A 233122-nucleotide genomic window follows, 5' to 3' on the forward strand; every position below is an offset into this window, starting at 1 on the left:
CATTCTGAAGTCTAAGCATCAATATTTTAAAAGACCTGTCCTTTGCTTCAGACCATGGAGGCATATTGTGCATGGGTGTCTCAGCACACAGGCAGGCTCACAAGTAGGCAGACCCACAGATTTGATCTCATGCTAACAAAATGAATTTCAATAGGGACAAATGTCAGGTTCTACACTTAGGCAGGAAGAACCAGCTGCACAAATTTAAGATGGGGTCACCTAGCTTGCCAGTAGTACATGTGAAAAGAATCTAGGGGTCTTAGTAGACCACAAGCTTAACATGAGTCAACAGTGTGATGCAGCAGTAAAAAAAGAAAAAAAGAAAAAGACCAATGCTATTCTAGGCTGCATCAACACAAGTATGGTGTCCTGAACAAGGGAAGTAATAGTACTGCTCTTTTCTGCCTTGATCAGACCACACCTGGAGTCCTGTGTCCAGTTCTGGGCATCACAATTTAAGAAGGATATTGGCAAGCTGAAATCTATGCAGAAGAGGGCAACCAAGATTAGCAAGGGCCTGGAAACCAAGCCTGATGAGGAATGGTTGAGGGAATTGGGTATGTTTAGCTTGGGGATGAGCAGACTAAGAGGAAGGATGATAGCCTTCTTCAAGTATCTAAAGGGCTGTCACATGGAAGATGGATCAAGCTTGTTTTCTCCTGCTCTGTAAAGTAGGACCTGAACCAACGGCTTCAAGTTACAAGAAAGGAGATTCTGGCTAAACATCAGTAAGAACTTTCTGATGGTAAGAGCTGTTCAACAGAGGAACAGACTCCCTCATAAAGTTGTGGATTTTCCTTCATTGGAGGTTTTTAAGCAGAGGTTGGATGGCCATCTGGCAGGGATGATTTAGTTGAGATTTCTGCATTGCAAGGGGTTGGACTAGATGACCCTCAGGGTCCCTTCCAAGTCTACAAGTCTATGATTCTATGATTATCTGTGGCTTTCCCATTTGTAAAGCATCAGATGCTTTGAGTTGTTAGGGAGTTCACTCCACTGGACAAAGCATGTGTTTTACCACTGAGCTCTGACCCTTCCCAGTAGAAGCAGAGTATCAAGGCAGCAGACCTTTCCCACTCTCTCCCTCATTCCACACAACTGATACTCTATTCAGATTTGTACTGCATGAACATGGAGGTTCCACTTAATTATTATGGATAGCAACCTGCCCTCCCTGACTGGTTTTCTGCTCCTCTTTTAAAGTCACCTAAGAGATGCCTTCATCTTGCAGCATCAAATTCCATAAATGTGTGTAAAGTGATGAAGGACTTTCTCTTATCTATCCTGAATCAAGTGCTAATCAGTTTCGTTGGGTAACTCCCTGTTCTGGCATGAGAGAGGGAGAAAATAGCTCTCTGTGTCCACTTTCTCAACACAGTTTATGCTTTTGTCAACCTCTAGAACTCACCCTTTAGTTACCTTTCTTTTCTGAAGAAAAAAGCCCCCTTCTATTCTGAGCTCACGTTTCCTGAGTGGGAAACTGCTCCAACCCATTAATCCCTTGAACTGACCTTGCCCAGTTATTGAGATAAGGTGGCCAGAACTGTGCAGAATTCACATTCACCCACACTTCCCCTTGTCCCATGCCTAGAAAGCATGAGTCTTGGGAGTTTTCCATTTCCCAGACTGCTTTCCCTAGGAAAACTTGCTCTTTCCCACTGAAACAGAGCAATCATCAATTCATGGAAAATCCAGTTGACGTTTGCTGTGATTCAGTTGTAAGGAGTGAGTTTCCCAGGAGGAAAGTGGTGGGACAAGGTAAGTGTGGATAGGTCCTTCCAAATGCAAGTACACCGCAGACTTATATTACAACACTGATGTGGATCAAGAGACTTAGTGGAGCAGACCCACTGAATGGGGCTTAAATTGGTCCAGAGGAACTTTACCCCATTGATTTGAAAGATAATAAAGCATGATTAACTTAGTCTGGATCTAACCTATTATGACACATTGCCTATTTTATTTCCAATCCCTTTTATAACAAACCCTAAAGTGGATTTTGCCCTTCAACTGCTGCAGCATCCTGAGTTGACATTTTAACTGAGCTTTGCATCCATCGCCACCCTAAGCCAGGTGATGACTTTGATGGGAGTTGGATTGGCCATTAGACCTTTGAAAATCCTGTGTGGAAACTGACAATTGACTGAATACCAAAACCTATTTGCACAATTTTTTTGCCACGATGTAGCTTCTTGTTGTTGGTATGCAAAATCATACCAAAACATGAACCAGTTGAATCAGCCTTGGGCAGCTTCCTCTTCTGGAACCACCCACCTTTAAAAAACAAGCAAACCCCCAAACAAACTTCCCCTTACTTGCATACATGTCATGTGCAATTCTCCCTGAAACAGCTGTCCTGAATTCTATGCTATTTTTCCAGTATAAATCGGTAGGAGATGGTATCTTAAATAAGGCAGATTTGTAATGATAGTGATGTAGTTCCTTCCATGTAGCCTACACCAGCTGTACTGTGGTGAAGTATTCACTGTATTTACTGATGCCCATATAGAAGATTGTAGCTGTAAGTGGAAACCATCCTGTTTCAATACACATTTGCAATTGAAGGGGAAGAGAGAGAAGTCATTAACTCAAGAACACTCTCTGTAGATGCACTGCTGAGGAAATAACTGGCTCTGGGCTTGGCTGGTTTAGTTTTCAAATAGCTATGTATTGTGCTATTTTCAGAACCTAGAGTTTGCAGCCATTTTTGCTCTAGTCTCAGAAAGAAAATGTGAATGGAACTGGTTTTCGAAAGACTCTTGAAATGGTTCTCTATCAAAGATGCTGATAGAAGGAAAGAAGTTTTCAGACCGTGTTTCCCTTAAAAGTATTGTCTCATTTTCGCAGAGCTTTTTAGTTCCATGGATCACAATAGTAGGCCCCTTATTTCAGAATACTTTGATTCCATGGAAGGCCACAGAAAAATGCTCCACTGGAATAAAGTCCTATTCAGGTACCCCTTTCTGTACGGCTGATCTCAAACATAACTGAATTTAAACTGGAACTCAGTTCATCGAAGTCAGCAAGAATTTTGCCACTGACTTCAAAAGGCTTAATGATGCAGTCATATGGTGTTACAAAGAATATATACAATTCTCTCTTTGCCCTATTAACCTGCCAGGTTTGCTCCTTTCAGCAATCACATTTTACAAACCTCATTCATACTAGCAAAAATCAATCAATCAGTGTCTGAGCATAAAAGATGAAACCAATTTTTAATGGCTTTTATGTTGAGGCTGATCTACTTACTGATCATGGCCTATTGATCTACCAAACGACTGCCTCGGGGCACTGGGGCAGTGAATTTTATTACCCTGAAACCTAAGCATATTGTCATTAGAATGGTGATAGGAAAATACAGGGCAAATATGTTTAAAGTCCTGATTAGATTTAATGAGGCAAGGAAAACAAAATCACTGTAAAGTCCTTCGGACCTTGGAGAAAGCAGGCACTAGCTGTTGCCCAGGGAATGAAGTTCCATTAAAATTTCCTACCTTTTTGGCATGTTAAGGCGATCACTAGCATTGGTATCCATAGTGGTATCCTTGCCCCCCTGCCTGTCCCCATCTTGGCTGGGATTCGGCAACAGGTACCGAACGACAGGCTTCTGAGGAGGCACCTGTCTTTTGATGACTCTTATATAGCAGGAGTGTGGACTTTGGCTCAGTTCCCAGATTGTTTCACAAGTTTCCTAAGAGGTGGGGCTTCAGAGATTTTTAGCAGGTGCATAGGTAAATAGATGCTTTTTTTTTTTTTTTTTACTCTGTCAGGGGCTGGCCAAGTGTATTTGCATCTGGGAAGGAGTATTAATTTTAAGGGACTTTTTTTCCTGTGAAGGAACTCATGAGGAACAAGCAATGGAGAACATCCTTCCACCGAGGCTAATTTTGGTTAAAACATTTTTGGAAGACCTGTAAAGCAAATGTAATTTAGGAATCCTTAAAATTGTTCTAGGACATATCTCATGATTTCAGCTTGTATAATTTCAGAAGAGGTTTTGCGTTGATTGCTGTGTTTGCTGGGAATGGCATGATAACTCAAAATTACATGAAGATTAGCAGCCCGAAACCTATTTATATATTTGCACAATTTTTGGACTACCCTTTCCATCTAGTCAGGAGTGAGTGCTGAAACTAACATTCGCTGAAATAAGGTAATATAAAATATAAAAAAACAGAATAAAATCTAAGCCAGGGCTGGCCCAGGACATTTTGCCACTCCAGACCAAACTGAAAATGCTGAATCCACCTCTTACTCCACAGCCACTGTTGTCTGGAAGCGGCCTAGGCAATAAAAGGAGCCAGAGAGAAGTGGGTGGTGGGTGGTAGGGCAGTGGGTGAGTGGTAGTGGGTGCACGGTGGCAGCACCCATCCCAGCTGTCTGGAACCTGCCTCCCTGAGGTGATGGCCTCAATACACCTCATAGCCACGCTGCCCTGATCAAACTGCTTCATAGCAATAGCCAGACAACATAGGCCATACTGAAAACCTGTAGAGATTAATGAATGGCATTGGGTGTTTTTTTAAAAAAAGTATTGAGTTTATGGTAAAACATTATTTGGGGAATGCCCATTTCAAGCTCCACAAGTTGAAGGGTAACTGTCTGGAGTGGGGAGCCCCCTGCACTCATGGGTTTAGATTTAGAACCCTCATTATATTCACCTCAATTGCGTATCGCAAGTATATGGGTGGGTACACATTTAGGAAGGCCTTTGCAAACGGAAGACATGACAACTCCTCAATCTTTCATGTCTAAACATTCACATTTCCTCAGTTTGTGTGTTATTCTGCCCAGTAACCCCTGGCAGATCAGATCTTTGCTATTGCCAAACAGGTAGTATAACTTCCCATAAATATTTAGATATACTGTATATCTATCCATATGGTATACCGGTACATAGAAATGAAAAGGGTCTCATCTCACCATTTTTTCCACAAAAATATTTATGAGCCTGTTTCCCACGTTGCACAGCAGAAATATTTTACCAGCTCTGTAACTTTACAGGAATTTATTTTAAGAAGGTACCATTGTATTCAGAACAATGTAAATGCTAGACAGTAAGCATTTTTGTAAGCAGGCCAGTGGTTTTATTTAAAGAACTATTACCTCTACCTGCTAGGCTCTTCAATACATGGCATCCCTTGTTGCACAAAAATGAGCACTTAATTCAACAGATCTAGCCCTGTAAGTCATGTTCTTGCTGAAGGGGATTTGTTTAGACTTGGTAAATTTGTTCGAGCTGGGAGAGGGTGGTGAGACCTTTACAAGGTGACAGAGAAGGTAATGTTTCCCTTGTACACCAATCGGCAGTATAATAAATTTGCACTGTACATAAGAATAGCTCAGCAAAGACCATCAATCACCTTTTGCTTCATGAATCACAACTCTGGGAAAAACCTATTGGCTGGATTAGGGTTACAAGAGATATTAGACAAAAAGAATGAAGCCCAAACAAATGTGGACCATGTCGCAAATTACTCAATAAATTCGATTGTCAACAAGGCTCCAAATTACTGGAAGGAGGTGAATTATAATGGCAGAACTTTATGATGATCTTTATAATAGTCTGAAACAAACAACCCAACCGAATATTTACATATGAACAGTGCTACTCATTTCTAAGCTGTCTTTCATTTTAACTTAAGCATTTGTGTCTGTCAGCTAGAGACATTCCAGCCAGACAGGCTGATATGCATTCTATACTCTTAGTTACAGAATTTACGGATGCGAGCTCATTTACCTCAGAATCCAGTGGTCAAGCTTTTCTTGGATTGAACCACTTCAGGCTGTCCAGGCAGGAATAACAGATTAGCACATAACAACTGACAACTCTCTGATAGTCAAAATGAAAATTGGGCAGAATCCTTTACATGCTAGCCATTCTGCTAATATATACTGGCCGTCTATGAGCAGAGATGTGTGCAAAAACCAACCATCTTAGAATAAATAACACTAATTAAATACATTTGCATTTTTAGTTGCATAATTTAATTTGCTGTGAAGGCAAATTATGTCATCAGTAGATTTATTAAATAATTGTACTGATTTCAGTCAAGGTTGAGTATCATCCTTTAGGCACAGTACACCCATGTAAAAGGTAACATTAAAAAGACCTGTTTCCATGGGCAGTCTGATTGTGGGATTTGGTTCATATGGCAGCGTTGGAAGCAGAAACATGAACCAAGGGCAACTAAAGTGTGGCTTTGTTCCTGGTAAATGCCTGCCCCTCCACAGCCATTATGTTATAGAATCTGCTTCTATGGTTTCAGTGGCCCATAACAACCCAAAGAATGCCACACATAGGGATGGGATCGGGCATTCCCTGCACAGTGGCACAAGAACCATTGAGCATGAAGAGTCAGGTTCTGCTGGCAGCATTCCATAATCTTTGGTGGATTCAGCCCCCAGCCCATGGAGGAAACTTGCGTTGACAAGTCAATTTGTAATTAAATCAAATCAACGGCAACTTTAGACTGGCTAAATCTAAGCCATTCTTAAAACAGATGCACAAAAATAACTCAGGTGGAAGATGTTTCCATAGTGCTTGCAAATGATTCAGATAATGACTTCACTCACTTCCTGCTTCCCCATACTTTTTACTTCAACTCAACACATCTCTGACCTCAGTTGCTGAAATGCATTCAGGAAACCAGTTGATTGAAGGCTTTAAAATATAACAGGCTCCTCAAGGCATCTCCCATTAATGTTTGTGAGGGAGGAATAAATGTCAAGGCTGGTGATGGAGAGGATGCTACAAGAAACAAAGCACTGAATAGTGCTGAGCATTTTGGTCAGCGGCAAGCACTGTGGCTCTGAGCAAGACAAACCAAGCAGCCATTGTTGTTTTTGTTGCCATTGTTGTTGTTTGCTAAAAAGAAATAATATGAATAAACCAAGCACAACATGAACAAGAATCCAAAAACGACAAGAAAGTATAATTCACATATACGCTGTCTATTGAAGTTAGACAGGTTCCAACATTATACACATTTCATCAGATGCTAAAAACTTCTGTTTCTGTTCCCTAGAAGAATGGGTTGACTCACAGATTTCTTTGTGGGAACTGTATTTAATCTGCATTATTTATTCTGTTTGTATTGTTTTATACTGATACCATATTTGCTCAAGTTTAGTGGTCTATAAATTTTCCACATAAATAAATACCAAAAGCAAAATTGGAGTGTTGTCATCAATGGAATTAACAATACAAAAAACATACAGAAATTGAGTACTTCCAATCATAAGAACGACAAGTAACAATTGACTAAGTACTCCTTAAGGTACTTCAGCTGCAAGTGCCTGTTCAAAGGGCCATGAGATATATTGGATCAACCTCTCCAATATATATAATGTCAGCATAGCTGTCAACCCTCCCTGCTGTTTCCCACTGCTATATACATAGCTGTCAACCCTCCCTGCTGTTTCCCAATGCTATAATAAGGGAATTTCCCGCAAAAAGGGAAAGGTTGACAGCTATGAACAGAGATCTGGTGATGGACAGAGGCAGCCATGGAAACCTCCAATACCCTGGTCCAACCAACATCAAAAGTGGAAGATGTCAGGGATGGACGAGGGTTGTGCTGAGGAGAATTAGGAAAAGAATCAGGCAAGCCCACACTCCCCAGGAAGGTGAACTTGGTGCCATCACCATTGGTTTTTGACTAATATTTCTATTTCTATTACCCACCCAACCATGTAACACACACACACACACACACACACACACACACACACTGTGTGCACATTCCTTTATGGTCTAGGAACAGTGTGCATAAAAGGGCATTGTGGCAACAGTTCCCAATAGCTGGTTTCTTCATCCATTTCTTGGAATGGCACATATAATGATTTGGTGCTGTCAGAGCTGATTGTGCCAATGATTTATACTGAGCAGCATATCACTGCCGTGTACAGATACAATTGCACAATATCTCAAGGCTAGTCCTTAGGAGTCTGCATAGACCTGAGGACAATAGATACAAGCCAGTGGTTTCACATAGTGAACGTAAATATTAGCAGAGTATCAGCTAATATAATTTATAATTTCTACATGAGTGCCCCAGCAGCTCAGTAGTTCAGTGGTAGAGCATCTGCTGTGCATGCAGAAGGTCCCTCTTAGGTTCAGTCCCCAACATCTCCAATTAGGACTGGGAGAGACCCCCATCTGACACCCTGAGTTGCCGGTCAGTATTGGTAACACCGAGCTAGACAGAATATGGTCTGACTTGGTATAAGGCAGCTTCTTGTGTCCCTGCATGCAACCATTCTGGATTGTAATCATTATGTACATCCTCTTGGAACAACAGTAAAGTTTAGAAATACTAACTGATATGTCATTATATCTCCTCCAATTCTTCATGACTTGGATCTTATACAAACTGAAATTCAACCTTAAGATCTTACTTCTTGCTTTTGCAATGCAAGATGCACCTGGGATTATATATATATATATATATATATATATATATATATATATATATATATATATATATGAATTATATTGTTTGAAAAAAATAATTAAGGAGAAGCTGTAATTAATATAGCCTTTATTACTTTCAAAGCAACTCACGAATCCAGCAACCAACTCATTTGACTGAGAACCAAACAGCATCTACAAAGTAAAACGCAAAGTAGGGTGAGATTGAAATCAATGGGGCTTACCCCCATATAAGTGGGATTAGGACTGCATCCTTACTCAGTGCTAAGCCAACACTGCATTAGCATAGGAAACTGCCTTAAAATGCGTCCAACAAGTGCAAAGACAATGATCTGCCCATCTCGCTCTTGTCTGAATCAGCCCATCTAGCTGGGTTGTTTACATTGACTGGCAATGGCTTTCCCAGGTTTCAGGCAGGGGCCTCTCTCAGCCCGAGTTTTGATCATATGGTTTTGCTGCTGGGATTCAATGTAACATCGTCAACCTATGACTTTCTTTAATATTTCACATGTGTCTATATCACAGGAAATCTGATTATCAGAAATCTGCAGAATGAGTGACTGTTTATATGTGTAGATTGTCATTGTCATGGGAGAGGGATTCTGAGGAATGAAAGAAAGAGGAAGAAAAGTGATTGTTCAACCACTTTGCAATGTCTTAATTATGCAATGAAAGCATATAGTTATTAGTACCTAAATAAACTGGCAGAGAAATAATATTTTAATAGACAGTAAAAATACTGAAATAACTGACCATGCTTTGCATTAGATAATTATTTCATACTCTGCAATCACTATTGTGCACATAACATCAACAATGTAGTAGAGACCACAGAGTGACATGCTCCCTTCCTAGAGACCTTTCCCAGGGTTGGTCTCTATTTGCCATAGGATGCGCATCTTTTCTTTCTAACTTTTATACCCCTTTCCTAGCCATATTGCTTAACATAATCCACTGCGTGATTCACCACAATTGTGCCATAAGCTTCTCCTACAAAGGCAAATGCTACTGACATGTTTCGTGGCCTCCTGGGTAAGGATCCACTTGGTTGAATCCTAAAATCCATTAGGAATGCACCACTCATTGAATGCTCCTCCATCAATTCCTGTTCTTCACTCCCAACAATCTCTTGAGTCCCCCTCCAAAAATCTGTTCCAGAAGGTGTGGGAGACTTTTTTTGAACATCATGGCAGATGATGCAAGAAGAATTGGCAACAACAACAACAAAATCTATCCAATTTCCTTAGTGGTAGGCTCTGATGGATTGCAGTCACCTCCATGAACAGAAGGACTCCTTCAATTTGTGGGGAAACTGTGGTGGATCTAAGCCACTATATCAGTGATAAGGAACTTACAGCCCTCCAGTTGCTGCTGGACTGCAACTCCCATCATGTCTGACCCTTGCCCAGGCTGACTGGCTGATGTTGATAGGAGTTGGAGTCCTACAAGATGTGGAAAGGCACCACTTCCTCTCCTCTCCTCTCCCCCCTCCCTTGCACTAAATGGTGCTCCTGGGTTATCTGTCAAAGCTTAACTATATAATTCAGGCTCTTTCCAGGTGCTAATTGTTTTAATTAACTGGGGGTTACAGAGCTTAATTGGTTTCATCAACAAAGTTCTTAGAGCTTAATTGGTTTCATTAACAAGATCTTATAGAGTTCTGTGACAGGGCTCCTACACAGTTTTGCTGCAAGATTTCTTCCAGACCAAAAGAAGAGTTGAAGGAAGGTGTCTAGAGGTGAGGTTGTCATTAAGGCAACAGTGCATAGTTACCGCCTGAGGTTTCTGACCTAAGTTCCCCAGTTCCTTCCCTTCTCGGACTTATCCCTATCCTTTAACTTTGTCTGTGGTTCATCCCCTCAGATCCTATTGCAGATTGTTCCCTCATGGTTTACATTTTCTTTCCAGTAGATAAAGCCTTCTCCTTTGACTCTTGGTAAATCTTTTTCTGAAGTGGAGGGGTAGAGAAGGTTCAAGTTTTTTTAAAAAGCAGAGCTGAAGTATTCAAGAAAAGAGAGCTTGAAAGGAGGGGGGGACATATTTGCAATGCTTTTCAAGATTTACTCTTTATAAAGCGATGTAGATTTTACAGTAATGGTGTTCAGAGAACTGCCACTTCTGTGCTTCTGAAGGGAAAGCAATGAGACTGGATCGGACTCAAGGACTGAAGTAGACTGCTCTTAGGTTTAGTTAATTCCTCTCATTATCTTGAGAAGCAAAGAAAGGACAAGTTCTGGACAATCACATCCACCCTCCCCCCGAAAAAATCTTCTCTGGGATATGGATTGTATAATTTTTTTCTACTTTTCCAGAGATGCTCAATGCATTGGGTTCTATGCAAAATTCATGAATAGAAATGGTTTAAGAGTTGCAAGTCTGAGACTTTGGTCTGGATTGGGAAGTGTAAGATTTCCCTAAAGCTAAAAGTAGGCATTGCACTTTTTCAAAAGATTTAAAATAGAATATTCTGATTTTCTTTCTCTCTCTTTCTCTCCATTGCTAATGAGTGAGGGTGACATCACAATGTATGGTGTATGCACCTAGGTTTTACAAAAGGCAAGAGACCTGTTATATAATTCACCCCAAAACAAACCAGTCTGAATTCCCATTGATTTCAGGGAATTAAACATGTTCAGCTCTCAAAGAGTACTCGACTCTGGATGGATGATGCCCAGTATTTGTAAAGGGAGTATGTTTGTTTCCATTCCCACAGTACTTTTAGAGGTATGCCCCCACTTGCTTAAAGCTATTTCCTATCTTTTACACCCAAAGAGCTCCCACTACTCTATAAAGCCAATAAGAAATGTAAACTTAATCAGAAAACTGCAGATAAAGTGCTGAAAAGTGTTATGGGACAAAAGCAGTATTGTAATTGAAACTTGTGTTTGACATGTATTTACAATGTAGGTGTGTCTGTAAATGTTAACAGAGACCCCCTTGGAACTCTTATCCCCTTATCAATTTCCTTCAATAGCATTTATTGTAATAATTAAGGCACTGGACTGCTCAGCTCTCCTCTGGCATGTTTTCTGAATGGGAGAAAATACTTGAGATATATGCAATACACCATTCAAATGCTTATGCTGACTATAAGAGAGATGGGTTTCAGCTTCTATTTACTAATTGTAAGTTCAGCCAGCTTTTCAGCTAAAGACTGACTCCCAGGTGACAAACACAACAATTAAAATACAATACAAAAAAGACCACTTCAGATGCGTCCAGGCATAATGGAAGGGTGCTTAAATACTGCTGTCCTGCCTCTGATGGCCTCACTGATGGCAGCTGGTAACTGAAGCAGGAGGACTGCTGCTGCTGCCCAGCAAGGGCCATCCTGCTGAGAGCCTGAAAGCCCTGCTCCTGCCTCTGCCTCTCTCTATCTGGGCCAGCAAGGACTCTTTGAGTGTGTGTTCCTGGAGTTGGGCAATCGGGACAGACTAGGGAGTCTGCTGGTTTACCGCCCGCCCACCCAGCAGTCTCCCTGCTGGTTCTGGGAGACTTCAACATCCATGCTGAGGCAGCTGGCTCTGGGGTGGCTTAGGACTTCATGGCCACCATGACAACCATGGGGCTGTCCCAACATGTCACCAGCCCAACGCACATGGCATGCCACACGCTGGATCTTGTCTTCTTGACTGGGCAGGAAGAGGGTGATTTGAAGGTGGGGGACATTGACATCAGTCCCTTGTCATGGTCAGATCATTTCCTGTTGAGATTTAGGCTGTCCGCAGAGGTAGGGAGCCTATTAGGTAGGTCCACCCACGGAGGCTGATGGATCCAGTGGGATTCCAAATGGCTCTGGGAGGGTTTCTGGCTGAAATTACTGGTGTCCCTGTCGAAGCCCTGGCTGACCTCTGGAATCCCCGGATGGCTCAGGCTATTGACACAATCACCCCTGAGTGCCCTCTCTCACTTTGTGGTGTCCGTTTGGCCCCCTGGTATACTCCAGAGCTTAGGGCGAGGAAATAAGCTGGGAGATGGCTTGAACACAAGTGGAGCAAAGATCATAATGAATTAAACCGAACACTGGTAAGAGCTCAATTATCGAGTCTACCTAGCAGCAGTGAAGGCAGCAAAGAAGACATATGTCGTCTGGCAGAGCTTTTCTGGGTTGTATGGGGCCTTTTACAGGCTGCTCCAAAGGAGGTAGTAGAACCAAAGGTAGCTCACTGTGACTTGTTTGCAAAACATTTTGAGGATAAAATTGCTTGCATCCACTAAGATCTTGACTCTGCTGTTATAGCAGATGAATCTCATGGGGTGTCCAGAGCACAGTCTAGTCCTGTTGTCTTGGATGAATTTCAGTTGGTAAGGCTCGAGGATGTGGACAAGGTGCTCAGATTGGTCAAGGAGACCACTTGCACTCTAGACCCTTGCCCATTTTGGATAATAAAAACCAGCAGGGAGGGAACAGCTGGCTGGGCCAGGGAAGTGATCAATGCCTCTTTAAGAGATGGGGTGGTCCCTGCCTATTTGAAGGAGGCAGTGGTAAAACCAATCCTTAAGAAACCTTCCCAATTTGGAAAACCTAACTAACTACTGGTCAGTTGCCAATATCCCTTCCCTAAGCAAAGTTCTGGAGTGAGTGGTTGCAGACCAGATCCAGGTGCTTTTGGTAGAAACTGATTTTCTGGATCCATTTCAATTGCGGTTTAGGCCCAGTTTTGACACAGAAACTGCTTTGTTTGCCCTGTATCAACCTCTGTTGAGAGACAGACAGGGGAAACATGTCCCTGTTAATTCTCTTCAACTTCTCAAAGGCTTTCAATACCATCCACCATGGTATCCTTCTGGACCGACTGTTCAAACTAGGGGTGGATGGCACTGCTTTGCAGTGGTTCCGGTCCTACTTGGATTATCGTTCCCAGAGGGTGTTGCTTGGGGAATGCTTTTCAGCCCCATGGAACCTTCAATGTGGGGTTCCATAGGGCTCAATCCTATCATCTATGTTGTTTGGAGTACATTGCCAGCAGTATGCTGATGACACTCAGCTGTTTACATCTGCAGGTGAGGCAGTGGAAGTGCTGGACCAGTGTCTTGCCTCAGTAATGGACTGGATGAGAACCAGCAAACAGATACTCAATCCAGATAAGACTGAGGCACTGTTGGTGGGTGGTTCCCTAGACCAGATAGGTGGGAGATCACCTGCTCTTGATGGGGTTATACTTCCTCTGAAGGAGGAGGTTTATAGCTTGGGGGTACTCCTGGATCCTTTGCTGTCACTCGAGGCTCAGGTGACCTCAGTGGCCTGGAGTGCCTTCCATCAGCCTCGGCTGGTGGCACAGCAATCTGGACAGGGATTGCCTAATTATTGCTGTCTATGCTTTGGTAACCTCAAGGTTTGTTGTTGTTTAGTCATTTAGTCGTGTCTGACTCTTCGTGACCCCATGGACCAGAGCACACCAGGCACTCCTGTCTTCCACTGCCTCCCGCAGTTTGGTCAAACTCATGTTGGTAGCTTCGAGAACACTGTCCAACTGTCTCATCCTCTGTCGTCCCCTTCTCCTAGTGCCCTCAATCTTTCCCAGCATCAAGGTCTTTTCCAGGGAGTCCAGCACAATAATTCAAAAGCATCAATGCTTCGGCGATTAGCCTTCTTTATGGTCCAGCTCTCACTTCCATACATCACTACTGGGAAAACATAGCTTTAACTATACGGACCTTTGTCGACAAGGTGATGTCTCTGCTTTTTAAGATGCTGTCTAGGTTTGTCATCACTTTTCTCCCAAGAAGCAGGCGTCTTTTAATTTCATGACTGCTGTCACCATCTGCAATGATCATGGAACCCAAGAAAGTAAAATCTCTCACTGCCTCCATTTCTTCCTCTTCTATTTGCCAGGAGGTGATGGGACCAGTGGCCATGATCTTAGGTTTTTTATGTTAGATTACTGCAATGTGTTATATGTAGGGCTACCTCTAAAGATGGTTCAGAAACTTTAGCTTGTGTGGAATTCAGTGGTCAGATTGCTCACTGAAGCAAGACGGTTTGAGTATATTACACCAATCCTGGTCAGACTGCACTGGCTACTGTTCTAAGAATATTAAGGTTTTGTATATATATAATTGTTCATTAGTGTACCAAGTAAACATGTGCATGAATAGGCCATGTCTGAAGCAGCACAGGAAGACAGGCTTGACACCATTTTGACTCTCCAAACTGACCAAATGTTTACCAAATGGGTCTCTGCAAGGAAGGAGGGGGTGAGGGAGCTTTTCCATTGTCCCAGGAATTAAAAGTGATTACCATCTCAACTGGAGTTGAGGCTCCAGTACTTTGGCCACCTCATGAGAAGACAAGACTCCCTGGAAAAGACCCTGATGTTGGGAAAGATGGAGGGCACAAGGAGAAGGGGACGACAGAGGATGAGATAGTTGGACAGTGTTCTCGAAGCGACTAGCATGAGTTTGGCCAAACTGCGGGAGGCAGTGGAGGATAGGGGTGCCTGGCGTGCTCTGGTCCATGGGGTCACGAAGAGTCGGACACGACTGAACGACTGAACAACAACAACCATCTCAAAGGAATGGCCTGGCTACCCAGGAAAGGCAATCAGATAAGACATTATCATATGAAGTGACAGACAGGAGGTAAACAACCCACTCAGATTTCTGTTGTAGACCGCCTTTTGTGTGATGTAGGTGTGATGTATCTGGGAGGGGGTGGGCTTTGGGCTGCACCTCTTCTGTGATGTATGTGTGATGCTTCTAGTGGTGGTCTTGAACTCCAGTGTGAGCAATTTCAAATTTCTATATAAGGTCATGCGGGCCTTTGGTCTGGGTCCCTCCCCCGCTCTCCTGTGTGTGGGGAGGTCAACCCTGCTGCAACAGAACAATGAAGGTCAAGCTTACTAGTTGCTTTGCTTCTAAATATTCTCTGGTTGGCCTCTGTTATTTACTCCTACCGATGGAGAACCTGCAAAGGATTCTACAAGGGCTCTTGTGTACCCCATAAGGGAATAAGGGCAGATTTATGTTTATTACACTACCAATTATTTCCAGGCCCAATTCAAAGTGCAGGTTTTGACCTATAAAGCCTTAAATAGCTCAGGACTGTAATACCTCAAGGACCACCTCTTTCTATATGAACCTACCCAGACTCTGAGATCATCTTCTGAGGCCCTTCTTCATGTGCCTCCTCCTTGAGAGGTCCAGAGGGTGGCAACAGGAGAATGGGCCTTGTTTTCAGTGGCTCCCCATCTGTGGAATGCTCTCCCCAGGGAAGTTCACCTGGCACCTTCATTATACACCTTTTGGCGCAAGGCAAAAACGTTCCTTTTTAACCAGGCCCTTGGTTGATTTGATTGACATCCTATGCCCTTTTAAAATGTAGTGGGGGTTTTGGGGGGGATTATTGGGTTGTTGTATTTATTTTTATTATGTATTTTGTGGTTTTATATTTTGATTTTATTCTGTGAACTGCCCTGAGACCTCCTGGTATTGGGTGGTATATAGAGGAGGAGTAGAAAAAGAAAGAAGAAGAAGAAGAAGAGTCTGCCCACCCCCAATTGAAGAAGAAGAAGAAGAAGAGTCTGCCCACCCCCAATTGAAGAAGAAGAAGAAGAAGAGTCTGCCCACCCCCAATTGAAGAAGAAGAAGAAGAAGAAGAGTCTGCCCACCCCCAATTGAAGAAGAAGAAGAAGAAGAAGAAGAAGAAGAAGAAGAGTCTGCCCACCCCCAATTGAAGAAGAAGAAGAAGAAGAAGAAGAAGAAGAAGAAGAGTCTGCCCACCCCCAATTGAAGAAGAAGAAGAAGAAGAGTCTGCCCACCCCCAATTGAAGAAGAAGAAGAAGAAGAGTCTGCCCACCCCCAATTGAAGAAGAAGAAGAAGAAGAGTCTGCCCACCCCCAATTGAAGAAGAAGAAGAAGAAGAGTCTGCCCACCCCCAATTGAAGAAGAAGAAGAAGAAGAAGAAGAAGAAGAAGAAGAAGAAGAAGAAGAGTCTGCCCACCCCCAATTGAAGAAGAAGAAGAAGAAGAAGAAGAAGAAGAGTCTGCTCACCCCCAATTTGTAACAGTATAAAGAGCACTTTTCTTTGTTGTGGGGTGGAATGTTACGCTTCTATGGTTGATTCTTAGGAAAGTTAGAAACTTTTAGGATAGGTTTGTGTGAAAAGGCACCTTTCCTGGCCACTACCAATGCATTGCAGAATATTGTGTGCCAACAGCCGTTCATGAGAGGTTTATCTCATGTTAATATTGACAGAAAGGGCTGGTTTGAGTTGTTCACCTTATCAACACACCTTTCTTGATAAAGCCCCAATGGTGGCTGTAAGTATCCCATTGTTTCCAACATCTTTGTAGAGATGTGCATAGGCAGAATATTTTTTTGTGCTCCGGAAAGAAATAGAATGTGAAGACTTCATATCAGTATGCCATAGCAGGAGCTTGGATCATGGGAGGTTTTGAAACCACTGTGGCCAGCCTGCTAGAGCCCTCTCTTTCCTTCTCTTCCTCTACACCTGGGAGAGAATGGGAAAAGGTAAATTTGCTTTTATGGTGTGGGTCTAGATGGTATGGAACACCTTTGTATGCTCATTCATTCACTCTGATTCACTAAAGCAAATGGGTGGGAAAGCCTTTCAGTGCTGACAATATTTGGTTTCAATTCAATGCCTCTGAGAAGCTGATTCTCATAGAGTAGTACAAATCTGGAGCTATTTTTCTGATGCTAGCTGTCTTTAAGGGGGTGGAATGTAACATTTGCTGGAAAATACAGTGTTCCTATGTTTAGCGGGGGTGTGTGTAGGGTCCCTAAGTGTGGTTTCTGAGATGTCTTGACATGTGTTTCTGATAAGCTGGTTTGACAAGCTTATAGCAGTGGTGGCCAACCTCCAGTCCATAGGGCATGCGTCCCAATTTGGCCCATGAGGATGTCTGCTCCAAATCACACCCATTTGCCCTACACCTGGTGTCATATGTGTTTGACAGTAGATTGAAAGGCCCTTACCATCCATCAAAGAGGTCCACTCCTGGTTTACGGACACCACTTTGACAGAGTTATTCAGTATAGTTAGTACATGGAATAGAATAACAGAATCACAAACTTCCCATCAGCTTTCTCTTGTGTACAGGTGATTCTCGCATCTGAAGGCCTTGAAGTGCTGGCAGTATGGATTCTGCTTCCCATACTGATTTAAAAAGACTTACAGCACAATTCAACACAGGCTTCCTTAGAAGTGCATTCCATGCGGTAGTGAGAGTGTAAATAGGATTGCAGGCAAGAACCTTGCAAATCTTTAGATAAACTTCTGTCAGTGACCCAAGAGGAAACTGAATCTGAAGTAGTATTTCAAGATCACAAACTTCATTCCATTCCATGCAGACCTCACCGCCCCCAATTCTGCTTTCAAAACTGGCATATAGCATAGCTTCCAGGTTCAGTTAATAACCCAAAGATTTCCTCTTATTTTCAAATACTTCCTTTGTTTGAAAAAACCTGCAAGCTCATGATTCACAAAGCCCCATAAATAGTTTTAGTTCTCTTTGGTTTTGAAACATTGTCTTAGAGACGTGTGCAGGAGGAAGGGACATACAACATAGAAAGCTGCCTTACACAGAATCAGACCATGGTCCCACCTGGCTCAAGACTGTCTACACTAACTGGCAGCAGCTTTCCATCAGGCAGGGAATCTCTTTCAACCAGGGGTGGAGGAAGGGAGTACAGTGGGGGCAGTCCGCTCCGTGTGTCATCACTGAGGGGGGTGACAAAATGCCGAGTGGCACTCAGCGCGCCTGAGCCATATGTCTCTCCTAGGAGTGACGCAGTGGCTTGAGGGCCCGCAGGCTCTGCGCTGCCCCAAATGGTCCACCCGCTGTCTACCCCTCAGCTGTAGGGCAGCTGAGTGAGAGGAGGCAGGCAGACTCCTTGGAGGCCCCACGGAGCATCCTGCCCCAGTTCGCTCTGCCCCGCAGGCTGTTGGCCCCACCCCCACGGGTGGCTGGCCACACCCCTGGGCGCAGGGCACATGTGCCGCCCCAGGCACCTGATCAGCTTACTCCACCGCTGTTTCCAACCTTATCTGGAGATACTAGGAATTGAGCACGAGGCCTTCTACATGTAAAACAGATGCTGTATAAATTTCCTCAGGAATCTGTGTCTATATGCATGTGGAGAAACCTGAGCCTTGCAAGGAAATCCATGTGCTGGGCAGTTTACAGGATTAAAACACAAAAATACACAACATAATAACAAACAAAACAATGCTGCCACCCCTCGCTGGTTTAAAAGGCCATCATTTGTTGAGTTAGCTAAATGCCTGGGAGAAGAGGAATGTTTTCCCTGGCTCCTAGAGATATACAACGAAGGCACAAGGTGGGCCTCCCTGATGGGAAGTGGTCCTAAGATGCCACACTTAGGTAGATGGCTTGTCAGTTAAATGATTCAAGGTGCACTGACCATTGTGCTGTAGAAAATAAACTTGCAAATACTGAAAGATTAAGAGAAGGAATGCAGGGGTATATGGAATGTGGAATGATACTGGACTTTTTGAAAAAAGAAAGAAAGAAAGAAAAGAAAAGAACTTACAAACCAGATTGGTGGGATTCAATACTTATAACAAGTATTAAAGTGTGGCCAATGAGTAATATGTGCACAATCTCTGGTGTTTGGCCAAGACCAAGATGCACTTAGGTGGAAGCTCTTTTCAAATGAACATGACTTCATGTCAAAGACATAAATACATTTAGGAATGAGATGTACAGTAGGGCAGGAATTGACAGGCTGGCCTCTCAATAAGAATATCGGTTACACCTTTTTCATGCTGCCCGCAGCTCCTTTAACTTGAATTAATCTTGGAGGAAGTTATCAATTGCTTCCTTTCCAGCAAAGAAGCTGGTAGACAAATACTCTCACCGGCAGCTTCTGCAGTGTAATGAAAGTGTGGCCAAGACCACTACCCCCCCCCCTCTGTGCTTCAGAATTAGATAACTGTTGCCGGCATCTTTGCTTAGAGCTTCAGAAACACAGTATTTAAAGAAGTTGTGATTTACGCTGGCTCCCACCTAGGCAAACATAGCTAATGAGAACATGGTTCTTGAGAAACCTGGTCAAAGCCCACACTGCAAAGGCATCAATAAATAAACGGAGCTAAGTGCATTCACTGCTCTTGTATAACCAGCAACCACTGATTCACACTGCAAAGTATGAACACAGGAGATTAGGAAGGGCAAACCCTAATAAAATCTTAAATACACAATCTGCTCTTGGCAATATCTGGAACAGTACCCAAGTGATCTGAGCAGTCTATCATGTAATAATAATGGCGTGGGTTGAACTTCAATAGAGGGTGAGAGCCTGAACAGAGACGGCTATTGTCACACAGCCCACTTGAGCTGGGAGGGCAAGTTATTTTCCGTTCTTGTTGTATCTTCAGAACAAGGGCATGAAAGCTGCTAGCTGGGTTTCATGGTGTGAAAGCAGTCCTTAATGAAATATTGGGTATTTGAGACAATGCTTGTGCTAGTTGGCATCAAAGAGTACTTTGTGCCTGTTCAGCATGTGAAAAGAAACTTCTGCTAAGTGTGCTGAAATAGGTCAAGATAAGGATCTCCTTATGCTGTGTCCTGCATTTTCATTCCAAAACAACCATAAAGTATAAAAGCCTACACTTCATGGAAGTGCTATTTGAAAACAAGCCTTGCACAGGAATGTAGAAGAAACTTTCCTCAATGGGAATAAGTTGGGCATGTCAGGAGAGAGTAGTTCATGTTTCACTCAGTCACTTTGAGGGCTTAATTTAATTCACTGGATGCTTTACAGCCAAGGAGTCATGTGCATGCAATGTTTTCATGCATGGGCTGCCAACCTGTGGCTCAGGGGCCACACATAGCATATATAGGCAGGGCTTATGGCAGCAGGAGGAGGCAGACCTGTGCTCCTAGCTATGCGATACAATTGGACTTCTCCCATCTCTGTCTTTTATTGTAGAACGTGAAACCTTGCTTGCATAAGTCACCCACAGGTATTTGCTCTCCAACTGTTCGTGTCTTCTCTGCCCAGTGCATCCACACTCTGTGGCACATTGGTAAACTGGATTTCTATGTGTTGTGGCAGAAGAGGAAGCTAGCTAGATGATCCCATGTTCTGCAACATAGAAACAAAGCTACTGTAATGCAAATTATTTCCATGAGCACAAATTGATGGGAGGCCATCATGTGATACTGGACATGGGATGTGCAATGTCTCACCACTTATTTCTTGTTGGTCGGAGATTTGATGCTTCCACAGTTGTGGTAATCTCTTCTGTACTAAATAGCTGGAACACAAAGCCAACAAAGAGCTCCCAATGAGAAACAACACCCAGGAGAGATTCACATAGGGACACTACTAAGTGGCCATTAAAAAACAACATTTTTAATAATAAAAAACCCTCCTTTAAACTAAAATTCTAATTTCATTCAGGCACCTAAGTTAACAAATGAACATCACGTTTTGCATCCCAAATGTTGGTGAGAACCTTTAAATTTGTTTGCAGGAAAGACTTCTAATCTAAATATCTCCAGATTTTTTGAATATCGAGTTCAATATTTTTACGTCAAAGGAAAAAGGCAAACATTTTATGTTTCCCTTTTCTTCTTCTGACATATAAAATGGAGATCATGTTAGTGTACACTCTGCAAATTGTGTGTGTCAGGGTCTGGTCAGAGGAGGAATGGCGGAGACCACCTCCCCATCCTGACCCTTCCAGGGAGGAGGAAGAGAAAGACAGTATAGATTTACAACTGTGGTTTGCAGGAGATCACAGCTCAGAGGCAGATGAGGGGGAAAGTTGGGAAATCATGGGAGAGGAGGAGAAGGCAGAGCTGGAGCAGCAGCTGGCTGACACGTCACCAGCAGCGGAGCATATGCCCACGTCGCCCAGGGCTGGCACACTCCCGAGGGGGGCGGGGGGTGGAGGGTGCTCTCCCAGGCACTCAGGTGCACAGAGTGGCGCGCGTGCCCTGCAGCCAGAGGCAGAGTGAGCCGCCCACGGTGGTGGAGCATGCCACCAATGTTGGACATTTGGTGTGCCACCCGCCTGTGACTCCCAAACCTCCCCCAGCTATCAAAATGAAGGGGGAAATGCTGCTGGCAAAGCGGCGCAGCTCCCCCTTCCCTTGACGGCTCAGGGTAGGCTTGGGAGTCATGGGCGGGAGGCGCGCCAAATGTCACCCTCCCTCAGCAAAGACACCCGGCGTGGACACCCCCCCCACTGCACCCCCTTCTTCCGCCCCTGGTTGTCACTAGAAATCATTCCAAACCCACCATCTCCCAGAAACCAGTGAACCTTAAAAGTAGGAGAACAAAGAGCTCAAAGACAGAGGGCACTTAGCAGCACCCATAGAGGAGAAGGTGATGATAATGACGAATGAGAAAGTGGGAGTGAAAGATGGTGGAGATTCACTCAGGACACCGCCATTATCCGAGAGGCTGGGTTCTATAGCCTCTCTCTGTAAAGTCTGAAATAAAAAACGGTCTGTAATAAACTTTTCCTTGTCTTTATACTTTCCTGGGCAACCAGCCGGGAGCTGCTGACAGCATCCTGACAGTGTTGTGTGTTTTGGTTGGCATTTAACAGCATTTGGATAATTGTTTTAATTTATTATTACCCGCAGAGAGCTTTTAAGATGGGTGGAGTTGCAAATCTTTTTTTTTTTAAAGTCAAATGTGACCCAACATTATGAAGAAAAGTAGCACAATTAGCGAGGAATTCATCAATTGCACCATTGCAGCAGCAGAGACCTCTCCCGCCCCCGCCCCCCATCAACAAGTTAATCATGAATTGCCCAGAAGTTCAAGCAGGAAGTTCAAGAGAAGACAAGAAAGGCATGCAAATTGTTGGCTTTAATCATTTGCAACACAGACTGGTAATGTAAAGACAAGATTTAGAGGGTAACACAACAATTCAACAACCCAGCACAAGTGCAAAGGCACCACAAGAAGGGTGCTAGCAAACAGTTCAAAGCACCCATGATGCTATTCCAGCAACTAAGAAAAGCCTATATAGTACAATCTCTGTTTTAGAAACTTGATTTTGATTTTACTGTAGTATTGCTGCCATCTTATACTGGTTTTAGGTGTTGTATTTATTGTACAGATGTTTTCATGTTCCACATATGTGTGTGTTTTCCTTTGAAGAGGCACACATTTGTGTGTGTATCTTCAAGAAGGCAGTTTCTGCATGTGCTGTAGAGGGAAATGAGGGGCAGATGGGGCATGTCAACCTGGGAAGGTAGCCCATCAAGGAGAAGGAAAACTGATCCTAAACCTCTGCTGCCTTGTGGCTATACTCATTTGTGAGAAAGGCTTTAGGAGTAAACCCTGAGGAACAATCCATACCCAGTGCCTTGTGGGACATCTTCAGGAGAAGATGCTGTATCTGCAGCAGCACAACTGGACACTTTCATCTGTCCCAGCCACAACAAAACATGTCTCTACAGCCACAGCAGGCTCTGCAACTCTCCAGTGGTCTAACTTCATCTGTAAAGGTGCACTCCTCCACTGTCTACCAAGACAGAGGAATTCCAATCAGATTATCATTGAAAACTCCCAAGTTTTCTTCTATCTCTCATAGCTCATGAAGAGGCTGTTCCACCTGCTCTATATCAACATCCATAGTCATAGAATCATAGAGTTGGAAGAGACCACAAGGGCCATCCAGTCCAACCCCCTGCCAAGCAGGAAACACCATCAAAGCATTCCTGACAGATGGCTGTCAAGCCTCTGCTTAAAGACCTCCAAAGAAGGAGACTCCACCACACTCCTTGGTAGCAAATTCCACTGTTGAACAGCTCTCACTGTCAGGAAGTTCTTCCTAATGTTTAGGTGGAATCTTCTTTCTTGTAGTTTGAATCCATTGCTCCGTGTCCGCTTCTCTGGAGTAGCAGAAAACAACCTTTCGCCCTCCTCTATATGACATCCTTTTATATACAGTGGTGCCCCGCTAGACGAAAATAATTCGTTCTACGAGTATCTTCGTGGAGCAAATTTTTCGTCTAGCGAAGCAGCAATGCAGCGCGGAGGTTTTCGTGCTTAAAAAAAATCGTCTTGCGAGGCAGCCCCATTGACTTTTTCGTCTTGCGGGGCAGCTTCTGCTAGACGAATGCTGTTCGTCTAGTGAGTTTTTCGTCTAGCGAGGCATTCGTCTAGCGGGGCACCACTGTATTTGAACATGGCTATCATATCACCCTTTAACCTTCTCTTCTCCAGGCTAAACATACCCAGCTTCCTAAGCCGTTCCTCATAAGGCATTGTTTCCAGGCCTTTGACCATTTTGGTTGCCCTCTTCTGGACACAGTTGTCCCCTAACCCATCATTTTCCTCTTGATTTTTTGATACTGGTTGGCCCGATTTAATAACTGCGTTTACAACTGCAACCCAGAACATATCAGATCACTGGATCTCCTCTTGACTTATTGTTAAATGAATGACCAATGACGCAGAGAAAAGAATCCCATAAAAACTCCTATGCTTTTCACAATGCTATTCTGAGTTCAGACTTTCCATTTAATTCACCATGACCACCTTTTCCAGGAAATGATGCTGAGAAAGTTTATTTGGCTTTTTAAATTACTGCTAAAACCTAAACCTAAACATTTAAGGCTGCAATCCATCACCGTGGGACTAGTCTCTTAATAACCTGGTTATCTGCCAGTGCATTTGCACCATGCTGATCTTGCCAATACTTATCTCCTTCTCCCAGTATGTCATAGCAATGCTGGTGACAGGAAGTCAGGTAAGTACTACTGCTCCACCCAGCCTCCACTGCATCTGGAGACAGTAGGCTAGCCGGGAGGTTGGGGTTGGACTGGGTCACATGACACATGGAACTCTGTCCTCTAACATCCTGCCAGTGCTACCCATTCTCCAGCATCTGCTTCCTGAGCCAGTCATCTCCCTCAGCCTAGTGTTAAAGCCAGTCCTGCTTTGTGTATGTGCCCCACAAAATATTTACTTACTCTGCTAAATTTGCATTCTGAGGTGCTTATTCAGGAAGGAATTATATGTGATATTTTTATTCAGTCATATGATGGTAACGTCTCCCCATAATTTCCAAGGAAAATACCTCCGTGAACATAGATGTGGACATGATCCAGATCAATGAATCAAGCAAACCTCATAAACAACCTGTCATGAACAACCATTTTTCTTCATGAAAAGTCCAGTCCACGGATATTTCAGTGACTGAGGCCAATATAATAACCCTTTAACTGAGGGAGGAGCAGTAAATTAAATACAGACAGCTTTAGAACTAGGCTGGCATGAGGTAAAAATGCCCAGCCTAAACTGAGATTGATGGACCCAACATGGGATCACTGACTGAAGTGCAATACTGTTGCCCATATTACTTGCTTTTCTATGACCTGAACATGGGACTGCATTTTTAAATTATTATTAGAAAAGGGAGAAATTACAGTGCAAAGATGATAAAAGATAAAACAACATATGATTGTTCAACAAAAATACATAAACTGATACCCGCATGTTCAGAGAAATGTTGTGATTGACATATGTGACTTGCAAGGATTCTAAAGATGACTGGTAGATTTAAACAAAGGAAATGAAGCCAGGCCCTGGAGATCTGTGCTCCTGTTTCATCATTCTGAAATTGGTAGGTTTTGTGGTTTAATTTTATGATTGTAATTGTACATTGCATTTATTTTTCTTATGGTGTTTTGGTATGCCACCCTTGGACCATTTGGTGAAAGGTGGGCTGCAAGTACAAACCCAACCAACCAACAAATGGTGCTGCCTAGGAATGTATACAAACTGTCCTTTTGTTTCAATCATTTTTTCTGGAAATACCACAGTGTGTCTTGGTTAACATTTACAGTCATACCTAGGGTTACGTACACTTCGGGTTACGTACTCCCGTAACCCGAAAGTGTAACCCGCTCTGCGCGTGATCCATGCATGCGCACAAGCATTCTGCGCATTTCGCGCATTCGCAAAACGCGTTGTTTGGGTTATGTACGTTTCGGGTTACATACAGCGACCCGGAACCAATTAAGTACGTAACCCAAGGTATGACTGTATTTTAGGAATTGCAGTAGCAAATCAGATGAACATCGAAATGTGCAATTGAATGCACATAAAAATATGGAAACTCACAATTAAATTCTATTTGATGCACATCTCAGATGCACTTCTTCAGGTGCCATCCTTTTCTTTCAACAGAATGCTCGTTCAGATGCACATCATGCCCATTCACTTGCTGGAGTGTGCAAAAATAAATAAATTGTGCTTATAGAAATCATTTGAAAATAGATTCTCCCATTTTTCTCCAGTAAACTTGCTCCAGTGAACTAGTAGTGGCAATCAGAAATGAATCAGAGACAGACGAGAAATAAAACAAATTGGAAAGATTTATTTAAATCAAAGGCCAGAAATGATGAAAGTATGCAAGCAATGAGTGAAACATGAAAATGGAAAAATGTATGAATGAAATATAAGAGAAATTTATAAATGAACAAATATGAGATTGTTAAATAAAAATAATGAACAGCTAACAACAAAATGGGTTTTTGAGAAGTGTCCACTCCCCTGGAACTCAAAGCTGCTACATTAGCACAAATTCTATACTGCTGCCATTTTTGGAAACACTCCTTCTCATTTGATAGTGGCCATTTAAATGTCATCAAAGTGCCAACTAACAGACACAGAGGAAATTATTTTCTTACAAACCTGAGTAAATAGTACTAGAAGTATCAGTCCTCCTGCAGACCTTGTCCTATCTGGCTGATAACAGAACATCAGAGGCCCAAATGCATTTCAAATGAGCAATTTTTTGTACCATGTTCTTTCTTAGTGGAGTACAAAGAGACTTTTCCCTTGCAACGGAGAGCTGCACCGGGTGGCTTTGTTTTTAAATACATCTAGTTTTTACACCTACTTTCTATTCTAAGAGATCATGTTTCACAATTGCTACTTGTCATGTTTGTAGGTTGTAATTTTATATGTAGTTAGGCAGCACATTATGTACTGAACACTGAAGTTTTAAAAGACTGGGACCTGGCAATGGATTGCAACTCATTGTAAGGAAACTTGGTGATAATGTATTGCTGCGCGCCACCCCAGTCTCTGAGCGGTGCGAGATTCCAGGCGTTCCTGGGTTTGTGTTTCCTTTGGGATGAGGCACAGCAGAGACTGTGGTGTCTTTAGCGATGGCCTATTTACACATATATACAGCCTGAGCCTGTGATGGACAGGTTCACATCCCAAGACGTCTCCCATAGCCACAGCCTTGGATTCCAGCAGAAATCAGGCATGGCTCTCTCTCTCTGACTTTCCAGGCTGCAGCTTTACTTCCACCTTCTAGCTCACATGACTTAACTCTTCACTCTGGCCTTTTATCTAACTAACAGACAGTTGGTTTCCGATCTGAAGTTTTTCTGGTGCTGGGCAGAGACCCAGCTGTTTAAATATTTGCTAATGTGTTTTGCTGTTGTTGTTGTTGTTGTTGTTGTTGTTGTTGTTGTTGTTGTTGTTGTTGTTAATCAGCCCCATGGCTGGAACCTATCCAGGTAATTCTCTCATGCTGAAATTTATCTTTTGATTACCTCAAGGGCCTAGTTCTAGAAATTCCTGTTTTCAGTCTAGGAAATGGTGAGCAAACATTTGATGCAATGATAAAACAGGACCTTCAAGATTCTTAAAAAGTTATCTGAATTCTCTTCACTTTAAATAAGGATCATTGCAGAGCATTTTCTTAACCAAAGGGGTTCCAGTACTGTAGTTTAAGTTCCGGCTGTGAGGCAGGAAGGGGGAACTCATGAACTACTAATAACCCTGTTACCTTCTAAATGCAGATACTTATCCATTTTCACAATCCAACCTTTTGGGGAGTGATATAAAATATATCATGTTCATGGTTATACATAGAAAAGAGAGGTCAACCAGTTTAGTACTACACCTGACTAAAATGTTTACTTTATTTGCTTATTATACACTAGTTGATCATTATAGACTCTCTACAAGGAGTTCTGGTCTACACCAGAGAATTCTAAGGCAGAATCCCAAGAAGGTAACTAAGATCAAATCTGCTTCACTTTAAAGGCAGAGCTACTTTAATGATTGTTAGACCAGGGCTGGGGAACCTTGGGCTTTCCAGATGTTGCTGCACTCCAATTCCCATCATGCCTATTGGCCATGATGGCTGGAGCTGATGGGAACTGTAGTCCCAAAAATATCTGGAGGGCCAAAGGTTCTCCAGCCCAAGTTATCTTTGATCTTTTTTAAAAAGTAGGAACAATCTGCCCTCTTTTTAAAAAGTTCAGAAGTACTTTGATCATAAAAGAGAAGTTTTGTCTGACTTGAAGCTTTCTAGCAATTATCTGTGTCCTTCACTCACTGGCTTGGGGCAGACATTTTTCTGTATGTCCCTCTTGTGTGAAATGGAAAATACCAAATATAGCTATTCAGCAGTGAGATCCTAAACTGAACGAAGAGGACTATGCACCATCTGAAGATGAAACTCTATTCTCAGAGGAAACAGAGGGTGAAATTTAAGATTGAACTGCTGCTAACGGATTTGCAACCTGTCTGAGACTGCTTGGAGGAGGCATTGCATATATGAACCAATGTCTCCATATGAAGAGTGGACACAAAGGTATCGCAAGGATCCTGGCAGCTGCAGAAAGGTTGCTGGGATCACTTGAATTGCAACTGGTGTGCCAGTGGCTTTCCTATGGAGATACTGCAGGAGCATGTGGTTGTGTGGAGCCTGGTGAACATATTAAAGAATATTGTCCAGATCAGAAATGGCAAGTTGACACCCAATGGGCCAGATCCACACCTACCCCCACCAAACAACTGTGTCACACCATGTTTTAATCAATTATAGATTTTTTAAAAAGAAGATTGCTCAGTTTCAGTAGTAAGGAAAATAATTTTGCATCCCAAAATTGGGAGATGCTGCACACTTTAATTTCACTCTTAAAACAGTTAAAAGGACCCCTGACTGTTAGGTCCAGTCGCAAACGACTCTGGGGTTGTGGTGCTCATCTTGCTTTAGTGGCCGAGGGAGCCGGACAGTTTTTCCGGGTCATGTGGCCAGCATGACTAGCCGCTTCTGACACAACGGAACACCGAAGCCAGAGCAGCTCATGGAAACGCTGTTTAGCTTCACACTGGAGTGGTACCTATTTATCTACTTGCACTTTGTCGTACTTTAAACTGCTAGGTTGGCAGGAGCAGGGACCGAGCAATGGGAGCTCACCCCGTTGCAGGGATTCGAACCACCGACCTTCTGACCAGCAAAGCCCAAGAGGCTCAGTGGTTTAGACCACGTCACTCCTAGGGGTGGGTAAAAAAGCTGTGGACAATCGTTTCTGGAAGAAACAATGGGTTATAATTTGCTTTCCATACATGTTGCACATGTTGTACAGAAAGGCAATGGGCCACTGCTAATCTTCCACTAGAGGGCACTCTCTTAGGAAGCACACACATTCATCAGGCTCTATACACATAAATGATGTTGCCTTAATTATGTACTTGTGTCCCACAATTGTGAAACACTTAGTGCTATTGACATTAGGCAGACATCCTCAATATTTTTTTTAAATATTGCTGATTAAAAAAATGAAAATAAAAAATTTCAGCTAGCCTAACCAATCAAATAATGTAGTTACCTACATTAGTGTGTGCTTAGAAATAATTGCAATAATAATTTTATCTGTGTTTTATTGATAATTATTTAATGTATATTTGTTTTTTAATAGTTTTGTGGGTTTGAGCTGTGTTTCATCTACAATTTAATTATGTACACCCTTGTGAGAGGTTTGGGATTGCTTCATCAATCTAAATAAATAAATAAATAAATAAATGTGGCAATGCCTTTATTGTACAACCAGACAACTCTTGAGGCGGTTGGACTGCACAGCAAAGCACACCATCCATTTCCCAGAACACTGGCTAGAAAATGGCATCACCCTGAGAATATAGAAGCTGGCTATCCCCGGTCTACATTGTTGTCCCCCATTGTGTGCAGCAATGAAATTTATTCTCTGCATTGTGTTAGTGGAGTGACTCATTCTTTGACCTTACAGAGAAGCTAAAACCCTGTGATTTCACGGTCTCTAACAATGAGGAAAAGCCCTCCTTTGCTGATAATGTGATTAACAGGTGAGTATTCTGGGTGAGGCTGTGAGCTTCCCACTTTCTAATCACTCCTGGCTTCTCGCAATACTGCTTTGTGCAGTGATCGGGCCTTCAGCAAACGTTTGCTGCAAAAGATTCTTAATGCACTTGAAGATAAATCGCCCTGTATTTGCTCACCTTGCTACTGGGTGAGGCCCCTCTGTTTGTCGGATTCAGTTTTCTAAAGCCTCATATCAGGATATTTTGCTTTTCCATCCGATGCCCTTTATAGAGTTGCTCTATTCTCATGGCCCAACATACTCAGTTACCAAAAAATAGCAATGTGTGTGTTCGTAGTTCATTACACTGATGAGTCACTCGCTTCGTTATACATTAGCAATGTTCACCAGCAGGATATAGTTTAGAAAATTAGAATATCCAAACCCTTGTCTTTGTTGAAACCAGTAGGACCCTATCTATTGTCAGCCAGTTTGCACAGCTAGATGCTTGGGTTCAAAGTGTCTGAGGCAAAGCCTACAGGGTCTTTTCCTTGTCAAATTTCAGCGCTATTACGCCCCACCGACTTCAGTGGGAGAGATTTAAACACAAGCTTAACTCCAGAACTGAGCTGAAATATCGGGCCCCACATTTGCAATGTTCTCCCTCTGCAAAACATGCCTCCTCTTTCAGCAATATTTGGAGGGGATATGTACGAGTCAGAGATGCTCTCCTACTTAGCTGAAGAACAGGATGCCCTTACTTTGATTTGGTTTCATGAGGTTGTCACATGGCCAGATCTATATAGCATGCTGGCTCCATGATTCCATATTGAAATGATTGCATGGGCAGCTATTTGATGTGGACTTGGACCCTAGCAGGTGTGCAAGTGGTGGGGGTGGGGGGGACTTTAACCCTTTACCCCCATGGTGGTCCCAATGCAGATCAACACACCCACTTACACCCCTTACTTTAAAAACCAATTCACACAATTGCTAGTTTGGTGCTCACATTCCAGTATAACATCTCATGTTAATAGATCTTGGGCTTCTTCTATACTTCATGACATATATTTTCTCAGTTTCCTAGGCAGTTACTTCTTATGTTGTTTTCTGATTAATATAGCAAAAGTAGATTCATGAAGTTATACACACACCTTGTGGGTGCTTATGGTTATCAGTGGTTATGTACCAATGAAGTCCAGCATTAAGAATAGGATAGGCAGATGCAGCCAGCGGCTAATAGTTCCTGCTGCCTGCTATGATCCGCACCCCCAGGCTGCACACCCTGTCCCTTGTAAAAGACTATTGCAGCAAAAATTTGCATCCCCTGGGGAAAACCTCCTGCTGTAGAATTATTGTGAGAAGGATGTGACATTCAATTTATTTGCTTATTTATTTTAATAATGTTAAAGACACAGCTCTTCATTACATAACCGGAAGACTATGGACATTCAGTTGCTGTTAAGTGACTCTGAACCCCATTACTCAATGGGAATGTTAAACATGTGTTTCAGTTTCTCTTGTTGAAAGCTATGGAAGTCAATGGTACTTACTTTTGCTTCTATTTCTCAGCTAACAACAGTCTCAAATACTGCTACATATCTTTTATAATACTTTTGATGCGTGAAGTGTATTGTCCCTCACAATAGCCCCACATAGTATGTCACCAAAATTCACGTTGTGAGGGTGGCCATGGAAAATGATCTGCAAAGACAGTTCCAATGTCTCTCTGGAGGACTCTCCTTTCTTCCAACAAGTAAACTGAAACTGAACTGCCAGAAAAGGGGGGGGGTGAGGCTATGTTCCCCTCATGCAGCCTCTGACCTGCTCATTTTACAGAAGTGGAAACCAAGATTGAATGGGTGATTTGGCCAGGGTCACACATTGAGTCAACAGTGGTGGGGCTGAGCTGTGATCTTCCACACCCAAGGACAGCTAACAATCAATGGGACCACATGTACTCCTCTGTCATAATGGGTTACTGACACTACAGTACAATAAAACAATTAAGGACACACAGGTACACTTGATTTTTTTTGGTTTTGATGCAAACTTCCCCATCCATCATCCTTTATATTATAACCTCTAGGTTGGTCTTAGGCAGCTCCCCAGACTTTTTTGAAACCTTTTCCCCATGACGCTCAACTTCTGTCCCTTTTTAATTTGTGTTATGTTATTGTGTTTGATGGGAAATCCTCACTGACTGCCTCTTAATGAATTCAGGGAGGATGTCTCCAGATGGTCAGTATTTCACAGGAGGTATTCTTGCACATACTGGAACTTTCCGTTTGCACAGTTAAACTGCATTAAAGGGTTCTGTTGCCCTCACCTACCACCACAAATCTACTTCCTGAAGTTTGGAAAGTGTCATGGAAATAAACGGGGGGGGGGGATGGGATGCACAAAGAAAGCTAGTAAGGTGCAATTAGTTGTTAGAGTGTTGGACTAGGACCTGGGAGACCAACGTTTGAATTCCTGCTCAGCCAGAAAACTCACTGGGTGACCTTGGGCCAGTCACAGCCTCTCAGCCTAACCTATCTCACAGGAGATGGTGGACTCTCAACCCAAATGAGATTTCCACTATATGGTGGCTTATTTTCAGTTACAAACAACAAAAAATTTTAAAGTAAAGAATGTTCTGAAAATATTGTAAACCAGGCGTAGGCAAACTCAGCCCTCCAGATGTTTTGGGACTACAACTCCCATCATCCCTAGCTAACAGTGGTCAGGGATGATGGGAGTTGTAGCCCCAAAACATCTGGAGGGCCAAGTTTGCCTGTGCCTGTTGTAAACTGTCTAGAAAAAAAACTTTGTTACAGCTGAGAACCAATGATACCTAACATTCACTAACATTAATGTTTTGTGAGATGTTTTTCTTACCTCATTAAGAAACCTGCAAGAAAGCTGTCCTTGGTGGTTTGTGGCAACCTACTGACAGCTAAAAAACTTTCTTGACCATTCCCAGACAATTCGTCAATTTAACAATGATGATGCATTTTACTACCCTTATTTTCTACTATTGACTAGGGTAGTAGACACAATCCAATGGCAAAATTCAATGCATTTCTAGGACATTTAATGCTACAAGTGGTTTTTTTGTTTCCATAAGAAAAATAGCAAGTGGTAACTGATTGAAATTTGGGAGCATTGCGAGGGACAATTTGTGACAACATCCAAGAAGGACTACCCTGTAGGATTAATTATGTGTGAATTTTGCAATGAAAAGTGTGTCAGTGGGAAGCTTTGAACCCTACAAATTTCATGAAGATTATGGGTGATTTTTATTGTGTGCGTGCATTCTTGTGTTTTTAATTTAAGAAATATAAACACAACTATCATCACTGATCAAATGTTTACAATGCCACTTTACTCCTTTGCTCTCACAGCATGCAAGCAGTGCCAATTTTTGAACAAACATTGACAATGAACTGCTTCAATGAAGTTCTCCCTCATTAACTTCACCAAATTTGCCTTCATTGGTCTCAGAGGACAGGATCCAAAGAGGCTCAAGCAAAGAACTTGAGAATTTTGCCAGAATTATGCCAGAATTTTTTTTTACTTCTTCCTGTGCACAGTCAGCTCACATACCACATTGCAAGCTAGTTTTGGGGGAAAACCAGCAACCCTCAGTTTTGAACTTTCACTTTGCCAAAGCACCCCTTGGTTCGCAGCTCTTTGAACCCTGATTTGTATTTCAAAATTTGATTTCTCCTTTTGGTAATATTTCTGAGAGCCCTAGATTATTTTTAAATGACATGCCACAATGAGAAAGATACAAGAAAATTGACTTAATATAATGCACTTCTGATGTGTTCATGCTTTTCTAACTACTTGTCCATTATGACAAAACTTACATTTCTATTCCCCCTGCAGTCCATTACAAACCTGCTCAAAGTATTGTAGATCACTATACGAGACCTATTCAAACAAAATAAATCTACAAGAGAAGAATATTTTTCAAAGTCTAGCTTCATTAGGTAATGGTTCCCCATTCCCACCAGTCATAATTCAAGGTTTGGTTTTGAAAAACAAAAGAAAATCTATAAGACCTTTAATGGCTTGGTCCCTTCATGTTTTGCAAAATACACACACAGTTTCAGGTCCCATAAATTATTTTCCCCTTAGCAGTTTTAAAAAGTGGTCAAGTTTGGAATAAGTTGTAATTCTGGATTAATGAGCTGCAATAATGGATTAATTGGCAATAGATGGTTTCCCTGTGACCAATAATAATAGATCCATTAAAATGTAGGATGGTCAAAATTAATCACTTTTTAAAAGAAATCAATTCTGCATCAAGGAGGCCTAACTATGTCAATGGGAATATGTCAAAGGCTAGAAGCTTCCCTGTAAACTGTCCATCCCATTTTGGATAGGACTTTCTCTACCAATCTCTACTCTGCATTACTTACCAGACAAGCAGGGGCATGTGCTCTTGAGAGGCATTGGAGACTCTTGTGCATGTCTGGCTCATCCAAACATAATGAAAGCTGCAGTGCTCAAAATGCCCAGATGCCCTGGATATGTCAGGCATGCACAAGTGACTTTGGGGATTCTCTGCAACCTGAGCCCATGGCTTCCTGGTTAGGATATTCTCTGCTCCTCTCTATGGTTGGTTTATGTAATGAGAAGTGCAGCCAAGTAGCAGAGAGAAGGTCCTATCCAGGTCAAGAGCCCTAGCATGTTTCAAATGATATCATAACATTCTGTGTTCATATAACTTGTATTCAGCTACCAAGAAAGGTTGGTGGGAGATATAGGAAGTGTGTATTGAACATGCTTTCCATTCCAAACAATAGTTTTGAGTATTGCATAAACCCAGAACGGGGATTTGCGGAACCTAGACTCATGACCATGACTTTTGACTACAAACTTCATATGAATACTCAGCAACACACTTCTAGGCTCTTTCTGTGCATTTCCCCAAATACACAAAGTTCAAAATGAAAGAAGCTCTGGCCTTAAATTGACTCATCTGGGTATTCTTAGCACTTTTGTTTGCAGATCAGATTACAGTATATTTCAAACAGATGTGACATACAGGCATATTTCTCTCTCTTTCTGATCATTTATGACTCATGCAAAATGTGGATTGTTTCCTTGTGTTGTAACATCAGTTAGTTAACAATATCAATTAAGAAAGACCACCTCCTTTCCCTTTTTGCTGAATGTAATAGAAGGAAATTCCCCTTGACGTCAGACGAAACAATAATGGTATTTTTACTAAGTTGTGCCCATGTGAAGCCATGAGTACTAATAACAATATTAAACAAGGATATGATGGGCATGTCCTGGAATTTTGGCACCAATGTTCATTTATCTTCATTCATCTCTAGCTGAGGTGCTCTGTCATACAATTCTTCCCAGGTAAAGTGAGAGTCAGAACTGTGATGAGACTTCCTTCTAGGTGCAGACTAAACAAATGGTGGTGGTGGTAGAAAGAATGTCAGAGATTAAGTACAGACAAGTGAATATATTTGGCAGCTCCCCAAGTGACTGCCCACTGAAGCATTTGAGGCTGCTGGTAGACTCACAGTGGGAATTCTGTGGAAATGCTCATCGTAGGTTTCACCAGAGGAGGGGGCTGGAATGGCCATCACTCATAAGACTCCTTGAAAAATGGCAGTTGTCATTTCACCAATTGCAAGAGGAGCACATGTACAGTTCACACACAGTGCTCCAGTTCATTGGTGCCTCCAATGACACCCCACTTCAATCCACAGTGCCAAATTATCAAAATGGTTCTATAACAGTTCAAACCTTCCAGCAGCATAGTCCCTAGGGAGACCTGGGTTGTTGTTGTTGTTGTTGGGTGCTCTTTTTTTAGGTGAAAGGCTGCAGTTCCTTAAGCATAGTCTCTTAAACATTACCTCCTTGGAGAGAACATTCCACAAGCAGAGAGACATCACAGAAAAGGCCCATTCTTGTGTTGCCACCCTCTGGACCTCTCATGGAGGAGGCACATGAAAAGGGCCTCAGATGATGATTGCAGGATCCGGGTCAGTTCATATGGAGAGAGGAGGTCCTTGAAATATTGTGGTTCTCAGCCATTTAAGGATTTATAGGTCAAACCCAGTGCTTTGAGTCATCTAGGAGAGTACCATTGTGATTTGCCACAACAGCTTGAAAGACTGTTTAAACTTAGAGTGGGGGAGGAAAGGAAATTCCAGCAACAAAAATTGGTGGTGGTGCAGGCACTTTCCCAGCTACTTTGCCCAGGATGCCTCACTCTGAAGAATGTTGGATCAAATCTGTGTGCATATATCTTAATGACAGCATGAATGTACTTCTCTCAGTTTGTTGGCTTAGGGCTTGTGAACCCTTTCATCCTCTGTGTGTTTAATATGGCTTGGAGAACTGTATGTTAGTACCAATATATATTTAGGGTGATCTTTGATAAGTCTCAAAACCAGAAGCCCAGGTGGTTATGCTGTATGTACTGATAAGCCAAATAATCACTGATCCTTACAAAGAAGAGTTGTGCCAAGCCATTAGTAACTTGTGAACACACACGAGATAACTCCAATAGATATTGCTATTTTCCTGATAACCATTTGCCAGGATGCAGCAGAGAACCAATTTGTGTGGGTAGTAGTGGTAGCTACTCCCTTTCACTCTGTAGTGGAGCTTTTGGGGGCGGGGATGAGGTACAAAATTGGCCATTTCTGCCTACGGTAACTGGTTTATAAATCTGGTTTGGCGAGCTAAGCATTTGGCAAATAGTAAGTTAATTTAAATGCTTCCAGATGAATTATCAGAAAACCTATGTATTAAGTGTTTACCCTGCAATCATAGTGTGTTGACTTTTCCCATGTTTCTACAGAGAAAGGAAGTTCTGGATTGATAAGTGCAGAAGGCTGCACTTATCAATCCAGAACTTCCTTTCTCTGTAGAAAGGAATTCAGAACTTCCTTTCTCTGTCTTTGTCTCCAGTGCAGAAAACCCAAAGATGCCAATAGGATGAAATGGTGTTACTGTTTCAAAGGCTTAGTGTTTAATGATTGATGACAAGCAACAGATTTCACTGTCAGTGTATTGTCATCTGAGAGTCAGTGTGGTATAGTTGCTAGAGCAGCTTTCCCCTACCTGGCACCTTCCAGATACTTTGAACTACAGCTCCTATCAGCATGCCCATACTGGCTAGGGGTGATGGGAATTGTAGTCCAAACCATCTGTAGAGCACTAAATTGCCAAAGGTTGCACCAGGGTAGAGAGCGGCTAAAATACAAATCCCAATTCAGTCATGAAGCTCACTGGATGATATAGGATCAACATCTCAGCTTAACCTACGTATTAGAGTTTTTCAGCCTATGCTACATATAAAATGGTTTTTTTGTGAGAGGCAGTAGGCTGTACACCAAGAACCTTCTAACCTCTGGATCCAGCCAGTGTTAAAAAATATAAGATTTTATTATTTTCTATTAAGACAAAGGGAAAACATAACATAAACAACAACATTCACAATATAAGAATACAAAATACAATACATAAACACAGCACAAAAACATAATCAAACAATCACAATAAAAAGGAACATATACAAATAATAATAATATAATAATAATAATTTATTATTTGTACCCCGCCCATCTGGCTGGGTCTCCCCAGCCACTCTGGGCGGCTTCCATCAAACATTAAAATACATTTAAAATATCACAGTTTAAAAACTTCCCTAAACAGGGCTGCCTTTAGGAATTTTCTGAATGTCAGGTAGTTGTTTATTCCCTTGACTTCTGATGGGAGGGCGTTCCACAGGGCGGGCGCCACTACCGAGAAGGCCCTCTGCCTGGTTCCCTGTAGTTTTGCTTCTCGCAGTGAGGGAACCGACAGAAGGCCCTCGGCGCTGGATCTCAGTGTCCGGGCTGAATGATGGGGGTGGAGACGCTCCTTCAGGTATACAGGACCGAGGCCGTTTAGGGCTTTAAAGGTCAGCACCAACACTTTGAATTGTGCTCGGAAACGTACTGGGAGCCAATGTAGATCTCTCAGGACCGGTGTTATGTGGTCCCGGCGGCCCCTCCCAGTCACCAGTCTAGCTGCCGCATTCTGGATTAATTGCAGTTTCCGGGTCACCTTCAAAGGAAGCCCCACATAGAGCGCATTGCAGTAGTCCAAGCGGGAGATAACTAGAGCATGTACCACTCTGGCGAGACAGTCCGCGGGCAGGTAGGGTCTCAGCCTGCGTACCAGATGGAGCTGGTAGACAGCCGCCCTGGACACAGAATGAACCTGTGCCTCCATGGACAGCTGTGAGTCCAAAATGACTCCCAGGCTGCGCACCTGGTCCTTCAGGGGCACAGTTACCCCATTCAGGACCAGGGAGTCCCCCACACCCACTCGCCCCCTATCCCCCAAAAACAGTACTTCTGTCTTGTCAGGATTCAACCTCAATCTGTTAGCCGCCATCCATCCTCCAACCGCCTCCAGGCACTCACACAGGACCTTCACCGCCTTCACTGGTTCTGATTTAAAAGAGAGGTAGAGCTGGGTATCATCCGCATACTGATGAACACCCAGCCCAAACCCCCTGATGATCTCTCCCAGCGGCTTCATATAGATATTAAAAAGCATGGGGGAGAGGACGGAACCCTGAGGCACCCCACAGGTGAGAGCCCAGGGGTCTGAACACTCATCCCCCATCACCACTTTCTGAACACGGCCCAGAAGGAAGGAGCGGAACCACTGTATAACAGTGCCCCCAGCTCCCAACCCCTCTAGCCGGTCCAGAAGGATGTTATGGTCGATGGTGTCAAAGGCCGCTGAGAGATCCAGCAGAACTAGGAAACAGCTCTCACCTTTGTCCCTAGCCCGCCGGAGATCATCGACCAGCGCGACCAAGGCAGTTTCAGTCCCATGATGAGGCCTGAATCCCGATTGGAAGGGATCCAAATGGTCCGCATCCTCCAGGCGTGCCTGGAGTTGTTCCGCAACCACCCGCTCAATCACCTTGCCCAAGAATGGTAAATTTGAGACTGGGCGATAGTTGGCCATATTGGCCGGGTCTAAAGATGTTTTTTTAAGAAGCGGTTTAATGACCGCCTCCTTCAGCGGGTATGGGAAGACTCCCTCACAGAGGGAAGCGTTCACCACCCCGCGGAGCCCATCGCCCAGTCCTTCCCGGCTCGCTTTTATTAGCCAGGATGGGCAAGGATCAAGGACACAGGTGGTTGGTTTCACTCGTCCAAGCAGCCTGTCCACATCCTCGGAGGTAACAGATTGAAATTGATCCCATGAAACATGACTAGACAGAGCTCTAGCACTCTCCCGCCCCAGCCCTGCTCCCACGGTAGAATCTACCTCCTTCCGAATCTGAGCGACTTTATCTGCAAAAAACTTTGCAAAAGCATTGCAGGAGATCTTGGGGTCCCTACCAGGCCCCGATGACGATGGTGGTTCTGCTAAACTGCGAACCACCTGGAAGAGTCTCCTGCTGCTGTTTTCTGCAGATGCAATAGAAACGGTGAAGAAGGCCCTCTTCGCCGTTGCCATTGCCACTTGGTAGGCTCGAAGTTGAGCTCTAGCCAGTGTCCGGTCAGATTCAGAATGAGTTTTCCGCCACCGGCGCTCTAGCCGTCTCAGCGACTGTTTCATCGCCCTCAGCTCCGGGGAAAACCACGGGGCTGTCCGGGCTCCATGCAATCGGAGAGGGCGCTTCGGAGCCAGACAGTCAATAGCCCTGGTTAACTCCACGTTCCAGCGGGTCACCAGGGAATCAACTGAAAGGCCATCAACATGGGATAAAACATCCCCCACCACTCTCTGGAAGCCCATTGGATCCATTAAGTAGTGGGGGCGGACCATCCTAATTGGTCCTACCTCCCGGCAGAGGGGAAAGGTCGCGGAGAAGTCCAGTTGGACCAGGAAGTGATCTGACCATGGCACTTCTTTTGTTTCACTTTTACTTAATGTCAGATCACTAACATCCATAGAGGTGAATACCAGGTCTAAGGCATGTCCGCGGCTATGAGTTGGGCCAAACTTATTCAGGGACAGCCCCATGGAGGCCATGCTTTCCACGAAGTCCCGAGCGGCCCCTTGTAAGGTCGTGTCGGCATGGATATTAAAGTCCCCCAAGACAACCAAGCTAGGTGTCTCCAGGAGCACATCCGCCACGACCTGAAGCAGCTCGGACAGGGAATCCTTGGTGCAGCGGGGAGGTCGGTACACCAAAAGGAATCCTGTACTGCCCCTATTGCCCAACTTCCAGAACATGCACTCAGAAAACTCGGTCTTCCCAATAGGACGCCTGGTGCAAACTAATGACTTCCTAAAAATCACTGCAACCCCCCCTCCCCGCCCAGATGGCCTGGGTTGCTGTGCGTAAGAGAAACCTGGTGGGCAAGCAGCGGCAAGGACAGGCCCATCTGCTTCATCCAACCAAGTCTCTGTTACACATGCCAGGTCAAATCCTCCATCCACAATCAAGTCGTGGATGGCAGTAGTTTTGTTCATCATTGACCTGGCATTACACAGCAACACTTTCAGGTCATGTGGGTATCCCTTGTTGATTCCAGTATCCGTCCGGTCAGGACCAGACCCGGAGGCAGGGATAGTCCTCAAACAACGACTAAGCCTGCCTCCTCGGTAATGACATGGTCTGGTTTTAGCGTGACTCCTCCTCCTGCCCATGATCACTGAGATCGGGTGTACTAGTGCATCCCCCCCTGTGGAACATGCCCCAGCCTTTAAACTAACACTTGTCCTCTTACTTTTCTTGTTACTAACTTCTCTATTTTGAGGGACTTCCCCCATTCCCTCCACTGTCTTCGAAATCATATATATCTTCAAGGTAGCTTTGTATCTTGTTCTATTCACATTAACTCAATTTCTAATACACTTTACTTTGCTTAATCATATCTTAACTTTAACTCCAAATCTTAACACAATTCCTAACAATTAAATTTTTCACACAAAAATATCTTACCAACAATTTTATCTAACATATATCTACTAAAGCCGCTATTCTATTTAATTCTGCTCAGATATTCAATTTTACTGTTTTGACTAAATAATCCTTAAATTTCTTCCAATCCCTTGACACCTTCTCCTCCCTCTGGTCCCGGATTCTGGCGGTCAGCTCTGCGAGTTCCATATATTCCATCATCTTCATCTGCCATTCTTCCACCGTTGGTATCTCTTCTCCTTTCCATGTTCTTGCCAATAATATTCTAGCTGCTGTTGTGGCATACATAAAAAACACTCTATCCTGACTGGGTATCTCTTCATTGGTCATGCTCAGAAGAAATGCCTCTGGTTTCTTACAAAAGGTAACTTTCATTACCTTCTTGAGCTCATTATAAATCTTATCCCAGAAAGCATTTACCGCTGGGCACAGCCACCACATATGATAAAAGGTACCTTTCGCATGTTTACATTTCCAACATACATCTGACATTTTGGTATTCATCTTGGCAATCTTAACTGGTGTCAAATACCATCTGTAAACCATTTTCATTATGTTTTCTCTTAAGCTATGACAAGCAGTAAATTTGATACCTTTCTGCCACAATCTCTCCCAGTCATCCATCATAATATTATGTCCTACATCTTTCGCCCAATCTATCATTGACGATTTAACCAGTTCATCTTTCGTATGCCACTCTAGCAAGAGATTATACATTTTGGAAAGGTTCTTAAAGTTCGATTCTATCAGTTCTGTTTCCAGTTTTGATTTTTCTACTTGAAAACCAACTTTTTTGTCCATTTTGAATGTTTCATATACCTGATGATAATGCAGCCAGTCGGGGACCTGACTTTTCACTTGATCGTAGCTTTTTAGCTTAAAAGAGTCCCCTTCCTGCTGCAATATGTCCATATATCTTAACCAATTTGCAGACATGTTCGGTCTCTTGTAGGCCTTGGCCTCCACTGGAGAGATCCATCTAGGGGTCTTTCTCTCTAACAAGTCTTTATATCTAGACCAAACCTGGTATAAGGATTTTCTAACTATATGAGACTTAAAAGTTCTGTGGATCTTAGCCTTGTCGTACCAAAGGTATGCATGCCAGCCGAACATATTATCATACCCTTCCAAGTCCAATACATCAACATTTTCTAGTTTGAACCAGTCCTTTAACCAGCAAAAGGCCGCTGCTTCAAAGTAAAGTCTTAAGTCCGGCAGGGCAAAGCCTCCTCTCTCTTTAGAGTCTGTTAAAATCTTAAACTTAATTCTTGGCTTTTTGCCCTGCCATATGAACTTTGATAAGTCCTTTTGCCATTTCTTAAAACAGTCCAGTTTGTCCAGAATTGGTATGGCTTGGAATAAAAACAGCATCCTTGGTAGGACATTCATTTTTATCACGGCAATTCTTCCCATTAACGACAATTTCAATCTTGTCCATATTTCCATGTCTTTCTTTATTTCCATCCACAGTTTTTCGTAGTTGTCCTTATACAGGTTCAAATTCTTGGTTGTGAGGTTGATACCTAGATATTTTACTGTTTTAACAAAATTGAGGCCAGTGCCTTCCTGTATTCTTTGAATTTGTTCTGCACTCATATTTTTTCCTAAAACTTTGGTTTTCTGCTTGTTTAACTTGAAACCAGCTACAAGTCCAAATTGTTCGATTATTCCCAAAGCTCTGGGGACACTGCTTTCCGGTTCTTGCAGGGATAACATCAAATCGTCTGCGAAGGCGCGTAGTTTGTATTCCTTCTCTCCCACACGAATTCCTTTTATCTGTTTGTCCTTTCGTATCATATTTAGGAGGACTTCCAGGACCGTAATGAAAAGTAAAGGGGAGATAGGGCACCCTTGTCTTGTTCCCTTTTCAACTTCAAACTCCTCCGATATCACACTGTTTACTATTACTTTAGCTCTTTGCTCTGTATAGATGGCATTGATGCCATTCAAAAATTTTTGACCAACTCCCATCCTTTCCAAATTCTTTTTCATGAATGTCCAAGAGACTTTATCAAATGCTTTCTCTGCATCAACAAACAATAGTGCCGCATCTGTATTTATGTTTCTCTCCAGTTTTTCTAAAATGTCCACAATAATTCTCGTGTTATTACTAATTTGTCTTCCTGGCAAGAAACCTGCTTGGTCTCTATGTATATAATCTTTCAACACTCTTTTCAATCTTGTAGCCAATATATTTGCAAAAATTTTGTAATCCACATTCAAAAGGGATATTGGGCGATAATTTTTCATTTGAGTCTTATCAGTATCTGGTTTTGGAATCAGTGTGATAAAGGCTTCCTTCCACGTCTCTGGTGCCCTATCTCCTTCTAGTATCTTGTTGCATACTTCTCTTAGTGGCTGCGATAGCCAGTCTTTCAATGTCTTATAATATTTTGCTGTTAAACCGTCCGGTCCTGGAGCCTTCCCCAATTGCATGTTATTTATCGCATCTTCAATCTCCTGTGTCGTTATTGGGTGGTTGAGAGTAACTAGTTTTTCCTCTGGGACCTTTTGCAATCCATTCTTTTCCAGAAATCGGTCAATTTCTGCTTCATCTATCTTCTCCTCCTTGTACAGTTGCTTATAAAATCTTTGAAAACACCATCTGATTTCCTCAGGTCTCTCCACGTTTTTTCCGTTTACTACCAAGGTATTGATGACATTTGCCTTTTGTCTTTTCTTCAATTGCCAAGCTAGTAATTTTCCACATTTGTTAGCCGATTCAAATGTTCTTTGCTTCATCATTTTCACTTTCCATTCGATGTCCTGATTCATTATGTTGGCATATTGGGATTGCAAGTATTTAATTTCTTTTTGGATTTTGACACATCTGGGATATCCTCTTAATTCTTTTTCCTTTTCTTTGATTGATTTCAACAGTCTCTCCATCTCTACATTTTGTTGTCTCTTCTTTTTTGCTTTTTCGCTAATGAGAAATCCTCTCATTACAGCTTTACTTGCATCCCAAGCAATTCTTTTCTCCACTTCGGAGCTCCAATTTATCTGAAAATATTCTTTCATCTTTTTCGCCGCTCTTTCCACTAGCTTGGTGTCTCTCATCAAAGCGTCATCCATTCTCCATCTAAAAGAGTCCTTGGAAATCATTTTTAAATTTAACTGTACAGGGTTATGGTCTGAAAGAGTTTTCGGGCCAATTTCTGCCTTTTGTATTTTTGGAGCCAATTCATTCGATATCCAAATATAATCTATCCTCGACCATGACTGCTGAGGTTCGCTGAAATATGTTGCCTCTGTATCTGTGGGATTTTTTAATCTCCAAGAGTCCACCAAATTCAAATTATCCACCATTTCGAAAAAAGTCTTTGGGAGTTTCCCATCATTCGTTAATTTGGTTCTTTGAGATCTATCCATTAGTGTGGAAACTGCACCATTAATGTCTCCAAGGCAAACTAATTTGTAATCCAAATAGTCCAACAGCAGATCATGTATTTTCTTATAAAAAATTGACTTTCCATCATTTGGTGCATAAAGTCCCAGGATCAAGAATTTTTCGCCTTGTATGTTAATTTCAATTGCGATGTATCTCCCTTCTTCATCTTTAAAAAGCTGTCTTGGGCTATATTTCTCCTTTGCGTATATCACTACTCCTCTCTTCTTGGCCTTGTCCGATGATATAAACTCTTGGCCTAATTTTTTATTCTGTAGTAATCTTCTATGACGTCGGGCTATGTGGGTTTCCTGTAAGCATATTATATCCAAATTCTTCTTTTCTATGCTATAAAACACTCTGCGTCTCTTTGGTCTCTGATTCAATCCCCGGACATTCCATGTCATTAACTTGAGCGCCATTTTCCTTTCTCTAGCCTTCTCCTCCAGTTGCTTCTCCTATCTTATCTTCCTCTGGGTCCTTGCCTGGACTGGGTAGGCTTGGTGGTGGTCCCGGCGGTGGAGGAAATACCTCTGGAAACCTGTAGAATTGTGCTGGGTCGAGTGGTGTGCCTTTAAATTGTTCCAGGTGCTTGTCCAAAAACTTCTGCTTCTCCGCCAGGGACCTTATTCTTATCTTTTTTCCTTCAAACGTAAATGCCAGGCCTTCTGGAAATTCCCAACTGAAGGGGATTTTCCTTTTTCTAAGCTCAGTTGCCAAATCGTTGTAAGGAACTCTTTTGTCAAGGAAAAATCTGGGGATGTCCTTATAAAAAATTACTTTATTCTGCTCAACCACCAGGTTGTTTCTATAATGCAAGTCCAGAAAGTAGTCTCTGTCGTGTCGATCGTGTAGCACAATCAAACAGTCACTGACTGTTTTACTGCTTTTCTTTCCTCTGGAGCCTCTTGGACCAAATCTGAAGGCCTTCACTATGCGTGCTGAGACGTTGATTTCTTCTATCTCCCAAAATCCTGAGAATAGCTTCACTATGTAGTCTTTTAGGTCTTCCCCTTCCAGTTCTGGAAGATTTCTTAGGCGGATGTTGCCCTCTCTTTGATGAAGTTGCAGAAACGCGAGGGACTCTTCAACAGACCTCTGTCGTGATCCAATACTCTCTATCTGTTCCAAATCTAAATTATCCAATTTTTCCTCTACCTTTTTTATTTTTTCCTTGACCACTTTAATTTCCTCTGAGTCCTTTTTCAAGGTGGTCACCTCTTGCCCAATCCTATTGATCTCTTCTCTGTTCTTCCTTACGTTCTCCTCAATTTGTCCAATGGATTTTTCTAGGGTCTGCGTAGAATTTTTAATGTCAGCTTTTATATCAGCTTGTAATTTTTCTATTGCTGAATTCACTGCTGTATTTCCTGATGAAACTTGATCTTGTGTTTGCTTCAACCCGTCAGTCACGCTTTTCAGTCCTGCTGCAATTTCTGCAACACTAACAACTAATTTCTCCATTTGTTCCTGTAGAGTTAGGGAAACAGAGCCTTTTCTTTTTTCAGAGCCAGTTCCTTTTGATCTAAGTTCCATTCCTTGTGGGCTCTGTAACTGTAATCTCAAGGTCACTCCAGTTTCTGTAGTAACAATCTCAGACATTCACAGCAGAAGGCCAACAGTCCCAAAAGTAAAGCCAGTGTTAAAAAATAAGCCTGGTTAACTTTCTGATGAGGTGATCACCTAGGTGACAGGCCATTAAATCCAAGGGTGTGGCTATGGGGAGAAACAAGACCATCTTGGGGCGTTGATGCTGTGAACACCTTCATTGTAGGCTGAGGTTATATATGTGTGTAAATAGAGGGACGTGGGTGGTGCTGTGGTCTAAACCACAGAGCCTAGGGCTTACCGATCAGAAGGTTGGCGGTTCGAATCCCTGTGACAGGGTGAGCTCCCATTGCTCGGTCCCAGCTCCTGCCAACCTAGCAGTTCGAAAGCATGAAGTGTAATTAGATAAATAGGTACCGCTCCAGCGCAAAGGTAAACGGCATTTCCGTGCGCTGCTCTGGTTCGCCAGAAGTGGCTTAGTCATGCTGGCCACATGACCCAGAAGCTGTATGCCGGCTCCCTCGGCTAATAAAGTGAGATGAGCGCCACAACCCCAGAGTCGTCCGCGACTGGACCTAATGGTCAGGGGTCCCTTTACTTTTACCTTTAAATACACCTTATATACAACACACCACATTCTCTGCTGTGCCTCATTCCAAAGGAAACGCAAACCCTGGGTAAGCACCCACAATCCCTGCAAGATCACACCACTCAGAGATTAGGTGTGTGTGTGTGTGTGTGTGTGTGTCCAATCTCTCTGCTGGACAAACAGCAGAAGGTAACTATGGCTACCAGGTTTCTGTGTTCCATAACTCCATACCACTATGGGACAATCTTTCTCTTAGTAGGCATGTTTGTGATATTTGTACCCCTTGTATGAAACAAGATCTTCTTAATTATATAGTTGTAGACAAGTGGGTAGAATTTTAGTGTGTGTGTATTCTTTACAGATGATATTTTTTATTGAATCCCTTTTCCTGATATCACATGTCATATTGAAGCTGCGGAGATCTGGGATCAAACTTTTACTGAAAAGGTTGCAACCGCATGGTTTGACTCACAATCTGAGTAATCATTGAACCACTCGCAGGTCTTGTTCAACAATGAACAAACCCAATTAAGTAGTCAACTCATATTGACTTCAAGCAGGAGGAAATGGCCATGGGAATTTACCCCAGGAAGGCTGAAACTTCGTAACCAGAGCAGTTGCAACTTCAAATGCAAGAACTGTTTTGGATTATGGGGGTGATTAAAAAATCAATCCTCCTGTCAGACTGGGAATATCCCCTCACTCACCCAGTTTAGGATATTCCACCATTCTTCAGCAGAATTCCTTTTCTTTCAGCAAAGTAAGCAGCTCACGTATATGTCAAGCAAAACTTTAATAATAAAGAAAATTGTAACCATAGGTGCCAATGATAGGGGGCCCTGGGGGCCCAGCACCCACAATTATTATTTTTTGTGGATGCACAGCACCCACAGCGTGGACTCCAACACAACTTCTGGTTTCTACTAAAAGCTGTGTCGGAGGTCCTGCCAGGCCTCAGAAGTGCTGCTGCGGGATGTTGATGTAACTTGACGTAATGATGTCACAACGTCATGACATCATGTTACGTCGTGGGTGCCATTGGGCACCCATAACCTGGGGCCCAAGTTGGCACCCCTGATTGTAACACAATAACATACTATCTGAGGAAAACGAAAACAACATCATGAGGCAAGAATGTGGCAAGAATGACTGCTGGTCTCTGTAACTGAACTGAACTGAACACCCAAAGGGAGGGGCCAATTCCAGAGCACAACACAAAAGCCCCAACTACCAGATGCCAGAAATTTTACTGATCAAATTAGTGTTTTTCTTACCATTCCCTTCTCACTGTGACTAATTTGAATTACCGGTAACCAAATTTAATTTAGAACGTAACTTCTCAAAAAAATTCTTGTGACAAAGACTTTGTTAAAATATCAGCTGTGGTTTCCATTGTTGGACAATACTGCATTTCAATAAATCCCTTCTGGCTCAAATCTCTTATTGTGTAACATTTTGTCTGCTTGCTTAGTATGTGTATTTATCTTCTCTGATTACACCAATTTCAGACAACTCTGATTGTCTTCCGTAAGCTTAAGGGGTTTAGAATCTGGCATTCCCAGATACTCTCAAATCTAGTTAAGCCATTGTGCTTCTTTCCCTGCTTCTGCAACAGAGACATATTCTACTTCTGTTGGAGAGTTAGCTACTGAATTTTGTTTATGACTAGTCCAACTTACAGCTCCATTCCCATATGAAAACACAAACCCACTGGCAATATCCCCTTTAAGCTTGCCCAACTTTATATCCGCCTCTTCATCCTAGCCCACGGTAATGTCTGGCATTGCAGGCAGCTTTGACAAGTTTTCCATCAAACATGGGGGGAACACATGTAGCAGCTCGATTTGTTTTTGAGCAAGTCAAATGTGAAAGGTGGACACCAACACTTGAAGAAAATAACAAAGAACTAGAAAGAATAGACTGTATTGTAGTTGCCCTATCTTATCCAGCAAAGAAAATTTTGTAAGACATAATCAGCTGGCAAAAATGCAAAGATAAACCAGAAACAGTAGAATAGCTGCCCTATCTTATTCAATGTTGAATATATTGTCAGACATTATCCAGAGTGCCAAAAAAATCCAACGGCAAACCAGAAACAATAGAGTGTATAATAACGGCCCTATCTAATCCACTACAGAATATCTAGCTAAACATAGTCAGGTTGCCAAAATCATCCACCACTAACCAAGCAGGCAGTGCCAACCAATCAATAAAGAACCACCCCTTATTAAAACCCCTTATGGCAATTTCATGGATGGGGCAAATTGGGCAATGACCTGGCGCCCCACATTTTAGAGGGTCGAGTCTTGTACTAAAGTCTGCTTGCTGCTTTTACAGTCAGTCATTCTCAGACTGCCTTATCTTTAACTCAGTAGAATTGCAAGCAAGCAAGCCCTTCCCCACAAAAACAGATAGAAGTCCTTTCCCCACTTAAGACTGGTCCATCCACACCAACTTCCTTGGTCGGGAGCTGTCCTTATGCCTTTTTTCCTGTATATGATAGCAATTTTTCAGGGTTTTGTATTGTTTTGCTATTTCTGTTTACATAAAAGAGGTAATGGCTTGTTTCAGTTTTGTTTATGACTTGCATTCATGTATTTACAGTGTGTTGGCTATTAATACATTAGTCTCCACTCCAGTTGTAATAAAAATTGACCACAAGGAATGTATTATGATACATTTATCTATGCTTTCATTGCAACTTTGGGTATATAACCATTCTGCTGTGGTCTATAGCCAATTACATTAAATGCTGTTCTATTCATGTAAAGAGTTAAGGGAAAATTTATGTCCAAGTTGCTTTCAGACCTTTAAGGGGCCCAGGGGCCCTCAACCCCTAGGGCCAATACTGCACACAGAAATGCTGCTTACCTTCCCTCCAGAGCAGTACCTATTTATCGACTTGCATTTTTTTGGCATGCTTTCAAACTGGTAGGTTGGCAGGAGCTGGGACCAAGCAACGGGAGCTCACCCCATTGTGGGGATTCAAACCGACAACCTTCTGATCGGCAAGCCCAAGAGTGGTTTGGACCAAAGCGCCACCCGTGTCCCTTGTTGCAAACTACTAGGCACATTTACTCAAAAGTTACTCAGAAGTAGAACTCATTAAACTCAATGGGGTGTGTGATCTTGCAAGGGTGCTTGCAGCCACATGGTGGAATCATAGGCATGTTTACATCAACCACTGGGGCTCACTCCCAGGCAAGTCTTTAGACTTTCTTTTTAGATGATGCAATGCACATGTATTTTGTAGATCGTATCATTTTAGAAGTAGCCTTCGTCCCTGTGTTGTATCTCCAGATGGGGCATGGAAAGACTCCTGTCTGAAAGCATGGGGTGTCGCTGCCAGTCAGTGTAGAGTAGACAAAACTGAGTTAGCTGAACTAAAGGCCCAACTCACTCTAAGGCAGCTTCCGGTGCTCCTTATATGTGTGGGCGAAGGCAGAATACTTCTTCTAAGATAGGGTGCCTGCCATCCATCATTTTAAACATTTGTCATTTAAAAAAAAATACTTAAGTAATCAAAAGTGTTTTCTTTTGGTTTGCTGACAAATCAGTTAAAATTACGAATCTACAAATCTCTTTTACTTTCACCCCACAACCAAAAAAGTAAAAGAGCATATAAGTCCAACCCATCAACCAGAAATGTAGTCAAAAAAATAGAATCATCTGAGGAACACAAATAAGTTCTCTAAGAAATAAGATCAGTCAGTAATAGTTGTTCTTCCGGACATCTCTGAAGAAATATTTGAACTGTCATCCTGGATTAAACTGGACAAAACTGCAAAGACAGTCACTGTTCTCGTTGACATAAATCATCATGTACATTCAAGCAGTGCTATATCTTTCAGAAAACCTGCTGAGCTACTTTTAATGCCTCCAGCTATGTCTGGTTGTTATTATATCTTACCTATGATTGACTTCAGAGCCATGACCTAGGTCCATGAATCTTGTTTTCTTGTTTAAAAGCAGTGGGACTCAAGTAGAAATTAACAGTATGTAAACTACAGGGGAAATACTACTTGTGGAAAAATACAGTGCTACATTTCCAAGGCAAAAGAATTAGCAGCAGTTTCTGATATCTGCAACCACAGCCTTACCTTCATGAACAATGTGCTAGCAGGGAGAGTCAGTAGTCCTGCCTCTTGGTAGAGAGGTAGACTGAAAGGCAAGCCTCTCCCAGGCCTTCATTTCTAGGATTCTACCTGACTTATTATTCATGAAGAAGGCAATCCAAATGCAGGGCTGGCCCAAGACATTTTGGTGTCTGAGGAAAACCACAAAATGGTTCCCCACTTTCTGCCAGGGAAGAAGGGGTGAGTGAAGACCTACATCAGGAATATGGGGGAAATAAAGATCTACATTGGGATCTTCTGTCCCTGTGGATCCTGCTACCTGAGGTGGTCACCTCACCTTGCCTCACGGGTGGGCTGGCACCTTAGGGTTGTATCATGACCTCATGGCCTGACTCCCCTTTTTGGGGAGTGAAGCAATAGCACTTGCAATTAATTACCTGAACCTGTGTGTGTGTGTGTGTGTGTGTGTGTGAAGGTGGGGGATAGACAGAAAGTTCTGCCGCTTCACTGATTCCTTCTCTTTTAGGTACTAAGGTAAGGTAAAGGGACCCTGACCATTAGGTCCAGTCGTGTCTGACTCTGGGGTTGCGGCGCACATCTCGCATTACTGGCCAAGGGAGCCGGCGTACAGCTTCCAGGTCATGTGGCCAGCATGACAAAGCCACTTCTGGCGAATCAGAGCAGCACACGGAAACGGTACCTATTTATCTACTTGCACTTTGATGTGCTTTTGAACTGCTAGGTGGGCAGGAGCTGGGACCGAGCAACAGGAGCTCACCCCGTCACGGGGATTCAAACCGCCGAGCTTCTGATCAGCAAGCCCTAGGCTTTGTGGTTTAACCCACAGTGCCACCCGACTACTTGTTGGTAAAGTAATTACGTTCTGTCAGACCTTTGCTTCTGCAGCTACTCAAAGTTTAATTAGCTAAAGCTAGTCAGTATGAGTTAGCATGTGCTAGTGTGAACATCTTGGCCCCATACAGGCCACAGTAAACCCTACACTCAGAATGCCTTTGTTTACTTTGAATAATAAACCTTAACTTTATTTTCACAAACAACAGTATTACCAGTCTTTTTATTTCTGTATTCAATTGCAATATATTTACCACATTTCAGCACCCTTCCTTAGAAATTCTAGCGCAAACCCCTTGAAACTCACATATTGGTCAAACACTTAAGAAAGCAGGTCAGGAGCCAAAGAACAAAGGAGCTTATTTTTCTCTCAATTGCTAACTGGAACTGGAGACTTGCCCTGAGAGATGGCCTGGGAAATCCCCACTGCCTCAGAAGCTCCAGTGTAGGAGAATCTCATCCTGCCAGGACATCTCCAATTTGAGGAAGTAGCATTGCCACACCTGGAACCTCTAGCAGGGGTCAGCAAACTTTTTCAGCAGGGGGCCGGTCCACTGTCCCTCAGACCTTGTGGGGGGGCCGGACTATATTTTGGAAAAAAATAAATAAACGAATTCCTATGTCCCACAAATAAGCCAGAGATGCATTTTAAATAAAAGCACACATTCTACTCATGTAAAAACACCAGGCAGGCCCCACAAATAACCCAGAGATGCATTTTAAATAAAAGGACACATTCTACTCAAGTAAAAACATGCTGATTCCCAGACTGTCTGCAGGCCGAATTTAGAAGGTGATTGGGCCTTAGTTTGCCTACCCATGTGCTAATGGAACCACAGTCTCCTTCTGCCCCCCCCCCCCAACATATACACTTTAAAATAAAATGGTTGAAGATTCAGGACAAACCAAAGGAAGTGGTTATGGATTTTGCTAGCATAAGACATGGTGATGGATGCCAGTTTAGTCAGTGTTAAAATGGAATTAGGCAAATGCACAGAAGAAAAGCTGTCAATGGCTACCTGTCATGATAGCTATGGGCTACCTCCAGATCGGGGGCAGCATGCCTCTTAATTTCAATAGCTGGGGAACTACAATGGGAGAAGGGTAGAGCCTCACATTTTGCTTGTGGATTTCCCAGAGTCATCTGGTTCATCAGTGTGGGAAACAGGATGTTGAACAGTTGATCTGAAACCACAGGGCTCTGATGTTGTTGTTGTTTTTTGATTTGTTGCAAGTCACCTTAAGTGTATGTGTAGGTGGCATAGAGGACTTCCTGTGATGCATACTCTGCATTAGATTCAGGAACAGAAATACAACTGCTTAAACTGAATATAATGGACCTATGGAGAATGAGCTTTTCTCTTGGCTGGCTAGGCAAAAAGCAGTTAAAGCATGGTGAACAGCTATTTGAAACGCAAAGACTTGTGACTGCTGTTGACTCATTCACACATCAAGTGTGCCTTATCTCTTTCACAGTATAACTTTGTTCTGGGTTTGGGACATTCCAAGAAAATGTGGCTGTTTAAGATCTTCTCGATATCTTTTGAAATTATACTGGTACGCAGGAAGCTAGAGCCTCAGTTAGGTGTTGGGGGCTGAAATGTGTGTGGGCTGAAAACAGGGGATGGGACAAGGGCATGCAGTCTCATATTTAGCATAAATTCCTATACAGAAGCCCTAATTAGTTGGGGCGTCTGATTGAAGGGAAGTTTCTAAGCATATTCAGCAGAACATGCTTAGAAACCCTGTGCAGACCTTTCTACTCAACACATGGAGGTCTAAAAATACGTGGAGCTCATAGCCATAAGGTTTTGACATTTTGTTGTAGCCTTAGAGTTGGAGCCTGCCTGGAGCTATGGCAAGACCTGGAGAGAAATAAGAGAGGCAAGTGGCACCAGAATGGAATCAGACAGAGGCAAAGTGGAACGTCAGGAGACAAACAGGTACAGAACACATTGTCAGGGGCTGGTAAGCCAGATACCACTTCAGGCAGATGTGGATCAGAGGCAGACCATGGTGAATGACGGAATAGTAGACAAATGCCAGGGGTACATTCTCTCATGGACATTTCCCCAACACTAGATCAAAGACTAAAAGAAATCTTACAGAGGGTTGGCAGAATCCCTGCTGGCTTCCTAGGTATCGTGATTCCTCTCGGACTGACTAGCTGTGATTTCTCTTCCTACCAATGTCAGGGGGACACTGTGGTGACCAGTCAGTTCCTGCCCCTGTGAGCTGTCCTAGTGGCAGGGGGTTGGGCTGGATGGCCCTTGTGGTCTCTTCCAACTCTATGATTCTATGGTGGCTGTGCTTTGCTCTCTGATTCTTTGACTGGCTCCTTACATTATGTGAAGACCCCACCCAATCAGGCTTCCCTTGTTCACTTAAATAGGGGATAATTGTGTTTATAGAAGGAATACATATATATGCTGAGCTGCACCTTCTTCAAGTGAATGAGAAAACTCGTGCATATGTGAGACAGAGATCTCACATGCACAAGGAAGCCACCCAAACTGAGTAAGAAATAAAAACAGCAATTCTATTTACAATGTGGGAGGATATCCACTTCAATGGCAAAAGTTAGAGCCATTATTGCCAGAGAACATTTGCTCACTTGATTTGTTCCTGTTTCTTCTGTCCGTATGTTTTTTCTATCTGTAGGAGAATTCTATGTTTCTCTGACTTCACTTAATTCCAGTCTGAATGGATCTGTAGACAGTATGATAAAGACATGCACCCATTAAATTTAAAGCTCATAGACATACCAGTTTTGTAACATATTTGTGAGAAACCTATTTGTAGAAGGAAGATAGCCAAGAGGCTGAATAACTGTCCTCATTTGACAATCTGGGATTTATGTACCTAGAAAGCTGTTGGTATGTATTTATGGAAAGGTTATGTAGACTCCAAAGACTATATAAATACTCAGCTGGAGAGAAAATATGTTTTGACACATTCACGTTTTATGTTCATAACCCGAGGCAAGGGTTAGTAGCAAATATCTCACAGGAAGTACAAAGTGCCTTGCCACAGCATGTTGGTTAAAATTCTGTGAAACATAGGTTTTGTTTCATTTCATTTTTATATAAATAAACTGATTAGGAATTGGGCAGCCTTTGCCCTTTCACCAGTATGGTGATGCATACTCTGGTTTCTCTTCAGATCGCATAAATCCTTTGCCTTTTACCAGTATGGTGATGCTGTTGGACCAACCAAATGATAACATCAAGTGATTTGCAGGGCTCACAGCAATGGGGTTTTCACATCTTGATGTAGCTCTAGGGTTGGAGACTGCTTTAAGCCATGGGAAAGGCTAGGGTGGAAGAAGAGAGGCAAACAGCACCAGAGGGGAGGTGGGCAGAGGCAAGCTCGAACATCAGGAGTGGCTATGGAGGCTGCCTAGGAGGATCAATAGAGAGGGCAATCTTCCTGACTCTGCAGTGTTCCTTGGCAGAACAGGGAGCTGGCAGACTCCTCAGCAAAGGCAAGTGTTTTATTGGGGAAGGGCTGTAGCTCAGTGATAGACCACCTGCTTTCCATGCAGAAGGTCCCAGCTTCAATCTGCAGCACCTCCAGGAAGAACTGATATCTTTCTGACAGCTACTCCCAGTCAGTGCAGACACTTCTGGTATAGATGGGCCAATGGTCTGACTTGGTGTAAGGCAGCATCCTACTGTCAGGGACCATGCTGGGGAGAGCTGCACTGAGGAGGAATGGTGGGAGCCACCCCCTCACCCTGCTCCTGCCCCTGCTCCTGAATCTTCCCAGGAGCAGGAGGTCAGTGTAGATTTGGAACAGTGGTTTGCAAAGAGGCATAGTTCAGAAGGCAGAAGCTAGGAAATACTGGATGGGGAAAAGCTAGGAGAAGAAACACTGGAAGAGAGAGGGTTAACAGATTCACAGTCGTTGTACAGCATTCCTCTGATCTCCCCAAAGTCCTAAAGAGCTCAGAAAGTCTCAGAATAGAAAGCACAGAGGTTACAAACTCAGATTACAAGATGTAGGAGTGACGTAGATTAATAGGGATGGAAGGGGGTGTGATCCTTAATTGGGAGCACCACCATTTCTAGGAGGTGTGTTCTTTGTTCTCTCTCTCTGATTATTAAAGTTTCTAACTAGTAAGACGTTCCTTTCTTTGATCTTTATCTACTGCCACGGGGGGGGGGGAGCCTATTCCCCGAAGCCTGACACCTACATTCCTAGTACTGTTTGACATTCCTGGATGAAGGTGTATATTCTCAATTCACAAAGACTCAGCACAAACACCTTTCATTGGGGGCAAAAATACCATGCAGCCAAGAGTGAAGTGATTCCTTCATGCCCAAATATGAAATGGTGATCTAAGTGGTGCTCCAGTGTCTACTCGTGGTTGTGAGTTCTGGGAGACCTGCTCCATGCCTGGGAGAGTGGGGCCCTGACTGACTCCCAGCTACAAAAGCTGAAGCTGTCAAACAGACTCTAGGGCTGGGGTGTTGTTTGGAGGTGGTTGTTGATGGGGGTTGTTGCTGTTATTGATAGTAATTGTATCTTTATTTTAGGTCTTATTGTGATTAATGTGGTAATTGTTCAACTGGTTGTGTACTTTTTGATGTTTTGTTGATTGTTTATGACTACTTTTGTTATGCTTGTTAATTATGTATTTTTTTCATATTGTAAGCAGCCTTGAACATGGTTTTAACTATGGATATAAAATGCTCCACCTGCTTTCAACAGCATCAACGAAGGAGAAAACATTATTCTGCTATTTGTTTGCTGAAGTTATCCTCTGCAAGAAAGCATGGCTGTAATGTGATGGGTTCCAAAAAAGCCTAGGGAGCAGGGACACTCTTTGCCTGGGATTTAATCAATCAATAAAGAAACTAAAACTGTTTGAATAAGCTAATCCACACCATCCTGGCTACTTTGCAAACAAGCTGCGTGGGTTTCCATTTGCAGATGAGCTATTCCTAGGTGTGGGCATTTACTATTTAAAGCATGTGATCTGTGGGAGATTAAATGAAATGTCAAAAGAGGTAAATGGAAAGGAGCTTAGTGGTACATTGAGCACTGCAGGCTCAGTTACCTTCTGTAGAGCTGCCAAAAAAGCTCAAAAACTTTTTGGGGGTTTTCTTTAAAAAACAGTTTTGGTAGTTTCCTAAAAATGGCAACCCTACCCTCATCATCTTTAAAAATACAAAGACAGACTAATGTTTGATCATTGGGTTCTTTGTATTGCTTTTCTAATGAACACTTGATTAGCAACCTTGAGTAGAGATCTCTGTGGATCACTCTTATTGGGTCGTTGGGCATGGCTGGTGAAACGTGTCATGTCTGAGAAAGCAAATGTTCTGTTTGGGCACAAAATAGTGAAGTTGCATCCCCCCCCCCAACTTCAATTCCTACTGATAAATTGTTACTATGAATCCTTCCAGCACTGTACCCAAAACAAGAATGCTAAGTATTGTAAGCTTAAATACAGACAGGCTGTACTATTTAAGACTCACAGTGTTGGTCACAAATCTTTTGTTCCAGTAACTTAACAAAACGTTTTGGAAATTCTTTTAGCGCTGACAGTTAAAACAGTTTCAATGTGTTTGGGCCTATACTTACCATAATACCTGCATGAAAGTAAAAGGTACTTCATGAACAATATTCTTTGACAGCACCAAACACCTAGGGTGCTTTCAGACACGAGGAACATTGCATTAGATTTCCTGGTTCAAATGCTGGCACTTCTTTCCCATTTTCTGATGCTCCTTTCATACTGCAGTATGTGTTGTGTTATGTAATGTATCTGTGACTTTTTGACCAATATACTGACATGTAAATTTCATTCCCACCTGTGAGCATAGCGTAACACAAAAATGAACGTCATTGGACAACATCACTGCTCCCTCACCCTTTCCACACATGTGTGCTTCTCTTCCCTCATGGCTCACCCATGAAAATGTCAGAAAGAACTGTACTCTCCTAAAAAGTGTCACTTTGCTCCTGAGATTTCGGGGGTTGGTGGGGTTGCAAGCAGGTTATTTCTGGAACCAATTGATTTGGAAATGATAACTAAACTTCCACTATATTCTGCTAGATTTCCAGAAGTGGCTTTTATGTCATGTGGAAGCTCACATATGTGAAAACAAACAGTTAGGGAAATGGAATGAATTGCCATATAAATGCATCCCTACTAGGTCAGATAAAAGGTACAAATCCCATCCTCAAAACCTCTTGTCTTCTCCCATCTCATCCATTCTATCAGAAACCTCAAAGTTAAGGTGGAGCTATAAAGGAAAAGAAAATATTCAGCTTCCATGGATGAGAGTGCAGGAGTATTAGGGGATGAGCTCTCTTGATGTGCTAAATATTATTCAGTTTTTTTATTATTAAGTCAAAATAGCAGGTTTGGTGTGATAACAATATTTCTTGAAAAACATTTTGTGCAAATACTAACGATTTCTCCCCCTGTTGTTTGATATGACTGTTCCACCTGGCTGCTATTGCTTCAGCAGCACTTTTAACTCCTGGATCTCAGCTCCTATTTAGAAAACCACACTTATTTTTGCCCTTTCTCACAAGGAAGGAGGAAATCAGACTAAGATCTACTTTAGTTCAGAAACTACAGCAGTAAAACCTCTTCCTGGATTTTTGCACTTTACCATTTGTATATACATAAATGAAACAAGAAATTACGGTAATATGGACGTCAAGGGATGATGAATCTGTTAAGTGTTTGTCATAATACAATTGGGTCATAATACATTTGGGTTCCACTTTACAAGTGACCCAGACCCCATTTTAAGAGTAACCGTTGGCATAAAAATCCTGCTGAAACTGGATGTGTTATATTGCAATTCCAGCGTTTGTTGTCTGCCGCACTCCTTGCAAGCAGTTATGGCGGTGAATTTCAGAAATGGGGAGTGGGGATTATGAAGCAATCATCTGGAGTTTGGAAACCCATGACCCTCAACATGATGTTCCTGTTCCCAGCCCCTCCCTATATTTCGCTCGCAGTCACTTGCCACCAGCACTCACAGCTGCCAGAGTCCCTTCTCTCCACACTGCACACTTTCTCAAAGAAGTTGCAAGGAAAGGAGAGGAGAAAACAGCAGACAAGAGGGCTGGCAGAAGCTGGGGGTTTTCACTGAGCTTGCTGCATTACTATCTGGTTCCATGAGGATGCTCAGAGCAGAGGCGTACTGAGCCGCTTGGCTGCCGGGGGTGGCAAGCCAAGCGGCACCCCCCCCGGGGGGCGGGGCCTCGCTCTGTAGCATATGCGTCATGACGTCATGATGCATGCTCTACGGAGCGCAGCCCGGGGGGACATGCGCAGTCCACTCGGACTCCCAAGCCGCCACCCAGCACCCTTCCGTGCGGTGGCTGCTCGCGCAGAAGGACTGCCAGGCGGTGGCTTGGGAGTCGCACTCGTGGGGGGTGGTGTGTTGCGAGTGTCACCCTCCCCAGGCTGGAACACGGGGCAGGCCACCCCCAACTCCCCGCCCTCTCTACGCCACTGGCTCAGAGCCTGTACTGCTAATGAGAACTGAAGTGTTGTGTGAAGGTTTATTTGAAATTTATTTTGGGTCATTGATCAGGAGATGAAATACAAATGCAAAGTTATACAACGGATCCAAGAATGTTTTCTCCACTGCAGCAAACATCCTGGGAGGTCTGTCATGCAACACTAAACAGTAAAATTACATCTGATTTAAGCTGAGAAATTCCTCACAACATACCCCATGCTTGAAAGTCCCAGCGCATTAAGCCTGGGCCTGAGACATGCTTAAAATCTCAGCTATGTCATGGATTTGTGGGTGCGTAAGTGTTGACCAATATCTACTGGGAAATGAAGGTGCCAACATACATGGAAGGAATCCTGTTAAGTTTCAAGGCAGTGTACATAGCATTTCTCCATGGTTCCTCAGTAGAAATAAACAAAGACCTATCCCTGCAGGCCTACATCTCTCTGTCTGTCTCCATACTGGTGTGAGGATAAATATGGCGGCAGGGGAGGAGGAAGAGGGGGGCGGTGGGAGCGCACCGCCCCTGGCAGCATGATCCCAGTGGGGTTCCATCGCAGCTGCCCCCCTGCCTGCACTGGGTTCCCCGCCCTGAGAATGAGCGCCCCACCCCTGCGGGCAGCGCCCCCCGCCGCAGGACACACACCACGGCCCTTTGGGCGATACGCCCCACCCCCAGGATGCACCCCAGCCCTGCCCCGCCTGCTCTCCGCCCCTAGTGTCGGAGCATGAAGTTCTGCCACTGTATGGCAGTAATTGAGAACCAGTTTTGCATTAAAAAAAAAAGCCCTGAAAATTTATCTATCCTTTTCATTTTTTTAAAAAACAGGGAAGTATATTTATGCTGTACCCTCTTTCTCCCTCTGGTGGTGACAACCAACAGTTTACACCTACTTTTCTCCATTTGCCTTTAGAGTCATTAGCAAAGCAACCTCAGCCAATTGCTGTTATGTGCTTTGAAAGGGATCAGTGTTGTTCTTCCAGTCACTTGGTCTCAGTTAGCCTGATGTATGGATCAAAGGGATGCCAGCTATTAGCAGAAGTTTAAAAGATTAGTGTTTGGATCCCGGGATTTGATATAACCCTGTAACCTCCCAAATGGGCCTCTTCGTCTAATATGAGAAATGAACATGACTTCTCCCTTCTTTCTTTTTAAAAATCAGTTCTTTTTAATTTCCATCCCATGTTTTTAAATAAAAGAAAACCCTAAAAAGAGCAAAACTGTTTAAAGCACAGTAGGCAATCATACATTAAAAAAATACAAACCACATATTCACAGTTATAAATATAACTATGTGAAGCAAAGGAATTTCTCCCTCATCTATAACCCCTATTCCAGATTATTTGTCCATCTGCTTGTATTATTGGTATTATTATCACCATAAGGTCCTAGGTTGGATTATAACAATTCAAAAATTAATCATTAGATATTAATAATGCAATATTGCTGAGCACATACACAGAGGGTGGTGAGAAAAACTGGCCTCTGTTGAGCCTACTGGAATCTTGTATGTGCACATGGTCCTCTTGCTGCAGATGGGCTCTGCCCATTGAAGCTAAGGGATTGGAAATAACGTGTTTTGCCAAGTGGGGATATTCTTTCCTGGTCTGGTGTTATACCTCAGTGGAGTAGGCTACTCATGTATACTGGCACCCACTTAGTCTCATTAATACCAACCCATCACAAGGCAAGAAAACATTAGGGAGTACTGATGCAGGACTAAGAGAGGTCTGTTTGTTCAGTAAAGGGGTGAATTAGTCACCATGTTTGGTGATCAGAAGTAATGGTTAACTTGGACACAAGATATGGGAGATAAACAATTTATTAAAGCAATCTCAGTTGTTGCCCAAATTGTATACAGTACTACCTATATATAAACAACATATGATGCAGTATATGACTACAGAAATTACCCGGTACAATAAAGATACTTCAGGGGAAATTTACAGGAAAAGGGAAGGGGGAAGAAGAGGAAACAGGAATGGTGGGGTGGGATAAAGTGAAGGAAGTTTGCAGCAAAAGTACTATGTAAATTATGCCGACCATGCATATATAATTCAGCTGAGCTCTCCTGCAGTACATGACACACAAAGGCAACTTGCACAAAGGTCTCCCATTGCTTGAAGTCTTCCCCGACTCACAATTGGACGAGCCTAGATTATTTTTTCAAGCTGAGCAGAGGCAAGGGCCCGAGGAATATGGTGGAAAGCAGGCCCAGGACTTCCTGAGCCAGCTTCATGCTAGGGTGAGGTCAGGACCCTGGACAGGAACAAGGGTAAGCAGTTAAGCAACATTTCTGTAATGGAGAGCACAAAGAACAAGTTGCCTCAGCGCTACCTTTATAGCCTGACCCGAAGGATCATGAATGAAATCCTACCTTCTCTGTGCTGCAACATGCCAGTTAAAGGGCAAAAGTCCTTTGGTGCAGCTGTTAGCTCCTAGATTGTGAGACTAGGCTATGAGGACTTGGTTTGTGGATACTCCACAACGCTTTCTTGATCCTCAGAAGCCTCAATAGTTGATTATTCATAAGCAAAGGTGCATCCTTGGGCTTTGAAGGGCCAGGTGCAGAATCTGATGCCAGTGGGATGGTCCTGGATATGAGTCCATTTTCTCCTTGGGGTTATTACTGCTCAAAGCCTCAGTGGCCAGTGGTCATGCCAGACAGAAGAACTGAGGAAATGTCCATCTTCAGCCCTGCAGTGTTTGCTGCCCCTCACTAGCCCAACCCTAGAAATCACATTTCCCCTAATCTTACAGTCAGGATGACAAGGGGACCAGCAGCCATCTTAATGGTTTTTGAAAATAATTACCAACCTTATTCAGATATCTGTGCTTGAATTAGGAAGTAAAGGGGATTAACGTGTCTTGCATTTGGGCAAGTTTTATATATACTTCAGTTATATTTATATTGAGGACTCTGGACCACAAATGTTTGGCCACTGAAGAGGACTTTATGTTGAAACGTCTCGACTGTTCATCTAAGGTGCACATACTTTTGAATGGCATTTGGCCTATAAGCAGAATATAGGAATGCATTATTTATATTTGTCTGTAGCTTGTATTTTATTTTACAGACTATTAAAAGTTTGGGGTGGTTGTAAACTCTACTGTTAAGTGTTTTACCTCTAGTCAGCCTTTCCAAAAGCAACAAGAGACACTCTCTACATTCTTGAAGATGAAATTATTATGATTTGAATTAGCATGGAGAGTGAATTGATCCAGTTCCATGCAACCTTGGAATAAAAAATGAAATTGTTTACTTTTAATAGTCACATTTTAAATTCACAAACCACTACTCATTATATTTGACCCAGATGAGATACACATTTCTTAAGCTTTACTGGTTCTCTTGCCATGGCCATTTTATACCACGTTGACAGCTAGAATCCTCCATGGAGAGCCAGTGTGGTGTAGTGGTTAAGAGCGGTAGACTCGTTATCTGGGGAACCGGGTTCGCGTCTCCACTCCTCCACATGCAGCTGCTGGGTGACCTTGGGCTAGTCACACTTCTTTGAAGTCTCTCAGCCCCACTCACCTCACAGAGTGTTTGTTGTGGGGGAGGAAGGGAAAGGAGAATGTTAGCCGCTTTGAGACTCCTTCGGGTAGTGAAAAGCGGGATATCAAATCCAAACTCTTCTTCTTCTTCTTCTTCTTCTTCTTCTTCTTCTTCTTCTTCTTCTTCTTCTTCTTCTTCTATTATATTTTCAGAGGATTTAAGAAGCATTTCTGGGAAATGGAATGCTTCACACTAGCATGTGGTGCAAGTGAGTGAGTGATTGTGTGTTTTGGTTGGGAAAAATGACTTGCAATGTTGAGACGTGTTCTGCTGTATCAAGATGTTTAGTAACAAACTTTCAGATATGTGTGCTATATACAGGTGGTGGTGGGGAGTGATGCTCATGTTGAACATGGATCATGTTGCTCTTTTTCAGAGTGGGCCAGAGTGGGACTTTCCCTTAGACTTTACAATGATAAAATATTTATAAGCTACAATTGCAGAGCACCTACTAGTGAAATGGGGGGAAAATATATTTCTACTTCCTCTTTGGCATTAAACAAAACATTAAGCTCAACAGGGCTTTGAGAAAAGTGTGTTGCAAATCCGCTCCAAGTATTTGCTCATGCTGACCACACCATGACTCCTAAGCATACACAAAACGCAAGAGAAGATTGGTCAACAAATTGAGTAATCCCATGTAAATATATATGTGTATGTGTGTGTGTAACCCTTCATCCTAATATCTGCAAATATAAACTAAAGAATATTCATTGTTGCTCAAATTACAGTCCTTTGGATAGCATCCAGGATTCTGAGGCACTTCTTGACAGGGTTTAAGAGTGTGAAACCAGTTTAAGAGTACAATTTTTTTAAAAAAGAAATCAGTAGTAGTAGTAGATTTTTACCTAAGTTCACATTCTCTCCCTCCCCACCCTCCTCTCCATATATATTCATTTGTCTGAGCAAGAAAGGATAATGGCTGCAACCCAGCCTGAAGTTAAGGGTGCTGGAAGTGAAAAGCCTTAAGAACGTCAAAAACTCTGTGTAGCTCTATGGCTAATCTCTTTTAAAGCACATTTGAAGCATGTGACTCCCCACAAAGAATCCTGGGACCTATAGTTTTTTGAACGATTTGTTACAGGATTCTTTGGGAGAAGCTGTGTGCTGTAAATGTGTTTTAAATGTATGGTGTGGATGTGACCATTTTAGGTAAGTGTGTCAGGATTTCAACTGATCTCTGTGATGCCAAATTCTGTCCCGACTAGGGATATGTCAACTTCTGTTTCTCTCAGTTGCTCATTTTTCCAATCTTAAATTTAGTTCTTCAAATTTCTGTTCTTGGGGGTGGGGGTTGGGGAATCAGCATTTTAAAGGGCACAGCTCCTTATTTATTTATTTGCAAGCAGTTAGCACTAATAGAATGCATTTTTGTGTTATTTTCACTTTAAAAATACATTTTTTACACACATTTCTCCTAACATGCATGTGCTGAGCACAGAAAGGCATTGCCAAATTGGGCGAAGTGTGGATTTTGAAGGACAACTGTATTTTGGTTTGTGCACTGTTTCAGGAAGTGTGAGGTTCAAATCAAAATGCAAACTGAGCTGAATTTCATTCCCTTTGCTGTGAATCAGAATTTCACAGTTGCAAAGATTAGTGTTCTCCTAGATACTGGTGGGAACAGAAATACTAGTGTCCTTGTTTGCATGTAATGCTAAGCCATACCATAGTGTGAAGAAGCAAATCAAGAGGCGATGTAAAATGTCTACGCTTAATGCAATTTAATAGAACAGGGTATGACGCACAATAGCCAGGTGTGTTGAAAAATATACTGGCAACATTCACAATGGCAAGCCAGATAGTGCTTTGAATGGAGAATAACAAGCAAGCAATAATCCAGAAGTATAATCAATAGCAAGCTCTTTTCTTTCTTCTTTCTTTTTTGCTTTGTTTTGTTTTTACAAAATGGTGTGTGTGTGTGTGTGTGTGTGTGTGTGAAATCTCCATTCTTTCTGCTCACATCCAAACTGGTAACAATGAACAGTTAAGCCATATTCTTGAAGCTTTAAATAGAGCCCTTGCAAAATGAAGTCAGAAGAACTCAATCTCTGCTGTTGCTTTGGGTGAGCTAGAAATCTCAAGCAAAACATACATGAGTGATGCGCTAGATATATGCATTTATCATTACTTTATAATAACCAAAACTAAATGTGGCAAATAATTAAAACTAAACAGAAGATAAGCACTATTTTAGTGTTAGGGTTGCCTCACATTTGCCTACCATGTGGCTGGGATGTAGCAATTTAAGCAAGGTGCTGAGAAGGAAAGGATGAGGAACATGAATCATGACAATTAGCACCCTTGCTGGTCCAGTGGTGTCGCAAATATTCCAGGAAGGCACACATACTGGGCTTTGCCACAGCTTGGCAATACCCAGATAATGATGGGCATGGAATAGAAGGTGTGCCAAAATTATTACTAGGGTATTACAGCTTTGAGCTCCTCTCTGCTTTTAATTCTGGGTTCATTGTTTACAGTAGGGTTTTTTTCTTCCTAAATAAGCAGCCTTCTTTAGAAGAAGAAAAAAAGACTGTACCCACACAATCCTGCTTCTGCCTGATTCAGTGTGTACGTAAGAAAGAGATATGGTGCCCACTTCTGGCTTCTTCCTACTGCAATAAGTTGAGACAGACCCACAGACATAACAATGCACTTTAAAGTTACTGCCCGCCTCATAAAGCTTGTCCATTGTGACCTCATACTGATGCTGCTTGCCTGATGAAGAGAGAAAAAACTGACCAATGTGCTTTTTCTATACCTGCTACTCAAGTGAAGGTGGCAGAGAGACATTGGTCCTCATGCCCACACACTACTGACCACTTTGATTCGAAAGGTGCCCTTTGTACCCTAGACTAGGTGGAAGTTTCTTTCTTCTCTTCCATCTTCTGATGTACCTCTTCTTATGCAGGTAAGAAGGCATAGCCCATCAATGCTTTTAGGACACAGGATGACTTCCAGCAAGAGGGCCCATCTGTGTCATGTCTTCTTCTTCTTTGGTGATCACTCGTAGCTGAGTAAGATTGTCTTCCATAAACACGGTTTTAACAATGAGTCCGTAAGTGACTGTGGAGGCCAATTCTGGATCCACACATCCTTCCACAGTGGGGACATTGGTTTCCGGGCAGGAGTTGATCACAGTGCGGATTTGCCAAGCGTGCCTTCCTCTTAGCATGTCTGTCCCTTGCATCCTGAGTTCAAGTTTCTTCAAAGCCCATGACACCTGGCCCTGGGACCGGATGGACTTACAGCAAAATACTACAAAACTCTGAAGGACTGGATGATTCAACCGATGATGGAAGTATGCAGTGACATTTTAAGGGGAAATAGGGCACCCGGGTCATGGAAAGACGCATATATAACTCTGATACCAAAACCTGGTATCAGAAATAGGGCACCCGAGTCATGGAAAGACGCATATATAATTCTGATACCAAAACCTGATATAGATAGAGCTCAAATGAAAAATTATCGACCAATTTCCTTGATATAATTTGGAAGAAAAGTTAAACTGTAGATTTAGAGTTTGGTTATGTGTTTAGGAATTGTGAGAGAATGAGTTAAGATATTAGATAAGATTAATGATTAGGTATTTTTATAGTAAAATAAGATTTTGCAAGATGTATAGAAATTACTAAAGATGATTGACAAGGAACGCAGGAAGGGGAGATGAGAGGAAGTCAATATAAAATGTAAAGGATAGAAGTTAGTGATAGTAATAAGGTTTTTTGTTTTTATTGTAGGTTTGTTTTTAGTATGGTTGTATTGTTTTGTATGTGTTTGTTTTTGTTGATTGTTGTTTTTATAAAATTTAATAAATATATTTTTTTAAAAAAACAAAGCCCATGACACCTTTGGTAAAGGCTGTTCTCCAATTGGAGCGCTCGCAGGCAAGTGTTTCCCAATTGTTGGTGTTTATACTACATTTTTAAAGATTTGCCTTGAGACAGTCTTTAAATCTCTTTTGTTGACCACCAGCATTACGCTTTCCATTTTTAAGTTCGGAATGGAGTAGTTGCTTTGGAAGACAATCATCAGGCATCTGCACAACATGACCAGACCAACAAAGTTGATGTTGAAGAATCATTGCTTCAACACTGGTGATCTTTGCTTCTTCCAGTACACTGGTATTAGTTTACTTGTCTTCCCAAGTGATGTGTAAAAAATTTTTGAGACACCGTTGATGGAATCTTTCGAGGAGTTGGAGATGGCGTTTATAAGTGGTCCATGTTTCACAAGCATACAGTAAGGTTGGTAGTACAATAGCTTTGAAAACAAACAATTTGGTTTCCCTGCAAATGTCCCAGTCCTCAAACACTCTGCACTTCAATTGGGAGAAAGCTGCACTCGCAGAGCTCAGGCGATGATGGATTTCGGCATCAGTGTTGGCCCTTGTGGAAAGATAACTGCCCAGGTAGGAGAAGTGATCAACATTTTCCAATGTTACACCACTGAGTAGGATTTGTGGTGCTGCAGAGAGGTTATTTTGTACTTGTTGGTGCAGCACTTTGGTTTTTGGGATGTTGAGCGACAGGCCAAGCTTTTCATAAGCTTCTGTGAAGATATTTAGGGTGGTTTGGAGGTCATTCTTTTAAGCGTGCACACACTATGTTGTCATGAGCATACTGAAGCTCTATGACAGAAGTTACGGTAACTACTCTTTTCTTGCAGTCTGCTCAGATTAAAGAGCTTTCCATCTGTTCGATATATGATTTCTTTTTCTTTTTTTTAAAGATATTTTATTATTTTCACATTAAACAACAGAAACACACACAAATACATAATAAAGAAAACATAATAAACACATTAAACAAAAATAACAAAAAATAAAAGAAAAGATTTATAATGAACTCAAGAAGGTAATGAAAATTACTTTTAGTAAGAAACCAGAGGCCTGCCTTTTGAGCATGACCAATCATGAGATACCCAGTCAGGATAGGGTGTTTTTTATGTATGCCACAACAGCTGCTAGAATTTTACTTGCAAGAAACTGGAAAGGCGAAGAGATTCCGACAGTGGAAGAATGGCAGATGAAACTAATGGACTTTATGGAACTCGCTGAACTGACCGCGAGACTCCGAGACCAGAGGGAGGAGAAGGTGCAACAGGATTGGAAGAAATTTAAGGACTATTTAAAAAATCGTGAAAAATTGGATATCTGAGCAGAATTAGCTTGTTGAATTGGCTTTAGCTAGTTGATGTTAGATAAAAATAGTATATAAGAAGTATTGTCATGAACGGTTTAAATGTTTAGGAATGTTTTAGGATATGCAGTTTAAGTAATGAATTATAGTTGATTAATTAATATCTTGAAGACTATTAAGAAGAGTGGTGGATGTTAAAAAATAGATACAAAGTTACTAAAGTATATTGATATTGAACGCAGTTAAGGGAACGGGGGAAGTACCCCCCCCAAAGAAGATAGAAACTAGAATTAAATAATGATAGTTTATTGTTCCTGTGTATGTAGGTATGTATAAGTTTTCTTTTATTTTTTGTTATTTTTGTTTAATCTGTTCGATATATGATTTCTACTCCGGTGGGGAGTTTCCGTTCGACAAAGTGTAGGATCATGGCAATGAAAATAACAGAGTTGGGGCGATAATACAACCCTGTGTAATTTCTCTAATGAATGGGAGCCCGGAATAGCAAGTACCTACTATGTAGGGATGTAGCTGTATCAGAAAAAAACAATTTGAGAAAGGTTATTGACATAGAGAACAATGGAACCAAAAGTAAATGTTTTAAACTAAATTAAATTAAATAAATAAATATCAAAACTGTACTAAAACAGGAGAGGCCATAGGGAGTGGGGTTGGTGCAGCAGACTGGTTTGTCTCATTCAGGGGCAAGCTTTGTGACTCCATTTTGCCTTTTAGAAGTGCAGCTGTGGTTACTGGATGTTTGATAACCACCAGTTATTAATTCCTGGTCTCAGGTGGAAGATTGGGAGGCAGCATAACGTAGTTACATTGAAAATATAAGTAGGGTTCCCACCCCACCCCACCCCCACCCCAGCAGGCTTTTAGACCTTAATTGCTGCCAGGACATCAGCTTGATCCTCTACCTCTCTGCACTAGTCTTGGAATAGTTGCAACATGCAGTGGGGAAGCCAGTTTGGTTGGATTTTTTTGTTTTTTTAAAAAACAGTGTTGGGTTACTAAAAGAGCAGAACATTTTGTTGGCTGAATTCTTGGAAGGGTTGATGGAATCTGTAAACCATGTGAGTCTGCAAAATTGCTCCCTAACACACCTAAAATTCCTAAAGCTGAATCCGTTTGAACTCTTTTTATCCAATATGCCCCCATATTGGATAAAACATGTTGGGTGCTCTGTCTGTGTTCCCACCTCAACGGTAGTTAGCCTTTCAATATAGCATATACATCAGTCCAAAGTGCTTGCTTTTTTAAATATTTTAATTTTTATAATGGTTTTATTAGTTTTCTTACGTTTTACAAATTGTTCCATTTCTTACTAACAAATAACAGACACACACGCAAAATTAAAAAAGGAAAATAAAAAAAACAGTGTTGGGTTACTAAAAGAGCAGAACATTTTGTTGGCTGAATTCTTGGAAGGGTTGATGGAATCTGTAAACCATGTGAGTCTGCAAAATTGCTCCCTAACACACCTAAAATTCCTAAAGCTGAATCCGTTTGAACTCTTTTTATCCAATATGCCCCCATATTGGATAAAACATGTTGGGTGCTCTGTCTGTGTTCCCACCTCAACGGTAGTTATGCTTTCAATATAGCATATACATCAGTCCAAAGTGCTTGCTTTTTTAAATATTTTAATTTTTATAATGGTTTTATTAGTTTTCTTACGTTTTACAAATTGTTCCATTTCTTACTAACAAATAACAGACACACACGCAAAATTAAAAAAGGAAAATAAAAAATAAAAAGGAAGAACATCCATCCATACACCCATAAGTTCTTAAAAGATAATCTATGCCACCATATTCTTAATTTCCAATTACTTAACTTTCCGGATAGACTTCCATCTTCCTCAGTGCGAGTCTGTCTTATCTTTTTGTCAATCTGCTTCTTTGGTCATTTCCCCATTTCCTCTGTTATCTATATGCTATACTTATAATCTGTCTTGTAATTTGCGAAATTAATCAAAGCATGTCCAGGTTTTGACTTGGGGACACTGTTTTTTTAAAAAATATTCTTTATAGGTTTCCTACTCCTTTTTGAACTTTTGGTTTGACTGTCTCCTAATTGTCTCTGTCATTTTTGCTAATTCTAGATATTTAAATAGTTTATTCTGCCATTCCTCCTTTGTTGGTATTGATTCTCCTTTCCATTTTTTTTTTTTTTTGCAATCAGTATTCTTGCTGCTGTTGTAGCATATAGAAATATTCTTTTTTTCCGCTTGGAATATCTGAATCTAAAATGCCCAAGAGGAAGGCTTCTAGATTCTTTGTAAAAGTTTGCTTAAACATTTTTTTCAATTCCTCATGAATAATGTCCCAGAAATTCTTAATATTTTTGCAGCCCCACCACATATGAAACTATGTCCCTTCTGCCTATTTACACCTCCAGCAAGTATTAGATCTCATTTTATACATTTTGGCCAGTTTGCTGGGAGTTAGTGTATAACAGGCCATAAATTTCCATTCTTTATTTCATAATCTTTCCCATGCCAACAATTGGATATTCTTACCAAAATCTTTTGCCCACTTAATCATTACTTCTTTCACCTCTTCATCTTTCGCGTCCCACTCTAAAAGAAGCTTGTACATTTTAGATATTACTTTTCTTATTTTGTATTAATTCTTTATCTAATTTTGATTCTTCTCTTGCAAAACCTTTTTTCCTGTCTGTCTTTAAAACCTCATTTAATTGGTAATATTGTAGTCAGTCCGTTAGGTGATGTCTGATTTCTTCGATTTTTTTCACTTTCAATTGATTATCTTCTTATTCTAATAGTGTTTTGTATGTGGCTCAATTTGTTTTCATCTTTTTTTCTTTTCACTGCAGTGGCCTCCAGAGGGGATAGTCACCAGGGAGTTTTTGGTTCCAATAAATCTTTATACTTCTCCCTTACCTTACATAGTGGCTTCCTTATGATATGATTCAGGAAGCCTCTGTGAATTTTAACTTTTTCATATCCCAGGTAGGCATGCCACCCAAAGCGATTATTGAAACCTTCCAAATCTAGTAAATCTGAGTTCTGCAATGTCATCCATTCTTTTAGCCAACATAAGCAAGCCGATTCATAATAAAGTTTCAGGTCTTTTAAAATATATTTTTCCCTCACCTTATCATGTGTTGTTTGAAGGTGGTTTAAAAAATAAGAATGGAATAACAAAACAATCCAAAGGGTTCAAGGGAGCGAGGGCTCCAAGGTGGAGGAGCCACCAAAAGAAGAGCAGAAAAATGGAAGGGTGGCACTTTGTCTTCTCCCCCTTTTCCATGTCATTAAAAAAAACACCTCCTCCCATTGGAAGGAAATATACCGGTAAGTACACTGGGATTAAAGCCAGCACACTCTCTTACCTATTCTGTATGTGTCAGAGGAACAGGAGAATCTGCTGGACCCAAAACCTCCACCAGTATACCCCCGAAATGTTCTCCCCCCCCTGCGATTGTCGGGACACTAAAGGCAGCAGAGGAGATTCCCATGGTAGTAGCAGCTCGCCAGGTGTGGTGCTGCCATTATGCTAGCTTCCTGGCAGGTGGGTCACTATTGTTTACTGAGAGGTCAAGAGGTGAGCTTATGGGGAGCTCAGTGGGGTGCAAACACAGTGTCAGGAATGCTGTTCTACCTGCCCTGGTCCATTTGCAGCCCACAACCCCAGCAGCAGCAGCATGTCCCCACACCCCACCTCTCCATTAATGGTCATTGTTAGCCATAATTATAAACCTTAACCGAAAGTTTTGGGGCTGCAATTACATCCCCACTTTTCATTACAGTATTTACAAAAAAAATAGAAGTAGTCCTTCAATACAGTCCTTCTAGGACATTGTCACCTACACTATATAAAGCAATTTCACCAAATTTCAGGCAAATTTCACAGTTTTCTTTTTTTCAGAAAGTGTCTGAGGTAAAAAAAAGTCTCAATAAATTTATTGATTTTTGCATTGGAATTGTTGTGGGGGGTTTGTGTGTGTTGTTGTTTCCCCCCCCCCTCTCTCTCTGTGTGTGTGTGTGTGAGAGTGAGAGAGAGAGAGAGAGAGAGAGAGAGAGCAACACAAACACACACACCCCAACACAAAATGATTCACTGATGTACATTCGGGGCTCATAATCAATTTTCAAATTGGAAACGAGAAGGAACATGAGCCAATAACAACAACTAGAAGAAGTAGTTTCTTGATTTTTTTGTCACTTTTTTGACCCAATTTTTAACATATTGGGATGAGTCATGTCCCATGGCATTTTTCAGAGAAAATGTTGATCCTGGAAGGTAGTCTTCTTCTGACAGCATATCCTTGGTTTCTGGGACACTTCATTCCCACAAGATACATTGGAATTTAGCTTACAGCTAGAAAAACATCCCCTCCTCCCATTTATTCCTAGATACATAAAAATATGAGGCCATCACTGCACAGCCTCCAGTGGAGGATTTTCAGTTGCCCCATCCCTATTCTGGATCTGCATTAAGTCAGGCTGGGGGAAGGGAGCACAAGAGGAGTCATGTTGCATAACAGCAGAAGAAAATGAGATGGTTTTGAAAAACAGCAGAAGTTTGTTTGATTAAAGCATGGGATTGAGGTACACAGAGGAAATGGTGGTTTTAAACAGCAAGTTTGAGAAAAGGAGGGACAAGGGGAAACAGAGGGGGAAAGTGATTTAGGTAATGGCAGAAGTTGGAGGGGTAACAATGGGACGGCAGATTAGAACAAGGTTTTTGAGTGCATCATAAAGGTGCAGTGGCATGTATGAATGAGCATGTGTACATAAAGGGGGCTGTGGAATAGGGGAGAGGATAAGGCAGGGAAATGGGTGTGATCTGGGTGGAAGGGAGGGTTGAGAAAAGAAAGGAGGAGGGTGGAGCAAAAGAGAGTGTGAAAGTGAAAAAGCCGTGGATAGTGGGTACAAAAAAATTACAGAGTAGGAGGCGTGGGAATGGTGTGGATGTTGACAAGTGGAGTGGACAGGAACACAGCACCTAGTGTGTTAAATTTGTTACTGGCCTGGGTGAAGTTACAGGGGACCTATTGAAGTTACAGGAGCCAGGAAAGAGAACCGTGTGGGGACTTTACAAGAGCAGGATGATTAAACAGGAAATCCTTGTACACAATAGGATGTGAGAAAGCTAAGAAAATATGCAATATTTCCACCACCCTCTGTCTTCTTTTCTCTTACTGTTGAGCTTGTAGTAATTCCCAGACATTTAAGTTAAATGATGCCAGTTTCCTTGTACTGCTTGGACACAGAATATGGGTCTATGGAGACTGTACAGTTCAGGGATGAGGGATCTGTGGCCCTTGGCAACAACTTGTATCCTCCCTGACCACTGGCCATTGTTGCAAGGGCTGATGGGAGTTGGAGTCCAATGGCAAATGGAAAGACACAGGTTCGCCACCCCTGCTATAAACTACTATGGGTGCTCATGCCTTGGAAGTACCACTTAAAGTTACAAATTCTCTTTTCTTCAATCCAGAAAGGATCACATATACCCTGCTATTAGGAATTTGATTCAGTCATGTTGGCATGAGGCAGTAAACACTTACCTTCAGAATTGCCTTGCCCTGCCCCTGCTCCTCATGTTGAAGAAGTCTTGCTTAATTCTCTGTATACAGGTAGGTAGCTGTGTTGGTCTGCCATAGTAAAAAAATAATAATCCTTCCAGTAGCACCTTAGAGACCAACTAAGTTTGTTCTTGGTATGAGCTTTCGTGTACATGCACACTTCTTCAGATACCTGAATCTGAAGAAGTGTGCATGCACACGAAAGCTCATACCAAGAACAAACTTAGTTGGTCTCTAAGGTGCTACTGGAAGGATTTTTTTATTTTTTTATTTTGTTTTAATTCCCTGTGATTAGTGAAGCAAGAGGTGGCCTGCTGTTTAGGAGGAAGGAAGAAAACAATTACAGGACTTATTTCACTCAATTGAATCTCAGTTTTGAAAAACAACCCTTGTCAAAAACCACAACAGTAAATTAAAATAAAACCCCATCAGTGGCATGAAGTAGCTTGTGGTGCAACATGCTTTTATGTCAGTAACATGCCTTAAAGCATATAGCCGTATAATAGGATCACCACATCCGAGGAGGATGTACAATGCTAAAAAAATAACACTCAGCTTGTGGGGTTTCTTTCTTTTTTGAAGTAGAGATACGAATCAAGTTTACATTGCAAATAAAGTTAAGGGAGAAGCACTGAACACAATGACTGTGCAACGTGCTCTTACCATGCAGTCGGTCAATTGATGAAATCAGACTACTATTGTGTGCTAGACTCAATATTCATTTTTAATTGGTCAGGGTTATGAACCGCGTAGGAAATATTCTGAAGTACGGTTCTGATTAATGGTTTATGGATGGGGGGGGGATTGGATGCTCCATAAAAAGTGCAATTCCAGAGAAAAGGGGACAATAGTAGAAGCACCCCATGTGTAAAGAAAGGGTGTGTGGTTGCTTTACTTATTGCTATGGGTGCTTTCACCTACACCTAGAGAATCAATAGAAGATTGGAAAGACCAACAGAGTTGTTATGCAAAATACTGTGTTTCTAATGTCTGTTCCCTTGGAGACAAATCGGGTCCTCCATTAAAAGAGGGCACGTGTTGTGGTGCGACCAGCAACCTGACCCAGTGTTGTGGGGATAATTGGAAATCATGGCCACACCCCCTAATAGGTCAGTCCCGTTTTGCTGGGGTGAAATCTGACCAATGGGGCGTTGTAAAATACAGCAACGCGGGACCTATTTAAGCCCACGCGAGGCTGCTGAGCTTCCTCTTTGGGGCCTTTCACATCAGAACACCACCCACATCACCCTATATTTAGGGCTTGCGCTTGACCTTGCTATGCCGTCATGTGTCGTCTGTCGTTGTGACAGTGGCACGGCAGGAATTTTCCCCACTTGGTTGATTGGCTGGTGCCATTTGGGTTTCGCCTGCTGCGCAGCAATTAGTCACAACTTGTAAGTTGTGGATAGGCTCTGGTTCAGGTGATAGGTGTGGCACGTGATGTGGCCATGCCTATGCAAATGCAGGATATTCCGGTACAGGAATCCAGGGACTCATTGGTTTTTCAGTCCCCGAAAGGGGTCCGGCCGGTGCCCGAGTCCCGGGGACATCAGGACAGCTGATAGGTATCCCTACCAGCAGCTGTCCCTGGTGTTCATCCTTGTCTGTCCTACGAATGTGGCTCTGGGACAGTTCTGCCTGCAAGGGTGCAGGGAGATAGTCGAACCAGAACCTATGCAACCACTCACTTGGTTGTAATCAATAAAGTTGTGGCCTAAATTCTGCCAAAAACCAAACCAAATATCTGTCTCTTGTGTGAATTTATTTGGGGAGAGTTAAAGGTCTAAACACGCAATTACAATTTGTAGCATTGCACAGCAAACAGTAGCTTTTCAGTTATTGCTGACTGTCAACATATGGCCTTTGCCAGTTTAACTAGGAGGAAACAGTGCAGTTCTCTCTCTCCCTCCCCCCTCTCTCTCTGTGGTTACATGCCACCCCAATCTCTGACCGGTGCAAGATTACAGGGGTACCAGGCACGCTTACCAGGGTCTGTGTTTCATTTTTGACAGTGAGGCACAGCAGAGACTGTGGCGTCTTTATGATATACAGTTTATTTACACATATATACAACCTGAGCCTACTGTGAAATGGATTCAAAGAATTACACTCAATACAAGTTTCATTTCCCTCATGGCTGCAATGTTGGATCCAAAACTGCCAGCCCCCATGCTGCTCTGGCCCCCCTTTCTCATAGCTTGCAAAACACAACTATTTTTCCTCTTCAGCTTGCATCATAGCCCAATTCTGATGGCTTATTTTCCTACCTTCGTCCCCTGCTAATTGGCGTGCCTGTTGTCTTGGTCCATGGAGACAATGTACAAGGCTGTATATTGTTTCCCTGCTTATTTAACTTATATGCAGAATTCATCATGTGAAAGGCTGGACTGGATGAATCCGAAGCTGGAATTAAGATTGCCGGAAGAAATATCAACAACCTCAGATATGCTGATGACACAACCTTGATGGCAGAAAGTGAGGAGGAATTAAAGAACCTTTTAATGAGGGTGAAAGAGGAGAGTGCAAAATATGGTCTGAAGCTCAACATAAAAAAAAGATCATGGCCACTGGTCCCATCACCTCCTGGAGAATAAAAGGGGAAGAAATGGGGGCAGTGAGAGATTTTACTTTCTTGGGCTCCATGCTCACTGCAGATGGTGACAGCAGTCAAGAAATTAAAAGATGCCTGCTTCTTGGGAGAAAAGCAATGACAAACCTAGACAGCATCTTCAAAAGCAGAGACATCACCTTGCCGACAAAGGTCCGTATAGTTAAAGCTATGGTTTTCCCAGTAGTGATGTATGGAAGTGAGAGCTGGACCACAAAGAAGGCTGATCGCTGAAGAATTGATGCTTTTGAATTATGGTGCTGGAGGAGACTCTTGAGAGTCCCATGGACTGCAAGAACATCAAACCTATCCATTCTGAAGGAAATCAGTCCTGAGTGCTCACTGGAAGGACAGATCCTGAAGCTGAGGCTCCAATACTTTGGCCACCTCATGAGAAGAGAAAACTCCCTGGAAAAGACCCTGATGTTGGGAAAGATGGAGGGCACAAGGAGAAGGGGACAACAGAGGACGAGATGGTTGGACAGTGTTCTCGAAGCTACTAACGTGCGGGAGGCAGTGGAAGACAGGAGTGCCTGGTGTGCTCTGGTCTATGGGGTCACAAAGAGTAGGACACGACTAAACAACAACAACAACAACAACAACAACAATGGCCCATCTTAGTGGCCATTATCAAGCTGGCCAGTGTTAGCTTTGACCCTTGCTAGATCCAGAAATTTGGGAGATTATTAAATTCTAGCCCTCCTCCTCTTTCCAGGAATTTAGGGGAGTATTGCACCCCACAAACAGATAACAATAGGCCTATGTCTATAAAGCATGAGCAGGAGATTGACACACTGACAAGTCAATCCTATGCGAGTCCCACTCTGTTCCTTCCTGTAGAATGGGTCCCTTAGATCATGTTACTGCTTTTGCTTCAATTGAATTTAGTATAATGCTGCTGCTTAGTGGCACACACACACACACACACACACACACACACACCACATTCCTGGGAACTTCCATGCACTGACACTGATATTTTTTTGTTTCAGATGAAGATATTTCCCTTTCCCTGGATATTTGTTAATTTTCCTAATGCCATTCTGTTGCTGCCACTGTGTAAAAACTGTTAAAACAATTAAACAAGCAGAAGCAGCACTGCAACTTCTCAGCCTCCTCAAAAGTAATTTTATTTATTTATTTAAATGTATGCATTTCTGTGTGGGTTCTGTAAGCCGGAATTGGGTGGTTTTGGGTGAGTTCATTCTAAATTGAGCTTAGCGAAGTTCACCCATTTCCAGTTCTCAGGCTGGCACTCTGGTTGTTGCAAGATTGTGTTTCTATTTGCAGAAATGGCAGAGCAAAGCTTTGGTGGAATGCCATAAGCAAGTTTGAGAAAACATAAACTCTGTAAGCTATTCACGTCAAAAGACAACAAAACTCACTGAGCCAATTTATTAAACAGACATTGCATGGTTAAATAAATAATAGTTCTGTATTCTCTCCAAAACAAGCTGTGTTGATAAGACAACACCCTTTTGCTACATTCAAGATCCTTCTGAATACACAGATAATTTCACTGGATTCCTTTAAGAGTCCGTAACCATAACCACAAAAACCATTCAGTTTTATTAATCAGCTGAGAAAATGGAGGGTGCTTATTTTGTATCGGTTTTGGAGGATACCCAAAGGGTTGTGTCAACTGTTGACCTGAAGGGGGCTCCAATGTCTTTCACAGAGAGCCTTGTTCTTAGCAAAATGGTGAATCTGTATGTGCACATTAAACACACACACGCGCACACACACACACACCCCACTAGATATCAGATTAGCCAAAAACCATATGCAGCTTTCTTTTTTTCAAGAATCACAGAAAATTGGGGAAATGTAATATGTGTGTGAAATACATGTGAGAGGGATACGCACCTGAAATAGATTACTTTGTTCATTTTAACTTTCAGTGAGACCATTCTTAGGACTGAAATGTTACTTTAGTGCAGGAACCAGAAACGAAACAACTCCTCCTGCTGCGAGAGCAGAGCTGCTGGGAAAGCATCTCAAGATCCATTAATCAAAAATCTCCAGGTCTTTTGCATCCTGTATACCAAAGAGGTGGAGCTATTTGCCAAAAGGATTCAGGTGGGAAACTGACAGATGTACTGCAGACAGGTAAATCAAAGCCGAGCAACAATGTTTTCTCAACGTATGTGCTCGAGGGAGTTCTGGGCTCCAGTGCCAGCCCTTCCTTGGGCTTCATATGAGAACGTGTTCTTTGAACTAACAGGGCTGCTTCTCCCTCCTTGGCCTGCCTTTATCTGTTTTTTATGTAACAGTGGTCATAACACACAAAAGATTATGTTCTGCCCTGGCCAGATTTAGGTTTGATGAGGCCCTAAGCTACTGAAGGTAATGGGCCCTTTATATGTCCAGCTGTCCTTTGTCAATAATAAATTGTCACTGTTTTTCATGTTGAATATATGCTATATGGTAATTTATGGACCTAATAGGTATCTAAAGCCATTTTATTTGTTTTTTTATCTTATATTTTGGAAATGTACATCCAGGTGTTTTTTCCTTTAAATTTTTTTTTGGGGGGGGGGCAAGAGAGTGGGGCCCTAAGCTATAGCTTGTTTAGCTTATACGTAAATCCGGCACTGTCTATATCCCACCATTTAAAACAATTTTCAGAGTAGCTAATTCATGCTGCCCCCATCTTCACTTATGCCTAAGAGTGTGACCCTATATATTGTGTAGTATAAGAATATGTGTGTCTCTGTGTGTCTGTCTGAATGTCTCTGTACATGTCCTGTATTTGTTTTTGTGTTCTCATTGTTGGGTGTGTTGAGGAGCTGACATAAGAAGCTGTCTTCTACTGGATCAGATGACTGGTCCATCTAACTCAGTGTTGCCTACACTGACTAGCAGCAACTCTTCAGAGTTTTAGTCAAGAGTCAGTACCAGCCCTGCCTAGGGGTAAAGGTAAAGGTACCCCTGACTGTTAGGTCCAGTAGCGGACGACTCTGGGGTTGTGGTGCTCATTTCACTCTATAGGCTGAGGGAGCCGGCGTTTGTCTGCAGACAGTTTCCAGGTTACTGAGGCTCAAACCTCCAAAATAAAGCTCTTTGTAGGGAAGGAAGAAGGGATGTGTTTGCAGGCTGCACTTGGGGCTTGTCCAAACTTCTGCCTGTCCTGGGCCCAGAAAGCATGGGTCTGGGAGGTTTTCTGCTTGCCCCATGCTTTCTAGGCACAAGCTCAATATATTTTCCGTTTGCCTCACTACTTTCCCCAGGAAAACTCACTCTTTACCACTGAATCACAGGAAACAGCAGTCTGTGGAAAACGCGGTTGACGTCAGCAGTAGAGAGGGGAAAGCAGTGGGGCAAACAGAAATGTGGACAAGCCCTCAGTCCCCAAGCTTCCCCATCTTGCATAGGACTTCCTCTGCTTGTGTTCGCCTGGATGCAAGCCAAACCCTTCATGGGATCAGGGGCCCTGCTTCATCTATGTCTGACTGTGACCATACGGAGAGTTCTACTTGGAGGAATGTGAGAAGAATCCCTATGCAGAGTTTCTGTGCATAACATGGGGAGGTTGGGGGGGCTGAGCAGATGGCACTGTGTGCGTGATGATGTTGGGATGGGGTCTGTGTGCATGACTCTGCTCCCTGCACAGTTGGGTGCTTGTGAGTTCATGTAAACACCTGGACATGCCTTAAGTGTGTGTGTGTGTGTGTGTGTGTGTGTGTGTATACGTACATGTGGTGAATGTGTGAGTGTGCAGTAAACATTTTGGCCACACTCAATGCTGGCATCAGACAGCTGACCTACCTCAGACAGAAAAGGGTTAGCCACTCCTGATATGCCCACTTACCTGGGAATAAGCCCAAATGGACTCAGTTTCTGGACTTTATCAGCAAGATTATCTTTGCTGTTGCTTGGGTTAATATATGTGATTGTTTAATTTTAAGGTTTTAACTTTAATTTTGCTATCTGATGCGGAACCAAATGGTTCCATATTTCCCGACAGTCGACTCACTTCTGAGCCAGTTTGCAACATTCATTTGACCAAGCCTCTTTTATCTTCAGGATATTTATATGTTCTTGGGGTTTGTTTTTTTAAATTCAAGCTGATAGATATCAATCTGATTTATATCATCATACCACACAGCAGACTCCACAGCTGAACAATCTTCTCAAGGTAGATAGCACACGAAACTGCAGATCCTTTCCCCAAATACAAACTTTATCTCTTCTTTGCATTTACATGTAAATGACACGAAATGCAGAGTGTTGGGTTAATGAAAGATTAGGCTGGAGGCTTAATAGGCAGCAAATAGTGGGTACTTTGCAGCCGAGGTTGCCGTGGGAACCTTAACTTGTGTCCCCGTGCAATATGCGTAAGCATCACGATAACAGCTTCTCAGAATATGATTGCAAATGATCAGGGACATGTGACGTATTATCAAGCAAATATTTGTTCTTCGAACACCAGTAAGGCAAAGGCCGGCACTTCCTCAAGCTCTGCCTTGGGGCAGCCTTGTCACTTGGGGTTGCCTCTGGAAATAACCACAGCTGAAGCTTCCTTTGGCCAGCTCCTGCCGGTTGGCTGGAAGGGGTTTTTCTTGCGTTACTCTGGTGAAAGAAATTGTTTAGGATGTGGGAGCTGAGCGCAAACACTCATCCTCTCACGCTCTCTTCTTGACCTTCGTGTCTACATGAATTCTTTTCCACCAAGAGCGCACCATGAGGCACAAGCGCTGTTGAACAGAGCGAAGCCCAGGACAGTCTGAAGACCTCAGACGGCAACAGGGTCAATGGCCAAAGCAAATATCCCAATGAACAAAGCAGCTGGTTGGCAGCAGTGAATGCTCAAAGCACAAAACTGGCCTTAGGCTAATGTTTTTAACCGCCATGAGGCCATAGAAGCACTAGGCAACTGTCTGAAAAACAAAGAAACTTAGGACCAGTTCTGAAATAGAGGCAGACTTCATCCTGCAATTGGTGGGAGAGGAGAGGCACAAAAAGAAACGAGAAGAACCATCTTCAAAAAGAAACCTTTTTAGAAATGTCTGCCTCTGCCCCTCACCAGCTTTAACCACCAAATACTCAGTGTGGATTGCAAAATGGCTTCCAGCTGTTGTTTACCAGACTGCATCCTACCTGTGAAAAAAAAAAACTTTTAAAAAATGGTTTTGCTTAAAAGTGAAGATGCAAAAGTAAAACCTGTCTGGAGTCCTTAAATAACAATGACAGTTCACTTCAAGTTTGATCCTTCTCTACGTCCCCATTCTTTTTTGACTTTCAGTGGCAGCAGTCAAATCAAATTAGGTATTTACTTTAAAATAAAAAGACTCAGGTTATAAAATCTTTTCCCTCTCCATGAGTCGACAGAGGAACCAACAGGAGCATAGAACTGCCCTTCTAATTTTCCACCCCCAAAATGTTGCTCCACCAATCCTCTTAGTGGTTAAACCAGCTCTGACTGGGCGGGGGGGGGGGGGAGGGAGAATTGAATGGAATGATTGGAAATCTGAACATGAGTCACACTGCAATGTTTTGTTGCAGCCCTCACTTTGTAAAAGGGCCAGCCCTCAACATGGCAATAGTGGCTAGAGGTGAAGGAATGAAACAAAATGTTTAACAGCCTACAGGTGCACTGCCACAATGTTCAAAGGCAATGTGATGTTTGCCTTCTCTGGGCTTAAAATAGTTTTATGCGACTTTAAACCATTCTGCATTCCAACCCTAATGGAGGGAAATGTTTAAACAAATGTCACTCAGTGCTCGTAAACTGGGCATGGGAAGAGGAAAGGAATGCAAAAACCAACTTTTAAAGTATGTTTCAGGAGATCTGTAGGTGATTGAGGCGGCAGTGTGATACAAGAATGATAAGATCCACAAAAATCATTATTGTGTTTTCCTAATGGAAATGATTGATTTATGGCCTTCCTTTGTATGTATCTGCTCTGGCTCCAGCAGTTTGTGCTGTGGATGATAAAGAATAGATTGAAGACAGATTCCTTCTCCTCCGAAAACATGCTGGAGACTGAGAGTAAAGGCTCTACAACATTTTTAAGCTGTTCAACACCAGGCCGGAGGGCATTCCTTCACCACCTGCGATTTGTACAGAGTCTTCAAGTGAGGGTTAGAATGTGCCTCCCAAGTTGGCTGGTGCAGTCAACAATTTTCTGGATTCCTGTGTGCACTTATTGAATAGCCTTCCTACATCATTGCATGTGCTATGTAAAAGTACACCAGTGCATTATTTCTAGCAGTATATTGCTAACCATGCTTGGAGCTGGAGGGTGGGTGAGCTGACAGACCCAATCCAAGGTGTTAGTGCTAGCATATAAAGCCCTAAATGGCTCAGGACACGGATATCTAAGAGAGTTCCTCCCCAGTATCTACCTTCTTGGGCCCTGTGACCAGCATGGGAGGCTTGGCTGGGGCTGGGGCTGGGTACTGCTTGGGTGGTGCTGATCTGATCAGGGGCACTGACTCCTAGGGACTGGACCCCTTTGAGCCCCCCCCCCATATTTTTTAGTAGAGGGCTGAACCACTGCAATGTTTATCTGGGTTTCTTTTTTACAATAATTTTTATTCATTTTATAATGTATAACAAACACACAACAACAACAACAACAACAACAACAACAACAACAACAACATGACATAAACAATTACAACAATAACAGTATGCTATTTTTATCTAATTTTCTTAACATCTTGATGGGACCTCCTCCGATCTTCCCTTCCTGGATTCCATTTTTCTCCTATTTTAAGCAGGATCATCTTCTTATTTAACTTCTTAACTTTTAATATCCATTTATTAAATTATTCATTTTGCAACCCAATTTTCTCCTCTAATGTATACCTGGGTTTCACACGTGATGTCACAATGGTATACATGACACCCAGAAGCAACACTGATGCTGGAGCCAGAAACACTGCAGCTCCTCCCTCCTCCTCCTGCCGACAGTCATGGAGGCCAAGCTGCTGTGTGATGTTTGGATGTCATGTGCACCAGCCTCGTGTCTGACTTCCGGCCGACACGCAGGATGTTGTGACATCACATGATCACCCAGACACAGCGTGCAACAACACAGTACCTAGCATGATATCAGCTCCCCCACCCCACCCCCATTCCTTCCTGAGTCGGCGCACCTGATTCCATGACTTCCTTTGCCCATTTGTAGAATGCCTTCCTGGTGTGGTATGTCTTGTCTTCCTCATTGTTAACATTCAGAAGGAATTTAAAAGCATTCCTGTTCATCCAGGAATTTGATGACTGGAAGATACTGTTCCTGGAAACTTGAAATTATGAGCTGGGAGGGTCTGTGAGTGATTTTTATTTTTATTTTATATTCTTAGATGCTTTAAATATGCCTTTATATTGTTTTTAATGGTATTTTTCTGCTTTGTTGTTCGCCACCCTAGGCCCCTTTGGGAGGAAAGGCAGAACAGAAAACTAAAACTGTTCTTCAGGCCACCGCACATTTTCCTCCTGCTTTTTGTGTAAGATCATGTCATGGGGACACCATGCATCTCTGAATACGTCAATGAATAGGAGGCATAGGAAGCTGACCTTGAAATGAATGTTCTGGCCTCAGTGAATTGTGTAAGAGGAGTGGCAGTGGGGCAGGACTGAAGCAGCATGGTGGACAGGGGAGGACTATAGTGGCTGCCAGTGGAAGAATTCTATACCTCCTATTGATGTATGAGCAGGGCAAGCCCAATACATTTTACTGCCTGAAGTGAATCACAAGATTCACCCCCTACCCATTCCATGTACTGAAGCCAACTACTGTAGTGGAATCTTGAATCAGCACCGATAATGGGTCACCACACTCCACCATGCCTGAGAGCAATAGGCTAGCTTACAGGGTGTAGGCCTTGGCCTGTAACACATTCAGTTCTGCTCTTCAACAGCTCACTGCTGCAGCCTAGCTCCCCTGCCACAGAATCTCTCAGGAGGCTGTGGACTCTCCTTCTTTGGATGTTTTTAAGCAGAGGTTGGATGGCCATCTGTCATGGATGCTTCAGCTGAGATTCCTGCATTGCAGGGTGTTGCACTAGATGACCCTTGGGGTTCCTTCCAACTTCCAGATTCTATGATTCTGCTGCCTGAGGTGGCTATCTCACCCTGCCTAATGGTGACTGGACGCACCTGGACATACTTTGGAGGAAGCATGAATAGAATTGTGTTGCAGGAGTCCAACATTCGCAGGCAGTGCCGGATTTACGTATAAGCTAAACAAGCTATAGCTTAGGGCCCCACTCTCTTGGGGGCCCCAAAAAAAATTAAAGGGGAAAAACTGTATACTTCTTAATTGTATTTCAGTTCAACAATTACTTTGATAAAATCCATGTTTTGCTTTGTGCAAATGGCTTTAGATACCTATTAGGTCCATAAATTACCACATAGCATATATTCAACACAAAAAACAGTGACAATTTGTTGTTGATAAAGGACAGCTGGACATATAAAGGGCCTCATTACCTTTAGTAGCTTAGGGCCTCACCAAACCTAAATCCGGCCCTGTTCGCAGGTCCAGAGTTTGTGGTACAGTTGCCATGTGGAAGCACATCCGCGTAATGGCTCAACCCTGCTATTGCCCAAACTTGCAGCATTAATTAATGATATCAAATAAATTAATTGATATCAAAGCAATTGTTATAGCTCAATACAGTGAGGAAATAGTTTGATATTTATTGTGGTACCCATTGAGACATATGGAGGTGGCTCCAAATAATAAGTTCAGTACGTAGACTGACTTAGCCTTGCCGTTCACTTACGAGGATAGTCAACTAAGTGTAAGGATCCTGATACATGGAAACAGGAAACAGAAAACACATTAAAAAGTTGGATCAACTTTTCTTGAATTGCATAGCTGTTTGTTCAAAGGTGATTTGGAGTTGGGCGACTCCATAGATTTTACAGATTATGTTAAGAGAGAATGGGGCCCATTTCCAGAGAATGAGGAAGTATGCATTCTAAAGATCAAGGATTGCATTCATAAGCTATAATAAATATGGTTAATAAATATGGCTGTGATCTATAGAAATCCCCTCAGTAATGGAAACTGCCAGTCAGTTTCCGGGTCCAATTCAAAGTGCTGGGTTTGAATTATAAATCCCTAAATGACTCAGGACCGCAATACCTCCAGGACTGCCTCTCCTCATGTGAACTGACCAGGATCCTGCTGTCATCATCTGAGGCCCAATTTTTGTGTGCCTCCTCCATGAGAGGTCCTAGGGTGGCAGCAGAAGAATGTGCCCTTTCTGCGGTGGTTCCCTGGTTGTAGCATGCTCTCCTCAGGGACGCTCACTTGATGCCTTCATTACATTGTTTTAGGCACGAGGCAAAAACAGTCTGCTTCTCCTAGGCCTTTGGCTTATTAAACAAATGATGGCCTTTTAAACTTGGGGGGCACTGTTTTGGTTTGTTACAATGTTATTAATATTTGTGCTTTTATATTGTAAACCACCCTGTGATCCTCGGATGAAGAGCGGTATAAAAATTTAATAAATAATTATAATAATTTATCTAGGGAGCAGTTCTTATAGGTCACCCGGTAACTGTGTAGCCCTTCTGCCAGATACTTTCATACAGGCACTTAAAAGGGGATCCTATAAAAATAAAACCCTGATACAAATAAATTTCTTCCCTCCCCTTAACACTGCCTTAAAATCCTCTCTTCTAAATGGCATTTTTTCTGAAGTTATAATTCTAAGGTTCCAGTACTTTGGCCACCTCATGAGAAGACTCCCTAGAAAAGACCCTGATGTTGGGAAAGATGGAGGGCACAAGGAGAAGGGGACGACAGAGGATGAGATGGTCGGACAGTGTTCTCGAAGCTACTAACATGAGTTTGGCCAAACTGTGAGAGGCAGTGAAGGATAGGCGTGCCTGGCGTGCTCTGGTCCATGGGGTCACGAAGAGTCAGACACGACTGAACGACTGAACAACAACAACAACATAATTCTAACTGTAGTTACAGGTAGGTAGTTGTGTTGGTCTGCCATAGTCAAAACAAAATATAAAATCAAAAAATCCTTCCAGTAGCACCTTGGTGCTACTGGAAGGATTTTTTGATTTTATGTTTTAATTCTAACTGTAGTACAAATGAAATAAAAGAATTTCCCTCTTAGCTAGACTCTCAGAAGTAGGGCTAATAACTTCATAAGGAAACCATGTATGACTAACATTTCACCACTAGGAATAAGAGCACTCCTGCCACTCTGATGGAAATCGTCCAGCCTCACAGCTTTCTCTCAAAACATGACCAACATAAAATCTACTATATATTTCGAAAAGTTATTTGTTTCTTTGTCTGTTTTCTATGCATTTTGATACCTGTTAAGATATTGTAACCAAATTTTGCACAGTGGTCCCTGAGATCAAGGAGCAGGTTTTTGTCTGTGTTTGGTTACAAATAGACACCATTTTGAATAAAGATGGTGGACTGAATATTACAAAACTGCACTGATTTCAACCACCAATTTCAAAACTATGCTGTTTTTTATTTTCTTAGAACTCCCTAGCAACACTGGACTGATCTTGCTGATGAAATGTCTATATCCCATTCCACATCCACCCTACAGACCTCCATCTGTGTCTTTGAGGGCATTTTTAGATGACTGTATTGCAGGGGTTTGAACTAGATTACCATTGGGGTCCTTTCCAACTTAATGATTCTATGGTGATCCACCACTGAGGATGCCAGGGAGAAGTCAGAGGGGGCTCTTCTACCTTGAGGAATTGCACAGAAAGAATAACATACTGCTACTGTACTTTTCCTTGTACTGAAGTACTTTAAAAAGAAAAGAAAAAAAGAAGTCTGACTTCTGGACAACTCCTAAAGATATAGGGATACATGAAATTCATTGTCCAGCATGCCAACACTACTCACCTACACACACACACTTTTCTAAAACACTTGCTGGAGTAGCCACATTTCTAACATACTATTAAAATCTATTGCACTACCATCTTTGTGTAGCGTAGTTTGTGTGTCTGGTATGACACCTGCTGGTGAAGGAGTGGCAATAGCATTTAATTGTTTGGATCTCCCTTCAGTTGTGTATTTTTGGGTTGGAAGCAAAGATTCTCTAATACTAATATCCATAATTGTTGTGATACTTATAAATAATTCCAGTGGGGCAGCCGTGTTAATCACTTGTGTTACTTTTGTGTCACATTAAAGTTTGAGAGGGCACCCATCTAGTCCATCTGCTTGGGGCATAATAAAATGTGGTTGTCTTTAATTTGTCACAATATGTTTATTGTTGCTATAGCTTAGAACACAAGCTTGCAATGTCCATAGAACTCTGGCTGGGGGCACTTTGCAAGCTCACAGCCATTGCTATGATTTATGGCACTAGTAATGGCAAGAATTCTAGTAGTGTCATCATGACAGCCTTGTTCTGAGCTTGAGATATGTAGAAGAGGTCAGCTCCACTACGTGACCTGCTTATTTAACATCCAGTCTGGTTTGCTAGCACAAAGCTTACATGGTGGTTAAACGATATGTCAAGTCTTATCATTTGTTTACAGGGCAGTTATGGGACAGTTAGCATTTAGCCTTACCGGGTGATTTACTTACAGATGGCTCCTCACCTTCTTTACTGCTTCTCTCCCACCCACCCCACCCCCACTTCTTCCCATTTCAATGAGATTGAGACTGCTTGCACATGGTTGCTACTGAACCACTTCAGTAGGAGACCAGTTGCACATGCTTCTTCACATGCTCACCTCTATGAGTGCTCACTCCTATTCTCTCTCTCTCTCTCTGTGTGTGTGTGTGTGTGTGTGTGTTTGGGCATACAGCTGCTTCTGCCTGCTTCAATTAGAGAGGCTGACCAATGTACACCTCTGTTGATGTTGTCTGGCTGAGTCAAAGAGACTGGCCACTGTGACGTCATGCTGATGCAGCATGCTGAAGACTAAGCCATTAGAACTTAGGGCTGTGTGCATACTACTACTATTTCCTTTGCACCGAACATGCTCATGCTGTTGGTTTGGGAAGCAGTGTACATGCAATGTTGGCCACAACCCACATCTAACCTGTTGTTGTTTTTATAAAATACTGATGCAGTATTTGAAGATGTAACCAGAGTCTCTGAAATAAACTTTCCTAGGTGCTTTTGGCAGCTTTCTAGCCAAGTTGAAATGCAAAGCAAAACATAAACCACAACACACTGTGAATCTTCAGTGGGCGTTAGCCTAATGCTTGTGGTGTGAGAGATCTTGTGGGAAATCACAATAAGTCAAGACTATTGGAATTCAGGAAAGAAAGTGTTTCCTCAGCAGAAAGAGATGTGTTGGAGTCCAGTATAACCTAGAAGTTTCATGCAGGTGTGGCAACTTTTGAATATTATTGTACCTCAAGTGTTTCCCATAGCTTAGTGCTACCCTAATAACACATGGCTGTATGTTGGGTTTCTATCATATAGACTGGTTAGATCAGCTTACAGGAGGTTGGTGCTCTGCCTTCCTTAATCTGGACCACAGTACACTACACTAAGAGAACATCTACTTGTAGGGCAAATAACTTCACCAATCTAGCCAGACCACACTTTGCAGTGGAAGATCCCCAGTGTGACTGGCCAAGCTGAACTGTAGGAAGATTTCCTCTCAGGCGAATACCAGTTAATAATATAAGGAAAACATCTACTCGGTGATGTGAATGAAATTATGCTAGGAACAGCTATTAAACAACCTGGTTGTAACTGTGTCCCAAATATCTCCCAGAGGAGGTAGTAATGTGGGGAGGGGAAAACATGAAGATTATGTTCAGTGTGGTGGTGACTCAGACAACATCTTATCCAGAAGGAGTTAGCAGAGTTGCGGTTAAACTGGTCATGCAGAGGTTGCAGAGGTCACCACCACCGCTAAATACCTTTGTCCCACCCATCCCCCGGCTCCATATCAGACCTTTGCCCACATTCAGCATCTTAGCAGCTCCAGTACTGAACTTCTACCCACATTCCACATTATGTTGAGGCTTCTCAGTGTATTTACCTGAATGCAGTGAGATGCCCCTATCCATCCTTTGTGCTGGTCAGTAGAGACAGTAGGGACAGAGGCTCTGGAAGTGGTGCATGAGGCCCCTACACCATTTACTTCCAATGATAAAAACATGCGAGTAGGGGCTACCCTCTTTCATAACTGTATCCGACTCTTACTTTGATACAGTAATGTTCTTTGTTTCTACAGCTCCAGAATGCTACACTTTTACAAGTAGAACCCCCCCCCTTCCTGACTTCCACAATGAATTTCCAGCCAAGTCTTTCACCAACCTTCTTGCAAAGATTTTAACAGTGTGTGTACACATTGTGAATGTTTACACTACTAATTCTTATCTGTCAGGTCTTTGAGAGTGAAAGAGATGAGGATATACAGTAGCTGATCTAGGTAAGGTTGTTGCAACAGAAAGCAAGTCAACTTGGAAACATAGTTTATTTGACAAATATCAACATTGTTCTTTGTCATTCAATTTCCAGTAGCAATTGGAATAAGAAACATGATTACAGGGATGAATCATTTTGTAAAAAAATCCTAAACATCTCATATTACAGGAATAAAAATGGTTATGTGAATGCATGCATGCATGCACGCATGCACACAATTGCACACAACTGCTTGAAGCATTTTTTAAAATGAATAATTCAAATAAAGACAAAACATTTCACCAACATTTTTTGGTTCATGTTTCTATGTTGGGCATTTAGTTTCCACGCAGCTACATTCATCTACATAAAGATATTTGTATTTTATATGCCTCCTTTTGCTGCAAACCAGTTCCACTCTCACTTCATGGTATTTTGTGGCATGGCAACATGTGCATCCATGCTTCATTTTGTGAGTGTCAAAGGAATATCTGAGGGAGAAAGCACAAGTGAAACGTTTTGACTGATGTTCCTCTTTACACGAAAAGCAGCCAGTGATGTCAAGTCAAGAAATAGTTTTCTAGCATTTATTAACTAAGTGCACTGGTCCATGTTTTTGGTTGAGCCCGGCCTTCATCAATATGGTGGCCCCCACATGTTTTGGACAACAGTTCCCATCACCCTGATTGTTGGTCATGCTGACTGGTGGGGATTGTAGTCCAAAATATCTGGAGGGTGAAAGTTGGTTAAGGCCATTATGCTCCACTTTCTTCCCTCCCCACCAGTGTTCCATGCTAAAAACATTGAAGGAAAAAGGATGGAGACTGTGTGGTTTTAAATCTTTGGGAAACTCTGCTTCTACTTCCGCTTCTGTTGTCCCCCCGGATCTGTGCACAATGTTAACTTTCTTTGACTGTGGCTTGTAAGCCACTAGGTGGCTTGTAAAACTCATAAATATTGTCACTATCAGCAGAAAAGGCAGCAGCAAGGTTCCCTAGCAGATATATGCTTCCTTTGCTAATAGAGGGGTGCATGCTGCTTCTCCTGCTGTCCAGCTCTACCAAGACAACAGGAACAAAACAGAAAGAGGAATTGCAGAGTCACACTGAGCTCTTGACAGGTTGCAGCCTGATCTATAAGAAGACACTGGGTATATACCGTACATGTGTCTCTCACAAAGGAGACCCATGTAGATCACAACATTCAGTGCTTTTGTACAGTATGACACTTTGAGTCCTGATTATCAAAAGCTTTCGGCTATATTCAACACCTTTCTGCTTCTGAAATCTTAACCTAGGTCTTGCTCAAGCTGCTTAGATACCATCCAAACTTTGGGGGTCCTACCCCTGTGCACTAAATTAACAGGCTGTTAGAAGAACTTGCTAAAGACCTCTCAGTGCCTATTCTTTTGGTGTAATACCCTTGGAAAATAAGGAACATGTTACCACTACTTTTCACTGGGGGGAAATAACACATTCTTGTTTAATTTATTGGAACATCCAGTCAAGTGATTGTGTCATTATACCAAAAACCAGCCTTTGGAGAATGACCGCTCCCCACATCAAATGTGGGGTGACCTTTGTGTGGTCGCACGCAGCTCCCTGAATTCCTGGGTGACATCTGGTAGTTCGGCTGGCTGTGCCCTCCCCCAGAAGGGATACCTGGGGTCTCCGCCTACCTCAGTTAACCATCCAATCCCGCCTGGGGGAGGCGTTGCCAAGGGATTGGCCAGGTAAGGGGAGGGACTACCCAGCCCACACAATAGAGGGTGTAGCTTACCTGGGAAGCAGCAGTCGGCTCCAGAACTTCTCCCACCCTCCACTCCCTCAATTAACGCTTACTTTGCAGGTTAACCTCTTTTCCACAGGCACACAAGCACGCAGGCGCTGCTATGACAAGGCTGCTGTTGAAGGGCCAAAAAGGAATTTCCCTGCATTGGCAGGTTTCGCCTTTCCCATAGCAATTCATCACAACTTTGGCGGTTTCAGGCCTTGGGCGGAATCCTTTAGTCATCTTCCTAAATGGGGGCGTGGGGCGGTGACTCCATGCCCCCAGAGCGGCGGTGATAACAGGGTTCCCTGTTAAAGGGGTATTGGGGGGAGGCATTGGCCATACGCCGAGAGGTTGTCATTGCTCTCCCCCACCAGTAACGGCAAAACAGGGGGCTGGCTCTCTGCTTGAACATATGTTCTCCAGAGCCAGTCCAATCCCCACACATTCTGGATAACCCTGACATTTCCCAGATCCCCAGCTGGGGGCTGGGAAGGATAAACGCCCACTGCCTGAGCCAAGGTCTCCCTACATCTGAATCTTAATAAAGTTGTGGCCAATTTTAATCCCATAGCACGTTGTCTTATGTCATTATTCTGCTCGGGGGTCACCTTGGGTTTGGGGGACTCCGTCTGTCCATGCAATAATTTGACAGCCATTTAATTTGTATCATCCTGGACTCATGGAAACATGCCAGACAGGCTGACCCATAGAGACCTTATGCACATACAAAAGCAGTTGTGCCATTGGCTCACCTTATTTTTTCATAATTCTTGCAGTAAAATGATAAAATGTTGAAGTTTCTGCATGTGTAGTGAAGCAATCATATGGTAACAACATAACTGTGTGTGCAAAGTGGGCAAATATGAAACTCGCCTACTTGTTACAAGTCCAGGGTGACTTAATAGTGTAACTATTATTTGCTATTTTACAGAGGGTGGCAGTGGCAAAAACTGAGGTACATTCGTGCTCCAGGCTCATTTCCAGAAAATGGTGAACAAAGAGGCACAAAGAGTGAATGCTGTGTCTGTGTTGTGCTGTAGAAGTCAATTTGACTGAGACAGGTGGAGCAATCTTTTACTTACACAGAGTAGGTGTTGCAGGATCCTCCACAGGAAGGAACGTTGATAGGCCTGGCTGATTTACAATTCTTATAAACAATGAATTGCCTCTTCAGGTTAATTGTACAATTATGTGACAAGGGGGTACCTGAAAATGAAAGGGAATCAAAAATCTTCAAATAACTTTACCTGATTGGAACTTAAACTGTCAGGAACGAGTAGCTTTGAATTTAAAACTGCTTTTAAGTTGTAGCTGCTCATTCCACACACACACACCCTAATATATGCATTTCTGTAGACATTGGTTGCAGGGCTACATTGTAAAATTCAAATAAGTGTGCATTTCAAAGGATGATTCTGTTTTGGTTCTCATATTGTTATGGAAAGTGCAATTTTGATAGATTCAGCTTTAAACGCAAACTGAATCAAATATTTTCCCCCACCCTAGATTTAACAGGCCCCTTTGAAGAACTTTAGATAGCTCTTCTTTTTGCTCTAATGCTATTGTTATTAATCAGCTGACATCACAGAAAACAGATTAGAGAAATGGATTTTTACTGGCATTCCATTGTGGTTTTGTGGTTTGGTTTTGTGTTATTGTCAAGGGGATGTCAGGAGACTGCAGGTTCTTCCACAAGTCAAGAAAAGGACTTGAGATGTGAAATGCAAATAGCTTTTATTCACAAAAGTAAAAGCACAACCAAGTTCATCTAGGCTACTCTCCCCTAGTTGAAGACATTGCTGGAACTGGCATCTGGGGGCCCCTTCCCTCACTGGACTCCTCTCAAGCAGCCATAGACTGCAGCAAGGGAGAGGGATTCCCCTCTGGGCCTCTCTGGCCCGTTGCTCAGCAATGGGAAGGGCTCTTCATGATCTGGGTGTCAGTGGAGGAGGAGAGCTAGCTGGAACAGGACTGCTAAGGAACAGAGGCAGTATCTGGCTCCTCTCTGTCAGTCTGAGCTCACAGTGCCCAGCCCTGTCCTGGAATGGCCTTCTTCTTCTGACTCTCCATGTTCACTCAAACCTCCTGCTTCTATCACCTCCCAGCTTGCCCCTTCTGCAGACTGGTCCTCCATGTCCCACCACCAATGTCCTGGGCCCAAGTCTCCTTCCTCTGTGTCATCCCTGGGGGGATCTTGGAAGGGCAGCACCCCGCCCCCCCAACTCTTCCTCATCCAGCCAGTTCCTGACAGTTATGTGCAGTGCTCTTTTTTCTTAAAAAATGTTTAGGGGTACTCTCATTTTGACTCAAGAAAATCACATTTTTATAGTTCAAATGGGAAAAATAAATACAGCAAATGGACAAAAGTACAAAGGTTCACAGAATGTTTAGGGGTATGTGTACCCCTGTGTACCCTCAGGGAAACAGCACTGGTTATGTGCAAACTGGGATGTTATAAAAAGCTCTTTCGCTTTCATTCATGAACGGTTGTAAAGAACACACTCACATATCTCACAGCATCCATCAGCAGCAGTTTGAATAGTTGCCTATTTTGAAAAGAAACATGAGAATATGTCACATTATAATATTAGTGCTTCACACCTTAATATTTCTTTTTTTTTGCATGTCACTCTTTTTCCTCCTTTATGTACAGATTATATAACTTTGAATCCATCCATTTTGCGCCTGTTTTGTTCCTTCCTGCTCCTCACAGCTAACTCTGGAGGGCTAACCAGCGATGATGGTTTATTTCACTTGCAACCAATCATAATCTGAAGTCAATATTCAGGAATATGCAGCTGTCCCATACAGGGATTGAACCTGCAGTCTTGGCGTTATGAGCACCATGCTCTAACCGACTGAGCTATTTGAGCTGACTGAGCTATCTGTTAGTGATTTAGTGACATAGATCCCCAAACGCAATTCAGCCAGTTTCCTTCCATCTGGCTCTGGAAGCCAAATGGGTTTTCCACAAGGGGTTAATAGTAGGAAATGTGAGTTGAACTGGTAAAAGCAAGCACTGCTATAATAATACTCACTGGGACACAATTTGATCGATCGAACACTGGGCAGGATATTATTGTGGTACTCAGTATAAATTGATCTGATACCCTGGTGCATAGATACTGAGTACAGTTATCCTGTGGATCCTTGTAGGTCTTCCCAACCTGTAGTAGAAAATAATATCCAGAAATAGGTGCTATTGAGCAAAAGAGCTGATATCCATCTAGATTTTCCTACATTTTATTTTGTAAAAGCCCCTCACACAAGTGTTAGTTACATGAATGGTGAAATGACTACTTTGACTTGATGCTGGTGGACTACAGAATTAGAATAGGAAGTTATGTTTTAACCACGGTATGCACTGGTGGTTTCTCTCCTGGTCTGAAGATCAGGAAGGTCAGTTCCCTCCTTTCCCACAGACCTCCTGGGTGAACTTATGTCAGCTGCAGATCTTTCTTCCTTAGTACCTGTCCTATCTGTATGAAAAGTTGATTTCTTTCATAACTGCATTTTGGAATATATAGAAATATCTCACTATTGCTAAATTCAAATTTCATGAAGGCATTATACTCTATTGTTACAAATGAAGCATTATCAGCTTTCAAAGAGAAGTCTCCTTAAAATGGTGTTGTTGAGCTAACTGAGTAATATGGTCACAGCAAAGCAATTACTCATAAAGGAGGTAAACACATACCTCAATAGCTACTATCCCAGGTGAAAGCTTTGTCACACATGCTGTCTGCACACATTCACCACAGCATTTTCCTTCTTTCTGGATATAGTGGAACCCCTGAGGATGAAAAGATGCTTATGAAAAGGATGGAATGAGCTGTCAATTTCAATTCCCCCAGTTTCTTGTTTTTTCAGTCTTAAATTCAATGGTCCACATTTTGCATTTTAAAGAAGATCTTCATGAAAATTCACCAGCATTTCTCCTTATAAACACATTTTTCTATGCAGTTTTGACTAAAGTTCACATTTTTGCAACCAATTTTTAGATTTTGGGCAACCCCTACTTCAGATTCTGATGGACTTCCCAGTTTGGGGTGGAATCTGGACTTTTGACTGGAAGCCCAGAAACTACTTTAATCCATAGATTTGTCCCTCAGGCTTTCTATTCTATCTAGCTCAAGAAATATCTAGCATTTTCATTAACTAGCTGGTGTTAATGGTAGGCATCACAGCTCTCCCCTAAGTTTCCATTCTGGTGTTATTTTACTTAACCCCCATCTTTTGGAACCACCATGTATTAGTCTGATACATGCAGTGATGGATCATCTTCAAGGTGCTTTGCCCATAATGTACATAAGATCCATCAGATCTTCTGCTTTTCTCTCTATGGAAAAGCAACCTTTTATGGAAGCTTTCTCCCAGTGCTTCTATCTGGAATTGTTGTTGTTGTTGTTGTTGTTGTTGTTGTTGTTAACTACTGTAGTAGGGAAGCCATTTTCCAACCAGCTGCTGTTCACTACATTTGTCTAACCACAACAACAATGGCAAGGTAAACTGAGTCAGCAACAGAGAAGTTAGTCATCAATGTGTCTACCTACCTGTTGACATTCAGTAGAACAATTAATTGGAGTGCACTTAATTTTATTGGTTTGGGTTTTAGGATCCTGTGTTACACTGCAGAAGCATTCATCACAAGAGTCTGAAGGTACCACTGATCCAGGCTTAAATGAGAGATGGTAAAGCAGAAGGGGAAGAATCTGGTAAGTAAATCCAGCATATTAACACAGAAATGCTATTATGCAACATGGGATTAGTGAAAAGGTGTATTTAAGTCATACTCAAACTAGACCCATTGAAATCAATGGACTTTAGTTCTAAATCCAGTGTTTTCAATGGGTTTATTCAGAATAGCTGGATACATCTCAAAGACTAACAGCTAGCATTAAAATAATTATTAGATTTTCAAGGTCAAAGAAGACACTACATTAAATTTCAAATTTCATTTGCATATTTTAAATAGCAGCCATCAAAGTAAATAGCCCATTGAGGGCACTAAAGAGCCCGCCCTTTAGGTTAAAAAGTTCTCCCACCACTGAGCTAAAGGAATGTCGTAGCAGTGAATTAAAGCAAGCAGCAGACCTTACCTGATACTCAATTCCTTTAGACACACAAACATTTTTTGGTTCTGTAAGTAAAAGAAAAATAATGCTCAGAAACGTTGAGATTTTATTGACTTCTCTCCTATGAGTTTCCTGGTTTCTTTTCTCATTTTTCTGCTATATTAGTTGTAGACAGTGGCAGAGCTTCATGCTCTGGCACCGGGAGGCGGAGAGCAGGCTGGGGCAGGGCTGGCGTGCGTCCTGGGGGTGGGGTGCCTAGCGCAGGCGGGGGAGCAGCTGCGATGGCACCCTGCTGGGATCGTGCTGCCGGGGTCGCTGCTCTTCCCCCGCACTCATCTTCCTCCGCCAGTGGTTGTAGAGAAGAATCAATCACAAATTAGTAACAAATCATTTTGAACCAGATAGTGAAAATACACATACTATCCCCTGCTAAATGTGTTTTTAGCATTTTGTGACTAAGGCTGCACACATACACAGACAGCATGTTATTCTAGAATCAATGGAGAGCGAGCACATGTTTTTTCTACATGGTCAACACTCAGTCTAGATCTATTGCATATATTTTGTCCCAGAAGAGTGCTTCTTCGGAAACTAGTTTCATTCCAAAAATAAAAGCTCATTGCAGATTGATTCTGCATTTCCCCATAGGGTGCCCATTTGAAAACAGGTGTAGGTGTAGGTATCTACACCTGCCTAATAATGAGGGGGGTGGGTGTATACCACGATCCCTTTTCATTTACCCAGGGTATGTAGAGGTAGAAAAAGCCACTCAAGGGGAGGGTTTTCAAACACATACTAAGTAACAACACCTACCTCCTTGGATGGCATTGTGTAAAATCAATCTAGATTTAAAGCAGCATGTACAGGATGAGCATGAATGATTCCAGATTGGGGTGTGTGTGAACCTTTATTTTCCTGATACACATAAGTTAGTTTGCATGTTGGTTAACTGTGCTTCCACTCCCAAAATGACATGTATGTGAATTTAGTACTTACTACAGACATGAATGGGACAACAGGCACCATCAGAAGTGGTTGCTACAATTTGGAAGCCTGGATTGCATATCTGTTTGGTCAGAGGACACGACTTTTCATTACATTCTGTGAATGAAGAAACAGAAAGGCGTTCACGTTTTCTTGCATTTCGATAATGTTGTAGGTAGAGAAACCTTCTATTCTTCATGGGCTGGCAACAATCTACTACTGCTTTTTAAAATAGCATTTACCTATAACCTTTATACCCCACCCCTCAAGCTCAAGGTGGCATACATGGTTCTTTCTCTACACAACCCTGTTAGATGGGCAAGGCTGAGAATGACTGATACATGAATTTCATGGCTGAGTGGGGAATTGAACCCAGGTCTCCCAAGTCCTTGTCTAGCACTCTAACCACTGCACCACACTAGCTGGTGTTGATGAATATTTTTTAACAAAATGTTCTGGGTTACTTATGCAGAACTGGTGCAGTGAGGACAGCATGCATTGTCTGTACGTTATTCCAGAAAAACATACAGTCTTTGTTCTGCATTAGTAAATGCATCTCTAAAACTTACTGAGGTAAATAAGAGAACAAGAAGAACATACATTTAAAGAAGATTGGGAAATGTTTATTGTGAATATATGGGGGGGGAGAAATTATGTGCACTTGAAAATGCAGGCAGCATTAAGATAAATTCAACAGTGTAAATTAGTTTTGATGGATGTAATAATGGAATACTGAATGGTTTAGTTTATGTAAAATATGCAGGGATTTATGGTACACAAAATGAACCATGGAAAGAGAAGAAGGGAAGTTATTGATATTGTAAGGATGTTTAAATGATTATTTAAAACTGTAAAACAGAAAATCTAATAAAAATTCTATCTATCTATCTATCTTACTGAAGTACTTGCTTACCACACACTATCTCTGTGCAGCAGGGATCTTCTGGCTGTATCCGCACTATAGGTACAAATCCTTCCCTTGTGCAAGTGATTGGTGGAGATCTTGCACAAATGTGGGGGGAACAAGAAATATCCAGTGTGTCCTTGCTACAGGTACAGACCTGACAATCTTTTTCCCACCGCTCTCCTGGCTGTATAATAAATGTTCAAAAAAAAAGAAAAAATGTTGACCAGAGTAATTAATCATTCTGGGGCTGAGTTTCTGCTAGAGTTTTTGATGGGGAAAGACCACAGCTCAGTGGCAGGGTACATGCTTTGGTAAGACTGGGATGGACTCCTGTCTGAAATCTTGGAGAGCCAATGCCAGCTAGCATTGACAGTTCTGAGCTAGATAGACCTGCGGGAAAGCGTGTCCACTGTAGGGTTGTTTTGAAACTACTCCTAGTGTTTTCGTACACTTTCCTTCCTCAAACAAAGACACAGTGGATTGAATCCAGCACAGTCACTGAATGAGTGGAACAACTTCCACTTGTGCAATGCAACTTCCTCTCCTTCTCCTCCCCTGTACACCTCTGCCTTAATCTGCTCTAAAGGTTTGAGCAGATATGGAGGGAGTGCAGAAGCATACACAGGGGCAGGAGAGAAAAGGGAAGTTCTGTTGCACTTGTGCAGTAACTTCACCCAGTGGTTTCTCAACCCACCGTTACAGAGGAAACTTTTCTCATTCTTCTATGGATAAGTTAAATCCATAGAATAATAATATGAAACCATGACATGTGAGTTAATATGAAACCATGACATGTGAGTTCCCAACCTTCTATAGAATGTGCATGACAAATAAACTCTTGCACTATATTGGCTAACCATAATAAACACAGAATGCTGTGATAGTTTGTCATACAATTGCATTGGTTCTTGCATTGCATTTGCTGTGTGCCAGTGTTCAGCAATTTTAGGCAGTATTAGCTTGTTGGCAGAGTGCAAAATATTATTCTGGCTGTATATCAGCTGTAGAACCCATCATTTGCATTCCTCCTTACCTGTCTCAATAGTCCATCAGTTCCTGTGCAGCCTACAAATTAAGACAGTTGGAATATGAGGCAGACCATTTCAGAAAAGAAGTTAACAACACGGAAGACACATTCATATACAAATCAGGACCCCAAAAGGGTGTATGTCATATGAAAAAGCATGAGAGAGCCATGGCCAAAAGAGCATTGTTCACATTTCTACATTGTGACATTTTCCTACTTGCTCTGTCATCATGCAAGGATTGTTCTAAGGGGGCATTTTATCCAAACTAATATAGCTAACTTCCTTTCCCAGTTTTCCTTTCCATAGTGCTGGCTTCATTGCTTCCTGATCCTTTCCAGGTTCCACTAATCCAGCATGCAACCTACATGCTGCACAGGCAGCTGGTGTGGGTGGGCAGTCTCATATGGGCATCTTGGGCCAACTGTATTCCCAATTTCCCCCAATTTCCTTACCACAGACAGAAACACAGATACTATCATGGTGATTCAATTGGATCATTCCATCCGGACAGAAACACCCTTCAACAAGGATTCCTGGAATGTCACCTTCTGCTGGATTTGCACCAACTGCATTTTTTCTGTAGGATTGTGTTAACAGGATAAAGGAAAGGTCACCGAGCAATCAATTATTCAGTTATTCACACACACACACACACGCACAAACACACACACACACAAACACACACACACCATTTGATAAAGATCTGTTCTCATTTAAGAAATTACTCACCCACTGTTGCAAGTGAGCCTTTCCATTCTTCCACATGGATTATAGATTTGATCCCGAGAGCATCTGAGTTCTGTGAAATGTTGACAAATTTCATTTGTAATGCATCTTCATTCTAAAAAGCTAGAACAAATTCTAGGAAGCAATGCCACTGAAAATATTCATGCAGATTGAGTGGGGTAGTTTCATTCACATATATTTTGATGGATGCAGGGTTGTCCTGCTGCGCTGTGTTTTTTTTTGGGGGGGGGGATTCTTTGTGTACTAGCCATAATCTTGTAAGGATGAGCATATGAACATGGCAGTGGCAAACAACACTTGTCACTACTTGGTAAGGATGAACACATTGATCTGCTTCAGGTCCATGTCGATTGTGCATTTGTTCATTCATAGATCCAATCTGTCCACAATAATCTGCATTATTATTATTATTATTATTATTATTATTATTATTATTATTATTATTAAAAATGCACAAATGTTCTTATTTAAATATGTATTTTATCTCAATGATGCAGTGCACACACACAATTTGAATGGCAATGCCCATCAATTTTGGGGGAGCCTGGCCTCCTCAAATATTTTATTGGGGGGCAAAGACCCCACGCCCCCTAGGAGTTGGCTCCTCTGCCTATGCCTCTGCACAGGGGATGAGGAAAGGGAGCAGAGGATCCACCAATACAACAGTTGATGGTATAGTACTGAGGATCCAATTTTCTCTGTAGAAGTGAGAGAGACTCAATCTTCTAAATCTCACTGCAACTCAAAGAGGGTAGGCTGTTGTGGCTGTTGTTGTGATGCAGAAGTCAAAGGTCATCGCTGGGTTAACTCAAGGCACTGAACCTCAACAGCTGGCTAATAATGTCAATCACTGGTGCTACCCTGCAAAAATTTGTTGTATCCACAAAACTAGTACATTAGGAAGAAGCCTAGCCCAGCCTAGCTTTCTCTATTTGGTTATTTATTTATTTTTTGAGTGTGACCATTCAGTCACGCAGCCTTCTGTCTAAAATGGTATAGCCCTCATTGCAGTCTCTCTCCACTTCAAAAGATAATCTGTTTCATATTCTAATCCTTACAGGTTTTCTGAGTTGGTGGTTTTCTACATCTAATGATTTATATCATGTTCAGTTGGACACAGATTTATAGGGATGAAATGCCCTAAACTAGAAGACTGCTATTTGGACCTTCTTTTCAAACTAACATTATGCTTTGGGAATTCAGATCTCAGTGTTCCTGAGAGGGGCTTATTTTAGGCTCGTAGAGCCAGCAGATAACAGATCAAGAACATGCCAGCTGATAAAAAAGGAATAAACTCAACAACCCTCTCCTGGGATGTCATTCAGCTCACCACACTTCCTGTTGGCTTTCCTTCTCCAGTCTACACAGATCCCATGGTACCCACACAAGGCTGCATAGGCCTGGAGACTTCCACATTCCATGTTCTGCTTTGATGAAGAGCAGCCATCCACAACACAGGCATCATAGTACGGTCGTGGTGGAACAGCATTGTGACATTCTGTAAAGCTCCTTGTTTAATTTTTAAAAATGAAGGTTTTTTTACAGTGTGAAGTAATGTGTTCCAAATAAGAGAGAGAGAAAATAATTAAGGATGGAGATCTATTATTATTCTAAATTTGCTGACTGTAAGACTTACTTAAGAGAACAACTATGGATTGTGCCCAATACTAGACAAACTGGACTCACTGAAACTAGTGGATTTGGTCAACTCAGCTTTGTAAATTTCTGAGTCTACCATGAGTAACACTTACTTGAATACTACCATACCTTATACTAATAATCCAGCATAAAATACATGTCTATTATAATTACAGCAAACCGTGCTTTGCATCATTACAAACACACACTCACTTAGAGCTGGTGGTTAACCTTCCTTAGCTAGTTTTTTATACAGCAATTTAATGGAGTTTACATGGGTATTTATACTTCAAAATTAAACTTGAAAACATGCATACCTTTTTTTTTAATTTTTCAGCAAACTTAAAAGCAACAACCAAATGTAATTGCCTCAACACTTGGGTGTCCATCTTAAGATGGCTACCCTGGGAATAGTAAATGTTGCTGGGCAGGATTTAAGTGATCAAAATAAATCAATCAAGAGGAAGCTCAGTTTATGTAACATTCATTAAATGTAACATTCATTAAAAGTGTGCTTTACCAGATAAGTTTACATAGGGGAGGGACTACACAGGCGGCCATTTTGGATGGTGACATTTGAGTCTGAAAAGGTGTCAAATGTTGCCCTGCATCACAATGTCTAGTGATGAGGTCCATCACTTTCCAGTCCATTGCCATTTCTGTGAAAGAATCTGCAATCTTGCCATTCCTTTTCAATGCATCATCTGTCTTTTTGTTGGTGCATGTACCTGGTCAAGATAAGAAGGTCACTTCAAGCAAAGGCTAGGAAGGTATGAGCATCTGTAAACGGTCTAGTACAAAGGAAAGTAGCAATTGCTTACCCATTGAGTTTGTGGAAATAAACATTGCTTGGCCCCCACCCTCCCAGCCAATGCAAATAGCAATAGGGTGGAAAGGCATGGCAGTGGGTTGGAACAAGTAATGTGAGCCTGATAACCAAGGGACAAGAAGGCGAAAGACACGGAGGGAGTACTAAATTTCACATACTGATTTAAAGTAAACTAGAGGGCCTCTTCTTTTGATGCTCTGGATATTCTCCTCTGCATATATAACCAAGAGGAAAGAAGAAATAAAAAAGCATGGAGAAGTCCAAACATATGGACTTCTACATATAAAAAATTGATGAACCTATACAAAGCTGCCTTATGGACAGAGCATGGGGGGCTGAAGGGACCTCGGCTCCTAAGAGTTGGCTCCTATGTATGGAACTCTGTTTCTTTCTCTCTCCTCTGTCTCTCTCCAGTACCAACAAATATTTAAAATCAAAAGTAATGACTGAAATAAAAGGCTATAAACATAAATCAGGTGGGTTCACTCTTTAGTTGTAGCCAATACTTACCACATAGCCCTTCAGTATTGTTATAAAAAGTGCTGAAAGGCATGTTTACTTGAAAAGCAAGGCGAGTATAGGTGACATAAAGGCCCATTTCAGGTATTTTCACCACAACGTAGTGTCCAGAGTTGGTGATGCCAATGCCATCTTTTGAAAAACTCGATGTGATTTCTTTATTGTTATATAGAACCTTAAGAAGTAATTGATTGGAAGAATCAGAGCAGGTCAAACATAGTATGTGAAATAGCCTTCCTAGGAAGAGCTATATTACCTTTCCAGCTGATGGAAAAGGACACACACATATATGAGATGCTTAGCACTATGTATATCTACAATAGCACTAATCTACCCACAGGATCACTATATCTCAGCTCTGTGTAATAGAAAATAGGTTGCCCTCCCGCCACCGTGTGCAGTTTGCTACTTCTTTGTTTTTTTTTAAGAGAGGTGGTTTTTGTGCTCTAACTCTGGTGAAGGGAACATGGCTTTAAAATGCTACTATGCTACTTCATAAACTGAAGTAGTATTACTGGGGTTGGGACAGGGAATCTTTGTTTGATACGTGGTCATATAATGTTATGTTTACACACAGAGAATCTGATCAATGTTTTACCAGGTTTCTTTCCTCTCCATTTTCAATTCCTCGTGTCAAAATGACTGTAGAGTGGTTGTAAAATATGAAAAGGCTCATAGAGCATAAAGCTCTCTCTGTGGCAGTGCAATAGTGATTGTCCAAGTAGATCCAGAAATTCTGAGAGCCAGGTATGATTGGTTTCATAAGCAGATAGGTGCAATTCCCATGGAAATTGTAATAGGATCCATCGAATGTTACATAGTGTTGATTTCCCCATCCATTGCAAGCACCTAAAAGGAGCAAACACATACAATTAGAATGAGAAGGCCACAGGCTCACAGAGGTAAACCAAACAGCTGTTAAATCCACCTGTCAAACCCTCCATTCTTGTTGGGGACCATCCATTCATTAGCCTACCACACATATATCAACACATAAAATCAGAGTGACAAGAACAAAAGCCTCAAATTCTACTATAACAAGGAGCCTGAAGAGCACAGCTCCAGAAGGATCAAGGAAATGTAGCAGCTGGGCCTACTGTGGACATCATGGATGCAGTAAATGTGGACCCTTGTTCTTCACCCAGCACTTTCTCCCACAGCTGGATGGATGGTGTTCAACAATTGCAGATAAGTTTGTGTCACAATAATGGGATGGGCTGTGGCTCAGTGCATGCAAAAGGTCCCAGGTTCAATCTCTTGACATATGCTAGAGTTGGGGAAAGACTCCATCCGGAAACTTGGAGAGCTGTTGCAGTCAGCACAGACAGTACTGAACTAGATGCTCCAATGATTAGACTTGGCAGAAGGCAGCTTTTGATATCGCTAATGTTTCATTGGGCTTGTTGTGATATTATTTTAGGCTGCATTTTGCTCTTGTGTGAATCTTCCCAGTGCCTACAACTGCATGCACAATGTAACATGGGAGCTCAGCTGGGGCAGCTTCTGTGATCTCCATTCTGGACAGCCAGAAGATCACAGAAGTTAAAGGGGCACTGTGAAGCTTGTGTGCTCTGTATGTATGAGAGAAATGTTAATCTTACACTAATTTATAATTGAATGGAGCACATGACGTCCCAGATTTTTGCTTTTGCTTTGGAACAGTGGAATGTAGCACCTTGTTCTATTATCACTTACATTGACACTCCAGAGCCCAACAACAGCCTGATGCATCATAGTTTTTCACAACTGGCAATCCATTGACACAGATCTTTGACTTTTGAGGTGGGCAGCGCACATCAGATACTTTAATATGTTTTCCACCTAAGCAAGTGGCGATTTGGCAGTTTTCAAATTTCCATAATTCTTGATACTGTTGGTGTATAAAAGAAAGCCACAAAAGGAATCAGTACAATTTGCTCTGTCTTGGTGCTCAGTCAAATTCAACTTAACTCAGTATATTTACAGCACCATAACACAGTACAATCACTGAGTCTTGTCTATTTCTATGTAATACCATGCTTTTCTTGAAGAAATAGATTTTAGATCAGGCAATAGACAGCTGCTTTGTTGTTCACACTATATAAAATATATGTGCTGGTGAGGAAGAGGCATTTGCCTATTGTTTTCATAGACCTGAAGGTAACCTTTGATACTATTGGCAGGGAGAAGCTGTAGGTACTTATTATTATTATTATTATTATTATTATTATTATTATTATTATTATTATTTATATCCAGCCCATCAGGCTGGGTTTCCCCAGCCACTCTGGGCGGCTCCCAACAAAATATTAAAATACAGTAGTCCATCAAACATTAACTAACGGGCTGTCAGCTTTTTCAGCTGGTTAAAACTCTGTTTTTTTTCAAATATGTATTTCCATGACTAGAAAGTACAACAAATTCTATAAGTAGAAATAATAAAATATTACGGCATCAACAACTATACAAGATTATTGTGCCACTTGGCTTTGATATTTCCCTAAATGTTGGCGTGTTTCCCTGTAAGTACTGAACCAGCTTCATCCCGATGTTGAGAAGGTCAGCAGGGGTATATCCTGGCTGCCACTTCAGAAGGGGCTTCGTTGTTGGGGCACAGCTGCAAGGTTATTCCCAGCAACAGTGCCACTGCCACTTTCCAGAAGGGGGAGAGAGGCCAGGAGGCTGGTGCAGTACAGGTGCAGAAGTTCTCACGCCAATACACTAATGCACGCACACTACATTAAATTAATGTAAATAAATGGTAAGGGGGTATTTCATCTCTAATTTTGTCATTCTAAAACTGGATGAATAAGGCTCATTTCTCAATAAATTTGTTTTCATTATTATTATATATTGCATTCCTTTTGTATGTTAATTTTTATCATCAACATGGTCTCCCAAGTTTTCCTCTCTCCGTGTCGGGGAAATCTTATTTATCTACCACTGAGCTATTTAGATTTTTGACATTGCCAGAAGAGTTGTTAGTAGCTGTAAACCAGGCACCCCCAAACTCGGCCTTCCAGATGTTTTGGGACTACAACTACCATCATCCCTAGCTAACAGGACCAGTGGTCAGGGATGATGGGCATTGTAGTCCCAAATCTACAATGATATAGTCTAATTATATTTTGTGAAATATAGTCTAATTATATTTTGTGAAATGCTATGCTGATCTATATATGTACAGCATTTGTAAATTATATTGTCATTTTGTTATGGCCCAGGACTGAAAATAAACTATTATCTATCTATTTATTACATGCTTCTCAAGAACAAATATGTCAGCAACAAACACTTTTCATTCTACGCTTGTAGTATCAGCAGTGCTGCTTGCTCACCTTTCTAGGAGGAATGAGGTCAGTGCAATCACTCCCAGGAGTAAAGGCAGAAGAAGCTTTAACTTCAGAGTAAGGAGGAGGCTCTTTCTCACAGTTCTGATTATTCCCCTTACAAGGTCTACTGGGGATCATGGCAGGCTTGCTTGGGACAGGAGTGGTATAGAATGAGATACATTCTCCATAGTTGAATTCAATCTGGCATGATGTATTACAAAAGGCATAAATACACCAACGTGAAGTGTCCATTGTCACAAACTGGCTACTGCCTAAAAACCCAGAGGAACAGTCAGAACAAACAGCAACATTGTGTGTGTGTGTGTGTGTGTGTGTGTGTGATGAGATACACACATTATAAAGCAGAGAATCATCCACTTAAAAAAACAAAACACCAATCTTCACCCAGTGCCAAGAATAATTATTAATTTATACAGATTTTGGATGAATATATTCAGAAAAAGTAAGGGTGCAGTTCACGCAACAGGAAAAAAATGTAAAAGTCATGAAAAAAATCCAACAAGCAAGTTATTCAAGCTTATGTATTTTCATGGGTAATATTTTTTAACTGCGCATCTGAAAATTTTGAAAACACAACCAGATACTCACTTTCATCAAAGCTGTCAGGCTGCTGATAGTAAATATTAGATCAATGGCTCATCATTGGATAGGATGTTCAGTCCATTTGATGTTCTAAATTGGGGTGGCTTAAGTATTTTGGTCAGAGGGCCACACTGATTCATGGCAAGCCATCTGAATGGCTGCATGTCAAAGGAAGAGCGTTCAAAGTGTAAAAGAGGATGGTGTAAGAACTGTAGTTCTCAAGACTGCCTTCCATAAGGCTTCTCCATCAGTTATTCTATACTGGCTAGGGTAACCCAGTCAGATGGGTGGTATATAAACACCAACAACAAAATTATTATTATTATTATTATTATTATTATTATTATTATTATTATTACTGTTGTTGTTGTTGTTGTTGTTGTTGTTGTTATAAGTAGTAGTAGTAGTACACTGTGTGTGTGTGTGTGTGTTGTCACCTGCTAAATCATAACTGAAGCAGACCCACTGAAATTGGTGGACTTAAAGTAAACAAATGATTACTTATAAATTGTATCCAGTGCCAGTCACATGCAAAGTAGACCTATTAAAAGTAATGGCCATGACTAATTTAAGTCCATTAATTTCTGCATGTCCAAGTATGACTTAATTGATACAACCCAATTTTCACTTTTCAATACAGGTTTTAAAAAAAATGTCGAGGACAAATTTTGGAAGGGATTCTTAAAAAGTGTTTTAGGAGACTGGAATTTGTTCATACGCCACAGTTTAGCCACCCTGAACTAAATAGTGAGAAACTGTGATTGTTCCTTTGTATTTTTTTTTTTTTGGGGGGGGAAACCTAATGATATTGTTGCACACCACCCCAATCACTGAGCGATGCGAGATTCCAGAGGTTCCAGATGCTGACCCAGGGTTTGGTTTCCTTGGAATGAGGTAGGTACAGTGGAGCCTGGGGTGTCTTTATGATATATGGGTGTAACCTGAGCCTAAGATGGATGGGCTCACAGCATTAACATCCCAAGAAGGTCTGACTTCTTCCCTAGGCACAGCCTTGGATTCAAGCAGAAATCAAGCATAACTCTTGTCTTTCAGCTGCCGAGCTTGCAGCTTCTAACTCAAATATGCAACTCAACTCTTTATCTTTCTAACTAAGAGACAGTTGGAGGGAGGAACCCATTTGACCTCTGGCACAGACCATTCCCTTTGTCACCTTAACATCCCATACTTGGGCCATTACCAAGAAACTTGCCTGGCTATTCCAGTGATTTGAATCCCTGCTGGATCCAGGAATTGGAAGGAACTCATACATACAGCCTACCTCCCGCCACGCAAACTCACAACAATATGTAGCTGCAAAGATTGCAATGATCATTTATGAAACAAATAGTACACATATAAAATAAGTCCATGGAGGTTATTTCAAATATGTCTGCCTTACCACTTGTTATCAGCTGTCCATTTACATTACAGAAGCATGGTGTGGTTCTCATTTCTGATTTTGCTGGTGAGACAGGGGGAGCCACTAAGGTTTTCTCTAAAACAATAAGAAGCATGGGACATCCAGTTTCTTACTGAACATTTGACACCTTTCCAAAATAAACAGCAGCAGCCATAGTTGGCAAATATTCCCTCCCTCCCCCCTACACACACGATGAGCAAGGAGTGGAATCCCACCATACTTAATCTGACACCTTCCTCTTGCCCACACACTGCTGTTCTCTATCTCAACAGGAGTGTCCTGCTTTTCTTTATCTCAGGGTGTGTGAGAAAGAGAGTTGTGCCCACACACTACTATTGCCAACTGATTGAAAAAGAGAGAGGGAGAGGGACCAATGTGCCCCCACCACTGTGAATCTACTACACACTGGACATTGTGACCTGTTGCTAATGTTGCCTGGTCATTGAAAGACAGGTCATTATGACCTCATGCTTATGCTGCCTGCCAGGAGACTCATGTGCCCTCATACTGATGCTACCCACCCAAAGGAGAAACTGGACAACTTGCCCTCCCATAGCTATTGCACACCTGAAGGAGGCAGCAACTTATATACCTGCATATAACTGTCCACTTGAATGAGAATTGTTCCCTTTGTGGCACATATGCAAGATGAAAATATTTTGTAAGTATTCTTCTCAGGTTTATAATAAGATAATTTCATTTTTTTGATGTCCATGACTGCAAACTGGTCAGCATTTGATCTTACTCTATGACATGGACACTAAGCTGTCTTCCTTTCAAGTAGTTCCTCAGTTGTCAGCATTCAAATGCCAATGCTAACTTTTAGTACAGACAAAGGCAAACTCGGCCCTCCAGATGTTTTGGGACTACAACTCCCATCATCCCTAGCTAACAGGACCAGTAGTCAGGGATGATGGGAATTGTAGTCACAAAACATCTGGAGGGCCGAGTTTACCTATGCCTGTTTTAGTATAATGATCATCATTTTTACTGATGCTGCAGTGTATAGTTATTGTAATTATTTATTGATTTCATTTATGAATCACTTCCTACAAGGCATCCCAAAGTGATTTACAATACAGTAAAAACAGACATAGAACAATTGAATATATTAATTTCACTTCTCTGCTCTGACACATCCCACTATGCATTTTTGGTATTTTAAAATCTCACACATCCTCACCTGCTCTTGGCTTTGAAGGGCCAACAATTTCCCCGCCTTGAGGCGTGATCTCTAAGCCAGGTCCTGCTGTTTCAAATATATTATGTAGGTTAGTGCTTTGAAGTAATCCACACGCTACTTTCTTATCAACGGATGTATAGCCAAGAATTATCTTTATATTAGGCTTGTAATGAAATTGAGACGTACGAAGCTGACAAAACCCAGATTAACTCAACAAATACTCATTCAACCTTGCTTCTTATTCCTGATGAGTAGCAAAATTATTGGATGCAGCTCTATCATTTGTGCCTAATCTAATGTGAAGAAAAACCAATGAAAAGACATCAGGACTTCCCCACCTCCTTCTATCCTCTCCCTAAATTTGTTCTTAGGGTTCCCCCAATTCTCCATGACTGAATTGGTGAGGACACACATCAAGGGAAAAGAGGGAAGTCCCATTGCACAAGCAGAAGTCCTTGTGTTGATGGGACACATTAGTTGGATCCCACCCACGGTGTGAGTCATTGATGAGACCAAAAGAAATAAGGTTCTCTATGTTCAAGAAGAACTAAGTGTTAAGTCAAGAACTCATTGGCTAACTTCAAGGAAGATTATGGATATATAGTTGATTCACTGGCTCTCTTAAAGTTCCCAGATGCTGGTCTCCACACACTGCACAACCTTAAACTCTGCACATTTGAGTGGAATTTCCAGCAGAAATTTGGCAGGACCCCTCACTGCCAATGTAGATGTCTCTTGAAGACCTTTGTGTGTTGACAGACCTATTCAGTCGTTTAAACCTTTTCAAAATGAGCCAATCACTTTTATGATTATTTTGAGTTGTTTTATGGTATTTTATGCTTTATTTCACTTCCATATTTTGTTGTACACCACCTTGATATTTTATATGAGGGGTGTTCTCTCTCTCTCTCTCTCTCTCTCTCTCTCTCTCTCTCTCTCTATATATATATATATATACACACACACACACATATACACATAAATGACATTCTCTAAATACAATAAGAGCTTTACCATTGGACAACTTACCATCTGAATTGTTCAAGCAGAGTTTTTCTTTTGGATCACTGAGGGAAAACATATACAAAATATATTGTTGATTCAACACAAACACAAACACACAAAGTAATCCACACTCCTCTCCCTTTCTCTGTTCAGAGTCTATAAAGATGTGACCACCACAGACTAATGAAAGAAACCTTAACGAGCATATGTGCAGAATTAGCTATGCTGTTAAAAATGACCTACCATGAGGTACACTCAAGCAATGAGACACATTCTCTTTTTTTCTCATCATAATATGGCTTCTCAACACTGCATTCTGGGTAGCAGCCTAAAATGGGAGCAAACCATCAAAATAATAATCTCATTTTTCAATAGGGACTGGCTATTAGGTGATACAGTAATATATATTATATAAGGTATATTATAAGGTATAAAGATTCTGAAATTGCAATAATTAGAAAATAGAAGATCGAAAATGCTATAAATATATATTGTCTTTTTCACAATTTGTTTGTAAATTTAACCATTAAAGAGGGGCAGCCTCTGTGCTTTGATGAGAGAGTGGGCCTTTGGCCACTGCAAACAAAATATCAAATATAACCCCTTTACATTTTATGAATTTCAGCAGAAACCTTTTTCGCATTTCATGTCATGTTTGGTGGGAAGTGAAAAAGCATTTACCTTCAAAATTATAAAGCAGATTGTCACAGTTTCCTGCTGGATTCCTGCAGGTCCTTAAACAAGGTTCTCCACAGGGTTTATACTGCCATTCTCTTTTGTTGGCTGAATCATAGTAGTCACAAAACACAGCTGGATCAGAAGACATGCTAGCCATAAGTGATGAGGTCCGTGTTTTCAATGGAATCCCCTTCCTTCCTTTCTCCCTCCCCCCTCCTTCTGGCTACCCCTCAGTCACACATTTATTACAGCAGCATGCCAACCACCACATTTGATGCAATGTAAAGAGATTCATCTTGTTATCCTGGCCTATGAAAATTGAGGAATTGATATTGAGGTTCTCCCTGTAATGTTTAGTATGGATGACTGATTTGGGATTGGATATTTCCCCCCATTTTAATTGTGCTTTTATATGCTGTAACCTGCTGTACACCAGGGAGCAAGAACGACAATAAGGAAATAAATAATGGGAGGCCTGTACACCACCCACACCCATGTGCATACCCTGGAAATAATGTCTGACTTAACCCATGACATGCTGGACATGTGCAGCTTGAAACAATGAAATGCTTAGTCATTGGTGAAACGTCTAGCCACTGGTTCTGGTCCGATGCACAGCAATAAGTAGCTGAACTACGTGTGAGGTGTTGGTCCCAGATTTTTCTTGTGGATAAGAGAAAGAAATTATTTCTACAGTTGCTGGTTTAAAAAATATCATTCCACATGCTCCCATGTGTCTTAGGTGGCTTAAATGCATGTTCTTTCTTTGATGCATATGTAATAAAGGAGGACTACGTTATGTAAAAGTTATGTAGTTTCTCACGTTGTTTTCTTTCACGTACCCTTTCTGTTAACTTTTCCATCAAAATTAATTCCCAGACATAAGCATACCAAACTTCATATAGGTTCACGTTTAATGTCCTTCAGTGTCTAGCAACAACAAGACGTGCTGCAGTTATAAGATGCACAATTATGTCTTTGTCTCTAAGATTTTGTGCTTCATCTACAAATATAGAAAGCAATGCATTTTGCGATCTAAATTGATCAATTGAGATGTAATTTGTTCCATTTCCTGAAATATTTTTAACCAGAAGTTTTTAATCAATGGGCATTTCCACCACATGTGTATAAATGTTCCTTCATTCCCACAATTTCTCCAACATTGCGGAGAAATATTTTTGTCTACCGGTATTTTACTTAGCAATGTGGGATGCAAGTACCATCTGTGGGTTAGCTTTAAGGTGTTTTCTCTTATTCGGGCAGAAATAGCTCGAAAGGGGGCTTTTTGCCACATTCTAAGTGTACTCTTGTAAGCTTCACTTGCTAGTAGTTTTATGACCTCTTGTTGAGAACAGTTTTTCACTATTATTTGTGATATTTTCACTCTGTCTTTTACTCCAAAGTATCATACAGTACAAAAGGTTATAAGACTAAAATAAAGTGTTATGTTTTTGGACAATGTGAAAGATGTGAATCACAAAGGGGATTCTGAAGAAGAAGGAAATTCCTTTATCAGTCATACACTTAACTGTGTCATTAAATACCATTAGCAATTAGTATTTCTCACCCCCTCAGATAACATGCAGCTACACAATCATTGCTGCTGAGGCTATATTTGCTTTGTAAGTACTTACGGCAATTTTTAGGACTTCGCCAGTCAATACAGATGCCAACTCTGCCACAACTCCTTGCATATGCTGCTACAGCAGTACAGAAACACCCAGAGTCTCCCAGACTGTCACAACCACAAAAATCAGATATGCAGGATTCATAATAGGGTGTTGGGTTGATCTAACAGAACCAAGAACAGCCAGCAATAATGAACATTTCTTCCCAGGATGCTATTTAATCACCTTCTTAAACAGAAAATACAAGACTGCCTATACTGCCTTCCTTGAAATATTCAAGGAAAACTGAATGTTTGTCCTGGGAGGTAGCCCTATCAAGTTGCAGCTTTGAAGAAATATCTATATCACCACCATAATATTATGCCCATGGGATCATGCATGCTTTCGGCATAGGAAAATGCAAGTTTTTTAATTATCTTGTCTAACCTCCATACGATTAGACAACACTAATCCTTTATATTTAAATTTATATTATGGGAAGATTCACTATTTCTCTCCTTTCCCTTTGAAGTCCATCTGTGCTTTCCTATCTGATTGCAACACTAATTAGGCTAACAATTTTCTTAAATTGTAATTTTCTTTCCCTGGGAAAGAATAAAACTAATTGCGTAAGTATTTCTTATCAGTATTCTGAAGTATCTGGAAATACGGCAGAATATGATAATCTGTCTAAATGCAGGTGGCCTGGTTTTGCACACACACACACACACACATGCCCCATTCCAGCCTATAGGAACAATTCACTTGTGGCATCCCACTACAGTGCTATCTGCACACCAGACAAATCCCCAAAATGGTACAAATGAAAGGCATTCAGTTCAAGGAGATTCTGCCCCCAAAATTCATGCATCTGGAACGTTGGGATAGTACTATAATGGGGTGCCTAACCCCAGTTGATATGGACTCTCAAGCAACTGTTTCTGCCTGACCCTGCTAATTTTGGCAGCAGTTGCAAAAGGGGGAAAATAAAATAGATGCAGCATCAAAGTGGGCAGAGCAAGTATTCTGATGGGAAGGGAATCCATGGTGCCTCTATGTTAGGGTTGCCATCTTTCAAAAAGTAAAAACCAGGACAGCCCTAAGCTTAAGCTTTTTTAAATTGTTGAGCTTTTTTTTTAAGGAATGGGAGATGTCTTGGGCTGTGAACCTGTCCATCATAGGCTCAGGTTGTATATACGTGTAAATACGCCATACCAGTCTCTGCTGTGCCTCATTCCAAAGGAAACACAAACCCCGGAAAGCCTGGAATCTTGCACTGCTTGGATTACCTTACTGTGGCAGGCTTCAAAAATGTCACTCTTGAGAATGCTGCATCGCTTTTGCCCCAATACAAGCTTGGAAGGCTGACTTGCACATAGGTCAACTTTGTTTCTGTCTGAACAGCTAGTGGTGACTTTCCAGCTGCTTCCAAATGCCTGTGCTTGCATCTCCACAGACTGCCCTCTCGTGGTGAAGTCATTGTTGCCACTGTTGTCAAAATCACCACAAAGACCGCAAACTCTGCCCTAGGAAATTGGAGCATGGCATTTTACAAAGACTTCACTGACAGAATAAAACAAAATAAAAATATCCAAATGCAATAAATTCAAATTGTATTCTAAACATGCTTTGTATCAACCACTAGTCCTATGTGTTTCTCTTGATTCAAAACTTTTCTGTACTAAGCTGTTAGACTATTTTAAAAGAATGAAAAATGGGGCCAATTAATATCCACATATTTTAAAAGATAACAGTCTAAGAATTTACAGCGGGCAAAAAATGTGTTGGATTCACTTGAGACAAAGCATATTGTCTGCATTTGCAGCATAAGCCTACCAATATTTGTCTGATTTAGGGCGATTCTATCTTTACTGGTTGCAGGAAGCTATAAAAACATAAATCAAATGCTTCCTAAATATGAAAAAAGCAAATAGGCTTGGTTTAAGGGATCTGGTTGGTACATGTTATGTTTACAAGCGTAACCAGAGAACTGCAAAATACACTAGCTGCAAACTGGGCAGTTTATTAGCAGGTAACTGAGGGTCATTCTGCTCACAACAATTTCTATGCACACTTAGCTTCTTTAAAGGAGGGAAATGTACATGTATCAGGTGAGATGAACACACACACAACTTATTCCATGCTGCAAAACAAAGATGTGTCTATTCTCCACTTGTGACAGTGTAGATGTGATGCTCAATTCCCACCCCCGAAGTGGAAGCGATACCTTGACAGGAAAAACATCCATTATATGAATCAGTCCTGCAAATGAAATTACCCTGTGCAAGTCAGCAGCCGTGTTTGCACCTACCTGAAAAGAGGGTGCCAGTTGTACAATCATTGTTGTCTTCTCATCCCACACGAAGGTCATTCCATGGAAAGTTTCAATTATAATGTAGATTCCCATGAGATAGACGTTATAGTTCCTTTCAGAAGGCGCCATACTAGTTATCTCCTCAATTCTCCCTTCCTGAAGTCTGATTTCACTACCCTAGAAAACGACATAAATAATTTGTAAGAGCAAGGATGCAGCTGAAATACAATGACAACGCAACTGCAACCCTTTGTAGATCATGATTCATATGCCATCACACCAAGATGTACAACTGCAATATATACCCCCATCTCTTCTTTCCCCCAAGATGATGGTGATGTTTATTATTTATTAAATTTGCATACTGCCCTTCATCCATAGACCTCAAGGCAGTTCACAAGATCCATTCATTCTTACTGTGATGTCACAGAAGAACTGAGCTCTGCCCCCACCTACTATGGTGTCATAGGCACAGGAACATGATAACCGATGGAGAATTAAACTTCAAGAATACAGAAGGGCAAAAGAAGCTGCAAACTGCTGGTGGGGTGAAGAGGAGAAAGCAATCCTGCACTAGTGATAAACTTTTAGGCTGAATCTGTGAATGAGGCAATTATGAGTGGTTTACTCAAGGATTGTCAATTTCCATAAGTGATGTGCATCTCATGGGTGTGGTCTGGGTGATTCAATGCACTGTGTGTGTGTGCTGCATGTGAATGAGGGTGAATGTGGTCTCTGAGATATGCACATGTAAATGGGAGCATAAATTGTGTGTGTGTAAAAGCCTCAAAGGGTCCTGTGGCACATCAAAGGCTAACAGGTTTGTTGGAGTATAAACTTTCGTGGGCTAGATACTCTGGACCATAGACGTTTATGTCACAATAAACCTGTTTCAAAGCCTTAGCACACACTCAGAGATGGTATCACTATAAAGGTCCTTTCGGACTACCTCAGACCCTTTCACAGATGTCCAGCTACTACAACCAAACATTTGAAGTAGGTAATACATAAGCACATTAGGAGTTGGGGTCCCTCAAATCCAGCCAATAATCCAGTTAATTCTGGTCTAATGGCACCCATATCTAGTCCTTCCTTCCGTCCTTCCTTCCAACAGATTAACACAACTACTCTTCAAAAATCTGAATGAAGTTTATGTGGGGACAGGGTATGAAAGGTGTAGATTAGCTACTATAAGCAAAGAAACACAAACTGTCTATCCAGTTTTGAAGTTCTCCACTTATAAGGCTGATTGTGGACTTACCTCCAAGATGATGCTAATTTTCAAGGAACAAATGCTCAGGGATTTACCACATGCCATGTTCTGTGTTACAATTCGAAAAGTGCCTGGGTCAGGATTATCAGGGCAAAAGTCCTTGGGAAAGGAAACAATAATACATTTAATGTTACGTTCTCCATATTCAAGCCACTATGGCAAATATTCTACAGAAGCAAGTGTAGGCCAGCTACGGCAGTTTTTATGAAATGTATGGATTTAACCAGTGTTTCTCATACTTGGGAATATGCTGTTCTACTTCAGGAAACAAAAGATCCTGGATCTGCACTGGTAACTGTGCCACTTCAGACTACAGGTAAGAGAGGCTGTAATTTTGAATACTCACAACTATTCCTTTTATTTTTTTAAAAAATCAAAGTAACAACTCCTGGCATGTAGAAAAATACACATTAAGGAGAAAGTTAGTCAAGAAATTGTCTTCCTATTGTGATTTTCCAAGTTTTTTAAATTCATAAAAAAATTATATACCACTTGATCACAAAACAAAAACCTCAAAGTGGTAAGGGGTTTTGGCACAAAAGGACACTCACTCAAATATGAAACCCTTTAGTCTGAAATGTACAGCCCTAGATGGACTTTTAAACATTGTTTAGCTGAACATGTAACTTGGCTTTAAGAAACTATTGCAAAATGTGGTGTGCCAAGCTAATTATTTTCATCTATGGGATTTTTTGCTTGGGGGTACCTGGTGAATTAAAAGGGACATTCCACAAGCCATAGTCTGATGTGATGAGCCATTTTCTTACATGGCAAACCCAATGCAACATTTGCAAGAGTCCACAATCCAATCATAGACAAGAAGTGGGAAAAGTACAGATTCTGGCCCTCAGTCAGTCAATATGAAGTTTCTGAAAATCACTTTCAGCACAACCCTATGCATGTCTACTCATAAGTATACCCCAAGGAGTTCAATGACGGACACTGGGTCGGTGGGCACTGCACTACAAATGGGTAAAGCAGTGAAATCACAAAATTTCCACTTGGTTCCACACTAAACAGTCCATGAGGCAAGTAGTAAAGATTAAATACCTGGGCTAGGATATAATCACAGCCTCCCATGAAATCAAATTTTGTTCCATCAAAGCTGAAGTAGTGGCCATTTCCATACACCATGCAGGCTCCTTGGCAGTAGTTCTTTGTACAGTTCCATTGCCTCTTGTAGCACATGCTGGGAGATTAAACATAAAAGATCACAACTTGTCCCCTCAAAGAAAACTGCAAGTAGGCAGGGTAATTAATAGTATAATGATAATTCCTCTGGATCTGTCAGCTGAAATGACAGTATTACTCTCCTTCTTATTACAATGTATAGCCTTCTATACAACAGGGGGAGTTACAGCAAAGACCTTGTCTGATGGGTGATATGTTGCTGCACCTGAAGCAACAAAAATAAATAAAACCCCAATAATGCCAGAAATTAACAAGTTTAATTACCAGGGGGTGATATTTTAGGAGTAAGGAGAGTTTCACATCTAAGCATCAAGTTTACAAATGTTCATGGTTAAGGGCATGGCAGCCGAGAGGCTATAATTGCCACTGACTGCAAATCTAATTTGTACAAAGTGATTGTTGTCATATGTGATCTTACCGCATGGGAAACACATCCACAAAACTATGTGTTTATAGAGGGGGGGGAAGTTACTTCCAAAATGGTAGCCTGAACTGGCGCTCAATTCTTCGGTACGCTGCATTGGGTACTCTTTGAATAAAACTGCAGTGCAGTTCATGAAATCACTCCCAAATGAATGCAGAGACTTCCATTAGGTAGATCATTCAGAGGATTAAAGTATTAATATTAAACTGAAAAGATTCTTACAAATGTCACAATTGCTCATAAAATCGGCCTGGAGCTATTTCTAAATACCCAAGATCATGCACACCACAAAACAAAAACTTGATAGACTAGTTTATCTGGTCTATGGGGTTTGTTTTGTGAGGGGCCTCCTAAAACCTTTGGACGCCAGCAATAATAGTGGATATTTCACAACCAAACCCTTTTCTTACATGCTCTCTACAGGCTGGCACCTCTTTTTCCCTTTGTTCTCTTTCAGCTCCTCCGTATTTCACCACATAACTAAAATACTTTCATGCCCCCTCCTTTTCCTCCTGCTCCCACATATATTTGCTACAATTTACTGGCTTTAAGAACACTGAAGAATACTGTACCATGTATTGCAATTTACTGTGATTCGTGTGCCAGGACTGTAGAACTTCCCTCCATGCATGCAGGGGCATTGCTCCTTCTCAATACAGTTGCCATGACCATCGGACACCAGCCCATCAGGACACATGCATCCAGAGACACATTCTGTAGCATACTTGGTTGAGTGCATGGAAACAAAATGGAAATTGATACAGAAGGGAACAAATATTGGGGGAGAAAATAAAGGCAGCCTTTCATAAAGTGCTGTCGTCATGATACTGTTAGATATTCACCAGCATCATAAAATGTTAGATGGTTCAGTTCACAGGGATGCAGGGACTGTGAAGACTATGTTCAGAGAACGGTAATACTGCAAATCAGTGAAATTATCTGGATGGAAAGATGGTGGTGTATTTACAATGCAGAGTCGACAGGTTGCAAGCCAGAAGTTTAGGCTTTACATTTAAATCTGACAAAGTAGGAGGTGGCACAGCCATGGCTTCCCCCGCCCACTCCTTCCCTGGTTGCCTTGTAAACTTTGTGACACCCCTGGAGTCCTGCCACCATCCCTTTGAAAAATAACCAGCTTGAGCACATGGAGTGGTTAGCGTACATACATCACTGCCACGAGCTTAAACTCTTACACATTGCATGTCTTGTGTTTCACAACTTTTCTGGCATTCTGATCCAGTCGCACTTGGGCCAGCAGAGCTGCAGTCAAAGTAGGACATTGGATAAGGGCAATCTGGAATAAGGACACAATTACCAAGACAAGTAAGCAAGACAGTGTACAACTATGCATAGCACTCAGCAGATTCCAGAACCCCAGATGCCTAAAATGTAAAACCATTCCAACCATCAAGGGCATAGATATATGCTCATAGTTTTCCTTCTCTACGGAAGCCTTATTATCTCTGTCTCCCAATGTTTTACTGTTAGTAACACAACAGATGTGATGCGAGTGATCTGTTGTCAAATCCCCCAATGCTTTTTTCTTTACTTGAAGTGGATTGAGGGATGAGTAGCAGCTTAACTCAACTCACACTCTTTTACAAACTTATTCAGAGATGGAGATAGAGCTTGTCCTAAAGCAGATAGAGGCAACTTTAAAAGCTACATACAAGAGCTGTAGAGAAGCAAATACAGAGGGGATGGGGTTGGATTTGATCCCTAAGTCTAGGATTCTCCAGGGGATCAAGGAGGATCAAATCCTAACTTGTGCATGTGGAACACAACAGTAATTCAAAACAAATGTCAAATTCCAACATCTTGGTTTAAAGTTCCATAGTAAGTAAAAAAAAGAGGTCTTACCTTTCTTTGTTTCTGTATTTCCAATGCAATCCAATTGTCCTCGAATGCACTTGCTAGAGATATTAAAACACAAAAGGGAAGTCTTCACACAAATGCATAAAGAGTGGGTGTGGAAAACTACCCAAGTTCCAGTCATGCAAATAAACCCATCCCCAAGATAAACCACATATGTAATCTATATCTTGCCCCTTGGAAACAAATGCCTTTTAAAATCAAGGTAACTTTAATTAACAGGCTGGTTCTTTTGAGGATTTGCAACAACCTTTTACAAATGTGTTTTGACTATTAACTAAATAACTTTACCACACGAGCTCATCCTTTTGAAATGAACTTCTGGGTTGTATCAGCAGACCCTTGTGGTAACATGGACAGTCCTCTGGAAAGACACATTCTTCCTCATTCATTAGGTAAGTTCCCTCAGGGCAGCTGCAACCATCCACAGGGATGGTCTGGACACTGCATAGCACATCAGGCTCCCTCAGGGACCGGCAAGAGTTGTTGCAGAACTTCACTTCATAGTTGTATACCATATTCTTAGGGCACTCTGTGGAGACATCTTTGCAAAAGAAGCAAAACAAGGGATGGAATGAGCAAAGTGAGTATGCTTATCTTTGACTCCAAAGAACAATAGTTTATTTCATAAGGGAAGCAGCGAGTCTCCTTGTAGGAGGCCCTTCAAAACAAATGAGACAAGCTACAATCCCAAACATAATGGAAATCATTTCCCTTGATTTTAATGAAGCAGGTTGGTTGGCAAAGTCAATGTGATGTACCTAAATTATTAGTTTGTTTTTCACATTTTGCAGGAATTTGCAATTTAAAAAAAATCATGAAATTTACCAGACTTTTCCTGTGAATTTCTGTTAATGAATACATTTTTATATGCACTTTTGACTATGTACAATTTTTGCACACAACACATGTCAGTATGTTGTTTTTACAAATATATTCATTTATGCATGCTTTCCCCTAATATAGGCAGTTCCGTTTGGACCATTGCATCGCAAAGTTCAGATAATGTAAGTGCGAATTTCAAAGGAGGGCCGTGTGTTGGTTAGCATATTGTTTCAGGAAGAGCAAATTTGATGGATTCAGCTTTAAATGCAAACTGAATCAGATTCCACCCTGCCCCCAATCACTATTGGACATACATTGGTTCTGCCCCTGCACACCCATCATTGGGATGGGAGAGAAAAACTGATTGTGAAGCTGTCCTCCTGCCATCATTACACAACCATTCTGTGTGTGGATGCCATTTGATTTAAATATATAAATATATATATATGCTGTATATTCTGGCGTATAAGACTACTTTTTAATCCAGGAAAATCTTCTCAAAAGTCAAAGGTCGTCTTATACGCTGGGTGGAGAATCTGCGGTCGAGTATATCTCAAACTCTATATTTTAACTGGAAAAGTTGAGGTCGTCTTATACACCCAGTCGTCTTATACACCAGAAAATACGGTGTATATATATCAGTCCTGACAGTACTATGTACATGGCAAAGAGCTCACCAAATGTGTTCAATATTACTTTAAGTGTATGCTATTTTGAATTATTAAAAATGGCTTAGGAGTACATGAGAATAACACACCACACCTACCACAGATGTTGTCTCTCCATCCTTTCAAGTGGATGCCTCTTGCGGCACAATCTCTGGCATAGCCAGAGAAAATGCTGCACAGAGCCTCTTTGCTCTTCTCAGCATTGCAAGTGTCGTAAATGCAGTTCTAAGTAACAAACGCAGAAGCAGATACAAGAATCAGTGCTCAAAAGAAGCGTCACATTCACCAACAGATAAATGACAGAATGAGAGTGGGCTCCTCTGTTCAAAGAAGTAGCATGGATTGCTTGTGTTTCTGCCTTGACCGCTTCTTTGCAAGTGTAAACAAGTTCTAATTTCGGAGGAAAGCTCTCTATCAAAGAATGTCCATTTATGACACATATATATGACATTGCAAAGGGGAATTAATGCAGCTCTGTGAGTACAACATCCTCTTTTCCCTCAAGTAAATAATTGGGATATTTGATCCTGCAAGGTTGAAATCATATTCCAGAATTCACTTATCAAATCCCTTTTCTTTCTTTCTCTTCCTTTAATTCTGTTCACCTTTTTATTGCTATAAGAAAATGACACAAAAAATACACCCAAAAAATGAAGAAAGAAAAAGGAGGCGATTCAGTCTTATTTCTTTGTCTCAGGCCTCATTTCCAAGAAATTCATGTTACATTTCTTGAGATATAGCAGAAAGCTGTTCACTTTTCCCAGACAGGCCACCAGAGGGCAACTGGTCACTCACTATACCTACAGCTACTCTTTCACACTGTCAGAAGATGTGATGATGGCTCCACTGGCTCATTTCTTCTTACAAAAGGTAGAACACCCCTGTGGCAAAATAGCTTACAGAGCTTCCATAATCTATTCAACTTTATGGGAAGCAGACATATAGGGCAAGCCGAAACATAGCAACTACTCAGATTGTTGCCTATCTGATCAGAATGCACCTGACATTGTGCCAGATATGAGAGGAGATGTTTTAAAATAGGAATGAATCCATGCCTTACCTTGATATAAGGAGCTGGGTCATTAACAGAATGGCACTCAGCAAATACCCCCTTTGCATCCAGCAGAAGAGCACACCAACGCTGCCCAAATTTTTCTATCAGAGAAAATGAGGATTCCCAATGATTATTTACAAAATGGGAGCCATTCAAGTGCCACACCAATGAGTGAAAAAAATCGCCTGCATTTAACAAGGAGCTTGCTATTATTATTATTATTATTATTATTATTATTATTATTATTATTATTATTATCATCATCATTATCATCATCTGGGCTGCTTACAGCATATATAAAAACATAATCAAACATTAAGAAACAGAATACCTTATATAGACTATAAATAAACCAATAAGTCAATAGATAATAATAATAATAATAATAATAATAATAATAATAATAATAATAGTTTACAGTTATACCCAAATTAAAAGAGCCACCAAACCCAACTAAACACTTAAACAACCCCAACGCAACATAAACAAAACATAGGAACCAAAATTAAAACCATTTTAAACATTTTAGCCAGCAATGTCCCTCTGACCTCCCCCAGGAGCCTCTTTTGGTTGTTCAGGTTGAGTATGTGGCCTGCCAGCGATTTGTATTAGCAATCACATATGTGTTTTTGAAAACACATTCTAATTTTGATCCTTCATTTAGAAAATGAGGAAGCTACCCCATATACTCAGGCTAAAACTCCTAGGCATACACATTTACTTGGGTGTAAGACAATGAATTAACCACGACTTAAGTCTAAGTAAGCTTGAGTAGAGTTAGCCACAGCAAGGGGCAAATAAAAATTCCCTTCTGGTTGTAGAATGAATTGTGGAAGCTTTTGCTTACATCCCGGTTTAACCTGCCAATTTTACCTTCTATTTTAATCAATGTTTTCTGGTTGTGGCATATTTTCATATACAGTGGTGCCCCGCTAGACGAATGCCTCGCTAGACGAAAAACTCGCTAGACGAAGGCATTCGTCTAGCAGAAGGCAGCCCCGCAAGACGAAAAAGTCTTTCGGGCTGCCTCACAAAACGAAAATTTTTCGTCTTTTTTTCGTCTAGCGAAAACGCGGCTTGCATTGCCGCTTCGCTAGACGAAAAACCCGCTAGACGAAAAATTTCGCAGTACGAATTATTTTCGTCTAGCGGGGCACCACTGTATAGGGTTGTTGTTGGGGCTTTGTAAACCATCATAGAAACACTGCTGGAGAGTGGTACGTAGGTCTGACAAATAGAAAAGTTAATAAAAATAGAGGAATGGCTGTCATTCCTCTCATGGTGGAAAACAAAGTGCTGCAGTCAGGGAAAGCATTAAATGAGGAGAAAATACAATACTTTTATCAACACTTTTCTGACAGGGATCCTCAAAGCTGTCTTGAACATCAGCACAGCTGGCCATAGTTTTCCATGAGTTTCCAAACACTGAAGCAGAGTCTTCTACAATCCCACTGATGGTTTGAAAATCATCAGCCTGATCATTGTTGAAATTTCCACAAAGGCCTAGGTAGGTGGGGGAAGGTACAAGACAAAAATCCAGAGAAAGTATTTGAAACAGCCTATCTAACAAAACAAATTCAGGACCCTGTTACAGAGCAGAAAGAGAGCCTTATTTGTGGGTAAAGAAAGGACAGACAAATGGGTGAAAACCAGATTTAGGCTCTGAAAGTCTAATGATACCTATTCATGAATGGGATGTAGATCAAAATGCATGAATGTAATAATATGTAAGGATCCTTGTGAAATCTAGGTCCCATTATTTTAACTATAGTTAGAAGCAGGCCTCATACTGTACTAGAACTGATGTTGGTGGCATGATGAGTCAATCCCAGAATAAAGTAATCCTAACTGACCCAGGTGGTGCTGTGGGTTAAACCACAGAGTCTAGGGCTTGCTGATCAGAAGGTCGGCAGTTCGAATCCCTGCGACAGGGTGAGCTCTCGTTGCTCGGTCCCAGCTCCTGCCCACCTAGCAGTTCGAAAGCACGTCAAAGTGAAAGTAGATAAATAGGGACCACTCCAGCGGGAAGGTAAACAGCATTTCCATGCGCTGCTCTGGTTCACCACATGACCCAGAAGCTGTCTGCAGACAAACACCGGCTCCCTCGGCCTATAGAGCGAGATGAGCACCGCAACCCCAGAGTCGGACACGACTGAACCTGATGGTCAGGGGTCCCTTTAACTGAGTGTGCTTAATTATTGTGAGACTGCATTTTACAATGCAACAGTACAGTGGAGGAGGAAGGTGGTGCGGGGGTCTGACCTGGGTATCATCACGGGGGGGGGGGGTGAGTGGACAAAATGAGTTAAAAAAAAACAAACGGGCTCACGAAACTTTTTAGGAGTGACGTGGTGGCTTAGGTGCCTTCCGGTTCCATGCTGCCTATAACAGCAGCATGGGACTTGCGTCTGCCTACTGCCTCTCCATCAGCCACCCTACAGCTGAGGGGGAGGCTGTCGAGAGGCTCACCCCACCCCCATGGGTGGATCACCCCATCCCCGGCTGCAGGACATGCCCCTGCACCAGGCACCCAAACAGCTAGCTATGCCGCTGCAACAGTAAGAACACAATAGCAGACTAAACACAGCACACAAATGTGTTCATTGATCTGCTCTCTCTCTCTCTCTCTCTCTCTCTCTCTCTCTCTCTCTCTCTCTCTCACACACACACACACACACACACACACACATTAATGACAATTTAGCTGGTTGTTTCAGAGAGCTTGTTGCCCCCAATCCTGCATCTACCTATTACTTGAGGGTGGTAGTAGCAATGTTGGAGATGGCAACTTCATCCCTTTCCTCCATGGTCTCATCAATGACGATTCAGATACATGGGCAAACAAGGGGAAGGGGGCATTGACCAACCTCCTCATTTCAGCAGCATCACACCTGACAGAGTCCCATGGAAACAATGTGCTTGGGATGTTTTGTTCCCAGAGACACTTTTTCCTCCCCAGCTTCCAGATGTTGTTGAACTCCAGCTCTCATCATCCTACTCAGCCAGAGCAAAGTTCAGGACTGATGAGAGCTGTGAAAAGCTCCAGGTTCCCCTTCCCTGATCTAGACATTTGTGATGTCAATTTATCCTTGAGAAAGTTTGCAAATATTTCATGAAATCAGAGCATCTCAAGGTACTTTTTGCAATCTACTAAAAGAAAGTGGGAGTTAATGTGAGGGGAAATACTATACCAGAAGTGTGGTTTTGATAAGTTTCATCTACTGTTATGAAGATCTGCATAATGAGTTTCAGCTGCACTTGAATTTGTACCCGTGAAGAAGTCAGGATGTTGACATAGAATGTAGATGGTCTGAAGAGTGTGACGCCATCTAATAAAAAAACCAGAACATGCCTTCAGCTAAAAACTACACCCAAGTAGGAGCAACCACCATACAAGTACATAAGCTTCATTGGAAATTTGGAGTGAAACTGAACACTGACCTTTAGTTAAAGGCAATACCACAATGGCATTATTGACATAGACATCTCCAGTGGAGCAGACTCTTATACTCTGCAAAGAAAGGAAAAATAAATGCATGAACATTGACAAAACACTTAGCAATCCAAATCCAATATCTGCCAGAAGTGGAGTTTGAAATAGGCAAGTCTTTGGCTAAACTGATTCAGCCAGAGATATGTTGGTGTAAGTCTCTACCCCAGCTCATCTAGGGCTGAGTCGAGGCCAGGATAAGGTCTCAAAAAGGGGTGTTCCAGGAAAGTGGCAGGGGCAGGATAGCACAAGGGGAGACTTAGCCCTATTCCAAACCCTATTCAGCTTGGTGATATGACCGACAAATCCAGTGGAAACTTCCTGCAGAAAGGGTGGCGTACATCAAACTTTATTTTAAAGGCTCTTTTTCCTTCTTCTGGGCTCAGACCAACTCAGCCAGCAGTAGCCCCACACCTGAACAGAGTGTAGAAGAGAGTAATTATCCCAGTATAATGTACTCCAGTGTCTTCCTTGAGTTTGGATTGTTCTGCATTTCTGACAGGTGGTGGCAGCACTTCTAGGCATAACTATAACAACTTACAAGGGCTCCTAAAGTGATTAAAGCATTCTTCAGACAAGTCATAGTGTTGGAAACGCCACATTGAGCAATCTCTCCAATTACCACAAAGGAACCATCTGTGTCCTGAAAATGAAGAGGGAAATACACCATTAATACAGTGGATGTGGCCAGCAACCAGGGTGTAGGTTCATCTGACACATTGCAAATCTTTTGTAGAGGAGATGGGCAGTGGATGCTGAACACTGTCTATATGGCCTCTTCCCCCCCCCCCGCCTAACATGGAGTCAGTGCTGTTATAACAACATGGGAAAGTTTTGCACACAGCTACTTGCAAGACAGACAAACTGGGAAAAGCTAACATTTTTTCCCTGCATATTTCCTCAGATGTAGAACCTTCCAATGCTCTCAATTTAGACAGATTAGACACAGGTGTGACTTTCAGCATATATTGTAGGACATAATATTGAGTACTGTGTATTATTCTCAAGTTTGTGATTCAGGTGCAGAGAAATCATTTCCCTCAGACTCAAAGGGGAAGAAATGAGTCAGTTGCAACAGCAAATACAATGCAGAATTGGTTAGTGCTCATTTACAATTGCAAAGGGCTACATTTACAATACAGTTCATCAGTCTCCTTGAACAAAGCATTTAACGAGACACTTAATTTGAGGTATGTTATGCAACCTCAATGCGCTACTGTTGGTGTCTATCTGTTGCTCCTAAAAGGTCTCAAACAATTTTAAACAAACCCCTACCTTAGCTAAGACATAGTTGCAGTTGCCATGGAAAACGAATTGCTTCTTATCAAATGTTGTTATGTGGAATCCACCTTCTATTTGACAGTTTCCAGAACAAGGCAGCGATATGCAGGACCATTTTCCACTCATGCAAGTACTACAAGACGGAAAGAGTAGCTTAATCCTCAATAACAACAGTACAGACAACACATGTGACCAGCCCTGAACATTTTCCAGAATCAAGAAGTTGAAGCAGGCGATATATTATGTAGTCAGCTTCTCAGCTCAACACACTTTAAAGCACAGCAGCTCTTTTCCTCTCCAATGCTGACTGAAACAGCATGGAATATGGGCCAGGAGTGGAAAGTAGGGGTTGCTGTTTGGTCAACCAGTGGTGTCCAAACTTTTTTCAAAGAGGGCCAGGTTTGATGAATTGAAGGGCCGTGAGGGCCAACCAAAAGGTTGACCAAGGTTGTTAACCTTTTTTTAGGGTTGAAGTTGTTGAGGTTTTTTTTTTTAGGATTTTACCCCAGGAAATAAACCGCCACAGGGGACGGATTAAATCGATTGTCGGGCTGCATTAGGCCCCCGAAATGGACTTTGGACATGCTTTGCTGCCATGTAATTCTTTCTGCTCTCTCCACAATCAGCTGGAGCTGAGCTGAACTTTCTAAGATGACTTTTTCACTGAGAACGTTTCTGAGGTTTTTCAGTTTTTTTACACCAGTAACGGGGGGGGGGGGGGATTTTAGATGCAATGGCCTTGGATTTGTTGCATTTCAAAGTTTTGGTTCTGAACTTCTGAAAGAGAATCTCCTCCAGCAGCAGACTTAGATTTTAGCATAGAATAACCAGTTCTCCCAGTTCTCCCTCAAGCTGATACATCATTATTAGCAAGCTTTTAACAGTACCAGTTTTGGCAGGAGGTGGCATAGGTGTCTCCAGCTGCATAGACTTTGCCTTGAAAGGTGCAGGGGCAGCTGCCAATTGGGATGCATTTTTTGCCCTTGATGTCATCGAGAATGCTTCCTGTTCAAACACAGTGCTTAGTTGTGCTTAGAAGGGAAAAAATAAATGCTACACATAATTTATTATTGGTAGGAAATATGTGAAAGTTTGTGTACTTGTTAGCAGACATCACTTAATAATATGATGAGAAACAAAACAAGCAATGTTATTGGTCCACACTCTGTAAAATGGACATATTCAGTGACCTGTTTCATAGGACTACTGACGGGATGCATAAGGAAAGTTTGGAAAACTACTTTGCTCAGTTAAAATGCTGTGCAAATTATAGATAATAGATCAGGTCAATTTTCTACCTTTAGGACAAAAGCATCCATCAGTACATGGGGCTTTACATATTTTGCTCCTTTCTGGGTTGAAGCAGGTATCAGTACAGGGGTTTCCACATTCTGCATATTCCAGGTTGTTTGGACATTTCAGGACTACAAACCCAAGCAAAGTAAAAATAATGTTATTGACAGTTTTCAAATTAATAATATGGTTTTTAAAATAAATAGCATACTTCTAGTTCTGGTCATTTTTTCCCATTCTTATGACGAACTTAGGTTAGATGCCATTTATTGAAAATGTTTTGAGGTTGTACCATTTTTACAAGATTCCAAAGCATACCAAAGTCTTTCCCTGAGCCTTGAATCAACAGGCACAAACCACAGCTGATTTGTAATAAGCAGACCCCGTTCACTTTAGTAAGGATAGTTAATTAGAGGTTCTAATATAAAGTGAAGAAACTCTGGTTCCAAAGTAGAAAACAATTGGGGAAAGTACTACGGCAGGATACTGGCAGAAGGGGAACTTGGGGAGTACATGTTTCTTTCCGCTCCAAATGTTGGGGAGGATCAGTGTATGTGCCTTAGGGAGAAATTGAATTCAGTTTGTATTAAAAGCTGGATTTAGCAAATTTGCTCTTTCCAAAACAACATGAAAACCAAAACACAGCCATTCTTTGAAATTTGCAGTTGTCCAGTTTTTGCGATGCAGCTCTCCAACCAAGCAAAAATGCATGAATTAGGGGAAAGCATGGATAAGAATGAATAAATTAGTGAAAGATAACATTAAAATGCATATCATGGAAAAAATGCCAGCAAAAAAATGTGCACAGTAGTCAAAACTGCATGCAAAAATGTGAAATCCGCACCCGAATGCTGGTGAATTTTCATGAGACTTTTTTTTAAAGGAAAACATGAAAAATGTTTCAGAAGAGCAGAGAACTGAATTTAAGATTGGAAAAATGAGAAACTGAGAGAACAAAAATCAACAGAACCTTCCATCCCTATCTTCAGATGGGTATTATCCGGATGAGAGCCTATGAATTAGTCACGCCTTTGGACAGTAACACCAGAAGGCAGACATTTCAGGGTGGGGGTTGAAGTTAATGTTGCATTAAAATGATGGGTATATAAAGCTGAAAACCTATCCACCAAAGCTCCACTGACTAAAGTAGGACTTACTTTTGAGTGCACTAAATATCTAGGTTGCCACTCTTGAATATTATGCCCAGGGACTGCCCTACCAATCTCCTCAGGCGGCAGCAGTGTCATACTCCCTGAGCCCCCTGGCCATTCCTCTCTGTTGACCAGCTGCGCTGTGTATGCCACAAGTCTTTTACACCCCTTCAACTAGCCTACTGCCATCAGATGCACTAGACTAGAGGTTACTATCCTGTTGCCTACGCTGAAGTACGATTCAGCTCCCAGTCCAGTCCACTTCTGTACATGGCATGTGGGGTGCAGCAGAATCTGGTCCTTAGCCTCAGCTAGCAGGATATCATAGGCTCACCCTGGATATGCTGGTCCTGCACTTTTGTTCCTGTGAGAATGAAAAATGCCTGAAGAGGAGAAAAGGGCCATTGTGACCTCATGCTGATGTTGCCTACTTCATGAAGAAAGACTAACCATTGTGACCTCATACTGCTACTGCCTGCTTGGGAAAGAGAGACCGGTTATTAGGAACTCCTTCTGATAACCTATTTGTTGTTAAGCTGACAGAGTTTGGACATTATCGAATTTAAGCTGTTCCTATTAGTATAATGAACCCATATCTGTAAAGAATCACATTACATAATATTCATCCACCTTACCACTTTGATTGTGAAACTTGCACTTTTACAAGTGCCACATAATCTTCATTATACATGAATCCGTATTTCAGTGTGGCTGTGTGTGTGTGTGTGTGTGTGTGCACTTGCACGCGTGTGCTGTTAAATAAATTAAATGTAAATCTTTCTTTACTTACAACAGAGTCCCTTGGATCGCCATTTTCCAGGGTCTCCACCTTTGCGGACACAGTCCCGGGAGTACTGACTGAGAGTGCTGCATACACAGCTGGCAATCAGGTCAGAATGAGAAGTTTTCTCAGAACAGCTGCACATATCTTGAATACAGATAGCTAGATAATCATCAATAGCAACCACCCTCTTACAATTCCCAAAGTGGGATAGGGCCTCCTTGCACTTAGATTTCTGTCAAAGAGAGAAAGTGGTGGGGAGAGAGGGGGAGATTGGAGATCTTACATGTACAGCATCAGTACCATAAATTTACTGACTTCTGTGGGGTTGCTTTGATACTTAACATGTGAGGGTCTGGCTCCCTGATCAAAGTATGTGTATCTGCTACTGAGAACACTGTCACCTCTGTTATCTTCATTGAAGGGGGAAGTTCCATGTATATAGCTTTATGCATGTGTGGAGCAATTACTTCCACTAAAGTGAATAGGGAAACATTTGCAGTGAGGAGCTGCCGCCCTTAGAGTGATCAAATGGAAAGCAGGGCAGGGTTCACATACCATGAACAGTGAAACTTACGTATCTATTTTTGCATTTATCTTGCTGTTGAGAGTTGTCTTGCTGCTTTCTTTTGTCTCCAATTACATCAGAACACTTCTCTGTTGGATCATCTACTTTCTGAAGGTTTCCAAACTGCCATGGGAATAGTGGATACCCTGTAAAACCCCACCAGTAATAGGACTTTACTGTGCAGGGTCAATGTGTGGGTTTAGGATTACAGCCTTACTCTCAGTTTTGAACCCATCAATCACCCATGCATGATTTGAAGCATATAGTTTGTACCAAGATATTTCATAATACTGCAAAGTTCACTGAATAGGAAAGAAACAATGTGAACTGTGATAGCCTTCTTTCTTGGTATTTCCTACAAGTGTCACATCAGTATGTTACAAGGCCATGTCCTCTGTCCTCTCTGTGCCCCACCCCCCACTCAGCTATATATCTCACTGCTGGGGCCACTCATGATCTCTGTTGTCTTGAGGGTAAAATGGGGAACTATTTCTACAAACCCAGCCACAGTTCCTGAGATCTTTTCAAAATAGTTAGGATACAAATGTGATGGTTTCTGTTATTATTATTATTATTATTATTATTATTATTAGTAGTAGTAGTAGTATTCAGTTATATATATTTTAAAAACCTACCCTGTAGGAATAAATCATTTTTGTCATTGCCGTCATAGTTCCCACACAAACCACATGTTTCCCCTTTGTAAGTATCTTCTAAATCCAGCTAAGAAAAAATAGGCAAAAAGACAAACAATTTAAACACACATATATACAGATACCTTCATAGCTATAACGCACAGTACTGTTATGAGGTCTCAGCTTGAGCTGCCCTCCAGATAGAACTATATCTCCCATCAACCCCAGCCAGCGTGGACAATGGTCAGGGGTGAAGGGAGATGTAGTCCACAACATCTGAAGGACACCATGATGGCTTCCCTGTTGGATACTGAGCACAATTGCTGCAGTGGTATTACCACACAGAGGCTAGTATTTACTCCATTGAATTCTCTTTCTGAACATGGAATTAAATACCCCTCTTGTTTATTTTTAAACAATGTGTATATATATTATATAGATTATGTATTTTTTTAAAAGCAAGGGAGAAAGAAATGACTGTGCCACAATTAGGCCATAATTAGTGAATTTTTAAGCACACAAGCTGGTGTTGGGTTGTGTGGCTTCCTATTCTAGTGATAAAGTCAGAGATACCAACTAAAACTCTGCCATCTTCCTGACGTTCTCAACAGTAGAATCATTCCAAACATAATTTCAGGGCTCACAAAATGATTATTTATATAAAGAAATTAGCTTTATGTGTATCCCCTTTGTTCATAATATCGCTAGAAGATGGCAGTGTGAGAAGACTGTGGCTACTCAACACATTTTACATGTATTAAAATTCACTAAAACAAATCCAACTAACTGGAGCTTCATACTAGGAGAGTGTCACCCCAATTCCACTTGAGAGTCAGGCCTAGTTTGGAGGTAATTAGGAAATAAGGATAAATGTCTTCTACTAGGACACTCTTCAGACTGAAGGGCAGAAGAATCCTAAAAGAAAGAAAAAGAGGGGGGGAAACAAAAACAAATGAACAAGCACTCTAGTTGTCTCATGATCAAAGATATCCCCAACCCGACCTATTAATTAAGCTCAATGGCCATTTCTCAGCTTTGATCTCTCCCCTCTCAGACCTCCCTTCAGACAACCAAGAAGGACAGATGGGCAGGATGGGAAGCAGAGGTTGGCTATGCCCACATACTTCTGTTTTGGCCAGGTCCTGCCCATGTGTGTGTGTGAGAGAGAGAGAGAGCGCGAGAGAGCGCACACACATACTGTTGTTGCTGTCTTCTCGGTGAGAGACGGATCAATATGTCCCAATATGCACCCATATGCACCAATATGTACCATACTGATGCTGCTTGGCTGAAGGACACAGAGTGGCACTTGTGACCTCATGCTGATGCAGCCTGCTGGGCTGCCTGCATGTCAGAGACCAGCCATTGTGAGCTCATGTTGATGATTGCTGCCTGAAGAAGCATGCAAGCTCCTGATGTTGGTCCTGAGTTTAGGAAATCACCCTAATCTGGGGCCACCACTGTATAACATTTCTCAGCATTGGCTATCTGATTTCAGAGCCAAGAAAACACTGTTCCTGGTACACAAGAGCATTCATGAGAAAACAGAAGACTATCAAAAGATGTTGAGCCAACTCACATCTTCCCATCTACTGTGATGCCTGATTCTTTGACCTCCAGAAGCACTCCATCTATAGTGGCCGTGAAATAGATAGCAGTCCCCTTCTTGATGCTCCTCATTATCTGGATACTGAAGTCCTGGTGACTGTCTTTGCAGTGTGAAGCAAAAACATAACGGCAAGTTCCAGTGAAGTCAAATTTTGCATGGTCAAATGTCTGAAAGTGGAAATTACCCCAAGTAGAACATTCACTTGTGGTGACAGCAGGACGCTGAACTGCAGAGAAAATAAGGATGGAGGCAATGATAATATGCCCTGCAAACATTCATTTATATGGCCTGGCACCATAGTTACATATCTTTAGGTGTGAGGGGAAAACGTTCCTTTTTCATTATGCCTTTGACTTTTAATTATCCATAGCCTCTGTGAGGGGGTGGAATGTTTTAATCTAGTTTTTTTAAAAAAAACAACAACAGAACTGTCTTTAGATTTTTCTTTTACAGGTGGGTAGCCGTGTTGGTCCGCCATAGTCAAAACAAAATAAAATAAAAAATTCTTTCCAGTAGCACCTTAGAGACCAACTAAGTTTGTTCTTGGTATGAGCTTTCGTGTGCATGCACACTTCTTCAGATACACTGAAACGGAAGTCACCAGACCCTTAAATATAGTGAGGGAGTGGGGAGGGGTATTACTCAGAAGGGTGGTGGGAATGGGTGATCAGCTGATAGGTGTGGAAAACCTGTTGACGACTCTTAACGGCTGCAATTGGTCTTGCAGGGAAAGGCAAGTAGGTGCTACTGGAAAGAATTTTTATTTTGTTTAGATTTTTCTTTGTTTTCTTTTATCCTGGTTTTAATGTATCTGGTTGCTTGTTTTTACTGTAAGTTGCTTAAGAGTTGCTTAGGTTAAAAATGACCAATAAGTTTAATTAATTAAACAGAGTCTGAACTTTTTGAGGGAGAGGGTGAAATGAACAACATGGATCGTCAACACGGGCAAACATGTATGTCTCCATCATGCTTTTGAACATCTCTCTTCCTGGCTGAGTTGGGTCATTGGAAGCACAGAGCAATCTTGTGGGGCTCTTGTAAGATCTTCTCAGAAGCTGCACAACCCTGTTAAGTGAGGCTTTAGCAGGGGCGTCAAGAGGGGGTGGGTGGCATGCATGCAGGGCACCACCTTCCCATTTAGCCTCAGGCAGCGAAATGGGATGGGCTGTCCCTGGGTCAATAATAATTTGTTTTCAGTGGCACTTGGTTACAGTTGGGTGATCTAGTCCCATTGATTTCAATGAGACTTAAATGAGCCTAGCCTTCTCTCGATTAGACCCAAATTCTTCAGTATGAGGCTGCCCAACACAGCCAATGGGCATGCTTTGTGACATGCAAGAGAGGGTTGTATTTCAGTGAATTTTTCATATTTTAATAGACGGACTGCTTTTGGGTTATGGTCTTATTTGCCAACCTAGCAAGCAGCAGTGGGGGGGGGCACAGAGAGGACAGAGGACATGGCCTTGTAACATACTGATGTGACACTTGTAGGAAATACCAAGAAAGAAGGCTATCACAGTTCACATTGTTTCTTTCCTATTCAGTGAACTTTGCAGTATTATGAAATATCTTGGAATTTGGAGGGTTTTGTTAAAGATTTATTTTCTCCCCATAACACAGAATTCTAAATTATACTGAAGTGCCTGGGAGTCTCGATAGAAACAGGGGTCCCAGGAATTGTGACAGATAAACGACAATGGCTCTGTACTTTTTTAAGCACTTTGTGTAATATATATAAAGAGTTTGTTGCCAGCACTGAGTTTATAGATATATCAGCCCAACATTGACTTCTGATTTTAAGTCAGTATTAAATAAAGCTGACCTAAAGCTAACTATTTTTCATGAATATCTTAGTCTTCCTTTTTTCAACTGGCCATTCCATATGATATAATTTTATGTAATTAATGATATTGTATTTTGTTTATATTTCATTTGTTTACATGAAGATCAGATCAGACATATAACAATGGAATATAATTAGTAGCGGACTTTTCTTACCTATCTGCACCAAAGTTTTGCCCTCGCAGCAACTGCAGAGGAAGAAGAAAATCCATAACTGTACTCCCTTCTTCATTCCCATTATCCTATACAAAGTGGTAGGCTGAAAAATATCTGAAAAAAATCTTTCTTGAGTTCAGAGGCACATTTATATGGTACAATGTTTTTGGCATTAAAAAAGTGGAGCCATAAGATTTCCTCCTTGCTACCGTAATTCATGAGGACTGAAAGAGAGCGATTTTTTCCCTCTCAGATATAAAATGACAAAAGGCATTTGGTTCCTGGATTCCATAATCTCAAATTTAATCTTTGAATCTCAGGTTTATTCAAGCTTGGAACTGATCCAACTCTAGGCAGGTGCCAGGAAGCAATTTCCTCTCTATGAAAGGCTCCCCAGGCTCCCCGTCTCAGTGGGGTGGGTTCCTGTGGGCCTGGGATCTCATGAAATCTGCCTCTAGGTATTAGTGCATGCTCCCGATTTCCTGGGTCAAGTCGTTCAGTATTTTTACTCTGAGAGAAGGAAGTTCCCATGGTCATGGATGGACTTTTCTCTCTTCTATTAGTTTCACTTCTCCTGCTTCTCAGGTAGGAGAGGAAGGTGGCCAGCAAGTTACTTTTAAGCTATCTCCTTGGCCTTTGAAACTTTTCTCCTTCCAGACTAAAAATAGTGAGCCTCTTGACCCAACATACTGTGACTGTGGTAAAATTGCTTCAATGCACACCTTAGGTGATGCAGACCAGGGCAGTCCACAGAGCATTTGACAGTTGGTAAACTCCTTTTTACCCAGCTGGAAAGGATTTCTTAGCACCTGACCAGAAGTGGAAGAGTCCTGAACCTTAATAATCAAAACCTCTTGGGGCCTCTTTACACAGCCAGCAAGCACATAGCCAGTGGTGCCGGGGCTAGTCAGTGGAGCCCACGGCCCCCTCGTGTTTATGAAGCCTCCTAATATCAGTACTGCTTGATCATCTTATTCTTTGGCGATCACTCGTAGCCGAGTAAGATTGTCTTCTATAAATACAGTTTTGTTGTTGTTGTTGAAGTATTTTTATTACAGTTTTAACAATGAGTCCGTAAGTGACTGTGGAGGCCAATTCTGGATCCACGTGTCCTTCCACAGTGGGGACATTGGTTTCCGGGTGGGAGTTGATCAGTTTCCAGGTGGGAGTTGATCATAGCACATCCTTGATAACAGCTTTTTCCTTTTGCTTGTAGGACAACGGATTGAGCAAAGTTTATCTGGACTTACACATGCTCGGGCTATCTCCAAATGTTTGTGCAGTGCTTGACGCCTACATGCGAGAGCCTGCATCATTTACATATAATTACTGTGCTTTTCAGCTTAGGAACTGCAGTAATTATCACCATCACTGGAATTTCCTATAGTCAACAGCATCTGAATAGACACTATGACAGAGAACTATTACCAATGATGTTTCATAAATGTCTTTGCCCTGTAGACTGACTTGTCAAAATTTATGACTTTTCACCTCTGGCCTACAAACCAGTTAAGCTATAAATCCCATTTGTCACAGAGCTATGGTTTTTGGAACAACATTTTTCATGGATCATTTGTCACAGAGCAGTGTTTGGTTTCAGTTACTGCACAGCTTAAAAATTAACTGTATGATTTACCTCATGAAGGCGGTAAATTGGAGCTGATTCACCACACCTAAAAAACAGTATGAGTTATGAAGCTACTGCTTCTGTTACAAGAAGTCTGTGGCTGTTGGTTAACTTCTGATACATACATAAGGAAAGGAAACACAGCTCTCCAAGCACAGCAATAACAGCTTTAAAGCCTGCCACAATAATATCCACAGTGGGGTCATGGTTTCTCATATAGATTTTATCAGTGTTGTTGCAGCACAAGTCTGTATGCTATAGCCTGCTGATTGCAACCTCGAACATGCCACTAGGATAGCATCATCTGATGACATATACAGAGGTACTGTGTTGAAAATCCATTGGTTGTGTTATTAGACCTCCCTCCAGAGGGCTGTGCCATGACAGTAGTGTGAAGTGATCCAGGAACTGTGAACTTAAAGTCACTGGACACAGGACAGTAGTCAGGACTGAAGGGCAAACTAGGTGGTAGGAACACAGAGAAAACCAGAAGTCATGACAAAACAATAACCAATGATACAGAAACATGCCCCTCAAGCAAGGCTCAGTTTGAACAGGAAGCCCTTTATACACCTTTCCTCTGATAAGGATATGTCAACCTGGATGAGTGGAGTCAGTTCAGTACAGGAAGGTTCTTCAATGAGAACACTGCCGCCTGCAGTTCAGTGGTTCATCACATGAGGCCAGCAAATTCCAGCAACTCGTGTCACAAACTAGCACTTTCCTCAACTTCTGCTTTTTTAACCCCCTCCCAGATATCTCGGTATACCAGAGCTCTCTTGCTGCGATTGCTCAATATTCTGTAAGTGTGTATGAGTGTGTTCTGTGAAGTCTTAAGTGGGCCATTGTAAGATGATTAATAGGCCCTCTGCATGAGAATCTCCCCTTTGCCATTCATTGGGTTAAGAGCTCTGATGTCATAAATAGGCCACATCACCTTGGGGTAGGTAGTTTAATGTTACAAATCTAAATGGCTTTCAAACTGGAAATCCAGGGTTAACGTGTAATGCTTGTTAAATCTAAGAAGTATTGGCTATATCCCATGCTTTTAAATGATATTTTACTAGGAATTAAATATTCTGGTGAGTCAGGAAATGGAAAACAAAATTAAATGGGCAAAACAAAGGACCTTTGAATCTGGAAGTAAGGTAGGGAAATATTTGGCATGGCAATTAAGGAAAAGACAAAGTGAAATGACAATTATGAGTATTAAAGAGGGGGGGGGAAGTTGGACAAACCTGGAAGATATACAAAAATGTTTTGTTAAATTCTATAAGAAATTATATAAAGGTAGGAAATTAAATGAGGTTAACTTAGAGAATTATTTCAAGAATCATAAGATAAGCCAGATCAATGATGAGGAAAGAGAATTATTAAATAAACCAGTGTCTAAACAAGAAATATATACAGCCATAGCCAAATTGAAACTAGGGAAGTCCCCAGGTACAGATGGCCTGTCAAGCCAGCATTATAAATTATTCAAGGAGGAACCAGTAGGAGTGTACCAACAACTGGTGAATAAAATTATGGAGGAAGGAATATACCCCAAAACATGGCAGGAGGCATTTATAATTTTAATCCCAAAAGGGAAAGCAGAGAATGATCAAGTGGAAAATTTCAGACCAATCTCCCTGCTGAATGTAGATTATAAAATCTTCGCTGAAATATTAGCTAATAGATTAAAAGGGGTCTTGAATAGGATTATAGGACAAGACCAACAGGGATTCTTGCCAAAAAGGAAAATGTCCAGGAATATAAGAATCCTCTTAGATTTGTTTGAATATTTGGATTGGCACCCGAGTGAAAAGGCGGTATTCATCTTTTTAGACGCTGAGAAGGCATTTGACAATCTACTTTGGGGGTTTATGAAAAAAGCTCTGGAAAAAATAGGAGCAGTGGGGAAATTTCTGAAGGGAGTGAATGCAATCTATAGTAAACAAACAGCCAAATTAATTATAAATGGAGAAATAACAGAGGGATTTGAAATATCAAAAGGAACCCGACAAGGATGCCCGCTATCCCCTTTATTATTCATCTTATCGATAGAGTTCCTATTGAGAGAGATTAAGGAGGATGGAAATATTAAAGGAATAAGAGTAGGAAAAAATATTTATAAATATAAGGCCTTTGCAGATGATATTATCTTAATGTTAGAGGAACCAAGGGTATCAATAGATAATTTGAAAACTAAATTACAAGAGTATGGTGAATTGGCGGGATTTAAAGTAAATGGGAAGAAAACCAAAATACTTATTAAAAATATAAGGAAAAATGAATTGGAAAAACTTAAGTTAGATTTGGAATGGGAGATAGTTAATAAGATTAAATATTTGGGGATTTGGGTTACCCCAAGTAATATAAATTTGTTTGAAAACAATTATTCTAAATTATGGAAGGAAATTAAGGAAGAATTGGAAAGATGGAAGAGGTTAAATCTGACTTTATCAGGGAGAATAGCGGCATTAAAAATGGCTGTATTACCGAGAATCCTGTTTCTATTTCAAATGTTGCCAATTATGGTGAAAAAAGAAACATTTGAGTTGTGGAGAAGGGATTTTAGTAATTTCATTTGGATGGGGGGAAAGCCGAGAATCCAATATAAAGTGTTAATGGATGTAAAGGAAAGGGGCGGTTGGGGAGTTCCAAACCTTAAATTATATCATGCTGCCGCCTGTCTATGCTGGCTGAAAGACTGGATCCTATTAGAAGATCAAGAATTACTAGAAGTAGAAGGTTTTAGGAATGTAGGAGGATGGCATTCATATCTATTAGAGGAAAAGAAAGGAAATAGTAAGAATTTTAGAGATCATATATTTAAAAAATCATTATTTAATATTTGGGTGGAGTATAAAAATTTATTGGAGACCAAATTTCCGTGGTGGGCATCGCCAATAGAAATGACATCAATTAACAGCAGGAGTAAGGAAGGAAGATGGCTAACATACAGAGATTTGCTAATGAAAGAGAATGATCAATTTGTATTAAAACCATACCATCTAATTAAATGCCATTGTGATAGCTGGTTGCAATATTATCAAATTCAAAGTCTATTTCGGAAGCACAAGGAACTAGGAATTAGAGAAGAGAAGTCTAAATTACAAGAGTTATTGATTGAGAATTCTAATAAGATATTAGGAAAAATCTATAAATTTTTATTAGAATGGGATTTAAAAGAGGAAGAGGTTAAAAGTGTTTGGATAAAATGGGCACAGGATTTTGGAAGAACAATTTATAGAATCCAGTGGGATAGGTTGTGGAAGGTAAACATGAAATTCACTGCTTGCATGGGAATTAGAGAAAATATGATGAAGCTAGTATACAGGTGGCATCTGACACCAGAAAAACTAGCAAAAATCTATAAGAACAATTCGGATAAATGTTGGAAATGTCAGGAGAAGGTAGGTAGTTATTTCCACTGTTGGTGGAAATGTATTAAGGTTGCTAAATTCTGGAGCGAGGTGTATGACAAAATGAAAAAAATGTTGAAGGTGACGTTTGAGAAAAAGCCAGAAGCCTTCCTTTTAAGCTTGATCCCTGAGAATATCCCGGAAGATAGGAGAAATGTATTTCTATATGCATGCGCAGCGGCGAGGATGTTGATTGCTCAAAATTGGAAAGGGGAGAAGATCCCAACAATTGAGGATTGGCAGATTAAATTAGTAGAATATATGAATTTAGCAAAGATGACAGCAGCAATTAGAAATGTCCCAAAACAAAAAATCAAAAGTGAGTGGAAATATGTGGAGGATTACTTGATTAAAGAAGGCATGAAAACAGAATTGGTGATTTGTCTAGAATGAGACACATAAGGGAATATATAGATGGATAGTATATTATATGACAGATTGATGCATTTGCTAGATGGTGGTATTGTATTGTATGGTGAGGAAAAGTAAGAAATGTTACAACGTAGAGGGAAACGATATACAAATGACGGGGAGTCATTGTTTTTAATTTTTTTTCATTGTTTTTTCGTTTTTTTGGGGGGGGGTTATTGGTTATCTTTTTGTGATTGTGTTTGTATTGTATGATTTGCATTTTCTTTGTTGTATATTTGTGTGTTAATGTATTCTTTTAAAATATTTTGAAATAAAGATTATTTAAAAAAATAAATAAATGATATTTTACTAGTTGAAATCTTTGTCTTGTGTTGGACCCATTTATTAGAAAGCTCTTGGGCATGAGTAGACTGCACCTACTACTTATGGTATGTGATTATAACATTCATGATTATAACATAAGTTGCAAACGGCTAATTATTTTCTCTGCTGTCATACTGTGTCTCCACAAGTGAATTTGAAATGAGTTGATTTAAAGTGTTTTCTTAGATGGCTGCTGACACTGATAAACTTATTCATTGTTGCACCATGCTATGAGCATCTCAGATTTCAATTTTGTTATGTATACTTCTAGATAATTGAATTTTGCAGGCAATATTGAAAAAAATACATTCAAAGTACAATCCCATGCAAGTCCTTGTCTTTGTTTTTAAACTGAAACTCCACACCTTTTTTACATGTTTGGCCATAGAATGCCCTGTAGTGGTGAAAACCATGACTTGCAATATCACCAAAACCCTGTTTAAGAATGTGACTTCAACTATCCTTAACTTTCTTTTAAAATTTAAAAAAGAGGAAATGTAAAAATTCTAGATAGTTATGATGAAGAAAAATCTTCAATATAACTTTTGTTCAGGATGCCCCATGGCATACATGAGGTAAATAAATAACAACAGTAGAGAGCCAGTGTGGGGTAGTGGTTAAGAGCGGTAGACTTGTAATCTGGGGAACTGGGTTCGCATCTCCGCTCCTCCACATGCAGCTGCTGGGTGACCTTGGGCTAGTCGCACTTCTCTGAATTCTCTCAGCCCCACTCACCTCACAGAGTGTTTGTTGTGGGGGAGGAAGGGAAAGGAGACTCTTTTGGGTAGTGATAAAGTGGGATATCAAATCCAAACTCTTCTTCTTCTTCTTCTTCTTCTTCTAGTTTAATTGTCATTGATGTTCCACTTTTATTTCAAAAAAGCTATGCCTTACTATGGTTTTGTATGGACATTGAGTGGATCAGCTGATATTTTGGAACATATACATCCTATTTTTAAAATTAATTTCCAACCACAAAGGGAAAAGCTTGGAGGTTAGGAACCTTGGCTTGAAGAAGCTCCATAACTCCAGTCTGGCTCTTTTATCCTTGCAGGATGCTTTCAGTCAGCCTTTTGGGTTTTCTATGGGTTTCCTTATCCCTATGGTCATTTGTTCACATCATTGTTGTTTTTAAGTCAACAAATGATAATGTAATTAATGATTTTTTAAACATTGTTTTGACATTTCATTTATACTGAGATGAATGTATCTTATGACTTACGTTGAATAGCAGTCTGCAAGGTGAATGGCAGTATTTGGCTGAAACTGAACTGCAGCAGAATGGAAACAGAGCTGGCTGTGACAGAAATCACTGCCTTCTTATATCTCTAGTGATGAGAAACAAATCACAGGCAGACAGGCAGTTGGAAATGCAGGGCTGGATTGAGAGGGAAAGTTCTAGGGGAAAGCTAGTTATCATCAGCATATAGCTGCTACTGAACTCCATAAAAGTTTGATGAAGCCACCCAGGGACATTGAAAAGAATGAAAATACCAGGGAACTAAACCCATAGACCACAAATGGCGCATGGACAGGCCATTTGTTGTTTTGGAAAATGTATAGATTTTGCCATTTTCTCTTGGAACTCCTAAAGCAAAGCTCCTGCTCACAAAGGTTTAGGAAATCCAAGAGTGCAGGTATTTACCAACAAAACTGGATGCATAGACTTCAGTTTTTAAATGTGCTTTTAATTATTTAAAGCAGAAAAGAAAACGATTCAAAAGTCCCAAACATAAAACTTTGTTACACACAGAGGAAAATGACTTGCACTTTTTTGTTTTTTTGTTTAACACAAATAAATAAAGCGATCATAAGGGCAAACAGTCAAAGAGGGCACAGATTTAAGAGGTCTGTGGGAAGCAAGGGCAAGCACAGAATTATTTTTGAAAAATGAAACCATGGGTTGTCTCTGTATAACTTTTCTTTTCACTTGTAACCTGTTGATATAGCTCATTATATTCCCTTCCTTGTCTTCACCGAACCAATGGCCCTCCTGATACGAGCCACGGCATTCTGTTCATCTTCCTGGAAGTCTTCCCTGCTATTTTCTTCTGTGCTCTTCTGGGACTCGTTTGATGAGTGTGAACTGTTGCAATCAGTGTTGAGGCACTCGCAAGATTCCACCTGAAGGTACTTGTGTTTCTTGTTCCTCCCGTCCTGGCACAGCAGTGTTATCTCCTTTTGGGATACTTTTGACTCCCTGCAGCAAGTGCACTTGTGTTCCATGGAGTTGGCTTCAGCAGAGTATCTGTTTTAGTAGCACAAGAAGGTGAAAAAGAGTTACTCTGTGCCACAGATTGAAATTATGAGCAATTTTAGTGGCGGTTAATATTAGGAGAAACTCGTGTTTGCTCAACTCATTTGCTAAATGACAAGATTCTGGTATTTTCACATAATATTGAATCAAGGATGATACACTTTAAATAATGTGCTGTTTCTAATTATACCACCATAGCTAGTTGGTTGTTCTGGGTTTTGTTTTTTTAAGATGGAGGACCAAAGTACCAGACCCTCCAAGTGTCCCTATTTTCCAGGGACACCCCTGATTTAGAGAAGCCATCCCAGTTTCTTATTTGATCCCAGAATGTCCCACTTTTCCCTAGGATGCCCCTATTTTCATTGGATAAACGTTGGAGGGTATGAAGTATTGAAGTCAAATTGGCTCTCACAGTAGAAAATAAGTTTTGATGTTGGTACAGCATAGCAGCTAAAAGACTGGGGTTGCAGTCCTATATGTATTTACCAATTACAGATGGAGGAGAAATTTGATTCACTGTGCATTTTAAAGCCAAATTCACACTTTGTGGAACAACATGTGAACCAAAACATAGCTACTCTTCAAAATACGAATTGATCTGTTTGTATTTGTGCGTGCATAAAAGTGAAGATATTAATGAAAACATACAGAAATGCATTATGTTAGGAAAAATTACTTGCAAAAAAAACACATTAGTAAATTTGATTACATTACTAAATTTGAATAATTAAGCTCAGAAAATATTGGGATTGCTTTTTATACAAATGGGTATAAATGCATTGCAGGATCTTATTGTAATTTGGCTTTACATACATTGAGTAAGTTCCACAATGTCCTTCACACTGGGCCACAGTGACTGTGTCTGCTGAACGGCAACCATCATGAACGATATAGTCCTTTGTTTCAGAGAGAGAGCATGGTGGCATTGGTGCTGGGTTATCTTTGGGGTTGCCTGCAGGATAAAATGTTTTAAAAGACCTTTATTCAAATGTTTTCAGGAACATCAAGCTTTTTTGCTCATCTGGACTGAGTCATGAGTAGCACCAAATTACTTGCATGCCATAGTATGTAGCTATTCAAGAAATGTAAAAGTTCAGCCAATCTTTAGCCCTAAATGCATTTTGGTAACACAACTGACACAAAAGTCCTTTATATGTTTACTCAGAAGTAAGTCCCATTGATTTGAATGGGGTTTATGCCCAGGAAAGTGCAGCCTTGCAAGAGTGCAGCCTGAATGGCTCCTAGCCATGTAGGAGAGGAGGCTAGGGAAAGATGTACTAAGTATCCCCACACCATGTGCTAGTTTTAAGGTTGGAATCGCCTGCAGGGCAAAAGTACCACATTTCAAGAGAGCCCAGATATAAAGCTGAGCATCTAAACCAAAGCAAGATACTAAGAGTGCAGTTACAGTAAAAATATGCAAACCCACTTCTTTGAATATACTGTAGTTTGCAAATCAAAGTAATTGGCCCATTTTATTTTTTGTTTGGGTGATACTCAACTAAGTGATACTCAGAGATGACTCGTGGTTGTACTCAGAGTATGATAAACACTGTGCTTATTTATTTATCACATAGAGAGATGGCATAGATATATAATTTATGATACTTACAAGTTTTACAGCAGCCACTGGGCAAATACGCAATGGTGCCCTAAGAAGAAAAATGTAATATTAAATTGCATATCCAACTAGAACAGCACAAAAACCCCAACCTTACAATGAAGTGATTATGGGATAAAGCCCATAATCTTGTTTCATAAGTCAAGAACCAGTGGGGTGAGACCTTTGGTTTAGCATTCTACAGGTATGTGTGTTGAATAGTTTCTTTTTGTTCCCTTTAAACTTTTTTTTTAACCTTTAATCTTTAACAGTAGGAACTGTTGACCAAAAAAATTCCTTAAGAAAGCGATTTATGCATATAATTGAAGATATACCAGATATTTTCTTTATACTGCGTCAAATTCAGACTAAGAATGTAGCTGCACCTATATTAGTCATGACTCTGATTTCCATGAGAGCTAAGTGCAACTAACTTGGTCTGGATCCAATTCACGGGGAGTAGAACATATTTAATGCAGTTAGTAGCTCTGGCATTTAAGGCTCTGGCATTTAAGGTCTAAAACCACAGAGCCTCGGGCTTGCCGATCAGAAGGTTGGCAGTTCAAATCCCCGCGGCAGGGTGAGCTCCCGTTGCTCGGTCCCTGCTCCTGCCAACCTAGCAGTTGGAAAGCACGTCAAAGTGCAAGTAGATAAATAGGTACTGCTCCAGTGGACAGGTAAACGGTGTTTCCGTGCGCTGCTCTGGTTCGCCAGAAGTGGCTTAGTCATGCTGGCCACATGACCCGGAAGCTGTACGCCGGCTCCCTCAGCCTATAGAGCGAGATGAGCGCCGCAACCCCAGAGTCGTTCACGACTGGACCTAATGGTCAGATGTCCCTTTACCTTTCCCTTTTACTGCATTTATAATGACACTACCAACCATGCAGGATCTTTTCTTTCTTTCACAGCCATCACTTTAAAGTGACAGATAAGCCGAGAATTCAACACAAAATCCAACTGTAACAGCTCTTGCTCATAGGGTGTGCTAATCAAATTACAGGTAAAGGAGCTTTCAGAAGATGGAATGTGCATATTCAATATTTACTCACAGGCTGACAGGTCTGCTCGTTAAATGGTGGACAGCTTATTGAAGAGGTGGAGGAGACCAGCTGCCTATTTATGTTCACACAGCTGTAAACAGTGCAGTTGTCGTGTGGAGCACTCCGTTGCTCACCAGGCTATTCAAGATAAGGAAACAATTAAATACTGGCAAAACATATTCCTGTTTTCTAAATGAGTATTTTCTTATGAATAGCAGAGCAGCCAATATGGTAGAAGGGCCCATAAGGAAGGTTAAAATATTGGGGTTGGAGGGAGCTTGCAGTAGAAAGATAAGACTCTTTACCCAAGAATAGTCTCCGTCAGGACTGAGGCCAGTTTTGTGGGAATGTAGGAACAGAAAAGAAGTATGTGAGGGAGTGATATTAAGGATGGAGTTGCAACTAAATAGGCAGCGAACCATAATCACTCCCTAGTAACTAAGCAAGGAAGCTTTTGTAAACTGTCAGCATCAGATAACTGAGAATAGGGAGCTAAGGGAAAGAGAGAAATTTGAAAAGTGCAAATGGGAGGGTAATGTTTTTGTTTTAACTACTAAAACCACATTTGTTTCATTTTATCTGCTTTTGACTGCTTTTGCTTCACTTGCCTATTTATTAATTTTTCACAAAAAAACTTTACAAATTTTAACATAAACCGTAAGTTAAGTTATCCATTGACTTCCCGTCCTCAGCTTCCATGCTGCATAATTCGCCTATACTATTCAATACATCCATTTTGACCTATCCATCCTAATAATTCACACTGTTGCTCATATTTCAAGTCCTGCTCACATATTCCTCTCACTATAGTAGTTCTTTAAATGCTCAATAAAAAGTCTCTAATTCTTAAGGAAGTTTTTGTCATTTTGATCTCTATTGTTTGCTGTTAATCTTGCCAGTTCCATGGACTCCATCATTTCCAAAAGTCAATCTTTTTTTGAATTTTAATTTTATTTGTTTTTATTTTCCTGTTGCTCTCAGTGAAGACAAACCTGAACTTTCACTGCCTGTAGCCTGATGCTTTCCATCCAAATGGCATGAAATTTGCAGAATTTTTACTACCCTCTTGGGGTGGTTGCTCTGCCAAATTTCAGTTTGGACAAAGGATATCCATTGCAGAGGCAGTTAAGAAAGAGGTAGCAATTAACTCCCTGCAACTTTGGATGGTGACCTCCTTTTGTTTTTGCCTGCCTGTAACTTTGCTGTCACACAGCCACTAACATTTGCCAGCAGCATACTGCTCCCTCAAAGGCACCATCCCTGCCGTTGTTCATGCTCATTTGACACGTCAAATTTGAAAATAAAAATGAATGTACCCACAAAACAAATATAAAATAAATGGAAATGCATTTGATTCTTTTTTCTTTTTTTTTTAAGACTAATGCACATCACTAGGATCTCACACAGATACTTGGGTGCCATAAGGGTATGTGGGTTTTATTTATAGATTTCGTCATATGCAGCCATTCTCTTTCTCTGAATGCTAGTTGCTTTTTCTCCTGCATCAGAAGTTCAGAATTACAAGAGAATCATTACTGTTTGAGGACTCTTTAAAACATAAAACACTTACTCTTAAGATTAAAACATCGTTCTCAGGTGTTCGAATAACACAGCTTGTCTGCACACACGTCCCACAACATTCACCTTCTGGATGAAAAAGAGTATATCCCTAGGGAGAAAGAGGTGCACAATTATGATATGGGATCTACAACAAAACTTTGCCATGTGTGGTGTTCCTGCTCAGGTTTCTTAGTCAACCAGCCAACTATATCACTCTTGCATACTCCATCCTATCCTCCCACCACAAAAAAATCCAATGCCCCACCTACAGATATATAAAATCCAGCCTATAGATCTACAAAATGACAACATTTATGGGCCAGTTCAGATAATGACAACTGCTACGGATCCTACATGTGCTGGCGTATATAACCACTTTGAGATGAATAATGGAAGATCAAGGTTTCAAACCACGAAAAGGCTCCCTGCTCCAGAAATTCAGCTTCAGCACATGGAAGAATGTGGGAGCGGTGATGGTGATGTGAGTGTGGGGTTGGGGCCAGAGACGGCACACCTCTGTTCTCTCTCTCTCTCTCTCTCTCTCCCCCACACACCTCTCACATGATGGAGGGCAAATACCTGGGAAGGGCTACCACTTTTTCGAAATGTTTTTTTTTATTGAAACTTTTCAGCATAGAAAGCAAAAGAAACAGATAATCTGAATGAAAATGAAAAAAGGGAAATAAATTTAAGGGGGGGAGAGAAAGAGAGGAAAAAGAAAAAGAATACAAAAGAAATACGAAGCCCTCTGCCAGAGGTAGATCTTAACCCTTGCCTCACACAAAAGGAAAGGCTATCCCTGAACATGTGAACTCATACCAACTTCAACAGGTACAAAGAAGTTGTACAAAGAAGTTGTATAAAAGAAGCATGAGTCATCCTGATCAGACCCACTTCACTTAAGGACACCATTGTTCCATAAACCTTTATATTTATATTTATTTATTTTAAAATGTATATGCTGCTTTTCACCATGTAGTCTCAAGTTGGCTTACAACAATGAAACATTATGTGTGTGTGTGTGTGTGTGTATATATATATATATATATGTATATATATATAATTTAAAACATGCAATGGACCTAAAGGCAGCCTCGCATAGAGCGTCTTACAATAATTCAATCTTGGGATTTACCAACGCACGGACTACAGTGAGTAAGTTATACCTATCCAGTTGCATACCAGCAGAAGTTTGATAAAAGGCACTCCTAGCCATACAGGCCACCCGAGTGACAATGATCGTTCAAGGAATGCCCCTTAATTATGTATCTGCTTCTTCAGAGGGAGTGTAAGCCCATCCAGGACAGGCAACTGGTCTATCTCCTGGATCTGAGAACCACCCCACACACAAGACCTCTGTCTTCCCAGGGCTGACCCTCATCCAGTCTACCACTGCATCCAGGTACTTGGTTCCGGTCTTTCACAGCCTCTCCTGAATAAAATATAATGGAGAACTAGAGCTGGATATCCTCAGCACCCTGAGGACACCCTGCCACAAAACTCCCAATGACCACTTCTAATGGTTTCAAATAGATATTAAATAGCACCGAGGGCCAAATAGTGCTCTGTGGGACTGTCATGGGTTCAAGGAGCAGTCTCCCTGTGCCACTTTCTGATACAAACCTGCAAATAGGAATGGAAACACTGTAAAACAGTGCCCCCACAGACGTGATCCAGCAGGATAACATGGTCAATGGTGAGAGATCAAGCAAGAGCAGCAGGGTTGCACTCCCCCATCTCTTTCCTATCAGGGCAACCAAGGCTGATTCAGTCCCAAGCCCAGGTCTGAAACTAGACTGTGAACTACCTGTAGATCTAGGTAATAATAATCATAGCAACTGGTTTTTGGTTTTGTTCTTAAAGTGGATGGTGCTTACTGGGTCACACGTCACTGTGCATGGGACGTAGCTGCAACTGATCAAATTCAGCGAAGTACTGTTGTCTTTTTCCTTTGTGCAGACACATTTCTGGCACTTATCTCCTAAGATCTGAGAGCCAGGCTGGAATAGGGAAGCAAGAGATAAACTATAAGCAAAACAAAGCACGAAACAGACCTGTTTATATTACTTTAGTACAAAATGACTACCAAAATAATAATAATAATAATAATGAAATAATATGAGAATGGTCCAGTGGCAGTAGTCGCTTTAGATTTTCAAGCCTCATTTTAATTTGTTTCATACCTCTTGCTAATTTCCTCTTGAATATCTATCCTTGCTCAATTCACACTCTTGTTCATTTGATCGTTACCAGTAAAGTGCGGGGGTGAGGGTGGGTGTGGATCAGGAGCACTGACCTTCCAGTGGTGGAGGCACTTTGTTCTCCCGGATGCAGATGGGGGAGTGAGAGAAAGTGCCAGGGGTAGCTCTGGGTGTTGCAGTATCCGTGTTCCACAGGTATGTGGGCATATGAAGCACCACTGCTGCCAACCTGGAGTCCCACTCCAATCTCACCAGTCCCTCATCTTGCCCTGCTCTGTGAACAGCACTGCTGCCAGTGGAAGGCCACTTCTGCTGCTCCTCCCACTTCATACACTGCTACTGATCATTTCACAGAGTATAATCCTATGCTACTCTGTCTACTCAGAAGAAAGTCCCGCTCTGTTCAATGGGGCTAGTTCCTAGTAACTGCAGCCTGAAGCAGCCATATTTTCCCATGAGCAAACCCTGTTGAACTCAAGTCTGACTTACTCTTGAGTAGATGTATATAGGAATGTGTTATTAAGTGTTTTGGAATGGTGCCCTTTCTTTAGAATGCTGAGCTCAGTAATAAAAGTGGATGTGCCACTGGGCTCAAAAAATAGATAAATAGACAAATCACTTCATGAAACTTCTGTTAGAAGAGGAGGGAAGAAAAGGAAATCTTACCGTGTATTCATTACCGTTAGCCACACAAACATCTTTGGGATCTACAAAAAAGATTTTAAAACATTAAAAATATGCTATATGAAACCACTGGATATTTTAAAAATTGTCCCCAGTGTTATATAGCTCCCCACCATGCTTCCTTCATCAGCAGGGATGGCAAGCAGGTGGTTCTCCAGATGTTGTAGGACTACAACTCCCATCAGCCCAAGCCAGCACAGCCAGTGGTCAGGGATGGTAGGAGCCATGGTCTCACAACCTCTGGAGGGCACCAGGTTGGCTACTGCTTCATTAGACCGTAAGCTAAGGATACAACTGGGAAGTAAATTCCACTGACAACAGCCAGATTCACTTCTAAGCATGCTTAGGACCAGAATGTGATATGTCATGCTTATCCTTTCAAAATTTGTTAAAACAGACTTACCACATCGGTAAACAGGACAGCAGTAGCCTGCAGGAGTTTCAGAAACTAACGCAAACCCTGGCTGACATTCGTGAGGCTCTGTTGTGCAGTCAGTGGCATTGCATACTGTAAAGAAGAAAGGGCAAAATGATATTGCAGAAACATGGGGAAATTCCTTAAATTGGGTTCAACCAGGAGTACTGAACAGTGAATTAACCGGGCATCTTGCAAATTAATATTGAACAGTGAAGTAACCATGCATTGTGCAACAGGAGTTCTCCCATAGTTGGGGAAACTGTAATTGAAAGTATTTTTCCAGTTCTTAATTCTCTGACTGGTGGGGCAAATCCACCACTCCCATTGCTGTGCCTTCACTTGTACTGAGCTCCCTGCTGCTTCACCCCTTCTCCCCCTTGTAAGGAGTAGTAACCACTAGGCATTGCAAAGCCAGGTGAGCAACGCTGCCCTGCCCTGCCCACACCACCAACTGCTACTGCTGGAACATGCTTGTTGGCTATTTTTTTTTCCAAAAAACAAAATAGCATAACAACAACTAATCACTGAAACAGATCAATGACATTCTGTTTACCTGAACTTACAGGGACTTTCTAGTCTGTTGTATCTCTGCTGTCTGAAAATTGCTAGCACTGGGAAGTGAACTTATAGCCCTATACACATCATGGGCTGTATTAAACCTTTTGTGCTAAGGCAATGATTAGCATTAGGGGATTTCGCCTATCTCCTCTCCCTGTGCATGTCCCATATCATCCCCAAAGCTGTTCCAAAAACCTAGCAGAAGCTCCAGAGCAAATTTAGGGGGCACACAAGGGACAGGAAGGGGGTGAACACTCTGGTGCACAAGGAAGAAGCCTTGCACTGATGGAACGTTCACCTTGGCACTATGCTGAATGCAACCTCATGTATTTGCTCTACCATTGACCAATGGTTGCTCCAAAGCGGGTATTTGAATTGCTAAGGGCTACCAAGATGGACTTACCACAAGTGGTTTTAGAGCAGCATTTGTTATCAGGGTTGACTTCAGTGATCGTGTAGAATCCCTCTCCTTCACAGCTGACATCATCATCATCTGATGGACATTTGAGGGGCTCACAGGTAATACCGCTGCCTCCTTCCAGGCAACTGCATTTCTTGCAGTCAAACTCAAACTGCTCCCCAAACTATCATTCAGGAAAGGTAAAACACATTAAGTTTGTGAACGCCTACAGGGTACAAACTGTAATAAAAAATTTCTATCCATGAGGTTTGTGGAATGTCTGCTTTGACTTCTTCTGGGCAGCACCCTCTGGGTGAATGCCTTCTCCTGACAGAAGCAGTGGGGAACCTTCAATTGTGCACCTAATTACACCCACCATGAGGCCATTGCACTTCCTTTCCTCAAAGTAAAGCAAACTTACAAATGAATACTTACAATTCAGCAAAAAAAAAAAAGGAACACAAAACAAACAGACTTGCATCTTACCTTCCTTGGTATATTATCTGGCCCAACACATCCTGTAAGCAGAATAAAGAAAACATCCATTACTAATAAATTCATTAGGCCAGAGGTTTTCAACCTTTTTGAGACTATGGCTCCCTTGACCAACTACATTCTTCCTGTGGCACCCCTGTGGGACTCAGGAGCCCAGTTATGTCACCCTTTGCCTGCAGAGCTGGCAGCCCCTCACCCCTTTTCGAGCCCCCCCCCCCTTGTGGAGTGTTCCCTCAGCCTCCTCTCCTCTCCCCTCTCCTTGAGAGTCCTCCGGGCAGCCGCTGCCACCACCCTTGGTCTCTGAGCTACCCCCACCCCCCACCCCCAAGAGAGGTGTCTCCTCACACTACCCCACAGGGGCCTGGGAAGATCATGCCCCCCAGCCTTAGTGTCCCAACAGAGACTGGCCAAAGTTGAATGTGAGGTCAACACCTTACCTTGGGAGGCAGCAGCAGGCACTGCTGGGCCTGCTTGGCAGAAAGGCTCCCCTTCAGCACTGGGAACTCAGCTCCCAGGCAGGCCTTGCACACAGCAAGCAAAAGAAAAGCCAAGTACAGTGCCTGCTTGCCTGCCTGCCTGCCTGCCTGCCCAGCCTCCCACTTGTCTGTCCATTCCCAACAGCAAGGGCTGGTGGACTGGCTGGCTGGGCTCCCTCGCCCACTTGCTTGCTTACTCTGAGGCTACCCCATGACGCAGCACCTGATAGCCAGTTATCAGGCAGAACAACACAACGGTGGAGGGAAGGAGGAATATGTGGTCAAAGAACTGCCAAATCCTTAGCCCTGCTGTTTTTCTGCCAGCCAGGGCAGAAGAAGTGGTCGGGGCATGGGGGTGGGGAGTCTGGAGGGAAACGAAATGCACCAGATATATGGATGGTGTGCTTTCCTTTCCAAGCCTATTGGGAAAGGGGGAGAGTTTTGGATCCACCCCCATCACACCCCTGACATGCCCATTTCCCCCTCCTACCCCAATCAGCAAAAAGGGACACCTGTAGAGGTTTCTTCAGCTGCAGTGAAGAGGCTCAGACCTCCTGCTCCACCCATGGATTTTACTCTCCACCCACAAAAAAGGAGATCTAGAAAATCCTATAGCCCACGCAATACCCTTCCAAGGGTCATAGACTTGTAGCCTAAATTGCTGGGGGGAAGAAGAATCAGAATGAAAACTTACCACAGGTTTTCACACAAACATCCACACCAGCATCATAAAGTGTTGTCCCTTCAGGGCAGAAGCAGCCTTCAATTTGTTGGGTTTGGTTGACTCCTATTAAGCTACAATAGATTAACAGTTCAGAAAGTCAGCATTCTTCTCATACAGCATAACAGAAATTTATAGTTTAAGCCAATGACATTTCAAATGATAACTCTATGACATATCTATCTATATCCCTTTATCTGCAGATATACAGAAGAAGCCACAACATTCTGACGTATAAGTGGAGAAAACTTGGGTGATGTTATGGATTATTGTGTCAATATTGTACTGCATTCTAGAGACCACATGTGGATGTCATATATTTATTTGTGTTGTGTGATGGAAACAACAATATTTATAGGGGTCTGTGCGAGGACAACAGGTTGGGCTCAGGGGAAGTAGGCAGAGAATTCCAGTGTCTTTCAGGTAACAAAAAATCATACATAATCCAGCCAGTAAACTTTGTGCAGTTACTACAGCTCAGATTAACTCAGGTAAGGACAGAGCTGCATGCCTTGCACCGTCTCTTATGCATGAAATAATATATAGCAACAAAATACCATGGTTAATGGGTACATGAACACAATGCATCCCAAGAGAGGTCCTTTGCACATTGATCTGAGAGTCACCAAATGCTGAGTAAATGTGTTGTGAAGAACTGGTTAGCGTTCACCCACATCCAAATGCAGACTGTATTCTCATACAGTGAAATAATATTTGAACAGACCTAATTCATGTGATCCTCCTACTGAAACAGAGAGTGAAATATTACACAAAATGGAGTAGGGTTGTAGAACTGTATGCATATTGCAGCACCTACATCACATGTATGGCATATATGGCTTGGGTGCTCAGTCTATCACCACACCCTTGCCAAGTGAATGTGTGAACCACACATTGATTGGCATGTACTATGAGTGTGGAATTTCTAGGCCAGACAGTGATGTTTGGGGCATTTAAGGTGTTGTGGACTACGAAACCAAGGATAGGAACTCTACTTCATCATATACAATACACATAGATCATACTAAGCAACAGTACCAAAGAGCTCGTCACATCAGTTCATGCAGACAGACGGTACTGAGATTGGGCTGGTAGGAAAGTAATTACCCTGATTTGCAAGTCTCCTCTTGAGAAGGACCACATGCTTTGTAAACTTTGTTAGATGGGCAGCTGACACCTATAATTTTTTTTTTAAAAAAGGAAAAATTAATGAAGCAGAAGGATCAGCAATATTAACCATGATTTTTTTTCCTGAAAGATAATAGCCTATTTCAACTGTAGGCATTTCTAAACCAAGAAAGAAAAAAAAGCAGGGTATGGGCTCTCCCAACAAACAAAGCAGGAAACCACTGAGTGAGGAACACAGAAGGTGGGATAAACTGATGGGTGAAGACTTTCTCATCTCTGTACCTTCTTCTCTCTTATTGGTCAGTGATAGTATCTAATGGTGCCTTCTTTATCTGGGCACACTCAATAAGCTAAGTAACACAGGCTACTTGCATGCGGAGAAAACATAGTTGTCCATCCTGGCACAGCCCACCATAAGGTGCCATCATGAACTGGCAACAACAAGAAGAGAGAGGGTGGAGAGTAACCTATAGTGGCCTATCTCCATCCTTCCCGCTCATTCATCAGCTACTCTTTGGGTGCTAGCTTCCTATTTGCTTTTGCCCAGGGCATTTTAAGCTCAATGAAATAAAATCTCTGTGTAAGTGATAGCACTTTTAAACTGTTGGATAACTGTTTTTAAACAAAAACATCGGAAAGAAAAATATATTTTCAGAGTTGCATTTTCTATTAGAATCTGATATATCCAACTATTAGCAGGGTTCATAAAAGTATTTCAGTAAGCTTTTGGAAAACTGTATCTGTGACTAGAATATCTAAAAAATAACTTAAATAACAGAATGCGTGTGTACAAATGTTTGGATGCATTCATGTAAATTCATGCCCTACAGAAGCTATGGAGAACCATGGGCTATACAATCCACACAGGGGAATCAGATGGGCAAAACCCTATACACCATCCCTTCACTTCACCTACAGTATGGTTCTTGAATTAAGGCACTCATGGGAGAGTGCTAGTGGGCTTTTGTGAAGGCATACCCAGTAACTCTACAACAGGGATGGGGAACTTGTGGCTCTGCAGATGCTGCTATACTATAACATCCATAATCCTGATCAGTGCCTATGCTGGCTGGGGCTAACGAGAATTAATAGTCTAACAAAATCTGGAGGGTGGCAGGTTCCCCATCTCAGCTCTGCAGTTGTCCCAAATAGTTCCAGAAGAATTTAAGAAATATGCACTTACTACATGCGCCATTGGTAAGCCCTCTCCAATCAATGCAGACACCTTGGTCTGCACAGGTTAATGCATAGATCTGAAGACTTGCACATTCCATGCCACGGTTGGGAAGCCTGCAGTTATCAAACACGCAGGCTGCATAGTAGTTTTCATAATCAACAGCATCATGACACTTCTCAAATTCACTAGATGCAGGAAGAATAAAAACAGTATTAGGTACTGATGATCCATGCTTATCTCATCAAGGAACCTGTTCATTCTACAAATGCATCATTGCGCGCACACACACACATACACACACACACACTTATGTATGCATTTATAATCAATATCATAAAGTTATAACAAGGTGCTATATAAAATATAAAAATAAAATCAACAACAGTGTCCATAGAAAACAAAATTAGAAAAATCAATCAATACTGCATCAGAGGTACCCCATCAGAGGATATCATTGGCCAAGGTAGAGCATAATAAATCAGATGATCTATAAGGAATATATAATAGACTAGGAGTACATTCTCTATGGGCAAATTGGATGAAAATTTATTGAGCTCAGAGTCATAAAAAAAATAACAAGCAATGAAGGAGGTACAAGAGTCCAGTTTATTTGGGTTATTCATTGTTTTGAGGAAAATGGATTTTTGCTTTGCTTCCAGACCCAATTCCTTTTAATTTAATCCCATGGTCAAATCATTTTGACCATATCAAATGTCCCTATATTTAAGTGAATTTGAACTCACAGGTTGCATCTAGCAGCCTTGTCTACAAAACATGCTTTTCTCTGTGTTGTGACTTTCTGTGTGACTTTCAATAGGAGCAATCCTAACCCCTGATCCACACTGGTAGAGGACTAAGGATTCAGTGAAAGTTTCCTTCTGCCAGGCACCAATGCAATTATATAATCTATCCCCCCTCCCAGGCACTCAAGTGTCTATCGTAAGAAATAGAATGCAAAGTGTCATTTGTCAACACTATGATTCGAACTGCCGACCTTCTGATCAGCAAGCCCTAGGCTCTGTGGTTTAACCCACAGCGCCACCCACATCCCTCTTATAAAGATAAAACACTGTAAAGTACGTTCAGCACAAAAAGAAAAGAATGAAAAAAGAATAAAAGTGCTCAAAAAAATTTTTTTTTTAAAGAAGCATATCAGAATCCAAAAGTTGTATTTGTGCAACTGGATTAAAAATGGGAAAACAACCATTAGTTTTTGGTGACTCCATTACCACAGAAAAATCCATGCAGATATAGGATGAATTTCTAAAACAAAATCAATCTGAAGAGCAGGCAAGTGTAAGAAAGAAAGAGAGAGAGAGAGAGAGAGAGAGAGAGAGAGAGAGAGAGAGAGAGAGAGAGAGAGAGAAGCCAAACTTTTAAGCAACGAAGACCAAACACCAAACTAAACAGATACAAATCCTAAAGTGAAAATTGGTAAGAACACATTTACCCTTTAAGTAAAAGTTCACAGAGTGGAGATGGTTTGCAGGGCGGGGGGACTGTTGTGTCCTGAATCGGGGGCAATCGGGGGCAATGGGGTTTGGAGTCATCAGTAATAAACCAGTCATCTGCCATTTGTACACAGTTTTCTGCAAGTTCTCCATTGCGCAGCCGACAGTCATCTGCTGTATTATTGGTGCATGTACCTAAAATTGACATAAAGCAGAGGAGTTCAGGCAGCTGTACATCATTTGGTTTCCATTATGTTACTAATTATTATTTTTATCAATACTAATAATACAAGGTCTGAAGATGAATTTACAGAACTCGTAGCACAGAACTTTCTAAGTTTCATTAGGTGTGTGTTTTTGCAAACAATTTTCATTAATAGTAAAAAGCTGCTTGCACACAATATCTTATTATTACTGTTTAAATTAGTTGTGTCAATGTATTCCCCTAATGGTTCACCTTTATATTTCTGATACTGTTCTTATTATTTGCTTTTCAGTGTATCATTTTAGAAGCAAAAACAAAATAATCCTTACCACACTGGCCCTGGGTGTTGTTGCCAAATAGTTCATAGGGCATCCGAATAGTGAAAGATATGCCGTTGAAGGTTATATTTATCCTCGATTCAGGAATTTCCACCAAGTAATTCATACCTAACTGATGAATTTTGACACCATATTTTGTGTAAGGTAAATTCACAACCTTCCCATTTACGAGTACCTAATATCCAAAGGATGAGAAAAGATGTAAAATAGTTAGAATAAAAAATTGTATCTTTTCAAACAGCATTTTTAAATGCAAAAAATACCAGGGAAAAGGAACAAGGAATTGTTTTAGTCAATTTGCTGATTGGTTTTAAAGCATATAAATCTATATCTATATCTATCTATCTATCTATCTATCTATCTATCATTTATTTATTTATTTATTTATTTATCTATCTATCTATCTATCATCTATCTATCTAAATAAATAAATAAATATCATCTATCTATCTGTTGGATGAAATCTAACTGTGTGGGTGGACTTGGCTTGCACAATAGGACATTTCCTTCCCTCCATCCCTTCCAACTCTATGATTCTATTATTCTCTCCTCCCCATAGCCTCTTCAAAAGTACCCTGCTGGTGGATATGCCATTTGGCTGACAAATAGGCACAACTGGATCCTAGCCTGTCTTAAGAAGCGCTTTTTAAAAATTATTATTGTAATAGCCAAATCACTTATTGTTGGCAAAGCGTTAACTCAACCCAAAGTAACATGTTAACAGTTTGCAGTTTAAACTTTACACAATGTCATGAAAAATGAGTCAAGGGAGATACAGTACAAACTAATTTTCAAATCTGTTGTTAATTATCTAGTTTGTAGGATGTAGCTTTAAATCACAAAAGGCATTTGACTTATACCTCTATTTTGATAGGAACAGATGAGAGAGTGTGTATGCGTATATCCTGAGTTTCATGCTTTATAATGAGAGTACGTGGACAGGACACTGGTTCCCTTGGATCACAGTGATAGTTATCAATGTACACTCCAAAGTTGTCGATGGTTTGTTCAATCTCTTCCACCAGGGTGTAGGTACAATTGCCTTGGTAACTGTAGTAGAGGCCATCAAAGGTCTTATAATGAGGGTCTCCCCAGCCAGTGCAGTAGCCTTTAGAGAGACAATAAAATTGATTTCGTTGGTTTTTGTTTGGCAGCACACGGAGGAATATAAATAACATTTTGTTTCAGGAAGGGGGAAGAGAGCCTAATGGCTCTTGCACTGAGAAAAACTAGATGGAGTTTGTCACAGAAACTGTGACATTGAGTAAGATACTGTCAGCCCCACTAGCAGCACTAATGGCTCAAGAACCTGGAATCTCCTTCTTGTGAGGTATACAATAACATCAAAACACAGGATGGCAAAGAAGCAATTTGTTTTAGATCTCCATTTGTATTATCAGGCATTATGTGCTCATTAGCAATACATATATTTTTGACATTAGGGGCATGGCTTCCAGGTGCCACTCCCCACTTCTTCTCTACCAACCCCCATTCCTCCTCCTTTTGCACCTCACCCTCACTTACCGTAACACAAAACATATTTTTTCTTTAACAGCACTGGCACTGCTACTGCTGCTAAGAGGAGGATGGGAGCTGGGTGGCTCATTGAGGAGAATGGGGGTGGGTGGCAGTGCAAACCCCTTGTGCAGGACCTACTTAAAAGTGAAATTCTAAAAAATAAGATACAAATCTTCAAGCTTTTCTGGCAGCTGTCTTTTTAGCCCTGGAAAGCCATGTCTCTAACATCAAAAATATACGCACTGATTATTTTGTTACTGTGTGTGATAAGGGAAGAGCATCTCTTGCATATGTTTACAGGCTCCTTTCAATCCTTGCACCAAAAAGGGTTCAGAGGGTGAGCCATGAGTAGAAACTCCCTCACTTTATGTTCAAACATACGAAAAGACACAAAATATCTAATTGCAGCTTTACACCGATACAGGTATTCAAAGGGGAAACAAAAAGTTATATGAAGTCGCCTCCGAAAATGGCGTCCTGGATTATTTTCGGTAATCAGGCAAATGTTCTGGAAAACTGGCAACAGGGGCTAAATTGTGCCAAAAATGCCTAAGGAAGCTCCAAAACCCAAAAATTCTTGTAGTTTTTACTTGAAAAAACTCAACAACTTTGAAATATGGCAACCCTAAACTACACCTTTCTCCCTGTCCATAGGAATCCATTGAGAGAACACCTAACAGGTTTTTAATACAAACTCACAGTCACATTCCCAGTGCCAGCAGCATTTATTCTCATCCATCACACGGACAGGAGCAAGCCCATTGGAACATGTGGGCTCAGGCGGTGGTTCGCACTTTATGGGTTTTAAAATCCACTCGTCGTTTGAAATGCAAAAGGCCTGGACACAGTCACAAATCCACATAGATTCTCCAGGCTGTATTTGAGAAGACAGTGAGAAAATACATGACAGTTTAAATAGAACAACATTCATATCCAAACATACTGTATATTAAGGGATCAGAAGAGCAACCAACCGTTTCCCAGTCAACGTATGCCCTTGCAGGTTCATTCAAGTAATTCAACTACTGGACTGAAGATTATATTCAATGATATCTTGCATGGTTTTAAGTCCACACTTAACATTTTTGTACACGCTCAATGGCTCTAATGTAAAAGTGTAAAAAAATAAAAGTACAATATTCAACACTAGGCCTTTGCATACGATTTGGGGTAATACCCCAAATAGGACCAAATCAAATTGCTTTCTCTGAGGTTAGCACCAGATCACAAGATGCAAGAAACAGCCAAGGGAAACCTTCTAATCTGTATGTGTAAAAGCCAATTGCCAATGTTCTGCTCTAGCCTGACAGGTCCAAATGAAGACTATATGTAGTGATATTGCTTTACTTTTCCAACATATTGCATGACAAGCCTACCAAATGTGGATAAAATCCATATTTATTTTCTTTTTAACTCAATAATCATCAGAATTTATTTTGTCTTTTTTCTTTCATGTGAACGGATTACTGACATTGGTATTATCTCTCTTCAAATTTATAGTTTGGACAACAGCAAGTAACAGTGGTAACTCACCCTTTTCAAGAGAAAGGAAATATATGAAATTAACTTCTGAATAGGAAACTCATTCAACACATAATGGTGGTAGCTTCCCTTTCAGTAACACTTTCAGTAACTTTTTTCATTTGAAAATGTTAAGAGAGCAGTTTGAGTTTTGAAAAGGGGTAATCAGGAAAACTACTCAAAATAATTCAAGAAGATGTGTGTGTATTAATGAACAATGCATTAAAGAATACTTACCAGAATAGTCCCATTTTCATATGGGCATGGTCCTTTTGTGGGTGTGGACGTGGAAGTGGACGTGGGTGTGGACGTGGGTGTGGGTGTGGACGTGGGTGTGAGTGTGGATATCAGTGAACCAGAACCTGGAGTTGTACTAGTAGGATTTTCTGTTTTTATAGATATATTTGTAGTTGTGGTTGGCTCTGTTGTGGTTGTAGTTGTGGTTGGCTCTGTTGTGGTTGTAGTTGTGGTTGGTGCTGTTGTGGTTGTGGTTGTAGTTGTGGTTGGCTCTGTTGTGGTTGTAGTTGTGGTTGGCTCTGTTGTGGTTGTAGTTGTGGTTGGCTCTGTTGTGGTTGTAGTTGTGGTTGGCTCTGTTGTAGTCGTTGTTGGTGTACAATGCCAATAGTTGTAAACTACTTCACAGCCCCAGGAGCAGTTGGCCTGATAGCACATGCCTCTGTGCTCGCCCTGTTCTATTATATCACCTAGATTTTGAGAGATAGAAGTTAACATAAATAACTGAACCAAACCAAAGAAACAATGGCTGGGCTGCTTTCTGTTCAGTTATACTTTCTCAAATTGCTTCAGATAAGGGGTGATGAAAGCATGTGTAAAATTGAATTTCTGAATTGAAAATCTGAAATTCAGAAATTTCTGAATTGAAAAACTGATATTCCAGGGCTGCATTCCTGCTGAAAATCTGGTTACTCAGCAGATTCCATTATTTATTTTATTGATAATAAAATGTATAAGACACATTTTGATCTCTAAATGGAGTCATTCAATGCAGCCAGGAATCATAATCATAATCATTCCAATCAATGAAAATACAATAGAGCAACACATGAAAAAATGTGAGCAGCATAAAAACAAAACAGCTTCCTCTTTGCCAAGCTGAAACCTCTAAACCAAACATAGACTAGACTGCTCTTTGTGCCCAAATTCACTGGAACGGTGATGAATTTCACTGGGTCTTCACTGAAATTCTACCAAATCCATTATCAGGTAGAAGTTATGCAAATCCATTATCAGGAATGCCAGCTTTATGTATGCAAGGTTACAACCTGGCCACAAAACTAGTAAGAACCAGTTAGAATGAAAAACAACTAACAGATAAGGCCTCCGCACACAGCAACAAAACAAAACAAAACAAAACTTGGATTGAATTAGTGTTTTTAAGAGATGAAGAGAGGGTGGGGTACTAGGGTGAGAGAAAGTGGCAGAAAGCAGCTGGCTAGAGAATAAACAGTCACAGCGACACAGATTTTGCTAAACAGGAAGTGTGTTAATGGATGGTCTCACACCCAAAGGGATTTTTTTTTGTCCCACAGCTTTCAACAAAAGTCTGGTTTAAAACAGAACACTTCCCCCAAATAATGGCAAATCAGTGTTGCTATTGCGTTTGTTTTCTTATATTTTCAAGTTTTCCCACCTCACCCATGACTGCTGATGTATTATTTGTGTGTGTGTGTGTGCGCGCGTGTGTGCTTTAAATTTAAACTGGAAAATTTTCTGTAGTGCTCAGCAATGCATTAACTCAGCGATCCTCATGCTTTCCCCCTAGAGATCAGCTGAAAATTGCCGGGAGGACCACATAATAACCATTTTCTTGTTCTATAATTCAAAGCATATACATAACTTATCCTACCAGAGGCTTTTTTTTTGCGGGGTGGGGTTCTGTCGGTGCTGAAATCATCTTCAAAACCAACACCTTATACAAATCAACAGTGGAGAACCTCTAACCCTTGAGCCTGAGCACAGATTCCAAATTTAATCCTCAAGGGTGTTCCCTACAAACTACACTCACCTGCTCCACAACAGATGCCATATTTGACCTCAGGGTAGGGAAGGTACAGGCTACAACGGAACAATTGGTGGCTTAAAATGAGCCCGTGTTTGTTTCCTTGTGAGCTAGGCTCATTGTCAGAACCAATTAGCTGATCAACACTGACTGGCAGAACTACCAAGAGAGCCCCCCACTGCTGATCTTAGCACCAGAGAGGGTCTGTAAGGAAAGAGGGGGTCTTTCAAATATTCAGGGGCTGAGTCATTTAGAGCTTTAAACACTGTGGGCGCCTCAAATCGGGCCTGGAAATGAATTGACAACCCATGCAGGGTTTGTATGTGAGCAAAATGGAAACCCGGACAGTAATCTAAACAGTGCATTTTGAACCAACTGAAGTTTCCAAGTTATCTTCAAGGCCATGCTCACATACAGTGCATTGCAACAATGCAACCTGGAAATTACCAGAACATGGACTACAGTGGCCTATTAACATTCATCTCCTTGCTATCTGTCAATATTAGGAACCAGCACTATGGGTGTAAACCTTACTTATACAGCTGGCTTTATCAAACGTATTTCCCATTTGTATTGATACCTCATTCACTTTGAACCACAGTTTGCTTTTAAAATGCCTGTTATTTCACACATTGTCTCCTTTGTGCTAGATATTCTTGGGAACGCCTTAGCAGTGCAGGGTAGGAGAACTTTCTAATACTTTCCCTGGAGTTCGGGGGTGTAGAACAGATTTCCTAGATCACCTTAGTTAAACATTAGTTTTTAAAATAACTGTTTTCTGTCTTATTCTATAACATTTCTGAAAGGAAACAAAAAACAACAACAACACATTTTTATCATCTCCAGGACCAACATAACATAAAAATAATAATAAATGGAAATTTAACATTAAAAGGAACTTTTCATTTGTATCAGTGTAACTTATTGGATCAAACTTAAGATATTTACCTTCAAAAAATGTATTTCCATTCATTAAACAGGTGCAGTGGGTTGTAAGTGTAGTTTTAGATGTTGTGGTGGTTGTTGGGCCAGTAGTTGGTGATGTGGTTGTTGTGGGGGGTGTCGGTGTTGTTGTAGTTGTACTCGGAGTGGGAGTAGTAGTGGTAGTTGTGGTGGGTTCAGTGGTGGTGGTGGTTGGTGGTGTCGGTGTTGTTGTAGTTGTACTCGGTGTGGGAGTAGTAGTGGTAGTTGTGGTTGTTGTAGTGGGTTCAGTGGTGGTGGTGGTTGGTGGTGTGGGTGTTGTTGTAGTTGTACTTGGAGTGGGTGTAGTAGTGGTAGTTGTGGTTGTTACTGTAGGGGGTTCAGTGCTGGTGGTGGTGGTTGGTGGTGTCTGTGTCGTTGTAGTTGTACTCGGAGTGGGAGTGGTAGTTGTGGTTGTTGTAGTGGGTTCAGTGGTGGTGGTGGTTGGTGGTGTGGGTGTTGTTGTAGTTGTACTCGGAGTGGGAGTAGTAGTGGTAGTTGTGGTTGTTGTAGTGGGTTCAGTGGTGGTGGTGGTTGGTGGTGTCGGTGTTGTTGTAGTTGTACTCGGTGTGGGAGTAGTAGTGGTAGTTGTGGTTGTTGTAGTGGGTTCAGTGGTGGTGGTGGTTGGTGGTGTGGGTGTTGTTGTAGTTGTACTTGGAGTGGGTGTAGTAGTGGTAGTTGTGGTTGTTACTGTAGGGGGTTCAGTGCTGGTGGTGGTGGTTGGTGGTGTGGGTGTTGTTGTAGTTGTACTCGGAGTGGGAGTAGTAGTGGTATTTGTGGTTGTTGTAGTGGGTTCAGTGGTGGTGGTGGTTGGTGGTGTGGGTGTTGTTGTAGTTGTACTCGGAGTGGGAGTAGTAGTGGTAGTTGTGGTTGTTGTAGTGGGTTCAGTGGTGGTGGTGGTTGGTGGTGTCAGTGTTGTTGTAGTTGTACTCGGTGTGGGAGTAGTAGTGGTAGTTGTGGTTGTTGTAGTGGGTTCAGTGGTGGTGGTGGTTGGTGGTGTGGGTGTTGTTGTAGTTGTACTTGGAGTGGGTGTAGTAGTGGTAGTTGTGGTTGTTACTGTAGGGGGTTCAGTGCTGGTGGTGGTGGTTGGTGGTGTCTGTGTCGTTGTAGTTGTAGTTGTACTCGGAGTGGGAGTGGTAGTTGTGGTTGTTGTAGTGGGTTCAGTGGTGGTGGTGGTTGGTGGTGTGGGTGTTGTTGTAGTTGTACTCGGAGTGTGAGTAGTAGTGGTAGTTGTGGTTGTTGTAGTGGGTTCAGTGGTGGTGGTGGTTGGTGGTGTCGGTGTTGTTGTAGTTGTACTCGGTGTGGGAGTAGTAGTGGTAGTTGTGGTTGTTGTAGTGGGTTCAGTGGTGGTGGTGGTTGGTGGTGTGGGTGTTGTTGTAGTTGTACTCGGAGTGGGAGTAGTAGTGGTAGTTGTGGTTGTTGTAGTGGGTTCAGTGGTGGTGGTGGTTGGTGGTGTCTGTGTCGTTGTAGTTGTACTCGGAGTGGGAGTAGTAGTGGTAGTTGTGGTTGTTACTGTAGGGGGTTCAGTGCTGGTGGTGGTGGTTGGTGGTGTCTGTGTTGTTGTAGTTGTACTCGGAGTGGGAGTAGTAGTGGTAGTTGTGGTTGTTGTAGTGGGTTCAGTGGTGGTGGTGGTTGGTGGTGTGGGTGTTGTTGTAGTTGTACTCGGAGTGGGAGTAGTAGTGGTAGTTGTGGTTGTTGTAGTGGGTTCAGTGGTGGTGGTGGTTGGTGGTGTGGGTGGTGTTGTAGTTGTACTCGGAGTGGGAGGAGTAGTGGTAGTTGTGGTTGTTACTGTAGGGGGTTCAGTGCTGGTGGTGGTGGTTGGTGGTGTGGGTGTTGTTGTAGTTGTACTCGGAGTGGGAGTAGTAGTGGTATTTGTGGTTGTTGTAGTGGGTTCAGTGGTGGTGGTGGTTGGTGGTGTGGGTGTTGTTGTAGTTGTTGTAGTTGTACTTGGAGTGGGTGTAGTAGTGGTAGTTGTGGTTGTTACTGTAGGGGGTTCAGTGCTGGTGGTGGTGGTTGGTGGTGTCTGTGTCGTTGTAGTTGTACTCGGAGTGGGAGTAGTAGTGGTAATTGTGGTTGTTGTAGTGGGTTCAGTGGTGGTGGTGGTGGTTGGTGGTGTCGGTGTCGTCGTCGTTGTACTCGGAGTGGGAGTAGTAGTGGTAGTTGTGGTTGTAGAGGATTCAGTGCTGCTCGTGGTTGATATGGGTGTAGTAGTTGAGAACTTGGTGGTGGTAACAGCAGTGGATGGTTCTGTAAAGCAGGGATAAAAAGCAGTGATTAGAAGAAGGGTTGCTATTTTGCTCTTTAGTGTATACATTGATTGAGTTAAATGATTAAAACCCTTTTATTCAGCTGCAATGGTGCCCTGATTAATCAAGCCACAACTTTTTTCTAAAAATAAATGAATAAATCTGATATTACACAGGCATATATCTTCTAGAGATTGTATATGGTTTTCTTCAAAACTGTTGCTTTGCTTGAGTACATATGAATGGAGATTGTGCAATTAATTAATCAATTACCAGCACACCCATGTGTCAGAACTCGCCTGGGGGGCACACGCAGGCCCCGGAATGAGACAGACCTCTCTGGGCATCTTCCTGATGAAGCGCAGCCTGGGACGTTCACAAATCAGCCCCAGTGTGCACCAGTGACACATATCTAAAGACATGTGCTCACTCTATCAGCAGAGTATAGCAGAAACAATTGTGGAGCGTGAGTGTAGCATTCTAAGTGATTTATTACGCAATATATACAGGACAAAGCAACCATGGCGTCCTCTCACATCTTCTCCACGAAAGAGAGAGCAAAGAAGTACAAAAGTACAGTACAAAACGGAAGAGATAAGACTAGCTTCCGTTCTCAAACTTCCCAGGCCTGGAAAGTAAACACAGACATGTGATATAGCAATCACACATCCAGTAACGGAGGAGTGAAATGCTAACACCATGTGCATTTGGGCTCAGGAGTAAGCCTTACTGTGTTCAGTGGGACTTACTTCATGGTTAAGTTTGCACAGGACTGTGGCTTTAAAACCAGACAAAAAATTTAACCCACTCAGAGAACTTTTTTGGTTAAATGAGAGGGTATAGTACTGTAAATACACAACAGAGAAAATGTTCATGGGATAGCAGCCTTGTTCAATTAACTATCTGGTTTTAAAGCCGCAGTCCTGTGCACACTTAACCATGAAGTAAGTCCCACTGAACACAGTAAGGCTTACTCCTGAGCCCAAATGCACATGGTGTTAGCATTTCACTCCTCCGTTATTGGAAAGTGGACCAGAGAATAAAAGTGACAGTTTGGAGGTTACAACACAAGTGCAAAAGGAACAAGAGAAGATCCAAAAAAAAATTCAAAGGGAGTATGCATGCAAAAAGGATTTGATAATGGGAAAGTTGTGGTCCAGAAGGAAGACAAAGTTGTGCAATCATCCAGGGCTTTGCCATTTTACTACGAGAATGCTACAATGCTGCAAGAGAACAGAAGCCAGCAAGTTTTGACTTTTGGGTCGGGGCTTTTGAAAGGGTTGGAGTAGGGTAATAAGTTTGGGTATATTTTATGGAATTTTTCTTTCTTTATGGTTTTGACAGATGGACGTGGACATGATATATGGTTTAGACAAATGGATATGGACACTGCGGTAACAGAATAATGTTAAAAACAAATGGCCACAATTTTTGAGACTGGAGGGAGGGAAGGGGGTAGAAAAGGGGAGATGTGGTTTTTTTTAACTATTGTTATAATAGCTAAAATTGGTTAGAAAATTATAAAAGTTCAAAAGTAAACTGAGGCCAAGGTAGAGAAGAAAATATAAGCAATTAAGTTTGATGTGTTAATAATTTTAAAAATGATAAGGAGGAAAGAAATGTGGTGTAAATTAGATTTGAAGATGATTAGAAAACTGGGAAATAGGTTTTTATTTTGAAGTCAACAGGGGGGGATTTGAGGAAGTCATGGGAAAGATGAATTTGGAAGATTAGGAATACCTGGCCCAGGGAAAGGGCCAGGATTTTAGCAATGATTTATGTCAAATGAGGGGTTAAATGTGAAATGATATTATATGTGCCTCTGTGAGAGGGGGGTTTGGATATTTGCTCTCCTCGGTGGGAGGGGGGACTATGAAAAATTTAACCATTTAATGATTTGTGTTTTAAATTGAAAAATCTTATAATTTTTTAATAAAAAACAAAAAAGGTAGCCCCACGTAGAGCGCATTGCAGTAGTCTAAGCAGGAGATAACTAGAGCATGCACCACTCTGGCAAGACAGTCTGCGGGCAGGTAGGGTCTCAGCCTGCGTACCAGATGGAGCTGGTAGACAGCTGCCCTGGACACAGAATTAACCTGCGCCTCCATGGACAGCTGTGAGTCCAAAATGACTCCCAGGCTGTGCACCTGGTCCTTCGGGGGCACAGTTATCCCATTCAGGACCAGGGAGTCCCCCACACCCGCCCGCCCCCTGTCCCCCAAAAACAGTACTTCTGTCTTGTCAGGATTCAACCTCAATCTGTTAGCCACCAACCATCCTCCAACCGCCTCCAGGCACTTACACAGGACATTCACCGCCTTCACTGGTTCTGATTTAAAAGAGAGGTAGAGCTGGGTGTCATCTGCATACTGATGAACACCCAGCCCAAACCCCCTGATGATCTCTCCCAACGGCTTCATATAGATATAGATATAGATATTTAAAAGCATGGGGGAGAGGACGGAACCCTGAGGCACCCCACAGGTGAGAGCCCAGGGGTCTGAACATTCATCCCCCAACACCACCTTCTGGACACGGCCCCAGAGAAAGGAGCGGAACCACTGTATAACAGTGCCCCCAGCTCCCAGCCCCTCTAGACGGTCCAGAAGGATGTCAATGGTGTCAAAGGCCGCTGAGAGATCCAGCAGAACTAGGAAACAGCTCCCACCTTTGTCCCTAGCCCGCCGGAGATCATCGACCAGCACGACCAAGGCAGTTTCAGTCCCATGATGAGGCCTGAATCCCGATTGGAAGGGATCCAAATGGTCTGCATCCTCCAGGTGTGCTTGGAGTTGTTCAGCAACCACCCGCTCAATCACCTTGCCCAAGAATGGTAGATTTGAGACTGGGTGATAGTTGGCCATATTGGCCGGGTCTAAAGATGTTTTTTTAAAGAGGCTGTTTAATGACCACCTCTTTCAGCGGGTCTGGGAAGACTCCCTCGCAGAGGGAAGTATTTACCACCCCGCGGAGCCCATCACCCAGCCCTTCCCGGCTCGCTTTTATTAGCCAGGATGGGCAAGGATCAAGGAGACAGGTGGTCGGTTTCACTCGTCCAAGCAGCCTGTCCACATCCTCGGAGGTAACAGATTGGAACTGATCCCATGAAACATGACTAGACAGGGCTCTAGCAGTCTCCCGCCCCAGCCCTGCTCCCACGATGGAGTCTACATCCTTCCGAATCTGAGCGACTTTATGTGCAAAAAAAACTTTGCAAAAGCATTGCAGGAGATCTTGGGGTCCCTACCAGACCCCGGTGACAAAGGTGTACAACAAGGTGCCCCACTGGTTTCTCTACAGCTCTAGTTTGTACACAAAGAACATTTGCAACAACCAGTAGCCCTGAATCGGGTTGCACCTGCCAACAAAAATATTTAGCTAGCCCGCTGCATATCATCCTTTTGTGGATGCAGATGTGCACCTAGGTTTGCTCCCACATCAACGTCAGCGACAGCACATGGGAATTGCTTCTCAACAGAATTTTCATTTTTAGACACACATTAATTGAAGTTCCATAATGAGAGACAATAATGGAGCTAAAAGGATGCCTATTATTAAAGCTATGCATTATCTGAGCAACAGTTATAGATGGAAATTTTGGGGAGCTATGATTATAATCAGATTTATATCCACACCAATGATTACCTGGAACAGTAAGCCACCATTATCATTTCAGAGAACATGTGCGTCTTAAAGCATTTCCTAGCAGCATCCCAACACATTTTTTAAATGTGGAAACTGCAGAGTTTACCTGTGGACCATATTATTATTTTGTACCAAACAGTTTGTTCTATACTGACCTGTAGTGGAATAAAGTTCTACATCTTCAGGTGTGCAAGGTACTGTTGTTGTTATTTCTGTTGTTGTTGTGACTGGCGTAGTTTTACTTGTACTTCCAATGTAGGGAGTGCCGGCTGTAGTTGAGACTGTGGTGGCAGAACAGTCTCTGCAGCAATAAACACTAATTTCATAATCGAAACAAGTTGGTGCCAAACCACCTGGGACTTGGTCTGTGTTTTTACAGATGAGTCCTACAGAAGCGTCACATACCAATTTTTGTCCCAATTCCTCGAGTGACATGTTAGGGAAAGCTGTTGCTCTGCATGAAATGTTGGATGGCTGAAAGCAGATGTTTATACCCTTTTCTCTGATTTTCTCATAAGTTTCATTGTCACCACCATCCTTGTCACCACTTGGGGAACCCGTATTAATCCAAGAAGACCAATCACACACGACACACTCTGCAATGTAAAAAACAAAGCACATTTAGAAAGCATGTAAATGTGTGTATTATATAACACAGGTACATATTTGCTCACCGGAAGTTAAAGAAAGGACAGTTAAAGAGAGTTCTAATCTCTCCAAGCCAAAGAACTCTTATTTCAGGTATTAAAAGCTTAACCCTTTGAGCCTTAAACTGATAGTGCTAACAGATTCATCAGCATTTTGATCCATGTACAGGTTGACCAAAATGGATCATTGATGTTGATATTAATTTGGCAAATGTCTTTTGAGAAAATTTGAATCTTTTCAGACTTTCAACTAGAAAGGATTTTTCCACCCAACATCTCCCCAAAAGGGGAACATTATTAACAGCTCTGCAGAAAAATTATATAATCAAGCAAAAACACATCTCTGTTTCTATGGAGAAGCTACTTGTAGTGCTTGCTGTGGTTGTGGTTGTTGAATGCACAGCAAAGGAAGGCAGGAAGGATAGTAGTTAATGCATGCTCATTTCATATGAAAAAAAGTTATGAAATATTTGTAACAACATGATGGCTTATTCCAAGTTTCCAATTAAAGAAGTGCTATGATTCCTGCGGTTCAAGCAAGACCAAGACATGCTGTCTAGGGAACTCAAATTCCCTAACCATAACGCTTCAAAAAGTTTTGCTATGCCAGAAATGGGGAACCTGTGGCTCTTGAAGATGTTGGACTACACCTCAAATCAGCCCTGGGTGATGATAATTGTAGTACAACAGACCACAGATTCTCCATCCCTGTGCCATGCCATGTAGAAACCATTTCCTGCCTCCACATATCTCCCTACTTCCCCACTGTGATGCCCAAAGCAGGGAATTTCACAATGCCTGCAATGCTAGACCTGCAATTAGAGAAGCAACAAATACTTTATGATGTTCCACACATCTAACTATTATTTTTTCTAGATTATTGGAGTCTTTTCCCTTCCCACTCCAATTATTTATTTTTTAAGGAGAGTTTACTTTTCTGATGGAAGCTGCTCACTCTGACCTTTCATACAACCATGGCTACTTCATAATCCTATTACCGTATATGTATATTCTGCCCAATATACTCTACATCAAAGTTACACCTGCGCATTCTCTGTAAACATAGGGTAGAGGGGTAGCAGAAAGTCAGGACACAATCCTAAGAATAGAAAGTGAGTATTTATGGGAAAGATGCAAGAATCTTAAGTAAAACGAAAAAAGAAACATGATTAGATGTGCTGATGCAAACATGCTCTCATAATGCATTCAGTATTTTTCACAATTTTATGAGTGATTCATTCATTCCCACAAAGCAATATCAGGAAGCAATAATACATTCACTACCTGTAGTTGTAGAGATAGTGGTAGTTGGTGTAGTGGTACTTGGAGTTGTGATGGTAGTTGTACTTGTGGTGGTGGTAGTAGTTGGTGTAGTGGTACTTGGAGTTGTGGTTGATAGTGTAGTTGAGCAATCAGGATCCACATAGCAGCAATATACACTGATCTCATAGTTGAGACACATATCTACAGGGTACACAGTGTCAGGCCCAGCAACCTGATCTTTATTGTGACAAATAAGTCCAGTCGAAACATCACATTCCACTTTTTGTCCCAATTTCTTGAGGGAGTAATCAGGAAATTTCACTGCTCTGCACGATATGTTTTCTGGCCTTGTACAGATCTCTATGTTGGCTGCCCTGATGTTGTCATAGGTTTCATAGTCACCATACTGTGGGCCATAATGTGGGAAACTGACATCAATCCAATCAGACCATGAACATACCTCAGGACAAGGTGCTGCAATCAAACAATGACAGATAGAAATAGTTTAGTGATTGCCCAGATTATTCTGAAAGTTATATATTAGGAAACTGTTGCTCCAGTTGTGCAAACCCTGTCATAATAAATACAAAGCTGAAATAAGCTGAGTGCTTGTTGTTGTACCAGCACTGATTTATTGAAGTGTCTCCTTAAAACACTTGCCCAGGAATACCATTGATGGTTGGCATCCATCTGTCTCAAGAGACAATGGAGTGCACCTCTGGGGGTGAAGTAAAATCACTGTGTTAGCAGCAGCAAAGTGACCTCCTTGGGAACATGCCTGGGCAGTATATGGAGGTCCCAAATGACAAGATCCCCCTCTGGGCTCGCTGATGTGGCCCAAAGTAAAGTAGAGCAATATTTTGGCACAAACATGGCTAGAAGAGTGGCCAGGAGGTATACATGGCGCTGTCCAACTGTCTTAGGGACTCCACTCCACATTTGTGTAAGGCTTACTTCTTAGCCTTTCTTGTCCCAAAGATATCCCACAAGGCAGTGGAGGTTTAGGATCAGAGTTTTCCTTCTCAAAGATAAGCTAGCTTCCCAGCTTGACAAAATCCATCTGCCCCTCATTTTCCTCTACAGCACATGCAGAAACCGCTTTCTTGGCTGCTGGTCTCGTTTGATCAATTGGCTGGAGCCTCTCTTTACATGCAGGGGAAAGTCTCTAACTCACCAAGGGTTTGAGATCCATTGGGGTGTATGGGGTGTTAGGGGAGGGGTAGTGCCTCTGGTGGGGAACACATCATGCTCTTTCTGAGGTAGTCTGCCCACCTCCGGTCCCCACTTTGCACTCACCTCTCACCTGTGGCTCTTAGAAGCTGTCAGCGTGTGACAGCAGCCACACCCCAGGAAACAGCTTCAATTGGCCAGCTAAACCATTTTATAAAGCAAGCTTTGCCATTCTGCTAGTTGAGAAACTAATACAAAAATTCTCAAACAAATGGACTTTCTGAGGTTGAAACATGCAAATAAGGCTGTATTAACATGTCCTCATGGATTGTAACATCATCAAGGATGCCCATACCAACATTGCAGAAGCTTAGGAGATACTTGGGTTTCTTATGGCATGAACTTTTGTAGGTCACTAGGAGCCCTTCATACAAGAAGGGCCTATTGAAATTCGCCATCCTATTTGTGAACAAAGAAATTGAAGGGTATTTCACCAAATTCTTCCAGTGAAAGGAGAAATTCTCTAGCAATTCCCCATTAGCAACGGCAGAACCATTTCTTTTTCTTAAGGGTTTTTTTCTGCTGCTGCTGCTGTTACTGTAACTGGCAGTCTGTCCACCACTTTGCAACCTTTGTGTTGCCCTAGAGCTAGTATTGCTCTTGAGCATTGGGGATGGTGGTGGGATGTGGAATTGGGCCACCAAAAAAACCCATGGTACAGGCCATTTAATGAAAATTGTGCACTGTGCCCTTTCCTGTTCTGGTGAGTTGAGAAAAAGAAAAATCTCATAATTTTTTTTGTTCATCAACAGATAAACAGGGGCATACACTGGATACTTTCACTGAGTGAAGAGGTGTATTCTCAAAATACTTCACACTGTAAAAAAGAGTCCCTTTTCCTAGCTTAAGGAGCTAGAAGCAGATGCTCACTTTTCTCGGAATCTCATCAATATAAATATGCAAGATACAGCAGAAGATTGATTCCCTCTAGCTTAGTCAGCTGACACTTCCTGTAGCCTCATCCTTGTAAAATGAGCCATCATTATACATTTTTAACTTTGTATTTGCTGATTTCATTTTTAAACAAGCAAGCAAGCAAGCAAATGCCTTAATTTATAAACCATCTTGCTTTTGTACTTACGTGTGGAGACTGTTGTCATTGGCAAGGATTATGGTGGAAGAAAAGAGGAGGGGAGAAAAAAACAAAAGTGTCAAAATTATCCACCAGTTCCTAACCAAATTGTATTCTTATAAGTCAAATTCCAACATGTGATAGAAGTTAAGATAAAATATTCTGACATCATTCCTTGAGACTAGATGTTAAAATTTATGCAATATTAATCTTAACAATAACAACAATTTTATTTATACCCCACCCATCTGGCTGGGTTTCCCCAGCCACAGCACAGAAACTTACTAAAACATCAAACATTAAAAATTTCCTGATACAGGGCTGCCTTCAGATGTCTTCTAAAAGTCAGATAGTTGTTTATTTCCTTGACATCTGAAGGGAGGGTTTTCCACAGGGAGGGCACCACTACCGAGATGGCCCTCTGCCTGGTTCACTGTAACTCTGCTTCCCACAGTGAAGAAACCAGCAGAAGGTCCTCAGAGGAGGGCCTTAGTGTCTGGGCTGAATGATGGGAGTGGAGATGCCTCTTCATGTATACTGGGCCGAGGCTGTTTCGGGATTCCCATAGGCATCTGGTTGGCCATTGTGAGAACAGAATGCTGGAACAGATGGGCCATTGGCCATTGTGAGAACAGAATGCTGGAACAGATGGGCCATTGGCCTGATACTATTATTATTATTATTATTATTATTATTATTATTATTATTATTATATCTTAAGTTGACTTACAGAAAATTGTGGAATTCCCTCCCTACAGAGGTACATCTTTATTGCACAGCTTTCACTGTATGCTAAACATGCATTCTTTTACTGTAGCATTTGAAAGTTAAGCTATTTTGTTTTCTAAGACCCACCTCTTTTGCTGAATTTTCAAAGTTATGGTTCACTTGGAATGATTTTATTGGTTTTTGTCATTGTAACTTATATTTGCTTTTAGAATTTTATATTCTATTGTTGTAATCTGCCCTGTGATCTTATGGAGAATGGTGGCAGAGAAATATTATAAATAAATAAGCAAACAGATGAAATTCCATGCACCCCTGAGAATTTCTGATCTTCTGGGGGTAAATGTTCACAATGAAACACAATGCCTGATCCAGGCAAAAAGAGAAAGGACCAGAAACATCTTTGGTGAGCGCAGCAGCTGTAATTAAATGCCAAGGCAATCATCATCATTCCTGAAGGATTGCATGCATCACATTGCGTATGCATGTATGCAAGTATGCCACAAAAAGGTGAGGCCACTCGCATTATTTTAAATAATTAATAATTCCTAAAATAAACAAAAATGTTACCAGGTTGATTTTAGCAGTCAATGCAGGGAAAATTGGGAATAAAAACAAAATAAGTAAAAAAATGCATGACAATAGTTCTACCACTATTGAAGTATGCATATTAAAGAGGTTTAGTAATGTAAAACTGGTTTTAGAAACATACTGTGCAGTTTAAGCATTCAATGTATTTCACTGATCCATGAGTAATTAGTTCATTCAAGCAAAGCAGAATCAGGAAGTAAAAATTCATTACCTGTAGTAGTGGTGGTGGTTGGAGTGGTGGTTGGCGTAGTGGTTGTTGCCGTAGATGTAGTGGTTGGAGTGGTAGTTGGTGTAGTTGTAGGTGCAGTGGAGGTAGTAGTAGCAGTGGTAGTGGTGGAAGTGGCAGTTGGTGTAGTGGTAGAGGTTTCCGAATGTGGTGTTGTGGTGGTAAGAGTAGTAGTTGGTGTTGTGGTTGATGGTGTGGAAGTAGTAGTAGGAGTTGTGGTAGTAGTAGATGGAGTAGAAGTAGTGGTAGGAGTGGTGGTTGGTGGTGTGGAAGTAGTAGTAAAAGTTGTGGTGGTGGTTGATGGAGTAGAGGTAGTGGTAGAAGTGGTAGTTGGCGTAGTAGTAGGTGGTGTGGGGGTGGATGTCGTGGCAGTATGAGTGGTAGTTGGTGTAGTGGTAGGTGCTGAGGTAGTGGTAGATGTGGTAGTGGTAGAAGTGGTAGTTGGTGTAGTGGTAGAGGTATCCCAATGTGGTGTTGTGGTGGTAAGAGTAGTAGTTGGTGTCGTGGTTGATGGTGTGGAAGTAGTAGTAGTAGGAGCTGTGGTGGTAGTAGATGGAGTAGAAGTAGTAGTAGGAGTGGTGGTTGGTGGTGTGGAAGTAGTAGTAAGAGTTGTGGTGGTGGTCGATGGAGTAGAGGTAGTGGTAGAAGTGGTAGTTGTGGAAGTGCTAGTTGGTGTAGTGGTAGAGGTATTCCAATGTGGTGTTGTGGTGGTAGGAGTAGTAGTTGGTGGTGTCGTGGTTGATGGTGTGGAAGTAGTAGTAGGAGTTGTGGTGGTGGTTGATGGAGTAGAGGTAGTGGTAGAAGTGGTAGTTGGTGTAGTTGTGGTAGGAGTTGTGGTAGGAGTTGTGGTTGATGGTGTAGTTGTGCAATTATCTCTTACTTTGCAGCAATATACACTGATCTCATAGTTGAGACACATATCTACAGGGTACACAGAGTCAGGCCCAACAACCTGATCTCTATTGTGACAAGTAAGTCCAGTCGAAACATCACATTCCACTTTTTGTCCCAATTTCTTGAGGGAGTAATCAGGAAATTTCACTGCTCTGCACGATATGTTTTCTGGCCTTGTACAGATCTCTATGTTGGCTGCCCTGATGTTGTCATAGGTTTCATAGTCACCATACTGTGGGCCATATTGTGGGAAACTGACATCAATCCACTCGGACCACTCGCATACCTCAGGACAAGGTTCTGCAATCAAACAATGACAGATAGAAATAGTTTAGTGATTGCCCGGATTATTCTGAAAGTTATATATTAGGAAACTGGTGCTCCAATCGTGTAAACCCTGTCATAATAAATACAAAGCTGAAATTTTAAGAAACTTTTTTTAATGTACAAAGCTAAAATAAACAGTGTTTTTGTTGTTAACAACAGCATTAATAATCTCACAGCTTATTAAAACACTTGCTCAATAATATAATTGATTCCCTCAGAAGCAAACAAAATTAATCCTTTATATTTTGCTATATCATCCTGCCACTTTATTTCAAAATTTACAGAAATCTGTTTGGAAAAACCTATCGTTATTTTTTGACCAGATGCTTTAAGGCCTCATTTGTGACCAGAAGACAGTCACAGACCTCCAGAATCAAAGTCCTTCTGGTGTCCTTATCCCCTTTCCCTGCATTCCTATGCACCCATAATTCTCCTCCTTGGCCTCTCCCCCTGCTTCCTCTGAGGGTTCATCTACACTTCTGCATGTCTAGAGATTTCCAGAAACAGGTCCAAGATGCTTTTATTTTCTCCTGCTTCTTTCCCAATGAAAACCTGGTGTTTATGCTGAATCGGGACAGCCGTCAATCAGGTTTTCTGCAGATTGACGTTTGCTCTGATTCAGCAGTAAACAGCAGTTTTTCCCAGGAAAAGCAGCAGGAGAAGGGGGGGAAAGCCTCTCAGACCCATGCCTGGAAAACTCGGGACAATCAGAAGAAGTCACGGGGCAAAGGGAAGTGTGACGAAGCCGACTCTCCTGCCTTCCTCCTACTTTCCCCAGGTCTCCTTTTCCACCCCTCCTCTCACTCAGTCTCCTTTTGCTCACATTGCCTTACTGTGCTCTCTTCCTTGCACGACTCTGGCTCTTATTTTTAAGCAACCCTGTTTTACCTCGGAACTTGAACAGCTCCATTCTCAAACGTTTCAACTCCCGAACACCGAAAACCTGGAAGTGCCCCGGTTTTCGAACGTTCCTCGGAACACAAACCTCCGACGCAGCTTCCGCTATGCAAAAACCTAGCTGTCGGCTAATCAGAAGCTGCACCTCGGAACTCAAACGTTTCGAAAGTTGAACGGTCTTCCAGAATGGATTACGTTCAAGTTCCGAGGCACCATTGTATCATTGCTTCTGGTTTCAAAGCTTGCCTTTCTATAATATGTACAAAAGAAGAACAAAGTAGCTGCTTTAAAATGTTCTCATGTACTGCAACATCTGCAATGGCGCCAAAAGCAATGCTGCAGCGCCTTAGAGGCTTGTTGGTTTTTCTGGGCATGAGTTTTTGTAGTCAATGACTTGCCATATTCGCAAAGCAGAGGGGGAAAGCGGGCAAGCCCTTTACAGACAGGCTCATCAACAGGTTGAAGAACACAAAAGGTATGCACTGAATAATTTCACTGTAAAGGTTCATTGTTAAGAGAGCATATAATGTAAAATGGCTATTTTCTCCTAGCCTGGAGAGCTATAAATGGCAATGAAAAGACTTGCTCTCCTCAGAAATATGCAATATACAGCAGAAGATTGATTCCCTATAGCTCAGTCAGTTACCATTCCACTTAGCCTCTCCTCCATCACAATATTTTCTAACTTCCTTCTAAAAATAAACATATGCCATAAGTTATAGCGCATCTTTAGTTTTTGTACTTATGTGGAAAGACTGTTGTGATTAGTAGCAAAGTCAGTGCAAGATGCGAAAAAAGAAAGAGAGAAAAGTGTCAGTAACGTTATTCACCCATTTCTATGTGAGCTGTATTTTTGCAGGTTGAATGCCCACTTCTGACTGTAGGTCGTGGTAAAATATTCTGCAATCATTTCCTGAGACCTGATGTTAGATAACTACAGTAAGAACCCTGTCTTAGGGCTGGTTCTTAGAACACATTCCTTCTGCATACGATGATCACTGGGCTTTTGAGGGTATACCATATGCCAGGGCAAGTGTGATCTCAGAAGGCACAGCTATGGCCAGCAATAGCTTCAGTGATTGCAATGGGTGCAAAAAGGCTTGAAAAAACAGGCATGTTCCTGAAGCCCTTTTCAAGATTTCCTGCATCACGCAAGGAGCAAGACATTAAAACCAGGAATGGCCTTTAGTCAAAGCAAGATTTTCTGCCATTCCCAATTCCAAAAAATGAGCAATCAGGCTGATGTTAGCAAGCCAATAAGGGCAAACTTATGAATAAACTGGTTTAAGTAAATCAAACATCTATCAATTATTATTTTTTAAAGCGTGTATCTCCTTTTTAAGAGCTGTATTATTAGAATTCATTAGCATTGCATTCAATATATTTCACTATTCTGTGAATGAATGCTTATTCATTCAAAATAATGTCAAGAAGCAACATTTAATGCATTACCTGTTGGCGTTGTGGTAGACGGCGTGGAAGTAGTAGTAGTGGTAGGAGTGGTAGTTGTGGTGGTGGTTGATGGAGTAGTGGTAGTTGGTGTAGTTGTGGTAGGAGTTGTGGTTGATGGTGTAGTTGAGCAATCAGGTACCGTATAGCAGCAATATACACTGATCTCATAGTTGAGACACATATCTACAGGGTACACAGTGTCAGGCCCAACGACCTGATCTTTATTGTGACAAGTAAGTCCAGTCGAAACATCACATTCCACTTTTTGTCCCAATTTCTTGAGGGAGTAATCAGGAAATTTCACTGCTCTGCACGATATGTTTTCTGGCCTTGTACAGATCTCTATGTTGGCTGCCCTGATGTTGTCATAGGTTTCATAGTCACCATACTGTGGGCCATATTGTGGGAAACTGACATCAATCCACTCGGACCATGAACATACTTCCTTGGGGGGACAAACTGCAGTGAAACAACAACAGATAGAAATAGCTTAGTGATTGCACGGATTATTCTGAAAATAATATATAAGGAAACTGTTGCTTCAGTTGTGCAAACACTGTCATAATAAATACAAAGCTGAAATAAACTGAGTGCTTGTTGTTGCACCAGCACTGCGCCTCGGAACTCGAACGTTTCGGAAGTTGAATGGTCTTCCAGAATGTATTATTAGAATTCATTAGCATTGCATTCAATATATTTCACTATTCTGTGAATGAATGGTTATTCATTCAAAATAACGTCAAGAAGTAACATTTAATGCATTACCTGTTGGCGTTGTGGTAGCCGGCGTGGAAGTAGTAGTAGTGGTAGGAGTGGTAGTTGTTGTGGTGGTAGATGGCGTAGGGGTAGTGGTAGTTGGTGTAGTGGTAGTGGTAGTGGTGGAGGGAGTAGTGGTAGGAGTAGTGGTAGGAGTGGTAGTTGTGGTGGTAGATGGCGTAGGGGTAGTGGTTGTTGGTGTAGTGGTAGTGGTAGTAGTGGAGGGAGTAGTGGTAGGAGTAGTGGTTATAATAGCACCACAAGGAACGATTTTACAACAGTTGACGCGTATCTCATAATTATAGCAGAGGGTCCAGAGACTCTGATCCTGGTCTTTGTTTCTACAAATGAGCCCATAAGTGACATTACAGTCCACTTTCTGTTCCAAATCTGCAATATCCGTATCAGGTGCATTTTTAGCCCTGCACTGTATGTTTTGTGGAGCTGATGGACAAAAGTCGCTTCCGTCTTTAATTCTTATGGCATCATATGTCTCAAAGTCACCACCTTCTGGTCCTTCTTCGGGTACACTGACATCATACCATTTACTCCATTCACATGCAAGCATTAAGCACGGAGCTGCAAGAAAATTTGAAAGTCATTTTCCTGAGGTTCATTGGCAGTAGGCCCACATGACCTCATGATCTAAAACCATCATTTCATGGTGGAATAGCAGATAACTGGGCAACCATCTACCCTCCCACCCCTATAGATCACAACAAAGAACATCCCAAGCTAGAAGCAAGAATCTTTATATCCTGGGATTGCTCCACTCCAGTGTGCAAGGTCTTATACACAAAGTCCCAATCCATATTTTTTCCTCATTTTTGAATGCCTATTACCCCATGTTCCTCTCTTTTGCATTGGCAACTTTACTACCACTATCAGAGCAGTGACCTTATATAGGGACATATGAATTTGCCCTAATCGAGTCATACTGTTTGTTCATCTGGCCCAGTATTTTCTGCCCTGACTGGCAGTGACTCTTTTGGGCCTCACACAGAAATCTTTGTCCTAGCTCTTAAATGGATCCAGGGACCGAACCTGACTCTTGAGTCACGCAAAGCACATATTCTACCACTGAACTATGGCTTATCCGCAGCTTCTTTAACAACACTTACATGTTGAAGAGAGTGTAGTGGAGGTTGTAGTGGCAGCTGAAACAGGAGAGAGAGAAGATATGGTGAGAATCTTACTTTGCAATCTTACAAGTTTTGGATAAGATTATAGATTTGACATAGAGAAGGTTTCATATCATGTTGAGAGCATCAGCCTTCATTAGTTTCACAAATTAAAGCCATTTAACTATACATAGAGGTATAAAACAAACTTGATGTAAGTGCAGTTTTCTCCAATGAGATAGTTAACCAATGTGCATTACTATTAACAATGCTGCAAGCTTACTTGTGGTAGTAGTAGTGGTGGTGGTGGTGGTGGAAGGGGTAGTTGAAAGAGTAGTTGTGGGAGGGGCAGTTGTACTGCAGGGCCTCATATCTTCAACTACCCAAGTGCCATTTAACATGCACTTTATGTCGAAACAAAAAGATCCATTTCTCTCATTTATTATTATTTCTCCTTCTTCGTATTCTTTGCCATCATATATGCAGCAACCTAAAGGAAGGAAATCAGTGTGTTTAAGTTGTTCTGCTTGAAAAAACAGCCAATCAAAATGTAACTGAAATAACCCAGAGTGGAAATACTGTGTTTTTCCATAGGAATGTTAACCGCAGGTAAACACTGTTTATTTAACCTGCTGATATTTGAAATATTATAAAGATGTTTTATGTGCTTCTGCTTAGATATAAGTCCATTGAAACTTATGGGACCTACTCCCAAGTAAGTGTGCTTAGGCTCAAGCTGTTAGAACGTTGAATAAATCTGTTAAGTGAGATACATGAACTTAAGCCTCATTCATAATTGCAGCAAGCACGAAGGAAAGTTTAACTGGTTCCCTGTGGTGAGATCTCTCACCACTGTGACAGATACATGCATGTTGGAATTACATGGACTATTGATGTGGGTTCTTCCTGTATGGCCTCATTCTCAGCCAGGCAGAGGTCACATGGGTGTACACAGCTGCTTAATTTCCACCATCAGCTGTTTCCCACAGTAGGATAGTGTTCTTGCCACTGGGAAATAGGGCCTTAGTAAGAATACAACTAAAAGGCAGGGATATTAAAATGGCCCACCATATGCTGTAGGATAATTGATCAGCAGAGCAATCCAAAGTCCCAGCCAGGTACAGTGGATTGTGCTGGTCAGGGCAGAAGGTAGTCATCGTCCCCCCTCCCTCCATTTTTGCTGTGCCAGCTCTGAACTGGTGAAGCTGAGGAGCCTGAAGGGCTTTGGATCCTGTGGATGCCTCATTTCAGGGTTTTCCACTGGCTACTGCTGGCAGTAGTTCCCCATCCACCATGGCAAAACTTGGATCCTCCACCATGGCAGAGTCCCACCATCAGCAGTGGAGAGGAAGTAATGAGTCATCCTAACCCACCAGCCATCAACATCAGGGTGGTGGCAGCAGAGTTCTGCCCTAAGGCTAAGCAGTCATTTACTTGGTGGTAACCTCCGTTGAACTCAACTTCTAAGTAAACATGTATAGAATGCATTTTAAAGTAAGATGGGCATTACGGTATGTGACAAGTTATAAGATGAAATAAGTGCCTTATAAATAAAAACAAAATACAGACTTACAGGAAAAAAATTTAGCCACCCCTTAGCTACTACACTTTTTGTGGAACAACTGCAAAGTGGGAAAAGGTTGTCCTTGTTATTTTTCAATGATAATTTTAAAAAGAATACAGTGAGTAGGGAACTCATTTGAAATCATTGCTCAGTCCCCCAGAAAAATGTATGGGGGAAGTGTATGATACTATTTTGCTTTCTGAATGGAAAAACAGCATGATGAAATACTTACCTCTTTGGGGTTCACATTTCGTTTTTCCAGCATAAACACAGAAACTGAAATTTAAAAAGAAGTTTTTTCAGAAATGAAATACTTGAAGATTTGTATATTTGTTTGTTTTGTACTTCTGTTCTGTAAATGCTCAGGCTATAATTGCTCCTGCATTGTAACACTATAAATTCATTTACAATAATAATTAAATGCATATCATTAGCAACAACATTTAACAAAGCAGTAAATACAGTAATCTCTATATCCTCCTAAAGAGGAATATTTTTGTTAGTCAACCGGAAGCTTGCAAATAGAGTTGGCCAGGTGTACTTTGTCTAGGAAGGGAATTCTGAGAGAGGATCTCTGCCCAAGGAAGAAGGAAAATCCAACCTACTCTTGGACACCATGGACAATTTCATTTTAGACTTTCACAAAAAAATAGCTTCCTATTCAGAACAGGACTCTTGTTCATGGAAAAGGCTAGTGTGTCAGACCGAAAAAGCAGCAATTTAAATATCAACCCATGTACATATGTTTCCCTGCCACTGTTAGTCCATCAGCTCTCCATTCTCACATACCAATTTGTACACAGATCATCTGTGGGTATTTGCTGTCCAGGTCTATAGTAAACACCGTCAATATAGCAGCCACACATATCACTTGTCCCACATGTGTTAGTCTCTTCAATGTAGATAGGCGTCTCTGGACGACATCGTGGGTAGCAACCTAGAACCCACAAAAATGAGATTCATAAAATTACATTGCGGCAATATACTTGACATAGTAGCAAAATTTGCATCTGAAAAGGGAAGCCAACCTGGTGCCTTCCAGATGTTGCAGAACTACAACCATCCCTGCATTTGCCATGCTGGCTGGGATGGAGGGGACTTGGAGTCCAGCAACATCTGAAGGGCCACAGGGTCTCCATCCCTGGCATGCGGGAGGCAGTCCTAGGCTTGTGGTGTCTCAGTGTCTCTTTATAGGCTGTATATATTATATGTTCTGCATCTAATGCATTAAGCAGGGGGTGGGAGATGGGGGAAATTGCTTTGGCCCACTGGGTGAACTGTATTCCAAACTGCACTAACAAGAGTCTTGAAGACCAAAAGCTACTGGTAAATGGCAGTTTCTTACCTTCCAGGTATGGCACTGAAAAGTTGGTGCTGACTTGATTAAGGATCTTGCAGGTAAGAACATCACTTCCGCAAGGCTCATAGTGCCATTCACATATATCTGTAGGATTCCAGTACTCACAAAAGATTGCTATCGGAACAAAAGATAGATAGTTGTATAAAAACAAGTCACAGAAGTATATTTGCACATAGGTCACTTAACCTCCAACCATTTCTATCACCTAAGGAACTGAAATTCCACTTCACTCTGGTTTAACATGGAACATAGACCTATTTGGAAACCCCCCCCCATGTGATTGTGATCACATGGAGAGGGAGAGGAAGGCTGTGCTCACTGGACCCACCCCTACCATCACTCCTCCTGCCAATCTTGGCCACCTGCCACCCATGAATTGGTAAAGGGAAACTTGGTGTACACAAATAGGATCTCCCTGGGATTGGGAGCCTTTGCTCCCTGTGAATGGGGCCATCGTTGACTCCCACTGGAGGCAGCGTTGGCCACCAACGTAGATGACTTTAAAAGAAGATTGGAAAGATGCATTGGGGTAAAGGCTACTAGCTATGATGGCTACACTCTGCATCAACATTTGGAGCTGTATGCCTCTGAATACCAGTTGTTGGAAACAACAGGAGGAATGACTGCTCTTGTGCTTGGGCCCTGCTTGCAGGTTTGCCATAGGCATCTGGTTGGCCACTGATGGAAAAGGATGCTGGCCTGATCTAGCAGGTTTTACTTATGTTCTTGCATGATCAGGGCTACGAATCATGAGAAGAGCCTACATGCATACATTGGATGTTTCCTCCTAATACAAAGCCAGTGGAGACAGTAATGGTGGCTAGGTTGGCCCCTGCTGAGGGTACAGGGCCAGGGGTCTCTCCACTAAGAGCCTTTTTGCCCATTAGTGTGCTCCCTGGGCCACTGCTCTGCTGCCCTGGGCAGCCAGGCAAGAGGCCCAGGCTCCTCTGAGTGTCTCAGCAAAGGAATCTGGTCACTGCCATGGGCTATCACAGCAGCCCTGCAGACTCCCTTCCCCAGTTGGCTGGCAGTGCTATTAGGAGGGTGAGTAGAGCATCCAGCAGGGCTTGGAGGAAAGAAAGATGGAGCAAGCAAACAAGAGTTGCAGGAGGAGGAAAGGAGAAGGAAGGGAGGAAGGAGGCAGAAGAGAAAGTAGTGAGCTGAGGAAGAGAAGAAGGCAGGAAGGCAAATAGACAGAGCAAGGGGAAGTGGAACAGAGCAGACCCAACTCGACAGCCACAGAGAAAGTCACTGACAGAGTGCAAAAGGTGCCGAAAAACTCTTTTTAAAAAAAGTTTCTGGTCTATCACCTCTCCTGGCTATGGAGGCACCAATATAGCTCCTTGCCAAAAGTGCAAGGGAGCCTAGGTATGCCTTTGACAGTGTGCCCAGCCCCAGTCTAGCATCATCATCACAAGGTGTGGAGGCACCTCGTTTTTCTGTGAATTAATGGATCCCCCTGGGATTCTTTAGATATAGGGTTTCCTGTTGGAGAACAGCAAGTATGACCAACTGACCTTCTGCGAACTGAATTTTATTTGGAGGGACATGTAAAAGATATCACAAAAGAACTCACATTAGAAGCCTGTTGGTATCACATGAAATGACTATGGCGGGAGATATTGGTACATCTCAAAATATACAGGGTGGGGCTTAGGATTATAAAAACCAGTGCATCTAGAATTTTTTTCACTGAAAGGTATTAAGCCACTGTTTCTGGGTCATCATCTCTTTTGAATTTTATGCATACATGAAAAATATTTTATCACAAAACTCACGGCATATGTCAGGAGTCCTCCAGTAGACACAAGCTCCAGCTTTGAGGCATTCTTGTGCATAGACAGCCACTGCAGTACAGAAGCACTCACAGTCGCCTCCAGAGTCACAGGCACAAGCATCATGTACACAAGCTTCATAGTACTGATCTGGAGCCACCTATTAGGGAGTCACAGAATCACAGAGCAATGTTATTTCAATGGAGCAACTACTATATTTCTGCCATCCAATACCAGGATGCCTAACTCACCGCAATCTTTGATAATGATTCCCCTTAGTTGCCAATGTTTTTGGATGTTGCTGTACATGTACACAGCACACCCATGCCACAGTAGTATCCATCCCATTACACATCACAGCACTTCAACAAGGCATCAAGAATCTATGGCACATTTTACTTCCGTGAGATATTTTATCAATTCCAATTTCAGATTTTTAAGCTAGTAACATTTTGTATAGCAACAACAAATATTTGGTTTTCGGTGAAGATAATTCAGATGAATTTATGTGTTTTCATTTCAAACAGTATTTCTCAAAATAGAGTACCTGCAGAGAGTTCTGGAGAGGGAAATGGGAGCTCCATACCAACTCAAGACATGTCTAATCATGATATTTCCTTCTCTTTTTCTAGAGTTTATCCTAAGTCACATTCTCCTTGGATAACATCTCTTTACAATTAAAGTTGAAAACCACTCCACTATCTAGTTTGGAATGGAATGGGTGCTACTGAGTTAGAAATGGTCTACCTACAGGATATTATAGATTCGTCTGATGTTGTATGTCAAGACCTTTAAAATCCATTGCACTACTGATGATCCCCCATGGTTTGCTAGGTATTTTATGTAAACTGCTTAAAGATCTTTTTATTTTTGACTAAACGACTAAGCCATATTCTCACATATGGCAATAGCTTGTTCTTTTCCCCAAGACTAGTATAGCCCAGCTTGGCCAAGTGATTAAGCAACAATACTAACTTTTGAATGACATTCTTCAAACACAACACTTTTGATGAGGCTGCATTCTTTCTCTGCCCAGGATTTGCGATGAGGTTTCTTTTCACAGGGCTCAGGGTCTACATCAACATCAGGGCATGCAGTATCCTTTTTCCATGAATTTCCAAATGCCAGTGCACTCATTTCTTGGACCATGTCCCTTGTAGTGAAGTCATTACTGGCCTTGCCATCAAAGTTGCCACATAAGCCACAGACTTTTCCCTAGAGAGAGGAAAAGTCAATACCTTAGGACTGGAAAAGATTTGCAATGTCTTAAAGTTAGCAGAAATTTTATTGCGATATATATTGCTTTGATTGTTTTGCCATTTGTTTTAGCATTACTAATTATGGATACTGTTGAGTTGGTGGGAGCAATGCCAGACCTTGGGGTCTCAAATTCCAGTGGTGCCTTGTGTAATGCCACAGTTGGGGCCCCCCATGTCTCTCACACCCCATTCTATTAATGATGCAGTAAGGCACACATGCTACCACAAGCAATAAAACGTCTTTTTGTTGCATTTGTCTGTTAATAACAATTTTTCCACGGCATTAAAGGGATATAAAATAGGAAATTCTTTCCAGTAGCACCTTAGAGACCAACTGAGTTTGTTCTTGGTATGAGCTTTCGTGTGCATGCACACTTCTTCAGATACACTGAAACAGAAGTCACCAGATCCTTAAATATAGTGGGGGAGTGGGGAGGGGTATTACTCAGAAGGATGGTGGGAATGGGTGATCGGCTGATAAGTGTGGAAAGGGAACATTAAAGGGATATGTTCAAGAATAACTCACTTTAAAATAGGGTGCCAGCTTGATGAAAATAGTAGTCTTCCTGTCCCAGATGAGAACAACACCATTGCTGGTTTCTATTACAATGTACAGCCCGACTGGCTCACGAATCCAGTAAGTCACAGTGCTAGTGGTATTCATCTCAATTGTTTCTATTTGTTTATCTTCCAACTTTATTTCAGTGCTCTAAAAAGACAGGTGTGTAACAGAATACCAAAAACAGACATTAGCATGCTAAACTGATACCCTCAGCTCCCCTAGAGTTGGACTGGCTCTTTCAAACTGGATACCATGACACAAGTTCTCAAAAGTAAGGAGCCTCATTTGACTAAGAACTCAACAAATTGCCTGCACACACACACACACACACACACACACACACTGCAACATGATTTGATTATTTACAGGTGCAGACCAAGCGCTTTCAGGCTTGTTCTCATCTATGTTCATACATACCCCAAGGAAAACTTTAATGGCCTTGGAACAGGTGACTCCAGTTGTTCCACATGGGACATTCTCTGTGATGACACTAAATGTTCCCTCCAAATTGCTGTTTCCACAGTAATCCTAATGAAGGTGGGAGAGGGAAAGATGAACAAAAGTAAGAAAAACCAAAGCCAGGATACTTCGATTTTCTCTTGTGTTTTAAAAAGCTGCTAAAGCTGCGCTGCATATTTGTATTGGTAGCAAATTTCATATATTTTCAAATTTAACAATCCTCTATGGTTCAGAGGGCACTTAATTCCTCAACACATTTGCAAAACGCAACAACCGAATGAATTGGAGAAAACAAGGCTTAAAAACTAGCAAATTCTGTTTGGATTAGTGTAAACTATTTCTACACATATTAAGCAGCCTGGAGACACCCATACAATGGTATCCATAAAGTAGCTGCTGTAGTGCAAGGATTTCCATATGCACAATTGAACCTTTCTTTCTCTCTCCTTGCACCATCCCCAAATCTTCTCCAGAGGGTTGGGGGAAAACCCAGAATTGATTTTTTGTGGGGGGGAGGGGAGCAGAGAGAGGAAGGGGGTGGTTCTATTGCACAATCAGAAGTCCTGCTGCTAATGGAACTACCATTTGAAATGATTACTCCACCAAGTAAGAAAATTTCACAAGATGAGATGTTGAGGAATGTCTGAGAAGCCAAATAGATAGGTTGTATAAAATTGCATGAGTATAGCTGAACATTACCTGACTAGCCACATATTCACAGTTGCCATCAAAGTCATAGAATTTTCCGTCAAATGTGATGTAATGGCCACTCCCATAAACAGTACATGTCCCAAAGCATGAATTGGTGGTGCAGTTCCAGCTTCCTCTTTGACAAGTACTGGAGAGTACCAAAATAATTAAAGAAATTGTGTAAGTCTCTGTCTCCATGCATTGCTTTTGAAGTACTGGGTAAATTATGTAGCTGAGAAAACATGCAGTCCATTGCGTACACTCTGTTTGCATAGTAGTATATTCATACATTGCTATGACTACAATAAGTGACAGTGAAAAAGATCCTACCATGTGTTGCAGTCCACATTTACTGTTTCTCCGGGGGAGTAAAAATCTTTGTTATGAATGCATGGGCAGTCCTGTTCTTGGACACATCTCCCTCTGCCATCATCTATCAATCCATCAGGGCACACACATCCTGAAACACACTCTGTCTGGAACTGTGAGGAGCAAGAAGAACATTGTGTTCACATTTTATGATAAGGTCAATCATAATTCATGGGCCTTGCATTTGATAAGTTCACAAAGCCAAATTGGACTCGGGTCGGGATTACCATTCAAAGTTTACCAAATTGCTATTTGCAAGGTAAGATAAAACCTCAATTTAATTTGTTCAGAATTTTGGGTGTGTTTAAAATAAAGTTGGTCTAAAAAACAGAGGCACTTTGGGAGACTTTTAGATTTGGGTTACTTCAATAATTTTTCCCAGAAGGTGGCCTTAACCTTTAAATACAAGACTGTCAATGGTTTTGGGTTTTTTTTTCTTTTGACAAAAAGCAAACAAACAAAACACTTGCTACCACTTCAAACAATGGCTTGGTTGCTTTCAGCAGTGTGGTCAACTCCCTGGAATAGAGAGCCCTTAGGAGAGATGTTACATTGTGAAAAAATAACATAATTTGCTGGGGAAATTATTTTCAGGGGAAAATATAGTTGCCCCCATTGGTTGGTGGCAGAGGGATTTCTATTGTTGGATACTGTCAGGAAAGCCCCCTCCCCACTGCGGCCGGCACTGTGGCCGGCATCGCAGGAGCTTTTAGAGTACAGGGACCCACATCCGTTGTTTACGAGCTCCTCCTCCCCCTCCCCCAGTGGGAGCTCGCATGCTTCACATTCCTCAGGTGGGGAAGGAGAGGGGGAGACAGAAAGGCGATGCAAAGGCTTAGAAGGGGATGAGAGAGCCGGAACACCACGGGGAAAGCAGAGATAGAGGTCAGGTTCCCATGCTACGTGGTCGGTCACAGAGGGGGAGAAGGAGGGGCTTCAGGCTCCAGAAGCTGCTCTGTTGGAAGGGAAACCGAAAGAGTTCATTCCTGGACACTGATGAGTAGGGAAAGGACGTTTGAGACTTTGCTTTGCTGTATATAGCTTGCACAATAAAGAACTTAGTTTTTAGAAGTTCTTTGCCTTGGACTGTTACTCATGAGCAACCACTAAGCGTCCTTACAGATACCAATATAGCATTCATTCATTCATTCATTTTAAATGAAAGGTGGAAATTATTTAAATGAAATGAAAATGTTAATACAGTTAAAAACAATCAGAACCAATGAAGGCAAACTGGTGGTATAAATGTGCAGGTATTTGCTTCTCCAAGTTGCAGTACTTTTGCTAGAAAATGTCCCACAGTCTCAAGGAGATTTCCTAAAGACAACTGGAGTACAACTTCTTTGTTACGTAATTACATCACTTGAGGAACAAGAGAATGAGGACATTAGGGTGTGGTCAAAATACAATGAATGTGTACCTGATCGTTTCCCAGTGTTTGGCAGCTAAGATGCACTGGTGTTTGGGAAGACCAACTGTCAAACTTGTTGCAGTCAAAATATGTCATGTTGGGTGAGCACTCTGTAAAATAAAATATAGAACACTGACAATATTATCTTGGATCTATTTTGATAATCAACAAGAGCTGTATATAATTTTTTATATTTATATATAAAATTAAACAAAAAGGGGGCCAACAGACATCCCTGTTTTGTACCCATTGAACTAGAAAGTATTCTATAAATAAAGCTTTTTAATTAAAATCAGTCTCTTATCACTACTTTACATTGAGCAATTTAAAACAAAACCCATATCTATCAAATCAAAGGCTGAGGATATGTCTATGAAAACTATATAAATATGTGGATTTAGAGGGGAAATTCTGATACATTTTAGGAGGAAACAAACTATAGCATATGTCAGCTTGAAAAAATATAATTATTAATTGCATATTTTTTAAATTCTTTTCACCAAAAATGGCTCATTTTCTTAAGCACAATTTCAAAATAATTGCTTTCTTAAGCACAACTTCAAAATCATACAGATGATAACTCAAACTGGAAAAAGTCATAATGTAACATGAAATTCTACACCTACGTTCATGGGGTACGTCCACTGACACACATTGAAATCTTCCATGTCTGCAAACACTAGAATGGAATACACAGCAGGGGGGAAACGGTAAGCCAGATATTTGAGCTTATGAGTGATTTCCAATTTATACAATGCTACTAACAAAAACTAAAGATCTGCTGCAAAAATTTAAGAATACAATTTCTGCTAAACATTACTTGAACACCATGGGTGCCCTACTGACAATGCATAAAACAAAGTAAGAGCAAGTGCCAAAGAAAAAATGTCAGTTTCTTAATAAGACTTGAGAAGATATTTCTAAGCTAAAACATATACTGTAGTTTTGAGGGGAATATGGAGGAACCTTTGGATTACGCATTAAATACTGGGGGGCAGGTGTTGTGTACACTTATACTGCTGACTTCTCAAGTAATCTCAAGAATTCGCAATGCAATATTTCAGCACCTCTTTGTCCTTTGAACACTATGCCTAGTGAACAACATAGATGTCTAAAGCTTCTTAAAAACTAGCCACTCCACAATGCATTCTGATGCTTGTATTTCTCATGTTGATTTGGAAGGGAGATCCTCTTCTGAGTTAGTATCACAAACCTCTAAATTGTCTTACGGTTAATGAAGAGAATGCTCATACACAGCCAACGTAATTCCAAGATTCCCCATCCCATTCCACCTGCAAACATTGTAGGATTGCAACTAAAAGAGAGCAGTTCCTGGTACTGAACATTGAGCTTCCCACCTAATGAGAAAGACCATAAACTGTTGTGTTAACATACCAGCGCTCATCCTGTTTCATTATAACATATCCGGGATTTATGGGCACACCCTTGTAATAGCACGGGCACTGAGCAATTGGCACACATTTGCCATTGTCATCCATATAGGAATTATCAGGGCAGCCACAGCCATCTACTGGAGTAAAGCCTTTCAAGCAGTGCTTATGACCATCAGAAAGAGAGCGGCAAGTTTGCTGGCAGGTCAGATTGTAACGGAAGACTTGGCTGGCTTGGCAAGAGGATTCTTCTTTGTCTGAATGAAGGGGAGAAAGTGACAAAAAGTCAGAGTGGACAGAATATATTCTGCTCACCATTCCTAAATATATTCCTGCTCACCATTCAGTGCATGGTGTCTGAATTCTACTTCTGTTAAGACCCCTATGAAGAAATGTTGTCATGCTTGGGTGAAACTAAGCAATTATGAGGTAGCAATTAAGACAATGAGAGGGGGAAACTATTATTGTCTAGCTCACAGATGAAGAACCTTTTTCATCTCAAAGGCTACATGACCTTCCGTGCAACCTTCTGGGGGCCAGTGGTAGGCAGTGCCAGAGGTAAAAGTGGGTGGACCAACAAATGCAAATGTTTTCTTTGTACAGTACTCTAGCTTGTACACACACCCTCCATCCTCCATCCAGGTAAGCAAAAAAGCATTAAGGATAGGTACATCGCAGTCACACAAAAACACTCAAGAAATATGCAAAACAGAGCCAGGAGGAGAGTGTGGCATGAGGAGAGTTGTGAGGGCCAGGCAGAGAGGGCCACATTTGGCCCAGGCCTTGGGGTTCCCTATTACTGGTGTAGCTGAAAGATTAAATGGCAGGAAGTAATAAATGACTTAGCATTGCCTCATTAAGTCATCCTGCAGGCACCCCAGTATCCCAAATGGAATTGTCCAGTTCTTCTACATTCATTGTATCCATCCACAAGTATTACTATGCCAATGTAAACAACATACATGGGTGCTTCCCTTCAACTTCAACAAAACATTTTGCATCTTACAAAAGCCATTTATTTTGATGAATGGGATATGCTACATTTGTTGTTATTAACCACATTCTAGTCTCAAAACATTACAGTTAGCACACAGTTATTCAAAAGGTTTTGCTCCATTTTGTTCAAGGCAAGGGTGGGGATATAGACACTTACTGCAGACATTCTTTCTCCAGCCCCATAACATGACCCCTTTGAAGGCACAGGCTCTTGCGTACGATGATAGGGCAGCGCACATACATTCTTCGTTGGCATTACAATTACAGGTATCATATTTGCAGCGCTGGGCAAGGAGAGGGGGGTGGAGTCAGTAAACATTCAAGTACATTTGTAGGAAGATGAATGAAGAGCTAGTCCTCAACAGTAGCAATGCTACACAATGCTACCCTATTCCACAGCTAAAATGAAAGTAAAATGATAAACTGAGAGCTTTTCCTTAGCAATGCCATTTGTTCCCCTCCTCCTTCCATTTAAAAATGTTAGTAGTTTTTTCAAGATTGCTTCTCCTATTATTTTGCTTAATTTGTTAAAAGCAACGAATAGGCTGTTTTCCCCACAGCAAGGTGATCCACTTAAAACAGGTAGTGAATCATTCTCAGCCCAGGGGCCACATTCTTTTCCCAGCATGCTTTCAGGGGGTCACATGTCAGTGGCAGGCAAGGCAAAGGCAAAAGTGGGTGGAGCAACTAATGTAAATTTCACCTTTGTACAGCACTCTCATTTCTACATGCATACCCTTCTCTGTACCAGACAACACCAGATAAACAAGAGGCATTATCAGAGTTCAAAGACACATTCTGGCCAGGTAACAACATGGAAGCAGGATCAGTCATGGTATGTGGCCTGAAGAGAGTTACAAGGGAGGCCTGGGGGGTCACATTTGGCATCTGAGCACAAGGTTCTCCAACCCTGACCTAAAAGCAGACTGGCTCACCTCCACCATGTTGGGACTGGATCTCTTGCCTGTCATCAAGGTTAGAACTATTTGGGGAATCTGGAAACTCCTCTGACCAGGATCCCCCAAAATCTACAACTAGTTCCACACACCCAAGGAGACTTTGTGCAGTCACTTCTTGAACTGCATGAACTTCCCATAGCAAGCTGTGTTGGATTTTTTTACTGATGCAATTTTTCAAATCAGTTTCTCATGCTGCTGCTGTTTTGTTTTGTTTTGTTTTTTATTAAAAAAAACTACAGAGTTTTTGTAAAATCTTGGGTGTAGCTATAAGAGCCCTCTGGCTCATGACTCTCTTCTAGATAACTATTATTTGGCTCTTTTCACAACAATGGGTTTGCTTTAGTTCCCGTATTCCAACTGAAAGGGCTAGAAATTTGGCTGGGTTTGAAACTGGATAATCCATTGTCAGTAATTCTAATCCTCAAGCCCTATGAAAAGAAACTGGGAAGAAAGCTGCAGAACTTGCTTTACCACCACTCTTTTCAGTTTATCATAATACCTGAAAGTGAACAACTCCATGTAACAAAACACCAAGCTGCGTAAATAAAGACTCAGAATAATTTGAAAACCCATACCTTATAATAATCTGTTGGATCAATGACTGAGTGACATCTGGCAAAAGGAGTTTCTGTACTTTTCAACAAAGAGCACCAATGTTCAGCATACTTTTCTGGAAAGAAATTAAATGTTATTATAAACCATTCACTTCATGTATTTCTATGTAATGCCTATAGCCATACTCTAGAATTAAAATAACACTGCAGTATGATACAGCAAAACAAAATGAATACTGTATGTGTCTGGATGTTTGAACACTATGCAGCTTCTCTGTCATTTAAAGGCAAATAGCTACCCACATAATTGGGCAACAACATCGTCTGAGGACTGTACATGCTCGACAGTTTTGTCTTCAAAAGACTATAAAGCACAATAAACATAAACAGAAGTAATATTATGGATGGAAACTGTAAGCAGGCTTCCATTTTCACAACTACAATAGATAAAATGAGTATTTCTTCTTCATCTCTAGCAGTGTTGTATCATATTTCTTTAGAAACTTTTTCTTTTGAGACAGTGACATGAAACTTATAGTGCATTCAAAGCCTCAGACCTAGCACAGATTTATACATCACAACTTGCTCTCCCAAGTAATAAAGAAAATTGGCCCCAGCTTCAGATTCATTATTTGACCTGAAAATTGGATATAGGTGGCACACAGATATTGAAATCTGTTATTTATTTATGAAAACCACCCATCCTTACCATTCTCAACGCTAAGAGTACAAGGGTGGTCCCAGTTATCCAACTTATCACTGCAGCTGGCTTGTGCTTTCCACGTATTTGCAAAGGAAGCCCCTGTTGCTTCTACTAATCCACTTGATGTCTTGAAGTCATCTCCTTCTATTCCATTGTAATTCCCACAAAGACCTATTGATAAAAGCAACAGATGTTAGCTGTGAGTTTCTTTAAAGGCATGCCTTTCTTTTTTGTAAAATGGGAATAGTGAGCAATTTACTAAGATTTTCTAGTGATAAATTTCCACACATCCAATAAGCACATCACTTCCAATCAACATGGACATTGTTGTTGTTGTTGTTGTTCAGTCGTTCAGTCGTGTCCGACTCTTCGTGACCCCATGGACCAGAGCACGCCAGGCACACCTATCCTCCACTGCCTCCCGCAGTTTGGCCAAACTCATGCCAGTCGCTTCGAGAACACTGTCCAACCATCTCATCCTCTGTCGTCCCCTTCTCCTTGTGCCCTCCATCTTTCCCAACATCAGGGTCTTTTCCAGGGAGTCTTCTCTTCTCATGAGGTGGCCAAAGTACTGGAACCTCAACTTCAGGATCTATCCTTCCAGTGAGCACTCAGGGCTGATTTCTTTAAGGATGGATAGGTTTGATCTTTTTGCAGTCCATGGGACTCTCAAGAGTCTCCTCCAGCACCATAATTCAAAAGCATCGATTCTTCGACAATCAGCCTTCTTTATGGTCCAGCTCTCACTTCCATACATCACTACTGGGAAAACCATAGCTTTAACTATATGGACCTTTGTCGGCAAGGTGATTCTCTGCTTTTTAAGATGCTGTCTAGGTTTGTCATTGCTTTCCTCCCAAGAAGCAGGCGTCTTTTAATTTCATGACTGCTGTCACCATTGTGCATATGAACATTGTGCATATGTGTATATTTACCCCAGCATTATTGAATGCCTTTTGACAACTGTGCTGTTCTCTGCACCAGCTCTTTTTAGTTTAAATAGCATGCCTGTGGAATTAGTCTAGTGTATAATATATTATGTGTGTGTCACAATTTACAATTTATTGCCTTGAGACAATTTGTGGAGATAAAAATGTCTTAATAAATAAATAACATGAATAAACAAGTTGTTGTTTTTTCCAGGTAGGTATTTGACCCCATGTATCTTTAATAAAAAAACACCCCCTTGTTAGTGTTACTATTGGTGGAATCCTCTTCCCTGCAGTTCAGACTTGCCTTGGAGAGTTGCCTGGGCAGTCTGGTCCACAATGACAAAGAGCTGCATAACTGGAACCAGCTGGATCTCCAGCCTGAGGCCGAAGGATGTCTGCAAAATAATGTAGTTTGAAGACGGCTGGAAAACTGTGAAGCTGGCTGAAAAACAAAAGGAAAGCCAAGTTATCACCTGCTTATTGTAATGCACTCATCAAATCAGAGGGGCAAAAACAGTATCCATTGTGTATTATACCAGATTCCCATATCAGATACTTCTGCTGTTATGAAGAACATTGCCATTGGCTGAATACCCAGCCATGAGAGCAAGAAAGGTTAGGTGTTGGCCTGGAATGGTTTCTCAATGAGGAGAAGAGGAAAGTGGTGGGGAGGGGGCAGATATTAAAAAGGGAAGGGACAGGGAAGAGTCTGCAGAGAAGGACAAACAATCATTTGGACCATTCCCTGCCAAATAAACCAACAAGTATATTTTCTCACCCGCCTTTCCAGCATATTTTATTTTGCATTTCATTTAATCATGTTCCATAACATCTAAGGATTTGTGGAACCATCAATTTAGGCAGTGGGTGGGGTGGGGTGGGAGTTGAGGGCTCCTTTCCTCACCTGTTACATGAGGCAAATGAATTTCTATTTCATTCAGTAATACAGTACCATCTGATCTGAAAACTACGACCTGTGTGAAGAGAGAAACAGCCTACGTTAGTGTGACCTCAGGGTCTTAAAGGGAGAGGAATGTCATAGAATCATGTCATTTTAGGGTTGGAAAGGACCTCGGGGTCATGTTAAATGAACATTAATAATGATTGTAATGACCAAAAGGAACCCACCCTGGAAATTTTGCACACTGACAGTTTTCTTATATCTGACAACATGAAGTTCGGTAAGAGCTTAAGCAACCCAAAGAACTAAGCAATGGAACATGTATGTGCACACACACATGAATGCCCATTCATATACACTTATGCATAATGTTGTGTAAATCCCTACTGGAGAGCACCTTGAACCATAGAACGCTCATTTCTTGGATTGGAAGGCAGTTTCCATAGGCATGAACCTCTGAGGGAATGTTGCAAAACATACTATAACTTCCAGAATATATGGATTAATCATGATGGAATTTTTCTGACTTTGATTATTCTGTTGCTTATTAACCGTCACATTTCCAAATCATCCAAAAATTAGATAAGAAGAATCAAAGCATTGTTTTCTTTTATCAGCAGATCCTAATTCTGTTGTTTTCAGCTTTGTTCTTTCAAGAAAGTATTAAAATCTCCAATTTTAAAAGTGATTTCATTCATACATTTTCAGTTTTTTTCCAGTTTGCAGCTGCACGGCGGCTGCAATCCTGCACCTGGGTACTCAGTCAGGCAATGTGTCTCAGCCTACTTCACACTCATGGGGAGGGGGGGTTGCATCCAGCTCTGGCAGGAAGCAGGCAGATCATAGTGGGCATTTGGATGCACATCATGTTCACAAACCAGGGCCAGGGAGAGATTTGTAAGCCCGGCATTCACTCCTTACCAATTCTGACTTATCTCAGTGCCCATAACCCTCCCTGGTTCTTAATGTAGCCACAGCCAGTTGCTTAGAAACAAAGTAAGTTCTTATTTATTTTCCAGCTGACCAGATGTGACAAATCGGGTTTTGGAGAGAGGATGCCAGCTACTTTTTGGGACCTGGTGGAGAAAGGAACCCATTTGGAGTTTGCTTGGATCACACACCCTTGTGTGTGTCTTGGGGCTGGGACTGGGGGTCAGTGACTCCAGACAGTCTCCTTCAATTTTCAGATGCTGGAAATTATTTGCTAAGAAATATTTCATAGAACTACTCATTCAATGGCTTCCTAAATGGAAGAAAGCTAAACAGGATCGGATTAAATCTGCAGAGCAGGGGGCAGGGAACCTGTGGCTCTTCAAATGTTCCTGGACTGCAGCTCCCATCATCCTTTGCCACTGAGAACAGAGGTCCGTTGACATTTGGTGGGTCACAGGTAACACCCATCCCTGCTGTAAAGTCTGCATACCCTTTGGCAATTGGCAGCTAAGTAGTCATGAGTGTACAGCGCAGAACTATGACATGAGGAAATAATGCTGAAAAATCTCTTATCAAATCTTTGGCAAGGATTTCTGGCCAATGGCAGCTTTTAAAATGTTTATAGGGTATATTTTACAAAGATATTAAGTATGACATATGTAAAAGGAAGATATGACAAAATAAATAGAACCGGAAAGTCATGGAAATGTGGGCTTGGATTTAAAGAGGATGTAAAAACGCATACGAGATAAGCAAAGTATATAAAATATAAAAAATGAAATGAGGATTTCTATGTTTGGTTTATTGTTCAATGTAATTCAGACACTTGGATCAATGTTCAGAAGTTTAAATGTTAACCAGAACCTCTTGGAGTGGTAAAATTACATATTACATAATTCCATCCCCCCACCCCCCATGAAGCTCAGCAAGAAGTATGAACAGAATACAAATGGAATAAGATGTCAATGGAAGGGGAGGGTTGGGAATCTTAGAATATGGTTGACTGGCTATATCTTTGAGAAAACCTTTATTTGGCATATTCTGGATGAACCTTCTTATTAAAAAGCTGATGGACCTGGACCTTTCTTCTACTATCTGTGATTGGATTAAAGACTTTCTGAGGGATCGCACACAAATAGTGAGGATTGGGCCTGTTACATCTACCTCTCTGAAGCTCAGCACTGGCACCCCACAGGGATCCGTGCTGAGTCCCTACCTGTACTCGTTGTATACATATGACTGTATTTCATCCAATCCATCCACTGTAATTATTCAGTTTGCAGATGATACCACCATAATGGGTCTAATTACAGGTGGAGATGAATCAGCATATAGGGAGGAGGTTCAAAAAGTCTTGACATGGTGCCTAGAGAGCAACTTACACCTAAATATCAGTAAGACAAAGGAGATGGTGTTGGACTTTTGGAGGAAGAGTGGGGAATTAGCACCGTTGTATATCAGGGGGCGCTGTGTGGAGAGAGTCTCTTCCTTCAAATTCCTGGGAGTTTACCTTAGTGAAGTCCTCACTTGGAAAATCAATACAACCCAGGTGGTTAGGAAGGCCCAACAGAGACTCCATTTCCTTAGGGTCTTGCGTAAGAACAATGTCAAACAAAAATTGATGATCTCTTTCTACCGGTCCACAATTGAAAGTGTCCTTTCATACTGTATTACAGTGTGGTGTGCTAGTTTGACAGTCATGGACAGGAAGTCCCTACAGAGGGTGGTGAATACAGCACATGATATCATGGGCTGTCCCCTGAGTTCACTAGATGACATCGCAGGAGACCGTTGCCTCAGGAGAGCGAGAAAAATTCTCAGAGATGACTCACACCCCGGCCAGCACCTCTTTAATCTCCTACCTTTGGGCAGGAGATATAGAAGTATAGTCAGCCGCACCAACAGGTTAAAGAACAGTTTTTATCCGTGGGCTGTTGGGCTGCTGAATGAAAACAAAAAATTGTGGTGCAATTGACAAGCACACAGAGTGCGAACAAGACTGAGTGTATTGGGGGGGGGGGTTGTTTAATTTCACTGCACACAGGTGGTGTAGTGACAATAAAGATTTATTATTATTTTTTATTATTATTATTATTAACTATCTCAGAGCCATACCATCATTACCCTAAACTTACGTTTTTCTTCTCGTCTATTAACAGTACCACCGTCTTTAGGCATGTCTGCTTGTCAGTAGAACCGCATGGGCCTAGTTCTCCCAAGAGGGCATGTGAGTCATTCTGTATGCTCTGCAATTACAGAAGAACAAATACAATCAAAGTGGTCAACTTTTGCTGCTATGAAATGATTCCTTTCACAGATAGGCTGAAATTACCCGTTCAGACAAAAAGTGCAATAAATCATTGACCTTAATCACATTCCACGATCCAGGTCACAGGCCTTTCTTTTCCTTTTTCCTTTTTCTTTCAGGGAGAGTATAAGCCCTCCCTTCTGGGAAATACGGTATTTGACATCTAACCTCAAATTGCCATACCCCATTCCTTTCCAATTCCTTTTTTGCATTCCCAATCCTCATTTTAGCCCTGTCTTAGATTCAGCTGTATTGCAATACAAAGACACAGGCAAGAGTGGGAAATGATTTTCAGCCAAGGCCATGTGACCCAAACAAAAGCAGGTGTGGCCACACAGACATACAAACACACTGCATCCAAGGCAGGAGGGCTAGCCCTTTCTCATTCACATGCACTCTATAGGAAGGTTACCCTACCCCACTGTGGCATAATTCCTTCGACCAGAGCAGAAGTGTCTGGTGCACATACCTTGCTCAGCACATAGTAGCAGTCACCATGGAAGGTGTACTTCTTTCCATCAAAGGTAGTAATGTGAGATCCTCCCTCCACTGCACATTTACTGGGACAGGGTAAATCCTGGCATATCCATCTACCTGATTGGCAGGTGCTGTGAAGACAGACAAGAAATCAAAAGCGGGACCTGGACGTATAGAAATTACAGTATACAAGAAGTACCGGCACCTGCACCACAGCAGTGGAGCCACTAAAGGAGGTTGATTTGGAAATGAGTCCATAACACTTTCGGACCTTATAACCTCTTCTTTTTCAAAACATTCCAGATTCAGCAAGCCATAAAGGTGCGGATGATACATTGCAAAGTGGCAGCAGCAATCCCCTTTTCTCTACCCCAAGAATGATGTTGTTGTTGTTGCTGCTGCTGCTAAAATATGCTTTTACAATTAGAGATTTAGGCTCATATAACAATATCAGATGGATACATAATTGGTAATGCTGGGCAATTTTTCACCGGGGCTTGCTAGAACAAGTCGTCTATGTTTTAGCATAAAATGATACTGTGTCTTAGCTATGAAAGCCTGTGACGGTACAAGGTGTTTGCCCAGACATTCACATCCCTACAAAAATCCTTTAAGTGACAACTCTGAAATAAAAAAGCTATAATTACTCTCAGAGGGCACAGATAGGCTTACCAGCTTTCACAGTCATTGGTGATGTTTTTACCAGGGGGAAATAATTGCCCACGAAGTTTGCAGTAACACTGGCTCGTGGCCACACAGCCTTTCCCAGTGATATCATCATATACTGTGCCTGCAAAACAAAACAAAAAGATGCTCATAGTTCATGACAATCCAAGGCTGCACACCTTAGCATACTTAAAGAGGAACTGAATAGGATCTAACCCACTACAAGACTGGAAGAACTCTTGGGGGATATAAATTCTCAACAAAACCTCTAAGCTAATGATAGAGGTTAGCCTACCCATCCAGAGAATGGGTTGATGCTTTTGCTGGGGCTCCTAGCAGAATATACTTCCGGCCTAACCCTGACAAATATTTGTATTTATCTGTAATATTTCTATCCCATATTTCTCAAAAAAGCTCATGGCAGCAGATTTATTTTCTTTCTTTTTTGATATACACTTTCTTTATTATTATTATTATTATTATTATTATTATTATTGACATCCATCAATGTACTGTCAGTTACATAATTTACAAATTTTCCATATTGTACCTTCCATAAACTAATAAAGTATTTAAAAACAGAAACTTCATGTCATTTTTCATCATTCATATAACTCATTCTCTTTTATCGCCTCACAAATAAACTATACAGCACTATTCCAATTTACTTTAAAAGTATAATCACAAAACAAAATAATAATAAATAATAAAAAGTTACTCATAAAAGACCAGCTCCCTTTCATGTTTTTCTTCTTTAGCGCCCTCGCCTCTTCAGGGGAAATCCACTTAGGAGTTTTGGGTTCTAATAATCCTTTGTACTTTTCCCAAACCCTATATAATGCATTTCTTATTATATGTCCCGTAAATCCTTTATGGACTCTTACTTTGTCATACTGTAGATAGGCATGCCAACCAAATAAAACCTAAATTACTCAATTTTATTATTCAATTAAAACCTAAATTACTCTCACCAAATTCAGTGAGGTATTATTCCTACTAAGTGTGCTTGGAATCAAACTGGAGTAGCCCTGAGAGGTAATTTAGCCACTTGGCCATGGCCACCCAAGTTAAGTTGGGATCTGAACTTGGGTTTCCCATTTCTAAGCCCATTGTTGTATCCACTAGGCCACACATAAATTGTTACCTTCAGGGCAAAAACAGCCATCCATGTAGTGTTCTTCACATAGTTTGCTGATCCCCAGGTGTGAACAGGTGTCCATACAGGGTGAGCCACTTTCCAGGTAGATCATGTTTCCAGGACATGACTTAGCTAAAATAATGAAAGAAACAGCACTAACTATATGCAAACGTTGGTGTGAAATTAGGGTTCAATCAAAAGAAAGACAATCCAGGCAGCTAAAACCACAATCCTAATTAGTATCAGTTGGATTTAAATACACAATTTACTACGTTTCTTGTTCTCTGTTCTTCTTGCCTCTCCAGCATGAAAACAATTATTCAAAAACTCTTTCCACCAAAATCAGTGGGAAAGCTCTCCTTGGCTACTATGAGAAAACAGGATTGAATCCCAAGACTGCTGTTTGGAAATTAACCTCAAGGATGGGGACCTTTCAAGATCATTTTGAGTTACATGAATTTAAAGAGAGATTTCACCCTCCCCTGTTAAACGTTCCTGGCTGCATCTTAGATGAACCCAGTTAATCACTTACGACACAGGTGTGATGTCCTCCAGTTCTGAGGATTGCCACCAGCATGGGAACACTGACGGGAAAACTCTGAGATGGTGCTGCAAAGGCAGAAGGAGTCCTCGGTGTGCTGGCAAGCACATCTGTCCTGCATGCAGGCTTGGATATACTGTTCCAGATTCAGGCGGGACTGACAATCCGCAAAAGCCGGAGCAGTCAGCAGCTTCTCACACTCCTCACGCTAGAAATAGAGGAAAGTGCAGTTTAACAAGGCCCCCCAAGCTCTGTTTCAGTTTCCAAAGTGTCCCTATGTAACACAAGGAAGAAGGTCCAGACTTTTCACAAAAGTCTATGTTTGTACAGGATAATCCATTCTTATTCTCCTTTCCTCTATCTTACGATTCAGAGCAAGAATTGGGAGCATCATAAAGTGGTTGCATACCTTAGTACACACTTGCTATTTCTCTAACAGAGACGGGTAACTCTATTCCTGGTATGTACTGTATAGCACAGTTTTCAAAACTTACATGTTGGTTGCAAGATTCAATAGGTTGTGTCTCATCAGGGTCTTCACATACTGTATTGGGTTTATTAATCTTCTGTAGGTTTCCAAATGTGATTGGATTGTAGCTTAGTCCTGTGAGAAAGAGTGAACAGCATGTTGTATTATTCCCGTTAACCAGAACAAACAGCATCTTCGTTTTGCTCTCAGTGTCACAACCAGAGCTTAGAGGCATAATTTCAAACCAGATGGTACTGTTCACTTACTATAGATTACTTATAACCTTTAAAGTTTTAAATTAAACACTTTTTTGTTCATACGTCAAAGATTAATTGAAACACGCTACATTTTGAATGTTTTCTATATTTTAAACCAATGCTTACAGGAGAATTCATGAATTTCTGGGCTTTCACAATCTGTACAGTGAACTCCATCAATCATTTAAACATTAAGCCACCCTTATCTGACAAATGAACACCAGGTTAAATAGTGTTTTGGACAATCTCCAAATCTGCTTTTGTTAATTTAGGGTGATGTCCAACCAACATCAGTCATATGCAGAGCAGACCTTCTGAAATAAATGAATATGTTACATAATTTCCTTGATTTCAGTGAGTATGACATAGTTGGATGTCACCCACAGAATTCATTCCACATTTGTGGGCAAAGCTTTTAGAAACAGTATGCATTTTAATCTCTCTGTACTTTTCTAACCACTCAGTACAGAAACCATTGCTTTGTTCTCACCTGTGCATTTAAACTCCTCATATTCTGTAACTCATTACAACAATCATTTCTCTATAATGTTATCCCACTTACCATTGGAGAGAAATTCATTGTAAACCTGCTGGCCGTTATAATCCCCGCAAAGACCACAAGTACCGTTGTTAAACTTGGTGTCCAGTTCAATCTAAATTGGAAAAGGGAAAGCCAATGGAACACATCAGCTATTGTAGCAAAGAAATATGTAAAGTTGTCTTTTGTTGAGTCAGACCATTGGGATACTGAGCCCAGTATGGCTGCTCTGACTGACATTGGTGATCCAGTGTCTCAAGCATATGATTTTTCCTTTCCTGCCACAGGAGATCCTTTAACCAGAGATGTCGGGAGTTTGATTTGGGATTCTAAGGTGACAAGCAAGACAACTGCTTTAGAAAAAAAAAGAGGCCAAAAAGGAAAGGCCAGGTTCAACTAATGAGTTCTGCTACTGGAGGCCAGTGGAAGACTTCTGCTAGCAGAATAGGGCTTTTGGCTCCTCTCCTAGCCCACTCACTGCCATGCCTCCCCAAATTGGCTTGCAGGGGTTGGACAGAGCATCCACGACAGAGCATGGGGAGAGAAATGGGGAGATCATTCTGACTAGTAAACTGAAATGCTTGCACTGACAAAACTATCTTCTTAGTGCTACACTGAATTCTTCCCAGAGGACTGTATTCAACTAAGCCCTACTCAAATTAATGAACCTAAGTTAGTCATGTCCATTAAGTTCAACAGGCTTACTCTAAGCAGGACTAGCATTGAATTCCAGAGGAGTTGTAGAGCAGCCACCAAGAATGGTTCTCTACTTTCCCTTGCAGTCTAGAGGGTTCTGTTGGGTGCTCTTAATCACAAGACAGGGACATAGGGCAGAAATTGGTCACTTGAGTGAGCTGGGCCAGAATCATAAAACCTATACCAAAGTATCAAAATAGAAGCTGAAGGCCACACATACCATCAAAGCATCTTCTCTGTTCCATATCAAAACTAGGCCCACTCTGGCATAGAGTTTTGTATACATATCATTCTTCTCAATCAGAATACCAGAATGATAGTATGGAGTCCTTGCACTATAGGAAAACAAGTCATACAGAATTTTTATTAGATTCCATTGCAAGCAACAGCTCCAGCATTAAATGAGAAAGCACACCTTTGCAGAATTTCTCAGATCTATTTTACAGCCCTTATACCATTCCAGTATGTTCCCCACTTCCAGTCTAAAATGAACATGAATACACAGAAATAAGCAGAACCTTATTCATGGCCTGTTAAAATCTGTGAGGTTTATCTCAGTTTCTGCATTCAAGTTTCAGCATTCGTCTAAGAAAATGGATGGTCAAATTTTACTTGCCAGTTTAAGAGGGTGCTTATTTTAAATATTTTATTTATTATTTCAATGTTTCCAATGGAAATTTCCTAGTCATCCTGTGCTTTAGATTTTACAGTGTCACTAGTGCTTATTAATACAGGTTCCTAGAGACTCAAGCCTTGGCTGAAGATCTTAGAAACGTAGGAAGCTGTCCAAAGTCAGACAATGGGTCTATCAAGCTCAGTGTTTTTTACAATGACAGGAGTCTCTCTTAGCCCTACCTGCAGGTAATGAGGACTGAATTTGGGACTTTCTGCATGCAAAGCATAGGTTTAACCACTGAGATACAGGCCTTTCCACTGATGGTAAATGACAAAGTGTGCAACTGAAGGCCCAGAGTTGCAATGTGACTCCAAGTTAAAGGTTTCCTTATGAGTAAGGGTACTCCTCAAGACAAAGGGCTCTTGGAACAATCTTAACCACCTGTAGCTAGGTATCCATGTGGCCTGAGATGCCATAAGCTAAGGTTACATCAACCCTTCGCTTGAGACTCCCAGTAGCTAGAAAGTCCCTGTGAATTACTCTACCTTAAATTATGTTTCCTGTGTTACTGGTCCCTGGATTGTTACCTGCTGATGCTGTCCTTGGATCATGTTTGAAGTCAAATTGGTTCCCTATGCCTGACCTTGGTTTGTCCTTGACTCTGCTGGCATGACGTCTCCTACCATTGTCTGGTGAGCTTATATGCAGGTGTAGACTTTGTGGATCACAGTCTGTACAGGTCGTATGTATCCAGAGTAGGGTGGGACGGGTGTAGCAGTATTACGTAGATGATTCCCTTAATATGGGACAGGGCTTGTGTGCCTCTAAACTCCCTTTACAATGAATGGGATTATGAGGAAATCAATACTTGATAGATTGACCACCTCCACCCCAACACACCTCTTGATTTTAACTGAAGTGCCCTTTAGACGAAGTTCTTGCTACACAAGAGTTATATTTCCAAAGCAGGATATTACTGCATAAGTGGTTTTACTCATTTCAGAGCCTTTGTTGCAGAGTAAAATGTTAGTCAACCTAAGAATAGTGGAACAGGTCACATTACAGAAAAAGGAAAATATTAACATTCACTATGCGAAGGAATATTTGTTTCCTTAAGCCAATTACCCAACATTTGGCATGGATTTCAAACACAATAATCTGGTGTGGAATGTCCTTCTGACTACAAATTACTACTTTAAGAAGAAAAACCATGATCCATCTCAGCTATGATAGGTTTGGAAAAACAACGAAAGTTCACAAAGGCCAAACTGAACTAGCCCACCAGCAGGCTAAAAGTGTCATTTTCACATGGTGTTCGCATAGCTAGGAGAGCTGCTTCCTCCTTCATCTCCAACATAAATAGGGACAGGTATATTGTAGTTGTAGCCCTTCACTGTAACTGGGCATGTGGTCAGTGTGTACAGTGAGACTTGGGGAAGCCAGGAAACATAACAGTCAATGCCTTGTTCTGGATGTCTTTTTGTTAAGGGAGATCACTGTTTGTGAAGTATAAGTAAAGAGGTGAAAGATGCCAGAGATAGCCATGAAAATAATCAGTTTTTTAACAACCCTGGATTTCAAGTTTGTGCACATTATAAAAAGAAATTCATAGTATAAGTATTGATTTTCCATTTTTGTACCTTGTTTAAATAATAATTCCTACTGGTGGTTGTCTCTGGCACTTTGCACCTTTGCAGTTACATTTCAAAACTGGACTGTAAAATACTGCACATTAGCAGCAGTGCTGGGGGAATTGCTCACAATCTTAATGGTCCCCTGCTCATCTAATAAAATTTGTAGGTAATTATGTCATTGGGAGCTGGAGGCTGAATTCATGGAATGTGCAAAATCTCACTGAAAAACTATCAAAACTAGCTTGGCTTCCCTTGACATTTCTGGAGATGTTGTAGAAATGTCACTTGGTCTTATTAAAAAAAACCACCCTTTTTTACTTCCTTGAAATTTCCTCAGAAGTTTCACCTGAAAAACTTCGAAAAGACAAGATTTCAGTAGCAATACTCCTTAAAATCTATGCCCTGACTTTCTACAAAATGCATTTCCCTCAAGTTTATTTTGAGTGGCGGGAAGTTGTTGCGACAATTAACATTATGAGCTTTTTGTGAAAGAACTGTGACTAAACACTGGAAGCCTTAGAAGCATAATAATATGGGAAGAACTTACATTTGCCCATCCACCACCACCATCTTGTGAGTGAGGTAGATTGTAACATCCTTAATTGTGATAAGGACATATTGAATGTCAGGGTGCCCTTGCTGATTCAGCTCACGCTGGATATGGACAGAGAACTCCTGGTAAGATTCACGGCAGTCAGAAACAAAGTTGTATTCACAGACACCAGGAAACTGATAGAAATCTCCATCAAAAGTTTTGAAGTGGTTGTTCCCCCAAGTACTGCAGACATAGTGGCCATGGCTAGAAGTTCTTCCTGAAAAATGAGGACAAAGCAACCACTGAGTGCAATCATGGAACAATAAAGCAGAAAAATGACACATAAATAAAAACAAGCCATAAAATCCAAAGAGCTTCTGAGCTTCAACAACCAGGATTAAACGTTGTACTGCAATGTTGGTATTTCATTTTTTATAGTTACTGATGCAACATATCAAGCAATATGTACACTTATGCTCTGAAAAAGGCACACACATATTATTGAGCTTGGTGCTACAGCAAGATCTTTGCCATAAAGCTGTGAAACATAGGCACCTTGGGACACAGGTGAAGTGCTGCACACTAATGCAACAATTACATGATTTCTCTGGTTACCATTTATTTATCCACCAGCATAGCTTGGGTCGTGCAAAACAACCGAAGCACTTCTAGTAAAGGTTCTGCCAGTCACACAGAATCTCCTACTTTTAATTGAAAATAAAATAAGTTCCTCTACCACATATGCCAGCTGACTCAACTTTATATCCATAAATGATGGGGCCATTTAGCTTCCATTTCCAAAGAAAGTTCTACACCATCTGCAGGTCTTTGGTACTTATTCTCTCTGTGCAAAACCTGTGGATTCTTCTAATCCATGAGGATCTGCTGTTGCAAAGCCCAGTTGAGCACCTGTAGCTGGGCCTTGCTTTTCTAACGAACAGATGAAAGCAACAGACTTCCTCAGGTGGTGGACTCTCCTTCACTGGAGGCTTTTAAAGCAGAGGTTGAGTGGTCATCTGCCATGGATGCTATGCTGAGATACCTGCATTGCAGGGCATTGTACTTCAGGGTCCCTTCTACAGTTCTCTGCTCTATGATCTATGAACTATAATGGCAAATCAGTATTATAGTGCTGAAAGAGCCATCAAGATAATCTAAGGCAACAAATTACTCCAGCCTGTGGTCCTCCACAGATGTGCTGGCTGGAGGTGATGGGAGTTTGACCCCAGAACATCTGGAGGATACCAGGCTGGTAAAGACTACTGTACAACATCTTTCCCCTCCTACCACAAATTCCCTGAGGCAGAATCACCTATGCCTTAAGTCTGCCAGGATATTAATTCACATCATCCAGAATATTATATGTTATAAGCAGAGAGCAGAAGCACCCAGTGCTCACCATACAGACTACTTTTCATATCCTCAAAAAACTTATTGATTAGCCAAGCAATTTAAATATTTTACTTGTTGCACATTGCACCAGCCAGTGAATGTTCCCCAGGCTTCCCCACTGGACAATCCTACAGTATCTCCTTTAAAAGTCTTACCTTTTCTAACTTCAGTTGCATAGCAGATGGCCAGCCATAGTGTCAAAAGGCTGGTAAGCCTTAGCCCCATGGTGGCTAAGAGGGAAGGACAGAAGTCCCTCTATAGCCATCCTTTATATAATGTCCATTGGTGCTATTCATGCTACCATAGGGGAGGAGATGGAAGGTGAGGAGGAGTGGTCAAAATGGGTACAGTGTTTGCTGAGATTAGAAAGTAAACAGAGGTGAAATTTTCATTGTAATTCCTGTAATTCAGCATTGAGGAAATAGTATAATATTGATTCAGTTATCATGCAAGTTTCCTTTTTTATTGCCCTTTTGCATTTCTCTGAAAGGGTGTCTGTCTTCCTTCAGTCACACGCAATGTCAATGTGCAGCATCTCCTAGCTGTAGAAAGTACTTGAACAATGTTAAACTAAATGAAATGCAGCCTGTGATTCCCACAACTCTTTTTCCTAATTACCCAGGAACCTAATTAGGAATTACTTAGGAACTAATTGCCCAAGAGAGTATTCAGTGGTGCAGCCCAAATTCCACTTTATCACTTCAGTGGGAACACAGCTTCTGTCTCAGCAGAATGAAATGGACGGAGGAAGGAGGAAGAAGCTGCATGTGGTTTCCACCTGTGTGTAGAGGGGACTGAATTCTCTCTGGACCCCACTGAACTTGTGAAAGGGTACAGGATAAGTCTGCAGTTTGGGGAAAATTGAAATAGCGAATGTCCTTCAATGTATGCTTCTCAGTTGTTTAATTTCTCTGGTGGACATTGACTTGTCTGGCCCTTATATGTGAAGACTATCTTAACCATCTGATCAAATTGCGGGAGGCAGTGGAAGACAGAAGTGCCTGGTGTGCTCTGGTCCGTGGGGTCACGAAGAGTCAGACATGACTAAACAACTAAACAACAAATCTTAACCTTTCCATGCATGTCATTCAGGTGCCTGGGCCTACTTGAACTAAGTAATCCATGCAAAATTGCGGTTAACATGGTCAAAACTGACATTGCAAGCTCCTATAGGAACTTTTATCATTTGTAAAATCCTGTGTCCCACTCTTTAGCTATCGCATACCAGATGGAAACATTTGAAGAACTGGTGGTTAACAGTTTGCTCATTCCTACCATCTTCTCTTTCATTAGAATGGCTTTCTTATAATTTTCTTGGAAACATATTAATCGCTCTATAATAAGGGCTGCCCCTTAGAATTATGGAATTGTAGAGTTGGAAGGGACTACGAGGACCAACTATTTGAACCCCCTGCACTGCAGGAATCTTTCACCCAACATGGGGCTAAAACCCACGACCCTGGGTGGCGGTTAGGCATTGGTGACGGGTGGCACTGTGGGTTAAACCACAGAGCCTAGGGCTTGCCAATCAGAAGGTCGGTGGTTCGAATCCCCGTGACGGGGTTTGCTCCCATTGTTCTGTCCCTCCTCCTGCCAACCTAGCAGTTCGAAAGCATGTCAAAGTGCAAGTAGATAAATAGGTACCGATCCGGCAGGAAGGTAAACAGTGTTTCCGTGCAATGCTCTGGTTCTCCAGAAGCGGCTTAGTCATGCTGGCCACATGACCCGAAAGCTGTACGCCGGCTCCCTTGGCCAGTAAAGCGAGATGAGCACCGCAACCCCAGAGTCGTCCACGACTGGACCTAATAGTCAGGGGTCCCTTTACCTTTAAGCCTTTGTTTAGATGGAGGGGAGGTTGTAGCCTCTGTCTGCACCTCCTCATTAAGGGTATCCTGTTAAAGGGATCCAGGGGTGTGGATTCTGTCTAATGCCTGGACAGAGTTCCTTAGCTGCATGTGATGCAATTATAAAGTTGTCCAGTGTCAGAGCTAAGATAGGCCATTCAGGTCTTTTTATTCCATCATTGTCAATGGGAAAGAGATGGCTGTGCCTATCTCTGCAGGTGTGAATTATAATACCAAATATTCTGATTTTGAACTTTTGAAAAAACTACCTAATGGAGCTACTGTGGCCCCTGGCAATGTCTACTCATTTATTGCAGTTTAACTCCACTTCATAGGTCCTGATTACATGTGCATTGTATCTGGATACAAGATTGGACATTTCAATTTGATATGAAATACTGTGCAAGCTTCTAATCAAGTAAACTCAAAGGCACATTATGACAAGGTGCAGGTAGTATTTGTATCTTTCCATCCCTGCTTACTAGAGTTAGATGTTGTGCCCTGACACTCTGCACTGACTCCCATAGGTAGGTCCTGCCTGTGGTCAGATATCTGAAATAAACTCAGAATATGTCATATTCAACATAGCAAGCCTATTCGAATTTAGCCCTGGATTGCTTGAGGTAATAATAATACACATGAGCACATGCAGGTGAGCTTGCCCTCTCTATTGAGGAACCCCAATCAATATCACAACTTAGGAGAATTCGCATGCTCAGACCAGAGAGTGCACACTCAAGGAACTTGAGTCCCATCGTCACTCGCTTTGAAAATCAAATTCTGCTTACTGGCTCTCATTCCTTACATTTTCTCTAAAGGAGAGGGGAAATTGCACGGAGGTTATTTCTGGCTAGATTCCAGTTCCCCTGCGTATGACCTAGCAACCTTGAATTGCTTCCCATTGTTGCTGCAGTCTTCAACCAGGAACAGAAGGGAAGGTTCCATGCACTCACCTGCCCTACCCACAGATATTGATCCTAGGAAATTTCTTCCTACTTCCACTGCACTCTCAAGAGCACAGGTGAGCAAATGTAAAACTCAGAATTGGACACACATACACACAAGACCCTTATTTTATCTGATAATTGTGGAAAGGCTATCCTGCTGGGGGCAACGGTTTCCCCAGCTGACACTGCTGGTTTCCTGTGCTGCCGGGAAAATCCATTCTGTCCACAAGTAGTAAAAGGAGAAGGATTAATTTGAAACAAGTAAGGTGTCACTAGCTGCCAACTAGAGATCAGCACTTTCACACGCCTCTCCATGAGCACATTGCTTAGAAGCTTGCGCAGATTAATGTTCATTTTGCAGACACCCTGTTTTTTTCTTGCCCCTTTTGTCATTAACAATGTTGGAAACTTAAGTGGAAAACCTTTGTTTCTTAGCAAGCTGAGCTGCAGCAATACATGTTGTTCTAGCCATTGGCTTTAGGAGGGATTATGGATTGGGTGTTGGAAATAAGAAACTGGATCAGGCATTTCCATTACTTTAAAAAAAAAATGCATGATGCCATTATGATGCCTAGTTCCAAGGGAAGGATATCATTGCGAATTAGTCATACAGCATGCTAAATTAATTGAAATTGTGTATATAATTCAGTAACTTTGTATCTGAGTGGGCCAACTTGCCTGTGTTTCCAAGGGACAAGTCTCCATGTTGCTCCCATTCGTTGATCTTGGTCTCATTCCAGACACCATATGTTAATTGGCCTGCTGTGTCTTAGGTTCAATACCTGAAGCAGATTGTTATCTGTCTACTTTTGAAGCAGAATTTTCTACAATTGGAAAGACAAGTCTTGTGCTAAGGGTTTTTGAGCGGCATTGTTCTGCAGTCAGCTGTGCTACTACTGCTATTGCCACTATTTAACAATGTGCTTCGATCAAGTCCATCCCCACCTTAAGACAAAGTAAGGCAACCATCCCAGGTAGAAGGTTTGGAAAGGATTTCCTAACCATTGTCTTGAGCTAGCTCTGTCTATGTGCCGTGCAGACCACAGAGGTTGTATGAGCATATGGGTCCTACGGACGAGGGCTGACTGTTTTAGGCTGCACCTCTAACTATCCCTGCTGCCTGGCAGGGCTTAATGGAGCAGCATCTCCACTAGTAGGGAATCCTACTGGCAGCGCTTCTGCCCAGCAACTTCTTATTTGGGCAGAATGCGAAGTTTGGTGCTGGTGGAGTAACACTGGTGTCACTCTGCAGACAGAATCCAGCAGGAAGCTGGAATAGGGATACTTCTGTCCAATCCACCCCTACCCTCAACCTGACACAAAGGGGATTTGGATTGCTCTGTTAAAATTGCTTAAATGCTAATTACACATAGCTGGAGCTAATCAGCATAACAATAAAAAACCCTTATTGGGACATCCTAGAGACATACCATATTTTTCCGTCTATAAGACACCCCCATGTGTAAGACGCCCCCTATTTTGGGGGACTCAGATTTAAGAAAATGGGGGGGAAAATATTTCTGTGTATAAGACCCCCTAATTTTTGACATTTTTTGGAAAAAAAGTCTAGTCTTATACACAGAAAAATACGGTAGTTGTCTGCTGTATCAGACTTTTCAAGAACACATGTTCCTTTCCCTTTCTAGATGCAAAATTTTATTACCTGGGTTTGCGTTGTAATGTGTAGAGAAGGTTCTTTATTACTTCAGCCACTGTGTACATAGCTCACTTTGTGGTTTATACAGAGGGTGTGGGAGACAGTCGACGTCAAATAGCTACTAAACGAAGCTATGTTTAGTTTATATCTGTGCTTTCCAGCTGCTACATGCATTTCTTCTGAACTGTATTTGATTATTATTAATGCCTGAATCATAAGAAAATGTATCACAGGTAAACACTAAAATATTTCCTTATCTGAAGAAATGTCAAGAGCTGTCAATCACATACTGAATAAAGCAAGAAATATGCAACAACAAAAAAATCTTGTGGTGGAACATGATGTCTGCATGTGCTTGTCTCCATGTATGTGTTCTGGAAATAATAATGTAATGATGTTTTATGGGGTGAATTTACTTGTGTAGTTAGGAATAATAAAACATGCAAAGTATCTAATGGTTCTTGTCATTCTAAAGAGCACTTTTATCATTAGTTATAGCTCATTAAAATATGATTCCTATAATTTTGGAAGAACTGTTATCTTTTTGTGTAAGCGATTAATTTCATTTGTACAAAATACATAGCAGTAATATAGCCAGTCATTGGTTGGTTTCCCTCTTGGAAGTAACAGCAAAGGCTGTCAATCAATCTACTTAGCTGTCAATCAGTTAATACAGAGCAGCCCCTTCTATATTTTAGAATGAGAATCAAAGTTCTCAAGGTCCTGTAGCTTTTCAGTAAAAAGCTTATGGTGGAATTTTCCCAGCCCACACAAGAAGTAAAGGTAGAAACTGATGACTTCAGCAGCAGCCTTCGTCTTCTCTTCCTCTCTCTTCTACTGCCTGCAATTTTTTTGGCCATCTAACCTGATGGAGAGTTCTGGGGAGCTTTAAAACCTTGCACATTATTTTGCAACATAAAGGTATTGCCCTTGTGTGAATTTTACAATGTAAAGAAATAATGCCTCTTGTTAGAAATGGGGTGATTCCTTCCATTTTCAGGTTGTCTTCCTGGGTGTCAAACCATGCTCACAATTTGTTTGATTTCAAAAGGGAAAAAAAAATACTTCACAAAGAGTCACTCTTTCTGTGATAGTCATCTATTTATAGCTCCCTAACTCTTATGTGTCATGACAGAATTCCTTTGAAAGGTTACGACCAATTTTTTTTTGTGCAACACCCTCTGCACAAAGTACATTTTAAGACCTACAAAACATGAGTTTTGACAGAAGATTTAGCATCTCCCATGTTGTGTCTCTTTACACGATGAAGGAGCTTAGGTACTAGACACGGAAAGTGTGTTGTACATGAGAAGTTTCAAGCAAATGTCTGCTCTAGCGGTTTGCCACGGATCTTGAACACAAATAAGCTCCAATATATCTCCAAATGAAAGAGAACAACTGCACAATGATTGTTCAAACCTAGGCTTCTAAGCATGTCAGTTATTTAGTTCATAACAAAATTGTCGTGCTTATGGCAAGCACTGCAGAATCACTTTGAATCTCTGATCCACATAGCAAAGTCCTTGAACAAACTCTCTGTAACTCACAGGAAGAATGAGCATCTGCAAAGGGGAGCAAAAAATAATAATAATATGTAAAATCAGTCTGCTGCATGCCAGATAGAAGCAGGCTGGCCTGAGCTGCAATGCTTGGTTTTTGTTGCTGGAAGAAATGAAGGGAAAGCTGAACCGCATTTCTCCCTCAAACGTTTGTTTTAAGCATTACAACCCAAACTTCCCTTTCTATTCTGTCCTCACTCTGGCTCTGGCCAGAGTGCTGAATGTTGTCGGAATTGTGTCTTTTCTGATCACAGGAGACACTGGAGGCCACAATATTGGATAGTTTTATTTGAAAATTAGACAAAATAAAGCTACCAATGGCTACTACCCAGTGCTTTTTTCCCTTAAAAAATGTTTAGGGGTACTCTCATTTTAGGGGTATGCATACCCCTGCATCCCCCCCCCCCCGAAAAAAGCACTGCTACTACCCATGATGACTCTGCTCAGGTTCTGCTTGTGGGCTTCCCAGAGGTATGTGGCTGGCCACTGTGAGAACAGGATGCTGGACTAGATGGCTCATTAGCCTCTTCTTATGTTGAATGGTCAGCTATCTAAAATGTTGAAGACTGATGACCCTAAGACTAAATGCCGTGTTTCTTTATATTGTGCCCATTAAGCCATTTCCACAATTAATTTCCTTGAAGGAAACATTTTTATAACCTTATCTAGCAATGTACACATATTTATCAGTACCACCATTTCCTGGAGTTGTAAATTTTTACTTTTATGTAATCACAGGTAAAAACAAATAGACATTACGGATGGGATTGAAAAAAATAGATTAGATTAGCTTTACAAATCATGTTAGTATTGTTTTGCTTTTTAAATGTGGATTTGCTTTTCCCATAAAGTTAACAATGAAGAGCCCAAAAACAACAAAATCACGAATTAAGCAGAAAAGGAAAACACAGATTATTGTCCTTAAACTGTTTTATTCTCCTTGTACCATGATCATACCATGAGACAAGGAGAGTAAAACAGCTTAAGAACGTTTGTGAAAAGTAAGGCTGTGTAAATTAAGTGACTAAATCATGTAAACTGTAACCAGTGGGATAAACTTGGGTCTGTCAGAGTGTCTGGTCTATATCAAGGTACTTAGAGAGTAGCTGCCAGCTGCCTGCTCCATGTGCATCCATCCTCCAAGAAATCTGACCACAGTAGCAGCATTATAGAATTTCAGTTTTGGCCCTGCAATACCTCCTTCTGCTTGGAGCTGGTAGGAGTTGCTAATTTCAGATTTGACTTAAGTTCTGACTAGGTAAATTTTCAATAACTAGTTCTGTTTTCTCACAACTAAATTGATAGATGAAGTGGAATGGTTTGAAATAAGAAAATGAGCCTAGGCATTCATACTCCTGTTATTCTGACCGACCTTAATTTATCCTGGTTTCATTTTTCAGTGTCAGAATGAATTAATATGTGCAAAGGCTGATACTTAAGTTTGTATCATTCCTGTACTAAGGAAGATATGTGAACACCCAGATGTTGTAAAGGGTTTGCTTCATAATAAGAAGCTTGTCTGCAATCATGCAGCAGAGATTAGGGTCATTAATACTAGTATTAGATATGTAAAGGACTATGTTGATTAGAAACAGGCCCACTTTATGTTCCACTTGGCCAACTCATACTCCTTAAATAATCAGAAGGCTTTAAGCACTAACATGAGCCACTGGAATTGGAACTGGAAATGGATTGGCAAAGAATGCAGCTGTTTTAAAACAGGGGTTATAAAAGTTCTAATTGGAACCACAGCTTGTAGTCTGGCTACTGCATTTGGGACCATTTGAAATTTCTGAGTTGTCTTCAAGGGCAGTCCCATATAGAACACATTGCAGTACTCTAACATGCAAGTTACCAGAACATGGAGTACAATAGCTAAGTCATTTCTGTCCAAAAGGAGCCACAGTTGGCAAATCAGCCAGAGCTGGAAAAAGATACTCCTAGCCACCAAGACCACCTGAGACTTCAGTGACAATGTTGGATCCAGGAGCATCTCCAAGCTGCACCTGGCTGCACATTCAAATCGGATCATTGGCCTGCCTTTGCAAATCCTACTTTTTGAACATTTATATTGGTATGTCAAAAGTTGGAAACAGTGTCTAGTTGCAGCTTAATAAAGCTACATATCCCTTCAGCATGTATATGGCACACCCAGCAAGCAACACATACAACAGCTGCCTCATTCTTTTTTTATGCTGGGAATGTTCTGGACGCAAAATAGAGTCTATATTGAACCTTTCTTGACTCACCTAAGATATTGGATCCTACCCATGTAGAAATCCAGGTAAGGAATGGAGCCTTCATGAGTACACTGCATGCCCTGGACAAATATTTAGAATGAGGGTGTAAAGCTTTTAAGTCCACAAGATCCTTCAAATACATGTATCACCATGAGGTTTTGAGGAGTTAAACATTAGGCAGTATAGCAGCCATGGCATGTACTCAAGCATATCCCTTTCATGCTTTGCTCAGTGACCAAACATTCAAAAACACTTTAATCTTATTACCTTCCCTTCAGTGTGGACAGAAACAGCCATGCTCACCTTCAACAGTGGCATCAGGTGCTGTTGCCCTGTTGAAACTGAAACTGAAACCAGTGTTTCGCAATTGCAAAACACTTGCTGTTCACCCATTATGGCACAGCAAGGCTGTTTCATAGAAACTTGACTTTCAAATAGACATAGTTTCAAAAGCCAAGCTTGTTCTAACTATTAATAAAACACAAACTTAACAGTCACAGTTTCATATGTGTCAGTCACTGGGCTGAGGCTGGCTCCCAATTCTGGCGGGGGGGGGAGTACCCAAGATGAGGAGCCTATGGCCCTCCAGATGTTGCTGGACTCCAACTCCCATCAGCCCCAGCCAGCATGGCCAGCGGTCAAGGGTGATGGGAGATGTAGTCCAATGAACATCTGGAGGGCCACAACTTCATTTGTGCACTTGTTTTGGGACTAGAGGTCTTACAGGCTGCTGGGAGAGAGGAGATAGTCACAGAACAGAGATGTGAAGATACCACAATGTAGAGTTAAGACTCTGTATATTGTGCTAAAAGCATCCACATTCTTCATCAAGAAAAGATGTATTTGTACATAATTAGGAAATTAAGGCTGCAATCCCAACCCCACTTAACTGGGAGTAAATCCCAGGAAATTCAATAAGCCAATTTTCAGCAGATATGGTTAGGATTGTACTGTAAACCAAGGCCTATTCTACCAGCTCCCTTCCAAGTCTTACATTTCTGATTTTGACGTAGTTAGTGGGATATGGTACTGATCTGAGCACAAAATCAAGTTTCATATTTCCTTGCAACCTACAATTTATTGCATTATCCGACGACTCGTTTGATTTTATTCAGAGTCAGCAACTAAAACATCTGTACAAATTATGTGGTTTAAAATGTTACCAATAAAGAGATACTGGAATATTTTTTTTAAAGATGTATTTGGCAGCCAGAATAACTTATGTGCAATAAGCAGATTTGTTTGCTTTGTGCAATGCTTTTTGCTTCTGTACACCACCAGGAAGAGCAAGGAAGAGCGAGGCTTCAGACCTTGACCACAGCAGTTGCTCTTCATCTGCCTATTTTTGCATCTGTGGTTTTACGGTGCACTGACCTTCACACAGTTCTCTCTTTTCTCAGTTCAAAATTTTATGGAGCACAAAATTAATTTACCAATGAACATTAAAATGACACCATAAAAATAGAGAAACTCCATAAATATTGGGGAGATGCAATATTGAGAGGATATTATAAACCAGGGGTTCAGAAGCTGTGGCCCTCCAATTATTGCTGGACTCCAAATCCTATCAGTTCTGGAGAGCATAACCAATGGCCAGAAATGATGGTTAGTTGGACTCCAGCAACATCTGGAGGGCTCCAAGGTACCTACACTTACGATAAACCTTCACACATTTACAGTTTATATTCATAGTCATAAGGGTAGGAAACACTTTCTTTAAAATGAAAAATTATCGAAAGGCTACAGCCCTATAAGCATTCTATACATATGTGTGCAAGGCAAAGCAAGCACACACGTTACATGTGCTGCACTTTGTTCACTATTGCACTTTTAGGTGTAATTTATAGAGTGCATGGAGCTCAAGAACAGCAACTAGGGTGAGTTCATAAGGCGTGAAGCACACAAAGATGTCAGATAAGAAAAATAAATTTTTGTCAGGTTGCATTACACAGAAGGGGGAAATATTATAACTTTTGACCCAGTACATCTGGGGGCGGGGGGCAGGAAAAGCACAGCAAGTTCTACGCAGCTGCTGGCGACTGCTTGTAAAAGCATGTAGGAGTGATAAAAAAAGTTTAATGGACAGAAGAATTGCACATGTACAGTAGGACCAAAAAGGATAGGGTGATATCAGAAATCTTGTGACAGGTTCATACGGAAGGAATTAAATAACTCACAAACTATTCAGAGGACACAGAGGGATTCACAACTTACATTGGCCTGGATGCTGTCTGGGTCAAAGCACTGAAGAGATGTCACTGGTTTATTATAGATCCTGAATAGTGAATCTCACAATTCCTAACAACCAAGTGCCCATCTCATCAAGATTATAACAACAGCTAGCATGAATTGATGTGTTTACTATCTGTTGTAGATGTCTAAGAATTTACAGATACAGAGTCTGAACTGACCTTATTATCCTACATGTTTAGGGAAGTTTTAATGTTTGATGTTTTATCGTGTTTTTACTATTCTGCTGGGAGCTACTCAGAGTGGCTGGGGGAATGCAGCCAGATGGGTGAGGTATAAATAATAAATTTATTATGTTGTTGTTGTTCCCAGGATAGCAGGGTAGGTACTAGGTGTGAGAGGAAAATTTGGTTTGGTTCATATTTTAATGCACACCTACCTAATTTGCACACCGTTGTGTACCCAGAAACAGAACATGAACCTAAATGCAGCTGTCCTTCCAAATTCATACTTCTCCAAATTTTGTAATGCTGTTCTCCAACTAAATAATGTCTGCAAAAATATGTATATTGAGGGAAAGTGTGCATGAAGATGCATGTTAGTGGAAACAGCATAAAATGCATTATACTAAGGGCAATTGCTTGCAAATATATATTTTAGGCAAAATTTCATACCAAACTGTGTATGTCAGCAAAAATGCACAATGAAATGATCATGAAATTTACATGAGCCACTGCATTTAAAAAAAAAAAGAAAATCACAAATGGATGTGGAAATGTGGAGAACTGATCTTAAAATTGGGAAAACTAGAAACTGAGAGAAATCAAAACTGACAAATTCGTTCCCATTTGCCACAATGCTGAGATTGAAAGGAGAGCGGCAGTATGTGGTATATCCAATGTCTGTCTTTGCCTAGGAAGACCTGAGCTTGTATCTCAGCTCACCTTAGTTTAACCTACCAGTACTTCATACTGGGTGGTTGTGAGGTCAGAGGGGGGAACCCCCTTTTATGGCACTCTGAGCTGTTGAGCAGGAAAGTAAGGTGTAAATGTGATGAATAAAGAGGAACAATCATCCTATCTGTACCCTTTTGAAGGTATTATAGACACTCTCTGGATGCTATCATCCATTCTATGCCAAATACATTCCCAGCTATTTTTAAGTGAGAGTATTACAATCGTATTAACTGCTTGTAGCTCCCTATGCCCACAATTGTGCTTGCTATACATTCTCTGGCTAGTCATTGAAATGCTGCATAGAAGGAGTAGGTCACTTGAACTTTCATAAGCATGAAATCACATGCCGAAACAAATTGTGAGTAATAAAAAAAGTGAGACGCTTCTCACTGAGAAACAAAGCAGATCTATCATCTTCAGACAAGTGCACTGGCTGTCTTGGGGGGGGGGCTGAATTCTGTGCTTTCATGTCTCCTATAGGAGAGATCAGCACTACCAAAGCTGACAATGCTGAGGACATGGCTGGTGCTGTAAATGCGATCCCAGACCAACAGTTGACAGCCTTGTGTTTTGCTCCAGGTGCTACTAAAAATAATATAGGCAGCACTCCATTTGTATATGCTTGCATGAAATCCAACACATGCATGCCTATCTCTACCTCATCTTAGAATAATGGAATCATAGAGTTGGAAGTGTCTCAGAGGTGATATAGTCTAACCTGGATGTGGGGAACTTTTGGCCCACCAGATGTTGCTGAATACCTGGCTGTTAGCTGTGCTTGCTGGGGCAGATGAGATTTGTAGGGTCTCTCTGGAGGGTCAAATGTTCCCCAGCCATGTTCTAACCCGTTGCTCACTGCAGGATCTGCAGTGCAAGATGCAACTACTGCACCCCTAACAGATAGCTGCCCAGCCTCTGCTTAAATACCTAAAACAAGCCCACCACCTCCTAAGCCAACCTGTCATACTGTCAAACAGCTCACACGGTCAAGAAGCCTCTCCTAATGTGTAGCCAGAATCACATTTCTCACAGATTTCACTCATTGGTTCTAGTCCTGACATCCAGAGCAAAAGAAGACTGGTCTGCCCCATTTTCTATGAGGCAAACCTTCAGATTTGTGAAGACTGCTCAAAAAGTACCGTACCCAAACACCTGCATCAGCTCATTCAGTCAAATAACCTTTAACCTCATCATTAATCTTCTGGATGTCTTGTTATTGACTACTAGTCATGGTTACTCTTAGGTAATATTGTTAAAGGTAATAAAGGGCTTTCGCAACTGGTGCTTCTTGCTTGCTAGAGTAAAGTAATTTTATTACAGTAGCTTTATGGCCCTTGGTAAACAGGTGGAGTTAGGAATGCAATTCTGTGTCAAGCTCCAGAAAGTTAAAGGAAGAAACAATAAATGTTCAGGATTCAGCTGCAAAAATCCACAACAGCTGCTGACCACAAGCTGATAAAAAGGTAACCATGTTTATGAGGTCGTCTGGGTGTATGCTGTAGCTGAGTTTTTGTCATAGGGATTTCTCTATTTTATGACAAGTTCCTGTTGTCAATGAACTCAGCTCCGGTTAGAAAGCCTTTATTTGGACTGCACAAATTCTTGCATGGAATGAAACTAGTATGAAACTACAGCATGACAGATGATAGGTGATGATAGATAGATGATGGATGGATAGATAGATAGATAGATAGATAGACAGATAGATGATAGATAGATAGATAGATAGATAGATAGATAGATAGATAGATAGATGATAGATAGATGCCATCCTCACATTGTTGCAAAGTCACTCTGGACTCCCTTGCTTTTATAAACAGGTATTAACTGATTTCATGGGTATGCAATTCCCCTTTCCTCCACAATGCAGGTGGTCACTGAAACCTGCTGTGGGTTCTGCTGCTCTTGTGTGCTGCTTCTGATTCAACTGTTATCAGATTCTAGGAATCAGAATGTGGAACTAGAAAAAATGAAACAAGAAATTGTATGTCAAGGATTCCTGGTGTTTCATATGTAGGTCTTAATCATAAAGTTTTAGTTTAGCCTAGCACTTTGTATAGTGCTCACTTAGTGGTTTTTCATCACCCTGGAAAAAAGTGACAAGTGGTTATGTCCTGGGCATTGTTCATTGTCTTTATAAATGACTTGGATGAAAGATTTGAGGGGATGCTCATCAAATTTGCAGGTGACACCAAACTAGAAGGGCTGGCTAATGCTGCAGAAGACAGAAACGGGATTCAAGATTACCTTAACAGATGAGAGAACTGGGATCAAACTAACAAAATAAATTTCAATAAGAAGAAATTTTATTATTCTTATACCAAGTCAGACTATCTAGCTTAGAACGGTCTACACTGTCTGGCAGTGGCTCCCCAGGGTTTCAGACAGGGAGAGTATCCCAGCCTCACCTTGAACTGCTAGTGATGGAATTTGGGATCTTCTTCATGCAAAGCAGATACTCTACCATGGCCCTTCCCATATTTTTTATTGCACTCTGGAAAATAATATGCTGTATACTGCATTGTTTGTGACAAATACATTATTTTGTACTATTTTGCTCATGGACACCCCCCCCCCCCCCCAAATGAAACCTTTCAAATGCATCACATGCAGCAAAGGCAAGGGTAAGGATAGAAAAATATTTTTTTTTGGATTTGAAAAAGCCATTTGGATTATTTTACCCATCTCCCTACAAAATGCAGATTTGATCTTTCCATATCCTATGAGTGGTTCCGCTGACAAAACAGTATGTGGGATGAGGTGCCATTGTGACCATTGAGGTGACATTATGTGGGATGAGGTGCCATTGTGACTCTCTCTAGGCCTCACCCCCTCCCCAGACCATTTTCCTCTCCAGCCCTGCTATGTGCCCTCCTTGGGTGCTCTTTCTGGCTGGGATGAGTCCATGAACTCCAATAATGCTTCTTCATGCTCTGGAGGGAAGATGGAGAGAGGTGCACATGTGTTTAGAAACCTCTGACTTTTCACAGGAGCATTGCCCACTGTACAGAGTCACATCTATTGCTCCACCCATTTTTGCCTTTGACTCCGCCCACTTTGGGCTCAGGCTCCACTCTGAAAGGTTGCCCACAAGGGTTTGGCAGCTCTTGAGATGAGAAAAGTTCCCCACCACAGTGTGAAAACAAAACAAAAAGAGTTACAGAAGATTAAAAAAACAGTTAAAACAGCAGCATAAGTGAGATTCTTCATGAGCTTCATAGTTGGGGGCTTATATTCTGCCTTTCCCCCAGGGCACACAGGTCTGTATACAATATGAGATCACAGAGAAGGTGCTATTGCAACTGAAGTCTTTCATGCCCTTCAAGGTCACTTCAGGAGCTAATGGCAAGTCCAAAGCAGCCATACTATTTTCACACTGCTTTACTGATAAATTGTAATGTTCTTTGGCCAGCAGCAACAGAGCCACAGTGCTAGAGCAGCAGTATTGTTAGTTGCTCAAGAAGCCTTTTTATAAAGACAGCAATATAGATAAAGGGTCAAAAGTAAGTACACAAATTATAGGGCTGAACACCTTGGCACTACAATCCACAGAAATGGAAAACTTCACCTCTCAGTGACCCATGAACTGCAAAAGTAAACTGTCAAAGGTGTGCCTTTTTCTTGTTTTTATGGAATAGATCTGCGTTGCTACAGAAACAGATGTATTTCCATCAAAATTTGGATACCTTCACGGGACTTTTCCACCAACGTCATGATCTACCCTGCAGGTTATCTACTCTTTTGCTCAGTAGTACTGGATGGACAACAGAATGAATGAACTCTGGGGGCACTCTGACATATGCTTGAACCCTCCTGGTTCCTCACATGATTAATGTGAACTTCTGCAGCAGGAAACATTGTTTCTCCATAGAGGATCCTTGTGTGATAGAGGACCCACAGCATGATCACATGGATTGGCCTGATGACTAGAGTCATCAAGTGGCAGATAATAACCATCTGGGTTGGTTATTATGGGGACGTTTCAGCTTCTGCAACCTGATGGTATGGATGAGCTCCTTGGAAATTTGTGGCCTATGACTTGAACTCTGGAAACTTTTCTGTCTTAAATCTTCCAGGGCTGGGTTGGGAACATTGCTCTCAGAGCTGGTAAGTGCTTCTCTGATGCAGAAGAAGTTCCTGCCACCCTTAAGGAGGCACTAATGAGAATTAACAAAACAAAACTAGTTTGGACCCTATCATATATAAAAAATTACCTTCTATAACAGTGGTTCCCAATTGGTGGTCCACATAACCCACCCAGGGGGTCTATAGCACCATTCACATAACAAAAACTACCAAAGAGATATCAAAATCTTCAAAAGTAGGGGGTCCATAGCTTGGCTTTTGAAAAGCAGGGGGGCCACAGTACTTAGCTAATTGGGAACCATTGTTCTATAAAAAAAATCCATTATTTGGCAAGATGATGGATTTGATGGGAGCCTCTCAAATCCATGAGGTCTTGGAAAGCAATATTTTGATTTCACGATGAAATCAATCATGATCTTTCTGGCTGATCAGTTGTGAGGAACCTTTGGCCCTCCAAATGTTAAGAAAATAAGAACCTACGGTAATTGCTGGAGGGGGTGTGTGGTCAAAGGTATGTATTTTCATATGTGGTGGTTTTGCGACATCATCAAACCTTTCAGGAGTGCTATCTTCAAACAAATAAGCTTGATATAGGACAAAGCAATCGAAATGTCTCATGACAGTTGCCAACCAAACTTCTATAGGAAGCCCACAAGCAGGATCTGAGCACAGCAGACTCTCCCCTCCTAAAGTTTCCAGCAAAGGATATTTAGAAGCACACTGGCTACAAACTGTGTGAGTAGAACATATATATCAGGGTTAGTAGTCACTGATATCATTATCCCCTATAAATTTGCATAATTCTCTTATTTTTCTTTACTTATTTTATTTCAAAAAAAAAATTGTAGTGCTCCAACATAGCCATCCCAAAGTGGTGTACAGGAGACCCAACAGTAAGATAGTGGTCCTGAAGGTAGGAGTCTATCAAGTGCTGAAGATGATCATCCAAATGTCAAGAACCAAATGGAGCAAACAGCATGCAGACCTAGTAGTGGGAAGGAAAAATCCTTAAATAAGAGACTAGGGGGAATGATCAATGTATACTAATGCACAGAGCATGGGAAATAAACAAGATGAACTTGAGCTCTTGGTACACCAAACTAAATATGACACAATAGGCATCACTGAAACCTGGTGGGATGAGTCTCATGATTGGAATGTAGTAATAGAGGGATACAATCTATTTCAGAGAAATAGACCAAACAGGAAAGGAGGAGGGGTGGCATTATATGTCAGGGATGTGTATACCTGTGAAGAGATCCAGGATTTAAAACTTCAAAGCCAAACTGAGAGTATCTGGGTCAAAATTAAGGGAGAGAAAAATAACAGTGATCTCATTGTGGGAGTTTACTACAGATCGCCAAGCCAAACTGAGGACACAGATGATGCTTTCCTGGAACAGATGACCAAGTATTCAAAAGGAAGTGAGATAGTAGTAATGGGGGATTTCAACTATCCTGATATTTGTTGGATGTCAAACTCAGCCAAGAGCACAAGGTCGAACAGATTCCTCACTGGCCTTGCAGACAATTTCATTGTCCAGAAAGTGGGAGAAGCAACAAGAGGATCAGCCATTTTAGATCTGGTCTTAACCAATAGTGATGACTTGGTAAGTGGGGTAGAAGTGGCAGGATCATTAGGTGGGAGTGATCATGCTCTTCTGGAGTTTATTATACAGCGGAAAGGAGCAACCAAGCATACTAAGACTCAAATTCTAGACTTTAAGAAAGCTGAAAATTTAGGGAAATGCTGGGAGTGATCCCATGGTCAGTAATACTAAAAGGGAAGGGAGTTCATGATGGATGGGAGTTTGTTAAAAGGGAGATATTAAAAGCACAACTTCAAGCAGTACCAATGAGACGAAAACATGGAAGGTGCCTAAAGAAGCCAGGGTGGCTATCTAAAGAACTTTTAACTGATTTAAGATTTAAAAGGGATATGTACAAAAAATGGAAAAAGGGGGAAGTCACCAGAGAGGAATTCAAAGAAATAGCCAGCAAGTGTAGAGACAAAGTCAGAAAAGCTAAAGCACAGAATGAACTCAGGCTTGCTGGAGAGGTTAAAAGCAATAAAAAGGGCTTTTATGGGTATGTCCGTAGCAAAAGGAAGAACAATGAAACAGTGGGGTCACTTAGAGGAGAAGATGGTGAAATGCGAACAGGAGACAGAGAAAGGGCAGAACTCCTCAATGCCTTCTTTGCCTCAGTCTTCTCAAAAAAAGAAAACAATGCCCAACCTGAAGAATATGGGGCAGATGATTCAGCAGGGGAAACACAGCCCAGAATAAGTAAGGAGGTAATACAAGAATACTTGGCTAGTTTAGATGTATTCAAGTCTCCAGGGCCAGATGAACTACATCCAAGAGTATTAAAAGAACTGGCAGAGGTGATTTCAGAACCACTGGCAGTAATCTTTGAGAATTCCTGGAGAACTGGCGAAGTACCGGCAGACTGGAGGAGGGCAAATGTTGTCCCTATTTTCAAAAAGGGGGAAAGAGAAGACCCAAACAATTACCGCCCAGTCAGCCTGACATCAATACCAGGAAAGATTCTAGAGCAGATCATTAAGCAAACGGTCTGTGAGCACCTAGAAAGGAACGCTGTGATCACTAAAAGTCAGCATGGGTTTCTGAAAAATAAGTCATGTCAGACCAATCTGATCTCATTTTTTGACAGAATTACAAGCCTGGTAGATGAAGGGAATGCTGTGGATGTAGCCTATCTTGATTTCAGCAAGGCCTTTGACAAGGTGCCCCATGATATTCTCGTAAAGAAGCTGGTAAAATGCGGACTAGACAATGCTACCATTCAGTGGATTTGTAACTGGCTGACTGACCGAACCCAAAGGGTACTCATTAATGGCTCCTCTTCATCCTGGAGAGAAGTGACTAGTGGGGTGCCACAGGGTGCTGTCTTGGGCCCAGTCTTATTCAACATCTTCATCAATGACTTGGATGATGGGCTTGAGGGTATCCTGATCAAGTTTGCAGATGACACCAAATTAGGAGGGGTGGCTAATACCCCAGAGGACAGGATCACACTTCAAAATGACCTTAACAGACTAGAGAACTGGGCCAAAGCAAACAAGATGAATTTTAACAGGGAGAAATGTAAAGTACTACACTTGGGCAAAAAAAATGAAAGACACAAATACAGGATGGGTGACACCTGGCTTGAGAGCAGTACATGTGAAAAGGATCTAGGAGTCTTGGTAGACCATAAACTTGACATGAGTCAACAGTGTGATGCAGCAGCTAAAAAAGCCAATGCAATTCTGGGCTGCATCAATAGGAGTATAGCATCTAGATCAAGGGAAGTAATAGTACCACTATATTCTGCTCTGGTCAGACCTCACCTGGAATACTGTGTACAGTTCTGGGCACCACAGTTCAAGAAGGATACTGACAAGCTGGAACGTGTCCAGAGGAGGGCAACCAAAATGGTCAAAGGCCTGGAAACGATGCCTTATGAGGAACGGCTTAGGGAGCTGGGTATGTTTAGCCTGGAGAAGAGAAGGTTAAGGGGTGATCTGATAGCCATGTTCAAATATATAAAAGGATGTCATATAGAGGAGGGCGAAAGGTTGTTTTCTGCTGCTCCAGAGAAGCGGACACGGGGCAATGGATTCAAACTACAAGAAAGAAGATTCCACCTAAACATTAGGAAGAACTTCCTGACAGTAAGAGCTGTTCGACAGTGGAATTTGCTGCCAAGGAGTGTGGTGGAGTCTCCTTCTTTGGAGGTCTTTAAGCAGAGGCTTGACAGCCATCTGTCAGGCATGCTTTGATGGTGTTTCCTGCTTGGCAGGGGGTTGGACTGGATGGCCCTTGTGGTCTCTTCCAACTCTATGATTCTATGATTCTATGAAGACTAAAAATGAGTTGAAACTGTAAAATCAGAATACAGTTGTACCTTGGTTGGTGAATGCCTTTTGACTCGAAGGTTTTGGCCTCTGAATGCTGCAAGCCGGGAAGTGAGTGTTTCGGTTTGCGAACATTCTTTGGAACCCGAACGTCTGATGCTGCTTCCGTGGCTTCCAATTGAGTGCAGGAAGCTCCTGCAGCCAATCAGAAGCTGCACCTTGGTTTTCAAACGGTTTCAGAAGTCGAATGGACTTCCAGAACAGATTCCATTCGAGAACCAAGGTATGACAAATCTGGAATTATATCACCAGGCCTACCTGCTGAGCAAGACTAATTGTTGGACAGCAAGCAGGAATCCCAATTGGGCTACTCTCGAATATAGTTTCATTGAATCTCTCTAATAATAGAAATAAGTTCACACTGTGTACACCATTGCTCTCTCGCTCTCTCTGGCAAGATCGCAAAGCAAATACTAAGCAAAACAAAAAAGAATGTAATAGCCAGTTGCATATAAGTGTGGCCTTGAAGAAACAGCTCTGAACATGCTCAGAGCAGATGTCTGATTCTGACAACGCTAACAGGTCTACCATGTCAGCACCCCTACTAATGTTATATGTTATTGTTGCACTGCCATCATGGCATTAGGAGGGAGGAAGAACCTGAAGAACTGGGGCTAATAAGTGTGCAGCTCTTGTAAAACACCATTTGATTGGATGATTTTTTTCTGTCTGGAGATATATGGGCCATAAAAATACTTTTGGATAGGCAATGGATAACTTGTGCAAAGAATTCCTAGGCCAGAGAACAGGTGATTGGCAGAAATATCACCAGGAGTCTAAGTTCAAATGGGGAAATATATGAGTGTGGATAATATATGATGGGGAAATATATGAGTGTGAATAATGTGGATTTGAGATCTGGATGGGAACTTTTTTTTGGGGGGGGGTGTTTGAAATTTCACTTGAGAGGCTAGTGCCCCAAGATCTTGTGGCCCAGCCTCCACTGATCAGATGTGGAAGGTGGACTGTAATGCCCCATCCCTCTGCTCAACTCAGATTGTACAGATGGGCTTGATAAAGCATGTTAAAAGGAAACCAATCTGCTTGAAGTTGTATTGGTAGACTTGGTTATATTCATTGCGCATGCAAACAAAAAAGGAGTGTAGCTTTTTATTGTGGTGTTTTTTTATTACCTTATAAACCAGACATAGACATGTTCCTGATATATCCAGTCTGCAAGAAATGAAGAAATGGTGAGGAATGCCCTCTGTCCTATCTAAATGGCGCACCTATTTATGTGAAACAGGACATACTTTCAGCCAGGATTTACTAGAGTATATGATACTTTTAACACCAGGAGCCCTGGCACAATACCTTCATCTTTTCTTTTAAATGGGATGAAAAAGAACAAGAAGGGTAGCAATTCTTTTTAAATTTAAGAGCAGAAGCCTCAGACTGGTACTCAAAATGATATACACAGATTGTCCAGAAATTGTCATGGGGTAAAGCAGAGGGGTAGAAAGTTGGTTTTGAGTTGAAAAATGCCCAAAGGAGGCCCCTGCTTAGGGGAAGAAGAGAAAATCCAGTTCACTTTTAAAGGTGAAGCTACCTAATTCACACTTCCTGGAAAAAAAAGTGTTAACTAAAATGCAGCCATCCTTCCAAATTCACACTTCTCCAAATTCTGTTATGCAATTCTCCAGTCAAGTAATGTGTACAAAAATGCATATACTAGGGTAGAGTGTGCATTAAAATCAGGGGTCCCCAAACTAAGGCCCGGGAGCCAGATGTGGCCCAATTGCCTTCTCAATCCGGCCCGCGGACAGTCCTTGAATCAGCATGTTTTTACATGAGTAGAATGTGTCCTTTTATTTAAAATGCATCTCTGGGTTATTTGTGGGGCATAGGAATTCGTTCATATTTTTCCTCAAAATATAGTCCGGCCCCCCACAAGGTCTGAGGGACAGTGGACCGGCCCCCTGCTGAAAAAGTTTGCTGAGCCCTGATTAAAATGCAGATAGAAATTGTCTCTAGCATGCTGATGAATTTTCCTGTGGACTTGTGTGAAGAATTGAGCTTAAGAGTGGAAAAATGAGAAACAGAGATAAACTGAAACAGATAAATTTGCCTGTCCCCATTCCTCTCTTTAGCTTCCCAGTCTCCCCAGGCTGCTAATGATGAGAACACACTTTGTAGAAAGAGAGATTCAACTATGTCACATCTACCATGGCTCTTGAGTGTTAAAATCTGTTAGAACAAAGACTGCATCTCTTAAGAAAGAGAGATTTGTTTTATTGGAAAGACTGTTTGACAAACAAATATCGCCATCTCCTGGATTGTATCCACAATGACTTTCCAACCAAGCTTTATAATTTGGTGATTGCTATCTGTCAATCAAAGGTCTCTCTCCATCTACTCATCAAAGAGCAACATAACATGGCAAAAGAAGGATTTTCACATTAAAATGAGCAAAGGATGGCCCCAAAATTCATCAGTCATTTACATTTATTTTGTTCCAGCAAGGAAAATTAAACTTTCTATTCCATTGGATGCTGCCTTCCTCAGCAGGTACAAGAAAAGCTGAAAATATAGGCTGTTGCCTGTCAGAATACATTAATTAATCCACAATACATTGATTAATCTCTGTTAAGGGGACACATAATTTTGCCCACCAAGGGGCAGAACCTCTCAGAGCTCCAGAGAAGCACAGGCCACTTCCAGCTTTTGAGGCCCCTGCCCACAATAAAAATTAAAAATGATGTACCAACACACAAAAACAAATTAAGGCACTGCTCATTCAACAACCAGAAGCTGCTTCCTTGCTTACCTCGGACCCAGATAAAGAAATAAAAGGGTCCACATGACAGCAAGTCTGAAAACTAAATACACTGCTTAGAGATATTTTTAATATATTAAGGGATATAGAAATTAAATAATCAATCAATCAAAAAGCAATCACTTCTCACCTTATAACCAGGAAATGGCTGGAACTCTGCCTATTAAAATAGACCTATTGCTACTTGTTACTGACTCTATAGTATAGAAGCCTAAAGGAGCTTGAGTCAACCTAGCCAAGGGGATAGGAAGTTCCTTAGGCAGCCAGGGCGTCTGAAATAGTAAGAGGAAAATTAGCTTTCTGGTAATTTAAAGTACGTGTATACAGTACATGGGGAGAGGGAAACAGCTGCTCTCACAGAAAGCATCACAGATGCCAAACCCACACACTCCCTCAAATGTAGAGTTCCTTTTTTGCAGAACTCTAGAGCTCCCAAGGCAACACTCATAGTAATAAGCACTCCTTGACCTTTGAAACTCTGGCAGTGCCTTCTCTAAATCCCACACAAGTGCTCCTGGCTTGTTGGCCTCTTTATGTATCCCAAAGTTCATCAAAGAGAGCACTCAGAATAAAGACACAAGAAATGACCGTATTGTGAAGCCTGCAGCACAAACTGGGTCATTTACAATAAACTAGTTTCTGGGCACCGTAACTTATTAACCAATTTGGCATTGTTCAGTTTTGTAGTCACAGCCAGCAAGCCTGTTACAAACACAAACAAGTAGCATGCAATTGGAAGGCATTCCAGAGTGCCCTCCTTAAGTGATTCGGGCCCAGGGGAAATCAGTTTTGCAGGAGCAGCAGGGTTAACATTTTCTTTTAGTGGCACATTAAACTCTATTTGAACAGGGAATCTATCCAAGGGTTTGTGGTGATCTAACAGCTGGACCCTTGCCCTACCCATTGAGCTAAATTTGAGTCCTGTTTTGAAACTCCAGCTGAGTCTCAGAAGATGTGGATTGATAATAAACAGGGTACAACAGAGTATGTCCAGAGTGCAGTGTGTCACACTTAGGGATGTGTATATACCAGGAGTTAGTGCCAAGCTTTCCACTTCACAGGGTATATCATCCAGATCACTGAGGAAGTCTCCAACTCCAATAAGCCCTAGTCAGCATGGCCAATGGTCAGGGACAATAGCTGGAGTCTAGCAACATCTGGTGGGTCACAATTTTCCCATTCCTGTAGAATCCCAGCATCTTAGAAATATATCACCACCCATCATTACACCACTCTGTTTTTCTCTGCCCAACAGCAGCCTTTTATTGCTTATTTTCAACCTACTGGCTCAATTTTGCATGAGTAGCCTAACATGCCAAAAAGGAAACAGAAATATGCTATCACCTTACAACAAAGGAATCGTGGAAGTTGCCTTCTACAGAGTCTGACCATTAGGCTATTTCAGCAAGCCTATCCAGACATTTAAATTTTGTTGGTTGTATTTTTTTTATTTTTAAAATTGCACTATTTTATGTAAACTGCTTAGGGGTTGTTTATTATTATTATTATTATTATTATTATTATTATTATTATTCAGCCTATGCCATTAAATAAATAAAATTTAATATTAGTTGCATCTTGTCTACACTAAGTGGCAGTGCCTCTCTAGGGTTTCAGGCTGGAAGCATTCCTAAGCCTATCTGGAGATGCTAGGGATTGCAAGGGAGATATTCTGCATGCAAAGCAGATGTTCCATCGCTGAGTTTGGCATCCAGTGTCATGGTGGTATATGAAGGGTTGCTCATCTACCGGGGGGGGGGGTCCTTCTCACATGTCAAAAAACTAGAATGTCAAGCAGAAGCTTTGCTGTAGCATGTTCTGCTTGACATGAGGTTCTTTGTGTGAAAGGAATAGGGGGCTTTTGTTTTTACTTTGGATAGCATTCATACATGCATCATGAAGTAATATAGACTGGTGGGTGGCAGGTGGGAGTGACCAGCTGATTCTGTCCCTAAAATGCAGAGTGTTAAAGCTGCCTCGTGGAGTTTGCTGGAATGCTCCACGTGGGGCATAATACAATTTGAAAGTTGATCTCCAGGTGGATGGCATAAATAGTCCTGCTGTCAGCACTGCATATTCTTGGCAGCTGCTGGCAGAAAACTCTACACAATTGGGACAACCCATGTGTTCCATGGCTTTCAAAAGTTAAAAAGCCTTCGCATATAGCTGCTTCCTCATTTGCTAACCCTTAGAACATTCTCCAGGGAAAGAGTGGTCAAAGAAGTGTTCTGTAGAACCCCAGACTAGAACTGACAGTGTCAGAAGAGCGGACTCGTGCCCAAGATTGAGAGGGCCTGGAGTGTGGCACACGCGTGACGTCTTACACGTGATGTTGCATCGTTGGGACGAGGCCGAGTGCGGAGCCTGGTGTGGCTTCAATGGCCAACAGCTCCTCCTCTCTCACTCCCAGGAGGAGCTGGCCACTGAAGCTGCACTACACTCGGCCTCCCCCGCCCCCTCAACATTGAGGGGATCTGGCCCTCTCCCCACATATACTGAGGAGGTTGAAGACACCTCAGCCCTATAGAACTGGCGCCAGTGGAAGATGCCATAATCTTCCTTGAAGTATATGAGGTGTATAGTAATCTAAGTTAAAAATAGAAACACAGAGCAAGAACAAGGGTGTAGACCAGCGGTGGGGAGACCTCCAGCTCACGGGAGTCCTAATTAGGTATGCAAGGCTTCCCCACAGCCCACCATATGACACCATTATGTCTTCAGATGTGACTGGATGTGGCAGTTCTGCTTGCAGTGTTTGATCTGTACATGCACTTAATCTGAACCATCACTTTGTTCCTAATAGTCTCCTTCCTCTAGCTTGTTTAGCTTTTCTTTTTTCCAATAACACAACAGGATAATGCTACCGCTGTACAGAAATATACCAAGTTTGGCCAGGAGGGGGGGATGTTACAAGGAAAGGAAGTAATAAGAAAGAGTGCCAGGCATGCGCGCGCACACACACACACACTTTTTTATCCACCTAAACAAAAAAATTGCAAGTTTAGGA

General features: G+C 41.6%; 2 protein-coding genes across 2 annotated transcripts; both read right to left on the bottom strand.

Annotated features, from left to right (window-relative positions):
• Positions 1 to 88754: 88754 nt before the first annotated feature.
• Positions 88755 to 134361, bottom strand: LOC117039673 (mucin-5B-like). The gene is made up of 46 exons (XM_033137263.1): positions 134265 to 134361; positions 132237 to 132492; positions 131458 to 131572; positions 130658 to 130745; positions 130032 to 130168; positions 129464 to 129689; positions 127528 to 127653; positions 127117 to 127234; positions 126224 to 126362; positions 125490 to 125591; positions 124900 to 124969; positions 124650 to 124787; positions 122797 to 122961; positions 121465 to 121559; positions 120503 to 120629; positions 119203 to 119455; positions 118900 to 118952; positions 118233 to 118333; positions 117612 to 117763; positions 116475 to 116613; positions 115413 to 115523; positions 114149 to 114328; positions 113127 to 113363; positions 111865 to 112021; positions 110234 to 110362; positions 109796 to 109880; positions 109577 to 109614; positions 107344 to 107472; positions 105348 to 105613; positions 103726 to 103900; positions 102629 to 102879; positions 102022 to 102205; positions 101203 to 101410; positions 100375 to 100553; positions 99027 to 99096; positions 98750 to 98874; positions 98303 to 98334; positions 97276 to 97453; positions 96375 to 96479; positions 95403 to 95443; positions 94857 to 94979; positions 94001 to 94096; positions 93342 to 93470; positions 92810 to 92849; positions 91386 to 91509; positions 88755 to 89021 (listed from the first exon to the last, which is right to left on the bottom strand). The coding sequence occupies exons 1-46, from the start codon at positions 134344 to 134346 to the stop codon at positions 88856 to 88858; spliced, it is 6240 nt and encodes a 2079-aa protein (XP_032993154.1). The 5' UTR covers positions 134347 to 134361; the 3' UTR covers positions 88755 to 88855.
• Positions 134362 to 141785: 7424 nt separating this feature from the next.
• Positions 141786 to 208214, bottom strand: MUC2 (mucin 2, oligomeric mucus/gel-forming). The gene is made up of 55 exons (XM_033138417.1): positions 208095 to 208214; positions 206560 to 206824; positions 203983 to 204097; positions 203091 to 203181; positions 202297 to 202406; positions 201794 to 202010; positions 201268 to 201393; positions 200130 to 200247; positions 199450 to 199588; positions 198808 to 198918; positions 195743 to 195812; positions 195143 to 195280; positions 193913 to 194077; positions 193225 to 193319; positions 191848 to 191974; positions 190699 to 190951; positions 189819 to 189982; positions 189313 to 189413; positions 187854 to 188005; positions 187533 to 187671; positions 186792 to 186902; positions 186339 to 186521; positions 185529 to 185768; positions 184557 to 184713; positions 182764 to 182892; positions 182208 to 182355; positions 181651 to 181694; positions 178722 to 179321; positions 177978 to 178436; positions 174734 to 175601; positions 174393 to 174508; positions 170584 to 171036; positions 169147 to 169248; positions 164729 to 165008; positions 162750 to 164629; positions 160019 to 160485; positions 159728 to 159794; positions 158960 to 159202; positions 157603 to 157850; positions 156734 to 156917; positions 156199 to 156394; positions 154755 to 154933; positions 153551 to 153620; positions 152417 to 152517; positions 151238 to 151269; positions 150755 to 150935; positions 149574 to 149883; positions 149489 to 149496; positions 149358 to 149398; positions 148368 to 148490; positions 146501 to 146599; positions 144940 to 145068; positions 143903 to 143942; positions 143104 to 143242; positions 141786 to 142281 (listed from the first exon to the last, which is right to left on the bottom strand). Exons 1-55 carry the CDS (start codon positions 208162 to 208164, stop codon positions 141987 to 141989), a joined length of 11688 nt encoding a protein of 3895 aa, XP_032994308.1. The 5' UTR covers positions 208165 to 208214; the 3' UTR covers positions 141786 to 141986.
• Positions 208215 to 233122: the final 24908 nt, after the last annotated feature.

The sequence above is a fragment of the Lacerta agilis genome, chromosome 1 (assembly GCF_009819535.1).
Source record: "Lacerta agilis isolate rLacAgi1 chromosome 1, rLacAgi1.pri, whole genome shotgun sequence".
Lineage (NCBI taxonomy): Eukaryota > Metazoa > Chordata > Lepidosauria > Squamata > Lacertidae > Lacerta > Lacerta agilis.

Coding starts and splice junctions, on each gene's coding strand:
- LOC117039673 (XM_033137263.1), bottom strand. CDS start 134,346: ATGGGAATGAAGAAGGGAGTACAGTTATGGATTTTCTTCTTCCTCTGC. Junction 118,334..118,899: donor AAATACAGAAACAAAGAAAG/GTAAGACCTCTT, acceptor TCCTTATTCCAG/ATTGCCCTTATCCAATGTCC. Junction 117,764..118,232: donor AAACACAAGACATGCAATGT/GTAAGAGTTTAA, acceptor CACTCAACCAAG/TATGCTACAGAATGTGTCTC.
- MUC2 (XM_033138417.1), bottom strand. CDS start 208,164: ATGGGGCTAAGGCTTACCAGCCTTTTGACACTATGGCTGGCCATCTGC. Junction 188,006..189,312: donor AAACACTGGGAAACGATCAG/GTACACATTCAT, acceptor TGCTCCTCACAG/TTCCAGACAGAGTGTGTTTC. Junction 187,672..187,853: donor AATGTGGACTGCAACACATG/GTAGGATCTTTT, acceptor GGTACTCTCCAG/TACTTGTCAAAGAGGAAGCT.